At 34.1% G+C, this 257969-nt stretch overlaps 20 protein-coding genes and 1 long non-coding RNA gene across 43 annotated transcripts; 11 read left to right on the forward strand and 10 right to left on the reverse strand.

The window, feature by feature from the left end:
* Positions 1–3954: 3954 nt before the first annotated feature.
* LOC148240294 (uncharacterized) lies at positions 3955–5845 on the forward strand. The gene is made up of 2 exons (XR_015816164.1): positions 3955–4104; positions 4901–5845. It is a non-coding gene; the product is annotated as an uncharacterized LOC148240294 (long non-coding RNA).
* Positions 5846–5917: 72 nt separating this feature from the next.
* On the reverse strand, positions 5918–13392 carry LOC110819755 (Leucine-rich repeat protein kinase family protein). The gene is made up of 19 exons (XM_088210920.1): positions 12977–13392; positions 11909–12029; positions 11738–11809; positions 11317–11391; positions 11152–11223; positions 10685–10846; positions 10487–10561; positions 10186–10257; positions 10027–10098; positions 9836–9904; positions 9555–9629; positions 9212–9283; positions 8893–9027; positions 8222–8706; positions 7956–8114; positions 7700–7836; positions 7375–7594; positions 6721–6956; positions 5918–6590 (listed from the first exon to the last, which is right to left on the reverse strand). The coding sequence occupies exons 1-19, from the start codon at positions 13056–13058 to the stop codon at positions 6117–6119; spliced, it is 2865 nt and encodes a 954-aa protein (XP_088067046.1). The 5' UTR covers positions 13059–13392; the 3' UTR covers positions 5918–6116.
* A 9567-nt stretch (positions 13393–22959) lies between these two features.
* On the forward strand, positions 22960–31080 carry LOC110819753 (ABC transporter E family member 2). Of its 2 annotated transcripts, none has more exons than XM_088211939.1 (12): positions 22960–23179; positions 26591–26707; positions 26988–27081; positions 27125–27271; positions 27371–27488; positions 27566–27655; positions 28357–28661; positions 28755–28950; positions 29030–29215; positions 29357–29626; positions 29820–30065; positions 30434–31080. In XM_088211939.1, the coding sequence occupies exons 2-12, from the start codon at positions 26605–26607 to the stop codon at positions 30551–30553; spliced, it is 1875 nt and encodes a 624-aa protein (XP_088068065.1). In that variant the 5' UTR covers positions 22960–23179; positions 26591–26604; the 3' UTR covers positions 30554–31080. The 2 variants fall into 2 exon arrangements, with proteins under 2 accessions (XP_088068065.1, XP_088068064.1); XM_088211938.1 differs by having other exon boundaries at positions 22961–23179; positions 26988–27073; positions 27174–27271.
* A 910-nt stretch (positions 31081–31990) lies between these two features.
* Positions 31991–38552, reverse strand: LOC110819754 (glutathione S-transferase zeta class-like). Its single transcript, XM_088211940.1, has 11 exons — positions 38307–38552; positions 38135–38213; positions 38008–38064; positions 37835–37920; positions 37586–37657; positions 36422–36475; positions 36247–36322; positions 35194–35255; positions 34502–34561; positions 33979–34090; positions 31991–32322 (listed from the first exon to the last, which is right to left on the reverse strand). Exons 1-10 carry the CDS (start codon positions 38307–38309, stop codon positions 33983–33985), a joined length of 657 nt encoding a protein of 218 aa, XP_088068066.1. The 5' UTR covers positions 38310–38552; the 3' UTR covers positions 31991–32322; positions 33979–33982.
* Positions 38553–48139: 9587 nt separating this feature from the next.
* LOC110819752 (ferric reduction oxidase 6-like) lies at positions 48140–53843 on the forward strand. Its single transcript, XM_088211644.1, has 9 exons — positions 48140–48766; positions 48869–48962; positions 49139–49339; positions 50347–50578; positions 51472–51799; positions 51893–52169; positions 52444–52699; positions 52797–53226; positions 53363–53843. Exons 1-9 carry the CDS (start codon positions 48544–48546, stop codon positions 53530–53532), a joined length of 2211 nt encoding a protein of 736 aa, XP_088067770.1. The 5' UTR covers positions 48140–48543; the 3' UTR covers positions 53533–53843.
* A 3055-nt stretch (positions 53844–56898) lies between these two features.
* LOC110819632 (endoglucanase 25-like) lies at positions 56899–61355 on the forward strand. The gene is made up of 7 exons (XM_022048887.2): positions 56899–57034; positions 57370–57775; positions 58284–58594; positions 58699–59160; positions 60119–60254; positions 60348–60520; positions 60629–61355. The coding sequence occupies exons 2-7, from the start codon at positions 57391–57393 to the stop codon at positions 61028–61030; spliced, it is 1869 nt and encodes a 622-aa protein (XP_021904579.1). The 5' UTR covers positions 56899–57034; positions 57370–57390; the 3' UTR covers positions 61031–61355.
* A 98-nt stretch (positions 61356–61453) lies between these two features.
* Positions 61454–66282, forward strand: MLO13 (Seven transmembrane MLO family protein). 3 transcript variants are annotated; one of them, XM_022048888.2, is made up of 14 exons: positions 61454–61936; positions 62284–62341; positions 62816–63024; positions 63363–63479; positions 63734–63785; positions 63894–63988; positions 64233–64307; positions 64405–64493; positions 64607–64656; positions 64757–64797; positions 64890–65099; positions 65177–65244; positions 65356–65416; positions 65515–66282. In XM_022048888.2, the coding sequence occupies exons 1-14, from the start codon at positions 61817–61819 to the stop codon at positions 65725–65727; spliced, it is 1458 nt and encodes a 485-aa protein (XP_021904580.2). In that variant the 5' UTR covers positions 61454–61816; the 3' UTR covers positions 65728–66282. The 3 variants fall into 3 exon arrangements, with proteins under 3 accessions (XP_021904580.2, XP_088067771.1, XP_088067772.1); XM_088211645.1 differs by lacking the exons at positions 65356–65416; positions 65515–66282 and having other exon boundaries at positions 65177–65248; XM_088211646.1 differs by lacking the exons at positions 61454–61936; positions 62816–63024.
* A 523-nt stretch (positions 66283–66805) lies between these two features.
* On the forward strand, positions 66806–70456 carry LOC110819634 (SNARE associated Golgi protein family). 2 transcript variants are annotated; one of them, XM_022048889.2, is made up of 5 exons: positions 66806–67095; positions 67856–68089; positions 69174–69410; positions 69513–69730; positions 69998–70456. In XM_022048889.2, exons 2-5 carry the CDS (start codon positions 67856–67858, stop codon positions 70257–70259), a joined length of 951 nt encoding a protein of 316 aa, XP_021904581.2. In that variant the 5' UTR covers positions 66806–67095; the 3' UTR covers positions 70260–70456. The 2 variants fall into 2 exon arrangements, with proteins under 2 accessions (XP_021904581.2, XP_088067773.1); XM_088211647.1 differs by lacking the exon at positions 66806–67095 and adding an exon at positions 67194–67217.
* Positions 70457–71579: 1123 nt separating this feature from the next.
* On the reverse strand, positions 71580–73687 carry LOC110819819 (Transducin/WD40 repeat-like superfamily protein). The gene is made up of 2 exons (XM_022049131.2): positions 73547–73687; positions 71580–72847 (listed from the first exon to the last, which is right to left on the reverse strand). Exon 2 carries the CDS (start codon positions 72817–72819, stop codon positions 71782–71784), a length of 1038 nt encoding a protein of 345 aa, XP_021904823.2. The 5' UTR covers positions 72820–72847; positions 73547–73687; the 3' UTR covers positions 71580–71781.
* Positions 73688–73829: 142 nt separating this feature from the next.
* On the forward strand, positions 73830–119704 carry LOC110819751 (Transducin/WD40 repeat-like superfamily protein). 2 transcript variants are annotated; one of them, XM_088211551.1, is made up of 21 exons: positions 73830–74198; positions 74298–74382; positions 74702–74744; positions 74834–75082; positions 79834–79933; positions 80011–80085; positions 84557–84655; positions 87289–87405; positions 87570–87685; positions 87928–88027; positions 88549–88907; positions 90796–91126; positions 92029–92240; positions 98297–98515; positions 105760–105946; positions 106369–106616; positions 111804–111896; positions 111978–112079; positions 116611–116968; positions 118649–118786; positions 118872–119704. In XM_088211551.1, the coding sequence occupies exons 1-21, from the start codon at positions 74067–74069 to the stop codon at positions 119490–119492; spliced, it is 3984 nt and encodes a 1327-aa protein (XP_088067677.1). In that variant the 5' UTR covers positions 73830–74066; the 3' UTR covers positions 119493–119704. The 2 variants fall into 2 exon arrangements, with proteins under 2 accessions (XP_088067677.1, XP_088067678.1); XM_088211552.1 differs by having other exon boundaries at positions 74705–74744.
* Positions 119705–120770: 1066 nt separating this feature from the next.
* Positions 120771–133759, reverse strand: ZWI (kinesin-like calmodulin-binding protein (ZWICHEL)). Of its 3 annotated transcripts, XM_088210817.1 has the most exons (24): positions 133277–133757; positions 132901–133155; positions 132508–132580; positions 132266–132397; positions 131946–132184; positions 131457–131784; positions 127024–127123; positions 126759–126940; positions 126538–126653; positions 126086–126188; positions 125640–125792; positions 125388–125534; positions 125087–125287; positions 124633–124797; positions 124447–124551; positions 124185–124322; positions 123905–124099; positions 123607–123733; positions 123285–123487; positions 122984–123166; positions 122470–122565; positions 122147–122344; positions 121482–121753; positions 120771–121205 (listed from the first exon to the last, which is right to left on the reverse strand). In XM_088210817.1, the coding sequence occupies exons 2-24, from the start codon at positions 133056–133058 to the stop codon at positions 121025–121027; spliced, it is 3795 nt and encodes a 1264-aa protein (XP_088066943.1). In that variant the 5' UTR covers positions 133059–133155; positions 133277–133757; the 3' UTR covers positions 120771–121024. The 3 variants fall into 3 exon arrangements, with proteins under 3 accessions (XP_088066943.1, XP_088066945.1, XP_088066944.1); XM_088210819.1 differs by lacking the exons at positions 124447–124551; positions 124633–124797 and having other exon boundaries at positions 133277–133759; XM_088210818.1 differs by lacking the exons at positions 124447–124551; positions 132266–132397; positions 132508–132580; positions 132901–133155; positions 133277–133757 and having other exon boundaries at positions 131946–132197.
* Positions 133760–135569: 1810 nt separating this feature from the next.
* LOC110819644 (uncharacterized) lies at positions 135570–144275 on the reverse strand. Of its 7 annotated transcripts, none has more exons than XM_022048910.2 (4): positions 143945–144275; positions 137824–139245; positions 137685–137710; positions 135570–136626 (listed from the first exon to the last, which is right to left on the reverse strand). In XM_022048910.2, the coding sequence occupies exons 2-4, from the start codon at positions 139187–139189 to the stop codon at positions 135862–135864; spliced, it is 2157 nt and encodes a 718-aa protein (XP_021904602.1). In that variant the 5' UTR covers positions 139190–139245; positions 143945–144275; the 3' UTR covers positions 135570–135861. The 7 variants fall into 7 exon arrangements, with proteins under 7 accessions (XP_021904602.1, XP_021904601.1, XP_021904598.1 ...); XM_022048909.2 differs by having other exon boundaries at positions 137824–139258; XM_022048906.2 differs by having other exon boundaries at positions 137824–139333.
* A 5170-nt stretch (positions 144276–149445) lies between these two features.
* On the reverse strand, positions 149446–150759 carry JAZ8 (jasmonate-zim-domain protein 8). Its single transcript, XM_022048999.2, has 3 exons — positions 150539–150759; positions 150316–150415; positions 149446–149809 (listed from the first exon to the last, which is right to left on the reverse strand). Exons 1-3 carry the CDS (start codon positions 150607–150609, stop codon positions 149621–149623), a joined length of 360 nt encoding a protein of 119 aa, XP_021904691.1. The 5' UTR covers positions 150610–150759; the 3' UTR covers positions 149446–149620.
* Positions 150760–161271: 10512 nt separating this feature from the next.
* LOC110826314 (DUF1365 family protein) lies at positions 161272–172115 on the reverse strand. 2 transcript variants are annotated; one of them, XM_088211349.1, is made up of 6 exons: positions 171764–172115; positions 170047–170158; positions 168621–168713; positions 164090–164290; positions 162792–163032; positions 161272–161693 (listed from the first exon to the last, which is right to left on the reverse strand). In XM_088211349.1, the coding sequence occupies exons 1-5, from the start codon at positions 172069–172071 to the stop codon at positions 162799–162801; spliced, it is 948 nt and encodes a 315-aa protein (XP_088067475.1). In that variant the 5' UTR covers positions 172072–172115; the 3' UTR covers positions 161272–161693; positions 162792–162798. The 2 variants fall into 2 exon arrangements, with proteins under 2 accessions (XP_088067475.1, XP_088067474.1); XM_088211348.1 differs by having other exon boundaries at positions 161272–161588; positions 171764–172114.
* Positions 172116–175504: 3389 nt separating this feature from the next.
* LOC110826317 (pyruvate dehydrogenase E1 component subunit beta-3, chloroplastic-like) lies at positions 175505–180402 on the forward strand. The gene is made up of 4 exons (XM_022056935.2): positions 175505–175787; positions 176124–176227; positions 176367–176410; positions 179108–180402. The coding sequence occupies exons 1-4, from the start codon at positions 175709–175711 to the stop codon at positions 180078–180080; spliced, it is 1200 nt and encodes a 399-aa protein (XP_021912627.2). The 5' UTR covers positions 175505–175708; the 3' UTR covers positions 180081–180402.
* A 14230-nt stretch (positions 180403–194632) lies between these two features.
* NCED5 (nine-cis-epoxycarotenoid dioxygenase 5) lies at positions 194633–196491 on the reverse strand. The gene has a single exon (XM_022056952.2). The coding sequence runs from the start codon at positions 196270–196272 to the stop codon at positions 194749–194751; it is 1524 nt and encodes a 507-aa protein (XP_021912644.2). The 5' UTR covers positions 196273–196491; the 3' UTR covers positions 194633–194748.
* Positions 196492–197106: 615 nt separating this feature from the next.
* Positions 197107–213078, reverse strand: LOC110826325 (DNA topoisomerase, type IA, core). Of its 5 annotated transcripts, XM_088210927.1 has the most exons (24): positions 212793–213077; positions 212071–212241; positions 211509–212001; positions 211003–211424; positions 210116–210755; positions 209943–210029; positions 209390–209436; positions 207167–207276; positions 206941–207041; positions 205072–205164; positions 204238–204321; positions 203751–203834; positions 203171–203239; positions 202233–202292; positions 201579–201650; positions 201335–201442; positions 201148–201224; positions 200044–200127; positions 199659–199770; positions 199431–199520; positions 198976–199041; positions 198796–198891; positions 198449–198619; positions 197107–198144 (listed from the first exon to the last, which is right to left on the reverse strand). In XM_088210927.1, the coding sequence occupies exons 2-23, from the start codon at positions 212226–212228 to the stop codon at positions 198494–198496; spliced, it is 3279 nt and encodes a 1092-aa protein (XP_088067053.1). In that variant the 5' UTR covers positions 212229–212241; positions 212793–213077; the 3' UTR covers positions 197107–198144; positions 198449–198493. The 5 variants fall into 5 exon arrangements, with proteins under 5 accessions (XP_088067053.1, XP_088067054.1, XP_088067052.1 ...); XM_088210928.1 differs by lacking the exon at positions 197107–198144 and having other exon boundaries at positions 198197–198619; positions 211003–211421; XM_088210926.1 differs by lacking the exon at positions 197107–198144 and having other exon boundaries at positions 198197–198619.
* Positions 213079–214672: 1594 nt separating this feature from the next.
* On the forward strand, positions 214673–222562 carry CCP1 (P-loop containing nucleoside triphosphate hydrolases superfamily protein). Of its 2 annotated transcripts, none has more exons than XM_022056949.2 (12): positions 214673–214904; positions 215526–215663; positions 215753–215814; positions 216102–216167; positions 216289–216396; positions 217387–217453; positions 217734–217818; positions 218118–218278; positions 218941–219042; positions 220099–220321; positions 222033–222172; positions 222256–222562. In XM_022056949.2, exons 1-11 carry the CDS (start codon positions 214863–214865, stop codon positions 222164–222166), a joined length of 1188 nt encoding a protein of 395 aa, XP_021912641.1. In that variant the 5' UTR covers positions 214673–214862; the 3' UTR covers positions 222167–222172; positions 222256–222562. The 2 variants fall into 2 exon arrangements, with proteins under 2 accessions (XP_021912641.1, XP_021912640.1); XM_022056948.2 differs by having other exon boundaries at positions 214683–214904; positions 215499–215663.
* Positions 222563–224924: 2362 nt separating this feature from the next.
* LOC110826315 (Galactose oxidase/kelch repeat superfamily protein) lies at positions 224925–227099 on the forward strand. The gene has a single exon (XM_022056932.2). It carries the CDS (start codon positions 225654–225656, stop codon positions 226869–226871), a length of 1218 nt encoding a protein of 405 aa, XP_021912624.2. The 5' UTR covers positions 224925–225653; the 3' UTR covers positions 226872–227099.
* A 1541-nt stretch (positions 227100–228640) lies between these two features.
* Positions 228641–236758, forward strand: LOC110824440 (uncharacterized). 4 transcript variants are annotated; one of them, XR_015816088.1, is made up of 7 exons: positions 228641–228982; positions 233087–233224; positions 233597–233836; positions 233931–233990; positions 234070–234189; positions 234610–234784; positions 236461–236758. XR_015816088.1 is itself a non-coding variant. In XM_088210721.1 (6 exons), exons 1-5 carry the CDS (start codon positions 228872–228874, stop codon positions 234172–234174), a joined length of 654 nt encoding a protein of 217 aa, XP_088066847.1. In that variant the 5' UTR covers positions 228642–228871; the 3' UTR covers positions 234175–234189; positions 236461–236758. The 4 variants fall into 4 exon arrangements, 2 of the variants coding, with proteins under 2 accessions (XP_088066847.1, XP_088066846.1); XR_015816087.1 differs by having other exon boundaries at positions 228642–228982; positions 234726–234784; XM_088210721.1 differs by lacking the exon at positions 234610–234784 and having other exon boundaries at positions 228642–228982.
* A 1937-nt stretch (positions 236759–238695) lies between these two features.
* Positions 238696–240611, reverse strand: LOC148240295 (glucan endo-1,3-beta-glucosidase 14-like). Its single transcript, XM_088210719.1, has 3 exons — positions 240282–240611; positions 239134–240185; positions 238696–238807 (listed from the first exon to the last, which is right to left on the reverse strand). The coding sequence occupies exons 1-3, from the start codon at positions 240352–240354 to the stop codon at positions 238718–238720; spliced, it is 1215 nt and encodes a 404-aa protein (XP_088066845.1). The 5' UTR covers positions 240355–240611; the 3' UTR covers positions 238696–238717.
* Between the last annotated feature and the right edge of the window lie 17358 nt (positions 240612–257969).

Raw genomic sequence — 257969 nt, forward strand, 5'->3', positions numbered from 1 at the left:
ATCACAGAGGAGAGTAGCAGCGACTTGAGGAAATGCCATTTGAGGTTTTCTTTTATTTCTTCTGGCTTTATTTATGAGGAAAAACAAGATATTTATATGGAAAAAAATGAGACACATGTACACAACATATATGGGCTCATACATACACACACACGCATATATATATATATAGATATATATATATGCACACACGATATGCACACGGAGTCCTTACGAGGATCCGCAACCTGCGTCACGTCCTGTGTTTAGTTATCTCATGAAAGACATAATTTGTTGTAATGTGCATTACAGTTCTATTGTCACAATACATGATGACAACTTTTGAGTATTCAATTCCCAAATTAGATAGCAAATATCTTACAAAAGTTAGCTCGCAACAGAGAGTGGTTCTACCTCTGTAGAGGACCGAGAAATAGTGTATTAATTCTTTGATCTCTTGGAGATCAATGATATGATTCAAGAAAAACACGATATCCTATGACAGATTTTTGAGTCTTTACTAAGCTCCCCAATCACTGTTGCTATAGGTGTTCAAGAAAAATTCTAGTTCTTTTCTTTCTTTCCTTCGGCTGCAAGAGACCCCAGATTCAACCCAGCAAGCGTTTGGTCTGCAAGAATTTTTTTTTTCCTATCTTCCTCTTCGGCTGCAAGAAAACGACGCTGCCCAAGTTCAGTAGCGTTTGGATTGCAAGAAAATTATTTTCCGTTCTTTCTTTCCGCTGCAACAGAAGAACGTTTCCCCATATTAATCTGGCAAGCGTTTGGTCTGCAAGAAATTTTTTTTCCTTCCTTCCTCTTCGGCTGCAAGGAAACGACGCTGCCCAAGTTCAGTAGCGTTTGGAAAATCATTTTCCGTTCTTTCGTTCCGCTGCGACAGAAGAACGTTTCCCCATAATAACCCGGCAAGCGTTTGGTCTGCAAGAAATTTTTTTTCCTTCCTTCCTCTTCGGCTGCAAGAAAACGACGCTGCCCAAGTTCAGTAGCGTTTGGATTGCAAGAAAATTCTTCTTTTTCTTTCAGGAACAAAAGATTCTTTTCCTTTCTTTCATTCGGCCACAGATTATGCCTTAGAACCTTGGCTACTGCAACATCGGCGGTATTATTACGTTCAGCGTACCAGTGACAGCAACAAAGGGAAGGGGCCCAAACGTTCGATTGAAGGGGATGAGGATGGTGGGTGATGGAAGGCGAATGGCGCGGACAAGCCTGTGTTGAATTCAGAGAATAAGCAAAATTGGGTATAAGAAAAACCCTAACTTTTATAAGCTGCAAGAAGAGAGGTAGTAATAGGAAAGAAATAGTGAAGAGTGACTGGATCATGCATGAGTACAGCTTTGACTCTCCTACTTTCAAAACCTGGGTTCTTTGTAGAATCATTTACACAGGCAAAGACAAGTATAAATAATTGGAAATGAAAAGGTGGATGAGTCTTTTGGAACAGAATGCTCTCTGATTTGAGGCAGATGAAAATCTCAGTAAATACCTTTGTGGTTCTTGGGAGATTTGGGGTGTATAGAATCCATGGTTCTTCTCTATGATAAATGCATGAATTTTCTCTCTAAGTTTTCTGAATTTCTACTTATATTTGGTCTGATAATATTTACCTGCAATGGTTGTAGTTGTGATGTAGTTGTAATGCAATGGTTGATGTCTCTCATTTCATGTCTATGTACATGTGTGTATGTATATATATATATATATATATCATTTTAAACATCTTCTTTCTGTGCACAAATTGGTGAGTAAGTTGTTGTGTAAAAAAATGTTGTTTTGCTTGGAGTGATGAGCACTTGAAGTTGAATCTTATTGGGAGGCTTGCTAAGTTGCTTGCTGCTGTGTTGTAGTTCTGCTGTGCTTGCTGCTGTTTTGGCATGTTGTAGTTGTGATGCAATGGCTGGTGTCTCTCATTTCATGTCTATGTACATGTATAAATATGTATATATGTGTGTGTGTTATAGTTTTGGCATTATCTGGAAATTATTGTATGATATTGATCATGAAAGAGATGATGATTTTGCTAAATAGTTATATAGTTTAAACCAAATTTTCGCAACTATGCCTCTTCTTTTGCCTTTGCCTGGACTCAAGTACTTCAAAATTCTTTCTCATACATTTCTTGAGAATATATTTTTCTTTCTTCTTTTTAATTTTTTATATTATTGTGTTTAATGTAATATCAATACGAATAATGTATCAACTAAGGGAATTAAAAATGTACTCGTGCACAATCCAATCACTCGTCACTATCTCGTTTCTTTTACCACCTCTCTTCTTGTATCTTATAAAAATTAGAGTTTTCTTAAAACCCTATTTGCTTATTCCCTGAATTAACAAAAGACTTGTCCAGTCTTTCGCCTTTCACCACCCACCATTCATAAAAGTTAGGCTTCGAGTTTAGACATCGAAGATCGAAATCAAAGATCCTAAAGATTTTAGTCTTTTCTTTATATTTGATATTTTGTACTTTAATATGGTCTGTAACTATTTTTTAGTGGATGCTCTTGAAGTGGTTGTCATGTGTACACAATTGCACAAAGTCAAAATTTTTAAAATTTGTATGTAAAATTGATCTGGACTAGTTGGTGACTCCTCTTGACCCTTACATTCTTGAATACTAATGTTCATGCAATCAGTTTGTTTCAGATGGTTGTGAAAGATTTGAATTTCTTGGTTTTTGATATCTTCAAAGAAAAGAACAAAATTATAGCTTCCTCAGTGGGATCTGCATGCTAATTCTAGATGCACAACTGAGCATGTACAACATATAAAAACAAAATTATAAATGTGTATATATATAGATATATGTAGAAATTATATCTATATAGCTTCAAAAATTACCAGTGTTTGGTAGAAGAGTTTTGTGTAAAAGGTAAGAGAAAATTTAAAAAACAAAACATTGGTAGAAGAAAGAAAGAGAAAAGAGAATGATTATGAATACAAAAAAAAAATTTGTATAAAAATGAAAATGAAATGGCGCTCAACAAAAGCCGTAAGTTTGACAGTATATAAGACTAGGTTTGGATTGCAGGAAAATTCTCGTTCTTTTCTTTTTTTTTTCGTTCTTCTGCAACTCAGAGACATTTCCCCATATTCAACTCAGCAAGAAAATTCTTTTCCATTCTTTCTTTCTGCTGCAAGAGAAGAGCGTTTGGCTTGCTAAGAATTCTTTTTTTTTTTCATTTCTTCCTCTTTCGGCTGCTAGAAAAAGACTATGGCCAAGTCCGTTGGCGTTTGGATTGCAAGAAAATTCGGTTTTCTTTTTTCTTTCTGCTACAAGGGAAATACATTTACCGGGATTCAACCGACTGGGTGCTTGGATCGGAAGGAAATTCTTTTCCTTTTCTTTCAGGTACAAAAAATTCTTTTACTTTCTTTCATTCAACAACAGTGACCACCATCTCCGTCCAGTATGGATACAGATTCGACCCGACAGATGAGGAGCTTATTTCGTATTTCCTGTGGAAAAGAATTCGAGGTGTCCGATTTGTTCCCGCCGCTCCTATGATAGACATGGCGTTTACGCCTTAGAACCTTGGCTACTCCCACATCGGCGGCATCCTCATCTTCATGATGCTGAATAGTATTATTTCGTTCAGCGTACCTGTTGCCAAACACAGGGACGAGGCCTAAACGTGTGGTTGCAGGGAAAGATAATGGTGGGTTTTGGAGGGCGAATGGCGGGGACAAGCCTGTGTTGGATTCAGAGAATAAGCAAATTGGGGTTAAGAGAACCCTCACTTTTGTGAGCTTCAAGAATAGAGGTGGTAATAGGGAAGAGATAGACAATAGTTATTGGATCATGCACGAGTACAGCTTTGACTCTCCTACTTTTCAAACCTGGGTTCTTTGTAGAATCAAGTACAAAGGCAAAGACAAGGGTAAATACCGCCAACTTGTGAATCTTGCTAAATTTTCAATGGAAAGTTGGAAGCGTTTTATGGAACAGAACCCTCACTGATTTGAAGCAGATGAAAATCTCAGTAAAGATTTTTGTGGGTTTTGGGAGATTTGGGGTGTATAGGATATATGGGAAATTGGAAATGGAAAGGTGGATGAGTCTTTTTGAACAGAGTGATCTCTGATTCGAGGCAGATGAAAATCTCGGTAAATACTTTTGTGGGTTTTGGGGGATTTGGGGTGTATAGGATCTATGATTTTGATTGTCATAAAAGTTCTCTTTAGTCTCCAACATTTTCTTTTTTCTCTATGATAAATGCATGAATTTGCTCTCTAAGTTTCCTGAATCTCTACTCATATTTGGTGTGATAATATTTACCTGCTTCATGATTTATTCAACAAGTGTTTGCATGAAATGAGAGGGAAAGAGCTGTGTGTAAGAGAATAAGTGAGCAGGGGACATGTGAATGATCAATGGTGTTTTTGTTTTCCTTTTTTTTTTTTTCCTGTTTTGCAGGTAGTAATGTTAGGAAAAGATATGTGCATAATATGAAAATAGTTTTGGAAGGAGAAAACAGTAAGGGGTTTTTGGAGAGAATGAATCTGGAAGAGGAGGAGAGGTGGATGAGGGGATTGGTGGTGGCTGGAAAAGGGATTCTGGGGATGAATTGCTTAGGATAGAGAAAGGAAAGTGGGATTGACAGTGAAGGTTTTTTTAATAGAAAGAGAGTTTGTAGTCACAAATGAAAATCGGAAGAGATGGTGAAAAAGAAAAAAAAGTATAGAACTGCAGAAAAATGTGGGAAAATGAAGGGATAAATGATGTGTATGTAGGATCAAACATCACTTGGATTAATTTGCATCTGGTCTGTGTTTGAGTCTGGAAATGTATGTCATTTGTGTGTATCTTTTTATCTTTTGCATCATTTTGTTTTATCTCTTTCTTTTTTGTGCACATTGGTGAGTAACTTGCTGTGTATAAAAAATGATGTTTTGCTTGAAGTGATGAAGACCTGAATGGCTGATGTAAAGCTGCTGGTTAAATCTTATTTGGGTCTTGCTGAGTTTGTTTGCTGCTGTTTTTCTTTGCTGGTTAAAAAGTTCAGCATTATCAAGTGGAGATTTGCTTGCTGCTGTGTTTGCTGCTGTTTTGGTATGTTGTAGTTCTGATGCAATGCTTGGTGCCTCTTATTTCATCACGTCTATGTACATGTATATGTGTAATACATGTATATGCTATAGTTTTGGCATTATCTGGAAATTATTGTGTGATATTTTTTTAAACAAAAGTGTAAAAACTATTGCATGATATTAATCATGGAGAGATTATGATTTTACTAGATACCTATGTAGTTTAAACCAAAATTTCTTAACCATACCAGTAATATTGCATCCCAAGTTTTCTTAACCATGCCCTCTTGTTTTGTCTTTGCCTGGATTCAACTGCTGTCTTCTGAGATTTTGGTGATTCAAACCCTGTATGCGCATATTGCTTAGGGTATGAAATGAACTTGCTCAACCCCAATGACTGCTTGAAAATAATCTCAGGCTGATCTTGGAATACTTCATTAACAGGCTTTAACAAGCACTTTGCCTAGGGAAGTCCAATTAGACAACTTTCTAAGATTGTTTCTAGAATTCGGAAGGTGAAATTTTCGACGGGGTGTCAGAGCTACAAAGAAACAATTGTGTGAAATTATTTATGTGAAGTTTCATTGCTCATTTAAGAACACTTCAAGGTGGTGTTTATGTAGGAAAGTGTCCAAACAAGAATTTCTAGGCCAAAAATGCATCTGATGTTAGAGCACATTCAAGAAGTCTTTATGTGCTTAATGAATAATTGTAATTAATTGCTTATTTTATTTTCCGTCATAAAAAACTTGTATGTATAGAATTACAATATTTAACGGAAACACATCAATTATAGAAACTGCTTTTAAAAAATTTATTTCTAGGATGTTGGTAATGTGATTTTCTTACTCTTCTTCATTTTAAATGCCAATCAATCGAAGCATTTACATATACATCATGGTCAGTTCTGTATTCATAAATAAAGGACGATTTCGGGTCAATTACAGTTGTGATTCTTCATCAAATGGTAGTACAAGCAACTGGAAATGAAAAAATTGTATCTTTCTTCCTGAAGTGAACAGAAAACATATATATAGGAGTGTTCAAGTCATCAACCATTACAGATTTCAACACAAAAGAAGTATCACCTAATGGGGCTCAATTTTTGAAGGTGGAAAAGTTCCACTGTACTGAAATGACTCCTTGCCATATGGATGATCTGGATTTTCCTTATTTGCATCTTCGTAAGTTGCCGAACTAGATGCTGATTCTGCATTAGGATTCATACCGGCAAGCTGCATAATGTTTTCAATCTCTTTCACCACTTCACTCATTGGAGGCCTGGCAGCTCCTGATTCCTCTACACACGTCATTGCCAGGTCCACAAACTTGTCTAGACCTTTCAGGGTTGAGCCAGAGACAATGGCTGGATCAAGAATTTCAGTAAGGTTGTAAAGATTTTTGGTCTTGTCCATTGCCATCTTTACCTCTCTCACGATATATTTCCCCCGCTCTATTGGATTTCTTGCAGTTAACAGTTCCAGCAGAAGTACTCCGAAACTATAGACATCACTCTTTTCAGTCAACTGCTGAGTCATGTAATATTCTGGATCCAAATAGCCCTAGAAGTTAGAGAAAAAAAACATTTGGAGGTTAAAATTTCATCAGTCAAGATTTTTCTCTAAATGGAAACCTAAGATCACTTGGCTTTCATAACTTTGTCTGCAAACTTGTGAAGTAAGAAGCACTCACCATAGTTCCCTTAACTTGTGTTGTGACATGACCCTTTTCGACGTCACCTAATAGTTTGGAGAGACCGAAATCTGCAACTTTTGCATTTAGTCGTTCATCCAGCAGAATGTTTGTTGATTTAACGTCCCTGTGTATGATAGGAGGATTGGCAAGTTCATGCAGATAGGCCAAACCTCTAGCTGCACCAAGGGCTATTTTAAGTCTCCTACCCCAATCCAATACTATTCCCGTCTTCCCTGCACATTTTTCCAATGAAAGAAGCACAACGAACGATGACAGATGAAATTTTGAATTCAAGTATTTTAGTTACCACAACAAGAGAGATGGTCTAAACAAAGGAAACTGGTACAGAATATTTCTTGAAAATGTTATATTTCCTGTAAAAAGTGTTGTATGAATAAGAGTTCTCTCTGAATTCAATAACACAAATTCAATAGCACAACTTTCTTTATTCTACCAATTTTAATTGCTAAAGCCCAAAAATTGATCTTTGACTACATTTGACAACCTGTGAGTTCACTAGTTACCAATGGAGACAGAAATGTATATATGAGGGACTTGGGAGAAGGTAACAATGAAATCATTTATCAGCATCAGAAGGTATGTAATGTATATTTTGCTGTATGAAGAAGATAAAGAAATGGAGAACTTTACCTGATAAAGTATCCTTGAGAGAACCATTTGGAACAAACTCGTATATTAACATTTGCTCCCCACGATCAAAGCAAAATCCCAAAAGGCTAACAACATTTCTATGATGGACTCTTGAGAGAAGCTCAATCTCTGTCTTGAATTCTAGACCACCCTGCAAGGATCCTTGTTGAGCTCTTTTGATGGCAATGAGTTCTCCAGTCGGAAGAATTCCTCTGTAAACCTATATAAATATTGACAAAAAATTTTGGAGGTGAGACAACATCAGGAATTATTTTATAAAAGAGTTACTAATTCATTTTGACAACATTATCAGAAACTAAACAACCTTTCCATAACCCCCAGATCCAATATCGTTGGAATCTGAAAAATTTTTAGTATATTTCTTAAGCTCTTCAAATGAAAAGTTTCTTGCTCCTTTCAATTGAGGAACGCCAACACTGCTCTTCGTTGAGTTCCACTTTGCTGCATTTATACAACAATAGAGAATTAAGATTTAGTAGTGTAATCTTACTAATTCGGTATGATGACAATCGAGACCAGATAATGATGGTCAGATGTCCTTAAGTCTGTTTTCATCTCACCAAAAGGATTACTCTTTTCAGTTGCTATTTCTGCTCTCCTCTTTTGTCGATATGCGTAAGCTCCAGCGAAGATTAACAGTAGCAGAAGAAGAGAACCACCAACTGCTGCTCCAATGATAATGCCAATGCCAGGTGACTTGCTTGAACCTTTCCCTCCATCTACAAGGCCATATAGATGGATCACACAATAGCATGTATCAAGTTCAAAACAAGTAGTGCAGTATGATCATATTTATACTTTTCGTAATATGAGTTTTTGACCTTACCAGAAAAGTGCTGATACTTATCACCAACAAAGTAGAAAGGTCCAAACACTTTTGGGTCAGGCTTGAAAGTCTGGTTACTTAGAGCAAAACCAATTCGTGAGACTCCTGTTCGGTTGAAATTATCTTGGCCTGATGGAAAAATCTTTACACTTATTTGAAGTTTATAATCTGTACTGTTCTCTATTGGATTACTAACAGCAACTGAATCCACTGGAAGCATATGAAGTTGAAAGGATTTCATCATATCATTCTCAAGATTCTCGTAATTCTTTGTTCTTCTCAATGCGGAGAAGGATGGAGATCTGAAGAATAGAATCCCTGTGAAGGGGAATGCACATTTGCATGTGGGGCTGGCAATCTTATTGTCACTGCATGGAATGGGTATACAGTTGACTGGAGGAGTGGAGTATGGGGCATCCGACGTGGGAAATTTGCAGTAACTTTCTGAAATTCCTGTCTCCCCGCAAATTGGGTTATTAACAAGTCTGCAGAAAGAAATATACAAGGATCTCCAGTGAAGCAATATAAGAAGATAAATATTTAGGAGCTAGTAGTTCATATGGAGTACATCTCCTAGCAGTCTACAGAAGCATGCAGTCTAGCATAGTAAATTAGCAATGCAAAAGACAGAACAACTGTTTAGGCGGAAAAATCTTGGAAATTAAACTTACATTACGTCAAAATTGCCTCCTGTTGGTCCGTTGTAGTCAGTTATGGAATTATCCTCAAGATCTATGAGTTCCAGCTGGTTGCTGAAGGAGTTGCCAACATCTAAGGTGCCATTTAGCTTGTTTCTCTTTAATGTCCTGTCACAGTTCGGAAGAGTTCAAAAGAAGCAGCCTACAATGTCATAGTAGATCTAAAGATGTACTACCAAGCCATTCTGCAAATCAAAGGAATCAAGTAGAATGTTTTGTTTGCAATTTAAACATTCATTACAATAAATATACATATACATATGACAAGATAGGAGGTTAAGCAGACACTAACACTGTCTGTAAATTGGGAAGAGCAAAGAGCATGATAGGAACAGGACCTTCAAGTTTAAGACCTTCCATCCTTCTGCAATAAATTAGAATAGCAAGTCAAGTATTCTGCTTCTAGAGCATTATAGAAATGGTTGTAAAGATTTCAGACTATATCCACCATATCAACCGTCCCATTCCAGATCATTATTATGAAAAAATTGTAACTTTTAGCTCTTAAGGGAAAGTGATTCACATAATTCTTGAGCATATGCATGTCTCTAAGTGGGTATGCATGCGAAGACACATGTTTTGAATGCTGGTGTTCACGGAAAGTCAGGAAACAGCAACTTTACAGAGAAACTTACACTGTTACTAAGGCCTGTGATTGAGGAATCCAGGAAGGAAAAGTTGAGACATCAAAACTATTGTTGCTCAAGTCCCTACAGATCAGAATATGCTTCGAGTGAGAACTATATAGCAGTATAGTTCTATGCAATGAAGAAGAGAACCAGTTACTATAATGAACAGAACTTGATTTGGTGATAAAAAGAAGACAAGGGTCAAAGTATAAATTCAATAATCAGTTAACAAAAATGTTACTGATGACCAAATACAAAGTAGAGTCCAATGACATTTTATTACATACAATGTGAGGAGGGCATCCAAGCTAGTTAGATTAGGAAGAGGGCCTGTGAATTCATTGTTGGACAAATACCTGAAGAAGGAAAATAAAAGCATTCTTAAATTTTAGATCAAATCGTTCATGCAGGACAGTGAACAGTTGCCTATAAAAACTGCAAAAGGATTGTTTGTAGTATCTATAGTATGTCTGCTTACAACTCACGGACAGATGCAAGATTATTGAGATTTGAAGGAACAGTTCCATTTAGTGAATTCCTATCAAGCCGTCTGCAAGTAAGACAAGAAAGTGTTATATAAGATAAGCTATCAGATATTCTCTTCCTATAAAAATCTTAAGGTGCTTTAGATACTCACACCACCTCCAGAGACTGCACATCTCCAAGGCTTTCAGGGACATTGCCAGTGAGTTGGTTTCCATCAAGCAGCCTGGCTCCAGATAGAGGGAAATAGGATGAGAAAACAAAAGCAGAAAAGGTTAACCGGAATCAAGATTTTGCATGGTGCGAGATTCTCAAATACAACAAGAATTGCATAACTTACTATAGATATGCACAAGTTAATCCTAACAACCACATATTTCTTGATGTTGGCACATTTCTGATCCAAACAACAGAAACTAAAATGTCTACCTCATTTCGAAGTGAAGGAAACTTACAAATGTATCAGAACCATGTTCGAGCTGAAAAGTTGATCAGGGATAGGCCCCGAGAACTTATTCTGTCCAAGGTGACTGTAGACAGTGGTCAAAAATCTTATTACTTTTAGAAGAATGTTATTGATTATTCATAATGTACAAGCAACATAAAGAAAATGAACTTGAAGGCTCAAAAATACTACAAAAGATTCAACATACAAATGCTTTGTATGGAGTAGCTTGTCAAGCCCAGGATTAGTTCCATCAGAAACTGGAAGAGGACCTTCAAGCTGATTGTCAGCCAGATCCAGCCAAAAAAGAGTTGACAGATTACCAATGGAAGGTGGAATCCGTCCAGTGAAGCTATTAGAATTTAGAGATCTGCAGGCAGAAGCATCTAAGAGTTTAGCCAGTTGCATAGAAACAGAGATGGTTTGCTCAAATATGTAAAAGATTTGAGAATGCAAAACCTACAATGAGGCCAAATAATATATGATTTAAAAGCCTGTAAACATACAATGAGTCAACAGAACATACAGATACAACAAATATTAGTCTTCGCCAATGCATGCCATACAAAACATGGACGGGGATCAAAATCCTTAAAGAATTTCGACCATGTTGACCAAAATTAGTTTTAGTAAATCCAAGCTAGTGATAGTAAAGCTACTGTTAGTGAAACTTACAGGGTTACCAGCATCGGCAGAGATCCTATTGTGTCTGGAATAGGACCAGAGAAGCTGCAACTAATCAGTTGTCTGATATCCAAAGAAAAGAAAACATGTCGAAGAGGATTTTATAAGACACGCCACCTGTGAGCTACACATCAGTTTAAAGTAAAATGTGCTTACAAATTCGTTAGCTGCTTCAAATTTCCAATTTTTTGTGGAAGAGGTCCATACAAGCCTTTGTTGTTGGAAAGATCCCTGTAGGCAGAAGCTCATAAAAATAAGTATCAATCTTCTACTGTTTAACAAGCAAAATTGTGAAAGTTATTGCTAAATGATGCATCAAAACTTAATAAACTGATTTTAATTAGTTGCAGAATGCAGAATTTATCAACACATTTTTTCAGCAATGAACTCGAAGACATTTGAGCCCTGCAGTTTATCCCAGAGGTACATCAAGTACACAAAGTTTATAAAACTAAATAAAAAGAGGACGGCAGGAATAAGCAAAGATGAAGGTAAAGGTTGAACTTGTTCAAAAATCATAATGGAGAAATGACTTATATGTACGATAAAAGATGCAAAATTCTTGCAGAATACTTACAAGATCTGTAATTCAGATAAGGATGCAATATCTGCAGTTAGCTCACCTTCCAAATTCACGCTTGCTAACGATCTGAAAAAGATCAACATTCATTTATCCAGAAAAAAATTGCAAGAAGCAACCATGAATAAGCATTAAAAGGGTTTAACAAACGAATCTCTAAGAACATACATGGATGTCACGCGGGAATCTGTACACGTAATTCCTTCCCAACTATCACTACAAGGATCTGAACCAACCCAATTTGGCGGTTCATTCTCCCATACATCCTTGAGAGCTAGCAGTGCAGCATCTGCAGCAGAATAGTTGCCATGAGTCAGTTACTTTACCCAAACTCGAACAAAACTGGTACAGGATTAACCAAAACAAAGTAGGAATTCATAAAAACTGACAAGTAAGAAGGTTCAAGACAGAGGTTCTGATCGATATAATCACAAAACAAAAAACTCATATCTATTAAAGTAAAAGTGAATAGAGCAAATCTTGATGGTTCAACAATGTTCCTATTTCGAAGAAGCCATATCCAGTTCTTTCTTTTAAAACTAGGATTTTTTTCGTACATAAGAAAGAAAACTCAAAATGAAAAGAACCATGACAGGAATGCCCATAATGAAAAACAATCAGGACAGGAGCTTTTGGCGAACAATATTCTTTGCCTCGATCAGTTTTCACCATCTTCAAAAAAAAGAACTAGATCCCCTTTGCTCCCTCTCTATAGCAGCCCTATCTTCTCTCCTCTTCTTCCATTGACACTGCTCTTTCTCTCTTCTTTTGTACCACATCATCTTTCAACTTTGCTTTCCCAATCAATCAGTAGCCCTTCTTCATCTCCCTCTTAGTGAAAGATATTATGTGTCTTTCCTGAATTAGAAGAGGATCAAAGCACCTAATCCCCTTGGTTAGTTGTTTATGTCTTTGATAATATGACAAGAGACTTTAAATATTAGTCACATATTACAAACTGAAAGAATACTTGGACTAGTTATAGCAGCTTCATGTTGTTAACATAATCTTTATCCTCAAGGCAAAACAACAAAACTTGGTTGGTAAAACCTGAACCAATTTCTACTCAAACCCACATTCAGAAACTGAAAAAACAGAACTGACAAAATTACCAAACATGTATGAATCAAGAAAGCTAAAAACAAAAATAGATTGGTGAAGTCTAAAGCAAGAATTAAATACCAGAAATCAATTGAGCAAAACAAGATTATAAGGAAAGAGTAGCAAGAAACTCACAATCCCCAGCATTGGTAAAAGCTGCTACAACTGAAATTTGAATTAAAAGAGGCAGCAAGAAGGGCAAAAGTGAGCAACCCATTTCCCCAAATAACACATAAACTTGAATGCTTACAACTTTCCAACAAGCTCTCTACTTTCAGTCTGATGAACTTAGGAGAAAGTCATTTGATGAAAACCCAACAAAGTCTCCTGCTTTCAGATACGATGATTGAGAAGAAATTACAGAAAAAGCAGGTCAAAGAAAGGACAAGAGTTTTTGGAAATGGAAAACAAAAGCTTTGTTGTTTGCTTGAAGAAATCAAGAAAGACCATTTTCAGCCTTTTTGTTCTCTAGTGTTTTCCAGTTATCTGCTTTGTTTGTAGGGTAGAAAATGGTTGGATATACAGGAAAGGTTTAACAGGTCGGGGAATACAAAGTCAATGCATTGAATTGATTAGAACATTAATTACAGTAGTGCAAGAAAGAGATGGCCAGTTAAATGAGATGGATTGATTAAAAGAGGAATAGCCAAGTGGGTTTTTTGCATTAAATACGCGTAAAATATCTCCATTATGCAATCACGTCATTGGTTGGTTGATTTTTGTTTAGTGAAACAAAAAAAAAAAAAAAAAAGAAAACTTGATATATATAATATGAGGATTTGGTAAACTTTTTATATTAAAAACTCTCTCTCTCTCTCTCTATATATATATATATATATTCTTTTTTCATTATGAAAGGTAGAAACTTTATGCATAATACAACAAACCCAAAACTTTCAAAACTTTGAGCTGCTGAAAAAAAACACATGCATATAAAGGTAGAAAATTTATGCATAATACAAAAAAAAAAAAGAGAACTTGATGTATATAATATGAAGATTTGGTATCTCTTTATATAAAAAAAAACTATATATATATATTCAATATAAAAAGTAGAAAACTTATGCATAATACAACAAACCCAAAACTTTCAAAACTTTGAGCTGCTGAAAAAAAACACATGCATATAAATTTAGAAACTTTATGCATAATACAAGAAAAAAAAAAGAACTTGATGTATATAATATGAGGATTTGGTAATCTTTTTATATAAAACTCTCTCTCTCTCTCTCTCTCTCGCTCTGTGTATATATATATATATATATTCTTTTTGCATTATGAAAGGTAGAAAATTTATGCATAATACAACAAACCCAAACTTTACATTGGGAAAAACTGATAATATAAAATATAAGTCACAATAATAAAAATATTGTTAGACTTATATTATTAAGATATACATAAACTGTTCATGTATAAAATTTCTTATACTATTAAAAATATAAATTACACATAATCTTATTTTCACAAATATATACATATATATACATATATATATATATATATGATTAGCTAAACTCAAACTTCAACTTCAAACTCCTTAAATCAAGGAAGACCCATGATTAAAAAACTACAGAAGGAAGACCTCAAAGGCAGCTTCTGTTAATTCATTTTTCTTTTTCTTTTTTTGAAATATAAATATGGAAATTATTTTTTAATATAATAAATTAAATATTGCATTTTTCTGGACATGCACATGAAGACTATTCTACCCCAAAAAAATAAATAAATAAATAAAATTTTCTTTTTTACTAATGTTTAGAATTAGTGGTCCCAAAAAATGAAACTCATATATATATATATATATATGTATATACATATATAACTTATAGTAAATCAAGGATAAAATAGAAATATCCATTTTTTAAAAAAATGATAAAATATAAATCAATTTAAAAGTATATTATATATATATATATAAAACTTAATATATATTTAATTTTAACTACCAAAAACAATTAAATATGGTAATTTAAAAAATCAATCAATTTCTTAAAATATGGCCTAAAATTTTTAGAGATAAGATGTAAAATTAATGAATAAAAATTAAGAACATATTATAAATAAAATACACATATAGTATCAACTAATAATAGAAAAAGAATGGTCTCAAGAAAAGTAGTTGAAAAAGAGAATAAATGGAAATTTTGAAGTTTCTATATAAGTTTATATTTATGTATATGTATATGTGTGTGTATATATATATATATATGTCTACATTTACCTAAGAACAAGAACCAAAAACTATAAAACAAAGGAAACAAGTTATAAAGAAAAAGGTTTCCCAAACCAAAAAAAAAAAAAGAGATTTCTTAATCCCCAACAAAATTACTAACCCTACCTTGATTAGAAAGTTTCTATTTAGTGTGTGTGTGTGTGTGTATATATATATATATATATATATTCAATTTAAACCCCAAAAAAAGAAAAGAAGAGTGATTATTAAATTAATCATTTAATTTAAATTATTTGAAAATATACTTTTAAAAAAGAAGAAAATGAAGAAGCTTGAATTAAATAGTAACCATCTTTTTCTATGGTAAATTGACTCTAATAATTGAATTTTTGTTTGGTAGAACCAAATTAATGTATAGTAGAAGTAGAAGTAGGACAACATGCAAATTAACAAATTAAATTATTGTTCAAGAACATAAACTATTGCTTGTGGGGTTTGTTTAATGGTGGATTCCTCCACCATGGGAGATCTAGTCTTCCTCCAAGCTGTAATATTAACAGGCATTATATATTCAAATGGAGAAAACAAAGGGAGCACCATTATGGAGGAACCCCATTTGTGCTACATGGTCACACCAAAATCCCACGCACACATCCTCCTACTATTTATCATCTCCCCAACTTAGTACCGATCAAACACATCTCTGGAAACTATGAGAACGGGCTCTCGTTATCAAACTACTTGGTGTACGAATTAGTTTTTTATATCTAGAATAAAAAGTGAAACCATTGTAGTTGATATCAGGAGTCATGCAACTCATAAACTTTAAGAACGACTTTTTTTTTTTACCCAACTCACTACGGAACAAGATTATGATGACATGTTGATCGGAGGGTCACGGATTATCTCCAAACATTACCTAATGATTCAATCATGGTATTTGAACTTTATTTAAGTGGAGGTTGTCACTTGTAAGATTATAGTTTGGATACGGTTCCCATGACTCAATATGCAATGTTCTGATGAAGAAACTTATAAAGGAGCCACATAGATATTCAAGTCCTCTAACCAGTAAGATCATTCATACATTGTCAAATCATTATTAGTAATAACAACTCTCTTTTCATTAATGTTTATGTTAGCCTTTGGTAAGCACAGGAGAAGAATCTTATGAAACAACCTTAAGGATATTGTTGCTAATATGAACGAGCTGTGTATTTTAGTAAGAGATTTCAGTTATGTTGACATTGTAGATGACTAGAATGAAAGTTTCTTAGTTTATTAATAGGGATTCAAACTCTTCCACTCCTAAGTTAATTTTGTCCCAAGTCGCCAAATATTGATAAACATGATCATTTCTTAAGAAGTTATCGAATTTATAAATTAGAAAAGGTAGAATGTTACATGATTATCAAAGTAGAGCTTGAAAAAGATTATGATAAGTTGAATTGAGATTTAATAGAAGAATATAACAGTTGAAATTTTATCAAACTAGATAAGAACCTCATGAACCTTTTAAAAATAAAGATAAATACACTAGCTTGAAAATTTTAAATAGTTTAGGATCGAAAAATTTATATTTCAAACGCTAGAAATCAAGTGAAAGCCTTGGGGATGGGATGAAGTACTCCTTATAGAGTGACACATTTTAACACGGATGGGTATATTTATAGTGACCCCTGTAAGCACTATTAGATACAACGTAATTTGATATAGCCAAGATTGTTGGCTAATAGGTTTTATATATAATATTGAGAAGAAAAAAATAACCAATGATTGCTAAAATCTAAAGCGCATTAGAAGGCTAAACTTTAGCATGAGAAAAAGAGATCAAGAAGCTAAGTTTTGAAGACTCTCTATTATTATTTAAGTTCTTCAGGATTGTCATAATCATGTTACTATAGCCATAATCCTTATGACTGTAGGGATCTTCTTAATCAAGATTAGGAGATTATAATCTCTCACATATATTGCGAGACCAACTCGTAGGTCATACCGTCTAACATGCTGGACTCATAATTTATCTAAAAGTAATATTAAACTATAGCAAGCTAAGAATGATCGTAATTCCTATATATATTTAAATCATTGTGATATATCTTGATCGAAACGCACATCATTAAATATAATGTCTCTTTTTTTGTCTTTATTTTTGTAATACCTGAGCCCAAATTTGGCCCGGGATCAATTTTGGTAATTTATAAATGAAGACAAAAAAAGAAAAAATATGTTCGGAGAGTGTTTTTAAAAGAAAAATTAGAAATAGGAGGTTAAAGTGCAAATAGAAAATGTTTGGCCATAGGATCCTCAGTCAGCAGTACCGACGAACCGAAGCACACCGCGTGGCAAGACACGCTGACATTGGTACCATGTGGGAGGCCACGCGGGCGATCCGCGTGCCTCGCAATCAGACAACCCTGGATTGATTCCGCGTGCGTGGATGGTCCAGATTTATTTCTCCCTTAAGCGCGATCAGACGGCCGAGATCAAATTGCGATGGACGATTCAGATTCATTTCCTCCTTATACGCGATCAGACGGATAAAATCGACCACGATGGACGGTCCAAATCAACACGAAATGGGTATAAATACTTCACATCACATGAAAACTCGAACTCTAGTTGCCAACCCCCGCCGGAGAAGAAGAACCAGACACGGGAGAATGAGGCTGACTGCCAATCGCTGCCACACCAGAGCCACCACCGACCTCCAAAAAAGATAAAAAATTCCCCCTACCTACTTACAATTCGATTTTGAGCTCCCATGTGGTCAAATCAAAATAAGAGAGACAATGGGTGAGTTGAAAATTGTAGGCAAAATCCGGCGCTGCGGCGAAAACTCTAAAATTCCTCTGATGAGCCCCTTCTCGATTTCTGTTTGACGTAATTTTTTGATCATTGTGTTCACCGTCCTTTTCTGTACAGCTTAGTCGAAGAAAGAATCTCAACCGTGAACGAGGACTGGCAAAGTCGCAACACTCGAAGATTCCCCCCACCAGTAGATTCAGTTTTTTTTTTTATTTTCCGGCCAACCGAGGCCCCTAACATATTTTTCTGCTGAGATACGGCTAAAATTGGTTAGGCCGAGACGAACCGCCGTTGTGGATGGCAGAACCAGCACTGGAGCACGGCGGTGCCGTTGTGCCGGAACCCTAAAATTGGCTGAAATGAGTTTTGAACACCGATTTTGGATTTTGAAATATTTTTATGTATGTGACGAATGTTTTGGATTTCATATGAAAAATTTAAAAAATTCGATATCCGATAAGAGGCGTAATAGACAGTTTGACCTCTTGGAATACCAATTCAGGTAAGGATCCCTCACTTTATTCTCTATTACGGTAAATTAAGGTTTAATGATGTATAATTTTGTATTTTTATTAAAAAATTAGAAAATCCTAAAAAAAATAATTATAGGTTACTAGTGGAGCCGGAACCGCTTAGTTCACAACTATCTTGATTTCCTGTTTATTTTTCTATATTGTTCTACTTTCTTGATTGATCCACCGTATGATTCAAATTATTACTTTTAAATTATTTTTTCCATTTATTGATTGTTTGATCGTGATATTTATCTCATTCATTAAATTGAAATAAAGACCTCTATTATGTTTCTTAATTATTGATGTATGAAATCTTATTATTTGCTTAAATGTCGTTTTATTGATCTTTGAATATACAATGAGATATTGGTATTGCGTGGTTGGTTGTTTTGTTGATGAAAATCTGTATGTGAAAGACTTACTAGGTACCCAGGAAATGGTGGATGGATCCGATACATAAAGAACCCTACTGTGAACGTTACCTCAGTCGGACGGGGTTAGAAAGTTCTTTACCAGAAAGGTTTGAGAGATATATTTCACACTCATACCGGACGAGGTATCGAGGAGATTGAATATTTGGCGCTCATTACTAAACGAAATATGGGGACGGCTGGTTAATTTTTTATATTGGATATCGGGTTCATGGGTAGGGAAAAACCTCTATAGACTCCTATGAGTACTAGTAAGTAAGTAAGAAATGAAAGCTATCATATCTTGTTCTCTTATATGTGAAAATAAAAAATGTATGAATATGAGTCTTTATAGGTTGTCTTTGAAAAACTCATTATGGTAAGTATTAAACAAACGTCTTCAAGTTTAAATGTATTTAAATAAAGCAAGGGTTCCATTAGTTATTTTTCTTATTTTTATCAATCTTCAGTTTTTCGTATTTGTGATTAATGTGATATTCTTACTGAGTTAGTATACCTCGCCTTTTCATTAACTATTTCAAATCAAGATTACCAATATCCATATCTCGATCAACAAGAGGGTTGTGAGTAGTTCGCTACTCGAACTCCCTTCAAGTGCTAGTGAAGATTGTTTTAAAATACTTAATTATTCATTTTTCGTTTTATTTCTTTAATTTTTATTCGTCTTTTAGAATAAACATTCTCGTAACCCTATTAGATATTATAAATTATTGTGTAAGAAATATAAAGTTTAACTCTATTAATTACTTACGCATTTAACTTATGAATTTATTTTTATTTTAGCTACTGCTCTTTACAATTACTCCAATATTAAAGGTGGTTGACTTAAATTCGCACCCTTTTGAATTTTTAATTGAACATGTCCAACATTTCATAATTAGTCAAGAGTTGATTTTGGCCCCCCATGGCATCTTTTGAATTAGCAATCATGACAAAAAGGAAAAATAAAAAATTTAAACTTATTTTAAATTGGCATCTTCAAATACAAGAAGGTTAGTATATGGGTTTTAGCTTGGAATCTTCATTTGTTTGTTGAAGTATTTTAAATTTGTTTATTTTAATTTATTTTTTAATAATAAAAACAATTTTTTTTCTTATAAGTAGAGGTTTAAAATATATTGATTTTATTTATTTTACATTCTATAGTTTAAATTGAATCATTAAATTTAGTTTTTAAAAAAATTCAAACCAAATTTAATTATTAAAATTAAACCCAAAAAAAAAATCTTAAATTGATTGTCTTTATATATTTTTAAAAAATCATGTAGTCTTTATTGGATTCTTAGAAGAATATTTTACACAAAACAAAATATAATAATAAAAATAAAATATGTTACATATACATCTATCTTAAATTTAAGACAAAGAAAGTAGATAAATATTTTTAATTATTTAATAATTTATTATATATATATATATATTTATTTTTAAGTATATACAATTTAACTTTTGGTTTATATTTAAAATTTGTTTGAATCAAACTAGAACCAAATTGAAAATTTTAATTTGATTTCTAATGCGAACTAAATTATTTATAATTAAATATATAATCATTATTATAATTTTTTAACTATGCAATTGATTATATGAATTATTTTTTATTATTAAATTTACAAGAACATTATTAATTTAACCAAACATGTTGAGATATAGTGGAATAAATTATTTATAGATGAAATTTCTCACTCTATTACATACTTAATTGAATAAAAATAGTAGGTAAAATAACATAGACAACCATGTTGCCATTTTCTTAATTTATATTCAAAATGGTAGGTATCTTAAATTATTTTATATTTATTTATTATGTAACTATAGTATGTATATATAATATATAGTCCTTTTCCCATTATTTTTAACTTATTTTATACTCCACAATTAAATATTTACAATATCTACTTTGTATTGATTGAATTTAATCAAGTAGGTCACTCATGATGAGACCTGATCTAATTTGAATTAGTAATAATTATCTAATAGTTACTACTTAAAATTTAAAATAGTAATTATATTTACTATTTTAAAATATAAAAATTAAAAAAAAGTATAAAAAAAAATAAATATCTCTCTCTCGAAAAGGTTCTGCTTTTGTGACTAAAAGTACGAAAAAAAAATAAAAATTATTTTATTAATTCGTTTCTTTAAAACTAAATTTTTATATAAAAAAAAAAATATTTATGTTGTGAATATTTTCGTACAATTTATTATTTATTAATATAATTGTACGTATTGCTATCCACATTAATTTTAAAAAATTATATTTATTTATAAATTATATGTTAATTCTATGAATTCCTAACTTACTTAAAAAATTTAAATATTTGTTGACATTAGAAAAGTCACTCTCCCAATTCGTTTACTAAATATATATATATATATTATATGCAACCCATAGAAAAGCTTTATATTTTACAGTAATATATACCTTTATTTTATTACATACGTTCTTTATTTATTATATATCACTACATTACTTACTATAATTTTAACATATTACATTTAAATATTATTTTTCAATGATTATATATGATTATGAGATTATTATTTATATCAACTGTCATATTAATTTATTTTGTTTTCATGACGTATTCATGTTTTTGCTCTTGCACGCGTTAATAAATTTATAATATAAAGCCGTCCTTCATTATTTTCTTATCATATATAGTATCTTTTATATATATGTATATATGCATATATATATATATATCATATATATACAAACACAAACACAAACACATATAATATATATATATATATATATATATATATATATATGACAACCATCTATAGAGAGGAGGCATCCATGTATCTTTTTTTTTTTTTTTCCCCACGAGGGAAAGAGGGTAGCCATACTTACACAAGATTATATTTATATACATATTGGAGCTAAGGGAGAGTATGCAACTTTTTTAGATATTGTGATTCATCTATTTTAATTTCTACACGACCTAATTAAGAAAATTCGATTAAACAAAAACTCTTTTTATTGAATTTCTGTCTCATATAACGATATTTCTTAAAAAGTAGAATTCATTCGTTCTATTTTCTTCATTTTTTCCATCAACTTTAATATGAAAAATTTTGGTTAAATAAGAAATTTTTTTGCTAAAAGTCTATGTACATAAGTCTATACAACAACTAAGTTAGTCTTACCAAACAAAAAATGTAGGCCGTATTGTTTTTTCTAGTGCGTAGGAATTCTCAATAATAATTTAACACGTGATTAGTAAATTTAACTCGATCCCACTTTTTTATACATAATATTTACATATGCATTAGTATTCCTACAATAATAATTCAACACGTGATTAGTAGGTTTAACTCGATCCCACTTTTCTATACATAATATTTACATATGCATCAGTTACATTCAATGATGCAAGATAAGTAGATGAGTTCTATTTGTAACATCTTAAGTGTAATCAGGCAATTTATAAATTTTCAACAAAATGGATAACCATAACTAACATATTTTTTAACGTCACGTAGTTCTCTCCAATGTATTTCTGAAAAAAGTATTGTATCATTGCTACCCACTTCTTCTATAGTCCTGAAGTTCGTACGATTTTCTCTATCTCTTATGTGCCAACCTCGATAGCAACCTTCACGTTTGGACTCAAAGTGAGGAGGTATATATCACGACATTAAAAGCAAAAAAAAAAGAGGGAATGAATTAGGTTTTGGGTTAAGGTTAGGGTCAGTGTTTCGAATATATTTTTACGACAACTACAATTGCATCAAGAATAGTCACCGATTCCGACCATGATAGTTACTGCTTATAGTCTATAAGAAAAAAATTAATCTTTATATTGTAATCAATCAAATAATATAATAAAAATTATTTCTCAAAATAATCTCTCTGTTTCTTATATATATATATATATATATTTTCATTCTCAAGATTAGACAGTGAATCAATTATAACATTCCTTTAAGTAAACTAAAATCATTTGTCTTAATATAATTCTTGGTACGTTCATATCAAACATAGCACATGCAACAACAGTCAAGTACCTAACTAGAGAAGAAGAATAATATATATACATATATATATATATATATATATATTTTTTTTTTCAGTTCAAAATGTGCTTTAATCATATTTTTCAAATATTAATATTTCTGGACCTATTTATTATTAATCCTTTTTATGAATCCTCTGAAAGCCCATCTTGCTCGGCCCACCATCTTTCTTACCCTAGACCATTGAAACGCGTTCTCTTCCTTCTTCGTCCCTTTCCTGATCGCCACGCTTCTGCTCTAGCGTATTCTCACAGTAATCTCTCTGCGTTCCCGTTAAGCCAACCGGCTCACCTGAAACCATCTCTTACCGATCCTCCTTTTGAAGCAAAAAGCAAGCAGCGGTCGCTATCATCCCCCTTCGGCGGGATACTTCGGCCTGAACTCGGTATTCTCTAAGCTCGGTCACTTCTTCTCTCTAAGTATACCCGTGTTTTGGTGCTGCTAATTTCTTTTGTTAATAGCTGAATTTTGGTGATGATTACTGTTTTGATCAATAACTTGTTTCCTTTCGTGTCAGTTTCTTTTTTTTTTGTTTCTCTGTTTGTTCGATTGGTTTCTGCTTGTCCTAGTCTATTTCAATTTCTAGATACGCTGCTGCGTTCAGTTGTACAGATAGTCATTTGCTTTATTCATTAGTGTTTTTGTGCTGTACTTCGCTTTTTTAGGTGTTCAACATGATGTGCTTGGGATCGTTGGTAAAATTGTAATTTTCGGCTGTGTGATCGATCTATTTAAGTTTGCTCTATTGTTTTCATCTATAATTCACTTCCAACCTGAACTTTACCGTACTTCTATTTCGAGAGATGGCTCATAAATCATGGATTGCTTGTGCAATTTGGTTATGGTAGCTGTTGTTTATCTTGATTGGTTGATGTATAAATTGGGTTTTACTGTCTTGACGTTTTTGCTTGATGATACATATGTTTTGATATGTCTGCCTATCTATTGCACCTTATGGTTGAGTTTCGTGGTCATATGGAAATGCTTAGATCATGATGTTTTCTGTAGTTAATAGGTTTATGTTTACGTTAGGTTGTTAAATCACGAGCAAAAGTTACCTCTTAATAGGGTTCTGATTTAAACCGACTAAGCAAATCGAAACTTCTAACATTTAGGATAGGTAAGGTCCTGTCCTCCTTTTCTGACATTTAGGTTTGTATGTTCTGACATGGTTAATGATCGTTGGTTTCAGTTCTAGTTACTGCTTATTTAGTTCTTTAAAATGCTTGGAGGGATACATGCACGTATATGTTCTTAAGGCCGTACCCCTGTGGGAAGTGTACATAGAATGCAAGAAGCCTCATCCACATAATCTCTTTGTTGGGACATGCACCAATAAGCCAAAGGTCCTTGGTATATATATATATATATATTGACGTTTGAACATGTAACTCGGATGTGAGAAATTATTTTAGAAGAAAAAAGTGTATTAATATGGCACCAAGGGCCGTGTACAAACATATTTTCATTTCTGACAAGATATCTATAAGGTCCCAAAGCTGCTGCTAGAATAAAATGGTTGGCCCCTTAGAAAGAAAAAATCTAGCGCATAGAATCAAGTATTTTTAATTTATCAACAGAAAAATTCGTTTCCTTCAAAAGATCTCCTATTTTTCTCCTTCCAACTTGTCCAAAAGGTAGCTAAAGGGATAAGCCTTAAGGAGTGTTTATTCCTTTAAATGCCCTTCCAGGCCCACAACTTGTCCCACACATTACCGACAATGACCCAACTCAAGCCCATAAGATTGTCAGTGAAAGACCAAAGACGGTGAGAAAATAGATACTAGGGGAGGATATGATTGCATGTCTTCTCACCACTTTTACACAAATAACAACCATTCACTAATGTTTTCACTCTTCTAATCAACTTGCCTGGTGTGATAATATCTTCTTAACCACTTGTCAAGTAGAAAAAGCTACCATGGAAGTTGCTTTCACTTTCTTAATCATACTTGATTGTAACTCCTCATCACCTCCGCCTATCTTGGTCTAAGTGCAAATATAGAGATTTGACTGAAATTGGCCATTTCGGTTGAGACTCTATAAATGGCTCATCCGTAGCCCCAGTAGGAACTAACACTGGAGAAAGAGAGTTGAGGAGTCTCATGTATTCATCAATTTCCCAATCATTCAAATTTCTCGTTAAAATGATTGACCATGTGCCCACACCAGTTGATCCCACAAACAAGTCCTAACTTATATGTTCTTGTTCTGTGCAACAATGAAGATGGAAGGAAATTGCATGAAGAGAGCCCCTCCTTTCAACCATTCATTCTTCCAAAACCTTACTCTTTTCCCTACCCTACTTTCCATTTAATACGTTTCAAAAAGATCTCTTTATCGGAGCTAATCTTATTCCGACAAGCTAATACCATGTGGCCCTCTAGACTCCTTGACATACCAACTAGAACTATCTAAGCCAAACTTTGCCAAACCACTTTCCTTTGTTGGCTATTTCTCTCCATTATGAATTCCCAAAGCCATGTACGGTGAAGAGGTATATTAAATTTACCAGTGATCTCACTCCTAAACCTCTTCCTTGAATTGGTTGTTTAATCACATCTTAGGCCACTAAGTGGTGCCTCCTCCTCTCCTTTGAATCACCCTAACATAACCTATGGTGGATCACCTCTAACCTCTTTGTCACACTTACTAGAATAGTGGATAAAGATATAAAATAAATGGAGATATTGGCCATGACAATTCAAATGATGGCTCCATCATGCTAGCGGAGATTTAAACTTGCTCACCACTGGATTCCAAGCCAAAATTTCCTTGAATATTGCACCAAGCTGTAGATCAATGAAAGGTTCCCATTTTTGCATTCCAAGATAGTGGTCAAATACATATCCTCTCTATTTGCACCCTATCGAAGAAGCCCAAATTTTGCCATATTTATTTTGAGACCGGACAACTTGAAAATACAACAAAACATAGCTTACAATGAGGTCTCCTAGGTTCCCCTTGCATAATAAGAAGGTGTCATCAACGTAAAACAAATGAATCACCTTCACCTTCAGGACACTGAAAAGGTGCAATTCCGTGATTATGATGAGCAATTTATTTAGAGCTTCCAGTTATGAGAAATTTTGTTGTAGTCTATTTGCTTGACAATGCTTGGGATCCTATGTCTTTATTTGTTGCACAATCTTATCATCTTTTAACATGTAAATCTCTGAGTGTTATTTTTTATTTTTTTGAAATAATAAATCTCTAAGTGTTATATTATAGTTCAAGTACCAAACAATACTTAAATACCTGTATGGACTGACAGTGTCATTGTAAGGGTAATGAGAGAACTCATTTTGGTGGATTCCTTCTTTCATCTTTTGACTTAATTGGAAGGGGAGATATAAGAGAGCTTTTGGGGGGTATGTGTTCCTCGATAAATGGTCCCATGAGACCTCTTAGATATATAACTAACTTGCAGCCTACTCTTCTGAATTTGACTGGCACTTAATTAGTTCTTTCTTTTCCCTTCATTTTTCCAATAAGTTCACATGGAACTCCATCGTAATTACGAGCTCTCAGTCTCTGTATCCTCTACATCTGTCAATGACTTTTGAATGAAGTGCCTCTATCTTAGAGGCAACCACTAAACTTTTTGCCACTTCATCTTATTTTGATTTAGATTAAAATCATTATAGTTTTTTTTGGTGTCTTGTTGTTTATATTGCTTTATCATTGTTATCTTATTCTCTACTCTCATTTTTTAATCTTTCTATTTGTTTTTCATATTGGTGGATTATCATTATGTCACTCTAAATTTGCATGTATATTATATACATTGATTCAGAGGAATAAAGAGAAATGGCTGATCGGTTGACTCGTATAGCTATAGTGAGCCAAGATAGGTGTAAGCCCAAGAAATGTCGCCAGGAATGCAAGAAGAGCTGTCCTGTTGTCAAAACCGGTACTGTTTTCTTTCTTTTCAGTTCTGTTTCCATGTAAGTTGCTTTATTCATGAAATAAATATAGGGTTTTGTTTATTATATTTTTGTTAGTGATGAATAAGATCGATGCTGTTTGCATAGATGAAAAGTTTTTCTCTTATTCGACTTGGGCTTCTGGTTTTATTTCACATGTATATGGATGTGGATCCTTTGCATTTTTCCTAAATTTTCCATTTTGATTCCTAGCGAGAAAAGCCTCAACTATATACATATCTTATTTCTTCTGCTGTATGTTTTCAGGGAAACTGTGTATTGAGGTTACTCCTGCATCCAAGATTGCCTTCATATCAGAGGAGTTGTGCATTGGTTGTGGTATCTGTGTCAAGGTGTATATGTCATGATTGATATGTTTCTGTTTTTATATTTGTGTTTTGCAGCTTAAGTTTGCTTTTCAGAATGCCGGAAACTTCCTTACTGTTCATGCAGAAATGCCCGTTTGAAGCAATTCAGATCATCAATCTGCCAAGAGATTTAGATAAAGATACAACCCATCGTTATGGTCCCAATACTTTTAAGTTGCACAGGTTTTTCACATCTCTATTTGTTTGCTTGTTAATCCATGTCTAGAATCCTTTTCTTTTCCCTTCTTTTTATATGAGATTGTTGTAATATTCCTTTTTCAGGCTGCCAGTCCCAAGGCCTGGCCAAGTTCTTGGGTTGGTTGGAACCAATGGCATTGGGAAATCTACTGCCCTTAAAGTTTTAGCTGGAAAACTCAAACCGAATTTGGGCCGTTTTAATGTGATGTTCTTTCTTATTACATCTTTAGTTGCTTCTTTACGTGTGCATGCTCATCCTTTGATGATTTTCCTTTCCAGAACCCACCAGATTGGCAAGAAATCTTGACATACTTTCGAGGATCAGAGCTTCAGAATTATTTTACTCGCATCCTGGAAGATAATCTAAAGGTGATTTGGACATGCATTATAACATTTTCATGTGTATATATCACAGAAATCGTCATGCATGCTTATTGGCATATTGTCTTGAAGATTCAGTTGATTATGTTTGATTCATGAAAAGTTGTCTTTCCTTTTTTGTTGAGGGGGGGGGGGGGATAGGGAGGTTATTTAACTGGACAGATGCTTCTTAAATAATATCCTTTGAAACAGGATCGTGGTGTTACTGCTTACTGGTAAATATTCTAGTTGACATTTTGGTCCTTTATGGCTTAGTGGTAAATACCATACTTGATATGCTGTTGTGGAGCCTGAGTTACATTGCAGTCTCCTGACTCTCGCATGCAAACATGTCCTGCAAACATAAAACACTTAGCTTGTGAGACGACTATATCGTATTGGAACTCACAAAAGCTACTCCAACTTCAACTTCTGCTGGTTGTGCATGTTCCCAGATGAGGAAGTGTTTTTCTTGTCCTTTTCTTCACATGCTTGAATTATCATGCTTGGTTTTTTTGGGTATCATATAAAGCTTCTAAATCATAAAACCTAATATCAGGTGTTAGAGGTGATACTACATTATTTTCTTTTAATATTTCTGAAATAATATGTTACGAATCTCAGAAACCATCTATTTGGTTATTCTATTTTCCTAAATTTGCCTAATGGTTGTTTCATGTTCTTCTGATGACTAACGTATTCTTGAACAGGCCATCATAAAACCTCAGTATGTGGATCACATCCCTAAAGCTGTTCAAGGCAATGTAGGGCAGGTGCTTGACCAAAAGGATGAGAGGGAGATGAAGGAAGAACTTTGTGCTGATCTTGAACTGAACCAGGTGATTGATCGAAATGTAGGAGATTTATCTGGTGGAGAACTGCAGAGGTTTGCAATTGCCGTTGTTGCCATACAGAATGCAGAGATATACATGTTTGATGAACCTTCTAGTTATCTTGACGTTAAACAGAGGCTTAAAGCTGCACAAGTTGTTCGATCTTTGCTCAGACCTAATAGGTTTTGTTTTCATGTACTTTGTCTTTGAAAGCTTAGATTGCTTATGTGTCTGGTAATGGAAGGTACTTATATTGATTGCATTTTGTATTTCAGCTATGTAATTGTTGTTGAGCATGATCTTAGTGTCCTGGATTATCTTTCGGACTTCATTTGCTGTTTGTATGGGAAACCTGGTGCATATGGAGTTGTAACCCTTCCCTTCTCTGTAAGAGAAGGAATTAATATATTCTTGGCTGGCTTTGTGCCAACGGAAAATTTACGGTTTCGGGATGAATCTTTAACCTTCAAGGTATTCTATGGATTTTACATTGGCAATTTTTTTGGATTGTAACTTTTATTTGTCACTTATTCTTTGTTGTCCTTTTTAGGTTGCTGAGACCCCACAGGAAACTGCTGAAGAAATTGAGACTTATGCAAGATATAAATATCCAACCATGACAAAAACCCAGGGCAATTTTAAACTTAAAGTGATTGAGGGTGAGTTTACTGATTCTCAGATAATAGTAATGCTGGGTGAGAATGGAACGGGCAAGACAACATTCATTCGCATGCTGGTAATTGGATTTTTCAGCATTTTTTATTTGATTCTACTTATAGCTGTTTAGGCTTTTTTATCTAAAAAAAATTGTTGTTTAGGTTTTTAACTACCCTGACTTTAGAAAAGGTGGATTATTCATGTTCACTACAATCTGCAGGCTGGTCTGTTGAAACCCGATACAGTAGAAGGTTCTGATGTGGAGATACCTGAATTCAATGTTTCCTACAAGCCGCAGAAGATCAGTCCAAAATTTCAATCTACAGTTAGACATTTGTTACACCAAAAAATACGCGATTCATACATGCATCCTCAATTTGTGTCAGATGTGATGAAGCCTCTTCTTATTGACCAATTAATGGATCAGGAAGTTGTCAATCTCTCTGGTGGAGAGTTGCAAAGAGTTGCATTAGCTCTATGCCTTGGGAAGGTAACCTATTTACTTTTCTAAGTATAGATGTTTTAAAGCCGCAGAAGAATACATTTCGAGTCCTGCGTGCAAGTTTGTTTGCACCAAGCAGACACCAGTTTTGTTGCATTCTTTTATGATCATTCTTCATTCTATCACTAAAAATGTTATGATCAAATTTGGTGTTCTCTAAGCAATTCATTACTTAGTGCAGCCAGCGGACATATATTTGATTGATGAACCAAGCGCGTATCTTGATTCTGAGCAACGTATTGTTGCTTCAAAAGTCATAAAGAGGTTTATCCTTCATGCGAAGAAAACTGCATTTGTGGTTGAACATGATTTTATAATGGCAACTTATCTGGCAGATAGAGTTATAGTGTACGAAGGAAAGCCGTCAGTGGATTGTACGGCAAATTCGCCTCAGTCATTGTTGACAGGGATGAATCTCTTCCTATCAGTAAGTTCCCTAAACTCTTTTCCTTATATATTTGCATTGCTTATTAGAGAGAAATGAAAGGAAAATAACAGAAAATTGGATAAACATGCCATTCTGGGAATTGGTTGTGCGAAGTGATCTGAACTATCTAGTTATGTGAAAGCAAATGCTGCTTATTATTTCTAGAACTCATGGAAAAGTAGCTGCTGAGGATATCCCCAAAATGTCTATACCATTGATAACTATTTCTGCTTTTTATGGACGTTCCTGATGTTCCCATATTTGGATTTTCTCTCTAGATTTTTTACTCAATTCTTCTCATTTATCTCTCTGTTTGTGGAAATACATGATAAAATACTCACTGTTGTATCTTATTGCGCCTATTGTAGCATTTGGACATTACATTCCGGCGAGATCCAACTAACTATAGGCCAAGAATCAACAAGTTGGACTCAACCAAGGACAGGGAGCAAAAATCTGCAGGATCATATTACTACTTGGATGATTGATCTGATAACTAACAGGTTTAAGTTATCCATGCCTCTGTATCGTGCGCGTCTTATGGCGACTGGAAAGTAAATCTGGTTACTATTTCAGTTGTAGTTTTCAGTCACGCAAAATTTGAGGGCATCACTGCAAAAGCATTGATTTGATCTCCACAACTAGCTGTGATATTAGCAGGATCAAAAGAGGCCGAGTGCTAGGGAGTAGATGAGAAGTGATATCTTGTTAGCTTGAAAGATTTTGCAGGCCGTCTATACCCATCCACACTTAGTGATATCTTGTATGCTTTCGGTCCAACATTTTTGCTTGAGTATGTTAGGCAATTGAATCTGAATGTTAAATTAACATGTGGTGCTATTTTTTCCGACATATTGTATTTCATTAGAGGCATAAAACTCAGAGTGAGAGAAAAATTTGAGCTGTTGATTTACCAAGAAAAGCTCAAGTTATTGAGGTTCATGCTTTTCTTCTGTAATTTCTGAGTGAAATTTTAAACTGCATCTGCGAGGGTATCAAGATTTTTTTTTTCGAACTGTTGGGTTATTAGCAATTTTCCGACCATCCTATTGGGAATTTAATCGTGCATTTAGTTTTCATTTATAAATTATTTCTTACTTCTACAGCATGCAAATGCCTCTCTTGGTTGTCCTCTGATAATTTAGGTCACAGATTTGATATGGATTCTGAGGACATCTGTTATGATAATAACAGAAAATTCACTGTGAATATTTTTGTAAATGATAGCATCAAATTTAATGGTGTAGAGGATGAATTAGTTGCAGTTTGTTGTAGGTGATGTTAAATTTAGCTGAGGAAAGAATGCATCAGTTGCAAGTAATTTGGCTCTGTAAATATTGAGAGACCGGGAGGGGTAAATATTCTTCTTGATATTGTAGTCCCAAATGTGTATTTGAAGTCCTATGTCTGGTGAAGCAAAGCCAAAAGCCTGAGCCTAAGTTGTCCAAACACTTGGCTAGATGATGTTAAGTGACATTGGGTATTTAACCTGTTCTTTTTTTCGTTTAAGAATGCAATAGGTTCCGTAAAATTTAAGTAAACTTGAGCACTATAACTCTACTAAATAGATAACTGTAAAGTGATTAGTCGAAAATAATAATAACGTATGCGCCTAAATAAATGATGAAAACGAAAAATGTATTTAAAGGATTATAACAAGGGAACATAAATAATGTACACTTAAAGTGTGCCAATGTGCTTGTGTGCATGAGATTTTACCATGTGATTCGGATTGACTCCGAGAATCCATGTATCTTCCCCCACTTGTTTTTGGCCGACTAATAGCTTTGGTAAAATATCTGCCATTCAGATGGTTCACACCTGAAAATTTTGGTCTGTAATGTGATTTCCCACAGGAGCAGAATATCAAGTATGGTGTTTCAATGGGAGAAGTTCAGGAAGCCAAATGAAATGCATCACACTGATTATTATAAACTCATAGCAGCCAGTAACATGACAAGCATAAAAGCTTCCATATCACTTTTTGGCAACACCATGTGTATGTATATATGTATTATTTGGTTAAAACAAGTTTGACACAATAACTTAAAAACTAGAATTCAATTACTCTTAAAACACAAGATTATTTCATCTTCTACCTCTTATTAGTTAGATATTGCACTTCATTTACAAGGCCTACGACCAAACTCAACTCCATGCAACTGTCTGAGAAGCAAACATTACACAAATTTCATCCTTTGACCTCACTGATTTGGGCACTTGACAGCACTGCCTCTCTGTGAGCCAAAAGCATCATCTGAGTAAAAGCAATCAGATTAACGAGTGAGTTTCGATATGATCCTTATTTATGTAAATCAACTACAGAAGGACAAGAAAAGATGAATTATTATAATGCCTAGCTTGCTTATAAAATAGCTAATTTAAAACTCTATAACTGTCATATCTAGGAAAATTATATAAAAAAAAAAATAACGACAAAGAAGAGTAAATATCTTATTTAATCTGTGAATTTTTGCCCACAATTTAGTCCCCCGAATTTTTAAATTTATTTCAAAAGCATGACTTTGTCCCATTTTAAACAGAAAAATGGGAGACACCTTCAGTCTAGTTTGGATAAAAAAAGGAAAAAATAAGGGAGCGGAGAGGAGAGACTCGCAATGAGCTGCAAGACGGAGATGAAAAAAAGAAACCAGAACTAAGAAGCAGACATTGATAATGAAAGAGATCTATAAATTGGAAGGAAGAATAAATACTGAAGCAAGCTTCTTCTCTCTGTTAAGTGTACCAAAGGGAAGGAAACCAATAAAAAAGAGGAAGGAAGAAGCAGAGGCAGACATTGAAGAAGGCAGGAAGATAGAAATCTGTGGGAAAGAATAAGAGATTATAATTTCATATAGTTATTAAAATTATGCAAAACCAAACAACAAACACCTGAATTAATAAAAAGATACTTCTCCGTTCAAACCCAAATATAAATTAATCAAATGCATCCTCATGGCTGGATTTCTCCCGTACTCCTCTGTTCTTTCAATTCGCCATTCACACCATAACTTGCATTATCCATATCATTATCATCCATGGCTACTTCTCTCTCTCCAATTTCCACTCCTTCCTTTTCCTCTCAAACCCACCTCCCTCACAGCCGAAACTTCCATCTTCCTATCTCTCTCCCATCATCTTCACAGGCCCAAAAGCCCAAAAAGGGATTGGTTTCAATGGCACGCCAAGATTCTTCGTCACCTTCGTCTCTGTCTGCAAACTGCCATCTGTATATGCCCATTTCTCACATACACAAACACCCTTTTTTCAGATTGATGTACAATGTACAGGTGATTATGGGACCACAAATTGGAGTAGAGACTGTTGGACAGGTTCAGGAGAGAGGTCGTGAAAGCTTGGGTTATTCACGACCATGAGAGGAGGAGTTCTTCGAGAACAAGCAGGACGAGAACAAGAGGAACTCCCCCAAGGCTGCTAAGCATATCAACCAAAACACCCCCAGTTTAAATATTTTGCAGAAGAATTGCAAGAGGAACTCCCACAAGGCTGCTAAGCATAATCAACCAAAACACCCCCAGTTTAGATATTTGCAGAAGAATTGCAAGATTGTCTTCCTTTCCCTGTCTCACTGTCACTCTCCTCTTGGCAATGGCCCCAAGTCTTTCCCTTTAATTTTGTGTTCCCAAACAAGAATAAAGTGTTTATGTTTTTTCTATTTAAAGTTCAACAAAGTCAGTGCTTACGAAACAAATTTAAAAATTCGGGGATTATAATGAAAAAAATTTTTGATACTAAATTGTAACATTGACCAACATTCAAAAACTAAATTGGATAATTTTCCTAATAATAGCAACAGTAGTAATAAAAGAGAATAAGGGATGATGTGCATATAATAATTAGGATGTCCCATAAAATGCCTATGGCTTGAGCTGCTAAATGCATCGTCACTCACTGGTTTAACTAGTGGAGGGAGGAGAATCTGGCTGATTTTCTGGTGCTGCATCTTGAAATGCCTGTAGCTCACTGTACGCATCATGCAACTTTGCTAGAATAGGAAATGGGCCCTGAACCAGCAAGTATATGGGAACTACCAGTCAGCCAAAGTTCTAAAAGACAAAGCTGTGGGATGCAAGACCAAAGGTGAGAAACAACTATATGAGTAATCAAAAACAAAGATAAGGACTTCAAAATGTATCCATTGTGAACAAAGTAGAACATCCTAGCAGAAGAAATATTCGTGTTAACAGGAAAACAACACACACATTCAACTATTGGCCAAGGTGCAGGAACACCAGAGAATATAACTGGACTTTGTCATTCTTACACATAGTTCTCAAGATCCACATGCTACTCCACTCCCTAAGCTGGATGTCCCTTTCTTTTTTATTTTAATTAAGATTATTTTCATGTCCATGTTATAACACATACAATGTATGGACATGGATGACCATGGTGGGCCCAGGGTTGAAGATTACCATATCCACGTTGAACCTTTTGATCGCTCCATCAAGCTGTGGAGCTAGAAACAGATCAGCCTGCAGCTCACAAGTAAATTGTTTAATATTTTCAGAGAAATTCATGATATCGAAGAAAAATCTCAGACAAGCTCTTCTAAAATAACATAAAGAAGGTAAGCTCCAGCATAAAATTGCACAACTGGAATTTCTAGCAGGTACAGCCTACTGCAACTCTTATAGTTGATAATATAAAAGAACGCAAAAAGTCTTACGAGGCTGAAGAGGGACCCACACATATCAACCAACGAATAGGCAAACAGCAAACAGTGAACCCTTTTGCTGTCTTTGGTTAGGTTTAGATGTCTTCTACTTCGGAACTTCCAATTTTTCAGTTATTTAAATAAGTAGGCTAATTAATAAGCCTAAAATCCTGGTGACTGAACAGGCTAATCAATAAAGCCTAATCCTATTGATTAGATGCTAGGTTTTAGCCTTTTAGGAAGAGATCAGCGGACTTTCCCTATTTATTTGCACCCAATTCAGTAACAAAGCCTAAAATATGATGGACGTCTATAACTCTCTTCTGATTACTTAACCATTCTCAAAAGGCCTTCCAAACATTCCTTATTAAGATGTCTGCATAAGCATCTTCACATGTTACATCCAATTTAGAGGGAAGAAAAAACACAGATGAATCAGAAACCACAAACCAGAAAAACTTCATCACCAGTTGCATATCTTCCAGCATAATTTGCTAACAGCTTCTCAAGAGCTGAACAGAAATGAAAATTAATCAAAATGAAGCCTCAAAATACAAGACAGAAAGCAGAAACAGTCATAAGTTTTCACAGTGTTGAAGTTCTTATAAAAGTAAAAAGGAACTAATTGACTGTGAAAATTTATGATTGTTTCTACTTCCTGTCTTGTAACAGAAGTTCTTATATAAAAAAAGGGAACTAATTGACTGTCAAAACTTATGATTGTTTCTGCTTCCTGTCTTGTAATAGAAGTTCTTATATAAACAAAAAGGAACTAATTGACTGTTTATCTTTTTCAACTTGTCCTAGTAGGTGGACAATCTCTAAATACAGTTATTGAAGTATCAAACTGTAGCTTAAGATTCTTTCCTTTTTTTTTAGTGTTTGACAGAGAACTAAACATAACCAACCAATCACATTCACCTTCTGCTTTTACTTATAGAATCTTTTTCTTAACTTGAACTGGGTATCTCCAATATTTAACATTTTAACCATTCTAAGTTCCAAAGAAGTAATTGCTCCTAGGTGAACAGGTTTAACTGAAGACATAGCAATTTAAGAATGAACCAGAAATTCTCAATAGCTAATTGGTTTCTTTTACCCAAAAAAAAAAAAGAAAAGAAAAAAAAAAAAGCTGACTAGATTCAAAAATATCAAGAACACAAATCCATTAGGAAATGCATTTCATTACGGTAATAGGGATCCACCATTCAAAAGAAACACTAATAAATAAATCCATTAAGTGTAAGCTACTGCATGCATCTATCACATGGTCTGATTGAGGGATAACATAATAGCTGAGGGTCAAAGTCCATATCAATTCTCTGAAGATATTGATGACACCTTTACTTACACGTGCTCCGATCAAGTAACAGCACCACAAGCTTATGTCCAGCATAAAATGAATGTGATACTAAGGAGATACTTCATGGATAAAAACAATTTCCTGAATGTTATTTACAATTACACTTTGTGGAAATTTAGATTAAGACAAAAGAAAGTTACCTGCAAATCCTCTTTCAACATGATATTTAGCCCAAATAGCTTTTTCATCAGAATTGATTTTTTCCTCGATGTACTTCTGTAGATAGAAAAGGGTGAATAGAATGAATATGAATGGACTATCATCACAATTAATGAAAGGAGCAGAAGAAATTAGTAAATTCATTTAAACACTGACCAGTACAACTAGATTCTGAAAAGGCTGTATGCTTGAGGAAACCATACTTGCGATCTTCAAAAAATGTCAAAAAAGAGAATCCCTTAATATTCAGATATGCAGAACACCTTAATAAGAAAAATAAAAAACATCTGAAATAGTAAAATAGTCCCTGTCCTGTTCAGATTTTTCTATTTAAGCCCTCCTACTTTAGTCGTTCTATATCATCCTTTATACTTTCAAATACTTCCACTTGACACTATTAAAAGTACGGCTAAGTCAAGGCCACGTGGCATTAACTTGCCATGCATTGATGATGTGAAAATTTTTGCACACCATCATCCCTGTGACCAGAGGAGAGAAACAAATTTTGTGCACAAAGCTTCTCTTTCCTCTCTCTCCTCAAGCTTCTCTCCCCTCTCTCATCGTCCATTGTCTGCTTTTCAACTCTCCCTCTCTCCTCTTAGCTTTTCTCCTCAATCAGAGCTCTCTCTCTCAAATTTTTGTCATATAATGCCATGGACTTCTTTCTTTCTTCTCTTCTTTGTAATCCAATCATCTCGTAAACCAGAAGAACACAGATCATCATGAAGCTCGGAGATATCTTCACTCATCTGGTGGGCTGACTGAGCCACTACTTGCATGTGGTTGTGGGTGGGTTGCCAAACACAGGGCGCTGATTTACCGGTTCTTCTAACAGTGCTAAGTGAAAGTACTTGTTTAAAAGCAATTGAAAGTATAGAGGCTAATAAGGAGACAACTACGTTTAACTGGATCGAAAAAAGAATCAACATTGTATGTGAAAGAAGGCAGATCTATGTCTAATCACCATGTGATCGATCAACGAAGAATTTGTTTGTCATATTTATAGCTCAGTGCTGATGGTCTATCTATGATTTCATTACACAATAAATCCTACAAACAACTGGAATTTTCATCCACAAATTTTGACAGTCATCAGCTCGAATATACTTAAAACTGTCAGCGAAAAATCAGCTAGAACAAAACATAAACAGCAAAGCCCAAGCAAAATATCTTACTAGCTTCAAATAGAATGAAGGGAGGAACAAACTATGCTGCTTCCTTTGACTCACCATAGAAGTATATGTAAATTTACTTTCTTAAAGTAAGAAGGCGAATTGTTACCATAACAGAAAACAGATTGCAGCAAGATGCAGGTTATACCTGGTAATTAATGGCCCTTTTCTGAAGATCCTGTGGTAACAGCGAATGCTCGGGGTACTTCTCTTCCAAATACTAGACAATTAAGGAGAAAACTTAAGGATATTAGACTCAAATTACGATGCAAGAATCAGCCCCAGATTGAAATTTGCAGCAACAATTTCAGAAGATCTCGAAAACTAAGATAGTCAATTACTTGTAACCAAGTAGAACAAAAGACCAAAAAAAAAAAGCTATTGGCACGTGACTCACCATTATAATAGCCAAAGAGTCAGACACAACAACATCGCCATCCATCAGGGTAGGCACAAAGCCAAGAGGATTGAGCTTCGTAAAATCTGAGAATCAAAAAGGAAATGAAGCTGCAAACCGAGCAGAAAACGATGAAAGGAAGTTTAAACAAGATTACCAAGGGAATCAATTACCAGGACTGAATTGCTCCCCCTTCAATAAGTTCACCGGTACGTACTCGTACTTTATCCCTGCAAATGAACCCGATTTAACCCAAAAAGACAAACAGAAACGTAAATCAAAGAGGAAGAAGTTGAATACCTTTCAAGTTAAGCGCAATACGAACCCGCTCGGAACATGAGCTCCTCCAGTAGGAGTAGAGCTTGAGCTTCTTCTCATCCTGTTTCAGTGAATTCTCCAATACTCCATTAATCAATTCTAAGTATTGAAAACAAAACTAAAAAAAAACAGAAACAATATGTGAATGAACTACCATGTTAAAAGACTGAAAAAGCGTTGAAATGAAATGGAAGGAGGACGAATTTAAGGTTATATATATATATATATATATATATTCTGCAAATGCAGTGCCGATGCCTGCCTTCGGTTGATGAGCTTTGCCGAGGTCCGTGGGTCAACCAAAGACGTATCTTCCAATTTTTGAAAAAAGAAAAGAAATTATTTTGTCTTCTGTTTTTTCATTGAAAATTCCAAAGATTGCAGGCTGTTTGGATTTTGGTGCTAAAAGCGGCAAGTTTTAGGGTAAATGAAAATGTAATAACCACTCAATATTATCTACTACATATATTAATATCTATATCTATATATATATATATAAACTATACAAACTTACTATTTAACCAATAATTTACATTTTTTTATAAGAGATTATTGATTTGAGTTTGTAATTTATTTATATTGTATTATAATTGATATAATATGTATTACTTAATTAATTAATGTATAAATTTATTCAATAACTAAAATTCTTTGTATTAAGCCAATCTGTACGGTAAGTATAATGACAGAATGCTTTTAAACGGAAAAATTAGTATTTATATTGAACTCATACACCACATACGTAGGAAATCGTCAATTGAAACTAATCGATACTGGAGTCTTCAATAAGACTCGAAAAGAAATACGTTTTTTTCTCATTAATTCTTTAACATCGACAAATTTTTTGAATTTTTACTTATCAGATACTTTCAAAGAACTAACAATGATAATTTCGTATAGTATGTAATATATAAAAGTAAATAGAACTGAACATATCATGTATGTCGTCTTTTTGAATTATCTTCAGTCAATTGTAGGAGAGTTAAGTAGTAAATCATGTATGCATAAGGTACATCTACTAAATAGATGATCGATCATTTTATTATCTTCTCTATACATGAGTTATATTGTCAATTGATCTTTTTGTATCAATATAACCCGAAACAATAAAATATTCATAATTTGTGGGCCAAATAGCCTTCTAATTTCAATGATTTGTACTTGAGCATGAAGAACTTTGGGTCATCCATCTGTCTTTCTATAGTAGAAATATCTCGGACTGTTTGTATACTTCTTATTGGGTGTTATAGGATGTATTAGCTAATTAGTAATTAATCTTTTATCAGTAGGAAGACAAAGAATTTGATACGCTTTAAATGACTAAACACATTTATCATTAAGCCATAATATCATGTTTGATACGGATGAGATTGAATCAACTAATGTACAAAAGTAAGGAAAAAAAATGCAAGTTTTAGATACGAAAACCTATTGCTAGTTTGAGAGGGCAACCACTTAACCAACTAAATATGAACGTATTGTCCATTTCTATTCTATATCCTTGACCTTATTCTAGTAATTCATGCATAACTAAAGTGTTACACCATGTAAAATTCTGTTTTACCGTGGGATCATTACGAACTAATATTAAATCCAAAAATTTTAAAAATAAAAGAATTTTCATTTTGCAACATTTTTTATGTATGTTTCATTGACTTGTACCATAATTCTTTCTACTCCTAGTTGTCCCCCAATCTCTTCCTTCCAGATCGTACTTGGTAATAATCACCTTCCTCCATAGGCCATTTCAGCAGTCATAAACTTCCCAAGAGATTTAACTAATAAAGTCTTTTTACAATAGTAGAAATTTCATGTCAGGGTCCCAGGACCCCTAGAAGCAAACTATGTTTTCACCGCATCATAAGCTACAAAGTGGTCATGTCATTTTTACCGCATCATAAGCTACAAGCAAACTATGTTTTCACATCTTTATTATGCTTTATGACATTTGAAGAGAAATTTTTTTTGTATGTTATAGACTCATTTACAAAGAATGAAGCCTTACTAGATAAAAGATGCACTTAACCTCATGAAAGATTTTAGGTGATAATCCCTTAGTTAGCGGATCCACAATCATGGAGTTTATTCTAATATGTTCTATCGATATCTACTTACTCTAAATTCTTTCTTTAATAACAAAAAACTTAATATCTAAATGTTTTGACTTCGTCAAACTCTTGTTGTTGTTGGAATATATAACTACAGATTTATTGTCATAAAATAACTTTAATGATCTTTCTATACGATCAACAATACACAACCCAGTGATAAAATTTCGTAGTCATATTCTATAATTGGATATTTTATAACAAGCTACAAACTCTGCTGTCATAGTAGAAGATGTTACAAGTGTTTATTTAGCATTCTTCTAGGAAATAACTCCCTCATCAAGCAAGTAAATATAGCATGATTTAGATTTTCTGTTGTCTTGACATCTGGAGAAATCAAAATCAAAATAATCGATGATCTCCAACTAATCTGACCTCTTGTATGTGAGCACATAATCTTTTGTTCTCTATAGATACCGCATGACACGTTTGGCTGCTTTCTAATTAGTCATATCGAGATTGGTTAAATATATACATAACATCCCCATAATGTAAACAATATATGGAAGTGTACAAACCTGTGCATACATAAGACTCCCTACAGCAGAAACATAAGAAATCTTTTGCATCTCTGTAGTCTCTAAATCATTCTTAGGGCATTGATTTAGAGTAAATTTGTCTCTTTTAGACACAAGGGTGTCTCCTGATTTACAATCCTGTATGTCAAACATTTTAAGAATTTTTTTGATATAGCTCTTCTGTAATAATCCAAGAATACCTCGAAAACGATCCTGATGTATCTGAATCCCTAATACAAAAGAGACTTACCCAAGATCTTTCCTATCAAATTTCATTATCAGAAATCTCTTAGTTTCATGCAATAAACCTATATCACTGCTGACAAGTAGTATGTCATCGACATATAAAACTAAAAAAATAGATTTACTCCTACTAAACTTATGGTATACACAATCTTCTACTAAACTCATCTCAAAATCAAACGAGATGACGACTTGATGAAATTTGTGATATCATCGATAGAAAGTCTGTTTAAGTCTATAGATAGATTTTTTTAATTTGCAAACTATTTATTGTGTATCTCCGAATACAAAGTTTTCTGATTGCACTATATAAATCTTTTCATCAATATCACCATTGGAAAACATTATCTTAATATCCATTTGATGTAACTCAATATCAAAATATGTCACTAAAGCCATTATAGTCCTGAAAGAGTCTTTCAATAAAACCGGCGAGAAAATCTTTTTATAATAGATGCCTTCTTTCTGTGTAAAATCCTTAGTGATAAGACGTGACTTGAACCTTTCCACATTACTTTTCGAATATCTCTTGATCTTAAATATCCATTTGCAACCAATAAGTTTCGCATCTTTAGGCAATGAGACAAGTTCTCAAACGTTATTGTCCTTCATGAACTTTATATCTTCATTCATGACATCAATCCATCAGGTGTGTGTTGGTACAGAAGTTAAATTAACCTCAAAACAAACAAAATTAAGAAGCATACATTTTTTTCGCATGCTATGTGTGATAGTTAGCGCATTGGTGTCCTAGAGCTTTATAGAAGAAACAAACATTTTCTGTCTGAGCCTTTTGTTGTTTCTTCTGTTATACTAGAACTGCAATAAATTTACCTGTTTTCTTTTCCTTGTTCTTCTTATTTTTTGAGATCACTGCTAAATGAACACTTTCTATCCTCTCAGACTTAAGCTTTTCCTCCTCTTGAATACAATATGAAATGAGTTCATTCAGATTCTAAGATTCTTTCTGACAATTGTATGTCATCTCAAAATGATTGAACTGTGGTAGAAAAGAAACTAAAACAAAGTACACAAGTACTTCTTCTAACAATTTCACTCTAAGTACTTTGAGTTTTGCATGCACATATGACATCTCCATTATGTGTTGTCTAATATTTTCATTTTTTTTATACCTCATCGAAATAAGAGTAGACAAAAGTGTACATGTCTCAACCTTATCACTTCTGGCCAAATGTTGTTATAGAGAATGAAAGAAATCTCTAATGGTTGTGATCTCATTGGACATAGTGCCCGAAAAACCTTTGAAATAGTATGTTTCATAACGAACATACTCATACAGTTTGACTGATCTCATATTTCAAACTCTTTCTTTTTCTAAGGGTGTTGTCAGAAGTAATCAGATTGGGTTAATTAACCTGTAAAGCCCAATCCAGATTCATAACTCCAAGCACAAGTCGAACACTATTCTTTCATTGTTTGAAATTTGTGTTGTTCAACATTGATATGAAATTAACATTTGCGGTGATACTTCCAGTAGAAAACAAAAATAAACAAAGAACATACAAAAATAAATAAATTAATACTCATATAAAACTGTAAATCATAAAATTTTAAATTAAAGTATATTCTCATATCAAGATACCGAACACTCCATTAACACTCTATCTTTGAACAGAATATTATCTTATAAGTGGTACCTTATAATAGTAAGTAAATACAGATAGTAGAAATACATCAAACAATTAACCTTTCTTTGAGCCGATTTAAAGTTCACATGTCATACTGAATAATTGTCATATATTCATTACCTCAAAAATAAAATGCAATAATATTAAATATTAATCTTCATTTAGGCCGATTAACATTCACATAAATTACACAAATATAACTATTTACATTATGAAATAAATAAATTATTCACAAGAGATGTCACTTTGATGATATGTTGTGTAAATTAAGTTATTTCAATATGTATATATACATACCAATATTAAAATTCAAAATTAAAACTAAATTTAAAGTGAATTAATTTCTACATTAACGGTTGGAAATTTTCAACCATTATGGACTAAATTTGGCAGCTGTTTCGGCTGCGGAACGATGGTAAACCACAAGATTTTCGTTCTCATGCAGTGGCGGTCGGCTGCTGCTCTATTTTTTTTTTTTTTTGCTTCATACATATATACATACATGCTTAAAATATATATATATGTGCATATATAATACTTAACTTTAAAATACATTTTTTTTTAATTTTCTGCATATATATACATATATATATATATTTTTTAAACTAAACAAAAAATAATTCAAACTCTAAAATTTTGAATCCAAAATCTAAAATGTTGAATCTAAAATTACATAACAAAAAATTTTCTCAAAAATTCAATACGAGAAATGATTCTGATACCAATTGTTAGAATAAATTTTTTTTTTCAAATTCGTAAATCTATAAAAAATTAAACATACATACTCATACTAAATTAAAGAGAAATATAATCAGAAGCGTACCTGAATCTATCGTAAAAAATTTGTTCACGTCTGGCGGTAGGATCTTTCAAATCAATACGGCGTCTTAAAACTAGTATTTTCTAGTGACGGAATTTCAGAAAAATTAAATGACAATCTTTTGATTCGGATACCATAACCGTCTTTTATATCGATTAACTTTTACAATTCTCATTTCATCCATCATAAAATGAGAATATTACAAAAATAGTATCTGTAAATTAAAACTCATACTTAAACCCGATACATTAAAGTCTAATATTGTTTAATCATATTTGATCACTTTTAATCGAAGTCATTAAATTGATAACCTGATACACATACTAAGGTTCACATTAAGCCCACGCATCAAAAAAAAAAATCCAACACGTCTAACTTCAATAGTTTCACGAGATTACAATAGGAAAAAACTAAGCAGAAGTCGAATGTTTTAATAATAAAATAATCAGTAGACTTATAGAAAATGTTTCCAAATGGAACAAATTAAGAATTAGAGTAACAAGTTAATTAATATCATAAACAATAGGAGTTTAATTTTTTTTAAAAAAAAACTTCTTAGGACATGATTTAGTAAAAAGGTGAACCGTTCAATATTATCCATTTTGTTCAAAGTTATAAAGGCAAGAATGTTCTATAAAACTAAATACTCGAAATATCATAATGAATAAATTTGTAAAAGAAAATTTTAAAAATAAAACTGATCAATTATGTTAAGTATAACCTAAATAAACATGTCGCTGACACAGAGAAGGAATAGCGATAGAGGCACTATACGTGGTGTCGGCGAAGATAAACAAGAATTTTAGTGAGGATCGAAGGTGAAGTTCCCACAATAATATATTCGTTTATTTTTTAATTATTATATAAAATAATATCTTCATATCTAATGTCAAAATTCTAAGAATATACATGTCAATTAATTACCTTAATAATATAATTAAATATTTTTTTTTTGTAATTTACTTTATTATCCTTAAGATTTAGTATTAAGAAAAGAGGACCTATGTGTTAAATATACATATTATAAGGGACTTATTGTAACGGCCCCGGAATTTTAAAATGAAATATGTGTATTAAAAAGGTCAAATGCGGAAGCGAAATAAAAATTTTGATTAACATCCCTTACACTAAAACAAAAAACGTGCTCAAAGTATAAAAGAACAAACTAACTAAAAGAGAAACTCGAAAATAAAAGCTATAAATATAACTACGGAGTCTTCAGGCGTCCCCTTCGCCGTCTTCATGCGGAACGGGCTCGGGAACAATGTCTTCCTGATCTGAAATGATTAAATAAGGAATGAGCTACACCAGCCCAGTAAAGACATCACACTATCTCACCGTCACGGAGGTAAAGGTGGGTAGAAAACACAAAAGACCAATGGAGTATAATTTACAACAAATTCTTTTATCAATAATAAAATCCTTTACTATCCACTTACCTCGGTGAAATTCATAAAACAATATACGAAAGCAATAACATTATCATCATCATGAAATTATATGAACTGTATAACATAATACTTATCACGCCTTTTGCAATTCAATCATTACACAACATATTTTTCCTCATTTACCAGCCTACTAGTATCCATGGGGATCCATAGGGGTCCCGCTACCCGTGAACCCTTAACACTTGTAATCAGATTCCAAGGCCGTCCCCATACCCCGTCCGGTATGGGCGCCAAAACTATAAACCTCAATACCCCGTCCGGTATGGACGCCAAAACACATAAGGTCTCCATACCCCGTCCGGTATGAGAGACCACAATTCCGGTAGGGTTCCCTACGGACCTGGTCCGTCCACCATCTCCCAGGATATCTAGTCAAGCTGACCACATTATACAATTATCAATTTACATAACCTTTCATTCCCCTTTTCCTCAGTCAGCATCATCAATTCACACACAAACAAGCAAACCAGTAATTTATGCCAAACAAGACAACATACAACATCGGGTTCTCAGTCATTCAACTCATAATCAATAAAATAGTAATATATGCACACGAAACTATGAAATGAAAACATCAGACCTCATACTGCATTTAAAACCATAAAATAGACCAAACAACAGTTAACCGACAAACACACCAGACTCGGGCTCCATTAGCGACCTTAAATAATTTCACACATCTGTTGATTCATGAAATACCGTTTTATCATTTATTGAACTTTAATACTGTGATAGGAAATAGGGTGAGGGGTCCTTACTTGTTTCGGGGTCTGAATACGGCTCTACAGTGCGCCTACAGGCTGTCCCTAATTTTTCCTGAATTTTTTTCGGAGAACTGAAACGCACTACTGGTACCTGCACGTGTCCCAAAAAAATCCCAAATTAGACCCAGGGCCCCTTTCAGCCAATATCGCAATTCCGGCACGGCGGCTCCACTGTGCTCCGACGACAGCGCCGCCGCTTGCGGCGGCAATTTGCCTTGGGTTGGCCGTTTTCGGCTGAATTCGGCCACACTTGCATCGGTCCCTACGATAAAACAACCCTAGGGCCCTCAGGAGGCCAAAAAATTACGAAAAACTGAAGCTTACCGGCGGCGGTGCTCTCGGGTGCGGCGGCTCTCCGGCGAGGTTCGTGTTTTGGTGATTTGGCTCCGATCAACCTGTAGAGAAAAGAATGGTGATCACGGTGATATAAAAATTGTATCAAACGGAGGCCGGGAAGGGCCTCATCGGAGGCAAAAATTGAGGAGGGACGCGACGGCGCCGCTGGGGTTCGACCATGTTTTTCGACCGTTTGGCCGGGATTTTGGCTCCGATTTGGCCACAAAGGAACTCAGCATTGAAAAACGAGCCGGGAGTATGAAATTTACCTCGATCGGCGGTCGGAAAACTCTCCGGTGCGGCGGCGGGTGGCGGCGGCCGGCTCCTCCGGCATCTGGTTCGTCTTCTCCGGCGAGGGCAGGCGGCTAGGGTTTTTGTGGTCAGGTGTGGGGGTTTTATTTATACCCTTTTGCCTTTTGATCACAGCCGTCCATTTTGATTAAATATGGACCGTCCGTGCTTGATTGAATCTGGGCCGTCCGTGTGCGTGCATCTGGGCCGTCCGTGCGCGCGGGGACGCATCTGGGCCGTCCGATCGCGCGCACGCGGATCGCCCACGTGGCCCGTTCTCGGGTCGACGTGGTCTTGCCACGCGGCAGGTCCTGGTTGGCCAGGGCTGCTGACTGGGCTGCTGACGTGGCTGCTGACGTGGCGCTGACGGGGCACAATTTTTTAAATTGCGTTTTGACCCCCGGTTTCTGATTTTCTTTTCAAAAATACTCTCAGAATCCTAATTTTCACCCCTTTTTTCCAAAATTAATTTCAATTAAATCCAAATAATATTTTTACCCAATTTTATCATTATTATTATTTTTATTTTTATTAAAAAAATTAAATTAAATTAAATAAATCAATTAAAGTAATAAAATTATAAAATAAACTAAATAAAATTAATAATAATAAAATTTTAAAAAATTAGTGGCGTTACACTTATATTCATAAAGTTGGAATATATGAAGCACTTGAAAGAATCATCTTTGGCTTTTGGCTACAAAATGAACAAGCAAATACACCACCTACCATACAATTTTTTTATGGACCATCTTAAATTTTGTATTTATATTTTATACACCACTCAAAAATTAAATATTTAATATTTTTAAATTATATATATATATCGAATATTTAACTCATTACTTTAACTAAAAAATTTATTTTTTAGGAAATTTTTATTTCGCCTAAATATGTCACTGACTCAATAAAACTAATATATTAATTATAATAATTAATATAAAATATTTTTCTATAATTTTATTTTATTTTTTATTTTACTCATACATTTTTTATACTTCTTGAGTTTTCTTCTTGTTCTCTTTTGTCTGTTACAACTAAATAAATCAATGGCTTGCTCCATCTTCCTTCCTTTTTTGATTATTATTTTATATATATAGTCCTAATAATATATATATATATATGTATATATATATATATATTTTTTATTAGGACTCTTCATCTCTCAATAATACACCAAACATATTATATTGGAAAAAATGAAGATTAGACATAATTTAAGGTATATTTCTTACCTACAAAACATTATTTATATCCTTAAATTAATAAAAAAAGAAAAATATTTATTTAGGAAAGTAAGAATGAAATGACAAAAAATCAAAGGGGAAATTATATATATATATATAGTTAGAATGGTGCTAGTTAATAAAATAGAATGGAAATGAAAGTAATATCTTCACCAATTCTCCATTAAAACTCATTTTTTTTTCTTCAAATTGGAAAAGAATGAATTAATGAAAATATATATTGAATTCCATTTTGAGTAATTATTTTTTCTTTCGAAACATAAAATTTTTCGTATAACGTATGTAACTGTTACTAATTTTTTAAAATTTCAAATGCGTCATGATTCGATAGAAACGAAATACAATTCGATTATCACAGTTCTATCAATATATTAACAATATAAATTTTAAATTTTATTAAATCAAATATTATGAATAATCGGTTCAGATTTTAAAGCTAATAATTTTTTTTTTGGTCAACTCTAATTTAGGTTCATGTTTCATGTGTTTAATGTAGAAATATATAGAATAATATCTCTTAAATTCGTTAAAAACTAATTCATTGGACAATTATTAGAATAGTTTAGAAATATATTCTTGCAAATAATACATAATGATTTAGTTTCATGAGATCATTTATGATGGTAGGCACAGAAGATACTAGGTGAAGGTGAAATGAGTGGCCAGCATTCCCCTCCTTCTCAATTTCATCTTCCATTTTCATTTCACTGAAACTGATTTCTGTCCTTTTTTTGTAGAAACGCATTTGTCTATTTGTAGATTCCTAAAGATCATTCCAGTCTTTGATGTTAGCTTCTGTAAATTCTTCCTCCACAAAAAATGGAAAAGTGTTCTTTTTTCCTGCTCTCTTGTAGCGATATGATAGGTGTGTATTCTATTTATGTTGTATAAATGTTGTTGGGTGGTCTTAGTTTACTGATCAGTGATCAGGGGAGAGCAGATAAGCTGACCTGTTTTTTCAGCCATGGATGAACAACCTCTTCTCTCCGATGGAGGGTTTCATCTGTCTAATTCTTACAAGGAAACGCCTGTTTTGGTATCATTTCTCAAATGGGTTCTGAAATTTGTAATGTGGGTGGTTTTCCTTTTGTGGGTCTCCGTGATTTTTCTCTTCCCTCTAGAAATTATCAGCAAGATTTTCTCCCCTAACTTTGAAGCATTGACTTCTCTGCCTTTTGGAATCAAAGGTTCGTACATGATTTTCCTTTCTTTCTTTCTTTGACACTACTTGTTTAGTCTGCTTTGAATGGATTCCATTCTCAATTTTCTATATTGCTAATGATCTGCAGGAAATTTTTTCTTGGCATTCGCTGGTCCAATTCTTGTTCTCACTTTCCTTTCCACTGCATATCTTATCATCTCTGGGGAAGCTGTGTACAACAAGTAAGTGATTTTGTTGTGTTATTTACACCCATTTGACCAGTTTTTAGCTTTTCACTTTTTCTTTTCCAAAAGATTTCTGTAAATAAATGGATGAAATAAATTGGAAAAAAAAAAAAGTTAAAGCTAAAATATTTCGTGTTACTTGCAAATTGGTCATGGCGATACCTATGTAACAGGAAGAAGGGGTCAAAGTACCCAACCCTCAGGTTATGGACTCTTCCTGTTCTTGTGGATGGACCATTTGGGGTTGTTTCAGCTGCCGAGTTCATTGGGATTCTCTTCTTTGTTGTGTTTATCATCTGGGGTGCTTATGCTTACACCATGAGCAACCTTCAGTTGGCACCCATCTTTCATGCGAATACCAAGTATGAGTTTAGGTAAAGTATCTTATATCTTCAACCTCTATGTAACTCTTCTTTTCTCTTATCTTATTCAGATTTCTTTTGTTGGTTTTTCTTTAAGCTCCTTCTCAGTTTAATTTGCTTATTTCGGTGGGACATAATTTATTAATATACTATCTCCTTTTGTCTATTTGATTGTTTATTTACCTGTCATTGACTCTTTTCTTGGAGTTTTACATCATTAAGAGGCCGTATGTCTGTTTTTTCTTTGTATATATAAGCTTGAATAGGTAGAATATCCAAACAAAACAATTAAGTGCTCTTGTAATTAAATAATTGTGTCAATGCACCATAAATATATAGATATTTAACTAAATTCTGTATGTGTAAAATATAAAAAAGATAATTATTAATATTAAACAGTAGCGAATCTCTTTTTTTTTGGGGGGGGGGTTGGGGGTTTCAGTATTTGAGCTAGAGTATATTGGTTAGAAAATACAGTCAAATAGACCTATACTATCTGCTAAAAGCTTCCAAGAAATTGGTCCTTGGAGCTCTTTTCTTAAAGCTCTCGAGCTCGTAGCATTTTTTCAACATTGACAAATACTTTATGATTTATTTTATAACCAAAATGTACTTCAAGCAACTTTGAGTACAGAAGAAGGCAACATGGACACCTCCTATCATAGAATTGTACTAGTTAGAAAGTTATAAACATTCCTCTTAAGGAGGAACTCTGGGTCTACGCATACTGATTTAACATAAACATTTGGGTATTTACAGCTGTATGAAGAGATACTATTACATACTAGCTAAGGAGTTTGTCTGTTCTGATAATAAAACATCAACATGCATAGAGTTTAGTATTCCATTGGTTTATTACTTGGTGCTTTTCTGCTTCATTTTATGGTAGGAAAGGTTTTGGTTCTTGGTCTTGGGTGACCTTTTAACACTTTTACATCCTTCTCACTGTCTCTTGTAATTAATAGATTTTAATTTCTTTTTCATTTTACTGATGGCTGGCGTAATTTTTTTGTATTCAGTCTTCTGATGTTGGAGCTGTCGGGAGTTCGTTTGGGTATGCTTGGACAACTATGCTTGGCATTTTTGTTTCTCCCAATTTCAAGGGGCTCCGTTCTGCTGCGTCTGGTGGATATTCCATTTGAGCATGCCACCAGATATCATATATGGTTGGGACATCTCACCATGGTGCTGTTTACTCTCCATGGGCTCTGTTATGTAATCGTATGGACACTTAAAGGCCGTCTTATTGAAGTAAGTTCGATTATGGGTTTCAGGTTGCACTTATAGTAAAGTTATTAGCATAAATGTTTCTCTTTCGCAAAGTTCGTTGTAGATCTGATTGTTTGCTGGAAATTCACATATCTAGGCAAATAAAAAGTTTGAATGTTGACTTTGAAAGGATTAGATAAGGGATGAGAAAACAATCATATAAGGAGCTGTTTTACTAATGAATATATGGGAGAAACCGAATATATAGATATATATGTGAAGAAGCCTTTCTATTTCGAAAGACGTGAAATGGCTGTATGGACTACTGGATTTTCCCCTTCTAGAAATTTACTCTTTAATCTTCAGACTTGGGAGACTCCGTTCATGTTATACGTTGGAGAAAAATCTCAACGTTGTTGATTTTCTCTTCGTACTTTTCTACTTCCCTTACCAAACAGCAAAACTATGTTTTTTGCTCTATTCCCTTTCAACTCTTTTTGTTACTCTAAACTTTCTCTTCTGTCAATCTTACAAGAAAGCTGTGATAAAAAACTAGAGTTTGGGAACATTTTGTGAATTCAGAAGATAAGGAAGGATGAAAAATTGATGAAATAAGAAATGTTTCTATACTAGGATTTTCTTTATGAATGTTTCTATACCAGGGTTAACGTGGTAGGCAGTGACCCAAAAAGACATGGGTTGAAATAACTAAAGGCTTTGATGGGGAAAAAAAAAAAGTTACCAAAGCCATGTGGCCTGAAAATGAGAAATTGCATGAAAGGATCTTCCTAACTGAACCAACCAGTTTTGGATTAATTGTTAGTTTTGTCAGGTTTAGTAAAAGATAGCAGAAGGATGAAAGTCTGTACCTGCATGTGTTTGTGTGATTATATGATGTAAATGCTTCTCATGTTATAGTCAATTACCTTTTGCAGCTCTTGGATTGGAGAAATATTGGTATTGCCATTCTTCCAGGAGTTATTGCCCTTTTAGCTGGTTTGCTGATGTGGTTTACTTCACTTCATCCAGTCAGAAAGAACTATTTTGAATTGTTCTTCTACACCCATCAACTATACATAGTCTTTGTAGTAGGCTTGGCTTTACATGTTGGTGACTATATTTTTAGTGTTGTTGCTGGAGGAATATTTCTTTTCATTCTTGATCGTTTCCTGAGATTCTGCCAATCACGGAGGACGGTGGATGTACTTTCAGCAAAATGCCTTCCATGCGGAACTGTGGAACTAGTCCTTTCAAAACCTGGAAGTAAGAGACGATCTTCATGAATTTTATTGCTTCATTTAACATCTATTGTAACAGAATGTGCTGACTTCTTTTTTTTTTTTTACCTGAATGTAGATCTACGCTACAATGCTCTCAGTTTTATTTTCCTTCAAATCCGCGAACTATCTTGGCTGCAGTGGCATCCTTTCAGTGTTTCATCTAGTCCTCTAGATGGCAAGTATCATCTATCGATTCTCATAAAGGTACTTGGGGGATGGACAGCAAAGCTTAGGGACAATATCCTGAGCATGTCCGAGACAGAACAACAAGTTGATCTTCGTTTCCAATCTCATCCAAAGATTACGGCTTCTGTTGAGGGTCCTTATGGGCATGAAATGCCCTACCACTTGATGTATATACTCCATTCTTCAGTTGAAAAATACATGCATCCTACATCATTCTCTTATTCATCTTTTATGAGTGCTTTGGTTTTGTTCTATTATAAGAATGCTCCAGTGGTATGAAAAAATTTTATCCTACATGGGAGGAAAAGAGAACGAACTTCCATCCTAATATTTTGTGACTGTTCTTGATGAAACTAAGTTTCAGAAAGAATATAGTTGACATGCATCTTAAGTTCTTTTACCATACATTGTTATGGAATTAATATCATCATCCTTTCTTAGGTATGAGAACCTAATTCTAGTAGCTGGTGGGATTGGAATTTCCCCATTCCTTGCTATCTTGAGTGATATTCTCCACCGAATTAGTGAAGGGAAACCTTGTCTGCCAAGAAAAGTCTTGATAGTTTGGGCCATCAAAAGATCAGATGAGCTTCCTCTTCTTTCAACTGTTGACATGGAGTCCATTTGCCCATCTTTCCCTGAGAAGTTAAATCTCGAGATTGATATTTATGTTACTCGGGAATCAGAACCACAATTGGTATATATATCTGCAGCCTTTCTCTGTTATTTTTCTATATCTTTCAGATTGGAACTGCTTAACTCACTTAAGGGAGTTTGATTGACATCTATTGCAGGAGGAGGGCGTAGTCGGCAAGCAAATGACTACTTCTATCTGTCCTGTTACCAAAGGTTGTGATATGTCGGTGTTGGTTGGTACAGGAGATAACATATGGTCTGGTTTATATGTTATCTCGAGTACAGCAGGCCTTTTTATTCTATCAGGTCTGCTAGATATGCTTTACTTAAAGCCGTATAGCATAACTTCTTGGTGGTACAGAGGGCTTCTTTTCACAGGGTGCATGGTTGTAAGCGTTCTTGTGTTCGGAGGTGTTGTGATTGGTCTATGGCATCTATTGGGTCAAAGAATTCCGCATGACCAGGACGAGAAGATGAAGGTTCATGAAGCACATAATAACGAAACTGATGGAGCTAACAAGGATTCACTTCAGAAGACTCTGACGCATTTAAGCGAAATTCACTATGGTTCAAGACCAGACTTCAAAGGTATGCTTGTCTCAATTGGACCGAGTCCTATGTGTGTGTGTGTGTGTGTATATATATACACCAAAATGGGTGTCTTTTGGATTGGCTGACTTGGTTGATGCCTGCATAAACTTGATTTCTGATGTGTTTGTTGCAGAAATATTTGGAGGGATACATGGGAAATGGGGAGGAGTTGATGTGGGGGTGATAGTGTGTGGTCCTCCACCTCTTCAGTCAAGTGTGGCTCAAGAAATTAGGTCACACAGCAGGAGGAGGTCTCTTCATCATCCCATCTTCCATTTCAACAGCCATAGCTTTGATCTGTAGCCATCTTTGGCAGAAAACCCAACCCTGCCTAATAGCTAAAATGGGACTTAGGCTAAAAATTGATTATATAATATATACATATATATATATATGTATATATACAAGATGTATAGAGTTGTAAGCTGCAATCCATAACTGAGATATAGGGATGTATTTCTGCTGCTGCATTGTAGTCAAAATACATTGGTATATGCCTGGTTATACGTCCATGTAATTAAGTTTAGAGGTTAAATAATCGAGTTAGGTTTTATTCAAAAGAAACTTAAAAAGTAAATATTAAATTAATATATGAAGTTTGATATTTATTATAATTTGATACTTCTTGTATTTTTCGTTTAATTTGGTCTCTAATATTTTTTTAATTCCAAAATATATATGGTTGAACTTCGTTTTATGTTTCAAGTCTCGATGGCTCGGCTCGGCCCGGCCCGGCCCGCATTCTTTCTTAAATTGTTAAAAAATATATATATATGATATAATATAACCCCATGACTATAGTAATACTATTACTAAAAGTATTATTATGTTGTAATCTAAAAACTTATCAATGGGGTTGTTAGCATGATATATAACTCAAATTAATAATAATGTTATCTTCGAAATGATGAATATATATAAATGAGAAAATGTTTAATTTTCTTTTTACGTTTTTAAAATAAGGTAAATGGATGAACTTGTAAATAAAAATATATTTATTTTTCGTGGAATTTAGTAAATTAATATATTTAAGTAAGTCGTACTGATCAAGACTATTTACGTTAGATTTATTATAATAAATAGTCGGTTCAACTCGAACCCCAACTATTCTAACCTATAAACATATTCGATTTTTATAAACGACTTTTGACTTTAAGGTCATTCAAAATGGTGGATCATAAAGAAGAAAATGAGTTCGAACTGTACATATTATTATTTTATAGAATTTTAGACTTTTTGTAATTAGATTATTATTATTTTTAGGATCTTTTATTATCGTTTAAAGAGATAAACATTCTATATATATTACTAATGATTAGTAATTACTATAAAAAAAAACATAAGAAAAAAATTGTAGAAGACAAAAATGAAAACTGTTTAAAACTTATTTAGAACTCGAGTTTTTAAGATTTATTTCATTAAAATTCATCTGATATAACGTTTTTATAATATTAATTTTTTTTTTTAAAAAAAGTTCATTCAAACTTATTAAATGACTATTTCGTGCTTAATAGTAGATAGTGATAAAATATATGATAGTATCTTAGTCTTTTTTTTTTTTTAAGTTACAGTCTTGAAACTTATATTTAATGAATGTTTTATTTCGTAATCGTAAAATTTATATAAGTATCATAACTTTTTTAACAAACGACCAATAATCAAAAGTTTTCTATCTTGAAATAAGGTTCCATCAAGGAGACGTAATACTATTTACTCAGCGAGTATGTTTCTCGTTCCACAAATATATATAACCAAATAAAACATATTATATTTTTAGATATGACATGAGTTATGTACGAATAAAACGAATAGAAATTAAGTATTTAGTTTTAAAAACTTAAACTATTTTAATCACAGACTAATTGTATAAGACAACATAACATTTTTCCTTTATATCTCGTTAATAAAGAATTGTAGTTGATCATTTTTTTTAAAACATCATTTTTACTCGATTTAAACATTTTATTAATAATAAAAGATTAATTTATAAATAAATTAATTTTATAATTAAAATTTCTTAAGATATTTCTAATTAAAATACTAAAAATTAAATTGTCATTCACTAAAAAGAGTGCTTAAATAAATGAAAAAATACAAAGTAAAATAATTAAAATATTACAAAAAACATTTAATGCTTATATCACATTATTATATAAAAACTTACAAAAACTAGTATATATATATATATATATATTCTTTATTTAATTTAATTTCTTCTATTGGGTGAGAAAATAACAAGATTTAACAATACAAGACGTATGAATGATATAAATATTGAATGAATTTGGGAAACCAAAAAACATATATGTGTAGATATAATATATATATATATATATATATTTTTTTTTTTTTAAAAAGCAAATAGTGGAATGTGTAGGGAGTAGTGTCGGTGGAACAAAACGGTTCGTTTTGGATCAAAGTGTTGAAAGGGAAAGGAGAGGGCCCCACTGCCACCTACAGCAGATTTGTCCAAATTTGCAACTTCAAATTTCTAATTTCTAATTTCCAATCCAGCTATTTATTACCCATTTATTTTATTTTATTATTATTTTTTTAATAATTTTATTCCTCTGTCGGTGCCCAATTTATATTATTATTATTATTAAATATACTAATTACTTTTTTAATTAAATACTTAATTTAAAATTAAATAAAAAAATATACCCAATTTTTTAATTTTAACAATTAAGTATGTTTAATTAAGTAATAAAAAATTAAAGGTGGTGACTTTAACAATTTTGAGTAACAAAAGGAAAAAACTTTACTTTCAATCAAAGGAAAAAAAAACTTTACTTTATAAACAAGACTAAGCAACAGCAATGGAGCAACAATGGGTTGGATTAAATGAAAAAATAAATAAAAAATAACCAACCGAACTCAAAGTATACGAACGTATTATGAATTGATAATGATTAACCCGTATGTTTGATTCGGGTTAAATACAAAATTTAATGTATAATATATTGTATTGATATAGGTAGAATGGTCAATTTAAATTTTATCTTAACGAATTATGATGTATTCAAATAAAAATATATATTTTTTCTTTTAACTGAGGTATTTATAATGGAGTAAAAAATTCAATATAATTTTTTACTTTTTTTTAAAATGATAATTTTAAATTTTATTTAAAACGTAGAATTCACAGTTTTATGGGTATATTATAAGTTAATAATAATGAATTATAATATTTAATTAATAAAAATAATGACTAACCCATATATTTGATTCAGATTAAATATAAAATTTAATGTATAATATGTTATATTGATTGAAATATATTAGTCAATTTAAATTTTATCTTAACGAATTATGATGTATTTAAATAAAAATATATATTTTTAATTAAGATATTTATAATAAAATAAAAAATTCAATATAATTTTTAATTTTATTAAAAAAACAACCACTTCGTAATATTAATGGTTAAAATTTTTAATTTTTTTTAAAAAAATTATAATTTCGAACTTTACTTAAAAGGTACAATTCACAAATTTTTGTGGGTATATTATAAATTAATAATAATAAATTATAATGTTTGATTAATAAAAGTAAAAATTTGAGTTATTAATGTGTTAATAAAATTATATTAATTAAAATAAACTTCATTCTAATAAAATATGATATATATATATATATATAGGCCAAAGAAACTTTTTAATAAAAATTAAATTTTTTTTAGTTAGAGATAATCACAAGTAATAAATATTTCTGAACTTCAATTTTGCATATCAATGGAGTTTTGAAAGACAGATAGGCTGTTTCTGTCAAGAAGGTAGACTGGTTTACTGTCAAGTGTCAACAAGTAAGACCTAGTTGCTTCTAAATCACCATTTTTTCTTTTTATAATAAATAATAATTGAATACAGTTTGTTCTTCAAGAAAATTATGAAAATTGAATTCTGTAGTCGCCAACATTTTCTTTTCTCTTTGATTTTTTTAAAAAAAATATAAAAAGGAATCAGACACCCACATGATAATATATGGAAGATGACAGATGCCCTGCACTACACCACCATTGAATAAAGTAGCTACCATCACCACCATACACTCCATTTCCACCAAAAACCCAGAAAGTTTCTTTCTTTACTCCTCTCTCCTGATCCTCCACATTCATCTTTTTCTGGGTTTTTGCTGTAGATAAATCAATCAAGAAGAAAAATGAGTATGTACGGGAGGGATCCCTGGGGAGGCCCTCTTGAGATCAACACGGCGGATTCCGCCACCGACGACGATCGGAGTAGGAATCTGCAGGATTTGGACAGGGCGGCGCTGTCTTCTTCTCGCCCTTTGGATGAAACTCAGCAAAGTTGGCTTCTTGGTCCCGGTGAGCAGAAGAAGAAGAAGTATGTGGATCTAGGCTGTATCATTGTAAGCAGGAAGCTTTTTGTTTGGACCGTCGGTACCATCCTTGCCGCCGGCTTTCTTGCCGGATTTATCACTCTGATTGTCAAAACGGTGCCTCGTCATCACCATGCTCATGCTCCTCCTGATAACTACACCCTTGCGCTTCACAAGGCCCTCATGTTCTTCAATGCTCAGCGCTGTAAGTCTTTCATTTTTGTTTTTTCTGTTATCTTCAAATGGGTGTTCTAGTTTTGTTTTAGTTTAGCTGGTAATATTCGTTGTTCAATTGCTTACTCCTTCTCACCTAGATCTAGTCTTGTATGCTGATTCTGATCTGATTTGATTTACTATCTACTGTACTAGTAGATCACTGTTCTAAATGGACTGAAGCTGAATTGGAAGAGTCATTTTTAATTTAGGAAACCATCTAATTTTCCTTAAAAATATAGGAAAATGATCTGTTTTATCCAGTTTTTCTTCCCTTCTTGGTTCCATATCCAAATATCCAAAGAGATCTTTGAGAAACTTTGGAATTTTTTTTTTTGGGTTCATTATCTTCATGGATCTTCCTTTCTGATTCCTTTTCTCTTTCCTTAAAAAGAATAGGATTTTATCTGTTTTTCTTCCCATCTAGTCTTCATATGCAAATATTGAAAGAGATCTTTAAGAAAGTTCGGATTTTTTTTTTTTCTGGGTTCATTTTGCAGCTGGGAAGCTCCCAAAGCATAATAATGTGTCCTGGCGTGGTAACTCGTGTCTACGAGATGGAAAGTCTGATCCATCAACCGTGATGAAAGATCTGGTGGGTGGTTATTATGATGCTGGAGATGCCATCAAATTCAATTTCCCCATGTCATTTGCTATGACAATGTTGAGCTGGAGTGTAATTGAGTACAGTGCTAAATACGAAGCTGCTGGGGAGCTCAACCATGTTAAGGACATCATCAAGTGGGGAACTGACTACTTCCTAAAGACTTTTAACAGTACGGCTGACACCATTGACAGGCTTGTTGCTCAGGTAGGGGCGTGCTCATGCTTTGCTATAGATTTGTCTTCTTTCATTTAACAATGCATACTATGATGACTTGAGTTTCTCTAACCTGTTAACGCTTTGATTTATAGGTTGGATCAGGAGATACATCGGGAGGAAATACCAACCCGAATGACCATTACTGCTGGATGCGTCCTGAGGACATCGATTACGATAGGCCTGTTACTGAATGTCATGGCTGCTCAGATCTTGCGGCGGAAATGGCTGCTGCTTTGGCTGCTGCGTCCATTGTGTTCAAAGACAACAAGGCCTATTCACAAAAGCTTGTCCATGGTGCCAGAACACTCTTTCAGTTTTCCAGAGATCAACGCGGAAGATACAGTGCTGGTGGTTCAGAGGCTGCCACGTTTTATAACTCAAGCATGTACTGGGATGAATTTATTTGGGGTGGAGCCTGGTTGTATTATGCAACTGGGAATGTTACTTATCTTCAGCTCGCTACTCTTCCTGGTATTGCTAAACATGCTGGTGCATTCTGGGGAGGCCCAGACTATGGCGTCCTTAGCTGGGACAACAAGCTTGCTGGTGCTCAGGTTAGTTGGTGGATCTTCTTGATACCTTGTTACTGTACGGTAGTTAGCTATGCAGAGGGCATTCAGCGGATCATTCATTTTATTTCCACGTGTTTTTAACTTATTGAAGCCGTGGGCTACTGATTGTATAACTGCTGCTGAGATATACTTTAAACTTATTGTGGTTTCTTTTCTCCTTTGGTTATGTAGGTGTTTTCTTTCTCCTATCTTTAAGAACCTCATGTAGGCCTTGTTTGAGGAAGCTTTACTTAGAATAGAAGTTTCCAAGTCATAAGCAGCTCTTTGAAGTAGCCTCTAGCAGTTTGATGGTTCAGAAATCATACTGTGTAGTTTCGTCATGTGAAGTCCGCTTAGGATAGTAAAATATTTTTTTATTGTGTTCCATTTGATTCTTGGTCGTCCTACTTCTCTATCTCTTTGTCATCCATTTCCATACTTGACAAGATGTTTACCCTTTATGTTCATGTGTGAAGCATCTATAGCAGTCACCTATGCTTGAGTTCTGATAGATGACACGGGGACAAGTACAGGAAATTTTAATTGAATGGCAATCAGATTGTTGAGTCTTTATTGGTCCTGGTCTTGCTAAACAAATATCAGTCCTTTTTTAAACTACCTTTTTCCTACTTGTTCTTGCTCTGAGTAATTCAGAATGTGGTTTCAGTCTTTTGTATTTGAAGTGTTGCAAAGTGTGATCCGAAGCTTTCAGTAAAAACGGTTCTTTATTATTTTACTTTTTAAGATCGTCTTTTCATAATTGTTCCACTTCTGCTTTGTTATTTATGTCTCTGATTCTGTCATCTTTAGTGGGGTTAACAAATGCATCACTAAAGATGACAGAATCAGATATACAAATTTTGGAGAATTGATTGATTACATGGTTCAAGTGCCTGGAAATGTGCTAACTTTGAATGTGCGCGTTCTTGCATTATTAACTTTGCTTGTTGCTTGACTTTAGGTTCTTCTTAGCCGGCTGAGGTTGTTCTTAAGTCCTGGCTATCCCTATGAAGAAATATTGAGGACATTCCATAATCAAACCAGCATAGTCATGTGTTCGTACCTGCCAAATTTCACGAGTTTTAATAGAACCAAGGGTAAGCTACACTTAGTTGTGTGATCAGTGATAGTCAGCATAAATAATTGTTTCCATGGTGATCTCACTGTTGCTTTATCGAAATCTTTGTCAGGAGGCTTGATCCAATTGAATCATGGAAGGCCTCAGCCTCTCCAATATGTGGTCAATGCAGCCTTCTTAGCTACCTTATTCAGTGATTACCTTGATGCTGCTGATACACCCGGGTGGTACTGTGGGCCTAATTTCTATTCAACTGATGTCTTGCGTGAATTTGCAAGGACCCAGGTATTTGTTATTGTGCAAGTTGGTCTAGCACTTGGTGATCTGATTTTTCACACTAAATCATAACAATGATGGGTATTGATTGTGTTTTGCATCCTATTCTTTTGGCAGATGAATTACATCCTCGGTAAGAATCCTAGGAAAATGAGCTATGTCGTTGGTTTCGGAAACCATTACCCGAAGCATGTCCACCATAGAGGTGCATCTATTCGTAAGGATAAAATTAAGTATAACTGTAAAGGAGGATGGAAATGGAGGGACACTAAGAGCCCAAACCCCAACACAATTGTTGGAGCCATGGTTGCCGGTCCTGACAAGCATGATGGTTTTCATGATGTTCGAACTAACTACAATTATACAGAGCCAACGCTCGCAGGCAATGCTGGTTTAGTTGCAGCTCTTGTGGCACTATCTGGTGACAAGTCTACTGGGATTGACAAGAACACCATCTTCTCTGCAGTGCCACCAATGTTTCCAACCCCACCACCACCTCCAGCGCCTTGGAAACCTTGAGATGCCAAAAGAGTATCAGATGATTTTGCGGAAGCACTGCTCTTTTTTCTTCTTTTACACTTGGATGACTGGAAGGCAATGACAAATCATAAAGTGGACATAGGAAGAGGAGTCTATGAGATGCTTTGAAAGACAATGGTCCATACTGGGCTTCAATTAGGAACCTCAGGCTAGCATTAAGAAATGATTGTTTGTGTCTGCAAATGTATGTTTGAATTTTTCAGTATACATACTACATGTGTATAATATCCATCGTGTATTCTTTGATAGAAGTGATTTGAAACTGAAACATTTTGATAACAATAAAATTATATTCAGTGTCTCACATTTTCAATCTTATGTTCTCTTACGTAATACATGAAGCTGAATGGAGACTGATAATGATGAGGACCATATCTTATGGTTTCCATAATTAGCAGCAGAACGATCCTTATTAATGGAATCAAATAAAGTTGATTTAAATAAGAAAACTTGCTGAACAGTTGCTGCAAGTGGCCTAAGAATTCTCATTAGTCAAGTGATTCGTGTAAGCATTGAAGTTTGTGCTTGCAATACTTAAAATCAGGTTCTATGCTTTTCCTCAATTGCTAGGTAAATTCCTTAGTACCTTACTTGCAAGGTCTGCTAAGCTCTAGTTTTCTCCTTCAGTGTTGCTATATTCTTTTCCTCTAACCTTAGTAGACGTGTAGTCTCTGCCACATCTTCAACAATCTTTCATATAAGAATTTCATTTTTCTAGTGTTTTTATGGTCAACTGAATCACAACAACCTGAACAGTGTTGACTAATGGCGGAGGAGGGTTCTAGTTCTTTGGAGTACACCGCAACTTGGGTGGTTGCCGTAGTCTGTTTTGTCATTGTTCTGTTATCTCTTCTTGCTGAAAGGGGCTTGCATTATCTTGGGAAGGTATTCATGAAAGAATTTCATCTTCCTTTTCCAGTATTCTTTAGTCTCATGCTTCACCGCTCAAGGACAAATTGTATTAGAACTTCAAATGCCTCAACAATTGTCATACATGGAGTTGCATTGTATTTATAGAACATGAGCAGCAAAAAGATGCAGGATTAGAGGGTTGATTATAGAATTAATATGGAGTCTGTGCAAGCGTATTATATAAGCCAGAACGTGCGGGCAGTAGCTTACATAGTGTAATTAGTTTTTTTAGTTCATTTAGTACTTACTTAATACTTTGATGCCACATAGAGATTGGTATCGTCCTAACGTCTATTTAAATTGTTAATTTGGTGATTCAGTGCTTGAAGCGAAGCAAACAAGATGCATTATTTGAAGCCTTGCAAAAATTAAAAGAAGGTTTTCTGCTAATCTCCCTCTTCTTCAATGTCTCTCTCTCTCTCTTTTTAACACAGACAAAACTGAAGAGACACAAGACACAATACACACACACAAGGGACAGTTGCAGAGATATATGTCAATATGTAGAACTGTGCCAATAGCTAAACATGTTAATTTGATAAAATACTGTTTTCTTACTCGCTGAATTTAAAATCACCCAATTGAACTTTGATCTTCTGTCTTGACTTTCTTTTGTTAAGTTATAGATATCTATATATGTGGATCTTCTATCTACCTCTCTACATACATATATATATATTATAGCTTGTCTTGTCTTGTTAATGGTTATGCAATTAATTTGATTGCCAAATGAGAATTGCCACTAAAAAGATGACTTCAAAAGTATATTATGTCATATGCAACTGTTGTGAAGAGGATGTGAGGAAAAAAAATAATTGGACTGACTCTTATTTGAACCTGGTATTTGTTCAGAATTGATGCTTTTAGGGTTCATTTCCCTTCTATTGACTGTCTTTCAAGGCGCAATAAGGAACATATGTATGCCAACCGACCTTGCAAATAAAATGCTTCCTTGCAAGAAGCACAATAAGAATGAACATAACAAAGATTATTCTTATCTGTCTGCGAATAGTAGACACCTGTTAGCTGCAAGCAGTAGTCCAGACCAGTGCGTGTTAGAGGTACCTTATTGTGCTTTTTGAGTTGAAGTAGATTCTTCTTAATGAATATTTCTTCCATTTACCTTTGGTGCTATTTGATCATTTTGAAATATACCAGAGAGGTTTTGTAACATTTGTGAGAGATGGATAAATATTTATACCATTCTGATCTTAAATCACTCAACAACCAGGGAACATACATATGAATAGAATATACCAGGGTTTTCTTTCTTTCGCTTTTCTTGATTTGATCACATGGAGTAGGGAATGCTTGGATAGATCAACAGAATATACATACAAATGCTCATTTTGTATTAACTTGTAGTTGCGCTTTCTTTTTTTTCTTTATTTGTAATCAGGGAAAGGCTCCACTATTATCATTGGAAGCATTGCACCAGCTGCATATATTTATCTTTGTGTTGGCAGTTGTTCATGTGATCTTTTGTGCCACAACTATGGTTCTTGGAGGGGCAAGGGTAATGAATTCTGCTTTCTTCTATTTTCAGAATTTGTTCCAATGAAATTTGTCCTTTTTTTTGGGTTATAAAAGTAGATCTATGCCTATAATTAATTACATGTATTCATGGACTTCTGGTTAATTTTTTGAAATTTTACATCTATGACATCATCTCAAGGTGGCTGGTTTTGCTACATCCTCACTCTTTAGTCAGATTGATGTACTTTAAGTTTGAGGTTTAGGCTGAAGCTTCACATGGTTTACCTTATGTAGGTACGCCAATGGAAGAAATGGGAAGATTCTATCAGGCGTGCTTCCTCGATAAGTAATGTTCTTCTAAATTTTTAAAGCATGTTGATTAACCTGGACATACCAATTAATAGAGCATGTTTGTTCCTTCCTTCTTCACATATAAGATGATATATTTGTGCAGATTCAGCAAAGGATACGCCTGCACATCATCATCATGAGTTCTTCCGACACCGGGCGGGTGGGTATTGGAAAAAGACTGCTGTCGTCAGCTGGATGGTAAGTTTAATTGCTAATATATTTGAATGAGGACAAAGGTTGCAGGATTTATATGGTCTGTGGTTTCTAGTAAATGGTACCCTAAACAATTTTTGGACAGAAAAAAATGAAAAGAGATGTTATAAACTGCACCTGTCTATTATATATTATATGTTATTGTAGTAGATAATAAAAATTGCTCATGAGAAAAAAAGGCAGCTTATCCTCATTTTCTTGGATCTTAGTTGCATATAATTGTTTGCAGATAGCATTCTTCAGACACTTTTATGGGTCTGTGAAAAAGTCGGATTACATAGCACTTCGAAGAGGATTTATCATGGTTAAGTTCCGAAAAATCAGTACTCAATCTTATTGTTTTTAAGTTCTGTTTCCAATCAAATGCATTCACTTTCCTCTCTTCCTGCTCTGTGGTATAGGCTCATTGCCCGGCAAATCCTAATTTCGATTTTCACAAGTACATGATGCGGACACTTGAAGTGGATTTCAAAAAGGTTGTTGGCATAAGGTAGATATCTAATTAATTAGAGAAGTGCTCCAAGTTTTTTCAGGATGGTTGAACTGTCTGATCAATCTGTTTGATATATATTTATGTTTTTGTTTTAAACAATCCTGTTGCAGCTGGTACCTGTGGCTGTTTGTTGTTGTGTTTTTGCTGCTGAATATGAAGGGCAAGTTTCCTCTTTACCTGAATTACATATGCATTCTCAATCTTCGTTCGATACTAACTGAAGTCATATTGGTGTATGAACATGAATAAATGAACTGCAGGATGGAACACGTATTTTTGGCTGTCCTTTGTGCCTCTAGTTGTAAGTGAATTTAGGCTTTGTTGTTTTAGTTTATTAAAAATAAAGGTTTGAAGTAGATTAGGGTATTGATAATTATCAATGAGTTGATTCAGCTGCTACTACTGGTTGGGACTAAGTTGCAACATATAATCACTCGGTTGGCTCTGGAGGTCAAGGAAAGCAACGAGCAACGAGAAGGTGCACCAAGAGTGAAGCCTTCCGACGAACTCTTTTGGTTTCATCGCCCTGTTCTTGTTCTCCACTTGATTCACTTCATTCTTTTCCAAAATGCCTTTGAACTTGCATTCTTGTTCTGGATATGGGTACTGCTTCTTCCTGTGTGAATGTGTACGAGTATTTGAAAGTGCAGTAACTGATTTCGGTCTATTTAAACACGCAGAGCACGTATGGGATCCACTCATGCATAATGGAGCAACTGGCTATGATGATCCCTCGACTTCTAATCGGGTAATGCTTGATGTTTGTTCACTGGATATGCTATCAGTTCGTATTTCCCATATTATCTACCATTTCAACTTGAAGTTCTGGCTTATTTTTCTGAATTGATTAATTATGCAGGGTGATAGTTCAAGTACTTTGCAGCTATAGCACCATGCCTTTGTATGCTCTGGTTGGCCAGGTGAGTGAGTATGTCTTTTTTGATGTCTAACCTGGGTTCGTTTCGACCCACGAATAAATCAACATGTCTGTTTCGTTTCCGAGAAAAAAAAAAAACAGATGGGAAGCAGGTTTAAGGAAGGGATATTCAATAAATTCGTGCAATCGTCACTTGAAGTGTGGATCGGGAATAGGGGGAACAGAGGCGAAGCAAGCAGGAGTATAACACAACTGCAGAGGGTTGAGAATAGAGTGGAAGAAGCTGCAATGGTTGACATTATCGAAGAATCTGTAACACATCTTCCTTCTGTTGCCTCAACCTCTCTTCCATAACCTGCACTCAACTTCTTTTTCCTCTTACATATCACAATTCATTCATTCATTCAATCATTCAATCCCAGTTCCTTCTCAATCACCTCCTTGCTGAATCACAGATTTTTTTGAAGTATCTGAAAAAAAAAAAAGAAGCTTATAGTGTATTTGTTAAATGTCAAGATCCTATATTCTGGTTTGAAGGAGGAAGATGAATTTGGAATGGAGCAAGTTAAGTATCTGAAGAAGGAAGATGAAACAGTTTCATTGTTGAACTTCTCCACACACATATATACATACACATACACATACACATACACATACACTAGTGTAATTATTCTAAACTATATGGTAAAGTTGAATGCTAGGAAAGTGCTAGTGAATTCTAACTTTGACATATGATTCTAGTCTTCTTCTGAGTGCGTCAAATGTCAAATACACATACAAATATGCACAACCTATTTATATGAATAGTAGTCTCCATTATAACCAACATTTCTTTAATACCATTATTATAATCGGAATATATGTCAATAAATTTATAATAAAATAATAAAATGTTTATTTCGTTGTGAACGCGTTCGATTTTATATATATATTTTTTCTGTGTAGTTAAAAGAAAAACGTAATAGACTAATTACGATTTAGCCGAATTTAACATTTATGAAATATTCATTTCGCCTTAATATGTTCGATTTTATATATTTTTTTTCTTCTAAAGTGAAAAAGAAAATAGAATCGACCAATTACTATTTATCTCGGTCTAACATCCATGAAATGTTCATTTTGTCTTAATATTTTCGATTCAATATTTTTTTTTTCTTTTGTAACTAAAAAAACATGATAGATTAATTACGATATATCTCGACTTAATTATTATATTATCATCAGTTCATTAATGAGTTAATTTATTAATTTTACTCAATTACATATTATAAATTAATTATTATCGACTCATGATATATTTATAAAACGATAAATTTTATATTATCTCAAGTTCGGAGAATTCTTAAAAAAATAAATAAAAAAATCATTTCGGGTCATAGATAGGTTCCTGGATCAGATCCTTAAGAGCAGCCTTGGGGTCACCAGCCACCACCAACAGAACAAATCACACTGACAGAAAAAGTTAAATTATAATAAATAAATAAAATCGTCACCAAGAAAATTTGAAGGGGAGAAAAAGTTGAAGAAGGAAAAAAAGGTGGCTTTTTGAATTAGTTATTTGTTTATGGAAGCAAACGCCATTAATAACCAGCTTCAAAGAATTGCAAGTTCGAAACTTTTTGAATACCATCACCAAGCAGACCCAACAGAGAATACAAGGTTGTTGGCGACAACTCCGACGGATACAGAAGTTCGACTCCACCATCACCGGTTATCATACAGGTGTATATTAAGATCACCCACCTCTTTATCTTTCTCTTTTTCTTTCACTTCTCACTCTCCTCTTCAACCCTAGCTCTCTTTTCTGCAACCGTGTGTTTGTCTTTCTTAATCCCACCACAAAGGTTAGTACTGACTGCTGGGAATTTTCTTTTTGTTTTTGGGTGTTTGAAGTTTAGAGGGCATCTGGGATTTTTCCCTATTGAACTGAAAATCAATTAGATGGTGAATCCAGGAATTGGTACCAACTTCGTATCTGCCCCTTACCTTTTTTTTTGTTTTTCTTTCTTTTCAATCCATAGAGTTATTTTTTCTGAGAGAAAAAAAAAATTATGTCTTTCTTGCTGGGAGTTGATCCGAGTCGTACTCGGTTATTATATACTTATAATACGACAGCTTTGATCCGTCAGCTTTCATTTTTTATGATATCTCCTGTCCATATTTTTGGCACATGCTGTTTGCACATGACAATTGATCTAATTACTATATAGACCAATGAACAAACTGTCTGTTATAATATTACTTTGGAGATTTTATATATGCAACATGTTATGTAAATAACTAATCTTTATACCAACAACTACTTACTTGAATGCTTAGTAGGGGAGTCTGCTCTTGTGTGTTCTTGTTGGAGGTGTTTTCTGATGTGTTATTATTGTTGTTTATGTATCACCTGTATGAACTTTTTACTCAAAAAGAATTTATGTTTATACTTTTTGCTACTTTTTATAGTTCTTATGCCCTTATGCATCCTCATTTGCAGATGCCCAACTCAACCAATGAGTTCGGAAAACATATTGTTGATAAAGTTCGGGAAGACAGTGAACGTGTTAGGTTGGTTGTTTCTAATGAACCCTTGGCAGCTGAAACTGAGAATTTACGAACTCAAGAAGAGTCTACTTTGATATGGTGGATCAGAGCACTAGCATTATGTATTGTTGCTCTTATTCTTGGTCTCATTTTTGTAAAGTGGGGGGTGCCTTTTCTTTTTGAGAAGGTAATTCCTGTCAATTTTTCATCATTTTCTCTCACCCTCCCCAAAATTCTTTGATGCTGTTGCTTTTACATGAAAAAAGGCATAAACAATGAGAAAATTTATTACCAGTGATCTTGCCTTCGATCATTTTGCTTTGGTTTTTTGATCTTGCAGTTGTTTTCACAGTTGCATTCTACATGACAAATTATGGGAGTAAGACATGGCATGAAGTGCTACTTTGAGTGGCAATCTTGAACTTTGCATCTCTCCATATTACCAATGGTCTTGTCTTATATAATTTCGTTTTCATATTTGGCATCGATTTTTCAATTCATTGACTTTTGTATCCCTACAACAAAGATTATGGGAGTCAGACACATCATGAAGTGCTATGTCTAGTGGCAGTCTTAAACTTTACATCACTTCTTATTACTGATTAGCTTAAATTTTATGATTTTGTTTTTGTTTGTGCTGTCAATTTTCAATTGGTTGACTGTTGCATTCTTACACGAGAAATTATAGCAGTATGACATGGCATGAAGTGGTACTTTGAGTGGCAATCTGAAGAAATAAAACAGCTAATTGAGTTAGAAATCCTTTTACTAGCTAGAATGTTGGTGCTTCCTTTTCCGTGGTTGAATACTTACTGCTATCAACATGGCATCCTTATCCCATTTCAGTTTATGGTTGATTCTGTCATGCAACTTTGAAATCCTCACATTTTTGTAGTGCAGGGCCTGGTGACTTCCCCTGAAGATGAAACTCTTTCAGAATTTCAAACTGATTAGTTTTATTGTGCAAAGTCATTTTATAATCTTTTAATACATTGAAAATCAATTTTTCCAGGGATATTAAAGATTAAAGAAAATAAATTATTTGAAATTCTAACAAACCTTGTTGGCCCTTTTATCTCATATGGTGTTTGAATTACTCCCTCTTAATTTTGTTATGCAGAAAATCTCTGATTCTTCAATAGTCTTTGCTCTGTTATGTTCCTTTAGAATTCTATGTATGTTATGCCCAGTTATGTTCATTTTCATAATGATGTTCACACAAAAATGGCGGTCTTCATCTTAACTCTGAACCTTTGTGTTTATCATGATAGGTTCTTTACCCAATAATGCAGTGGGAAGCGACTGCATTTGGTCGTCCCGTCCTTGCCATCGTGCTTGTTGCTTCTCTGGCCTTGTTCCCTGTGTTTTTAATACCTTCTGGCCCTTCAATGTGGCTGGCTGGGATGATTTTTGGTTATGGTCTTGGCTTTATCATAATCATGGTCGGAACAACAATTGGAATGGTCCTGCCTTACCTGATAGGACTTCTATTTCGTGATCGGATCCATGTAAGACTTTTTGATGGTTCCTCAGCAGTGATGGAGTGGTGAATTTGATCTTTTTTTTTCCCTATAGTTTATGCTTCATCTTTTTCTCTAATTGATATGCAGCAATGGTTAAAAAGATGGCCCCAGAAAGCTGCTATGCTTAGACTTGCAGGGGAAGGGACCTGGTTTCATCAATTTCGAGTGGTAGCTATCTTTCGGGTTTCACCATTTCCGTACACAATTTTTAACTATGCAATTGTCATTACAAGTATGAGGTTTTGGCCATACTTGTGTGGATCTGTTGCTGGAATGGTACCAGAAGCTTTCATTTACATCTACAGGTTTGTTCCCTGATATCTCACAATTGTTTTACCATTATTGTTGCTCAAACATGCAGTTCATTTCCTAATTTTTCTTGAAAGTTCCTTTCCGAACAAGGTTTGATCTGCGATCATTTGGTTGACTGAGAAACCCGTCGTAACATTCACATGTTATAAGCCATTGTATTTATAGACATCCCATTTGACCCCTTCGCTAAGTAGATTCCTTTTTTGCCTGATATGATGTTTGGTTGCTTCAATTAAACTTCCTAAACATTATCGGTGCAGTGGTCGGTTGATAAGGACATTAGCAGATGTGCAGTATGGGAATCACCATTTAACTACTCTGGAAATAATATACAACATAATCTCTCTCATAATTGCAATTGTTACTACAATTGCTTTCACTGTCTATGCAAGAAAAGCTCTAAAGGAGCTCGAGAAAGAAGAGATGGATGGCAAAGAAAGCTCGGCTGCTGAGCAAGGGAATGTCGAGATGGTGAAGCTTCCACTTGAGAGACCTAAGAATTTGGGAGTTTTCATTCCATAACCTGATGCTTACAGAATAGATGCCTGTAAAAAAAAAACAAAAAAAAAAAAAGAAAAACTGGATCTCTTAGGGAGGTTTTTAGATTGTTTCTTCCTAGTTTAACCTTTTTTCTTCCTCTGTTCTTGGTTAGTACCACTTCTGGTAACTTGATCCTTGTAACTTGATCTCATGATATAAAGGAAGTTAGATTCTTTGTTGATTGCTGTACTTAATCCCTGCTTGAGCTGTAGAGATTACCATTCACCTATTATCTTCCATCTTGCTTTTTTGGTATGGAATTTATTTCTTGCTGAAGCTTTTTAACTATTATAGAAGATTCATTTCGTTCGGAAACGTAATATAGAGTCGCTGAGATTTAATATAGTTTAATTAATGTAGTTCTATTAATACACTAATGATTTAAGTTTTTGATTCGAAAACTTTTTAGTAGCTGTTGTATATCTGTTGTGTCCTCCAACGAGCGAAGACATTAAACTCACTCAAACATTGAACTTCGATGATAGTTTTATCTACCAGAGTTTTATAAAAATTATAAAAATTAAATGTTTAAATCATTGTAAACAAAGTATAATTATACAGAAAAAAAGTATAATTAAGAAATATTATATTAAAAATATTAATTTAAAAACATAAGTTATATTTCTATAAAATATTATATCTTAGTTTTTTTTTTTTTTTTATTTTTTTTATTTTTTTATAATATCATACCTTAATTTTTTATGAATGACTTGGAAAGATGAATAGGAGTGAATGGAGAAATAGGTAATCAATAATTTATGTAATATATAATTTTGTAAATAAATAATTATATTATATTTGGATGTTTTTTAAAAAATAATTAAAAATAAATTTTATTAATTAATAATTTAATGACAACATAAATATATAAATTGTTAATATATTAATTTAAGTAATTAATTAAAATCTAAACTATTTTTTAAAGCAAGCAAATATAATTTAATCAACTTTAATAAAAAATAAAAAAATAAATATTTGAAGTAGCTTCAAAACATCAAAATTAAATCATAAACAAAAAAATTTCAAAAATCAAATTATTTTAAGTGTCAAATTTCATAAATTAATTTAATATTCGTTTACTTTTCTTTTGGAAGCCAAATGCAGAATTACTGCAAGTAGGTTGGAGGAGATCATACACAGGCCATGGAAGATGTAGAAGATTCAATCAGCTGCTTCTGCCACATTAGATATCTCTACGATTGCTTCTTCCTTTTTGTCGCAAACAAACCACGAAAAACATATGCTCATATAGGTGTAAGTTTGGATAAATAACAACAATAACTAAAACTGTAGAACGAGGCATAAACGTTGAACGCGTGATATAATTAGATGACTCGAGTCACACACAAGCAGCTAAGATCTGGCATTCAATGAGACTACATAAAAATACAACCTTTAAAATCAGTATGTCAAACAAAGTTGAATCCTAAGTTCTTTGTTTCACTGTTTCCATTCACCAACATTTCAACTCGCGTCTTGCTCATAATATAATTACAAGCTTACTTCAGATCTCCCCCAGGTAAATTTGTTTGTCACTACTGCATGAGCCAATGATGGGTTCACTAGGATGGAAGACTGACTCGTTTACAGATCCAGTGTGGCCAGGGAGCTTATACAGAATGCGTCGAGAAGTTGTATCCCATATGTAAACCATCCTATCCGAACTACCAGCTGTGACCTTGCTTCCATCAGGAGACCAGGAACATTTTAGCAAGTTCTTCTCGAAGTTGTGCTGGTGTCCTTCCAAAATTTTAACACAGCGATTTTGTGGTGCATATGGGCGCATATCCCATATGCACAGCTTGCAGTCCATGCCATTAGAAAGAAGGTAAGAACCATCAGGACTCAAGCTCATGCCCGTTATCATATCTTGATGACCCTGAAGTGTCATGGTCACCTCACCTTTGCGCAAATCCCAAACTTTAACATCATTATCCATACCACCTGTGAAGATCTTATCCGATGCATCTGAGAAACTGACTGCTGTTATTTGATATTTATCCGGAAAAGTTTGAATTGCACCCCTTTGGCGCATATCCCAGAGTTTGGCAGTCCCATCATCGGATCCACTAACAACAAGAGGCGGACCTCTCCTTGAAGGACAACAAGCATTCACAAATGAGGAGTGTTCAGCCATCTTTTTAATTTGTTTTCCTGTTTCAACATCCCATGCCCTCAGAGTCTTGTCAGGGCTGGCTGATATTATCTGGGAGCCATCAGTAGTCCAGTGAAGGTCTAGAACTGCATTCTTGTGGCCTTTCAGAACCATGAAGTTTTTGCAATCACCCTGCACATTCCAAAGAAAAATTTCTTTGTCATGAGATCCAGATGCAACGACTGTTCCAGCTGGATTGAACTTCATTGTGTATATAGAACTCTGATGGCCTGTCAGCAACATTATTGGGGCTTCCAAACTTGATGTCCGCTGCTTCCCATTCGAACCGGGTGCTTGAGGAGCACTGTAAGGAACAGTAGACCATTCCATCGGCCTTGGACCAGCCGCAAGCAAAGCATTTTCGCCCTCTCTTTGAACAATTTCCATCCAGACAATAAATCAAAATTCAACAAATCTGGATAAACAGAAATGAAGAATCTGTCAAGTACATCAACATAAAAAAGAAGAAAACAGATCCAGATGCCATTATGCGCACGGTCAAAGGTGACAAATTATATGAAGCATTGACATCAAATACAAAGCAACTTTAGAAATCATAAATGACTAATCATAAAACAGCTGGAACAGCTGCTCTAACTAATGGCTGCTACGGCAAGTAAAAATGAAGAATTATAGGAAGCATTGACATCAAGTACAAAGCAAGATTAGAAATCATAACTAAACAGCTAGAACAGTCTATATAACTAATGGCTGCTAGGGCAAGTAAAATGTCCTCCTCCATCCCACTCAAAATGGTACTCCAACAACTGCAAGGGCTACTAAGTACAACATCGATAACTTCAGCATAAGTGAAATCCAGCACTAAATAAAGCCGGATAAAGTTCGTGAGAAACCTCCAAAGAGAAGGGAAAAGAAAATTACACTCAAATCAAAACCCTGAGCAATAACCACAAAAACCTAATTCATACCTGAACTTGAATACGTAACATGAATCGGTCGAATATCGTCGAGTATAAACCAAACTAAACATGTGGTTGCGTAATACTGGACGAGAACATTAAGCAGGATATGAACACACCTACAGTTTGCTATAAAAACACTTTTCCCCTCTCTAACATTCGTTAATAATGTTTTATCTGATTAAAATTCATACCTTGTTAGAGGAATGGAACTCAAAAGTAGGACCTTCTCTTTCCCAACGGCGATGAGCGATGCAGGAGATGCTATGGCGGTGAGAGGGAAGAGGAGGAACGAAAGAAGCTGTAAAAGGGGAGGGACGGCCGTCTAGATATTGACGTGGTTTTCCTCTTTCAAGAAAACCCGGTTTTGGAAAAACCGCCGGTTTTTTGAAACACCGGTTCTTAAGATGGGCGAAAACGGCATCGTTTGGTGCGCTTTGAATACAAACGGGTTTTTTCTCCATGAGAAGGGGGGTAGTTTGGCAACTTTTGACAGTAGGGAGACTGCGAGAGAAATGGTCCGTGCCGGAGCAGAATTACGGTAATGGTCGTGAGTGGTGGCGGTGGTGGTGGTCTTTTCTTCATTGCAACTCTAACTTGAAGAATATATATGTAGATATGCTATTTTAAGTTGAAGGACTGCGTTAATCGTGTTCGTGTTGGGGGTTAGAATTGGATCAGATCAGGGAACAAAGACAAAGTTAAGGAAGAGAAATGCTCCGATTAAGAGCGTTCCGGCCGACGAATGATAAGATAGTAAAGATACAGCTGCACCCCACGCATCCATGGCTTGTTACTGCGGATGCTTCAGATCATGTCTCGGTTTGGAACTGGGATCATCGACAGGTGTAATAACTTTTTTTTTTTTTTTTTCAATTTGATGTTTTTCTTTCTTTCTTTTCGAAATCAGTATAATTCAAAATGGAATGCATCTGTATCTGTCAGGTGATTTACGAGTTAAAAGCCGGTGGGGTTGATGAGAGGCGCTTGGTTGGTGCTAAGCTGGAGAAGCTTGCCGAGGGCGAATCTGGTGAGACCACCTTTCGAGTTTCAATTTTAGTCTCCCATCTGTGTACATGGATAGATGAGGTTGAAGATATTACTACTTCGAAAACCAATTATTTAATGTTAAACATCTATTCAGATTTCATGGTTATGCTTATGTTATACAAGTTGTTAATTAGAAATGAGTTCATAGTTTAATCTAAATTCACTGAACTCACTTGCAGTTTGTCTAATAGTAAAGATGTAAATAAAAGCTTTTTCTGCATTTGTTTCCACAATAATGAAGATACAAATAAAATTTACTCTATTAACTCTTCCTGTTTGCTGCTTCTATAACTTGCTAGCAGACTCTAAAGGAAAACCAACCGAGGCTATTCGGGGTGGGAGGTATTGACCCCTTTATTTGCTTTCCATATTTAGCTATGCTAGTCTCTTTTGAAGTAAACATAACATGTGGGCTGTTGATCTTTAATAAGCGTCAAGCAGGTGAATTTTTATGATGATGATGTGCGATATTGGCAACTTTGGCGTAACCGCTCTGCAGCAGCAGAGTCTCCTTCAGCTGTCAATCATCTTACTTCTGCTTTTACTTCTCCTGCTGCATCAACAAAAGGAAGGCATTTTCTTGTCATCTGTTGTGAGAATAAAGCCATATTTCTGGATTTGGTCACAATGCGTGGCCGTGATGTACCAAAGCAGGAACTTGATAACAAATCACTTCTCTGGCAAGTCTCGTCTTCTGTACTCTTTATCATATTTTCTTGTGATTGAAAAAAATCAGTGTTTGCTGTATAGCCATTTAGTTAGTCCTTATTTTTCCGTTCATGTATTTTTCAAACATTTTTTGTTTTCTTTTAACAAATTAGTAGTATGAGGGTTTTTGAAATGAAGTCCTAAAGCATTTTTAGATGTCTTTTTTCTTCCGATAGACAAAGGAATGTATTGTCATAAAGTACCAAGGGATTACTACCCACCTTCAAGAGTATATATACTACTAGGTTCAAGGCAAAGGATCCACAAGGGCAAATGACTCTCCCTTGTCAATGTGACTGACGTTATCCCCTAATCCTTTGGGAAGGTGGTAATTTCTTCTTCTAAAATTTGATAATTTCTCTTTCTCCAGGTTAACCAAACAATAGACATCGGAATCAAAGTTCTCTTTTTCTTCTCCATATCATCCTCAATTGCACCGCAAGCTCATAGTTTTTCAACACTGACCCAAGCACCACCCATTGCATATCCATCATGACTGAGGTTGCCTCTGCAGGTTCCTTGTCCATGGATAATATAGATAAGCTTGTTTAGGCATCTCATCTTCAATATCTTTTTCGAAGTAAACTATTGTATGCCTAAGCACTAAGGGATGCAATTATATTTTTTCCGAAGTAAAAAGACTTTTAGTTCCTCACAAGTGTAAAGAGGATAATTCTTAATAAAACACCCTAGGGTCTAGAACCAAATATTCTTAATTATATATTAAAAGTAAATTCTATGCCCTCAAAATTCTTTTTTGTCTTTTTCTTCCAAATTGCCCTTAAGGTTGCCAAAAAGGATAAGTTCTACCTAATTTGTGGCATATCCCCATGGATGCCTCTCTATGCCCATATCTCATCTTTAGTGGACTAGCCATTGCTCCCTTTACCCCCATAAGATTATAAGCCATAGGCCAAAGTTGATCGGAGAAAGGTGACTAGAAGAGAAGATGATTCCTAGACTTGCAACACTCTCGCAAAAGTAGGACCTATTCACAATTTTGGTCTTTTAATAAGCTTTTCTACAGTTAAAAAACAACCTTTTGCGACATGCAAAGTAAAAAAAAAAAGCCATTTTAGGTGAAGTATTGATATTCCAATTCAGTTTCCATGGAAAATCTCGTTGTTTCAAATGGAAATTGTAAAATTTTATCCAAAAGGCACATTTCGAACTAAGCTTCCAGGCTTGCTTATCCAATGCCTAAATTATTCTGCATTGGGACAGATACTCAAATGAGTTTACGTACTTATCACCTCCCAATCATTGGATTCCTAACTAGCCTACCACTTAGACACCATTACCTAGGGAGCTGGAAAAAGATTCTGCCACCATTGCCTCTTTATTATGAGCTAAATAATAAATTATGAGAAAATGTTGCTCAGCAGAACCTCGCCCCTTTGACCCGACATAACCTTTCAACAGATGCCCCTTGAAAATCCTCTTTTCCCATTATGATTTTCTTCCCTAACCTAACACCATAAGGGACTTCTAGAGCTTCTGGAGTGTCAACCTATGCTGTCTATTTCAAACTTAGCCACGATCACTCTCTACCAGAAGTTATCCCTCTCTCTCATGAATATCCATAGTCACTTACTCTATAGTGCCTTGTTGGACTCAACCATTAATCTGATCCCTAAGCCCCTTTTCTCATGAGAATACCCTATAGGAATGAGGTTGAATAGCCTCTAGTTTTTTCGTTGTATTCGCCAAGATGATTAATAATGATCAGCAATAGATGATTGGTAAATTTGGTTAGAGTAACTCTTGATGAGTGTCACTCTTTTTCCCATTTGAAAGGAAGTTCCAATCCATCCTGCTAATCTGGATTTAAATATCTTCACGGTGTCGTCCAGTGGGGCATTTGTACTTAGTTCCAAGAGTAAACCCAAGTACTTTACTAGTATGTTAACCGCTTGATTCCCCAAAGTTTCGACCAAAGTAGCTGGGTCCTACCTTTGTCCAATCGAAACTAAGTTTGACTCTGCTAAATTAATCTTGAGACTAGATATGGCTTGAAAGCATCGGAGAATACGTCTAACTTTCAATAAACACTGGGGATTGGATTTCTAGAAAATTAATGTATCATTAGCAAAGAACAAATGGTCGCCTCCTCAACATCTTCATTTCCCCACCAAACTCCTAAATAATTGAGGGTCTCCCACCTCCATCACGATAATAAAGAGAAGTTGGGAGATAATTTCTCATTGACTTAGGCTTTTAGAGGCCTTGAAATATCTTGAAGGGCCAGCATTGACAAGGGATGCAAGTCAACATGTAAAACAGAAAACTCCGTAATACTGTCAGACACCTTTGACATGGGATCTGATCTGAAAAAAAAAAAGAAGAGAAGAGGAAGAAGGAAGAAGGAAGGAGAGGAGAAACAGAGAGGAAAACCTAAGATAGTTATTTTATTTCTTTCCTTGATGATTACAGCGTAAAGATTGAGCCTTTTATAGGCTATAAACAATTGAAAGAGTGACTATCACGACTGGAATCAATGACTGTTCTTGATGCAGTAGCGGCTGCTGTGGAAGTGCATTCAAAACCTTAACCCTAACCCTAATTGATATATGCGAAAGACTAATTTATCATTTTTCCTTTTTTACTCTTTGTATCTTGACAAACATGTGATTGTATACCTTTTCCATATCTAGCTTACAGATAACCCTTTCTGCACCTCTTTTTACGAAACTATCCACCACTTCATTTGTAATTAGGACAGTATCCAGAATTTGCCTGCTGTAGTAAGATCATGTTTTATCTCCCTTACTACCTTTCCTACGACTCTTTCAAACCTTCAAAACAAGCTTGTAAGTACTATCAACGAGATTGATAGGTGTAAATCCCTTGTATTTGAGGCCACAACTAGTTTTGGAATGAGAACTAAAAGAGTTGAATTCAGGATAGAAACAAAGCATAACCATTTTCATAACGTTAGTTGAATAATAGCAACATAAAATCATCTTTGAACAGTGTCCAATTTTGCTGGATGAAACTCATGTTGAAACCATTTGCCCTGGGAGCCTTGTCTCCCTTGCAACTCAGGAGAGCCTCAAGAATCTTTACTTCGGTGAAAGGAGACTCCAAACATGTTCTAGTCTTTGCCTTCCAATACGTTGAAATCTAGCATGTCCAATATTGGCCGCCATAGGGCATCCCCTAAATACAGTTTCACAAAGAAGCCTTTTACATTCTCCCTTATCTCCTTATTCACATTAACAATTCCCATGCATCTTGTCTTTCTTGTTACGTATAAAGCATCTATTTCTTTCTCTAATTTTCAATGACGAGGATACTTTCCCGAGAAGTTTCCTTATGAAAGAAGTTTCTTTGATAGGGCCTTCAGTTTCCTCACTGCCTTCTGGGGAAATCTGCATAGGCCAGCACGTCTTTTGCCTTCCATGCTAGCAATGTAGTATGAAGCTTTTGATTACATGTTATGTGTGCATGTGATGTACTATCTGAAGTAGAGGTTCATATTCTTTTGGATTTGCTTGTAATCTTGTTTAGGTTTAGCTGTGCTCTCTGTAATCTTAAAGAACGTAAATATATGCAAGCAACTTAGTCATATGGTTTGCCATTTGTTATTTGGATAGTGTCTTGGGTTTTAAATGCTTAGTTGAAATCTCCTATCATCAGTTCTCCCCTTATTTTAGGCCTTGTATTTCATACATCTTTTATCGTTAATGAAAACTCTAGGATTTAGGCTTATAAGTGAAAATATGCATTTTGTTATTACTAGTGAAATAATGACCACAAAATGGTCTTTTGAAATAATCTGCAAAATCTTGCGGGGTTTTACCAAAGTTTCTAAGGTTCCAATTGAATGAAAATAATTGTTATTTCGATATTTCCTAATTTACAGTTTCATATGGAAAACTCAGTCAACAGAGCTTGTTATTAATAGTAGTGACAAGTGGGAGGTGAAAGTGAAAGCACATGGTTTTTAGTGCTGGAAAGAACTTTACACAATTGCATTATCTATTTACTGTTTCAAAGGTTCTTATTAACTGCAGAGTCACTACCATTTTGCATTCTTAATATCCTGTTTTGGTACTTTATCACATTCCTAGGTTTCTCTTTGCTCAACTTCTCAGTGTGTTCCAATAATCCATCTCAGCACTTACTTTGGCAAAGATGTTTGTTAATTTCTTAATTTATGTTGTTAATTGTTCCGTAATTGTAGTTCTTTGGTGGTGCTAATTTTCAATCAATTGTAAATCCTTCAAAAGAATTCCCATTATGGCTACATGGTCCAAAATTAGATTGGAACAAAGGACTTGCTGAAGTTTGTCAGAATAGTTGTCATTTTTAAGGGGGTAGGTAGTTAAATGTTACTTGTGTGATTATAGGAGGATCTGGAGTAGAGCATCTTCATCGGAAGGAAGGAGCACATGGAATTCATTAGCCCTTATCTGATGAATTCTTGATGAGGAGCTTTCTTGATGTAACTAATACAGGTGTATACTTTTTTTTTTTTTGAGAAACAAAAATTGAAGCCTAATTCACAAGGCGCTAGGGAGGTGCTGTCATGTAGGAGTGGGTTTGTTACAGGTCATTAGCGTAATGATTCTTTATCGAGGAAATCTCTTTGCTCTTACCCTTGAAAAGAAGATTTCTTTTGCTAGTTATGCAATATTGATTTTCTGCATCATGTACCAAATTAGTTATGTGCTTCCCATGATATCAATAAACATTTATTTCCTCGATCCATTTCTTGCAGTATGGAGTTTCTGTCTAGATCTACTGCAGGGGATGGTCCTTTAGTTGCATTTGGTGGATCAGATGGTGTCATCAGGGTTCTTTCAATGATAACATGGAAGGTTTGCATTTTCTGAAGTTGTTGTTTCCTGTGATACTATCCTTGTTATTGTTATGCGGTTAACCATTGTTCTTCCAGCTTGTACGAAGATACACTGGAGGCCATAAAGGATCAATATCTTGCTTGATGACCTTTCTTGCTTCTTCTGGCGAGGTAGTTCTTTATTTGCAAAAAGATCGTTTTCCTTTAACATGTTTATTTCTTTTGGCTAACTTAGCACAGTGGTTCTTATGAAAACACTCACTTTTACTGATTGAAGTAAAAGTGAAGAGAGAAAGAACTCAGAGAATCTAATGTGGTTCCCGAACTGCTAGTTTTAGTATCACATGCAACATTTTTAGTAATGAAGTGTTGAATCTTACAAGTAAAGTTTTTTCCTTTGGATGTAGGACAAAAATAACTTTAACACAAAAGTTATTGAGAATTGATATTGGAGATCTTGAATCTCAATAGTTAAATCAATAACTCAATATTTATATAATGATTATATGAATAGTTCATGAATTAACTAACTTGAGTACCTTATTTTTAGGCACAAAGATATAATTAAAATAGGAAATTTTAAGTTAATCTCGAAAATGTCTTGAATAGAAAGATAAGCTAATTAACAAAGTCAATCTAGAAAATTTCCTGAATGGGAAAATAAACTAATTAATTAAATATTATAATAGTACCAGAAACTATACTAGAAAAGGAAATTAAATCTTCATGTTCTATTTAATGTAAAACTTCCCAAAATGTTTGTTTTCTTTTACTGTTTCTGTATCATTCTCTCCCATTAAAAAGTTCTTGGCTAAGGCATTGCAGATTAAAAATATTGGTCCAAGAAATATGGATCAAATTTGCGAAAAGATCCTAGGGATTTCAAGAAGCATCAGAATCCATCAAATTGTTAGGGAATGAAATGTGCCATTTTTAAAAATCTTTAGGGAAGCATCGGTTGCTCTATTATAGGGAATGAAATATGCCAGTTTTCTATCAGCAACAAACAAAACATAGTCATTTACTGGGAAATCTTAAAGCAATCCAAAAATAGAATTCATAGTTATATCTTCTCTGGGTTTATGGAGAACAAGTAAAGGGGTATAAAGTCGGGCTTTTTTCTTTTTTTAGCTTTCCCTGACTGACAAGTATAATATTGAGATACCACTCCAGAAATGTCTCGCTTCAAGGAAGCCCGATAAAGCCTATCTTCCAAAAGAGCAGTGGTCTTATCACATCCTAAGTGACTTTTGAGACCCCTAATAGCATTTACCACTCTAAAAAGTTCCTGATGGAAGTACGTGGGATACATAGTTGCATAATTAGAAAAAGATAATTGTCATGTATAACTAAATCAACATGATTCTGACGATTACTCTCCTTAATCCTCTAATAAATTGACCTAAAATATGAATGAGTAGTGTACTCATCTTTCAATCTATCAAAACCTATTACATATGTGCTCATGCTTTGGAGAAAGATGAAAACTTGGTGAATGGCATCTGCTATCGTATTTAGAGCACCAGAGTGATGCATTGATTTTAATATTTTTCACGAACCTAATATTGTAAGTGATGAGAAGACAAATTAAAATGGATATGTTGAATTATGAACTCAACTTTATTACTCTCATGCCCAAAAAAGACAAATCAAAAAGTGTATTAGACTACCGTCCTATTAGTTTGGTGATTAGTGTCTGCAAGATAATTACTAAGTTGTCATTATGGTTTAATGAGGACTTAGATGACACAGTTTCACCAAACCAAGGTGCCTCCATGGGAGGTGGGCAAATCTTGGATGCGTTCCTTATAGCTAATGCAGTGGTAGAATATATGCACGTCATAGCCTATTTTCCAAGGCATTATGGCAAGTCAAGGTTTCCTCTAAAGTGATGGTGTTCACTTGGACCATATCTTGAATTGGTTAAACACCAATGAACTATTGCAAGTATGTTGGTATAATTGAGTTTTCTCTCTAGACATGTGTGGTGTGTTGTTTTTTTTTTTTTTGAAATAAAAGTATGAAACTGTATTAATGTAAAGGTACCAAAGGAGCACCACCCAATTATAAAATATTTACAAATCGATTAAACAATTGACTATTGAGTCGAGATCATCAAAGCACTCAATGTTATGTTCTAAACTAGTGAACCCAAAGTAGTAAAACCAGTTGTCAGTGATGATTCTGAAGTCGACTTCTTTTCCTTCAAAAATACGATTGTTTATTTTTTTCAAAATGACCAAAAAAATAATGAGAGGGACGAGTCTAAAAGTTTTTTTGTGAATCCTTCTCATGCAAGTAGCTTATCCAAAATTGATTCATGTTTGACTCAAGATAATCCCACGAGGTCTAGAATGGTAGACCAGAGGTTGTGAGAGACGGGACATTCCAGGAGTAAGTGATTACACGTATCAATGCTGGCAGAGAAAACATCTATTGACAATTGTGAAGTCTCTTTTTATTAAATTATCAAGTGTACGAATGCGACCCTTTGCTGCTTCCCATGCAAAAAAGGAAATTCTTGAAGTGACACCCGATTTCCAAATAATATTAGCTGGAAATTTCGTTTGATTGTGAGAATTATTGTCGGCCAAAGTCTTATAGAGGGTTTAACTGAGAAATTTTCAGATTTGGTGTGTTGCCAGAGGAGTTTGTCGTGCTGTCAGTTAGGTGGATGTGTGACAGAGTCTGGAGCAAATGTTCATATTTTTCAAATTTTCAATCCTACAAGTTTCTAGACACTATCACTTGCCATTGATTTAATTCGATAACATCTTTTACTAACATGTTTTTGTTTCTAGCAATCGCATAAATGAGTGGAAATCTTGATCAGAATGCTTCTCTATCGTGCCAAATGTTTTTCAGAAAATAGATTTTAGTGCCATTGCTAATGTTCTACCTAGAATTATGAAGAATAGGTTGTTTAGATTCCAAATACCTCTCCGTAGGCTAGAACCATAGTTGCTATTTTTTATCTTGGAGTTATTATTGCGGTTACCATTGAACCATTTACTCATAATGATTGATTTCCAAAGACTGTTGTTTTCATTCCAAAATCTCCATATCCATTTTCCAAGTAGAGTTTTATTGAGTTTGTCAATAGATCTCAACTCCAATCCTCCTTCATTGAAGGGTTTCTTGATTTATTTCCAATTCACTAGATGAAATTTTTTGTTATTGTTATCACCATCACCTCAAAAGAAATTGCATTGTATGACCTCTATTTTGTTGGCAACACTGCTCGGAATATTATGTACAGATAAGAGTAGATGGGAAGGTTTGAAAGTATGCTTTTAATGAATGTAAGTCTGCCTCCCTTGGATAAAAATCTCATCTTCCAGTTTGCAAGACGATTGTGGAACATGTTAATAATTGGGTTCAAACAACTTTTGTCTTTGAATTTAGCACCTAAAGGAGCACCAAGATAAGTAATGGGGAGATGAGATAATTTACAGCCCAAAAAACGGGCAAGTATATCACCCGAGGAGTTGCCCAAAACCACAAACTCTGATTTGTGAAGGTTTATTTTCAGTTCTGAAACCGCCTGGAAGCAGAGCAAGACACATTGCAAGAAGATTGAGGAGCAGATTTCAGGTTGACAGAAAATGTGTGTATCATCTTTTCTTAAGATAAAAGTGTGGTGTGTTGTAAAGGAGGGAAAACCTACAGCCACCTATTTCTTCTATGTGAGGTGGCATGTATGTTATGTACAAAATTATCTAACATATTCAACTTACCTTGGATAACACGTCCCTCATTAGAATGTTTTATATGTTCCCAAGTAGGAGGTGCAGGGGTGTGGAAGAAAGCACAATCCTCATGGCAAGGAGCGTTATTCGCAGGCCTATGGACAATTTGGTTTGAAAAGAACTATCAAACTTTTGATACTTGTTGTTCCCAGTTGATATTTTATGGGAGAAGATGATTTTTTTTTGACTTCCTTATGAGAAAAAGAACATGGAAGATTCTCTAATATTTTCTCATTGTCCTTCACTGGAATTGGGAAGAATAATCACGTGATCGCCCATGGTTCTATTTTGCCCTATGCGCTGTTATATATTTATTTTTGTTTTAACTAGTTTCCCTTTCAGTTGGATATCTTTTGCTGTTATTGTATTGATTCCTTTCTTTCTTAGTAAAATTTCTTATTCCATTAAATGAAAAGTATTGGTAATCCTTTTGTGGCATTATCTAGTTTTATCTTGAAGATACTGTTTAAGACAAAAATTACTAGATGCTGGGTGTTCCTGTTTCTATGTCTGTTACTTTTGCTACCGAACTGATACATTACGTTAGATAAACACATGCCTACCTACTTGCTTGTTGAAGGACGAATATAACTGATTTCATGTTGCTTGTCTTGTTTTTCATTTTTTGTCTACTAAGCGTAAAAATTATATTGGTGGAATGTGTTTGCCTGCCTGATGTCTGTACATAGATGTACATATGTGTCTGTGTATATAGAAAAATATAAGTATTTGATTTCACTCTGCCATAGTACCTTCTGTAAGTTTTTTAATACTGTCTGTATTATTATGTCCTATACGCTTTGTTTGTACCACCTTGGTATCAATGTGAAATACATCTCTATCCTTTTATTTAAAAAAAAAAGTCCTATATGCTTTGTTTAAATTTGTTGCAGGCACTTCTTGTCTCAGGTGCTAGTGATGGCTTACTTGTGCTATGGAGTGCAGATCACGGGCAAGATTCACGAGAACTGGTGCCAAAGCTAAGCTTAAAGGTATTTGTCCCATTGGTGCCATTTTATATATTTTCCTCTTCCAACTAATAAATATTTTTTTAAGATAGAAGAAGACGATTTATTAGAGAAAGAGAATGAAAGAATACAAACAAGGATAATAAGGCATCCTTCGCTAAATAAGAAAACAAAAGACATGTTAAAAGTCTATGTGCTTCCTAGAGGTCTCTTGGATTGGCCTTTTGGAACTAGGCCCAAATCCACTTGAAAATTGTTCTTCGCTTTATGGGATGATTTAGGAAACCTTCCCTGTTAGAATTTAGTTTCCTGTTCCTTCTTAAAGTCAGGATGATCCTTGTAAACGTCATTCTCCAATAGGCGTTTCTTGGAAAATTTCTTGCGGACACCGATTGTTTTTTTAGTTACCCTTGCCTTGTAGGTAATTGTCCTGCGAGAATCCCGAATACTGCGAGTCTCCTATCTCTTGCGGGGTTTGTTCTTCGGGATTAATTTGGTCCTTCTCGGGATCACATCAAGGATCCTGCTGCCATATCCAACAGTGGGATTGGAAATTGATATTTACTAGTGAATCTATTTATAGCATGACTATCCATGCACATCCTTCAGGTTCCATCATTTTGGGGTTAAAATGGTTGGGATAGCAAGAGTGTATCTAACAAGATTAAGTATTCGTAACATGAAAACTGGTGAAAAGGTTGTACATTATAAGCATACCTTATTACATGAAATCTTCGAGTGATATTCAGTATTACACCATGCATGGCCCTGAAAATCTTCAACCCAACCATGAAAACTGGCGAAAAGGATGAATATTAAGTACTACCATGTTTTCCCCTGTTGTCCCCCCCTTTTCATGGTGTACCAGTTTTCATGCACATCCTCCAGGACTTAATTATTTAGGATTAAGTAACTAATTATCTAATTGCCCACATATAGTAAGATGGTCAGTACTTTTCATGGTTGTACATAATAAACATACTCCCTTGAAAAGATAGCTTTTATTCATGTTTGCCGTAATAAAACCCACATTGTCTCACCTGGCTTTGACTGCAAGGGGGAAGCCCATACATTTAGTAGGGAAGGAACCAACCTTGCATCCCAAAACCTGAACCATCTCAACACCATTAGCTCCTTCCTTTGATTGGGATAGCGTCCAATTTGTTATAATTCACCTTTAAGTCCGATATTTTGTGAAAACAAAGTAAAGCACTTCTTAGGTTCAGAAGAGTTTCTCTATTTGGTTTAACTCATTTTGCATTAATTGTGTCCTGTGTGTATATAAAAAATTGTGTGAAACTGGAGCTTGATATCTGGAGGAAAGGCTTTATAATCGGGGAAATTGTGCGGCTAATGGTTGGTTACCCAGTTATTCATCCTCCCAGAATCTCAAGCTAGACCCATCACCAACTTGAATGTGTGTATGGGGAAGAGAGGATAAATGTGCCAGATAACTTTCTATGAATTATGGTGAGAGACATACCTTTCAGCTAAGATATGCCAAACATTCCTTTTGTTTCCATGGATGCTTTTGATCACCCTATGCCACAGAGAGTCCGGTTCACTTGGGAATTGCTAGAACCATTTAGCTAATATAAAGTTTATTATTGTTATATATATTCAAGGGGAGGGGGTGATAGAGGCAGCAAAACCTCTGGGCAAGGAGTGATTTTCTCTAGATTATGGAGCTTATGACTCGGATGTGATAAGATTTTCAACAACCAATTTTCAAAAAGAAAAAAGATATTTGATAACCAATATACATCCTTTTGAGTTAAGGAAAAAGTAACTTTTTTGGCAACACGTGGGAACTACAGAGACATTATTCTTAGCGGTTTTTTATTTTCATCAGAAGTAGGAGAGCATTATTCTTAGCCCTTTTCTGGCCACATGCCTTTTCTTTGCATCTCTTTTGCATATATGATTGCCTTTTGGTATCTCTTTGAGGAGGATGACTCATTCTCCGCATTTTTAGTTCTTTTTCTTCCTATTACATAACAAATCTTCTTCTATCAATTTCACGCAACATGTCAACAAAATAAGTCCTCATTGCTGGATCTCAGAGTTGGATTAGATTTTATCCCTTCTATCTAAGTAGTTCTTGACCTTCACCACCACCCACTCTCTGACATGATTAATCAATTGGGCAAGCTCTTAACTTGGCCAGGTTCCTATTCTCAAGATCAGCCTCCTGGAGACGCCCCACATCCTCCAATCAGTCCATCTCATCAATTAGAGGCAACAGCTATTCTCTATGGTCAGTCACAGCACATTTTTCTCTTCTCCATATCTTTACCTCATCTTTAACATGAGTTAACCTGGAGAAGATTCTAAAGGTGGCAAAACTTACTGGGTTAATCTCTTCCTATCACCACTTGACGAGATCTTTGAAGCCCACCAATCTGTCCCTCTCTTGACAAGGGTTTAGATCAATAAGTTGAGACAGCAAGAGTTTACCGGGAATTTTTTCTTTGGCTTGCAATTTTGAACGTTTGCTTTCAATGTTCTCTTACCTCTTTGTTTATAGTATTCCTTCTTTTCCCTATATAAAAAGACTTCTTGCATAGCATTTTTTTTTGGCTTTCTGTTTCCCTCTAATTTATGCTGTTAAATCTGCAGGAGCAATTTTAACTTCCTTTGTTTTGTGATACCAATAGGCACATGATGGCGGGGTCGTAGCTGTTGAGCTTTCTAGAGTTATTGGTGGTGCTCCGCAACTGATTACTGTTGGTGCGGACAAGACGTTAGCTATATGGGATACCATATCTTTTAAGGTATTCTTTTTTTCTTTTGATAAATATTTTAAGGTATTCTGAAGTTATTTACTTATGAAAATACCTTTTTTTTAATGGTTTAGAGTTTTTTATTTAAGCTTTATTTTCTCTTTCTTTTTTTGTTTTTAATTTGGTTTTCCACTTCTGGCAATTTTTCTTAACAGGAGCTGCAACGAATTAAACCTGTTCCAAAACTTGCTTGCCATAGTGTGGCATCTTGGTGTCACCCACGAGCTCCAAATCTTGATATTCTAACTTGTGTTAAAGATTCCCATATATGGTATGCGTAATTTTGTTGCATCTGCTGTAAATTTTTGTTAGTCTCTTGTTTCGGATTTGTATGACAGTTTTCAACTTGGCTATTTAAAGGACTGCTTCGTGTTAAAATAACAAGTCAAGGCCGTGTTCCTGTTATGTAGTGTTTTTTTTTTTTTTTTTCCGTTTTTCTGCAATTAACAAGATAAAGTTTGTGATATTAGTTATAATGTGGGATATTGGAATTTTCTTCTAAACAATTTCCAGGGCTATTGAGCATCCCACTTATTCTGCTCTCACAAGGCCATTGTGTGAACTTACCTCATTGGTTCCTCCTCAAGTACTTGCACCAAGCAAGAAACTTAGGGTATGTAGCTGTTGCCTTGTTTATGTTGCTGCTAGACTAGTGGATGGTTAATTTGATTTTTCATGTAAATGGTGATGACATGTACGTATTTTGAATAAAAAATGTTTTGACATTTGAGTTCCTTAAGGATGTTCTTCTGCAAAAAAGTTCCTCAGGAGTGCTCTTAAAAACTCTTGGGTGTAGAATAAGCATGTAATCCATCCTAGGGTTTTCATTATTCTCTTTTAAATACAGATGGCACCAAATCTTGAAGATGAATATGTGAAATTATTATATCTTGTCTTGTGAATGATTAACTCCATCCTCAAGTGGGCAACCCTCTGGCTCTGTTTCTGGTTCCTTTGTAAATAAATTTTGTCATCATGAAAAGAAAATGTCCATGCACACTAAGCAAGAAAGATTATTTTTCTCACAGATAATCCCCCTCTTTAGTGGAATCTATCTTCATCTCATGTAATTCCTGTTTACCCCTAGCCACAAATTTTGTTGGATATATCTTGTTCTCATGAATTCGATTGCAGGTCTATTGTATGGTTGCACATCCTTTGCAACCTCACCTTGTTGCTACTGGAACCAATATAGGTATCATTCTTAGTGAGTTTGATCCAAGATCTCTTCCTGCTGTAGCGCCACTGCCAACACCATCAGGAAGTCGGGAGCATTCTGCTGTCTATGTTATCGAAAGGGAATTGAAACTACTGAACTTTCACTTGTCTAACATGGCAAATCCATCTCTTGGAAGTAATGGCTCCATATCTGAAACAGGAAGGTTCAAGGGAGACTCAGTTGAGTCATTACACGTGAAGCAGGCCAAAAAGCACATAAGTACTCCAGTTCCTCATGATTCCTACTCGGTCCTTTCTATTAGCAGTTCTGGAAAGTAAGTTGCCTCGTCCGCTCCATCACTCTGATGCTAAAGTAAAAGCTTAATATACAAGCCTATGGGGCTTCAGTACTTAATAAATTAAATTTTCAATTTTTAACTCTAAACTTCCTAAACCATCTCAAAGTTAAGAATCTTCAGATCTGTTTAAACTGAAAACATAGATGTCAAGAGAATTTTTTCTATTTAAAAATATTAATTAAAAGAATAAAAATAAAAGCCTAAAGTTTGATTGATCATCATGTCACGCCAACACTCTAGTCTTTCTCTGGTTTGTTTTTCTTTTAGCAGTTGTGGAAGCTTTTCATGTACTCGCTTCTTGTGGTTGTTAGAGCTGGTATTATTTTGTTATGTCTTTTGGCTTTTTTTGCTGTCGTCTTGTCTTCCTGTGAGATAGTGCTTGAGGCTGTTATTCGTTTTTTGGGCCCATCTCTCTCTGGCTTGTTAGGATGTTTTGCTTTATGTTTTCTGTGGTTTGGTGGCTTCTTATGTTGGGATCATGTCTCTCTGGCTTGTTTAGGTCAAATTGTGCTTCAGTTTTACTTCTCTTGTCACCTGTGCACTTTTTGGTTTGCATTATCCTTGTTATGGTGGAGAGTAGGTGCAATAAGAGGGTAAAGTAAAAGCAAGAACAAGGAGAGAACTAATTGTGTTTGGCATTATTCCTTCATTAAGATAGATGAAAGCGATATGCCTATTTCCACCACTTGAAGGTCCTTTGTTTGGCAGGTAGGAAAATTCATGATGTGTCCCTTGTGACTAATGGAGTTGTTGGGGATTTGAGGAGGCAAAAGTGTCTATTTCCACCAGTCAAAGCAATACACCGATGTCCATCTACTCAGTCAATTCCTGTTACAAGTTATTGCCCATACTGATCCCACTACACACTAAATTGCCCCATTTATCTGCCTTAAGAGGGAAAGGAGGAGACAGTTTAGCGGGTAGCCTCCCAAATACATCTCTAATACAACTTTATTTCCCTTGGAAAACCAGAGAATCTGTTAGTTTGTCAGTTTGATATTTTCCATTTGAGAGACTGAGGAAGGAGTTTAAGGCTTTATTCATCGTGCTTTCTCTGTTGGATGGTAGGTTTTATGGTTGGTATGCTTTGGGTTCTTTTGTGGGCTAAGCAGAAAGGATCTAGAAATATTTTCTAGTGGGGGCATATTAAATAAAAAGAATCAAGATTATTTTTACTGTTTTTTTTGTTTGTTCATGCATGTCTACATATGGTCTTCAAGATATAGATCAACCATAAAATTGGAAAAGCACTTGATTACATTATTATAGTAAAAGCGTACATCAGTTAATTTTTATTCAACTTTTCTTTGTCACATAATGATTTACATATATAGTGTTTTTGCTATAGTATTTTTTTCCCCAAATTTTGTGACATATAGTAGAAAACTTAGTTAGATTTCAATGTGCTAAAATATTTTTTAATTGTAATGGAGACAACCAGCTAGATCCTGGGACTATAAGCCACATTGATTTTTTAGGCAATTGAACTTAAAAGCTACTCTATGCTAAGGCCTATCTAGCTTTCCGTTCCTCTTTCTCGTTTGCTTAGTTTTTTTTTTTTGGTTCTTCTTGTACTAGGATACCTTATACTTTTCTTTTTGTAATTTCTTATGGCTTTCCAATATATCAGTCTCATTTTTCTTCGTAATTCTTATGCCTTTCTTGATATTATTCGTTTAAGAAATTAAGACTGTGTATTGGACATGTTGACATTTAGTTGCATAGAATTAATTTAGAGTGTAACAATTGTGCTCTTGTAGCATGTCCTAGTTATAAATTTTTCTTGCTTCCCGTAGAATATTTTACTATTTAATATAGTCTGTTTATCCATCATATCTTGTCTCACTGCATATTCTTATGGCAGGTATCTTGCTATTGTTTGGCCGGACATTCCATACTTCTCAGTCTACAAGGTTAGCGATTGGTCCATTGTTGATTCAGGCAGTGCTAGGCTTTTGGCTTGGGATACATGCCGTGAAAGATTTGCAATATTGGAGTCTGCATTACCGCCTAGAATTCCTATAATCCCAAAAGGAGGTTCATCAAGGAAAGCGAAAGAAGCTGCTGCAGCTGCAGCTCAAGCTGCAGCAGCAGCTGCATCTGCAGCTTCTTCAGCTACTGTTCAAGTCCGTATCTTACTGGAAGATGGAACTTCAAACATACTAATGAGGTCTATAGGGGGCCGAAGTGAACCGGTAATTTCTTCATTTAGTAATTGGTATTCCTTAGTTTTGGTAAACTGGCATTGTTTCTGCTGTTATGAACAACATGTCTATTGTTAATGGCTACGGATATTTTTTATGCGGAACTTCCCTATATAATTGCCAACTGCAATCTCAAATGGATTATTTTAAAATTGGCTTCTTTAGAAAGACAGTCCTACAAATATATATATATATATATATATTATATACTTAGACCTTGTCAAAACTGGGTGTTCTCCATGATAGGTTGTCCACCATCAAATCTCCAAAGGTGGGGAAAATGCTGTCAGAGCCAAAGGTTCTTGGCAAAGACAAAATCCTAATTGTTTTAAAAATGGTTACATACTGTTAACTTCTGATTTAGTTTGTTAAACGACTGATTTTAAGAAACTCAATGCTATGGAATTTGTAGCAGTCTTCTCTCTCTCACTCATTCTGAAATATCAACCACAGATAATCTGACTATTATATATCCGACTCATGCATTGAGCTAATAGGTCAATTCTCGGTTAGTACAAGAAAAAGATAGCATATATGATCATTGCTTGTCTATCTGACTCGAGTCCAATTCATGACCATTTCGAATTAATATATTTTGCACAATTACTTCTAAAATATTAAGTTTTTTGATTTATGCTTTCTGATATAGTACATACGGAGTTGCATATAACGAAATGGTTTTCTTCGAATGTTAGCTACTTACACAAAATTCGTTGTCATTCTAATGTTTCTGGATGATAAATTGCACTAGTAATTTTATAAGCTCAAGCTATCAGTTAACTGTATTGGAGAGAATGCTGAAAGAACGTAGAATTTGAAGTAATAAAACATGAAGTTATTAGGTTCCTGCATAGAGCATGATGGTATCTCTAACTCCAAACTATTTCGTCTAGGTCATTGGTTTGCATGGGGGAGCACTGCTTGGTGTGGCCTATCGGACATCCCGTAGGATTAGTCCTGTTACTGCAACAGCAATCTCAACAATCCAGTCCATGCCAATATCGGGATTTGGAAGTAATGGTCTTTCTTCTTTTAGTACTTTTGATGATGGATTTTCTTCCAACAGATCAGCCGAGGCTGCACCTCAAAGCTTTCAACTGTACAGGTGAGAATGTATTTGCTTTGTTAACTTTCTGTTAGTGGGGACCAATATCTTGTTCATTGGCAACGTCTTGGTTTGACAGGCACAAGTGTGCTGGTTAAATTTATGAGCAGCCTCCATGCAAATTCTGATAGTTATGACCGATTATGAACCAACCTTTTAGGACCAGATTTGGTCAGATTAGCTGTAGAATATTTAGGGAGAAGAAGAAAGAACGGAAATATCAACAAAGGGCAACAAGATGGTAAAATTCGTTTACAAAATATCAATAACAGGTTGTACAATGTATCCTCTAGATACGAAACCTTTGTGTCTAGCTTTCACTCAACACTGAGGGAATGGCATATTAGAATTTTCACTTCAGCTGTAACCTTTCAGAGACCTTTGATATATTAGACCTATTGGACCTCTGGAACCAATTCATTTAATGCTCAGCTTGACAGTAGAACCTGGACCTTGGCACCCAATATCTAGCCTATTTTTCATTTGCAAGGTGTTTTGGAAAGTTCCGGTTACTTAAAAAGTAAAGGTGTTTTCATGTATCCACGTCCATAGGAAGTTCAACATATTTAGGTCTCCTATTTGAGGCAACTTTTAGCTTTTACTTTTGCGTTTCAGAAGTATTTTTGCAATTAAACGTATGAAACATATCACTAAATACCAAACCAAAATCTGTTTTTTTCTTCAAATAAAAAGTATGAAACATATCATTAAATACAAGTACCAAGGGGATGCAAACTCGTGTAAAATTATTTACATATCAGTAAGCATATTGATTTGTTCTTTCAAATTCTCTATGGAGTACAGTGGGTGACCCGTAACCAAAAAACATAGGGTCTGGAACCATCTCTTGCAAATCCTATCAATACCTTCTTCTATCTCATCAAATCCTCTTATATTTCTTTCTTCCTGCACATTCCAAAAGATTGCTATGGGAATAAGCTCCAAATATTTTTTCCAACCAGTAATACCTTTTCATGCCCATATCTCATCCCTTACAAAACCAATTATAATCCAGTTGAATCCCAAAATCCTTTATGCCATAAACCACAAACGGAGTACCAAAATAGAATATAGTCACAAGTCTCCTCCACCCTCTTGCATAAATAGCACTAATTTACCATGATCTTCCCCGTTATCCTTCCTTTACCAATGGTCTAAACACACCCATGACCTGCTTCCCTAGGGGTATTCACCTTCTAGATTTGCTTGAATGGAAAATTGTTCTCAATGGGCTCTTTTTCGGTCAAATATCTGTACAAAGACCCAATAGTGAAGTTCTCAGTTGCATTAAGGGTCCAAATTGGTTGGTCATAATTCTCGTTCAGCGAACTTGACGCCAATGAACTCAAGGGTGATTCATATTCGTTTATTTGCCAGTTATTGACAGTCTGCAAGACCTCCACATGCCACGCCCTACGTCCCCCTGTCGTCTCTAAATGACTCTTTAACAAAATGTTTTAATATCGCACAATAGCATAAATTTGCAAGGACTATCACTAAACGGTTATTCTTTAAGCCAAAAATCTGACCGAAATTCAATTTTCTCCCCATCTCCAATTTTCCCATTTAATAGATTCCTGAAATTCTTTCTGTCCTATGTAAATCTTTTTCCGCAGCCCTTTACCATGCGATCTAGCCAAAACTTTGGATTACCACTCTTTATCCACTGTACCAAACTTCGTTTCTATAACACTCCTCCATAGAAGGTCTCTTTCTTTCATAAAACGCCACATCTACTTCCCCTGAAGCGCCTAATTCATCTCAGTTATAGATTTCAAACCCAATCCTCCCTGACTCAATGGTCTTTTAATCACATTGCACGCCACCAAGTGGTATTTTCTTTTCTCCATCGAGTCACCTCAAAGTAATATGCATTGAATTGTTTCTGATGTCTTGGCAATACGCATTGGAATTGTTAAAAGGGACATGCAGTATACAAGAAAATTGGACAGTGTGCTTCTTATGAGGGTTAAGTGTCTACCTCTGGAGAGTAAATTCCTCTTTTACCTTGCTAGTCTTCACTTAAATCTTATGTCAATAGAATCCCACATCCTCATATCTCTGTAATTAGCACTCAAAGGCATACCCAAACAAAATATGCTTTTGATAGATTTAAACATAAAAGGTATAATTTATAGAAAATAGTTTTAGCTTTTAATAAAAATTTACACTTCAAATTTTCTAAATAAAAGAAAATTTCTTAATAAAAGAAGAAATATTATCAAAGGCGAGAAAGAAACGAGTACAAAAGTGGAGGGTAAACTATCCTCCTCAAAAATCAGTCAAGAACAAAAAGAAAAAATAGAAACAATCATACAATTATAACATCATGCGAGCTATGTATAGTAAATTCTCAATTCTAGTGGAGCGCAATGATTCAACTGTGAGGGAAGTGTTCATGTGCCTTTGCCCACAATCAATTATGGGAAATACCTAGATATTGCTCGTAGAGTTTTTAGTCATCACATTTAAGGATTGATTTTTTTTTTTAAAAAAGGAAGTATATTAAGTATAGACAACAAGGAGGTATCGCTTTTGTACAACATATTCACAAGTCAGTTAAAATGTCAAAAACTTTCTCAGAATCATTCTACCCATAAACATCATGCCCAAAATTAGAGACCCAAAAGTATACAGCCATTTATTTCTGATTTTGCCAATATCCCTCACACACTCCTCAAACACTCTATTGTTTCTCTCTTTCAATACTATCTAAAAAATAATTAAAGTTATAAACTTTACGATATTAAATTTCTTACGAATTCCACCCCAAGTCAATTCCATCCCTTAACCGATGCCGCAATTACCCAATTGATATCCAATAATGCCTATACCATGTGTCAATACTATAAGTAACCGGACACCAAAAGAGAAGTTGGTGTAAGCTTCAGCCGCATTTTTTACACAAATAACAGCCATTAACCAAGATATGCCCCGGTCAGGATATTAAGGGTAAAAAATGAAATAATAAAGAAGAGCAAAATAGTCTTTTGGGTGTTAACATTTAGGGTTAGGGTTTCCTTATCAATTTTGTAGACTAATCAGGTTCAGAACAGATGAGAGAGATCATCGTTGCCAAATCCGGACGAGGTCGTCGCTGCGCCAGATCCGGGCAATTCCGCTCTCTTCGCGGGTCATCTATATCATGTCCGCCTATAAATAAAATGTCCTCCTACGCATTGTAATCATCGGAAATCAATAATAAAATTATATTTCAATCTTCTTCTCCTCAATCGACTCTCCTTTCTCTCCCTTTTTCTTCTTCTTCTTCTTCAAACTCAGATCAGCACCATGACCAAGGTATCTGACAGCCCCCTTCTCACAAGCTTGTCAATTGTTAGAATGCATTCCCTGGCAGCCTCCCAAGCAAAGAAAAAAAAACAATTCTTGGGGAAGCCTTGACTTTCCAAATATGCCTAGCTGGAAACTTTAGATCTTCCCCATCTCTCTTGGTCAAATGCTCATAGAATGGCTTGGCAGTAAAAACACCATTTTTTTTTCTTTTTGCACACAGCCTTATCAATGGTATCACTCAGCTGAACATTAGAGAGTAATCGCAAGAATGTTATCTACTCAATCTCCCAATCGTTAAGGTTTCTATCCAAAGTCAGGTTCCAACCATTCCTACCCTCTTCCCCCTTGAACACCTCCTCCACCATCACATTCTTCTTAGCATTAAGAGCATAAATTCTTGGAAATTGATCCCCAAGGCTGCCCTTCCCAATCCAAGCATCATCCTAAGACTGAATGTTATTACCTTTCCCGAGTTTCCACTAAATGCATTCCATGAACTAGTTGCACCCCAAACTAACTTTTCTCAAAAGACTCAAACCATGAGGGTGTGCCCAAACTCTACTGTTTCCCCTCCCACTCAACACACACTTAACGATTGATTGAATCACACAATCAATTATGAGAATTTCTCAAAAGATTATTATTGAATACCTAGATGATTAGTAAGTGAAATTACGAAGTTATTTTGTAGTAATCTCTAAATGACTTTTCCTAATTAGAATTAAACTAGAAAATAGTAATATAATAGAAGTAAGAATACTAGTTCTAATACAAATAGAAAATGATACTAATAAAATAAACTTATAACTCTAATGAGATTCGTAGATAATAAAATAAAAATACTCCAACAATAAATAAAATCTTATCATGACTATGCGTCATCATATCATTTATTAATGGTTTTTTTTTTTGAAATAAAAATAAGACAGTATTATTAACAAAAGTACCAAGTAGGTACACCCATATACAAGTGATAACAAGTCCACCAAAATATCAAAGACAGCTCCAAAATCCTCGAGCTCTTTAATATCATGACTCAAAAGCATAGAACCAAAAGAGTGGATCCAATTATCTCTAATAGCAGTAACCTCTTTCTCAATACTCTCAAAAGCTCTCAAGTTTCTTTCCTTTCACACCACCTAAAAAATAGAAAGTGGAATTAACCGTAACAATTTGTTCTTTTTACACACCCCATCCCAAGCCCACAACTCCTCCCTCACACTCCCAGCCACCACCCAGTTTAACCCCAATAATTTGTAAACCATAGACCAAATGTCATAGGCAGCAGGGCACCACAGCAAAATATGATTACAAGTCTCCTCCTCTTTTTTGCACAAGAAGCATCTATTAATCACAATGTTCCTCCTCCTTCTAAGCATGTCAATGGTTAAAATTGACCCCCCGGCAGCTTCCCATGCAAAAAAAACCACTCTAGGTGGAACATTCGATCTCCAGATTTGTTTATGCGGAAAATAGCCAACCTCCTCAATCCCCTGACCAGTTAAATGCTTGTTGTAAGAGGACACCGAAAAAATTCCATCTTTGCTCAGTTTCCAAATTCTTTCATCCTTCCCATTCCCCAGGCTGAGGCCAGCCAGTAAATTAAGCAGATTGCAATACTCTTCCACCTCCCAGTCCTGAAGGTTTCTTCCCACCTGCACACAACAATCCCCACCCGTACCAGATCTCATGTACAGCTCATGCACAAAAGCCTTCTTATTCGTAGCAATTGCAAAAGTGGAAGGAAAACGATCCTTTAAATTGGAATCGCCCCATCCAGATATCATCCCAAAATCTGATTCTGTCACCACTGCCCAAAATCTGATCCTTTAATGGTGCTTTTATTTTGTTTCTTTTTCTTCTGGTGGATGCTGTATCCTCTTTTAGTTTTTAGTTTATATCCCTTCTAATAATAATTCCTTTTCTATAGCAAAAAGTGTTTGTAAAAGGAGAAAAAAACACTGTGAAAAAATAAAATGCAATGTACATCATTTCTTTGCATAGGAGGCCTATCGAGAAAGCATTTTAATCCTGGACAAACTGAAGGTTTTTTTTTTTTTTCTCTGAAAGAAAAAGTATTGTAACTATATTAGTATAGTATCGAAAAAGAGGGGGGTATCGTCCATTAACAAGAGCTAGACAAAATGAAGGTTAAGGGATGTACTTTGATGAATGGTTGTTTTATGTGCTTGAGAAATGAGGAAGACTGTCGTCACCTTCTGCTTAGGTGCCCTACTGCTTATGAATTCTGGAGCTTGGTGTATGGCTTGTTAGGAATCTGGTGGGTACAGGCTGGTTCGATTGGGGAGGAGATTTGGGCCTTGGGGGGGGGGGGCACAAAGACTCATTCCCTTGTCTGTTTTTTGAGTTATTTGGAAGGAAAAAAATTTAAGAGCTTTTGAGGGGATTGTGAATAATACTAGTAAACTAAGAGAGAAATGGTTTAATTACTTCGGTTGCCTTGTGTTGGGGTATGATATCATTAAGGTTGAGGATTTTGGGGATGTCATTGACTCACTAACAAATTTGTGAATCTTTTGTAAAAAAGTGGTACTCCCTCTTCTTTGGTACCTTGCTAATACAAATATCATACTTTTTCTTTCAAAAAAAAAGTAGATTTAGTATGTGAAGTTTTATATATCCAAATGCTATGAAAATGGAAAGAAATCCACGCATTGAACTTATATTACTTTTTTTTAGTTTCATCCTGCAGTTAACTTCTTGGTGGAAACTTGGTGTTTGATTAAAAATATGATGTGCAGTTGGGAAACTTTTCAACCTGTGGGTGACATGCTTCCTCAGCCAGAGTGGACTGCATGGGACCAAACTGTCGAGTACTGTGCTTTTGCTTATCAACAATATATTGTCATATCTTCTCTGCGCCCTCAATATAGATACCTGGGAGATGTTGCAATTCCCTATGCGACTGGAGCTGTTTGGCATCGGAGACAGTTATTTGTTGCCACACCAACTACTATTGAGTAAGATATTGCTTAGATATTTTGCAACTTTCACTTATACTTTAGTTGTAGTCCCTGTAGGAGGTAGTAGCTGCATTTTACTGTGGATTGTTAATGGGAACAATAACAAAAATATGAACCTTTAAATTATGATTTTTTTCTATTGAGATTATGTAACTTGGCCAAGTGAAATAGAAATAGAAAAATATAAGATAAAATCATCTTCTAGTTTTCATTTTTGAAGTTCATGTCTTTGCATATTGGAAGATTTTTGGAATCGCATAGATGTCTTGACTGAATTATAAATAATACTGTACATGGGTAGACACCCACTTAGTAAGTGTAATTAATGATTCATATTATACATTTATTTCAAAGAAAGTTCATGTCTTTATTATTTTTTTTCCATGAATGTATGTTGTAGGTTTCTGTATGTGGAATAATAAGCGCAAATGAGAATAGTTCTTTGGAAAACAATAAAAGCAATATTTTAAAGTTTCCATACTCCATCAACTTTTTCAATATCACTTTCTTCATTGTTCAGTAACTTACTTATTTTGTGAATAAAATACATATAAATTTAGGAAATGAAGACTAGAAAATATTTTAATATACTAAATGGATCCATAATGTTTGTATTTTAATTTTATGTCTAACAAATAGATCTATAGATGTACTTGACAAATAAGATGAGTGAAAAATTAAAATAATATAGTAAAAAGAATAAAATTGAAATAGACAGGACCTAGGATCAGCAGCAGAAAAAGATTAAAAAAAAACTGAAATAGTTTCCTTGGGTATTATTTGTCTGTCCATAACTTTGATATATGATTTTTGAACATCACTAGTTTCCATGTTTGCTGTTTCTTTTTCTTTTTCCTTTGGGAATAGAAAATTTGAACACTAATTGCTGATCTTTCAAGACACTAACACGCCATATGGCTGTAGTTGGGCATAGAAGTTGTTTGAACCATTAGTTATCTTTCCTGGGACCTTATTCTTGAACCGGAGGCAGTAACATGGCTGCATGTGGGTGAATATGTTGGTCCGAACACCTATGATTAGCCTGGGCCTTATGATGCTATGCATGCAAGACACATTAGCTCGTGCAGAGGAGGTAAACAGAATTGGAAGTGGCTATCATTGAATTTCCCGTTTCAGTGACTTTCCCTCGAAATTTTTCCTTCTTTTTTTGTCCCTTGAACTTATCTTTATCTCAAATGCTTGTTATCCCTCTTATTCATTCTTCTCTTTCTTTATTGACTTTCCCTCATGGCTCTCAGAATTCTTGAAGGCCTGAATATCTCGAAGACTATTGGCAACTAAAATAGCATTAGGCTAGTACTTCACCAGTTGTCTTCTAATTCAATTGCGCTTTACGAGTGACTTTTCCTTGAAATTTTTCCTTCTTTTTGTTTTGTCCCTTAAACTTATTTTTATCTCAAATGCTTGTTATCCCTCTTATTCATTCTTTCCTTTCTTTATTGACTTCTGCTCATGGCTCTCAGAATTCTTGGAGGCCTGAATATTAGAAGACTTTCGGCAACTATAATAGCATTAGGCTACTATTTCACCCGTTGTCTTCTTAATTCAATATGGGCTTTACGATTGCAATTGAAACATGAAGTCTAAAACTTGTCTTACTCTGACTTGTTCCTTATATCCAACATAAATGAACTAAAATCTTTCGTATACTCTGGATGGACCTGATCTGTTTGAGTTTCTTCAAATAGTCCCTTGGAAACCAGAATGTGTTGAGTGGAATAAAATGCTTCTTCAACTTTTTCTTATAGAATTTCTAACCAACTTCCAGCTCATCTCCTTATGTCATCCGCTTAAGTCCTCTTCTAGAATTTGGCATCCCCTACGAGATTAACACTAGTAGGCTTACCTTCTCGAGTTCAACAGGCAGCATGAAAGTATTTGCCTATGCCCTACAAGTAATTTTCAAAGTCTGTGGCACTCTGATTGCGATTGAAAGGCATTGAGTTTGCAACTGTTACTTTCATGGTGTTTTTGTTCCAACCAAGTTGTATTTGACCGATTTTCTTTAACAAGGAGCATAAGGAGCATTCAGCGGTTGGATTAGACTAGCATCCAACAATTTGGTAAGCTGTTTCTGCAGTTTATGCAATTCCTTTGGGGGCATTTTATAAGGGGCCTTTTCAAGGGGGTTAGTGCTTGGAAACAACTCTATGTTGTGATCTGAAAGCGCTCTTGGTTGCAAACTCTTAGGCGATTCACGGCTAGCAATTCAACAGCACTATCTGCAATTTCTCCAAAATGATATAGCTTGATCTCTTTGATCAAGTTCATTCGAACTAGGAAACAAACTATCTTAGATGATGTGTCCTTGATAAGGAACGCCATGCAAATACAACATGGTGGGAGCAAAGACCAGGAATGTTTAAGAGTTCCATATCCAAATGCTTTTCATGGAAGAGTTCCAGAGATCTTAGAAATTACTTGTGGGCAAAATTTCAGGCTGGCCATATTGCTGTAATAAGGTAATAAAATTAGTATTTATTTTGTAGGGGATGCCAAACTCTAGTGGAGGACATAACCAAAGACCTTATAAGTTCGTTTAATACGTTAGAAAAAGAGTTGAAGGAGTTGTTTTCTCCCCTCAAGACATCTTGATTTCTGAAGAACTCTTAGAAGAAACTCAAATAGACTGTGTCAGCCCTAGAGCATGTGAAAAATTTTGGTTCCTTTATGTTGTTAGGAAAACATTTACGGAAGACAAGTTGTTAAACTTCATCTCTGGCTTGTATTCATGGACCCAGATTAACGAAGTTACTGAGAAAGTTAAGAATTCCATATCTAAAGTGTAGTGGAAGGAGTTCTTAAAACCCTGGAAATTGTTTTGGTGCATGGACCAATAATTCTAGGCTGCCCATATTGCCATAACAAGAAGATAATGAAACTAGTGTTTACATTTTAGAGGGAAAAACTTGAGTTGAGGACATAACTAAAGGCCCTATAAGTTTGTGAGAGACCTTATAAAAAGAACTGGAGGAGCTTTTTCTCCTACTCAACACTTCTTCGGAGCTGTTTCTCCTACTCAACACTTCTTGGGTTGTCTACTCCTATATAAAACTCAAATAGACTATCCTAGAGTATGTGAAAGATTTTACTTTAGGGACATGTTAGAGAAAGAAAAATTGTTGAAGTTTATGTCTGATTTGCAATCATGGACACAAACTTAATTGAGAAGGCAAATGTTAGGAACAAAATAGTTCCTTATCCACAGGTTTACCAAAGAAAGAATAAAATTAATAATCCTGTGTGTCTGCCTATATCTATGTATGTTAGTGCTAATGTTTATTGTATAGTCAGCATGTAAGGGTGTTAAAATAGGTGTCAGATGTGTATTAGAGTAAGATATAAGTTCGTCTAAGACAAGGACAGTTTAGGTAATTCTGGAAATTCTAATTCCAGAATTAACTGCTTATCTTTGTACATATCCTCTTATGTGAGGGAAAAAACATCATTATGTCTGGAATTTGATGTTAATGGAGGGTGTATTTCTTTTTTAGAGATAATAGGATTCTCTCTATCCAATGAACCCTAACTATTTCCCTTGAATCCTAAAGATAGATAAAGGCAGAAAATCAAAAAAGCATGACAGCATGCCTACTGATTTTGCTGTTCATTGTCTCAACGCAATCTGTCAGTAAAAACCATAATAATTTGGTTCAGAGCCAATCGTTATGGCTGATCTAGAATTTTTATTTGAAAAATTATTGCAAACTTATCATGAGGATAGGGAGCAAGACAAGTTGAAATTTGGATATCTGGTTGTTCGGTTGGAGGAATTTTTTACCAGGAAAGTCCAGAAAAAAGTTGGAGAAGGGACTAGCTGGGCCGGGCAACACCAGCGCTCTAGGCTTTTGGGGGCAACAGAAGAACAGGGATGCACAGGAGAAGACTTCTTAGGCACAGAACCCCTTGCGCGTGACTAGAACTGCAGAAGCGGGGTTGTGCGGTGCACAAACCCCCTGGGTGCAATCCGTGATTCTGATCTGGCTTTTCTGTGGACACTGTCGATTGTACCATTCTGCGTAGATAGACGAAGTTGGATTTTATGAGGTATGATAAAGCCAGTGATCCTCTTCCACTGGTAGGGAGATGTGAACGTTTCTTCCTGTATCAGCAAATGGCAGAGAAAGGAAAAGTGTTGCTAGCCTCTTTTCATTTGGATGGAGAAACACAACTTTGGTTTCTTAAATTGGAGAAGGATTGACCAATTTTGAGTTGGACAGATTTTAAATATTTGTGTCATCTCCAGTTTGGACCATCAATTTGCAGCAATAAATTAGGGGAATTGTGCAAATTGAAAGAACTGGGTTCGATGGTCAAATATCAAAGGCAATTTGAGTTACTTTATGCACAAGCAAGTTCATTCACTTCTGAACAAGAAGTGACAGTTTTCATTAGTGGGTTAAAACAATACATTCCAGTGGAGGTAGAGTTGCAACATCTGAGGGATTTTACTTGAGCCATGAATTTGGCATCATATTATGAGCGCAGAACAGTGCGCAATCTGATTGAGCCTGGTTTGGTGTGCAAAACAGTATCCAACTTTGATTCTAGCAATTCTGGCTGAATTATGGTTGCAGAACATAATCAGCCCACTTCAAGTGCCTTAATAATGGTCTTTTCCCACTTTAAAGTGGCTTTCAGCATGGAAAATGAGCACCAACGTGCTCAAAAGTTATGTTTTAGTTGTAATGAAAAATTTCATCCCGCGCACCATTGCAAAAGGCTGAAATATCTGTGCATCAAAACATGTGGGTGAAGATGATGAAGGTAAGAGGATTTATTGATTATATTCCAGTCATTATTTTAATTGATTCTGGTATCACTAATAGTTTCTTGGATGAGAACTTGGCAAAAACCTTGAATAAGCCTGTTCTTTATTAAAATGCCCTTAGGATTGTGGTTGCTAATGATGAGAAAATTCGTAGTAGTGGTTTATGTCAAGCAGTCTCCTTGAAATTGCAACATACAACTTTTTCTCTGGATCTTATTCTCATTACATTGTCTAGATTTAATGTAGTTTTGGAAATTAATTGGTTGCGAACACTAAACCCTATTACTTGGAGTTTCAAGGATATGCAGATGAGTTTCGTGTTCCAGGTTTCTAAAGGGACTTTGTGTGCCATTCCAAAATCTTTTTCTCCCATATCTTTTAATTCTTGCAATTCCTGTTAAAAAAGGGGATCAATCAGTTTTGTTGAGTCAAATGTTAGTTGATTTTATAGCCTCTTTCAAGAACCTTAGGAGTTGTCTCCACAGAGAAAATTTGACCAGTGAATCATGTTGTCGCCAGATACTCATCCTGTGGTAGTAAGGCCTTATCACCACCCGCACTTTTAGAATGATGAGATTGAAAAACAATTTTCCAGAATGCTTCATCAGGGGAATTATTCAACCTATCAATCTCCATTTTTCTTCTCCAGTGTTGTCAGTTCAAAAAGCAAATTCTACTTAAGAGATTTTATGCTCAATGCTAAAACAATTAAGGATAAATGTCCTATTCCTGTTATTGAGGAGTTGTTGGAGGAGTTGCATAGATCCTCATACTTTTCCAAGTTGGATCTTCGCTCAGGTTATACACCAAATCTGTATGGCAGCCAATAACATTGAGAAAACTGCATTCTAAACTCATGATGGTCATTTTGAATTTTGTAATGCTTTCTGGTTTCACTAATGCACCTTCTACATTTTGATATTGATGGATCATATATTTCACCAATATTTAAGGAAATTTATATTAGTTTTCTTCGATGATATCCTCATTTACAGCAGATCATGGGTTGAGCATCTTCAATACCTTCATATTGTTTTTAACATTCTTCGAAGGTATGTGCTATTTCTCAAGAATCCAAGTTTACTTTTTCTCAAGTCTCAGTGGCTTACCTTGGTCACGTCATTTCTCAGCAAGGTATGGCAGTTGACCAAGAAAAATTGGATCTATGAAAAGATGGCATCTTTCTACTTCTGTCATGGTTTTGAGAGTATTCTTGGATTTAACAGGGTTCTATGGCAAGTTTGTTAAAATTATAACGTTATTGTGACTCCTCTTACAAATAGGTTGAAGAGGCATTTCTTTGTATGGTCTGATAAAAGTGGGCATGCCGTTATAACTCTCAAGAATGTTATGATGACTATACCAGTTTTAGCACTTAAAATTTTACCCAAGTTTTTAGTGTTGAGTTTGATGCTTTGACCTTGGTATTGAGGCAGTATTACAACATCAGAGCCGACCTATAGCTTTTTTCAGCCATCATTTGGCCCAACATTATCTAAGCCTTCCTGCTTATGAGAAAGAATTAATAGGACTGGTCAAGACGTCAAGCACTGGAGACCTTATTTATGGGGGACAACACTTCCGCATCAAAATTGATCATTACAGACTCAGATTTTTACGAGAGCAATCTGTTCTTAAACTGCAAAGTTGAATGCTGTAGAGTAGAAGTATTCAACTCAGAAAAACGAGATTCCTGTGGTGCTTTAGTGTCTGATTGTCTGGCAATTGTATCCACTGATTGTGGAATTTCTGATCAAGTCAGATATTGTAGCGAAGCTATCTCCCAAGCTGACTCGATCACAAGTGGTCCTGGTGGAATATCATTTAACGTGGGAGCACAAGCTTAGGTGAAGCAACATGTTGTCGTTTGTCTCCAGCGGAAAGCATGTGGTTAAGAACATTAGCACCCAACTTGTGGGGACAGACTTATTGGAAAGTTAGGAGGTCTTTTAGCATGACAAACACTCTAAAAACTTCACATAGCAAGTGGAAGAAGGGGCAGTGTGTAAGTTCTGGTTGGAGAATTGGTTACTCCATGTTAGGGGTAATAGTAGTCCTATATCTGCCATTACTTGAGTTTGTAAAATCATCTCTTTCCAAGTTTTGTTTTTTGTTTTTTTTTTTTCTTTTGGTTGAGGGATTTTTGTGTATTTGTGTTTTGTTTTCCCTTTCTTGTAAGTGTTTTTCTGTTTTACTAAGTAGAATGCAGTTGCCAGAAATGGAAGGACTTTGTTGTTCCAATGACCCTTTCTATGTTGTCATAACTGAGGTAAAAAAGAACAAAACTTTTGAAATTGTTGATGGTTTCTTCTATCTTCTTCCTTTCCCCGAGTCTTTGAGTAGATTCAATAATTTGCTTTCTTAATCTTTAAGTTTCCTGCAATATTAGTAACTTCAAGAGCTATATAACCATTATACAACAGACACTTATTTTGCTGCATTTTTTCAGATGTGTTTTTGTGGATGCTGGGGTTGCACCAATTGATATAGAGACTAGAAAGATTAAAGAAGAAATGAAACTGAAAGAGGCACAAACAAGAGCAGTTGCCGAGCATGGAGAATTAGCTCTGATCACGGTTGATGGTCCACAGGCTGCTTCTCAAGAAAGAGTAGCTTTGAGACCCCCAATGCTACAGGTACACAGCCTGTTATGCCAGCATAAGAAACTCTATGTCACTTCTTCTCTGTTACAAGGGATACATTCCTATTTGGATCTTGCTAAAAATTATTTGACTCATACATGGTTTATTTGTACATTAGAATTAGCATTGTCTTTTATATCTAATATCATAACCTCCATCAAATAAACATCCCGAAATATAAGCTTCAGCTGGAAAGTGGGAAACTGCTATAGTCTTTTCAAGAATTTAAGATTTTCTTTTAATGACTCGTGATTAACTTGTGGACAGTTCCTTTCTTGGAAAAGAATACAAATCTTCTTAGCTGCAGTTAAAGAAGCTTCTTTGTTGGGGTTTTTTATTTCTGGTTGTGCATTTTGTCCATTTTTTCTTTTCACAATAATCAAGAGTTATGGAGATTTTAATATGCATCCTTCCAGGTGGTCCGCCTAGCCTCCTTTCAACATGCTCCTTCAGTGCCACCTTTCATAGCATTACCAAAGCAATCTAAAGTTGATGGGGATGATTCAGGCCTAAGAGAGATGGAAGAAAGAAAGGTTAATGAGGTAGCTGTTGGTGGTGGAGGTGTCTCAGTGGCTGTTACTCGCTTTCCAGTTGAGCAGAAACGACCAGTGGGACCCCTTGTTTTGGTGGGTGTAAGAGATGGAGTTCTTTGGCTCATTGATAGGTAACTAAACCCCTCTAACTTTTAGAATTTAATGTCTAGCTGAAATCCAAATTTTCTGACCATTATGCATTGGCTGGAAACAGCATACAAATGGATTTAACGAACTATGAGAGTTTTCCCATTATACATTTCTTGATTGACCTTTTATAATTGCACGAAGGCAAACTCTTTCACTGAGTAAATAAAATCATATTGGGTTTTGGAAATGTTCCGGTTAGTCTTGGTATATTCGCTTTCATCAGTCTACATTGCCTGTCTTATAGGCAAGCCCTTGGGCCCTTCTTACATAGCAGTCAAATGAGAAACTGGGACAAAAGTTTTTCCCAAATATTCCCTTCGAACTAAACGTTTCAATTGATTTTTCTTCATGCAGAATCATAAAAAAATTTTATTTGACTCATGCTAAGAATAGTTGAGTGTGAATTTTATTAAATATCAAGGTCCTATATATATAATTTTTCTGGAATAGAAAAGAAAACAAACAATTAATTACATAGAGTATATTTTATCCTAATGCACTTTAACCTAATTTTTTCGTAATAACATATGATATATTTTTCATTATTTCCCTCAAGGTGGAAACCAGATACTGTCTATTCTCAGCTTGTCAATGATAGTTAAAGTACTGGATTACTCAAATCTTTTAGTCGACATGTTTGCAAGTTATGAGCTTGTATGCATATATAAAGCACATATTAAATTGTTGTCTAGGTTCTCTTTGATGAAGTGCTAATCAACCTCAATATATTTGGTCTTATCATGTTGTACTAGATTATGAGTTATGCTTATGATCGATTCACTGTCACAATTTAAGTGCATGGGGTCATTCCACTTGATTATGAGATCTTCTAAGATTCTCTTAAGTCATAGTTGCTCACATACCTTTTGAGCCATTGTTCGGAATTTTAACTATGTACTCGACCTTTAACTATATTCTGCTTTTTATTCTCCAAGAAACAAAGTTACTTCCTATGAAAACTTGTGGTAGATCTTCTATCCACCATTGACCTTGTACAGTGTACATCAATATAGATTTTTACAAGCAACTTGTCATTTTATTTGAACATGATACTTCTCTCGAGTGTCCTTTTTAGATAACATAGCACTTTATCAACTGCCTATAGGTACACTTCCGTAGGATTGTGCATGAACTGACGTATTATACTCGCAGCATAGACAATATCCGATCTTGTGTATAACAAATATATTTGTCTCCCAATCAATCTCTGACACATTTTCTTATCTACCGATCCATCCTCTTCTACTGGTCCCAATTTATGATTCGGATCGATTTAGAGTACTAGTTGGTTTACATGCTAGCTTGCCAATATTTCTTAATAGGTTTGAGTGGGTTACTTTAACTTCAAGGAAGTACTTTAACTTTTGCTAATTCTTTTATCTCGAATTCTTTTGTCAAACTTTTTTTTAGCATCAATTTTTTTTTTTTCGTCGTCCCGAGTTATAATGATATCATCAGCATATAATAGGAGAGCTGTAACTTTTCTTGAATCTGAGCACTTAATAAATAGAGTGTGATCACCTTAGGCTTGCTTATAAGATAAACCTATAATTATTTTCGCAAATCTGCGAAACCAGTTTATTCACTTCATCTGTTTCTATGGTGAATCTTGGTGGAATTTCCACATGAATTTCTTCTTGTAAATCTTTGTGTGGGAAAATTTTTTTTACATCAAATTGTTATAGTTCGCAGTCAAAATGGGCAATGTAGAACAATAAGATTTGTACTATACTTCATCTTACTAGTGCGAATGTTTCTTGATATTTTATCCCATAAATTTGAATATAGTCTATTGCCACTAATCTTGTTTTATACTTCTCGATTGTCCAATTTTCTTTGTATTTTATTGTGGATATCACTTGCGTCCCTAAGTTTCTTTCGTTTGGACAAGTCTACAATTTTGTATGCCTAGTTCTTTTCTAGTGCATGCATTTCAACATATTCATGACATTTTTCCACTTTTCACAGGATAAAATCTTAAACAATGTAGTAGGAATAGACATTGCATTTAGACTCATGAGAAAATTTTTGAGATGGAGAACATCTAACCAAATGATAAAAAGTTTGAAATTGGGTAGAATGAATATTTACTCCATTCTCTAGTCCCTTTTCTGAGAGGAATAGGTAAATCCATCTCAAAAGGTAAAGAGTTCTTAGGAGTTACCTTATGCCCAGTACTCGATTCAGGCTCTTGAACTTGTTTTGGTTCAGGATCCAAATTTTTTCTTCTTGAGTACACCTGTATAAATCATGAGTCCTGTATAATTACTATGCCAGGCTCATTTTCAAGGTTAGGTGTTTTTGGAATTCATTTTCTGAGTTTTGGTATATTTGAGGTTCATTTTCTGGGTCTTGGGGCTATTAATTTTTTTTTTTTTTTTTTGAAATAATCTTGAGGCTACTAAGACTGGAAAGGTGTAGTGTTTGATGATAAGGAAGGTAGTGGGATATCAAGCATGAAGAAATTATTATCTTCTGACACAATCTGCCCCTGAAGATATAAAGAATGATTCAATTTCCGCAATTGTGACATGTACAGATACATAAAACTTTCTGATAGGTGGGTGATAACATTTGTATCCCCTTCAGGTGGATGAGTATTCCAGAAACATACATTTAATAGACCTTGGGTTAAGTTTCCCCTTTTGATGGTGATATATATGAAAATAGGCTACTCAAATACTCTAGCCATAAGGTGTTTGGTGACCCTTACCTCAGGGAAAAAGGTAAAGAGACTTTACATGGGACTTCAGAAGTCTAAAATGTTAGATGGAAACCTGTTTAGAAGACATGTCACACTTAACACTGCCTCTCCCAATATTGGTTAGTAACCTAGTGTTGAGACAAGAAGGCACGTGCAATACCAAGTAAATGACTATTTTTCCTTTCTACCATTCTATTTTGTTGTGGAGTGTGAACAAACAGGAAAACTCATGAATAATCCCCTCATTATGGGAAAAAGATGACAAATTTTCTTTTAATAGAAAAAAGGATGACAATTTCTTATTGAAATAATATTTAGCATTATTAGTCCGAAAGTGTTTCTACCCCGAATTAGGTTTTAATCATGTTGTGAAATTGAGGAAGGACTTAGCTTACTTCATATTTTTAATGGGAAGACCTAAGTTACCCATGTATCATCTATGCATGAAACAAACCATTTGTCTTTAGAAATATTGGGAATATTTGAAGGCTCCAAATATCATTATGAATCAAGGTAAAAGGAAAATGTTTCTTTTATCGCATGGAGAAAAGTTCACTCGTTTGTGTTTTGCCAATTCACATATGTCATAGTATAAATATTCATTATTGGAATATTTAAATAAGGAGAGAAACGTAACCTTAAAAGTAGAAAAAGATGGATGTCCCAATTGTATGTGGTGTAACCATATCTTCTCTTAGGTACTAGTAGAGAGGGCGGAAGCTAGCATCTCAGGTGTATCCAAGAAGTAAAAGCCATTTCATGCCTCAGCATGTCTAATCATCCTCCTCGAGATCTGATTTTGAAGTTCATGATGAGATGAAGAAAAAATCAGTTTACAATTGAGGTCATGTGATAATTTGGGCACTGAATTAAGATTTATACATTATCTGGGAATATGAAGCATATCAGTAAGTGTAAAGTGGGAACTAATCTTTATACTTCCAACTGCTGCTATGATCAGTGAACCATGTGCAGCAACTATTTTTCTTTTAATTACCAGGACATGGGATATAGGTGCTAAAGTATTTACAGGGTTTGGTTATGTAATCTGTGACTCCTGTTTATAATCCAGGATAATGCAAAAGGTTTGTCTAAGGCATTTGGTCCATGTGAAATAGAAAACGTACATGAGTGTGCCAATAGATCGGTACATGTGGGGTTTCTCGAAGGACTCAAGTGAGTATTTGGTCTTTCAATCTCTACTTAAAATTTACTAAGATTGCCATTTTGGGACTAGTGTCAGTGACCTGTGGAGTTGCTTATGGAGTGATCCCGAAAAATTAGGCAATAAAGGCCGACTCAATAGGTGAAATATACTGCTTACTGCAGCTAGACAGTGAGGACAATGGCCAAAGGAATGGTTTATGGAGATTGAACAATGGCCAGCTGGTGCAAGGTCGACAAGGTAGGCATACAGCTGGATGGCTTGCCTGCAGCTGAGTGCTTGGCTGCGGGTGCTGAGTGGTGAAGGACTAGCTGTGTGCGACTGGGCTGCATTCAGATAGAGGCTGGACATGCAATTGTTTGGCTGGATGCGTCTACTGAGTGGCAGCTGGTACATGTTAGTTAGAGCAGTCTGTGGTTGGAGCAGGGCCTTTAGGTGCGACTAGAACAGGGCCAGCCGGTGGCTGCCCCGCTGGTGCAGTCACGCCCACCTGATGCAGTCACGCACAAGGCAGTGGTGCGCTTTCTCCAGCTATGGAGGTGGTTGAAGCCTGGCGCTGAAGGCCCACTCAGATCTGGTGTCCAGTCTGTGGTGGCCCGTGGCAGGGAAGTGGTGACTAGTAATGAAAGAGGTCGAGTTGTTTTTCCTATAACTTCTTAATAAGATGTTGAGAATAGTTTGAGTACATATTTATCTAATATCAAGCCCTATATATACAGGTTTTGTAGAATACAAAAGGAAACAAAAAGAATTACAAAGGTTTATTTTACCATAATACCCTTTAATCTAATTCTCTATTAATTACATATGATACATTCTTCAACAACTCATTTTTTTAACTTTTGAATGATTGCATGTTTTGACCTTTTTATACTCTCACACCATCCATCTTGCCCTAATTTGTATAACTATGTTATGAATTGGAACTTTATTTAAGTTATAGATTGTTATTAGGACATATATAAGACCTACTTCATCTTTTATATGTACGTATTCATGCCTCATCTCTGTGCAATCCTGTTATTCGGTACTGGTACCTTGCTGCATATGGAGATGCTGTTAGTGAATAGTTGCATGTTTTTACCTTTTGTTCTTTTTGAAATGGAAGAAGAGGATGAAGAGGATGAAGATCTCTCAAATACTTCTTTTACTTTAATTACCCATCTGTCATGCCCTAGTTTTTGTAGCTACATTTATAAACTGGATATTATAGGTTGTTCTTAAGACATTTATAAACTGGCTGTTTATTCAAGTTATAGGTTGTTCTTAAGACATATATGACACCTCCATCTTTGACAGGTACATGTGTGCCCATGCCTTATCTCTGAGCCATCCTGGCATTCGTTGCCGGTGTCTTGCTGCATATGGAGATGCTGTGAGCGCAGTAAAATGGTATTGACATGTTTCTTTCTGCTCTTTCAGGTGTAACTATAATTGTCACTATAATTGTCATTTTTATTTTGTCTTGTGCAGGGCAAGTAGGCTTGGTAGAGAACACCATGATGATTTGGCACAATTTATGCTGGGAATGGGCTATGCTACTGAAGCACTTCATTTACCTGGAATATCTAAGAGGTAAAGCATGTAAATATAATGTTAATCTACTGTTATAGGTTCATCATTTTTATTCTGATCAACCAGGTTTTCACATCATGTCTATCTTGGCCAAGTTTCAATATCAAGTAACTTTCATTTAGAAAGACATATTGTGTATTGCTAGAAGAATAAACCAGAATATTGTTCTTGTTATTAGTTAATAAATAGTGCATTTATTTGTTAAGATATATATGAATCAGAAAAGGAAAACTAAGAATATAATCTAACTAAATAGGACATTTAGCATCATTGAACCAATCTACATATGAGATTGACTTTATGGGAAAAAATTATTAAGGAAATAGCTTACTATCTAAAGTACAATATTGGAAATATTATTATTCTCTAATACTCCGCAAGCTGAAGCTGAAGCTCATATGAGCTTAAGCCTCTTGCATATCAACTAAAAGGAAATAGAAAATTAAACTAAATTTTAAAAAAAAAAAATTGGCTTCTATTCATGAACTGGTTACAAAAAGATTAATAAGTTCCATGGATGATCCCTTTAGACAAGATAAGCCAACAACTTCCAATGTATTCAATGAACAAGGATTTGAAATGACACCTACCAAAATGAATTATTCAACAGCTGGAAAAATAATACTTGTACCAAAATGAATTAGACAACTGGCAATGGTTTAGTAGAAAAACGACATGCTCAACATGCTTGTCACTAACAACTACAATGGGAAACCATTACAAACCTTCCGTGGAAAGCAATCTTACAAGAACTTACCAGCTTCAACCAACAATTTGTTCTTTTTCTGTAGTAAGACTTTACCCCCATTAAGCAACAATCTATAGTGATTCACAACTTTTTTCAGGCGGTAGTCTTCACTTCCTGATCAAAGTATTAAGGTGCATAAAAATTTTTTTGTGAGACAACTAGTGCTCACTCTTCCTAGCACAAGCTCTAGGGTTCACAACTAAAATTCTTTTGGGACAAGAACTCCACAACCTCCTTGAGCAAAGCTCTATTGTTTAGTAGCAATATTTTTGTGGGACAACAATTGTAAGCTTTGCTATTGGGATATTAGGCATTGAGCTTTTGAAAGTAAACTCCTCTTCCATCCTGCTAAACGGGTCTTGAATCTATTTACCAAGGGATCTCAGGAAGCAATGCCTTTGAATTTAGCATCAAGAGGAAGATCCAAATATTTGGTCAGCAGATTGACATTCTTATGCCCCAAGATTGTGTCCAAATTTGTTATACTTTGCAATCCCCCAACTGAACAAGTTCTAAATTTGTTGTTCTCTTACAATCCCCCAACTGAACAAGTTCTTATTTCATCATGTTGATTCTGAGGCTAGACGTGGTTGAAATTAGGGTGTCCCTTGACTCAGGGTCACAAAATAATAGTGTCATCTCCACTTCTTCTCCTTCCTTCCCCACCTTCCAGTCCCTTGTCAGGTACTTTTGACATGTTCCTGGTGACTATTGGTGCGAGAAAAAGAAGATGAAATGATTAGACAGAGGAGACCGAGTAAAGGGGAAGAGTAGGGAAGGGAAGAAAACTTCAAAAGACTTTGATGGGAAGGATTTGTTTCTTAGTATTAAGATTTACCATTCTTAGATCAAGAAATACAGAGTATTTAAAATTTATAGGAACAAGATTCACCGAAAAAATTGCCTGAAAAACCTCCATGAAAATAGAATGATGGAGGAAGACCTAGTCGCTTAATCCAAAATGTCCTCTCTTCTTCGAAATAGCTTCCCTGGTTCTTTGCCATGTTTCCCCCGTCTATTACTGAGTGAAGCCACGCATCCCATTCATTTCTTGTTTAGGCCGATTGTAGGCACATGCCCCTTTTAGCACCAGATTATGCTATGTGTTTGCCGGCGGCCCTCCGTTTACAAACCTTATCTGTTTCAGTCCCCTGCTTCTCATTTCATTTCCTTTTTAGTGAGCTCGGCTCTATCCCTGCATCCAGTTTCATTTTCCTTCCCGCGATCTTGCTTCTGTTCTCTGCTTCTCGCTCTATTTTCCTCCTTGTGAGCTCATTCCGTAACAATTTCCTCCTGTGGAGAAGAAACCTTGCCCTCAAGGTTCAGTTGTGGAAATTGCTTCAGCAGATATTGGACATCTTTCAATGTTCTATATGCAATTCCTCTCCATTTAACAAACCATTGTTCTTTCTGTTTTTCATTTTTACTGATGGTCTGGATTTACAATATTTATTCTGGCTCAATCATCTCCTCCTCCTCCTGATTAACCATGTCAGGCAGATCTTCAATATATCCTTGTCGCCCAAGTTTATGTTTTTTGAGCAGGATTACACGAAATACATGATCCATCCTTGTTCGTGCTGGCAATTTGAGTTTCTAAGCTACTGCACTGATCTTCTTGTCAATTTTTTAAGGTCCATAGAATTTCAGGGCTAGCTTCTGATTCCTCATTCTTTCTTATAACATTTATCTGCGGGGATGTAATTTGAGCATCAGTCCCTTTCTTCAAAGTGTCTCTCCAATTAGTGAGCATCCGCATATTGTTTTATTTTGTTTTCTGCTTCCATCAACTATTGTTTGAGTGCCTACTCATCTTATGTCTCTCCTTCATAAATGTTTTCAATTTTGCCAATGATGTTTCAATCTTAATTGTATTTGTAAAATGGGGTGGAGGATACCCATATAAGGCTTGAAAAGCATCGTGTTGATACTAGAATGGTATGTGGTGCTGTACCAACATTCTGCACTGACCTCTCTGTTTGTCCATCTATTTGAGGATGATAGAAGAGCTGTAGTGCAAGGTGTCCCTACTAATGTTATGAGTTCTCTCCAAAATAAGTTGGTGAATATTTTGTCACAACTAGAGACTATTACCTTGGAAGTGGCATAGAGTAAGAACTCTAAACCTTTCTTTTTATATGCATTTTCCCTGGTGCTTTTCTTGTTGAAATTTTTATACAAATAAATAGAGAAGAATAGCTAATTTCTTCCTCACAATGATTTTAGGCTTTGTTGATTAGCCTATTTAATCATTATGGTTTTTGCCATAAATCTAATGACCATGATTTGGGATTTATTGATTAATCTATTTATTTTCATGATTGTAGACTATCTCAATTAGCTTACTTAAATAACTGAAAAATAGGAAATTCCAAAATAAAAATCATCTAAACCCAAGGCAACAAAAGAGTTCAATGCAAGTCCTTTTGCCATTTACTATTTTTTGTTTCCTGTGCGAGGTTCCCTCTTCAATCTGTGGGTCCTCCTTAGCTTCATACCTTGAAAGACTACTTTTGTCATTCCCTCGTCAATCAGTGCATCCTGCTTAGCCTAACTTTTAAGACTTTCTAATTTATTTTAAACTATCAACAATAACATGTAAAGAAGAAGAAAATTGTCTGGGAACTCAAAGAAATCTACAGAGATTAGAAAACTGAAGATATATATATTTTATTCTTTAATGTGAACAACTCTAAGTTGAGGCAAAAGAAACTGAAAAAAATGGGACTGGAACAAAAACTATTTTTTTTAACTTCTTTATTTGATTTAAAGAGGGTCAAAACAACTTATTTTTTCATTGGAGAAAAATTGAACAGTAATTAAAGTGAATTAAATTTTTTAGGAAGGGTTAAGTAATATTGTGATATCTTAATCCCACATCGGAAATATACGTGATTGTTGAGTTTTATATGAATTTAAGTTACGAACTACCAATAACTTGATCTTAAAATTTTAAGGGTTAATGGTGCTTGGGAATAGGTTGTTATAAATGATGTCAAAAGACGTACTAGCTTGGTGATTCCAGATTGGTGCGATCTTGAAATTTCTGAGCAGTTGGTTTATGATTTGTAATTGTTATGTGTGACTTTGGTGTTATAAATCTGGATTTGAGTAGTAGAGACTGTAATATCTCAATCTCATATTAGAAAAATATATTTTTATTAAGTTTCATGTAAGAGTTCAAGGTATACATTATTGATAATTTAAGGTTAAGTTTTTGAGTACTATCTGAAAGAATATTAGATTAGTGGTACTTGGACATGAGATATTATAAATATGGTTTCTTTTCCTTGTTCCCCTTGATAGATGATTACTTATGCTAAGAAGAGAGATTATGTCCAAACAAAAGGATTTTGCTCAGCTGTAAACCTATTGGTCTGGTACAATGCTTGATGAATAAACCAAGATTTTGTTCTTGTTATTACATTGAAGAATAGTACACATTTATAGAAATACCTTCAAATAAAAACAGAAAAACTAACTAAATAATCTAACTAAATAGGACATGACTATATAGGAAAAGACTATTAAGGGAAATAACCTATTATTTTCTAATGGAGTATGTAGGAAATATTCTTGATCTCTAACATTTATAAATCTATTTAAGATTATCATGTTGTTCTTCGATGGACATCTCATACATGTAGTCAGCATTTTATTCTTGTTCATAGAATAATCGAACTATTTTTTCTGAGTTCATATGGAATCATCTTCATTTTTTTAATTATTATCCCTTGTCGTTCACTATAAACAATAATTATATTACTGTTTATGTTATTCCAGGTTGGAGTTTGATCTAGCCATGCAGAGCAATAATTTGAAAAGAGCACTTCAGTGCCTCCTTACAATGAGCAATAGCAGAGACATAGGACAAGATGGTCTAGGGCTTGATTTGAATGACATTCTCAGTTTGACAGCCAAGAAGGAGAACATTGTTGAAGCTGTTCAAGGAATAGTGAAATTTGCGAAAGAATTTTTGGACCTAATTGATGCTGCAGATGCTACTGGACAAGCTGATATTGCTCGTGAAGCTCTCAAGAGGTTGGCTGCTGCAGGTTCAGTAAAAGGGGCTTTACAGGGGCAAGAGTTAAGAGGACTTGCTTTACGCCTTGCAAATCATGGAGAATTGACACGGCTGAGCGTATGTAGCCACCTAAATATTTATTCCATTACATTAGCTAGAGAAATTATTTTTTTTATCCATATTGCTTTGGGTGGATGCTACCATCTCTTTAATTGGACAGTATTAACAAGGGACTAAAGAGATGCCTCCAGTTTATAAATGTGGTTTATTAATTTAAACAGCATCTGTTTATACAATATAAAACATAGCACATTGAAGTTCAAATTGTCTTGTATTTAGCTTTGGTATGCAGTTCTCTGATACAGGATAGAACAATTTTTGACAATCTGATTTACTTACTTTTGTAGTTATAGGAACCCCTAAACATAATTGCTTTTTTTTTTTTTTTTGAGAAAGAACACCTAATATAATTGCAGGTTTTACGTTAGCACCAAATTGCTAGAACGCACATTAATAGGATGGTTTAGTAACCGATACGTGTAATGGAAGACTTTGACCTGGTCCATTTACTTAACTCATCAAGTTTCCAAATTAACCTGAATCTGGATATGACTTCAACGGGCTCGACCCAAACCTGAATTGACAAGAACACATAACAACCTTAAACTTGAGACTTCCAACCTGACTCCTAAACCCTTGTTGACCATGAGTTTCTTTACAGAAAATCAAGCTAATTTGATGGTTGAACCTGAAACTGGTTGACTTTTTGGTTAGAGGAGATTAGACATTTAGTTCCTCACCCTATAGCAAAGCTCCTCTTGGTAAAATTCTCATGTCAGAGAAGGAAGTTTGTGGAGGAGGTAATATTAGCTAAATTCAGGCTGGAGCGACATATGTGGAGAAACTAATGACAGGTGTGAGCATGCGGTTCATATGGAAAGAATGAGAGTAATGATTTATTTCCGCAATTGGATCTCTGGGATTAATGGAGGCTGGACGGTCCCACATGACCAAGACCTTTCACTACATTTTCTTCTGGACCTTTATTGATAGTTATAAATAAGATGCTTTTGTGATTGAATAACCTCTTGGGATCTTGGTTTTGACCAAAATATGATACACTAGAAGTTACATCATGTAGAAAGCTCTTTCAAGGACCATAGTGTTAAGTCTTCCATATTTTAAAGGATGCAAGTTTTTGGGACTCAAACAAATGGAAGTTTGAGATGAACATCTTTACTAAGGTTCATAAAACAAATCATTCTTCTCAGGAGGGTTTCAGATTTTTTTACAGGTTTCTTTTGTGCATAAAGTTTCTATATCCATAAAGAAAAAAAGCCTCTTGGACTGTCTAACATGATTTCAATTCCTTAGGGCCAATTGTGGACTGCAATAATTTGCTCCATGGTGAATGCCAATATGATCAGGTCCTGAACTGGGATCTAGTCATGATTCTGTTAACAATGAAATCCTGGAGCAAGTTTGAAGCTTGTTCATTGGCATTTCAGCTGTTATGACCTACAACTCAGGCTCCTCGGGAGAACCTTATGAACTTCTGACAAAACTTTAATTTTTTTATCATATTCAGACATTTTATTGATTGATTGAACTAGATATTTTATTGAGAGATAGCTACTGCTCTTTATTCTCCAATCACTAGTATTCAAACTGAAAATAGAATCTAGACTAAATTGCTAATAATAAAAGACTAAATTACGAATATAATTATAATTTTAAATCCAAATTTAGCAACTGTCCTCGTGTGGTTTCCTAATTAAAAGCAATAATGTGGTTCAGGGTCTAATAAACAATTTGATCTCGATTGGCTTGGGACGTGAAGCAGCATTTTCAGCTGCAGTTTTGGGAGATAATGCATTAATGGAGAAGGCATGGCAGGACACAGGAATGCTAGCTGAGGCTGTGCTTCATGCTCATGTATGGCTTTTTTGTATATCTATCTCATTTACTTCTACCCTGAATCAGGTACTTTTATCTAACTGCTATTGTGAACTTTCCTCAGGCCCACGGCCGACCAACATTGAAGAACTTGGTTCAGGCTTGGAACAAAATGCTACAGAAGGAAGTGGAGCACACTCCGTCATTGAAAATGGATGCCGCAGCTGCATTTCTGGCTTCTCTTGAGGAACCAAAACTTACAAGTTTGGCAGAAGCTGGGAAGAAACCTCCAATTGAAATTCTTCCTCCAGGCATGTCTTCCCTTCTTGCTTCAATTTCTGTTCAGAAAAAGCCTCCTGCAGCACAGAGCTCACAGCAGCAACCAAACAAACCATTGCCGTTGGAAGCACCTCCTAGCACCCCAGCAACTGCTACACCAGCACCTGCTACTACAGAAGCTCCTGTTCCTACAGGACCAGCATCTGAAGATGCTCCACCTCAATCAGAAGTGAATGAAGCCTCTTCAGAAAATAAAGCTGTGGCTTCTAGCTCAGAAAGTAATCCAGAACTGTTTGCTTCAGAAGTAATTGTTCCTTCAACAACGAGTGATACAGTACCTTCAGGGGTACCTTCGGAGGTACCTTCCGAGGGCCAACCTGAGGCCTCTGATACCCAGGAAACGAGTGTTTCAACAATGCCACCAACTGACCCCCAGTTGCTTGAAAGCCAGGAAACAAGAAACTAGTGCATATAGAAAACTTTCCACCAATTCTTTCTATTAATTTGTATCTCATTTCCCCTTCTTCATATGAAGGAACATGGCTGCCCCAAATTTTCTAAAAGCAGCATGAAAATTTTCTGTATCAAGTTGCATGTAAGGTGATGGCTGTTCTTCCCTCTTGTAGGTAAACTATTTTTGGCTTGTCTTTGAAAAAAATAATATGCATTTAACTCTCACCTCCTTTTCTGTCTTGATCTAGTTCAGATTTTCTGATGCAAGGATAATTTTGTGTATCATTATATTTTTTTTTCGTATATAAAACAAATCGGATAATTTTTGGTTTTTTGTTTTAAGAATTATCTTGACTGGATCTGCTAATTGTCATTGTAGCTAATGCAAATCACATCATGGAAGATGAGTTCTCCACTTTTTCAACTAATTTTTACAGCAATTTGGCAAGAATGTTGTTTCTATTTTTCATGGTAAGTTTGAGGTTGAACAATAGACAATGATGGGTTATGTTACAGTACAACATTATAGGATTATATCATACAGGGTAAATATGTAGTTTCTCTTAATTTGGTGCATTGGGGTTGGAGCAAGTGGTGAGGTTTATTTCCATCTTTTAAATAAGCTACTACGAACAGATTTCTCCTAGACATCTTGGGTCTCAAGGGTTGTCCTAAGATCTTGGGACCCTTTTGTAATCTCCTACAAAATTGGAGTTGTGAGATTGTTCAATGGTCTTAAATGGTGGTTGAGTAAGTAATGTGTGAGATTGGTCGTTCAAAATATCCAATAAATACCCAAACTTTATAATAATATATGTATATATATATATATATATGCATGTTGAGAAGTTTGATGCATGATTTTATGATTTAAGAAACACCTGGGCTGATCACTTGTTTAGTAGGATCTAATATATATTATTATTTCTAAAATTCACAACAACCTAATAATCATGTATTTAAAGTATCATCATCAGAAAGAAATGCACTCAGCCCCTTTATGATTGATTAAATTATTATTTCGACATTAAATTTTCCTATCTATTCTCTTTTATGTTATAATGTCACCTAAAAAATGTTGTAACAGCGATATATATATATATATACATAGCAAAATATTGTCAGATATATCTTGTAATTCTTTCTTCTTTGATTCTCTCGCTGTTCTAAGAGCAAGCTTTCCATATCATGAGCTTGAAATCAATAAGCTCGGTCCAACGAGTGAAACGCTTAAATCGCTCTTTATACATGTATTCAAAAGGAAATGAAGGCATGTATAAGGAAACTAATATAAGCTTTTCAAACCCATCTTCTGAGAGATTCTACTCTTTCTTCTCTGAACAAGAAAAAAAAATGAAACGCCTCTTCTACAATTGTCATCTTATCCGGCTATGTACACATTGATCTTTACAACAGAGTAGATAAAAGCTAGCAGTGGATCTACAAATGGGTGGCATACAATGTGAAGTCACTACAAAAACTTGAGTGGTCACAAGTTGTGTTCAAATTTGGATAGGTTGGTTGCTAAAATGATGGCTAGAAGGATTACCGGACATCCACCCGATCTTTTATAATTCTCTCCTCTTGAATCTCTTCCAAGTCATCTTCCCCTTTCCTGCCCGCTTGCTCTTTCCAGTACGCGACCAGTTTTTTCAAGCGAGCTACCTCTTTTGAGGAAACATTTTTGCTCGGGTCATTTACAATTGACCGTACTCTTGATGCATACCTGTATTGACATAAAAATTGCAAGTTATTATGACTAACTAATACTTAATGTGCAAAAACCATACAACATAGCTAAAGAATGAAAACAAGTTACTCTGTTCCAATAAATGCTTATGACAAGAATGAAATTAGTTCAAAAACTTGTTCTAGATCGATAGGAGATCAATATGAAAAGCAAGTTATCTATGGTCACAAATTCATGGTTTGCATTTCAGTCAATTGAACAAAATTGTGTATGATAAATCAGAAGTAAAGTTGAACAAAATAGATAACATACATCAAAGAATTGTATGTCTCGTCCAAATTTGACTCTGCTGGAGATACGTTAACGAACATTAAGGTTTTGGCATTACCACCAAGAGAATCGCTCATTAACATTGTTAACTTGTGATTCCTGTAAGGAATATGCTGACCACCAGCAGATAAGGAGCCAATAACATCTCCAAGTGCTGACAGTGATTTATTGATACTTTGAGCTTCCTTCAGTTGGGAGCCTGATGAGCCCGATTTCTTCACCCTTTCTGACCCAGCCAGATCAACAAAACTTAACTGCACATGAGAATTCAAATTTATTGAACAAGAAACCAACATAAATGACAAGATTTGACATAACACAATATCTTGCAAGCATTCTTTCTTCAAACCATCACATCTTTGAATGTAAAATAAATATTTGATTGCTTTTTTTTTAACTCTCATGAAAAACATATTAAACATGACCTCTACAAAAATAAAATATGATTAAATGACAATAATATATTCTCTTACGACCGATTGACTCTCAAGGTTGGTGCTGCCCTCTGTAAGATCATCTTAAAGGGGATTATATGCAACCATCCTTATCATGAATGCATGATTCTTTTGATTTTGTAACATTCATCTATAAACATGTCATTTCATAATTGGATCAAAGATAACACACTATAAAACAACAAATAATACCTTTCCCCTTGCAACAGACTGAGTTTGAAGGTTGGTACTCTCAATAACAATTGAAAGTATTAAATGTGACCTTGAGCTTTCCTCGTTCATTTGTGTCTCAGATATGTGTCTTTGTTCAGATCCCTTTTCAATAATACCTTTTAATTCATCATATGTTGAAACTGAAATAACCGTCACATTTTCTACAAACACCATGCCCTAAACATTACCGAGAAGACAATAAATGAGAACAAAAAAATGAAAATTCTACCTAGCAATAGGTCCATAATGTTTTAGATTTAGTGCCCTGAAATCTAAAACATTAACTACATTACAACTCTTACCTTAGAATCTTTTTTAATATCCAATTTCAAACGCTTTGCATTCTTCGGTAGTAAAAGGTCCATAAGTGTATCTTGATACAATTCCACCATATATGCCTGTAACAGTCTATAGATTAATATTTGGGTACTGACAATTTTAGCAAAATAATAATAGTAATAGCAATAATAATAATAGTAATAGTAATAATAATAATAATAATAACAACAACAACAATAATAATAATAATAATAGTGATGATGATAATAATACTAACAACAGAATTCCTCAGAAAAGAAAAAAAAAAGAAAGAAAATGTGTGACATAAATTACAACTTTACATATAATTGATGGTATATAGAACAAGACAAGAAAGAATCTATATTTTTTTGCTGGATAAAAGAAAGAAGCATTTCTAGTTTAAGAAATTTGTTCAACATGGTTGACTCATTAATTGTCTGAACATTATATGATGTCAACTGATACTTTATGCTTAATGAAAAAAGTTCTAAATACTGAATATACTAAAATCAATACCTTCAGTGAAAATGAGAATCGTTTACTATCTCGCTTCAAAATTTTGAAGAGCTCTCCGATGGCCCTTGGTGTTAGCCCAGGATTTTGTTCAGATCCATATATTGTGAATGTCTTTCCAGAACCAGTTTGGCCATAAGCAAATATACAAACATTGTAGCCATCCACAGCAGATTGCACTAAATACTGTATAAAAATGCGTCGAAGAAAAATTGATAATTAGAGAGTTATTAACACTTCTATCTTTACTATAATAAGCAATGATACTAATAAGCTACAAATCACCAAGTCAAATCGCACTTGCCTTTGTATCCTCAAATACATCTTCTTGAGTAGCATTACCATCAAATACACGATCATATATGTGTTGTTTTGTCTTCTCATCCTTCCATGGATGTTCAACAGTGAATTCATCAGAACCCATTAGCACTTGTCTTTCTTTTTCAACAATCTCTTTATTGTTTAGAGGTCTTAAGCGACAAAAAACTCGAATCTTGCCCTTCATGTCTAACATAGTTAACAGAGAATTATGACTACTATTAGAAAAAGAAATACCACATGATATAGTGATGGTACATGAAAATAATTATTTCAATACATATTAGAAAAAATTCAGTCATACTGACCTTCTATGGTATTAAAATAACGCTTTCTTAAGATTTGTTCTTCCTTATATAGAGCTTCAAGCTCGACAAGTTGGGCCCCTTGCATCTTTAATATGGCAGCAGTTTGCTCATTCTTTCTATCTATGTCCTAAGCATATGATAAGTAGGAGAAAAAATGTGCCTCGATTAATGACTTTTATCAAGGAATAATATACATGAATGAAAATATATTTTTACAAGAGAAGGTAATACCATACATGTCAGGTAATACGAGAAAATAGTACGTCAATAAAGAGAAAGTGAACCATCAAGATTATACCTCTTTCATTTCTCTCAACTCTTCTAGTTCTTTTAAATTATTCTTCAGTGCAGCCAAATCTGCATCCTTGGTTGCAGCAGTTGACTCAGCATTAACCAAGTCTTGTGTGACCTTGTCCAACTTCTTTTCGAGTTCAAACAACTGAATCTTTAAGGCTTTACATTCTTGTTCATGTTTCATCTCAAGACCATCCATCTACATTTTAAAAGCATTCTCTATGTCAATTTGGTCATCTACAAATTTTTGTCTGTGCAACTAAAATACATAATAAGAATATTACCTCAATTTTCTGTTTTTCAAGCCTAGAGATCTTCTGCTCTAGCATAGAATTTTCATTTACCAATCTTGCAACGTTCTCTTCTGCTGTCCGCAATTCTTGATTGCAAAGCCTTAATTCATTTCGGAGTTGATGCAACTCCTGATTGGCAAAATAAGTGGTCAATTGTAAAATAAATGAACCAAACCAAATACCACAAGTAAAACCAAAAAAAAAAAAACATTAAACACTTCCATGATATAACATTCTTTATAATGAATAAAACCTGGCTATTTGCTGCAGAAGAATCTTTATTGACATGGTTATGCAGTGCTATATTACTCAACTTGTCTAACCTTGATTCCATGCTTTGTTTCTCTAATAGCATAGACTAGAAATAATTACAAGACAAATGTCAATACACAAGAAATGTGAATAAACAGCGTAAATTCGACAAACTAAACATACTAACTTGAAGAGCTGCATCTTTCTCATTACACAACGATTTGAGTCTATCACAGTCACATGTAATCTCTACTAACTTCTGGTTTTCAAATTCCAAGGAATCCTTTAAACCTTCCAAGTCTTCTTGCATTTTAATTTCTCGTTGTTGTTTTTCATGCAACTCCTCCAATAACTACACCACAATGGTTAATTTAGAAAGATAACAAGATAAATATTGGTATTATAATGGCTTGGTCAAAATTTGCTTCATATTAAGCTTTTCTAATTACTTCAGTACATGCATTCAATCATTAAACACAGTCCTTAAGTTCAGAAGACACTTTCAATATAAGCAGCAAAGTGAAATTACTCAACAACTGCAAATGTACAAAAGGACACTACGAAAGAAGCTCATTCAACCAGTACCACATATCTAGTGTTTTACAGCCTACTTCCCGTTTTAGAAGTGTCTTTCAGCTTACTTGGTCAGTTTTCTTTTGTGTTTCCTCTATAGTCTTAGACATATCCTGCAAACGTTTCTCATACAGTTCCATATTTGGAGTCCTAAAATTGTTAGAAATATCTCCATTCACTGAGCCGCTGGCAGCAGACCGAGCTTTAGAGTAACGACGCAACATGACATCATTTATATGTGTTTGTAAAGCAACACAGATCTCTTCTCCCTGCATAAAATCAATTAGTAAATAAAAATATACAACCAAGTAATCCTGAAAAGCTGAACATTAAGATTGATAACTTAAATAAAAAAAATGCTGTTGAAACCTGTTTAGTTTCAAACTGAAATATGTGAAGAACACCCGCCACTCTCATCTTGAAGAAGACAGCAGTATTGCTACTACCGAATTGCATTATGTCTCTCAACTCGGCCGAATGTAGATACTCCTTCGGAACAGGACGGAAAAAGTGAACCTACAGATAAGCAACAAACATCCCTGATGTTAAAATAAAATAGAAAATTTGTACAGACCACTAAGAATTCCTAATATAAAGGTGATATACAGTGTAAACACTCACCCCACGCTTATTAATGCCCAAAACAATCCTTCCTGGCAAAAGTCCAATGGGATCATCTATCTTACGAACACCAAAAAACACTGAATTCCCATATGGAAGGGTCCTTAATATCCGAAGAAATTGTTGCCTTGCATCATCTTTCGTCAAATTTTCCTAAATCACAATAGAAACCAAAAAAAAAAAATATTCACAAAAAACACATTCTTTCAAATGGGTATATAAAGTTAAAGAGAACTCAATAGATGAGAAAAGATCAACGATTAGATAAAACTACATTTTCTCACTCTCAAAAGTAATTGTCATAGCTTAAACCAGAATTATGAATGCTTATTGCAAACAAAAACTTTACCTTTCATGCTAATATAAAATAAATTTCAGGAAAAAGTAAATTTTAAAGTAGGAAATGACTTAATCTTCATTCACAGAAAACTTCATTAAGTTTTTACCATTGAATGGTAACGAGAAAGGATGTCCAACTCCCATTCACGCTTTGCTCGGGTAATCGCTATTTGTCTAGGTAAGAAACGCTCAAGAAGAGATGTCCAATCACTAAAAAATAATAAGTTAAGTTAGTAAAAATTGATGAAAGTAAGGGGGTAAGAAGTAATTGGTATTAGAAGGCTGTCAACCAAACAAAACAGCCTCCCAGAGGGGGATAAAAGGTGGGAACATCCAATTAACTATAGGAGCTAAAAGGAAATTAAAAAAAAATCAAGGTTATAAAAACTGGACAAAGATATGACCAATGACAAACTAGACATCAGCTTGAAAACATTTTCATTATGCTCAGGAATAACAGAAATTGAAACACAACTAGAAAAATGCAAAACACTCTCAATGTGGTGGACTGGAGTCAAGAGAGGCTAAGCACAATGAGAAAAAAAATAAGAACACTGACGTGCATGATTCTGGGTTACCAACAAATCCAATCTCAGCCAAGATTTGCAATGCAGAAAGCTGAGCAGCATCATCTCTCCCAACAGGATAATTTCCCATTATATAGTCATGCTGCAGCTGTAGTTTATCAAATGTCAACAAGTACAAAAACTACATGTAAGGATACAGATAAAAAACTATTATAAATAATATGTTATTACTGATCAAGTTTCATATTCATACTTGAACATAGGATAACTGAATAAACATGGGATCTGTTATAGCTTCATCTGACTCACGAAAGAGCTTTTTTTTAAATATCAGTTTGCAGTGCAAAATTTCTCCTTTGCTTCTATCCTTGGCAGCCTTAAATTCTGCCAATAGGTCTCCAATATACTTGTTATCGTCTAACCCGATATACTCCTCTGTATGATAATAATTAGTAATCTGTTGACTACTCAGATAAATGTGTATTACATATAATAAAGAAAAAAAAAAGGATAAATACCATTTCCTGGATCAGGTGACTTGGAACCGGAAACAACTTTACGACATTCAAACAGACTGAAGCTGGAATATGCAGATAACTTAATTATCCCAGCAAGCTCCTGAAGCATCCATGCATTACATTAAGATAAAAAAATTTAAAAACTGATTAAACTAAATAGCAAGGTCCAATAAAAATTCAATGAAAGAGAGAGATAAACCAGAAAAGTATAAATAATCATTCCTTAAAAACAGTGGATTGACTTATAATTTCGATGAAACTAATCATGCAAAACTAGGACAACATAATGGCATCCATAAATCGATAGTCATGGCTCAATTCCTTTAACCAAGACGCAAAAAATGGATAACCATGATAGCAGCAGTAAGTGAATGCCCTGTATAGCTACAAAATATGTAAAGAACGATTGAATGTATATTTTATTAAATATTACAATCCTATATATATAAGTTTTCTAGAATAAAAAAGAAATAAACCATTAATTATATTAATTACATAGGGCATATTTTACCCCGATATCCTTTAACCTAATTACATACTTTTTTTTAGATAAATAACCTAATTACATGCTCTCTTTAACACTCCCCTCCTGCTGGGGAATAGTAGATATTAACCACCCCTAGCTTGCCAATGATACTTTGAATTCTGAATCACACAATACTTTTTAGTCAACGCATTTGCAAGTTGTGAGCTAATCAGCATCTACAGGGTACATATTAAGCCACTATCTAACTTTTCTTTGATGAAATGTTTGTCAACTTCAATATGTTTGATTCTGTCATGTCGCACTAGATTATGAGTAATGTTTATAACCAATTAACTATCATAATATAGGCGCACGGGTCTGCCCCACTTGATTTTCATATCTTTTGAAATTATCTTTAGTCATAATACTTCATATACTTCTTGAGGCATTGCTCGGAATTTTGATCTGCATTTGATCTTAAAAATGTATTTTGTTTCTTACTTCTCTATGTAATCAAATTACCCCCAAAAAAGGTATAGTAGCCCGTGGTAATCTTATGTCCACCACTGACCTTGAGCAATCTATATCTGTATAGATTTCTACGAGTAACTTATCATTTTTTCTGAATATTCTTTCCCAAGGGGCCCTTTTAGGCAATGCAGCATTCTATAGGTTATTTGTAAGTGTACTTCTTTAGGGTTATACATGAACTAACTTATAACACTTACTGTATAGGAAATATCAAGTTTTGTAAGATAGATATATCAACCTGGAATCTAACCAATTTTGATACATCTTTTTGTCTACTGTTATATCCTCTTTACCAGTCCTAATTTATGATTGGAATCGATAGGAGTACTAACTAACTTACATGCTAGTTTGTCTGTATCTCTTGACAAGTCATGAATGTATTTTTGCTGGAAGATAAAGATCTCTAATTTTGATGACCATGGGATGGTCACCTGGTTATATGACAGATTAATCAAAAATATTTTTATTTTAAAAAAAAAAGATCTCTAATTTTGAGCAGACAACTTCAATTCCCAAAAAATACTTCAACTTATCTAGGTTTTGGATTTTGAATTCTCTAGCCAACCATTCTTTAAGCATCAATTTCTCTTTTTCACCACCTCTTATCACAAAAACATCATCAATATATACCAAGAGAGTAGTACCTCCCCTTGTCTCATAAAGTTTAATAAATAGAGTGTGGTGTCTTTAAGCTTGCTTATATCCCAAGCCTGGCATTGCTCTTGCAAATCTACCAAACTACACTTTAGGTGATTGCTTGAGTCTATAAAGTTTCTTCTTCAATTTACAAACTTTATGGGATTCCCTCTCTGTCAAATCCTGGTGGAATCTTTATATAAATTTTTGCTCATAGATCTTCGTGTAGAAATGCATTTTTCACATCAAATTACTGCAATTGCCAATAAAAATGAGCAGGTAAGGGTAGCAAGATCTCATCATGTTCATCTTAGCTACCGGTGTACATGTCTCTTGATAGTCTGTTCAACAGGTTTGGATATAGCTTCTTGCCACCAATCTTACTATATGTTTCTTGATTATTTCTCCTACCTCGTATTTTATTCTAAACACCCACTTGCAACTCACAAACTTCTTCCTTTTGGACTAGTCTAGATGGTCATTAATTGATTCACTTATTAGGGAGAGACAACAACTAATTTATAAGCTTGATGCAAAAAGGTGTAAAAACATCTTTCTCAAAATTTTCTCAATTATATGCTTGAGAGAATTGGATTTTTCCTAGATGGTACAAATGGATCAGAGTATGCCTTTTTCTTTCTCCTTTGTGGTCTTTAGTAATGGAGGACTCACTAAATCTTTTAGAAATTCAAGGCGCCTTAGACAAGGGCAAAGAGGATCCCCTAATCCTGTTTTTATCCATTTCTAAGATGGAGGCTCTTATTGAATGTATTTATAGCACTTGGAAAAGAGATTTGTTATGTTGGAAATTGAAGGGGGAACGAGGCGATTGAAGCGTCACACATGCTTTTTGCAGATGACACCCAGTTGTTTTGCAAGCTAAGTAAAGAGTCTCTTATTCACATCAAGTGCATCTTGCTCTTTTTCCAAGTCATTTTTGTCTTTAAAATTAATGTAGGCAAGTCTAAGTTAGTTCTCATGGAAATTCGTGCAGATTGAGAGGATTTTTCTAAAATTATGGAGTGCAAGCTCTTTTCTATTATGTTAGCTTAAGATTGTAGGTTACTTAAGGATAAAGCTATTTGAGATCGAGGATCAATAAATTTGATAGAAAACTTTCCCAATCAATGTAGCTAAAAAAAGGTCGAAGCCATCAAATCCCAATTTTCATGGGATGATTCAAATGAAGAAGAAGATATCATTCGCTAGCTAATATGTACTCAAACTTTCTTTGAACTCGGGTGGACCGAATATCAAGTTTTTGGTGAGCTTCAATAAAGAATTTCTTCATTGTAGAGATTTATGACTAGATAAGATAAAACCAAGGTGGAGGGTGATTAGAGCAAAATATGGAAGTAGAGGCAAGGAGTAGGAAGTATGAACAATTTGCACCATCAAGGGGTCGGAAGTATGATCCATAAGAGCAAACAAGTCGGACTTACAACTAAATATGGCTCTAGTTTACGGAGGTGAATCCATAAGGGGTAGGAGCATTTCAAGGTGCATATTCATGTCAGGTGAACAAGTGGGTGGAGTTTGTGATGCTTGAACAATTGTGAGGAGATTATATTTGATTGATTACAAAAATTGACACTCTGCACATTGCCTAGCCTAGGAAGAATGAATCTGTCTGGAAGCTATGTTCAAAAAGTTCCCTTTGAATGAAACCCTTCTATGTTCACATCACCTATCCCTCCTCAAGTCCTACCCTTTCCCCTTAAAGCAAATCTGTTGGAGAAATGCTTCTGACAATAGTCTGTTCTGCTTGGGAAGCCAACCATGGGCATGTCCCAACTATTGCTAACCTCATTAAGATATATAAGATGCCAATAAATGGATGTCTGTTGTGCAAGAATGTTACGGAGACTTTGCATCATCTTTTGTTAAGGCGCACTACTTCATTCATTTTTTGTATATGATTCTGAATCTCCTCAAGTCTAGCAGATAACAGTTGGTTTAGTAACAAATGAGTTGTGGGCATGGCAACTATCTTGGGGTGATAAGTGAAGAAACTTACTTCTCCTATCTCTATAACTACGTGGATTATTTGGCAGGAAAGAGATACTCAAACCTTTAATGCTACTTTATTCTTTTGATAGAGTTTGAGATGCTTGGTTTCTGACCTTTTTTTGCTTCAAAGATCATCCGGTCAATTAAGCAAAATATTTAGGGGACGTAATATACACCTTGACTAACTTGTAAACTCTACCTAGTGTATATTTCTTTTTTTCTGAAATAACCTATTGTATATTTCTTTTATATTTGGGTGGCACCCTTTTGATGCTCTTTAGACTAGACCTTCATCTTTTCCTTCTCAAGAAAATAACAACTTCAAGTTGGATCGGCTCATAGAAGATAGAGTATTGGCATTCTTTTATAAATAAGATAGAAATCTGCTTCAAAAGAACATTGCAAACCTGAAAGTCACTTCTATAAAAAAATATATATATATAGATGTTTTGGTACTTCCACAAATGCAGTTTGCTAATGCAAAATCAACAAATTTAAAGAGCATATAAAAATTATTTACTAATTACATGATTGACAGTTTTTTGGCCCTAGAGATACCTCCTTTGCTTTAAAAAATAACAAGAACTATCCTGCTTTTTGTTTTTCCATCTCATGGCATGGAACTTGCTCCTATTGTAAATATAGACCGGTTAGAAGAGCTTCAACCTCCCAGATCAAAATGCTTTTCCTACTCTAATTTCAATCTTATTCCTACTTGCAATCATATTCATTTTGTATACCTGCCAATACATATACATGCAACAGGACATGAAGTCCAGAAGCCCAGTACCTCAACAGCATCGGAGACGGTTGTTGCCATGTCATATGTAATTTCTTCAAATGTTTCATCTAAGAAAAATACTATTGTTGTAAGCTTTCGACCTGTCAAAAGAGCTTCAATCTCCTCACGTCCTGGCATAGTATGCCTTGGACCAGCTTTGACAGAACGCTTCAAAGCATTTAATGTAGTTAATGCAAGGATTTGAACCTCAGAATCAGTGGTAGCACCATGAGCTACATTATGAACATACTCGGATAAATATCCGCCAATTTCCTTGCTCGGAGGCATTGATGATGCACATAAATACATTAACTCCCATGCTTTGATCAGGTATTGCCTGAAAGGCAAAATAAAAATGAAAACAAAAAGCAAAAAGGAGAAGAAGAAATAATTGTAACTTCAGCACAACTGATCAGATGCCAAATGAAAATAAAAAACAATGAAACTGATATCTTGAAATAGAACTTCAATCTTTCATAAAAGGGACATATGCAGTACCTATCAGGGTTGTTTCTTGTTTGTTTGGAAATCTGCACAAAAAGTTCATCTCGGAGTTCTGCACGCTTCAAAGTGTGCTTGTATAACTTTCCAACAAGTTCAATCCTTTCATCTAAGCTTGCTGGTGTTCCTCGCTCTGATGTATCAACTCCCATATATTTCAAAATTATGTGAAACAATTTTGTTGCCCGACTTACCAGGTCGTTATTAATTTTAAGCAATGAAGTTGGAATTGGGTCCTGTAAAAACTTTTAATTTAGATAACCTTGAATCTAATTTAATAGAAGATTATATTTCTATTAGAGAAAGCTTACAAATACCTTTTGGAAGCACAACATATCCTCAAATGTGAATCTTTCCCGAACTTGAAGGCCAACTGATTTTTTAGAAAAGAAGCCACGTTTTCCAGCAGATTGAATTTGTTTCTGCATCATTCTTAAAAACCCTTCAACCTATGCACAAAAACAACATTAAAAAAAAAAAAAAAAAGATAAAACTTACAGTACAGACTCCCTTTTCTTTTAGCATATAACATTGAGGGATAGAAGATGGACTTCCCCACCTGGAATCTATCAATCAAAGGTATTGCAGCAGCAAGTTCTTCAGGAATAGACATTGAAAGTGTTGCTGGTGTACTGTGACGACACGGAACAGAACAACAAACAGTATGTTCAGACACATTTATACACAGGGAAAATAATTAACATTAATAGTTGTCTGATGAGAATAAAATGCATTTTAGATTTTTTTTAATCAAAAAAAAAAAAAAGAACTTGAAAATTTTTTCAGACGAATCCGAATTCAGTCCATTTATGGAACAACCCAAATATAGGTAGCAATTATTTGCAATACGATTGGCGGTTTGATGTAACAAAGATTTTTTTTTTTTTACAAAGAAGAACACAGAAGAAAAAGTGAGAGAATAGAAGAAGCTTATCAGTTCGACGGGACTTACTTAGGTGCAAAGTTGGAACCATCGCTATCATAATCATCCCCATTTGAAATTTGCATAGAGCTATGCAAGGAAGTTTCCTCATTTCGACTAATTGAGCTAAAAGAAGACCTACTTGCTCTTGCACTTTGTCCCACTGATTGATGCACGTCCATTGTCATCTCACCCAAATCTCCCTAACAGATTATAGAATAGGTTGCTCCATATGCCGTCTCTCTTTCAAACTCTCAGATACGTTCAAGTGATAGAATAAGAACTCTGCATAAAGCCAAAAGCTGTTAAAACACCAACCCCAACAGACACAAGTATTAATAATCAGAAACGTAAAGGAGCTGCAACATGAAATGAAAAAGTCAATCATCTACTTGGTAAAATGTACCTGAAAATCCATAGCCGGCACCACAAACCCAGCTGCAAAACGAAAGGACATTATTAAATAAACTCAGATACTTCGCACTAATCCAAGAGGGGAGAGAGTCTGAACTGACAAACAAATGGCATCAAGACAAATCACTACATAGATGTATAATGATGTCTCTATCGTATATGCTTGGTGGGTTTTCTTTTTTAAATTAACAACATTTGACATTTCTTAACCAGAAGTTAAACAGAAACCCTAGGGAGTAAAACAAAATAGAGGACATTTTAAGATTTGGAATTTACGGTAAGTGAAAGGAAAGCAGGCTGGGAGGCGGATCGATGGAGGTTGAGGTAGAGCGGGAGGTGCAAAGAACGGGAGTAGAAGAAGGGAGATCTGAGGTGAAAATGCGGTCACAGAAGAAGATGAAGATGAAGATGAAGAGAGAGAGAAAGAGAGAGTGAAGGAAAGAAATGAGAATCACGAGAGTAATATAAATTGCAATGATCACGCAGTTAATTAGCATTACTACCAACCACTCACTTTGAAAGGGGGTTTCCTTCGATCCGCCATTATCATAAAAAAATAATTACAGTACCTTTCTGCTATTTGCAGGGGAACAAACAAGGATAAGACATTCAGCCAAACCAAACAAATAAATCCCGCCTTTGTACCACGGCCTGAAAGTATACGTCGTCGTTTTGGTCAAAATAATTTTAAAATTGAATTATTCGAGCGAAGTTGAATAATTAATTGAACTGACTAAACCGAGTAATCAACGTAACAAAGCTAAAATCGAACCGAATAATTAAGATTTATCGATTGAGTTGTGAATCAAAAAAAATAAAAAATAATTTTTATTTTTTTCTCATAATTTTATATAATTAAATTTCATATATTGATAAAGTACGAGATTATTAATAAAAAATATATGTTTAAATTTTTTTTGTTTAAATTATTTTTTTCTTGTTTAATTCACTTTTTTTTTTCATTTTATAAATTTCGAGAATATCTTTGTATATAAGTTTCATATTTACATCTACAAATTAGAAAGTCTGAACAATCAATTCTGTAATTAATTATTATAATCAAAATAGGTCATCAAAGAAAGAAAAGTAAAACATTAATTTTTATAAAAACGTATTTGTATATATATATATATATAAATATTATAATTTTATTAAAAAATAAATTAATTTTAATTAAAAATTGGTTATTCAATTCTTAGTCAGCTAAACAGTTAAGTTATTTTCTTTATTTTCATATATTCGATTTGAACAGTTTAATCGATTTTAATTATATTTGATTTCTATCGATTCAGTTCGAATGGTTTAATGAATTTTGAAATTTAACAAAAAAAAAATATTTTATAAATCATCATAAATTTTAGGGTTTTTCACTTAAATGTTAATAACACGATAAAAAAAATAAAATTAATTTATTTTAAAAATTGCCCACTTCTTCTTCCATGAAGTTTCTATCTCTCTATTCTTTGGAAGTAAGTGAATGTGGTTGTAAGAATACACCAAATGGATTTTATCTTCTCTTAAAGTCTACTTAAAGTATTTGGGTTGCCGGCCCCGCCGGCTCTTATTTATTTTGTGCCTACCAAGAAAAAAATATTTCTCTCCATTGTTTATTCAATTAAAATTCATTTTAATTAATTAAATTAAATTAGTAGTTAATAATAATAAATATATATATATATAATATAATCATTATTTATTAACTTTATTAGTCGTTTTTAATTAAAATTAATTAATTAAGTATAACAAGAGTTAGATTTTAAAAACTAATTTAATAACAAATCGCGTTTATGTGATAATTCCACCAAAATCTCTTCTTTAGTTTGGGGGTGGAAGAATATGCACGAATCGAATTTTTTGAGAAAAAAATTGAGAAAGAATTGAATTTGATCAAACAATGTGTAGTTGATAAATAAAGATCGATTTTTTTTAACAAAGTACGAAATGTATCGTCAACTATTTAATACAGTTCTGCAAAATCTAGTTTCGTTCAAGTAACGGATTCTATCAAATTGAAAGGATGGCATCGTATGAATTGGTGTGTAGTTCCTCTACGCCTAGTACACTAAATTATCGAACCATGAACGAAGAAAGACATACAAGAAATAATACATATTGACTAGTGATCGTGAGGCTCTAATTCTTGATTAGAGGGGTACACCAAAGGCCTTTTGGATAGATGGAGAGGGAGGGCCGAGGCTTTGGTAATTTAGTAACTTGTCTTGTAATTTACTAACTCAAAGTGGGGCGAGGGAATTCTACCTACTTGAAATCAACTCAGGACATCATGCACTCAAACAAGCCCATTTCAAAAATAAGCAATCCCAATACTTCTCAAATACCCTATACATATTGTTGATATATTTGGGGGAGCAGGATGAGAGAAGAGCTACGAACAAAAGAAAAGCAAGTACACACCAAAGCAAAAAATTTGGGTACAAAACGCCCACATCCTGCAACTGACTTGATTGGGGTGGACTGCCAGACATCTCTTCTCGAGTTCCTGTTGTCGATCACCGAGACAACCAGCTGCTGTCCGATCAACTGCTTAAGCTCAAACTTACCATCAATTTCAATTGTCTAAAACCCTTTGGTATTCCAAATTATTACAGAGCCACTTTTCCTAATTTCACATGGGCTAAGACCATTCATGGCCTTGCCGACCAGAGCCATGGCAGCAATGCTTGGAAACTGCTTCTTTTCAAATTCACCCAAAATTTCCTTCGAACTTTGTGGCTCACAAACTCCTTCAGACTTCTCTTCAGGGGACACAGCTTTTTTATGACACCACCTCCTAATCCAGGGATGAGAAAATGTTATCTCTTCGTTCTTTTCTTTCCCACCTGGTAAACAGGCCTCACTGTCCTTCAAAAAGGTTGCAGGCTGATCTAACACATCTGCTTTGGCATATTCAGCCTGTTTAGGTTCTGAATTTATTACATTGTGGTTCCAACTTTTGCTAGGGTCCTTCTGAAGTTTTCCAACTGAACAAGTTTGTCCCATTTTTAAGATCTTAGTACCGTGACCAAAAGAATCTGAAACACTTCTCCTCAGACGTTTGACCCATCTGCTGCCTAGCTCGTCTTCTACACAACCATGTAGAGATGAACCAGGTTTGTTATTTGTGGGCTGCTCAGCATTGGAAAGGAGGTGTTCCACATCCAAACTCTGAGTTCTTGAGGTGCTTGTCTCCTTGTCATCTGCAGAGCTTTCCCTACCTGGGATAGCAAGAAGCTCTTGGCTTGAGGTGGTTAGTTCAGTATTCGGTACTCCACTACCAGCATCTTCTCTAGCTGAAGCAATAGCAGCCAAGGATGTTGATGGATTTTTCCCACCTTTAGTATCCTAACAAATTCACAAAAACTAGCAACTAAGATCAGATGGCCAATTTTATCCAAAATCGCAAGATGAAATTGATAATCTTAGTGAAGATCAGTTTAAAACATTAGAATAAGGAATTAGAAAAGTTTGGAACCCAAAAAAAAAAAAAACTAGACCACTTCTGAAGATGGCAAAACTAATAAATAAAAGAACCAATACCCACCCAAATCACTTTCTGGAGACTGCGAAGGATGTCAAAGAATATCCTTTTAAGTATAATTAGGACAAAATTAGATTAAAGGGTATTAAACTAAAATATCATTTTGTGATTAATTGTAACTTTCCTTTTTTTATCCCTATAACTTGTATATATAAGGACGTATTATTCAATGAGATACACAACAAACTATTCTTGACAAAGAATATGCATTATGGTCTGACTAACTGAAATCTTATTGCTCGCATTAAAATAATTCAAAATATAAAACATTGTCATGATCCCGTGTTTGGGATCTGATCAGGGGGCCAGAACCGTTAAATCACAAACTAAGTCGGCCACTTGCTTCTTTGAATTTTGTCCTTACATGCTCAAACTGAAGCTCATCCAAGTGAACCTCCAATCTTTAGTAGAGTAAACTCTAAATTTTGGATTAGAATAGCTTATGCTTCTTATCGATCATGACAATATATTTATAAAGGAAGCTAATTAGAATTAAATCCCTATTAATCAAACTCCTCCAACTTGTAATTTGATAAAAATTAAAACATATCTTTGTTACAAGCCAAATATTCTTCCTAAGTGAAGAATCCTATGCGAATAAATCCTAGTCTTCAGCCGATTTAGAGGAGCCCAAAGTCAGCAGGTCTTCCTTGTTGCCATGGGCCCCTACAGCTGTAAACCCTCCCAAACCACCTAGTGTTATCAGCTATTACGAACGAAACACATGCTATCAAAACCAACCTCTCCAGGAAAAGAAGCAAGTTTCCGAACCAACCAAGCCTAGAGTTTACAATAACCAGTGATTCAAAACATACTTCAAACAGAACAGTTCAGGAAAAAAATGAAGAATAGCAAGAGTCACCTTATTTAGTGACGATGAGACCCCACCTGCAGTAAAACATATATATATATTAGATTTTTGTAGTTCACAAAGTGTTGTAACTTTAAATGAGTTTCTTAATATAACATTGTGCAAAGTTTTCCCCTCTATATATTATTACCTAAATGGATAGGATACCTCACAGGTGTACCAGAATTATTATTAAAAGCATCCATGTCCATAGTATCAGTTTCAGCCGATGATTCATTCTTTATACAAACTGTAGGAGTCTTAATATCTCCAATGCATTCCTTCCCTTCATTTTCTGTAGAGCTCCGGATAGGTTGCAACTTCACAGCATGCTGACAATGAAGACCAAAATCAGGAGGAGAATTGAGAAATTCAGTAAACATTTTCCCTTTCAATTTTAGGGAAACCGTTGACTCTCTGAAAAGTTGGCCTTTTTCAGACGTGTTTACATCAGTCTCCTCTGTGATCAGTAAATGGCGTGCTGTTTGAGAAAAGTTGGGAAGCCCCCTGGAAAACTCTCGCACAGAATCAAAGGTGGTGCATATTCTCATAGTCTTTACATCTGCAGAAGAGGCTATTGTTGGTAGTGAATAACATCCAGGATATAGCTTTTCCGTTCCTGTCACCATTGTTGAAGGAAGGCAATGATTCAGACACAAGCTACTGCCAGGATTATTCTGCATCTTCTCACATTTACTAGCAGAAACTGGAAGCTGACAGTCACTAGGCGGACAATCATTCAATAGCGCAGGTTTATCATTTTGACTTAAAAATGACGCTCTTGATCTTTTATGGTCTAATGGGCTTCCTGATCTCTTTCCGTGAATGAAAAAGGTAGACTGGCACTTATCCACGAAATCTTCTTTGGATGCAAACATGGGGGCAGATCGATTACTTTTTTCTTGCCTGACCATCAAAGACTCCATTGGAACCCCTTCACCCATAAATCCATATGGCACAATTTTAGAACTTGGTCCTTTATCATTCTGAAAAGATGTTGAGGTAGCTAATAAGCTCATTTCAGGAAAGTAAGAAGTTTCCATCTCTGGTTTGCATGATTTACCTTCCGAATGAAAATAATTTCCTCTAAGCAAAGAATCCATTTCAGAATGATCCTGTCCAGGCCTCAAGGGTAATTGACTCTCACTTCTACTTAGTGTCAGCGGGTTATATACATGATTAAGATCAATTTGAGATTTTTGAGTTTTCCCACAACACATGGTGTCTTGGTTATTCGATGAATCTATATTACAGTCTTGATATCGTATATTGGATGCATTAAAGGATTGGATATCTAATTCTCCTGGTACCATCTTCGGTGTTTCATTAATGACATCAACTCTTTTTGCTTCTGATACTTCTTTAAATTCCTTCGAAAGTATAATATCACTAGTCTCCATCCGAAGTCCGCCTAGTAAATTATGCGTTTTAGCATCACCTGTATCTTCTTTGAACTCATAATTAGGTGACAAATGACCATGAGCCTTGGTTGAACTTGCGGGCACCCAATGAGACATCCAAGCTGATTGGTAAGGATACACAGGTTTCCCGGTTCTTCTACCAGAAATGTGATCTGATTGCAGAATCTGATTAGACATGATAAATGATTGATTATATTTTACCACAAATTAGTTCCCTTCAAAAGCTCCACCAAAACTTACCTGAAATGAAACCTAAAAAGCTTAATCAAGTACCACCACTCCGCATGCACAAATTTTAGATGAAAAGTGCACTCGTGCAAAGTGAAAATTTGCACTATCAAAAGTATTAAGATGATGGGAATTGAAAAGCAAGAAACAAGCCTAAGAAAATAAAAAATATAGTTGGCCCATTCTTTGGCTATTTTGGAACAAATGAACTATTTTTATGACATTGATTTGAAATTCCACACCTACTTTGGCTAGGAGAATAAGGAAATTACAAACCAAGATGATAAAAACTGAACTTGTACAAAATTTCAAACAAAGTTAAGATAATACTACTCTTATTAGTATTTACTTTTCTTATTTGTTTTTTTTTTTTTAAAAAAATTAATTTTCTTATTTGTATTAGTATTATTATTTCCTAGATTTATTACTAATAGTATTTCCTACTTTAATTCTATTTAGTACGGGTTATTTAGGGAGTACTATAAATATCTTTACAATTTCATGTTCTGAGACATACTTAAGTTATGTAATAAATTGAGAGTTTCTCAATTTTCTCGTTGTGTGACATAATTAAACCTTTAAGTGTGATGTTCAAGACTTCTTAAATGATATTTCTAAGAAATTCTAGCTGTGATGTATAGGTTTCTATTCACAAAATACTAATTTGACAATTTAATCCTAATATGTCCTAACTTACTTGGTGTCATATCTATCAAGACTCTATACTTAAACAATCCCAAACACATCAAGAAGAGAAAACAAAACTCACAAATTGTAACCCAGCCTATCTACTGCCATCTTAGATCACGACCACCAATTGAAGGTGAACAATACAACTACCACTAACAGCCTCGTAAGACCTCGATCGGAAAAATCCCGAAGCCGCACTAAGAAACTCCACTAGAAAATGTTATCTTTCCGCTACAAGTTCTTTCAGCAACTGCTTCTCTCGAACTTGTACTTCTATGAAATTGTATCACACGCTAACCTCGGGTCCAAAACCCTCAATTCCAATCAGCTCGATTGACAAAAGCCTACAATTGTCCGATGACTGAAAGCCAATGCGTGAACGACACATGCATCCCAACCATGAGTAGCGTTCACTCAGTCTAATCTATTTGACTTCCTTGAGCTTCAAGTTTAACCAAACAAGTTCTTTTAATTGTTTTCCACCCCAAACATACAAGTCCTAACTTGTTGAAGAAAAATTCTCACTCTTAACTGGTGACTAATGCTTAATTAAATGATAGGCAAGATGCATATGAGGCAGATATTAATTCTAAACTATAGACAATGCAAACATAATAAATGCAATTTTAGCGTAATTAAAATACTTGTGCACTACATTAGTATCTCCACCAATTCAAAATTTGCAAGTTGTCGAAGCCACAAACAGAAGACACATTGAAGATAACATTGGAGAAATTACCAAAAAGGTTAAAGATCAAAGCTACTAATTTTGATGGAAAGATATCTCAATTTATTCTTCGATTGGCCTAGCCCAATATAAAAATATTTTAACTGGTATAACATGTTAGATATATGAAGGGTTAGAATTTCCAAAACAAAGTTGGTCGAGCTTGCAAAAATATGGATGAAAATATAACAAGGAGACAACTAGCAATTGAACATGGATGAGATGAAAGTCACTCTTCCTAAAAAGTGTTTACCTCTCCATCTATTTTGACAAGGTTTATAACCAAGTTTAACATCATATAGAATACATAAATCGCAGATCGCCTAAATAGAAAAAAATCATAATTTTTTTATGATTTATATATTATTGTTTTAGTAACTTTATGATTTTATTATCATCAGTATTTAATTTTCCTATTTGTATTAATATCCTCACTTTCCAATCCAATTATATTTGTATTTTCTATTTTACTAATATTTATATTTCCTAAATTACTAGAAGCAGTATTTCTAAGCTTATTAGTTTATAGTATTTCTTAGTCTAACTTTCCACTGGATACAAGAAGAAGTATTATTAGGAAAAGTAAGAACGTACATATGTGGAGAATAAGACATCCTCCTCGAAACTTCAACTACAACAGACGAAAAAAATCGGAAAAAAACTCAAAAAACGAAAGACCCAAGAAAAGGAGTATAGTTTCCAAATCCCACGTCATTACAAGATCATCACCTCCCAAGCCTCTTGTGCTCCAAAACTCCATCATGGAATTGCTAGTTGACCCTATCATAGACCTTAAAAATCCAATTTAAGGACCTATCCTTTTCACTTTGGATCTCTGACACCATTCTAAAGTCTCATGGGCCATAAGTGAGACCCCTAATATCTGCTAACCCCCAAAAAAGGTACTCTGTTTTAATGAAATGATGTCATCTACAACCTTACCAATTCTTAGGGAAAGCACTTTAGTGATTGTCTTCACTAAACTAATTGGATAGTAATCGAACACTTTATTGGATTTCTATTCTTTTAGGACTAAAGTAATGAATGTTGGGTTCATACTTTTGCATATTCAAATAAAATTCCTTATAACATTTTCAATAAGTCCCTTTTAAGGACTTCCCAACAACTTTGGATGAAAGCTATAATGAAATCATCTAGTTCTAAGGCCTTCTCCTTTTCTAGATCTCACACTGCTCTCCTAACTTCCTCCTCTTCAAAAGGTCTCCCTAACCTCTCTACTTTAGCACTGGTAGTAGCCACCAATGATTTCTTCTAGTAATGGTTTATGAGCTACCTCCTTTGAATACAATTCACGATAAGAACCGGTAATCTGCTGCCCTGTCCTATCACCCCACCTCTCCATCTCCCCATTTGCAAGCTCTAACTCCTTAATAACCGTCTTTCTCCTATGATCATTCACTATTTGGCAATATCCTTCCTCTTTATCCCCTTACTCTTTATCCTTTCTTGGAGGATACCCCCTTACTACTGTCACCAACTACACCCGATAATGAAGTAAGAATCAGCACCTCGACAAATGGTTCCTGGATCTCAGCCAACTTCATTTTCATCACCAACCTAACCCCACATGCCAGGCAAGAAAGCCCCATCTCCAATGAGCACTAGTTCTTTGCTTCCTCTCTTGAAATTGATGCAAGACCACGGGTGATTTTCTCATCTTCTGACCTTACTGGCTTTTGCAATCACTCCCTCTCTTCCTTCTTACAAACTAAACCCACGCACTGCTCTTTACAACCATAAAAATCCTCCACCATCCATCTACCTTGGTGCTTTCTAGAATCTAAGACCAGAATTTTTCTTCCACCACTGGACTTTAACTTCTTTAGTTCAAGAAAATATGCTTTTACAAATTCTTCCAAACAACAGATGCAAAGCTCTACCTTCAATCTAAGTTCCCTACTCGAAATGTTGTTCCCTCTTAGCCAAGAAAACTCATACGTAGCCCGGAAAACCACATTATTTCACAATCGAATGAGAGGCACGGAAACGGTTGCAAAACCCATTCTTACTTATGTGCAAGACATTGCAAACCTCTCCTTCTAGCACCACATCAAAGGGCTCAAATTCAGTAGCAATAAATTTTTCATTTTTTGTTTTTTCTTTTTTTGGGTGGAGGTGGGGTTTATAGGTATAGCCGAACCAGCCAGTTCACCCTAGCCAAAAATGAGTTTTGCTGATACAAGGTATGAGCAGCACTGGAGTTGCTAATGGAGAAAAAGGAGCTTTTGAACACTTAAGAAAAGAACTGCACTAGAATGAAACATACAGTAAAAAATTACCTTCAGTGCCAAAACTAAAGATGTAAGAAATTTTTTGGTTTGCCAATGAAGCATAGAACAACAAAATGTAGACATCTAACTGTATCTGCATATTTTGCTTGTCTACCTGCATGTTCACTCTAACTATAATTGCATATGTTGTTTCTATATGTATATATCCATTCTAATTTTTATAGTCGCTATATCTTCATTCCCGTCGCACTAGATTTGACGACCTCACCATTTATCAATGAGAAATTAAGCTAGGCTAACCTTTCCTTATCTACAATCAATAACACATAAAACTAACAACCTTGTCATTCAAACCAAATCTTCTAAGGGTAGCATCACACGTGAGATCATACACTTATCTAAGTAACCTACAAGAACTATAGGGCTAGTAATATAAACGATATAAGATCAAAACTAAATTTAGAATATTAAGAACCTTTAAGATTAGGAAATCATAGAAATTCTAAATTCGGATTTCCATTAAGAGACGTACGTATTAATGACAACGATGAAAGTTGGAACAAGAACTGTTACAAATTTGGAATCAAGAAGCGATGCATCATAAGTTATGGTTACAGCTTATAGAGTTACACATTATAATCTTAATACTCAATTAAAAACTAACACAATGAACAATCCTCCAATTCATGTAATTTACATGAGTTAAGAACCAACCAGTTACAAAGCAAATTTCGAAATTAGGTATGGGGATCACTATTTAGCAGATGGATTAAATCATATCGGTCTAAAATTCAGCCAAATTCGTGAAGAAAATTTTGATCACAAGCCCATAACATAAACTAATTCGCAAGGAAGCAATTTCGAAGCAAAAGAACAAATTTTAGCAACATGAAAATGGAAGCTAAGGAAAATAGAAGGACGAATAAACCTCACCTAAAACACTGCCAAACTAACCTAAGAGCTTTCTGGAGGTTTTGCCTGCCGGAAAAAACAAGAAAACGACGAAGAGTGGCCGGAATCCGCTACGCTTCTCTATCAAATTACGCGGCAACCTCACAGCAAAAACGAAATAAACGATATGGTAATGGAAGAAAAAGGAAGATCACGGAGTACTGCTGAACGTATTTTCTGGCAAATAAGGAGAGAGAACGGTTGGATTTGACAGTGAATTGCAGCCAAACCCGCGAGAGAAGAAGAAGAAGAAGAAGAAGAAGAAGAAGAAGAAGACAAAGAAAGGAGAAAACGTGGCTGCAGAGCGGAGGGGGGCTTGCAGCTCTTAAAAGCTTGTTTGGTAGCAGAATAAGTTTATCCATACATGTTCTAACCGCTGGTGACGTGAGCACTAAGTGGGTGTTTGGAATCTTCTTACATTTATAAATGTTTTTTTAAAAAAAATAATAAAAGTTTTATATCTAATTTTTTAAAATTTTATTTTTTATCTAAATATTTTTTATATTCATTTATAATTAATAATACATAAATAATAACATAATTTATGAAATATTTACAATAATGACAAAAATGTTTAATTTTGTCTTTATTTTTATTAATTTTAAATAATAAATATTTACTTTTTGTAATCATTTATAAAAAACAATAACCGTTTTTTACTTTCAATAAAATTTTATGTATAAAAATAATAGGTAATTTAAAATGAGACATCAACGTCTTAATAAATTCTAAAATGAGACGAAGACACTGCGATTTACTTTATATACATGTGGATATATCTAAAAATATAATAATTATAAGTAATATGAACTTATAAAGTAACTATTGAAAGAGTTGTATTTTTAAGTATGTAAGATTCTAAATTTTCATATAAATATTTACATTGATTATGTTCGTATATGATTTTGTCTCTTTTTTTAGGTAATTTTGAGTCGGAATTTCTTTAATAGAGTTCATACTTTAAATAAATTACGAAAATGCGTATGAATGTTTTGATTCGTGTAAATGAGTAACGTGAATGATGTTCTCGCGGAAGCTGTTGTGAATAAAATATTTGACTTTGGTTGAATGATGTCTAATTTAGCGAACGTATGTAACTATTTTTTTATTTTTTAATTAAAGATAACATTAAACTATTATGAATGAAACTATGATTGCCGGATATGGTTGTACGGAGGTGCTTGAGGAAATAAATTGAACTTTACTTGTATGTTTGGTATGCATGTGTGGCCGTGATTCGGAAGTTGTACAATAAAAAAGTGTAGACTACTTGTTTATGTCGTGAAAGATTATTTTTTTGTGAATGACTTTGAGATAACCAAAGTAGGAAAACTACGTGACATGATGATACATATTTATTGCATATAAAATGTTCTCTTTTGAAGTAAAAAGCAAAAGTAGAGATTGTTTTGAGTATATTTATTTGGTAAAGTGTTTTAAAACTTGGAAAAAAAAAAGTAAGACTTTTGGTTGCTACGGAATTTATAACAATTGGAAAGAACAAAAACGAAAAGAAAAAAAAAATCAAAAGAGATGGTATCGATGGGTGCTTTCTAGAAAATTTGGAAAATTGTCGATGTCTTTTTATGATTGAAAGAGATGGTAATAATCAAATATCTCTAATTGTATGAGCAGATATAATACTTAATTTAAAGAGATCTGATGATAGTTTTTGATATTATTTATACAAAGATTGGCTCTGTAACACCTAATTATTTTCATTATTTTATTTTTTATTAATTTTATATAAATATAATATGTATTAATTGAATTGAATTTAATTTATTTTAATGAAAATAATAATAATAATAATAATAAGGGGTAAAAATTGTTTAGGGATTTAATTGAAAATAATTTTGGAAAAAAGGGGTGAAAATTTAGGTTCTGAGAGTATTTTTGAAAGAAAAATCAGAAACTAAGGGGTCAAAACGTAATTTAAAAAAGTTATACCACGTCAGCTGTCCGATCAGCAGCCCCGACCAACCAGGACGCACCAGGTGGCAGAGACGCTGACGCGGGAGGGAGCCACGTGAGCGATCCGCGTGCGTGTGACCGAACGGTTGAGATTCGTTCTCGCGCGCACGGACAGCCCAGATTGCATCGCGCACGAACGACCCAGATTGAATCGCGCATGAACGGTCCAGATTGAATCGCGATGAACGATCCAGATTCACTTCCTATTTAATCGTGATCGGACGGTCCAAATTAAAAGCGATGGACGGCTCAGATCAAAAGCAGATGGGTATAAATAACATCATCTGCACCCAAACCCTAACCCTAGCCGCCAGAGCCCATCACTGGAGAAGACAGCCCAGCCGCCGGGGAGATGATCGCCGCCACCCGCCACCGTACCGGAGCAATTTCTGGCCATCAAACGAGGTAAAAATTCTACCCTTTGCTCAGAATTTGATTCTAAACCCATCTATGGCCAAATTAGAGCGAAAGCACCGGTCAATTGGCCGAAAAACGCTGCTGAAGCTGAACGACGTCGTCGCTAGGTGTTTGAGTTTTTGCCTCCGATGAGGCCCTTCTCGATTCTCGTTCGATGTGATTTTTCTACCATTATGATCACCGTTTCTTTCTCTACAGGTTAACTAGAGCAAAACACTCAACCGCAATGTGAGCCAGAGGAGTCGTCGTACCGGATAGCCCCACCACCGGTGAGTTTTGATTTTCTATGTTTTTCCAGCCCACCGAGGGCCCTAAGTGTGTTTTCTCACCGAAACCGATATAAGTTTAGCTGAATTCGGTCGAAAACAGCCAACCCGAGGCGGATCGTCGTCGTCGGAGCACGGCGGAGCCACCGTGTTGGAATTTTAAAATTGGGCGAGTAGGCCATGGGTCTGATTTTTGGGTTATTTGGGATATGTATAGGTACTGTAAGCACGTTTCAATTCCCGAAAAAAAATTCAGGGAACCCACGGACCGCCCGTAGGCGCAATGATAATCTAATTTTCGGCGTCGAATCAAGTAAAGACTCCTTACCCTATTTTCTATCATGGAATTAAGGTTTGAATAAATGATAATACCGTATTTTGTACAATTAAATAGATACGCATAATTAATTAAGGTTGTTAATGGAACTCGAACCGGACATTATTCTCTATCGATTTCTGCTTGATTTATTTTACAGTTTAAATGTATTATGGTATCTAGTCTATCTATTCTATGGTTTTAAATGTATGTATTGCTGTCTTACTTGACCACTGTGTGATTTTGAAATTTATGATATGATTATATTATCGGGTGCATGTTTATTGTTTATGTGATTGTGTTCAGCTTGGTAACGGAGACTAAGGAAAAACAGATAAGGTGACAGCCTCACTAGATGTCCTGGGAGATGGGGGACGGACTGGTTCATAAGAAACCCTACCGTGAACGTTGTTTCATACCGGACGGAGTATGAAGACTTGGACATTGGTGCTCATACCGAACGGGGTATGGGGACGGTCCGTTTCACCCTCATACCGGACGGGGGTATGGGGACAATCCTGGAATTAAGATTGTTAAGGAGAGTGGTTCACGTGTAGCGGGAACACCCCTATGGATCCCCATGGATATTAGTAGGCTGGTGAAAACGAAAAACGGTGATAATTAGTTATTGTTAATGAATACGAATTTATGATATGTTTTATGTTACTGATTATGCATGAAATTGTGATATGTATGATGTTATTGTCTTTATAGGTTATTTTTACAGGTTCTCCAAGGGTAAGAAAGATGGTAAATGGTTTTATTTTAAATAAATATATTTCTTTAAAATTTGTACTTCATTGGTTGTTTTGTTGATTTTCTACTAATATTTACTTCTGTGATGGTGATATAGTGTGATATCCTTACTGGGCTAGTGTAGCTCATTCCTTATTTAACCATTTCAGATCAGGAGGACCTGGTTCCCGAGCCCGATCCACAAGAAGACAGCGAGTAGATGCTAGATGCTTTATATTTTCCTTTATTTTTCTCATTTCTCGTATTTTTTTAGAGAACTTATTCCGTGATATTGTTTAGTACTTTTAAGTTATTGTGTAAGGGATGTTAACATTAATCTTTTATTTCATTTCCGCACTCAGATTATTATATGTATTTCCTTTTAAATTTCCGAGGCCGTTACAGGCTCGATCAATGAAGAGAGATTATGTTATTATCGTATATGCAGGTTATATCATTATATCTATGTATTTATTATTTTCATTGTTTTTACCATATTTAATAACTTAATCTTTTTTCACCATTCATTAAAGATTGATCATTACTAGAGATTGATATTAATAGTTGAAGACTTGATGCATTTAGCAGAGTATAGACATTATGCAAGATACATTCAAATTGGTCAAATCAATGGAGGAGTAATGAATTTAAAATATTGATTTAGTCATGTGTGTAGTTTACGTATTAACATCAATTCTTATGATAATTGTCATCGCTAAACCAACTTAGATGAACAATTGTATGTCATCTGAATAAACCAAGTTGATGGTACAAGATATTTTTTGTAGCACAAGGCTTAAATGTGATATAGCTAATGATAATTTGACATATATTTTTAATGAGTGGATATTGGAATTGAAGTACCAGCTAATCATAAACATGTTAAATGTCATATGGGTAACAACGATGAATTAGTTGCATGTGAATATCATGTATACTAGTAAATGAGTGAATGATGTATCCCCCTGCAATGACAAGCCTAGAAAAAGAAAACGCCAAGTCCTGTAAATATAGAGTTGATTGGAATGTTGATCAGGATTATGAGGTCATTCAAGGTGATGATAGGCACATAATAGACAATAAACTTGCATTTGTAAGGCATGTGACCTATTTGGCATCCCTTGCATACACGTTGTGTATACTATATATTACACTTAGAAAAATCTTAAAAGTTTTGTATCCCGCTACTATAAGTAGTACTTGTAACTTATTCGATAATAAATGTGTGGCTAGATACTGGAATGGACCCAATAGAGTTATCATACCTTATTACAAAGTTAGAGAGATCTAATAAAAGTACGAAAAATGATAAGGAGGAGTCTAATAAATGTAAAAGGATATTTAAGGTGGGAAGGAAGACGTCTTGTTCCATTTAACGCTCAAAGAATCACGACAAACAATGTTTTCCTAAGAAATCTATTGAATTATTATCTAGTAAAATAGTTAGTTTTATTATAATAGAGTAATTAGCGATTGCGGGTTGCATTTATATAGAATAATTTAAAAAAAAACGATTTCGTTATAGAAAATTAACTCTAAAATCGCGTAAAAGCAATCAAAGATAAACATGATAGTATTACACGTTCCAATTACATCCTAAATTTTTCTCTTCGGACCTTATTTTAAAATAATCGGATTCACAACTTATACTTTCATTTTATTTAATTAAATGTTGATCAAATAATAATTTAAGATCAAAATTTTAATGCCTACAATATATATATATATATATATATATATATATACACATCCATTTAATTTTAAAAACAAAAAGAAAAGAACTAAGAGATGTAGAATAGCACAATCAACATATCTAAGTATTAAGAAACAAAGCATTCAAGAATATTACAAGATGATTTGCAGCAAAGAACCCAATTTCATTACACCATTTACAAAGCCACCTGTCTATATATATATATATATATATATAGATAGAACACGTATATATCTATATATGTGTATTTTATTACATCAATATGGAGAAGTAGCACGGATACTGTGTTTTCTCTTCTGCAGGAATCTTTGGAGTGATCTCTTCATGGAAAGTCCATTAGCAATATTGCTTCGTATCTGAGTCGACGAACCGTTCTCCAACTCAGTTGGTGTTCTTGGTTTCTCCTCCATTGTTTCTCTTGATGCTATGAACAGTATAGCTTTCGCCTGTAATTAATTAATATTTTAATTAGATTAATCTAATTTGTATAATTACGAAATAATAATTATTAATAATCTAATTTAGTCTTGTCGGCATGCGTGATAATGGCCATCACTATATGTATATATATATATATATATGTATGTATATCTTAATTCTGAATTTTACACGTGATCATTAAGACCTTCTGGTCAACTAATAAAACGACGCCGTTTCAAAGTTTGACAAGAGAACACCAAAACCAAAGGGCAAGTACAATGTTTCTAACATATTATTATTATTATTATTATTATTATTTTGTTAATTATTGCAAAAAAATTTGTTGGTGAAAATAGAAAAATGAATCACTAATTTATTATATACAAATGAATATATATATATATATGTATAGAGAGAGATAGATAATAACTTAAGAATAAAAGAAAATGGGTAGAAATAAATTAGAAAGAGGAGATCAGGGAATATAGTAATATAGTAATATATATATATATATAGATAGATAGATACACACCTGAAGCTCAGTAACGTTGGAAACGCAGACCTTCCCGTTGTAGAAGATGGTAAGCTGCTCTGTTTGTGGGCTTTTAGAGCTTGTGATCTCTTCATTAATCCTTCAATATTCACATGATCGAAACACAAAACCAACTTTTAGATTTCTGTGCTTACACAGTATACAATATACATATATATATTGAGAGAGAGAGAGAGAAAGAAGGGGGGAGAGAGGAGCTTACAGGTGGAAGATTTCATGGCGGGGATCAGAGGGAGGAAGAAGACGAAGCTCCAAGTTGCAGTTTCTCCTCATGTTGAAGAAGGTAGGTAAAGAAGGATTCAAGACGGTAAATCAACTGATGTGTATGTATATATATATTTTTGTATATACCTGTAGAGGTGTATATATATATATATATATATATATATTTGAGAAAAAGAGAGAGAGAGAGAGAAAACTTGACGAAGGTTAGGAATGATGGGAGGTATATACACATATATATATATATATATATGAAGCGGCGTGGGCTGAAGCACGTGGCTTTTCTTTGTTTTGTAATTGTGGGCTCCAGTTAAACAGTATACACCAAACCACGTTACGCACACAAATTAACCTATATATATATATATATACGTGTGTGTGTGTGTATATATATATATATACATATATACATATCTTAGTTGTATATATAATTCAGCACGTGGAACATGCATTTTTCATTCCATAACCAGCAGGCTGCATACGCTCGTACGTCCCGCCATTTCACTATCCTACCCTACACACACATATACAGTTTTCTCCATATGTATAATACTAATTATAATTTGCTAAATTGACATAATTGAAAATGAGTAATTTGATTTATGCTTTCTATATTTAATTTATTAGTTGGTCATTAATAGCTGATATATACGGTTTATATTTGTAATATCTGGGCTCAAAAAAGTAGTTCGAAATAATTTTTTTTATTAAATTATTTTATTTTTATTTAATTAAAATTTTTTTAAAAAAAAAATTATGGACGATATTGAAAATAATTTAAAAAAAATATATGAAAAAATTTGAGTTCGATAGGTATTTTAGAAAAAAAATTAAAAACAGAGAGTGAAAGTACAAAAAGAAAAAATTCGACCACGTGGGACGGCCCAGTCAGCAGTTCTAACGAACCGGAGCACGCCACATGTCAAACACGATTACGACAGCACCACGCGAAATTTGATTTCGAGCATCCATGTGGTAAAATTGAAGCAAGAGAGACGGCAGGTAAACTGAAAATCGGGAGGTAAAACCCAGCGGAACTGCCATGACTAAAACCCAAAAAATCCCTCTGATGAATCCTTTTCCGCTTCTCATTTCACGCGATTTTTTTTATCATTGTGTTCACCGTCTTTTTCTGTACAGGTTAGTCGAAGAAGGTATCACAGCCGCGAAGGAGGACTGACGGAGCTGTTGCACCCAAAACCCCCCCTCCCCCGCCAGTAGGTTCGGTTTTTGTAATTTTTCGGTCAATCGAAGCTCCCTAACGTATTTTTCTGTATGAATACATTTAAAACTGGCCAAAACTGGCCAAAATCAGCTAGGCCGAGGCGAACTACTGCTGTGCTAGAACTCCAAAATTGACCGAAAAGAGTTTTAGGCATCGATTTTAGATTTTTGGGGTATTTTTATGTACGTTATGAGTTTTTTGGATTCCGCAAAAAAAATTCAGAAAATCTTGTACCCGTTAAGAGGCGTAGTAAATAGTACGACGTCTTGAAACTCCGATCCTAATAAGGATCCCTCACCCTATTCCCTGTTACGGTAAATTGAGATTTAACAATATATAATTTTGTATTTTTGTAAAAAGTTAAAAAAACTCTAAAAATAATTATAAGTCACTAGTGGAGCTAAAATCAGTTAGTTCACAATTGTCTTGATTTTCTGTTTATTTTTTGATACTTTCCTAGTTGCTTATTATCGTATTGTGCATGTTCTTAATTTATAGTTTCAATTATTTTATCGATTTATCTAGTTTATTCTGTTATTTAGTTACTCGATATCTTATTATGATAAGATATATCGTATGCATAAATGTCATCTAATTGATCTATAAATATAATATAAATTATTAATATACGTTTGTTGATTGTTTTATTTGATGAGAATCTTTATGTGAAAGACTTATTGGGTACTAAGGGAAAAGGCAGACGAGTCCGGTACATCGAAAACTCTACCGTGAACGTCACCTCAGTCGGATGGAATAGAGAAGTCGCATATCGAAAAGATTTAGGAGATATGGCTCACCCTTATACTGGATGAGATATCGAGGAGATGGAATGTTTGACGCCCATTACCGAACAGGATATGAGGATGGTCGGTTAATTATTAAAATTGGATTTTGGGTTCACGAGTAGGAAGACATCCCTATGGATCCCCAGGGGTACTAATAAGCAAGTAAAAAAGAAAAATTATCGTCACTTGTTCTTTCATGTATGAAAATAAAAAGTGGTATGCATATGGGTTTTCCTAGATTATTTTTTGAAAACTCGTAACGATATGTATCAAACAAATATCTTTATGTTAAATGTATTTAATTAAAATAATGGCTCCATTAGTTATTTTTTTGATTTTTACTAATCTTTAGTTTCACATATATGTTATTAGTGTGATATTTTTACTGAGTTAGTATAACTCATCTTTTAATTAACTATTTCGAATAAAAAAAATAAGGACCTAGATCCCAATCAGCAAGAAAGTTGTGAGTAGTTCACCATTCGGACTCCCTTCAAGTACTAGTGAAGGTTGTCATATGATACTTATTTATTCGCTTTGTTTTTAATTACCGTTTGATTTTTAGAAATAACATTCTTGTAACTCTATTAGGCATCATAAATTATTATATAATGAATGTAAATCCTAATTTTATTATTTGCTTCCGCATTTAAATTATAAATTCATTTCCTTTAAGGTTTCGGACCTTTACATTATATTTATATGCTTAAAGAATATTGTCTCTAGAAATTGATATAATCTACTTGAGAGATTTAGTATAACATAACTCAAAATGCGTTAAAAAAAAATACACTTTTAATTCTACATGTGATGTGTTATATTCTAGCATGAGTTTCATTACTTTTTAAGTTAGAATATTACTTTAAATATTAAATGTATCAGAAAAATAGAACTGAAATGTATCACGAACACGACTCAAAATGTACAAAAAAATACCCTTTTAATTATTCGTGTGATTTGACATGTGATGCGCTATATTCTATCATGAGTTACACTCATTTTTTGAGTTAAAATATCACTTTGAATATTGAAAGTGTTAGAAAAGTATAGCTGAGATGTGTCATGAAAAACATGATATCAAGAAAATTACAGTATTAAGTCAAAATAATTTTTTCACAATTGGTTACCATTTTAAGGTTAAACTGTTAGTGTTTGTGAGACTATGATCGTTGAAGAAGTGTCTTGACGTTTATCAGATATAATTTGTTCTACATGTTAGAGGTCAAATCAATTTTAAAATTATCACTAATAACTGTTTTAACATTTCTAACTATAGATATTACCTCCTGCAAGTTTCAAAAACAGAGGGAGATTGTGCATAAGCGTGTAAATTGAAAAGGAAATTTTTTCCTCGAAGTCTTTTGAGCCTTCGTCAAGCCCCTAATTGAGTTACTCATCTGTACATCTATTATTGAGCATTAAAATTATCATTTCTTTATTCTTATTATTTTGAAGCATTCTAAAAAAAAGTTTGTAAATAACTTTTATAACCATTGTGTCGACAGAACACAAGAAAAATAAAAATTTAACACCTTGATAGATAAACTATAGCGTCTAATGAAATACGAGTAATAGGTAAGTTTAACACATTGACAAATAAAGATATAATATTCGGTAGAACACGAGTGATAAGTGAACTTTGATATAAAAACTACAGTATTTAAGAGATATACGAATAATGTGTGAGTTAACCAGATGATCAATTAACTTATTATAATATTTTAAAGAAAATAGTGAAAAATCAAGTAATTAACTTAAGAAAAATGGTAGTTTATTGCTCATACACATTAAATTGAATTGATCGTATAGACTCTCAGTTGTACTCGCTTATACATATCGTCTTCTTATTTAATTTAGCTTATCATCTTTTTCTGTATTCTAGATTAATGCATTTTTCCAAAAAATAATTAAATTAAAGAGAATAAATTTTTAATTTTTTTACTAGAACATAAATATATTAGATTTTTATTTTGTTTATATATTATATTATATACGTATAATTTTTTAAAATATTATAAAGAGTTGTCTAAAAAAAAAAAAACTAGTGGTGGCCAGTTACTGATCATCAACAGTGTATCAGAGAATAAGATGTTCAAATTTGATTGCCAGTCATTTCATTTTCATTCATGTGCTTCAGTCGGCTATATATATATATATATATATATATATTATATTATATTATATTATATTATATTATATTTATCTATCTACCCAAAATATGATATAATATGGAATCTCTTGTCGTTTTTGTCCATATACTTTGTTTAGCTGAAATATTATATAATATTTAAAAAAAATTCAATAAAAAATTATATTTCGAAATTCAATTATCAAATTATAACAAAAAAAAAATAAAATTAAATTATAATATAACCCAATAATATATCTATCGCCCTTTTAAATCTAATTTTTATTTTATTTTTTCATTTATTTTGTAATATATATATATTTTTTCTTTTCAAGTTTAATTTTGATTTATTAACATCTCTAAAATCAATCTTAGGTTTTAATTTTTGACACTTCAATTTTCTCATAGGCTTTCAAATCTTTCACAAATTTTCATTATTGCCTTTCCATCTTAGTTTAAACATCATATAAAAGCTTTACATCTCATAGAAAAAGCTTTACGCCTTGTATAGAACGCTCATAACTGATATTGGTCATTCCTTTTAGTGTTTCAAGTTTCTCTCCAAGGGTTTTAAAATGCTTAGTTCCCTCAAAATGTTGTTTTAAGAAGACTGTTTTAACCCACTTCAAGTTTGTGACCCAAATACTAAAGCAATACATGAGGGGATAGGGGTGAATTGCGTTTTTCAAACTTTCAAACTTTATATAAGTGCTCAACAATAACATAAATCCCAAGTAATAATGAAGAACGTTGCAAAATAAATTCAAGAAATAGTGTATTTGTATGTGTATGTTATGTAACTCAGAATTTATTGAGGTTCAAAAACCACTAGTGTTTACAACCTCCATCTCAAGCTAACAATTCAAGATTTAACAGAAAGCTCAATAATTTAGTGTTTAGCTCACATACTTTTTTGTTTTCCCAATACATAACCTCCCTAAAAGGTTTCTTTTAACCTCTTTTACAAAACTCGAGAATAGACAAAAGAGATTTTAGACTTATTCTCTAGATTATAAAAGAAAGATAATTTTATGATCTAATGAAGACTCAAGAAGAAAGTAAAGAACTTTTCTTTGATTTCCAACATAGATATTCCGAAAGTTGTTGAAAACAATGAAAAAAGAATGTGTTTATAGAAACAAAGTAGGAAAGAACCACTTGACACAAAGAGAATTTCAAATATGAGCATCTAAAGCTCAAAAAACTGTGCCCTGAAATTTTCCAACAGCTAATTTGATACAACACATTGCAATAAAGTCACACACTCGTAACACCTCTATGTGAGGTGTTCCCATCATATTCACACTCAAAATACCTCTATGTGTTGCAGGTGTATTTTGCTTCAATATATTCACATCGCATTCACACTTAAGGATACCTCTCCGTGTTGAATGTGCGTTTTGTTGCAATAACTTGAAATCACTTTCACGTCCATCAGTTCCTCTTTGTGTATTGCATGTATGTTTTTGTTGCTACGCATTCACATCACAGTGTTGAATAGAAAATTTTGAGAAAATTAACACAAAATTTTTCTAGTTGTTATAATTCCTCAAAATATTATTTTTCCTAGAAAAAATTTGTTACATTTTTAGATCCTTTCATTTTCTTATGATCTATAAATTTGTCCTTGTCCTATTCATGAACATTTAATAAATAAAGATTTGTGTTTCATGAAAGGTCACACACATAAAATGTAAATATTAGTTGATAACTTGAAGCCAAAGTGGTCTTCTCTTGGATTAGTGAAGGTTAAATGGATCATAATTGTTCAAATAATCATATAATGGTGACTAAAATGTTGAAGAACATTTTGTGCAAAAAAAAAAAACAATAGCTTTATCTATTAAGTAACCCAAAATATAGGAGGATTTTGTTTAAAAAAACAAAATCAGAAGGTAAAATTGAAGACATTAACTCCCATTACTACCACGAAGCCCTCGTACACGAAATTTAGGAGAACAACAAAATTTCTCAGAAGCTTTTTTGCTTTCAAGTGAAAGGAAATATAACTAGAATTATTATCGAACCCATAATTTCTCCTTGAAGTTGTATTTACAAAGTATTAATATGGATATCCTTAGAGAAAGAGTAGCTCATAGTAAAGGTGAACTTTGAAGCAAGAAGGAAGAAGAACTTCATATAAAATATGACTTAAACAAGATTTGGGATATGATTATAACTTTTCAAGTCCAAACAACGCTAGACCTAAAAAGTTAGAAATCAAATTATTTATAGTGTGTAACTTGAGCTCCTATATAAAGTTTTAACAATCACGTGTTTCTGAGATAGAATTAAGATATCACAATAATTATATATTTGTTTATATTCATACATGACCATGTTCATCTAAACAAGTATTGAATTTTATTTTTTCAATTAAAAAATTTAAATTTCGTTACACGATCCCAAACCCGCAAACTTAAAATTCTATGATACCCTTACTTATTTGAAGACGCTATTACCTCACGAGATCTTAATATATTTCATTGTCATTTAGTTGTATTTCATTATTATTTTAATTATTATTTCATATCACCTTGATTATTCTTTGTTAATTTAGCTTTCAACACGGTATTAATTAACGTAGTGAGAATAATAGTTAAAATGGTAACGTATACTAATCAAAACGATAACAAAATATAATCAAAGGTATAATTATGGGTATTCATAAGTAATAATTGGAATTATGCTTTGTACTAAAAATAAAGTAATTCAAAATTATCACATGGAATTTCCTAATTTTTTGAATATTTTTTAAATTTTTAATTTTTTTAAATATAAAAATAATTTATTTAAATTATTATACATATATATATACACACACACACACACATACATAATTAAATATATTTTTTTAAAAAATATGAATCAAAACTCTTTTTTGGTGAGTGTTATAAACACCTTATAGTTACATTTGTTTGAATGGTTTATAATCAAACATGGTATGTTTGTTTCTCTTTGAATTTTCAAATATAAAAATAAAATTAACATAATAAATTATAAAATCAACACTATATACGTCGGTCTAGTTTAATTTTAAAAATATTTTATATATATTTTAAAAATATTATGATATATTCTAAAAATATTTCGATAAAAACCTTAATATTTTATGTATATAAAAAACGTATAACTCTATTAATGATGTACTCTCAATTTTTATCATAATAAAAAATTTATTACCGATTTTGTTCGTGGATTGCAAGTTTTTCTGTCAAATCACGTAAAATTTTTGTCTTTTCTTATTTTACACTTTATATTTTGCGTGATTATATGTATATTGAGAATATATTTATTTAATAATATAATTAATTATATAGTTTTAATTTGAGAAGAAAATTGGAATCAATAATTTCCAAATTTGGAATTATTGTTTTCCAACTATCAACGATTTCCCCCCCAAAAGGAATTAAAACACTAAATGCCAACCACAAGGACGAATTTCCCACGTGCTCTTTTACGCACGTGGATTAAATTGGAATATATATATATATTTTTTTTCAAAAGGCTTAATTTTATGAAAAATAAAATTAAAAAGGTAAATATTTTTCATATATAATTTGAATTCACTACATATTTTTAATTTGTAAAAATAGTTTTTAATTTTTTATTTTTTTATAATTTGTTCTACGGTTTTCAATTTTTTTTAACTAATTTATCGGTATTATTTGTTTTTTTAAAAAAATTTAAATGATGTAATTTCGTTATGTATCAAATTTATAAGGAATTCAAAGAAAACTTAAATAAAGAGATAATCATCGGTCGGTTGATAACATCAAAATTCTTAAAAATATACAATTTTTAAATAGAGTATATTAATTTACGTGACAATTATAACATCTGTTTCGTATTATAACATAACTTTTATATCGTGATTGTATGTATAAATTTATATATATTAATATATTAATTAATTGAATGACTAATTCAAAAAATAAAAAATGAAAAAATTGATAGTATCAATTAGAAAGAAAAAATAAATAAAATTATCAATTAGTTTCTAGAATTTGATATTTTGTCATAATTTGATCTTTAATATTCTTTATTTATTTCAAATAAATATAAAATATTAGGAATTAAATTATAATAAAAAATCATAAAATTAAATCTTAAGAAATGTCAAATTTCACATACTAATTTAATAATTTATGAATTAAAAAACTAAGAATAAAATGAGACATGAGTAAATGGTTAATAACTACTTTTAAAGTTAATCATATACATATATACATATATATGTGTGTGTATATATATATATATATATAGAGAGAGAGAGAGAGAGAGAGAGAGGAGGAGGTAGCAAAGCACTAACTAAACATGTGAATGACAAGAGCTTCTTTGATTCTTTTAATTTCTTCACATGTTTAGGTAGTGCAAATGCCTCCCACCTTTTACAAATTTAAAATGAATTTAAATGTTTCAAAACAAAAAAAAAAAAAAAAAAATTTAATTTTCTTTTTCTTTATTGAAAAAGTTGAACATGTAATTGGGTCAAGTGTGGAAAATTGGTTACATAATGATGTATTCAAATTATCGACCAATTACCATCCGCCACGTGGCTCAATCCCAACCCTTGATACTTGTTCCTAATATCTATCTTATTGTCATATTTTAAATGGGTCAATGAGTTTAGCATGATATTGATTTATTCAAAATATATATATATATATATATATATAGAATTGGGAAAATGATTTTCCATTTTTTTAGATATTAGTAGTTATTTAAATCATAATCCAACATTAAACTAGAAGCAATAAATTATGTATTAATTTCCATTTTAGTTTTAGGATTAGAATAGTATGCACCACCACATTGTAAATTTTAATAATTGTTTTATATTTCATATACAATTATATATACAACTACCTATAAATAAATTACATAATATATTTTATCTTTTAACTTATATATTATTATACTAAGCTAACCACAAATATATTAAAATTCAAATATTATAAGTATATCTCCTCTCATAATGTTAAATAGTTAATCTCCTTTTTTGTAGTAAGCTCACTAATTTCCTTAATCAAATGGAAAACTTCAAATTGTCAACGCGTTAAGATACCTTTTTAATTAGAGAATTTTCCAAAAGAATTGGAAAATAAATTCTTACATCTCTTCTTCTTTATAGATTTTTAGAAAAGACACCAATTCCATACTTTTTCTTAAACAATAACGAGCATCTATATATATCATTCAACTCATACACTAACAATTTATATATTAGATAAATCTATAGATATTTATATAATATACATTTGCTAATAATTCATAGATATGATTATTCAACTCAAACACAAATAATTTATATATTAGATAGATCTATATATATTTATATAGAATTCGAATCTCATTAAAGATTTAGAACTCATTATCTTATAAATATATTATGAATTAACAACGATCAATCTAATTTTTTACGAACGAGTTATCATTATTTGAACGAAAAGATATTTTATCATGATTAAATTTTTTTAACAACGTTCTTAATTTTTTTTTTTTAAAGAAAACTTGGAAAGTAATATTGAAGTTCAATTTGACTTTGAGAGGTGTTTAGTACACAACAAAATGAAAAAAAAAGTTGGGTCTTTTTAATTCTTGAAAGACTTAGAGATCAGACTAAGGGAGATTTTTTTTTTTTTTTTTGATCAATTCTTGAATATCATCTTGTAAAAGTTAGAGTCATTATCACAGTTTCAGAAGATCTTCCAAAGTTCTGGTACCAAATATTGATATTAGTCAAAGCAGTTTTCACACCCCAAAACATAGCCTTCAAATGTACATACTCTTGAATATTTTACATGAGTTTAGTGCTATTCATGCTAACACATGGTTGAAAAATTATTTTTTGATGACAAACAAATGACCAAGAGATGACTCTCATTTTCTACTTAATTTTTTTTTTTAGAAAAAAAAATGTTTCTTAAAAATATAAGTATGCTCCAAATCTACGCGATAGGATGTTTTTGGTTTTTAGCAACAAAAGTTTCATATTTATTTCAGAGTAGGAAAGTTTTGAGAAGTAAGAAATTTTTTTTTTACATGGTTTCGATGCAAATGAATATCCTATTTAAATAAATTTTAGTAATAGTTAATTAATGTATGATAATGACAGTAATTAAATGATAATGACATAAAATGAGAATGACAATTTTTTTTTATTTTTTTTATGTTTGAATGATTGTATATTAATGTATGTTAATAACATAATTTTATTTGTATGATGGAATAATATAATTGTATTTTCAGTCAAATTAGTAATAGTAAATAATATATAAAAAATATATAATAAAAAAAATTAAATTATTTACCAATATAATTACATTTATATTTAAATAAATAATTATTATAAATTAAAATTTTATATTTAATAAAATAAATAATAAATTATAAAGATAAAAATAGAATTAAACATATTATATGAGGGTATAAAGAGAAAAAAAGTAACCTGACTGTCACATACCACCGATTCGGTGATTTTAAAATTCATCCAAAATTTGTTGGTCAGATACCATTTGTTACCATTAAAAGTTAAAACAAATATGATTTTTTTATACCAGTGGAGTACCATATATTAAAATTCTGTCATTTATTACGATTCAAATATAGTGGAAGTTGCGAATCATACATGGAGTATCAATGCAAACGAGAATGCGAAAGAGCATTACCATCATGGAGTACACGAACTACGTATGCTTGATTTTATTCTAAAGCAATAGATAGAATGCCGGCAATAACAGTGCCAACTATTAAGCTAAAAATGACGATGAATTTTTTCGAATTCTTTACCACAAACCTGCATCAGACCAACTACTCACAAGAGAACCATGAACCTCCCAGTGCTTCTCTCTCTCTCGTTGACTCTGGCTTCATGTTTTCCTTCGTGAAGCTAAGAAGAAAAACATGCGATTCAGGTTATTGTCATAAATGTTATCAGTCTGTTCAAACCCACAAGCTCTATCTCAAAATCCCTCTCCTCTGATAAATTTCCTTCCTACCAAATTAGAGCATCTTAATGTTATTTTTCATGTATTTAGTAAATATGTATATATGCAAATGATTGTGTACATGCGTATATCTGAAACCAACACTGACAAAGTTCGGATGGCAATGGAAAAGAAGAATTAGACAAACCAAAGTTCTTCTAGACTTTCATAACTTGGAAAATCATATGAAATTATGAAATCAGGTGTAGCCGATGTTAAATCCGTGCAGGAAACTGATGCGAGTGGGGATGTTGATATACTTAATATCTTATTCATGCACGAAATTGATGCAAGTTGTGGCAGATTATCCCAGATAATATGGGGCGGACAGAGAAAGGATGTTACTGGAAGGGAGTTGAAGGAAAGATTCCTTTTTTTTTTTTTTCCTTTTGAGAGTAGTTCCGGCCTTTTAAGAGATGAAAGGTAAAAGGTGCTAGTTTTCTGGTAAACTTTGTCAACTACTAATCTTTTAGATAATATTTAAAAGATATTATGAGTTCTAAAAATATTATTAAAATAATTATTTATTAAAAATACTTTTACTTATAAGTTATTTGATATTTAATAAAAATATTTATAAAAAATATTGTTATTTTAAAAAAATAAAAATTATATTTGGCAAAAATAAATTTTTAGATTTCAAAATTTAATTAAACTAAAATTATCTTCTAAAAATTACAGATTGTAGTTCTTGTACTTAAACCTATCAAAAGAAGGTTCTAAACTTTGGCTTTACCAAAAACATTTTGAACTTTGCCCGTTCACTTACAAAGTGCTTTTAAAATATAAAAACCAAAGCCAAAAGCCCAGTAAAGGAGCTTAAATATGCAAATAAACTGTAAGTGGTAACAATGTGAATGCCAACAAGTTTGCCCATCTCAAAATATTTTAGTGGTCGTGAAAGTCATCGGTGTATGCTTAATTTTTTATAGAAAAACAAAATGTTGCTTACAGTCCAACAACCTTTCAAAATGTCAATCTATCAGCACTTAGTCAGGATGCAGCCCAGTATAAATTTGAAATAACATACGCACAGAAATAGGGAGAGACAGAGAGAGATAGGATGGAGTCATGTTAAACAAAATGAAAAAGAAAGAAAGGCTTACCTAGTATTCAAGACCAAGGCCATTTAGCATCTCTCCATGAAAACCGACAGCCCCGAGAATTTCTGTCAGCCAGGAGCGCAGAGTTACTTGCATTAATTTCCAGGTGTTCGTCTTGGTATGACCCTGTCGCCTGAGAGCATCGAAGTTTTTGGTCACGTAATGAGGCCACCTCCCTATATGATGGGCAAGTATATCTTGGGTGTTCGATAAATGACACGTTTTTCCACCAAAGCTGAAAAGCCTAGAGAAAACATAGGGAGAAAATTAAAAAGCAATTTAACCTTAAAGGATAATGGAAATGTATTTCAAATTATTCCCTTTTAGCAATATGACTAGATAGGAGTGCGTTTGAAATGAAGACATGAAAAGATCCATTCTGATTTCAAAGTGCGAAAATAAATTTGAACTAACTTGTCTGGGTATGCAACGAACTTAGAATCATTAAGTATGCTTCTTTTCCCTCTGAGTGCATTGAAAAGATAATATATACTATCAAGTCTCCCCTAAAAGAGAAAAATAACTCTTTCCCCTTTCAAGTGCAGATTAATATTGCCCAAGAACTCAATTAAGCTACCAGATGCATCATTGTGAGGCACTTGAGACAAATTAATATCTTGACACTCAAGAAAAACCATTCCGCATATAACAAGCCTCACAAATGGGGTTCATACTTGTAAGATTTACAAAAATTAAGGGATCACTAGTTCTGATGGTTTCTAGTTTATATAAAAATAATATGAAGAAACAACCACTGTAATTTGTTCAAGCCAGAGAACAATTTGGGACATTATACTGTTGAAAATACTTGTGACTACAGCAAATTCCAGTGCAGTCCATGCCATTTTTCTTTACAGGTAAGTATATATGATCAGGATTTTGTTTCTCAAACTGAGCTCTATGTCAAATAGTGCAGAAACTATATAAAGTATACAACTAACTGCTACAAAGAGCATTAAACAGTAGTGAACTTGGCTTGGAGAGCATTAAACTGCTACAAAGATTCACAAAGATAAAATGATATAGTAATCCACAGTTCAAACATAATAACCACATGTCATAACTCCCATACTTCTATTGGATGAACTAATTTGGAAAATAGAAATATGACCTGTAGCAGCTCCAAGGCAACTATTCCACTTTAAAATATTTTTCAACTACTTTAAATGGTTGTAACATAAGGCTTAGTTGAGTTGACTAAAAGCTGAAATTCAATTTTGCAAACATGATTGTAACATAAGGCTTAGTTGAGTTGACTAAAAGCTGAAATTCAATTTTGCAAACATTTCAATTGCACTTACTTGCCAATATATCCACATTGCAACCTTGTGAGGCATCAACCAGAAGAAAATTGCATGATCCAATCCTGGTGATGAGGGGATCCTTCTGGCTTTCATGATGGCCACAAAATACTCACCAAGATCAGGGTGCTGCACTGTAATGGAAACAGATAAATTATCCCCAGGAGCATTTGCCCTTATGCTCCAATTTCCAAGCATATCCTGCATTTGTTTTTTCCAGAAATGCATTTTGTTTAGTTTGTTTATAGAGAATAATAAAGTAAGCTTCCAGATAAAACTTCTTTTCCTTGTTTTGATGAAAGATGAAAAATATGGAAATAAGGTTCCAGACAAAATTAGATAAGACATGAACACAAACTACAATGATAACCTGTAGAAAACTGGTTCATTTGAAAATAACCACTATTTACATTTGTATTATGTAGTAGTTGGCCTTTTCTTCGACAAGTTGCTTTCTTTTGTGGGATTACAACTTAAGCATTTCTCTCTCTGCCACATTTATCCAGATAAGGATTCAATGACAGAGATATAAATGCAGCCCTAAAAGGAAAGATTCAAATTCTTTAATAGAAGCCCTAAATCTGGAGAAAAAGAATGTAGACCAATAAGATCAGCACCCATCCTAATTTCTCTCAGCCTATTTTTGCAAGGTCCATAACTTGTGATCTTGTTATGGATCTCTTAGAGGAAAAATAAGACGCTAAAGAGGAAGGATACTTTCTGGTTCTTCTCCCTTTAGTGCCTATTTCGAATAAACTGCATGGGCTAGCAGCGATTTCCAAGAGTAAAAAGTACTCAATAACTTTCTGAATCTTGTATGTCCATTTTATTCTTTGCAGGACAGCCCGTTTATGGCTTACAAAAAACAGAAATAAAGGAAAATAAACTGTGTATAAACCGGACACAAACCAAAACCTACAAACTCTTTTCTTTTTTGAAATAAGAGAAACCTACAAACTAACTGCCATAACCAAAACTGGGCACAAGAAAACAATTAAATTAAAAAATAAAACTAAAACGTTATCAGATCTATAATTATATTTGAATTGGCAAGTAGATGATTATTTCTTAACTGCCGATTAGGACCATAACATTACTCCTCCACTTGGTGCTTATCCTCAAGCGCAAAGGTTGGAGCCACTGGCTCACAGTTGACAAAGTTCAGATTCAATAAACTACAAAAATGCCCTCCTGTTGTGCACTTTCTAGTGGTTCATCAAAACCTTTGGCCAAAAAGCTTCTTACAATGGTGACCAGCATAAATATTTTGGCCTCCTGCTTTATTTCTTCCAGATCTGAGTATAAATATACATGTTCCAGAATGAGAGAGAGACATAAAAGTATCCCTGAGTAAACAAATCGTAAACTGTTCACACTTCAGCAGGGTATCATGTCACTACCTGTTAGGAACAGAGGAGAAGAAGATTTCTGATTGTATTATGGACAACAAAAAATTTTATACAGCTTGTACAATGGCAAAAAGAAAAAGACAAAAACGGTTATAATTAATAAATTAATTTCAACTAATAAATGATTAATCTTAATACTCTCTCTCAAGATGGAGAGTACAAATTTATTGTACCCATCTTATTTAACAAATTGTCGAACTGTGTAGGATGAAGTACTTTTGTTATTAAATCTGCAAGTTGATTGCGAGTGGATATATGCATTGTCTTCAAGGTACCATCTTGAATTCTTTCTTGGACAAAATGACAGTCAAGTTCAATATGTTTTGTTCTCTCATGATACACTGGATTCGAAGCAATGTGTAGAGCTGCCTGATTATCACAGTAAAGCAATGTAGGATCTTGATGTTGCACTTTTAAATCTTGTAACAAATTCAGAATCCACACTATTTCACATGTAGTATTGGCCATAGAACGATACTCGACTTCTGCAGATGGCTGAGATACAACTTGTTGTTTCTTTGATTTCTATGAGACTAATGAAGATCCAAGAAAAACACAATAACCAGTCAGAGATCTTCTAGTATCAGGACATGTGCCCCAATCAGTATCAGAAAAAATCTTAATTTGAATGGTAGATGATGAAGGAAGGAAGAGACTCTGTCCAGGTGTTCTCTTGATGTACTGAAAAATCCGCAAAGCAGCCTGAAGGTGATTGGTCCTGGGAGCAGCTAAGAACTGACTCAATCTATTGACAGAATAGCATATATCAGGATGAGTTATGGTCAAGTACAACAATTTTCTAATTAGTTGCCGATAATTAGTGATATCACACAGAGGTTCTCCATCATCTTTGGATATCTTAAGATTGGGTTCCATGGGAGTAGATGAGGGCTTACAACCAAGGTACCCAGTTTCAGTTAACAGATCCGAAGCATATTTTATCTGACATAAGGTGATTCATGTGTCATTTCTTACAATTTCAAGTCCAAGAAAATATCGAAAAATTCCCAAATCTTTCATCTTAAATTTTTGTTTGAGTGCAACTTTGAATTCTTCGACGGCATGATTATCATTACCAACAATAACAATATCATCAACATATACCAACAATGCTAGAAAAACATTACTCTGATACTTGACAAATAAGGAGTGGTCACATTGTGACTGATGGAAACCTTCTTGAAGTAATACTTGTGAGAACTTGTGAAACCACTGTTGGGAAGCCTGTCTCAACCCATATATTGATTTATGTAGTTGGCAAACAGGTTGATGTGGAAAAGTCTCCCCCTCTCGAGGAGAATAGCCTGGAAGAATATTCATATAAACTTTTTCGTAAAGGTCACCATGAAGGAAAGCATTGGTAACGTCTAACTAAGTCAGACTACAACCATGAATAGCAGCCAGTGAAAGCAAAATTTTTACAGTAACCAATTTTGCAACTGAAGAAAAAGTGTCAATAAAATCAATGCCAAATTGTTGTGTGTAGCCCTTACCAACCAGACGGGTTTTGTGTCTCTCTACGGTCCCATCGGCTTGATATTTAACTTTATAAACCTACTTACAATCAACAGATCTCTTCCCAGGTGGAAGAGAAACAACAGAACAAGTATTATTGTTTTTTAAGGCACGTAACTCCATATTCATAGCGGTCCTCCAGGGCACAACTCTTCTTCTTCTTCCTCGAGCACGCACCCTACTGTGCGACAGGCGCAGAGCTTCATTAAAAACAGCCTGGTTGGAGTCAGGCGAGTGCATCTTGAGCTTGGGCTTGAGGCCCGGTGGATACCCATGTAACCAGCAACACCGGTCCACAGTGTGGCCCCCGAGCCCACACTGTGAACAGGTGGGTCATCTTCGACCTTGAGCTAAGGCAACAGAAGAAGCATACCTCGTAGCCGCCTCTGCACACGCGTTGAAGCCGATTGCACGGTGTCGTTCTTCTTACACCACCAGCGAGAAAACTTTCAAAATGGATAGCGAAGATTCCATCATCAGGATTTGAACCCTAACAGCAGCGTAGGAAGGATTCAAACCCATCAAAAATATCATTACAAACTCCTGCTTTTGATAATCATTCCAAGCCTTCATGTTTCCACAATGACAGGTTGGAGCTGGTTGGTAAGTTTTGAGCTCGTTCCAGATTGTTTTCATCCGCAGTAATAGGCGTTGATGCTGAGTGATCCTTGAACAAGGTTATTCATGCTCTGTTTCAGTTGGTAGATACGCGGAGCATTGCTCTGCTGATAACGGAGCCGCAAATCGGTCCAGATAGATTGTGCATTCTCATGGTATAACAAACTATCAGCTATTTCCTTTATTACAGCATTCAACAACCAAGAAGTTACCATGCTATTACAATGTGACCAAGCTCCGGCAGTGGAATCAGTATTGCTCGGTTGATCGTAAGTTCCATCTATGAAATCCAATTTGTTTTTGGCGTTCAAAGCTATTCTGATTGCTCTCTCCCATGTGTTGTAATTGTTGCCATTGAGAAGGTTCGATACCAAGACCAATTCAGGATGGTCGGCAATGTGAAGGAAGAAAGGGTTTTGAGAATCATCTGATTGCTCTCTAGTCATTGAAGATTGAAATTTGAAGCTTAATCACTGAGCTAAAAAATTGTTTGAGTAAAAAGGAAGCTTTGATACCATGTTAGGAACAGAGGAGAAGAAGATTTTTGATTGTATTATGGACAACAAAAAACTTTATACAGCTTGTACAATGACAAAAAAAAAGAAGACAAAAACAGTTATAATTAACAAACTAATTTCAACTAATCAATGATTAATCTTAATACTACCATGTGTCAGTATCCTAATAAAATACTCCTTTAACTACTATTTTATTTTTATCAGACAATAACAGATTGTTACATTTCTTTAAGGAAGAGTGGAGGTAATTTCTCTTTGGAAAAATAAAAACTAGAATATAAAGATGAAATGAATTAAATGTGCAAATGAAATTTGCAAGAAAACCGAAATACTATAATCAGACAGTTATGTTAGTTCAATGCAATATTAAGAAAAAGGGATACATATTAAGAACATGCGATTGGCATTATTTAATGAATGTGAACGAAAGGAGCAAGAAACAAAATCAGTCAAGAAACAAGAGAGACCTACCATGAAGGGGCTAACATGTAATGGTTTTGCCACTAAATCAGATTTTGGGTTGAAAACAAACAACACTCTTTCACCCCATGGTGTGTTCGTTACCTGAGGACATAAATCAACAACCCAGTAAGCAAAAGCATAATATCTTTATGCACCCACTAGACTAAAATTCAACGAAAAATAAAGGCATCAAGGCAACAATTATTACTAGACAAGCAAAGATAAGTAAAATTACGACTAGATATGGAACCTACCTAGCTTATAATTCGAGCAAAAAAGAAAAACAGGGGTCAAACAATAATAATGGAATAAATTTCAAACAGCATCTCAAATATGTTTCAAAATCTTTCTTTCTGGTTTTTATTTTGTTGATGGTCAAAGAATACTACTCAAACATCCTTCAAAGCATTTTCAAAATTCATGAAATTTGTAGATAGTTCTTTCATTTCTCTTAAAACAAAAGAAAGTTAGTAAAGAGAAAGGAGGGAAAGTTGCTTTGTTATCTTGTAAACTACCAGTAGCCTGCTAGCATTAATGTTTCTAGAAATAGATTAAGGAAGATAATGTTGTTCCTATTTTCTCCTTTTTGCAATTTATATATAATGATTATGAATCCCCTCTGCTTTGTGCCATTATTGAATGAAAACACTTCACCTTGAAGAGTTTCATCCTCAACAATTAAACAAGTAGTTCACTGTTTGACTTTCCAAGCATAAGTGTTGTAATCAGGAGTTGTTGATGCTCTCAAACAATACAATCAGCCAAGAAACCAAGAGTCATAACTAAGGATGCATCATGTAGAAATTGATTTACAAAGACCTACTACACTCGTGGATTTTATTTTATTTTTCTTTTGAGAGGATAGACTCTTGGATTCTAATAAAAAAAAATACAACCATATATCTTTTGGAGGCTGCTGGCTTGAGAGGATTAGTCAAAAATGTGTTTCACTTTGATTGTAACTCCGGCTATCCAAATATATCACTTTTTTAATACCAAAACCAGCAATAAACATAATTGGAGGAACTAAGCCTCAAAATGAAACTCCCGAGTGATGCAATGCTTTTAGTTACCACTTTCATCAGAAACTTCTCAGAGCCACGGCCTGAAATATGAATTCCGAAGGTTAAAGGGGGTTAAGACTTACTTTTTCTTCTTATATTTTAGTTTGCTTTTAGGGTATATTATTATCATTATCAGCATTCCTTCCCGGCTCTTCAATGACCTGAGTTTTAACGAGTACATAGATATTTAATTTAGCAAGAAAGATCCAAGCGTCATTTTCATAGTTGTTGTCCAGTGTGGTTAAAAGGTTTCACTTCTTCGGATTCAGATAAATGACAAGCTCTTTCTTGAAAAAAAAAAAAACAGTATTTACCCTTTTCAGGTAAGTACAAATTAAGGAGGAAAGGAAAATAAAGGAACAATCACATACCTCAGCTATGCATTGCTTCAAATGCTTAGTAGAACCTTCTATATCATAGCAGTAATACAAACTCAGTGGGTTTTGCTCGTATCCCACACTAGGAGGTATGGTCAATAGAAAACTGTTACAACACCAAACAAATACTATTTACATTTCAAACATAGCCAAATATTATTGCAGCATTTACTTAAGTAACACAGAATTGAAATCTGCAAGATTACAGAAAATAAAATTGAAACCTCCATATCAAGCTTGAAAATCATGCTCAAATTCGTTGCATTCACGAGAGCACTTAAACAATTTTAAAACGATGTGTTGAATTCAAATACGAAGCAGTTAAAACAATAGACAAGAGTATAATTAATTGAGTAGAGCCGCACATGGGACCAGTATTTTGAGTCATCCAGCGAGCTTCATCAGCCCACACTAGGAGGTATAGTCAATAGAAAACTGTTGTAACACCAAACACACACAATTTACATTTCAAACATGGCCAAATATTGTCTCAGCATTTACTTAAATAAGTACTACCGAATTGAAATCTGCAAGATTACCGAAAATAAAATTGAAACCTCCAGAGCAAGCTTGAAAATTATACTCAAATTTGTTGCATTCACGAAAGTGATTAAACAATTTTAAAATGACCTGTTCAAAATTCAAATACAAAGCGGTTAAAACAATAGACAAGAGAATAATTAATAGAGTAGAGCTGTACACAGGGACCGGTGGTTCCGGCCATCCCGTGAGATTCATAGGCCCACACTAGAAGGTATGGTCAATAGAAAACTGTTGTAACACCAAACTCATACTATTTACATTTCAAACATAGCAAAATACTACGGCAGCATTGACTTAAATTAAGTAACACAGAATCCAAATCTGCAAGATTACAGAAAATAAAACTGAAATCTCCAGATCAAGCTTGAAAATCATGCTCAAATTCGTTGCATTCAGGAAAGCACTTAACAATTTTAACACGACGTTTTCAAAATTTAAAATACGAAGCGGTTAAAAGAACAGATAGGAGTACAATAAATTGAGTAGAGCCATACACGGGACCAGTGGTTCCGGCCATCCGGTGAGATTCATCGGCCCACACTAGAAGGTATGGTCAATAGAAAACTGTTGTAACACCAAACTCATACTATTTACATTTCAAACATAGCAAAATACTACGGCAGCGTTGACTTAAATTAAGTAACACAGAATCCAAATCTGCAAGATTACAGAAAATGAAACTGAAATCTCCAGATCAAGCTTGAAAGTCATGCTCAAATTCGTTGCATTCAGGAAAGCACTTAACAATTTTAACACGACGTTTTCAAAATTCAAAATACGAAGCAGTTAAAACAACAGACAAGAGTACAATAAATTGAGTAGAGCCGTACACGGGACCAGTAGTTCCGGCCATCCGGTGAGATTCATCGGCCCACACTAGAAGGTATGGTCAATAGAAAACTGTTGTAACACCAAACTCATACTATTTACATTTCAAACATACCAAAATACTACGGCAGCATTGACTTAAATTAAGCAACACAGAATCCAAATCTGCAAGACTACAGAAAATAGAACTGAAATCTCCATATAAAACTTAAAAATCATGCTCAAATTCGTTGCATTCACGAAATCACTTCAACAATTTTAACACGACGTGTTAAAAATTCATATACGAAGCGATTAAAACAATAGACAGGAGCAAAATTAAAATTGAGTAAAGCCGTACACGGGACCGGTAGTTTGAGCCATCCGGCGAGCTTCGTCGGCGGAGAGATGATCAGGCGGGGCTTGGAGACTTCGATCGAGGTCAAAGAGACCGTAGCGAACGGAGTAGCGAAAAGAGTGGCGGACGGGACGGCGTCGGTCGTGCCAGACAGTGCCTTCATAAAGGGAGAAGGAGTCATCGCCATTGATGCGGCTGGAGCGTAAAGAGCAGAAGCGGCGGAGGAGAGCTTGGAAGGGGAGCAGGAGAGAAAGAGTGAAGGAGATGATGGAGGTGGAGACGATGGAGCCCAAGAGATAGAGCGCTTCCATTTTTATTTCTGATATTGAAGGTTAACCGTTGCCTCAAATATTACAAGGTAATATAATATATTCCTCGCGCCCTTTTTTTGTATTGGAAATTATAAATATATATATTTTTAAAAAGTTAAATAAGGATGTTTAGCTAATATTTTTTTTTTAATTTTAACGCGTTAAAATAATCGTAACTTTAAAATATTTTATAAAATTTTATTTTATTTCATTAATAATTTACACCATATTATAAGTGATGTAGCTCCGTATATAATTGTGATGTGACCACATCATCCAAGTTCGTAGTAGATATGGCCGACATGGTATATAAGTGGATGTTAAAGTGACAACATATAAATTTATTTATTTATTTTTTTCGTATTTCACATATTACTTCTATTTGAAGTATTTTCCTTTATTCGTATCATTTATTTTTTAAAAAAATTGTAATTTTTTCGTTTATTCATCTCTTTTGTCTTCTTTCTACAATTTGTCTCCCTCGTCATCGTCTAAAACATCATAGATGTATTGGTAACGAACCCAAAAATTTATTATAATCTCATCATCTTCTCATTCTCACATGAAAAAATTAAAACTTCAAGTATACATAAAACTCGTAATTTCTTTCTCGTGAAAATTATAGGTCATTGGTTCTTGTTTATTTGTCAAGCTTACTATTGTCAACAATGTTCGAGAATCCAAAAGCTAGATTTTTTCTTAGACTTTGGTCATAGTTTCTACATGGAAGTACATAAAGATAAACATTGAATTGTTTGTCTGGCTTATGATTAAAAATTTTGTAGCTGATTTTGGATATTTATAACTAAGGCACTGTGGTTATTAATCCACAAGAGTACATGAGAGGAAATAAGGTTATTACAAAATGACCAAGCATGACAACATATAGTTGAGTTTACTCGAAATGGGAATAATATAAATTTTTTCTTTTCATGGTGCCTCTCATTTGAGTTTAGTGTGACTCCTATTGATAAAATGTATAATGAAATATATATACATAGATGGTGTCTTTCATACGTTTATTTATGACGGAGAGATTGATCTTTTTAGTTTTGGATAATCGAAAGTTTAACTTTATTGATAATGAAGAGATTGCTAGCTATGATAATTATGTAAACTACGAGCCCAATCTTGTCGAACAAACACAAGATATTGATTGACTTATATAATATCCACATTTTGTCTGTTATTTTCTTTTTTTTTTTAATTTGAAACTCAAAATTCATATAACATTTACTTGGATTATTAATACCAGTATATTATATCACATCATTTTTACGAGTACTCAGTACACAAGTATTATAGAAAATATCTATTCTGAAGTTGTTTTGCCAAATGATGATAAAATAAATATATCTCATGTTGAAATAGTAAAGACCTTGTATGAATTGATCCTTCATAATGTTCTATATGTACCATGTTTCAACTTCAATCTTATATCTATTCGAAGATTAATTCAGGACTTAAAATGCTATCTCATTTTATCACATCAACTTTGCGTGATATAGAACCATTCTATTTGTGTCATGTTTTAACTTTAATTTTATATGTATTAAATAATTAACGTAAGACTTAAAATGTTATCTCATTTTCTTACAACAACTCTGCGTGATGTAAAACCTTTTGACTTAGAAGACAATTAGAGTGTGTGAAATCAAATATGGTTTACATAGTTGCATCAACATAAAATGTCATTCTCCAAGTCTAGCTAGGCATTATCTGCAACAATTCCTTCCAACAATAGTCAAAGTGAAGTTTTTTATCTTTGGCATTTCTACTTAACACATTTTTCATTGCGTGTATATGAGTATGTTACAAATGTATCAAATGAACCAAAATGTATGCCTTGTTATGCTTGTCAGCTTGCTAAATTGCTTAAGTTTTCATTTAATTTTGATATCATATATTATGACTTCGGGGGTTTGCAGTAAAGTCTCCTATGAGGAATATCACTATTGCTCGCTATTATAAACGATTTCTAAATATGTAATTGGATTTATTTATTTAAATTTGAATTAAAGCATGACTTAACTTGCAAAGTTTTTGCACATTTATACAAACACAGAGTGATAACGAAAAATAGTTTGAAATAAAAGGTTTTTTCGTAGAGGAGAGAATAATTTATCAAAGTTGTGTTAAGATAGTAGAGCAAAACAAAAAAATAGAGAAAATACATTAGTAAATCTTGAATATTATCGAAACCAAAAAGTTCTAAAATAGGCTTAATCTAAAAAATATTGGAGAGATTTCATCCTTAGTGCAATATATTTGATAGACAAAATACATACACCTAATAGTTTTCGAATATTTGGGGCCTTTGTTTCCATTTTAGTCAACAACATATACAAGTTTGATTCGAGAGCAAGAAGATTGTATTCTTGGAATATCCATTTAGAATCAAGAGATACGTGCTTATGAAACATGAAAATATGGTCTTCCATAAGAACATCTTCCCTCGCAAATTCACAACTAATAGTACTACTGTTGCCGATCGTATGATTTCAAATTGCCTGTTACACGAAACCACAACATACGTATATTAATAAACAAAATAATAAAAGACCTAAATTAGAATATATTTTTTTAACTTGCATAATTAATTATGAATTTTATATATAAATCTAAAAAAAGTTCAAGAGGCTTGAGTTTGTACAATCAATACGCTTTGAAAATAAATTATTAAATTAGTTCTCGAAGTTAATACTTATTATAATTTGATTTTTAATCTTTTTCGATTACAATTCAGTCCTTTATATTTCTCGTTTTGCTTCTAACTTCTACATTCCTTCTATTTCCTAATTTAAAAAGTTGGAATTGGTTAAATCATATTCATACACTTTAAAGAACAATTTAAAAAAATAATTTTGACTAATTGATTAAGTTAATAAATCAATTAATTACTAATTTGTTCTTATTAATATATTAATTTAATTAATTAATTAATTAAAGACATTTTTTAAAATAATTCTTTAATATCCAAATATGGTCTAATTAATTTTTATTTTTTAATTAAAAAATGGAATAAAATAGTACTAATTAGCAAATTTCATAAACTACTAACAAAAAAAAAAAAAAAAAAAAAAATTAGTGTCTACCGTAGGTCCACATGCAGCAGATCCTGTCCTCCGTGTGACATTAACTATCAGTTACTTAGGGTTGTTCCAGTTTGGCCACCAACTGTACCATCCAAAATACTAGCGTAACCATTCATCTTTCCTGAACCTCCATCCGTCTAACAAATCACAGCTTGCCACGTGACCTCCGACCGCAGTACGCTGACGTGGTTCTCTCCTATTGGTTTCTTTAAAAGTCTGCGATGTAGAGGAATAAAACCCTGACTCGGCGAACTGAACTAAGAGAAAATTTGCGTGCGTTGAAAATCCCTCAATTAAATCGCCAACGCTAAAGAGAGCAACCCGAAAATTAGAATTAAAAAAATAATAATAATAAAAAGAAAAATAGAAAGAAACTGTCAAGCTGTTTCTCAGTTTCTCCGCCACATTCCCACATCTCCTTCTTCTCTTCTGTATAAATTTTCATTTTTCTCTCTGCTTCTCTTCTCCCATTCTTCGTTTCCTCTCTTTCCCAGTCTCTCTGAATCTGAATCTGAAGGAGTTGTCCGGCGTCTGGGAATCCAATGGCTGCAATTTTCCAGGGAGTGGGAGCTGCTACTGCTTTATCACATTCCAAGAATTTCAATCCTCGATTCGTTTCTGGTTTGTTCTAAGTTTCTTGCTACCTTTTATTTATAATCTGTTTTAAATTGAACAAGCAATGTATTTTGGTCTACTCTCTTCTCTCGCTTTGAATTCAGTGATTTGTAACTTACAACCGTCCAACCGATATAATGACACAATTTCTGCGATTAGTGTTTCTTCAGTAAATTGAGAAATTAGGATCGGATGTTATCGCTTTTTTTTTTTTTTTTTTTTTTTCTTCTTTTGATTTTCTTTTTCCCGTGTTTTCTAACGAATCAAATAGAGATTGCTTGTAGCTTGGCATCCTTTTATGACGCAGGAAATTTATCTTATTTCTTCTTTGATTTCATTCAGCTAGGAAGGCGAGTTTCGTTGTTGTCAGATCTGATGCGAACGTCAAATTTGGTTCTAATCTGAGAGGTCGCAAGGCAGAGCAATTCACCACTAATGCTGTTGCAGTTAATTATCGCACTGCCTTTCCTTATATTTTCCTCTAGCCTTTTAATCTTTGGCTTGCATTTCTTTTTCTTTTATTTCATTTAATTCCTTAGGTTTTGAATTTTTGGCGTTAATTTTCATGGCCTTGTGGTTTTGTAGACGAAGGCCGATAATTCTGCGATTTCTTCAACTTCAAAACCTGGGTATGCTTTTTCTATTCCAATTCTTGATTGTTTGAAATAAAAACTACTATAGTGCTAGCTATTGTATTAGCTTGTGAGATGCTATTGCTGATTTAATATTTCTATACATCTGATTTCAAGAAATAAGTAGCTACCCGATGCTATTACTGGCTCATTTCTGTATAGAACGTTACATATCCTGATTGTTTTTTCCTTTACGCTTACAAGACTGTTTGTTTGATTTTGACTGATAGTGTTGGCCTTTCCATATTTCTGTTTGGTATTGGAGCTTGACTTCCTAAATTTAAACTCTGTAGATCACACTCTCTCCTGGTTGCCCAGAATTGGGCGTTTGTGTAAAGCCTGTTGTCTGTGTTGGTTCACCAGCTCAGATTTGAGTTTGCTATGCTTTATATTCTGCACTTATGCATGAGAGGAAATGTTAAAATATAAATAATGAATCTGGAAATTGATTCTGTTATCTAAGCGTTCAAGATAATTGGTAATCATATGAAATATTCAATTGATAGGTTATGGAATTTTCTTTTAATTTCATCAATTACTTATTGAAAATTTCAAAATCATGCTACATCTTGAAAGAAGGGTGAAAAGGGAACCCTGTTTCTCTCTTCTCTGCTAGCCACTTTTTCTTATTCCTTATAATCTCTGAAATTCTTTTTGTAGGTTTTGGGATTAATACTATATTACATATGTTTCTTAATTATAGTCTTTGGAGAATCTTATTTCTAAATCATTTTTTGATGGCTGTGACATTGATGGTCTTTAATGTACTTTTTCTGTTGATCTTGGTCTCAACAGAACGAGCATTTCTCGCTAAAAAGATTATTAGATATAGTGGCTATGCTCTAGCCTTTTCACCCTAAGTCAAGGATTAGAATTTAGAATTAGCTAAACTTTGTCATCTGATGCCAAGTATTCAAATATGCTACATTATGCGTGGTTCAGTTCACATTCAATCCTTACTTCTAATTTCCATATTATGCTTGGTGTCGTAATCAAAACATAAGATTAGTAATTTCTATTTCTAAGTTCTCTATTAGGCATTGTGTCGTAATCAGAAGAAAATTTTTATTTTTTTAATCTACCACAATCCCGACTTGAATTCCTTGATGCTAGGGATTCTACTGTTACCTTCTAAGGTGGGAGTTGAATTCCCACCATCACGGGATTCAAGATGGTGATGGTGGTAATGTAAACACAATAAAATGTTAATTGTGCGTATCAAGGCTAATATAAACTTTTAACTAGAACCAGCTGCAACGATAGTATTCTTCCTACTAGCTTGATTTATCTGTTCTTCAATCTATAAAATATTGCTGATTGATGAGCTTTGGGTTCAATAATTAATTACTTGGTTAAAAAATGTGGCATCTATAATCATATGTTGCTAGTTTGGTTGGATATCATCATGTTGAACTACTTGAACCTTTACTGCCCGGATTAACTGTTATGTTCAAGCAAAAATTGTACCGTGTTTTCAATATTTCTATGTTGGGCTTCATTCATAGCAATGCTTTCCAATCTCATTTTCGGGGTAAACTGCATCTTTTTGTGTCATCAAAACTAGTCCTGAGCTATAGTATTTGTTACATCTTGCCAAGTGGTTGCCTGCATTAAATTTTTCTTTTGGCTTTCCTTTCTGTACTTGTCACTCCTTAATTGCCAAAAAATCGTGTTTTTCTTCATAAGTGAATTCAAATACATAGTTTGCCAGGATCCCTCAAACCCACAGTGATCTACTTGTTGAATTTTTAGAACTGATTCATGGTAAGGATTTGCTAGGGTTTGTTTTGGTTCTCGATCCAAATATCAAAAATTTGGGACCCGAAATTAAGAAGGATTCAACAAAGTTGGTTGAGTAAGATTCTAAAGATAGGGGAAAGGAAAAAGACTGAAGAGAGAACAAAAATTTTACATTTAAAAAGACTTCCTTTCAAAATTGAATTGAGATTAGTTACGGGTAAAATGAAACAGCAAGGTGTCCAAATGTAGAGCAAGAGTCCTTCCACTAGTGCTTTCTTGTTGGGAATTTAAAATATATTGATTATCTTCTTTAAAAGCCTGTAATACAGTAATAATTTCTTTTGGAATTTGTAAAATAATTATTGGTACTTTTGTTGTAACTACAAAAAGAATTGGAAACCTAGATCTCTTTTCATAGAAAAATGATCAAGTGCCAGTGGAGATGTATGACTACAGTATAGCATATGATTGTAATAATGAAACTAGTAAGTAATTTGATGGAACTCTGAATCAAAATAATGTACTAGCTAAGTCTACCCTCCTTCAAACATAAATTTAACATCTATCTTCATACCTGTATTTTGTACCACCATCTGAGTGCACTGCATTTTGGTGACTATTTTCCTGCATCTTTGGCACATGTGATTTGAACCGACTTTAAGATGAATTTTCTTTATCTTGTTGTCAATTCATGCCTTACCAACATCTCATGGACCTGGACATTTCCTAGTTTATGTTTCTTTTGATTTACCTGGCCTCATATTCATGTTAATATAGCCAATTCTTATTCCCTCCTTAACTTGCATTCATTTTTCATGAGAAATTAATCAAATGATCTCTGACGAATCTGCGTAGTTGGATGGAGGCAATTTAGTACAACCTTAATTTTCTGTACTTCTATCCCTTTGTGTAGTTGTCGTGTGTTCATATTGGTTGATATATACACTCTTCCAGACATGAACTTCTGCTTTTTGAGGCCCTGCAAGAAGGCTTGGATGAAGAGATGAACAGAGATCCTTGTGTATGTGTTATGGGCGAAGATGTGGGCCACTATGGAGGCTCATACAAAGTGACCAAAGGCCTAGCAGAGAAGTATGGGGATCTTAGGGTTCTTGATACACCTATTGCAGAGAATTCTTTCACTGGTATGGGCATTGGAGCTGCCATGACTGGACTGAGACCTGTTGTTGAGGGTATGAATATGGGATTTCTTCTCCTTGCATTCAACCAGATCTCTAACAACTGCGGAATGCTCCACTATACATCTGGTGGCCAGTTTAAAATACCAATAGTTATTCGTGGACCTGGTGGAGTTGGCAGGCAACTAGGGGCTGAGCACTCACAACGTCTTGAATCATATTTTCAGTCTATTCCTGGTATCCAGATGGTTGCATGCTCAACCCCTTATAACGCCAAGGGCTTGATGAAAGCTGCAATCAGAAGTGAGAACCCAGTGATACTTTTTGAGCATGTTTTGCTCTACAACCTTAAGGAGAGAATTCCAGATGAAGAATATATCTGTAACCTTGAGGAAGCTGAAATGGTCAGGCCTGGGGAGCATGTTACCATTTTAACCTATTCCCGGATGAGGTATCATGTAATGCAGGCTGCCAAAACTTTGGTGAACAAAGGTTATGATCCTGAAGTAATTGATATCAGGTCTTTGAAACCATTCGACCTTTACACCATTGGGAACTCCGTTAAAAAGACACATCGTGTTCTGATTGTGGAGGAGTGCATGCGAACTGGCGGTATTGGTGCTAGCTTGACAGCCGCTATCAATGAGAATTTCTATGATTATTTGGATGCTCCTATCATGTGTTTATCTTCACAGGATGTTCCAACCCCATATGCCGGGCCACTTGAAGAATGGACTGTGGTTCAGCCTGCTCGGATTGTAACAGCAGTCGAGCAGCTTTGCCAATAGTTGCAGTCCCAGTTGCAGAAGTAGGCAAACTTCCGGACAAGTTGATTTTTTTTAGCACTTCGGCCCAAAAAGAGCGGTTTGTCTTCCATGGCTTTGTTTTTTCTTTTTTGGAATGTTTATTTATTTTCTCGTTTAGCAATTTTGTATTGTTAAAACATGCGATTATTTTATGGAGTTAAAAAGGGTTTTTGTCTGTCCTTCTGTACTAGATTGGTAACTAAGGTCTCGTTTGTGTACCAGTTTCAGGTAGAATAGTTGATCATAGGCCTGTTTAAGCTTTTGATAAAGCCATGTAATTTGATGGACTTGTAATTTTGTTCTACATCCATTTATTTACAACTTCTGAACTTTGTTAGATATTTCATTTATCAAAATCTCCTTAGATTTATTCATGGTCCCTCTCCTCCTCAACCTAAAACCAGTTTTACTCTTAGAGAATTCAAATATGAAAATCTTATATCCAAAACACACCACTTAGATTCAAAAAGATCATATTGTGCTAGGCTTGGATCCTATCCTTCCTCCATGAGGAAGTCTTTTCCTTAAAGTTTTTGACAATTCATTTAAAGTTTGGGAGATTCTACAAATTGCTTTTGGTGCAATCTCTCAAACTTGTTAATTATAGTTTCATGTGAACCTTTAGAACCTTTCAAAGGATCTATGGTAGCTCCAAGTACGATCCTTTCATAAACCCATCGTAGCAAACACGGCATAGAACTAAACTCAGTAATGGTAATACTCACAATTTTGGTTCCTCCAACAATACTAACTTCAACAAAACTCTACGGAAATATGATATCGTGCTACCTATTGCTGCCACAAGTTGTTACGAAACCAAAGAAATCAATCAAGGTCACAAACAATACGTACAATCCTATCTTGGGGCTCTCGAGCTTCAATTCTTCGCTCACACGGTTTCTAAAGACACTGGCGCCATGCATCATGTGACCCTAGATATCTCTAATCTCTCACGACGACTTTTGAATACAAGGGTACTAACTAACCCCTACGTAGATAATGACCAAGGTTTAGATATTTTCTATACTAGTAGCGCCTTTAATTCTTAAAAACCTTCTATATGTTTCCTCCATTACAAAAAATCTTCTATTTGTTAATCGCCATGGTCGTACTACAAAGATAATCTTTATGCAAGGGCGGACCGATCATGATCTTTACAAATTTCTACTACCGGGTCACCTGAGGACTTTGAATATTGCTCGTGCTTTTTTAGATCAGTGTCGTGCACTACAAAATCCAAAAATAAATACAAAATAGACTCAACAAATTATGTCAATGTTAGTATCTCGATTCGTAGATTTTTGTAGCACTTAAAAAGCGTCGAAAAAGGAAAACTAGGTGCAAGACCGAGTCTGGACAGCACTAGTAGGGTTTACAACGACACTTCAAGGTAATGTTATAACGTATACGTATGTGTATAGAACACGAACATGTTTAAAATATATACGAACATGATTCAGAATTTTGTCTGCAGACAGCATATGTCTGCAATCCTTGTGGGCAGACGAGGACATGTACATTCATTAGATACAAAGCTTATATCTTCTGGATTTTTTTCAGTTTTATTTTAGATCCTTACAATGATGCAAGCTGGTGTCCGTATCTGAATTTTGATCTACCCATGTGAGGAAATTTCTAAATAGAATCCAGTAATTATTAGCATGTTTGGTGTGTAGTTGCACCAAACGTTCCTAATAAATGTTTGGTTTAATAAAACCTTCTTTTATTCCTTCTACCACCTTAATTTTGTATATATATATATATATACATGCATTATTGGATATATTCATATACATATATGTGTGTGTGTGTGTATATGCATATATATATACACACACACACACTTCACGAGTTGCTTTTCAAGGGCTAGTGGGCATTTGGGAGCAAAACACAGTGCTGCTGTCCTGTAAAATTTTATTCTGGCCGGCATAGAACAAGATGGGTCATAATGCAAAAATCTTTTTTGATTCATCTGTTCAAGAGTACTGTGTGTCAAAGACATGCATAAACATGTTTATATATAGGATTAGATGCTCTGTATATGTATATGTTGCTATGCGTGAATGTCAGAATCTATGTAGTTGAAGAAATAAGAGAGAGTTGAAAATTTTTGGAGCTTAATTTTTGAAGGTTTTGGTGTAGATACATGCACCTTATTTATGGGTCAAAGTGTTAAAATATGTAGGAGATATATATTCTATAGTTCTAAATAAATTACGAGACAAAATTAGAGATCAAGTGATATTGTATAATGAATATAGGTTACAATTAATCGTAATTCAAATCCTAAAATTATTAGATACATAGGTTGAATTAAGCCGAGAATTAATATTATATACGGGAAAGAGACTTCCGTTCAAAGTAGAGTACGAATTTGTAGTTTGTTAAATAATTAATTGAACTAATTATTCAAAAAACTTAAGTTAAAAAAAAAAATTACGTAATTAATTATTTATATTATAATGTGTTCACTCGTGTATAAGATTATTAATTTTTTTTTTATTTAGTAAAATTAATTTTTTAATTGAAATGAAATAAAAAGACTTCGATCATCTCAAAAGTTAAAATTAATATAAAAAGTCGAATTAATTATTTATACTCTATCAGCGTTTACACACTAGAAAATTTCTCATGCTTTTAGGTAGGCGAAGAGGTTTTCCCCACTTGTACACGTGCGTGATGCGTTTTTAAAAAAGAAAAAACACGTATTTACACTTTTCGTGTTGTCTTGACAATTTTAGGTTCGTTCTTGTCACTTTTATACGTTGTTTATTCGTTGTTTAGGTTTTCTCACCATGTCCTAATTGTTTTATGCGCGACAAATTATTGTTATTTTTCTTTTACCTTATTCTTTGTTTCATTGTCTTCTTTTTCAATCATTTTTAGCTACCAAATCAATATAAACACCAACAAGCTTTATTACTACGTATATCATAATGCAATTCCAATCCAAATCAATATAAATATCTATACATATGTAACATACATATATATATATATATATTAACTATCTAAGAACCCTAACCAAACGTAACATGCTTTATTAATATGTCCCGATCATCACCGTAGATGCTTCTTGCATTGATTACGTGCTCGTATCACTTTATATCTATACTATATCTATCGTATATATACTTTTTAACTCTCTAAGAACCCTAACCCACAAATATATACAGTCTGTGCCGTTAGAATTCTTGTTTTGAATGAGTTATTTTAGAATACAATGACTTGGAATGGAACCCTTTTCTTTGGACAGACACAGGCTGGTAGCTGCAACCTTTGTCTCGCTGTGATTTCAGAGCAGACAAATCTTGAAAGTGGGGTTCAGATTATGTTGATTATATACCAAACATAAGTAGTTTGTCTTGTCTAAAAATCTGCATAATCTTTGGCAGTGTGTGTCTTAAGACATAGCTGGTCCAAGTTGGACTATAAATCTTTAACTAGATCTTCCCATGTGGACAACTTGTAAAATCGAATCTAATTATAGTCCTTTCTTAGGACGTATCTATACGACGTCGTTTACTAACATTAAGTAACTTTCTTGTAAAGAAAAGATCAATATAAAATATTTATTGAAACCATCGTAAATTAATAAATTAATCAAACGGTTTAATATATTCGTTCTTTCTGAGATACAGTAGACGAAATAGTTTAACGCATACGAGAATTTGAAATTTGGTTAACCTTCGTACTGACTTAATCGTGTGAGAGCGTTAGATCAATTTATCTACAAAATGAACCTATTTTTTTTTTTTTTATGTAAGAACGAAACATGCGAAGATAAACTTTCACTTTATCTAAGATTTTGTTTTAAGCAAGTAACTTCAGGCTCTGTTCGTCTCTTCCATTGATCAAATCATCATATCTTCACGAAATTTCGTCACGAGTAATTTTTTAAATTTCTGAGACGAATTTTGACTCTTATCACTTTGTTCAATTTATGTTTGTTATAAAATTTAAATAATACACGCAAATGCTTATGTGTACGTGTATGTGTACGCGTATAATCCATGCAAGCCTATGCGGTAAGAGGGTGCATGGAATGTACATGAAACCCTAATCAATGGCGTCGCTTCAACCATATTTCTATCTGTATCCTAGCACTTCAAACCATCGAGAAAGACAACAGAATGTGCATGAAACCCTAATCAATGGCGTCGCTTCAACCATATTTCTACCCATATCTTACCACTTCAAACCATTGAGAAAAGACAAACAGAATTCAATTTCTGCTCCAATTCAAGCAAGTTCAAGATTATTTGCTACTCAGACACAATAAAAAAATAATATAACTATTATTTCCTCGACACATGGTAAAACACAGTCCAACTACGTCATAAAGTTGGCCATGCAAACGCGTTTTGGTTTGGTAATAAATGATATTTTCCCAAAGGTGGCGAAAGAGTGACGATGGATCGTATCAATGTGCAATATGTATACACACGTATATACATTACATCAACTCTAAAACATCCCAGGAGCCTTCCCCCCTTACACGTGTCTTCATGCAAACATCAATCTTCCAGAAAAATATGAACGCGGGCTTCCATAATTTCAGCTCTTGTAAACATTACACACACACACACACACACACAGATGTATGTATATTATATAAGATTTGACGTCAACCCAACTGCCGTTCTTGCCGGTCTTCGACCCTTCAAGCTATGTTAAGCCATAGTTTAGTTTCTTTTCAATATAGTACTTTTTAATATAGTTTAGTTTCAGAAAACCTGCGGCTTGTCCATGAACGATTACTAGGCCAAGTTCATGAACAGAAGATGCATTCGTGTGAGAGGTAACCAAATTAAAGTATCATGGATTTACATACAAATCGACGTAGTGTTACGTATGATGTGTCCGCAGGGAAGGTAGCCTCGTTTGCATATACACTATATTCAAATATAATATATATATATGTATATAAATATATTAAAACAATATATATACCTTTTGTTACTACCAACATGGACCTTGAATTATGCAAAATTTATGAATTTATAATATTTAATTCAATATAATTATTAATTTAATTTATTATTTATTAATAAAATTATAATTACTAAGTTAAAAGTGATCATATTATGATAATACGTTATTATCAACTTATAATCATGATTCAATGTGATTAATAATATAATTTATTATTTATTGGTAGAATTATAGTTATTAAATTAAAATTTATTATAAAAAATATATTTTATAAAATTAGATATTTTTAACTTAATTTACTATATCTTTATAAATCCAGAGATGTATATATGTATTTTTTTTATAAAGTCTAAATTTTTTGCATATAACTATATATGTTTTAGAAGACAAACACGTGTTATGTTTGCTGAACAGGAGCAATCATTGCCACTATGGTGATTGTCAGCAGAACTCTAGAGAACTCTCATTGTTATATCAATATACACATTATATATATATATATATATATAAACATACGTACTTGGACAGAGTCCAAGGGCGATCATGGAGAACCAGGTTATAAGCTGGTGGCTACCATTAACATCGCTTCAGTGAACTAACTGACATTCATGAGATTATTATTATTATTACTACCAAGTTTATTTTTAATTAGACAAGAGTTAATAATGCAAATCGATTAATCAAAAAATTGTGGGTTCAAGTTTATTTTTTGGTGTATATATAATTTATTAATAAATGTATATATTTCTAATTAAAGAAAAGAGTTAATTACGATGCATAGAATAATAATAGCAAAATATTATTATTATTGTGAAAATAATAATATTTATTATAGAATTTTTAAATGTTAAAATTTAGTAGTAACTTATTTCTTAATTAATTTTGTATTTAATTTTAGTATTGATACTTTACATTAATCATTCTCCTCTCTCCCAACCCAAATGTACTCCATTTCGTATTTTTAGTGTATCTCTCTGTTCTAAAATGACAATCTTAGTGCATTTCCCAGGAAGGCCGAAATCTATAACGTTTTACATAGTATAAGGTCTAATAAAGCCCCTGGTCTTGATGGCATTCAATCTTCTTTTTATAAAGCTTATTAGTCTCTTATTTGATAAGATGTAATAGCTTCAATCTTTTTTTCATCAAAGGTATCTCCATAACGAACTCAACCAAACTCATATCATACTTATTCCTAGAGTTTAGGCACCCATACAAATATCTCGTTATCAATCTATTTTCTTTGTAACGTCAATTACAAGATAATTACTATGATCCTGGGTATTAGGCTCCAACTACTTATAGATAAGCTCATATCCCCATATCAATTTGGTTTTCGTAAAAAATCAACACATTTGGGATAATCTGATAGTTACCTATGAATTAGTAGACTCAATGCGAATTTAAAAAAAAAATAATTATTTCTAGTTTAATGTGATGTGTACGAGCTTATGGTAAGGTAGGATTAGGGTTTCACATCCAAATCCTACAAGCTATGAGGTTTTCTCCTAAAGTGGTTTAATTATTATCACATTGATTTATTATAGTTAGTTTTCAATTTATGGTCAATGAAACATTAATAAAAGGCACTCCCTCCAACCCCCTAGAAATGCCTCTTATAAGAAGATTTGTTGTCCCTTTATCTATCTATATTAGGTATGAGTATACTTTTTTAATTATTTAAACTAGCAGAAAACCAACATATTATTCACAGGCTAAAATTGTCAGCGTAAGCTCCATTTGTTATGCATTTTCTCTATGTAAACGAACTTATGTTGTTTGGTAAAGTAATTGAGACTAATGTAAATCTTTATCTTCAAATCTTTATACGGTACTTGGTCAAGTTAGGCTTTGAATCATCCCAAATCTATATTTTTTTTACCATATTCTCAAACAATATCATGTACAACACACAACTCATCTTAAGTTGCTTCATAGGAATCATAAACATTTAGGTATTCATTTACTATTTGATAAGAAGGTGATTCACCTCTTTCTTTATCTTATTTACAAGTTTAAAGCAAGACTCTATATTTAAAAAATGTCTTTAGTCTATGCAGGCAGGGAAATCATGATTTAAGTGGTGCTTAATGCTAAACTGACATAAAGAATTTCATCCACCCACATTCGGACTCAATTATTAACAACCAAATATTTTAATGGGGTCTCATTAATAACTTATCATCTTAAACCTATAGACTTTTCAATTTATAAGGGAGGACATTCTGAAAAGTGGAGAAGTTCTACAGCTAGTTATTTATAGGGCCATTGGAAATGGAGCTAATACTCACTAATAAATCGCAAAGGCCATAACGTCCCACCATCAAACCTAAACAGTATTTGGACTAAGTAAAAGCACATGTGCAGAACGTGCAGAAGAAGAAGAAGAAAATATGCAGAAAATGTTAGTCGGAATTAGCTAAATCTTATATTTAAGATTATCTTTTATTTTTGAATTCTCTCCCCTAGTTTATCGGTAGCTCAGTTGGAAATTTTATGTATTAAAACACTCATTTGCAGCAATAAGAGGCATCGAAACATTTGCAAACAAATTGTGGTTATTCTCACCAAACAATTACTTTTAGTTTAATGTGATATGCACGAGTTTATGATAAGGTATAATTAGGGTTTCTCATCCAAATCTTACAAGCTGTGAAGTTTTCTCCTTAAGTTGTTTAATTGTTATCATAGTGTTTTACTATAGTTCGTTATCAACTTATGGTCAATGAAACATCAAAGGCACTCCCTCCAACCCCCTAGAAAGGCCTCTTATAAGAAGATTCGTTATCTCTTTATTTATCTATATTAGGTATGGATGCACTTTCTAGATTATTTAAACTAGCAAAAAACCAACATATTATTCATGGTTAAAAGTGTCAGCATAAGCTCCCTTTGTTATGCATTTACTCTATGCAAATAACCTTCTATTGTTTGGCAAAGTGACCAAAATTAATGTAAATCTTCATCTTCAAATCTTATAAATGTACAATAAGTGGTCAAGCCAGGCTCTGAATCAACACAAATCTTACATTCTCTATAGTATAATTTTCATATTCCCAAACAACATCACTTACAACACTTAGCTCATCTTAAGTTGCTTCTTAGGAATCTTAAACATTTAGGTCTTCCTTTACTATTTGATAAGAAGGTGATTAACCTCTTTCTTTATCTTATTGACAAACTAAAAGTAAGACTTTAAATTTGAAAAATGTCCTTACTATCCTATTCTAGAAGGACAATCATTATTCAAGTTGTGCTTAATGCTAAACTGACATATAGAATTTCATCCCCCCCACCTTTGGACTCAATTATTAACAACCGAATATTTTAATGGAGTCTCATTAATAATTTATCATCTTAAACCTATAAACTTTTTAATTTATAAAGGAGGGCATTCTGAAAAGTAAAGAAGTTCCATACCTTAGTTATAGGGCCATTGGAAATGGAGCTAATACTCCCATTCGTACCTTAGTTAATCTTTGTCCATCTATCCCCTAAAACCCTTTGTTAACCAAAGTCCAAAGTCTCGTTAACCCTCATATGCACACATAAGATATTTCTTTGACCTTTCATCAATTCCCTGCATATAAAACTCATTTAGTTATTCATTTACCTATTTCCTCTTACCTCACTCTCAAGATTCTAAAAGTGGAAGTACATGTCCAACCTAGAACATACCCCACATTTTACTTATCAAACCCAACTCCTTGCTACCATCCATCTACAAACCCAAAGTCCCTTGAAATAATGAAAATTATTATGAAAATCATCAATACTCCCGAGATACATCTTTTTATAATGACATATTTTCAACAACAATCTTTCGAGTATGATTATTATTAAGTTAAATTCTGATAAATTTTGTTGCAACATGTTATTTGAATATTCCTTGGTGAGAATATATAATATTAAAAGATTTACCTCGGTCAATTTTCTTAACTAGTCTTGTTTATTGCTCTCCACGTGTCAGACGAAATTTTTGTCATTATGAGATTAAAAAAAAAAAAAAAGCATTTGTGATCAAATTCAAAGGCTCATTTGGTTGTGCATACACATTTATTATGGGTGCCAAAAAAGGTGGAGAAATTTTAGTTGCTAGTAATTAAGACTGTTCTTTCAATAAAATTTTCATTACATACAAAATATACATATAGTGGCACATTTTTCAATTCTTTAAGTATAAGTTTATATTGTTATTTGTCTACAAAAGATTATAAGAATAGAATATAAAAATAATTTAAAATTAAAGTATTAATATATTAATCCAAATTTAACAAGGTGAGGAAGGGACAGGCTTACGTCTTAGTTTGGCTCTTGGAGAAATGTCGAGGCCAAGAAGAGAGGAAGAAGGTAGACGAGGGTCCACATGAATCCCCTGCAAACAGTTTGAGTGCTACGTTGCAGCTGCATGTAAACTTTTACATTATAAGCAGCTCTCTCTCTCTCTCTATATATATATATATATATATATATACACACACACCTCTCTCTCTCTCTCTCGATATCGATACATCCACATAAGCTCTTATATAAGCACGTATTTATATATCTATATCTATATATATACCTATCAAGTTTCAGATCACGTGAAACCCATGTCCTTATATCAAGTTCTAATATTTTGGTTTCATAATTATGTAAGTCATAGTTTAAGATATAGATTTCAATTTTAACTATTACCTAAGGTTTTGAAAAAATGTATTACAATACGCTCTAAAATAAAATAAATTACGGTGAATATTTACGTTTTTCTATTAAAAAAATACTAAGTTGAATGTTTCGAAGATACGGAGAATATTATAGCATTATAAATTTATAATTAAGAACGTTATGTTATTTAACAATAAAAAATATATGAATGCCATATAAAATGTGAAAGAAGAAAACTAAATTAATTGTAGGAAAGGGAAAAATTACGATTTGCATATTATTTATTTTAAGTAATTTTAAGACTTATGTTTGACTATTTATCATACAATATAACGCTAGTTTAAAAACTCTATTACTATATATCAATAGTATTTTTATTTTTACAAAGGCGACAATTTTAAAAAGAACAAGAATAAGAAAGAGACAACTTACAAAATTCTAGACAACAACCAAATTAACTATAAAAAAAAAGGTATTTCTCGATAAAAGACATCTTCATAAAGAGCATAAGCCTCTAAAAAAGTAAAAAAAAAAAAGAAAAAAAAAAGTAGCCGATAGTACTAAGGGAAGATATCTGACGAATCATTAACTCCCAAATTTACAAGCTAATCGACTAGAGAATTTTGCTTTCTTGGAATATTTTTAGAAAAGAACATTAGTTGAAGAGTTAATCTAAATCTTATCAAATGCAAAAATTAATTATATCTTTATTGTACAGTTAATGAGTCATTGACCCAGAAAATAGTCACAGCTAAGTCACTAACCATTAATAACATCACATAGATATAAAACAATAGTTTTATATTACCAGGAGTTCTCTTAAATTAGAGTCATGAAAGCCAATACTTTTTAAAAGACTGCTAGAATGTTACCCGCTCTACCTTTAAAGCATTATCAATACTCATTGATCATACCAACCACAAAGTGATCCACGTTGAACTTGAACGCACCCATTAAAGGGTTGTGAGACACCTAAGAATAAAGAAACCTTTGAAACTTTTAAAATTCATGTTTAGAGACTTGAAGGAAATTCTCGTGCCTAAGAAAAACAAAGAGAATCCTAAAGATCTCATTTTGTGTCTACTAAACAATCTTAAGACAAATCAATCACATATTTTTTCTGAGACCGAACTTTTTTTTTACCAAAGCACTTTCAAATTAGTTAGACTAAATTATAGCATTATGTAATATTAATCAAATTTTTTTTGAAATAAGAGAGATCCCAAGTGAATGAAAGTAAAAGAATAAGAGTCTGATCGAGCCAGACTGGACCCCGTGAGCACCCATTATAATAAGAAAGGATGACCAAAATTTTCAAGAAATGACATGTCTAGAAAAAGGTTATCAATCAATTTCTCAAAGCTTGAACATAAAAGATAGAGAATATCACTAATAAAGCATATCAATTGGTTATAGAGATATGAAAACGAGAAACAATCTTTGGTTTTTATTGTGATTGTGATTCTAAATATTAAAAAAAAAATTATATTTAAGTTCTTTTTACCAACTTAGTACTAATGAAGAACACAATCTTATGTATTATATATCATCTAAAATATTTGAAAATACAAAATAAGAATCTGATCATGAAACATGTAAATAATATATTAAAAAAAGATTTGATTAAATAGTTTTTAATTGAGAAAAAATTGAAATTTATTATCTTCTAAAAAATGGTCTCATGTACTTTTTTATTTTACAAAACAAACATAAAACAATACTACAACCAAAAGAATAAAATAAGAAAACTATTGAAATATTTGGATTAAGTAAAAGCCTGTATAAGAAAGTGTGAAAATAAGAAGAAACATAAAGTAAAATACTTTAGCTAGAAAAACCAGGGTATATGTAAGGGAGTAATTTATATATGAATTAACGATGTCCCAAATTCATTAATAAAATCTATTCCAACCTTTGTAGCTAGAGAATATACTAAAATAATTATTAGATATAGTTCTATCTTTAAACAGTCACTTTAGTATATTATGTCCTAGGCAAATATATCTATACTTATCATTATTTGATTTGTCCATTATGGCTAATGCAGCCTAGCAATTACAATGCATAGAAACAAAAGGGATTAGTTTTATTCTTAATAGAATGTGAGCTAAGAAATTCTCAACTTCGTTACCTACCAACTCTAGAGCTATAAACTTTGATTTTCTAGTTAACTTGGCCTTGGCGATTATCATTTATTTAACAAACTTTCAAGCTACCACACCTCCACCAAGAATGAACATAAACCACTTGTGGATCTTGTCTTGTCTGAATTGAAGATTCAATTTGCATCACTATACTTTTTTTAGAACAGTGAAAAATCTATTATGTAGTATACCATAATTTGTTATTCTACTTAGATACTTCAAAATTGAAATAAAATGCGTTCCAATAATTGTAATGTAGATTATCAGTATATTTATTCAATCTACACACAACATGACATTGACACAACATAACCAATGTCATGTTGTGTCTAATTCATTAAATGCATTAAAATACCTATAATTCATTCGTATTCGCATTAAGATGCACTCTCTTTTCTTGTTTTATTCAGTTGATAATTAGCACCATATGAAACTAAGACATGAATGCTATCAAAGTGCAAAAATTTCCTAAGAAACCTTTCGTATTATATTTTTATGATACCATTAGACCATTACTTCATCTTATTTTTGTCACGTCAAAATCATGTCTTCCTTTTCTTATGTTCAAGGGAACTTTTACAAAATACCCTCACACTCTCAAGTATTTAAATTAAGTGAATAGTCTTCCATAATTCATGAACTCTTTACCAATTTTCCAATAAGGAATTAAGTTTTAAATGTGGCGTGTAGTAATGATAGCTTCCTCTAACAAAATTATCAAACACATTATAATTAAAATGGAATTGATAATTTTTTTAGGAGTTCTATTTCTCCTTTGACCTACCTTATCAAATTTAAGCGAGTATAGAGACGTTATTTCTATAATATATATCCTTTAAAAAAAAAGAAAGAAAATTTCCTTTATTAATATATTTTCGATATGTGTGTGTGTGTGTCTGATCAAGTTCTTTCAGTTTTCTTATTAAATTAGTTTTCTGATTTAAATTTATAATTTAAAAATATTTTTATAATTTCATCTTTATTTCTTAATAGATATAATTTAGTATATCTTGAAAAGCTGTTTATAAATGTTATATTACTATATCTTTTCTTTTTTGGCTCTAGCCTTAATTTTTTTAATGTCCTCTTAAATCTTTATGAGTTATACTTAATAATTTAGTTTCTTTTACTAAATATGTAGGATTTTCTTTTGTTATTTTAGCTTCATAACATATTTCACTTTTTTCCTTCTATTATTGATGTCAAATATTAAACTAAACTTATGTAGAAGTTGTCTTCCTTTTATGTCTCAATCGAAGAATGACCATTTTTTGGGCTTTAAATTTTGTGGTAGGTCTACGACATCTATTGCTGATATAAAGGCTGTTTGACATAAAAGAAGTTAACTTCTGTAATGACTTTTTAATTCCTTCATCCAAACTACAGACTTCTCAATACCTCTTGGGCCTCATCAAGCATTGATATGCTGATGCCAAAGTTATGATGAACTTCACACCTGTGGTGGTAGCACTAGAGACTTCCCTTGAAGAACCATCATTATTGAGGTTCCACCACTTAAAAGGGAAGGGAATCTATTGTCTTGGAATATCTAAGATAACCACATACATCATGAAAGGAATACATGTGCAAACTACTTGGTTCATTGAGCTCACAACTTCCAATTAACAATTACTGGATTAGAGCACATCTCGAGGATCCTCAACCTCTCTTTCCATCTTGATCTTGATGACACTGCGTGGACTCATTTAATTGGATACTAGTTCGGTCTCTTAGTTTTTTTTTTTCCTCCCCTTATAACCAAAAATAAAAGATTCTTTGCAACATAAAACGAATAAATTTATACTTCATAAATATCAATAACAAACCCGTTTAGTTCACGATATGCATTTCTTTTTAAGAACCTTTTTTTTTTTCTTTTTATACAAATATGAAAATTAGAAAGAAACTAGTTTTCAATCAAATAAAACGAAGCTTAATTACAGGAATGGAGATACAACTATAGCTTTGTTTAATCAGGTGGCTCTTCAAGAAAAATGCTACCAATATAATAATTATGTGCCCGTTTTATAAATCGATTAGCACATATATTACTTTCTCTATAAGTAATGAAAATTGGATCTCCTGTTCTTTGTAAACGAGCTAAAAAAATTGGGTCATTCTAAGCGTCTCCACATTTGCTAAGTAAGCCAATTCCTATAATAAAACTTTCACATATAGATAATCGACTTCAATAATATATGCAAAGCACTTTTCGCTTAAACAAGCTTCAAACCTTCAAGAATACCTCTAATCTTAGCAATGTTTAATATGTTAATGCTCATGTTCGTCATAAATCATGGAGCCATTTGTCCTTGTTTTGATCACCTACGGTGAATCTATTAGTATTAGGTTTTAACTCAATCTACGAGAAAAAATTGTTATCCGACCTATAGGATGGTTTGGGATCTCTTGAGTTCTCAATCACACTTTGAGTTTTTGATTGTTTATTATGTATTACCAGATTATTTCAAGTTTTAAATTAATTTACTATTTTAATAAATAAAATAAATTAATAAAAATATATATAAAAATATTCGACGGATATCTAAATTTTTTTAAAAAAAGAACATACGAGAAATTTTAAAATTTTAATTTTTTTTTTTTAAAAAAAACAGAAAACAGCTGGGGTCAAATACAAATAAACAAAAACTTCAAGCTGGTTCTGAAATTAAAAAATCAAAATAGAAAAAAAAAAACATGAGGAAAAAAGTCAACAAAGAGAGACATATTTGCTAAATTGTCTTCTTAATTTTAAATTACATATATATATATATATATATATATACATTATAAAATTTTGGGGGGAATTATCCTCTGCACATCCATCTCATCTCATGAAAATCTTCTTCCACTGAGTTACTATACAATTGATAATTCAATCCACAAATACCAGAAAAAGAAAATATCTTTCTCCATTTGTTTCATGCTTGATTCACAAGTTGATTTGAATCCACAAAAGTTCCATGAAACCCGTAAGGAACTCTTGAAGGTAACTTAACAGAAGCTTCTACCTCCAAATTCATGGCGTTTACAATCTGTAATTCTGATTTCCATGTCTTCTCATCATGCACCAAAGTAAGAACATACCCATCATCTTCTTCCTCTTCGCAATTCTTGTTTCTGGGTAAGAAAAATGGTTCTCCTCCGTACCTTCTATCGCCATAAATGAATCTCTGTACGTCTCCTGTAATGAGATTCACCTTGGCGAATCCAGAAACCTTTGGCCATGGCTCTGCAATGGCGAGATAAGCGTACTGGGTTTTTCTTCCCAGTCGGTTTCTGTTCACCATTCCAGCTTCTAAGTTTAGGTTTTGATCTGGGTCCGAGATTATCGGACGACGAGTTGACTCACCTGTTCGTAAACTGAGTCGAATTTCAGATAAGACACTCTGCAACTTCTCGTCGGATTCGTTGAAAATGGAGTCTGCTGGCGTCATGCATGATCCTATAACAACTACCTCCTCTGTTTCTGGTTCTTCCCAAGCATTCCAGAGATGGAAACAGAACGTATCAGGAGATTCAACCCAGATAATATCCGATGAATTTACAGCATCTTTTTTCAGTACACCAAATTTTGATTTCTTTTTTTTATCATAAACCACTGGTGAACCTCCTCTAATCATATCTTTAAGTTTAAACACAACTTGTTGATCTGGGATGATAACAAAGTTCTCTGTTATGGCGAAATCATGAATCATTGTGGGAAAATCCAGAGGAATTTCCACGTCTGGAGATTTTTCTCCACTAGGGTGCAAATAAAAGTATTTCAAGTAGGGTTTTTTCAACACGTCGTAGCTCAAAGCAAAGAGCTGGTTTGTCACAGGATCGAGCTTTGGATGAGCAATCATGTTGCATTTTAGTTGATCGTTGAAATTATAACGTCCCACAGTTTGAAGATCGCCTGTATCAGTGATTCGAAGTTGGTAAGGAAGATCATCCTCGGACATAGCTAGAAGACGATTGTTGAAGAAGACTAATCCGGCATTGGCTACTCCGGTGCCGTTTCTGTGATCGACGAGACCAAGCAGAGCTCTGGCGTAGAAAAGAAGAAGCCTGCCAAGGCCGGAATGGCCATGGAGCTCGCCGATAGCTTTGGGGAAAACCGGCCGGCCGAGGAGTTTTTCTTGAATTAATCTCTGAGTTTCTGTAAACCGGCATGCGTAGCTTACAGAGCCGTTTTTTATACTAACGGCGTGAACCATTCCGTCGCCGTCGAAAAGGTGGTGGCCGGAGAGAGGCTCGAACATTGGGTTTGCGCCGTTACGGAGGTAAACGCCGTTAATGCATTCCGGAATTTTCCCGGCAACTGAAAGTTGGTGGGTGACGGATTGTTCCGGCACCGGAGCAAAGTTTCCGGCGATTTGAACATCAGGATCAACGGTTTTAGGAAGTGGGTATTGACGTTCTGAGTTGACTAAGGCCACCTCGGCCATGTCGAACGCCATGGATGCAAGTCTTTGAAAGAGATTCAAATTAGAATGTGTCGAACTTTGTTTGACTGTCACTTGACTATCATTCAGATGAAGTGGGGTTTGCAGAGCAGAGTTTACATTGGATTTATTGGAGTTGAAGGGGAGTGAGAAACCCAAATCAAGAGAAGAAAAATGGTGGTGGAGGTGAGGTTTGAGTTTGACCCAAGTATTGGCATTAGCTGTAATCGCAGATGGAGATGGGGAAGCCATGGACGAAGTTTTCAGGAGGTTGAAGAAAGTGAAGAAGATGAGGTATAAATAGAAAATGGAGGTGGGACCCGCGTAGGAAAATCCACGTCAGCATGTTAAGAAAGACCACGTGGTGCACTTATGGAAAGGTCACTTGTGTACTTGATATTTACTTATTTATTAATATATGTAATAGTAAAATATAATAATTATAAAATTATAAAAAGATTGTATATTAATATATGATAATTATAATTATTTTTATTTAAACTAATAAAATAATATAATTTGTATATTCAATCAAATTATATACTTTATTTATCACTTATTATATATAATAATAAATTATATAAAAAAATATAACATTAAGTACAAAAGAAGATCCAAAGGCGGCAAAAATATATATATATATATATAAATTAAACAAATAAATGAAATGAAATGAAAAATCAAGTGGTAATATTACATATATATTTATATATATAATTAAATAAAAGAAATTAAAGAAAAAAATTATTTATATATATTTATAATTTTTATTAATTTTTTAATTAATTTAAGATAAATATGAAATTAAGAAAAGATGGTGAGAATATAAATAAAAGCAAAACTTTCTACTTCTCAAAAATTATCGGTTCGGTAATTTATAAAAAATAGATAAAATAGTAGTTCGAAGAATTATACATATTTGAAAATAAATTTAAATAAAATAAAATTATCTCTGTACCGCATCATACATTAATATATCACAATCCGAACAAACGTGAGAAATTTTATAATATATTTAACTTTATATGCCATGAGCTTCACTTGATTTTCTTCTGTAACATTGAAAACAAGCATGAAACCTACTGAGAAAACTTCAATCTTCAACTGTTTGTCGAAGTTGGGCGAATCCATCTTTCATCTTAAACTCTTGGCGCCCATCAATGCTCAACTGTCTCTCAAAGTTGGGCAAATCTGTGTTCGTCTCAAATTCTTGGTTATTATAATGTTGTTCGTTAGTCTGCGTTCGAAATGAAAGAAGTCATCGTCTCTGCTCAACGAGCAGTCCAACTCCCTGTAGTTGCCATTACGGTAGAGTGCATTTACGGCACGAAGGTGGGGAATACCTCGAAAAAAAGATCTTGTACAAGTTTACAAACTTTGTTGGCTATCCCTATTCACCCTGCTGTTATTACTCGTAGTCCTGCAGAAGAAGGGGCAGACCTCGCTAGTCGCAGAAAACACAACTTGATTTGCCATCTTTGCGATGATGTTTGATCGCGTCGGCATCTGGCCGGATTTGCAACCGGCCATGGTCAATGTCACTGTCAAAATGCTGTCTATCGATTTGCTCTAACTGGGTCAATGCACTTCGGTGTCCTGGGAGCCAAATCCACATGATCTGTTCCTCTAAGGTTTCACACAAACCTGCCTACACCACAAGGGAGTCACTGAGTATCTTTGGTTTTGTTGTTGCTAGAGTCGAAGTCGTCAGAATCATGTCCTTCATCACATAAGAGTCGAGTCGCATCTCATTTGCGTATGTAATGCAGTTAACATCGGGGTTATCTGTGAAAGAGTTTCATCCATTCCATTGAATCTTTTGCTCATTATCTATTAGAACAATCCTCGGTCATCCACTCGAGGTGCAAATCCTTGCTCTAGTAACAACTTTAGTACAGAAGATCAAACGCAGATGAATTAATCACAACAAATGCTACACTTTAAAGAATAATATTGAATTGTATTAACTTATATCTAAAAGTGTTACCAAATAAGTCCTTTTATAAGGTGTACAACTGGAAATAGAAAATGCTAAAACTCGAAATCTTATTAGAAATAGGAAATACTAAGAAAACTAAAATAAATCTAGAGTTACTAAAACATACCAAAAAAAATAAAATAATAACACTTAGAATTAAATTACAAATAACACTTAAAATTGAACTAGAAAAAGTGTGCCGCATCGACAAACCTGGTCAGTCCTCTCCTGTATGTCGTATATATGCAGAGGCTTCGGCTACATTGCCTCAACAGCATCTTCCACGACTGGCTTCTTCTTCTTAGGACGCCCACTTCGCCTCACATCTTTACTGGATAAAAGCTCCAATGCTTTCTCTAGTGTTACCTCGGTTGGCTTCATATTCTGCAAATTGTAATGCAAATGACACAGGCAAGAGATGGTGACTAGTTTCCAGTAGCATAATCAAATGACTGATACCACAAATCGATGAATGCATCTGTAAGGAAGCCACTTTCTGGAAATGCTCACTGTTCAACCTATTTCGATATTGAAGTAGCAAAGGGGGAAAAAGGATGTACCTTAGGAACAGAAGCCATAGTACGCCGATGCCGAACAGTAAATCCAAATCTTGCAAGCTTCAAAATTACAGGCTGCCCATCTGCCGGATGGTTTCCCTAAAAAGTGGAAAGAAATCAATTCATGAATGACTGATTTTTGAAACAAAAAACTTGTATTTAGACAAGACAAATTAAAATTACCAAGGTCACAGGGTAACGCAACAACTCAAGAGCATCTTCAATTGTGATAGAGTTCACTTCTTTTATCTGCAAGAACATATATGTACACCGGAAGTCAGCAATAAAATCACAGTTGAGCACCAATCCTTCAAGAACATAGTTAAAACCATGGTAATACGTCAACCAAAAAAAATAGTCATCACTAGCCAGTATTACATGAGCTATTTACAGAAAATAGTGTCAATTTGGATAACATGGCAAAAATAATACCGCAAATGATCTTACCCTCCCCCGCCCCAAGAAAAAATATTATCCTGGTGAAAAAGACAAAACTTCTGTCCTGACTAACTTTTAAAATATGAACTGAAAAACTTATTCTAGTGGTTGAAAAATGAACACTTCATATAACATGGAAGTTCTAGTAAATATGCCTCCATAATCCAATACACATGGAAATAATAGGTAGATTCACATACATGGGAAACAGATGCTCTTTTAGGTAAGTATCCTGTTCTGTCCTCACCGAGCTGTACATAGAATCCGTAGGGACCATTCTTTAAAAGAATCTGGAGTAAAACATATTTTCATCTATTATAAAAATTTCCCAAGATAAAATCATTTCTAAAATTAGAAAAAGAATCCAGAATAATGAACTTCATAGATGAACTAACATGAAGGTCAGAAAATCAAATTTTAATGCAAACCTTTTCCCCAGAACTAGGATGGAGACCTAGCAATTTTGGCTCCTCCACACTGTTGTTCCTTTCAGGAACATCTGGTTCTTCACAGCCACCATACAATGTCTTAGCAATATACCTGTATGTTTATACAAATAAGTTTAAAAAACCATCAGTGATAACCTTCCTAGACGTCAAACAGACAATAATCCACCATGCTAGACTAAAACACTAGTTGGAATACACCACAACCAGAATATATAATGTGTGAATGTGATGTGACATAAATGGACATAGATGTACACATACACATAGATAGACAAAGCAAGCAAGAGAGAGAGAGAGACTGCATGCAGACGAAAACATAATGCACGTTGATGATCAAGTTTAGATTGTGATGAATGTTACTTACTTGCATTTTGGGTGTTGATCACATCCTATGAAATAGCCAGCACCGTACCTACTTACTTTGAAAATCAATTTCCCCTCCATACAACTGAGAAAAAATTAGATAAGAGTACTGTAATTCATTTCAGCAAATAATAACTACTCAAGAAAAATACAAGGCATATGACAAACTAGAAAACATGCTTATTCTCTAAACAATATTTAGAGGTTTGTAGTTTCCTGTCAGAAGGCTACTTCACGTGATAGTAGCAGAGATTAGCCAACATGTCTTAGTGCCTATTCGGCTAAGTTTCTTCTTCTGTTTTTGCTACTAAAAATAAAAATCTGGCCCTAATGCTAAAAAAACGAAAATTGGCTCGTGTAAAAGCAAACTTTGTTTAACTTTATCAAAACAAAAGCTGAAAATAGAAACTTTTGAAGTATATCTGTTAATTTTACATTAAACTAATATCAATTTAATATTTCCAAAATAAAAATATAATATTAATATCCCATAATATTATTATATTTACTATAAATTATTTGAATCATTTTTATTTTCAAACTAAATAATAATCAGTTAAAGTTAATACTTATAAGGAGTACAATAAATAAAATAGAAAATACTTTAAGCTAACTAAAATTATTAGAACAATTTTGTATATAAGAGTTAGCACTAGTTGAATAATTGCAACAGTTACTTTTTCCATTTTTTATTATTTTAATATTTCTTATTAATTTTATAATATAATTAACCACTACCACACTCTACATTCAAAGCACCTTTTGCACTTTTAGCAACTCATAGAACAAGCATTAGCTGGCAAAATGGACCCTTAGTGATTTGTAAATGCTTGGGATGACTGATGAATTTCTGTATCAGGCAAGACTGAACATCAGAGAATGTCATATCATCATATGTAAAAAAGTATACTACAGGGCAGGCTTGTAGATGATTTATGTGTTATCTCATTTCCAAAACCCAATTAGCCAGACCAAGGATTGTGGAAGGCTTACAATTTAGAAGACAGGACTAAACTATCCTGAAATGAACAGGTATTCATAAATGTCACCATTTTCACTTCAATTATATGAATTTCCTTAAAAAGACCATAGAGTTCATAAGTACCTTGAACATGTCCTGCTTTGATCAGGCAGAGAAGCAAACAAAAAGCCCCCAAATTTTTTCTCCAACATCTTCTCCACCTTCAGAATTAACATCGAAAGATATAATTGATATTCCTAAAAGAAAATAAAAATCCAAATGTTCTAGAGAGAGCATTCAGCTTTGTACTTAACCAAGGTCGGGAACATACTTGATGAATATGGACACTTTCAACACGACTACAGTATGAGCTGAATCGCATCCAGTAGTCCCTCAGGAGGCCTTTCCATTCAGTTAAGCCAGCAGAAACATTATCAAGCTGAAGGCAGAAGAAACAGAGAATAATTGAAACTTTGCCACATTTCAAACATACTTGATATGGCTACTGAGGTATGATAAAATATGTAAGAAACTGAAAGACCATTTAATGACTAATAAAAGATTGATCCACATACCTCAGTCTCCATATCAGCAGTAAAACTATAGTCTGTAACCTCTGCAAAGTGGTGAGAGAGAAATGCAGACACCTGAAAGAATCATTCCACATACCCCCAACCAAAAGAAAAGGATGATATCAAATTAAGCATGCCCAAGTAACAGTTACATTACAAGAGATTATGGTACAAGACACAGATTTTAATGATAAATACCAATCACCGAATATACAGAGAGATGAAAGTAACTGGATAAAGTGCACAGTAGAAGAAACTAAATTGATCATATAGAAAGGTAAGATGGTGATGAAAACTACTATACAAAATATGTAAGTAAAGATTCACAAATAGAGTGCACATAAGCCCGTACTTAAACAGAAGTTAATAGAGTCACATATATGGTTATATTTTTTTAGATAAATGGTTATATATTATTTTAAGCTCAGAAAAGAAAGTTCCAGAGCTGAAGAACAAAATGTCTAAAGCAAGGATGGGAAAATTCCTATCATTCACGTCTCCACTAAGCACCTTGCCAAAACAGTTGGTTAAATGGTGCAATACAACAAAATCTACAGAAGTTCCTTTATCTCGATGTACCATAAGCTTCACACCAGACAGTTCAAAGTTCAAACAAGTTAGCCATTCTAACAAGAAGCAGGAAAGTCTGGTACATACCATCCGACCACGAAATTCTGGATATAATACACGGCTTTTTATAGTGATATAGTTCCTATCCTGGTGCAACAAGAAGACAGGCATCACAATGCTAACAATCAGTGTTAAATAGAAAACAAAGGTGATATAAAGGGGTAACAACTGCAAATATCAATTTTTTTTCAGTTAAAAATAATGAAAAATAATGTCGAAAAGTATTCAGTTCACAAACTAGTGAGCAAGATGAAAGAATTGGTTATTATTATGTAATATTAAGAGAATCAAAGAAAGGGAATATTTATATGCAGACACAAGGATGATACAATTTCAAACACGCAAATTCCTATTAAAAAGACCAAGAGTTTGATAGGAGTGGTCGCTTTCTTTGTCTTTTTTTCACCTTTTGTTTAATGATATTTAGTTGTGACTGGTATTTGAGCTGAACTCGGTTAAAAACTTAGAGAAGCTCAAGGTAGAGAGGTCGACAGCCAGAACAACCCATTAGGTAGTATGGGATCAAGATAAAATGTGAACCCGGTCCTACTATATGATTAACCTTCAAAAATCCAAAATTAGGGTTTATGTTCTTCTCCCATGGATAATTCTCAGTCATACTAAATGAAGGAGCAAGCCTCATATATGTTTTATGTAGCCACAGTTATTTAGCTCCCCTGAATTTCTTCATACAGCTATAAAGTACTTTTAAAGAACTGTCAAATCCAGAGTTTTTTTCACCTCGTGACCAATGAACTCAAAATTTTCAATTTCAATTCAGTTTTGCCTCATCATTGATTATTGGCAACCAAGTTGATTTCAATTTCAAACAAGTTATACCGGTAGACATCAGCTTACATTGGAATTCAGGAAATCCCATTTCACGAATTTTTACAATTCTAGCACTAAAATTTCCATCATTCAACATCAGGCTGGGATTTTACCCATTTTACAGAATAGGCTACCTTCAAAACTTTTAATGTTACTGCATATGTTGAAGGTCTCCCAATTCCAAGCTCCTCCAGCTTTTTAACCTGAAATACGTAAGCCCAAAAAGCTAAGCAAGCCATATGAAAATTAACCATATGAGAACACTCTAGTTGAAATACACTAGTTATACTAGCAAATTTGCTATACACAACACACAACTGTGATTGTTTATACGTGCACAATGAAAATCTGATACCATAAAGAAGTGTCAGCAATCCAAAAGATTGGGATCGTACAAAAATCTTTTCAATGTGGCACTATGATTAACATGAAAAAAATTATAAGGGTTATAAAGAAACAAAACTTTAGCACATTTTAAATGTCGCTAACAGAGAATATTCTGATGAATATATTGAACCTACTATGACAATATATTCGACTAATATAAACTGGAAAATCTAACCCAAGACAAGAACTATTCTTTTTCTTAAAGAATAAAAGAACTATTCTTAAAGGATTCATTTGAAAAAATATGCATCTTTCTCTCAAGAAACCTAAATAAAAAGAATTTACAGAAGGAAAAAGATCTTGACTTCTAAAGAAAATAACATGTACCAATGATCCTTCAGAATAGCGTGGTGGAGGCTGCGTATGATGTTGCTCAAGTTTCACTTCGCCGATATATAGTTGATCTCCTGACTGGGAAAAGGCAGTACAGCGGAAGGAAATCAATGAAGGATCATATTACAGCACAAAAAAAAGAGGAAAAGACTAAAGAAATAAATTATTAGCAACGATAAATTATATGACGATCGCTTTACAAGACTGCTAAACAGATTTAAGGCAGTTAATTGACAATATTAAAGTATACTCCCAAAAGACCCATAATTCTATAATTACAGATCAATTATTTTCTAAAACTGAGTATTTCAAAAAAAATTTATTTTCTAAAACTAAATTATACCCCCAAAACATCAGTAAGAACGGATTCAACCAGGAGACTAAGGGAAGCAAATACCATAACAGAAAAGCATATTAAGATGACTGAAATTAAATACATCCGCTGCAAGTAAACAAGAAGTGCCATATATGAAATTGCTACCTTCAATGAACTGAGAATTCCAAAAGTTTCTTCACGATCATTCCCTTCATTATCGTTGCATGATATTCCTCCCACTTCCACATCCTACAAATTTGCACACAACATAAAGAAGACAAGAACTACCTGAATTAATACAGAAACAAGTCCAATAGTGTACACCCCAGGTCAAAATATCACTGACCCAACAACCTTTTGAACCCAAACCACTAGCTTTCAAAAACTTAAATCCAAGTTCTTGGTAGCATGTGAATTGAGCTTTTATATAGAACTCAACAATCACATATTTTTCTTATGTAGGATTAAATATTACAATCTGCACTATTCGAATCATTGATATCTTCCTCAAGGCCACATATCACACAACTACAAATCACAAACTAAAGACCCATAAGGTCCAAAATCGTATCAGCTGGAGTAACTGAATTGGCATACTCTCTTATACCATTTGTAACACCTCAAGCCAAGCACTACTAATCTAACAACTTTGGACTTAAAACACTGTTTCTCAAAAGTTTTAAACTCAAATTATTGATAAATGTGACTTGAGTCTTTATATAGAACTCAACAATCACACAAATTTCCAAGATAGGACTAGTATATCAAAAAGACAAATTATTATAAATGACAAGATATAAAAATATGGGCCCAAACTAGGAATTCCGTAATAGAATTAAATAACACCAAAATACAAGTCGGTGAAGACAAGATATTGACAAGAAAAAGGTGAAAAAATATGAAATGTTAGGACACGATTATGAATAAAATGCCATCTAAGAGTATTCCAAGTGATTTCTTAGGAAAAGATAGCTTGTTAGAACAGGAAATAGGTTATACCTCATAAACTGCTCGGTAGCCAAGAAACTCTCTCCGTGAGCATGAAGACCGGAAAAGAATGGACTCATCAGCACTCTGTATATCAAGTTGTACCTAAATAAATAACAAAAATGTAAGCACTTCATAAGCAATTATAAAACTAATAATGCTGTAAAAGCAGGATAGATGAGCTAACAACATAAAAAAACATAGAAGCATGTCAAAGCTGCTCTTCTGCATGCTTGGAAGAACTCGCTGGTGCTTGTGTGACCATGAGTTGGGAGAGACCAAATAGAAGAAACCAGGCTATAAGTCCTAAACTTCTGGCATCAAGCTCATCTGCAAGATGTGTTTCCAAAATGATGATATATTCAACAAGATAGAAACAATGGGTTCATAACTTAGAGACAATAATATTTCGGCAAGTGTTGTAAGGAAATTAGAAGCAATGCAATGCAGATTTTTTTGGGGTGATTCGGAGCAGAAAAGGCGATATCATTTGGTGGCATGGGATGTCCTCAAAAGGCCTTCGCATCAAGAAGGGTTGGGACTGAGATTGATGGCTGAAATGAACCAGGTGCTTCAAGGTAAGTGGATTTGGAGATTTATGAACGAGAGTGGAACTTTGTAGTGTAGGGTCGTTAAAGCGAAGTTTGGGATAAAGGAGAGAGACTGTTTCCTAGAGATGTGACAATATTGCATGGGACAAGTGTGTGGAAAAAAATATGTATGGGAAGAGAAAGTTTCAAGCAGTGCATTAGATGGAAGGTGAGCAATGGAGAGAACTAGTTTTTCGATGGACCCTTGGCTCAGAGAGGAAATGCTCAAGGAGAGATTTCTACATATTTACGTTATTGCATGATTCAAGAATGATACAGTAAAGGACGCATCTAGAGAAGTTGGGGGTAAGAGGGAGTGGCATATGAAAGTTTTAAGGAATCTTAACGACTGGGACGTCTATGATTATGAATCCCTTTTGGGATCACTGGCTTCTTTAGCTCTAGTGGAGAGTGACAATCAATCTATCTGGACTCTCAATCCAAACAGGTCCTTTTCAGTTGGGTCATTCTATAAATATTTGGTTAAGAATGCTGTGGAGGAGAAGTTCGCAGTCAAATAGATCTTGGAAAGTGAAGACTCCGCCTAGAATAGAATTTTTGCTTGGGAAGCAAGGCGTGGAAGTATATTGACAATAAATAAGTTGATAAGAAGAGATGAGATTATGGTCAACATTTGTTAACATTGGAAGAAGGCAGAGGAGATTTGCGATCATATTCTACTTCAATATTCCCTTGCAACCAAGTTATGGAATATGGTGTATGGGATTCTAGGTGTTAATTAGGCAATGGCAGGTAGTGTAAGGGATGAGTTATGGCATGGAAGGGAGTGAGTGATAGGAAAAAAACATTTGAATCTCATTCCTCTTATAATTTTTTGGGTGGTGTTGAAAGAAAGAAACAAAAGGACTTTTGAAAGGGTGGAGGAGTGTGATAGGGTTAGCGATAGGTGATATCATATTTTGGGTTGTCTGGTTACAAGTAACTTTTTATTCTCTTTGGAGGATTTTGGTAACCCTATTGAAATCTTTATTGATGTGTAAATAATTTTTGTAAATGGGTTGGCACCCTTTTGATGCCTGTAATTAATGAATATATACTACACTTTTTATTTCCAAAAACAAAAACTCAGAAACAATAATAAGTTTCACAATATGTTCATTGCCAAAAAGATAACAATAGCAATGCCAACTATTTCCATATAAAGAGATCATCGAAGCCTGTTTCAGTCCAAAAATTACAAGCCAATAAAATGACTGATACAAACCTGCTTATACCTATTTAAGTTTTTTTCACTTGTTAGAAAAGTAACTGAACTAAATTATTTTCTAACCTGCCCTATTGTCATCGGCTCCATCTGACATGCCACTGTCCTTGACCAAATTAATGTGTACAACTTTAAAGAATCCTCGTCTAGTATTCCAACAAGCATTGCTGACAAAGAATAAGAATTCAGTCACTAAAGGGACTATAAGAGCCAATCAAACAGTAAATACATGCTTTAATCCAGAAGAGGATCACCTAATATGTAAATGTAGAAGCAAAAGCTATTTACTTACATGGCAACCTCCGAATATCCGTGGGTCTGATTGCTTCATGGGCCTCCTGAGCATTCTTCACCTTCTTAAAATATTTACGTGGGCTTTCTGATGTGAAATGTGAACCATATCTGAAGGAATAAGTTTTCCCTTGTTAACAGTTAGATAGCATCACTAAATTAAATAGATAAGTATTTTAAAGTTTCAATTTATAGACACTCATCCAGCATAATTCAAGCAAATATTTAAGCACTTTATCTTACTACGAAATTTTTTTTTTATTACAGCATTTTTTAACTTCTCTTTTCTTCAATTAATGTTACCAAATGCAAAAGAACATGCAGCCCGACACCACCAATGCTCTCCTATCTCTGGTCTTCCAGATGGACTACATACAAGTTATACTCACCATGTGTCTCAATTTATTCCAATCCCACAACAGACCTTATAAAAGAAGCAATCAAGGCATTATGCCTGGTCAGAAATAATATCATCATTTTTAGCAATATACTTGAAGGAAAGCATCAAGAATCATATAAATTACAACTAACCAATTACAACTAACCACCATGAGAAACCATATCTCCCAAAGATTGCGTTAATCAATAAATACAAGGGAAATGCCTGCACAACGCTGCAGGATAATAACAATTTTTCATAAGGCTATGACATGCTTCTACCTCCCAAATTGAATTATTGATCATATAGAAAGAAGACATATAAAAAACTTAAAGAAAAGAAAAAATAGAATTTGATAAAAGGCTTCACCAATGGGCCAAACACACTATCAATATGTTGGTGTTACTACTTTAATGTAAAATATTAACTACCAAACAAAAACCTATAAAAGTGAAGGTCTCACCAATATTCAGTGTAAAAGACACAAGTACAGTAAAAAATGAATTTATATAACAAATTTTTTAAAAAATATTATGGATGAAAGAAAAAACTAAGTAAAAAAATCAAATTTACGATTTTAACCAGAGATAAGGAAAAGGCAAATACAAAGATACAAAGGATTATGGAAAAGGTTCTCCAGAAACAGGAGTAGAAAATAAAAACTTAAAATCTAAAAAAAGAAGAAAAAAACAAACTCAGACATAGGGAGGAGATCATGACACCCAATGGCCCCTTAGAGCTTGTTTGGATGATGATTCAGTAATGATGGAATGGTTTTTTTCATGGTTTTATTCTGTTTGTTTGCACTTCCAAACACATAATACGGTTTTTTGTTAGTTGAGTCATGGTTCTCAAAATTATGATTTTTTTTATTTTTTCAAACCGTCGATTCGGTGATTTTAGAATGGTTTGATAATTTTTTCCCTTTATACCCTTAATATTTTTATTATTTACAAAATTACTCTTCATTTTAAATCACTCTACCCGACACTTTTCACTCTTCTTCTTCTCTAGGGTTTCTTCTTCTTCTTCTTCTACCCGACACTAATTCAAGAAGAGCTGCACACCTCGAGCCGCACACCTCTTCTTCTTCTTATTTTATTGTGTGTGTGTGTATATATATATATTTAATTATATTTTTTTTATATATAAACATGTATTTATATATTCAATTAAATTCATGTACTTATATTTTTAATTATATATACATGTATATAATATATTTAATTATATCAATTTTATTGTATATATTTATATATTTAATTATATATAAATACATGTATATAATATTTTAATTATAAATATACATGTATGTAATATTTTAATTATATATATATTATATATAGGCATATATTTAATTATATATATTTATCTATCTGTATATTTAACACTATATATTTTTTTAATCTTTTTTCTTTTTATTTTTCATTTATTACTATATACAATAAAGTAGAGACAATTTGCTCAAATATAGAATCATACCATACTTTCAATATAAACAAAAACAGCTGTCACTACCAGATATTAAGAGATCATCATCTAAATATAGTTAAATTTAAACATTAATGAAGCTTGCACATACCATACCATACCCAACATTAACGAACCATAATGCAAATCATTCAATTAAGCTCTTAATTTTACAGTAAAAATGTGTATAGATACTATTACAGGACATATATACAAGGACATCTCCTCAAAACAGATATACAAAAATAGTCATTAAGCATGAAAAAGCCACTCATGAAAAGCAAATAGATATACATATCTGCACAAGCAAATAAACAGGCTTAAAATTATTTATTTGTAAGAAATGCTCTGTAAGGCAAAGTTCATGTATGTCACCTTTCTGTGATAAAAGAGCGAATGTCTTTAACAGCTCCTTCTGAAATCTAATATTTTAAAAATATAAGTGTTAGCAGTACTCCAAGTAATAGCATCTTAAAAAACATCGAGTAAAATCAGCTAAATACATACTCTTTAATGTAGAGTTAGAAAGACAAGGACACATCCAAAAGTAATCACATTCACAAAGTAAAAAATCATATTGCTAGTGTTCAACTACTGCAGTAATCATTAAGCATTACAGTAAATTCCCTGAAACATATACTGTTTCAAACATGAAAAGCAAAGTCCAAAAGCATATGAAAAAAAAAAAGAAAAAGGTTACAAAATTTCAAGTCCCTTGTGAATATTAAATTCATTCTCAAAAAAATAAAATCCAAAAGTCACTAAACATCAATGACTATCATCTCAAAAAGAACCTGAATGAATTAAGAGAAAGTAACAATATAAAGCATGACAACTGCCCCCACAAGGATCTTGTATACAATAAATAAAGCAGCAGATAGAATAACCAGGCAGCAGACAGAAAATCATTCAGGAAAGAGATACTCACATGAAGTCCATCTGTTCTCATGTACGTTATTAAACCAGTTGCCTCACCATCTGATAACATAACCCCCTCATAAAGTTTTTGTGCAAGCTGCATCCATGTGATACAATTAAATTATGTTTTACTTAGGAAAGTTAAAGTAGACCACATAGCAGATAATTTACAAATCTCTAAACCTTCATTGTGTATATTGTTGGAAATTGCAATTTGTTTGCAGCATCCTGCTGAAGTGTTGATGTTATGTATGGAGTAGGAGGGTTCTTCCGAATTATGCCTGTTTTTGAGCTCAATACTTGAAATTTTTCTGAATTTATCTTCTGCTTGATATCATTTGCCTCCAAGTCAGAGCTAATAGAGAGTTGATTCAACCTTTTTGAATTGTAATGGGTCAGATGTGCTGGAAGAAAGAATGAATGCTCTTTGTCATGCAACACAACAGCAACTGTCCAGTACTCTTGTGGCTTAAATTCGTCAATTTCCATTTCTCTGTCACATATAAGAGATAATGCAGCAGATTGAACCCTCCCAGCAGATTGACAACCAGGTAGTTTCCTCCATAATAATGGTGAAATATTAAAACCAATCAAATAGTCAAGAGCACGCCGTGCAAGATAGGCATGAACCAAGTTTGCATCAATTTCTCGTGGGTTTTGCAGAGCATTTTTGATAGACGACTCAGTTATTTCCTGAAAGACAACCCTTGCTACTGTAGTATTTTCATGTAAGGCATCCTGTTGTTGCAACATCTCAAGGATGTGCCATGCAATTGCCTCCCCTTCACGATCCGGATCTGATGCAAGAATAAGATTTTCTGCTCTGAGAGATAAGATAAACAGAAGGTGAAATTTTTTTAATATCAGCAAAAATAGATTATATGTTGGCAACTCACGTCAATAAGGCTCGATTTGCTATAATGTTAATGAGGGTGGCTTAAACGGGATTTAAAGAAATATCACTTAGTGCCCACCTTTATCCATAAAAATTCCGTATGCTTGGATGATAAATATAATAATTTATGATGTGGAACATCATCAGAAGTATCATAAAGGACAAGACACCTTACCCACTCAGTGAAACCTTGATGCTCTTAAGATGAGTCCAGGCCGAAGATGGAACCTCCCAAACCATGCTAAAGTCATCTTCAGGTCGTACAGATCCTGACCGTCCAGCTAAATCCCTTACATGCCCATAACTTGGCAAGACTTCATACATATCCCCAAGGTATCCCTGAATTGTTTTCGCTTTTGTAAGAGACTCAACGACAATGATAGATTTCCCAGTTGGTGGATATAGCTGCTTCAGAATATTTTGTCTCTGAATTCCAAGCTTCCTTGTGCTTTGAGGATTCTCTTTCTCCAGTGACTCATTTTTACCTTTTACAGATTTTTTCTTCGCCTCAGATTTCCCACTTTTCTTGCTGCCTTTCTTTTTGGTTGAAACAGAATCAACAAGCACTTCTGCAGGTGTGTTCAAGGTTGAACTCTTCTGGAAACTGTAGTGTTAGTTAAAATATTAAAACAAAATAAAGGAGAATAACCCCAAGCCTTCCAAAAATTGAAAATCTCTAACCTCCAAACCCTTGAGTGATCTCTTGCTGCTTTTCCTCGAAGTAGAGCTCTTTGTCGAAGAACCATTTGTAGAACGTTTTGTTAAAGTGGCTTCTTCTGAAGCTTCGGGGACAAAGGGTTTCTCATGATTTTTTCGGCCTCTTAAATGTTGCCCATCCTTTCCTTTGACTTGAGAATCTTGCTTACCACTGCCAGTAGATGAAGTTGCTGTAGGTGATCTAACAGTTACATCACTGTTCCCATCTCCAATTAGCTGCTCACTAGAAGCAACCTTGCCATCTTTTGATGCAAAGACTGTTGTATTAGTAGATTCAGTTTTAGACAGCATACCCACAGCATTTGGCTTCTTCCATTGCTTATGCAACCCTTTGAAGGCCAACCTCTCCCTGCTGCTCCTTCCATTTCTTATACCAATAACATCATTATTTCTTGCCACTCCCGGAACTTGAGAGAAGTGTCTCTTAGGAAATGATACATAACTAGGTGCACATAATCTGAAATAATTTTCATTAGGCCCATAACAACGAATATTCCTAGGCATTGAATAATTAAGAGATTCAAACCTTGAGCATAATCGAGAAGTAAATGCAAGCCTCCCATCATCAAGGCTTCTATAAAAAAGCAAGTCCTTTCCTGCTTTTAAGGAACGGAACTTGATCATGGAAGCTACAGTTGCACCTGAATTTACTACTAGAACGATTCCCGTAAACTTTCTTAACATCAACCACCGGATGCTGCAAGTGGGAACCAGAGTAATTGCAAAGTGTCAGCACCATAACCATAACATCAATGCAATACAAGATAAACTTATAATTGAAATCCTCCTCCTTTCACATTGTACTATGCCATGCATGCAAACCCATCCAACGTTCAAATTCTAAGTTCACTCAATTGCAGTTTCTTAATATTGACATCCATACTCTTATATGATAATCAGTCCAAGTTTACAAAAAGGAACCAAGCACGATATCAAACACCCCAAACCATTATTTCAACCCAAACAGACGTTCTTCAGATTCTAAAAAATTTCAATCTGCACCGTTTCTCCACATTCAGCTTACAACAGTCGTGAATCAAGTATAAAAGTTTAGGATTGCAACAACAGGATACTTGGATCCAAAACTATGAAAGGAGAATTGACTAGAAGGATTTTATAAGCATATTTCAACAATTCGTCAATTTCAATATGCAAAATGACACAGCTTCCAGAGGCAATTTTCTTTAATTGCAATTAATTAATGGTGTCATACAAATATCGAACCAGAGAAATGAAAGTTAGGTATACCGTTGAACTAAGCCGAGCCTACTTCTGTAGTTCCCTTCTCTATTTCTCCTTTCGTTTTTCAAGAGAAAACAGAAAGAGGAGCTGGTAGTCTCTCCCCGCTTCTTCGCTCACTCCTCCCTTTTCACTCTCTTCTGCTTCACAAGTCCCTCTCTGTCTTCTCAACTTGCATTCTCACCTCTTTCCCTTCCCGTCTTCGCCTCTGGTTCTTCTTCCAAAAATCCCTCCTCTCCTCCCTCAAAGCCTACACAAGAACCTCTAAAAACGCTTCTCTCCGAAAACCTGTTTTCAGCCCCCTGTTGACCGCAGCAGAAAAAGGAGAAAGAAACGGCACCGTTTGAAGTTTTACAGGCCGGGCTTTTTGGGTTTCATGGGCTTTAGGGCTTCGTTTGGTTTCATTTTGCCAAACTTGGAATTTTACTTGTGGCCCACTAAAAAGACCCGTACTCTTACATATATACATATATACAAATATCCATATATATATATATATACACGTATGTAAGAGAAATAATAAATCAAATAATAATTATACCAAAGTGTTTTTAAATAAGATTATATTAAATACAAATTTTATAAAAATAATTTAAGTAGATAAATATAAATCAAATTTTTTTTAAAAAAATAAATTTCAACTAATAACATGATTTTTTAAAAATAAAATTATTCTAAATTTAATTAAAAATAAATTTTATTTAAATTCAAACTAATAAATAAAATAATTTATAATTTTTACATTAATTTTTAATACTATCTCTTAATGTATAAATTATAATTACTAAATTTATTTTGTTAGAATACTTCTCTCGTATATTTCTAGTTTAATCTTCACGTTTTAAAGCATTTCTCTTTAATTATTAATGCATTTTTCATCGATTTTCAATAATTTGATGCATTTTTCATCGAAATATTCAATAATTTAATGTATTTTTCGTCAAAATCTTTAATAATTTAATGTACTTCTCGTCAAAATCTATAATTAATTCTCTTATAGCATTTTTCTCGAACATGTTTTAGAGTATTTTTATAAATTATAAATAATTTTATTTATTAATTTAAATTTAAATATAATTTATCTTTAATTAGATTTATAATATTTTTAGACTTTATTTTTTAGAATATTTTATTTATATTTATCTTTTAAATAATATTATATTATTTTTTAAAAATTTAAATTATTAATTTTAAAGTAAATAAAATTAATAAAAAAATTTTAAATTTTATTCACCCCCTTAAAAAATCACAACAAATATATATATATATATATATTTGTAACTACACTTATTAAAGTGAGAACAATAATGATAAATTACTTGTACAAAAATCAATATACTTTAACCGTCTCATCATAACAAAGTTTTTAACCAAAGTTTAGATACATATATACATACATATATACATACACACACACACGTGTTTAACTGTCATATCATAAGAGTTTCACAATTCAAATCTTCTTCCAAATAACTAACAATCCAAAAGTTTTAAATATTATAATCCAATAAAATTTTTAATTAAACATACAATTAATCTTAATCATTAACACTCAATGGGGGAAAATAATTAAATTTATTTAAAAAATTATGACGTACTTAATTAAAAAAAATTATATAAATTAAGATTTATTAATTAAACTAATCATATCAATTAAATTAATTAATTATGCATCTAATTACAACATAGAATTAAGCTTAATCATTAACACTCAATGGGGGAAAATAATTAAATTTATTTAAAAAATTATGACGTACTTAATTAAAAAAAATTATATAAATTAAGATTTATTAATTAAACTAATCATATCAATTAAATTAATTAATTATGCATCTAATTACAACAAACTAATATATCCACGCGCAATGATTCTTTTGAATCTATTTATAAATTGAATTACAAGCTGTCTTTTCTTCTGCATCTTCTGCTCCATTGTCCGAACCAGTGTTCCGGAGAATTCGATCGAGATCGAGGGAGCGAGGAGAACTAGTAGAGAGAGTTGTATTTCTTCTTTCTCCTTCTTCTTCTTCTTCTTCTTCTTCTTCTTCTTCTTCTTCTCTTTGCTGTAGATTACTTGCAATGAGTAATGATGATCCTCTCCCCACGCGGTGGAGCTTTCAGGTACTGAAATGTAATTAGTTTTTTAGCTTGAAGAAAGTTGTTTTTGCTTGATTTCCGATAATTAAAGGAACTGACATTTTGTTCGGAGATGGATTACCGTTTGGACATTGGAGGATTTTCGTTTGACTTCCGATTTACTTCGATATTTTCGTTTTCGGAAAATGAATTTGTTTATTTATTTTTTTGTTTCCACTATTTTTGGTTAAGTCAAACTGTTCTGTGAGAACTTGTTACTTGTTTCAATCGGTTGTTCGTTATTTTAGTAGATTTTCTTGATCCTCTCACTGATTTACTTTCCTCCTCGATGTCCGTCATTGCTTTTTAGAAGTTCATCTGTCTCTCTCTCTCTCTCTTTTTTTTTTATTTTTTTATTTTTTTTTTCATGTTTATAAACTTAAAATCAGTCTACTAATGGTTTTGTCTTGGTTAGTGATGGAAGGCGCTCGAGTCGTCTGTCTGGTTATTTTGTGCGTGAAATTTTGGTGAATAACTGCTAAATTTAGGCACTGAACTGTGCATTTCTTGTAAGAAGTTAACTGCTAAATTTAGGCCCTGAACTGTGCATTTCTTGTAAGAAGTTATTTGTATCTATAGGATTTTAAACTGTTCTATGATGCCAAGTTTGGGAGAAGGAAGACACCCGAGCCACAAAACGGTCAAGCCCCTGTTGGAGCAGAATCTAATGGGAATGCGTCAAATGGCAATGGGCATGTGAGGAACCAGTCTGATATGGCCATTTATGAGCAGTATCGTAAACAGGTATATGTGATTGGACTCACTGCATAATCATGGTCCACAGCCTTTCTTTACTTTGCAAGATTATACGTGATACCTTCTGTGTTACGCAGGATAGGAACTCAAGCACAACTCAACTGAATGGAGTTTTATCTAATGGAATAGATGAAAAACCGTATGGCCCTTTGATTCATTGATCCTTGTTGCTTCTTCATATCATGCATTTGTTTATAAAACACCTAGTAGATCAGATTAAGGAATTAACCATACTGCAGCATCAATTTGTAGAAATTTTAATTTGATAAACTTCAAGTCAAATCTGAACCGTGAACCCCCTTTGTTGTTTGAGTGTTTTGTGTAAATTTATTATCTATGCTTAATGTTGTGGTAATATTAAACAATCTATCTTTTTTTTTTTTTTCAGTTTTAGAATTTAATCATCTTTTCTCTTCATCTTTTCAGCCAGAAGTCACTGTTCCCTCCTTTTGAATCTGCAGAAATGCGTGCTTTAGCTGAGAGCTTGAGTAGGTAATTATGATCATGCTGAGGCTCATCTTTATGCACCTGTTAAATTATTGAATTTGTATTGCATGATTGAACTTTGAAATTCTGTATTCTTCAGATTGTCTCACAATGTATTTATGTGCAGGGATATCATTCGAGGGAGTCCAGATGTTAAGTGGGAAAGCATCAAAGGTTTAGAGAACGCTAAACGTTTGCTTAAAGAAGCTGTTGTGATGCCTATAAAGTATCCCAAGTAGGTTTAGTCCATCTTATAGACTACAATATCTTTACACAATGTATGACTTGGTGTTCCACACTCAACCTTCCAAAATATCAGAGATTAATAGTGTCTCCTTTTACTGAAGGCATGGTTAGAGTGATGAAAATAAAGACAAGTGCTTATAATGATAAGTAATTTCTAGTGTTAACATTTTTTAGATAGCTTCACATGATTGCATTGAGAATGTGATTAAGACCCAATCCTATGTGAGGTTTAAGGTTGACTGCAATCTGCAGAAATCAATTTTAATCATCATCTTTATTATTTTGCCAGATATATGTTGCATTCCCTGATATCCTGTCAAGTCATTTTTGCTCCTCTTTCTTGCTTTCACCTTAAAAGAATGTCTTTTTTATGTGAGACAATGTGACCAAGGAGTCCGCTCTTTAGAGCTTTTATGGGCTGTTTTACTTCACCACTTGCTTTGTTTTTAGGGTTTGCATAATATATTGTGGTTTGGAGACCTTGCATTCATTTGGATTCAACCACTCTGCATGATTTAACTGTTGGACCAGAAACTGTAAGACGAAGATATAAAAGTTCTAGACATCCTATTTCTGATGGTTAGATAGTCCTGTTTGCCATATGGAGTACACCATTGCCTTTTTTTCTGGTCTAAGGAAAACTTAGAAATTCATGTCAATTCCATGACTCAGGTGGGAAAGAATGCAGATCTTAGTCACAGTCTTTTGTGTTTTAGGTGATGATGGTTTCTGATATCAGACAGAAGGTGTTTTCTTATTTATTCCATTTGTTTGAAAACAGCAGACTTCATACTGAAAAAAAGGCTTTTATTGACTCTGCTTTTCCCACTTCAAGAATCTAAGAAAGCAATTCTGCAATGATCAAGTAACTGACAGAAAATTCAGTTTCTTGTCAAATTTTATTCTATAAAAAATATGATTTATGAGGTTAGAACCTTGAACTTCTCATTCTAATTGTGTTTTAACTCTCTGGTTCTAGGTACTTTACTGGTCTGCTATCACCATGGAAAGGAATTCTCCTTTTTGGTCCTCCTGGGACAGGAAAGGTTTGTAAACTTTGTTTCTGTAAATATAGTAGTTTGTAAACTTCTCATTGTTTGGTTGAAATTTCTCTCTTTTTTTTTTTGAAAGAAATTAAAAATATTTCAAATCGTGGGAGGAAATTTCTTTCTCTCCTTAGTCATTGCTACTTGCGTATGCTTTCTTTCCTTACTCCTTACCACCAATACAGGTGGGTACTCGTGCTTTTCAATAAGTAGATTGATATACACATCCCACCCTTCCTATTGGATGTTTTTTTCACTAATTGAGATCCTGGTGTTTTAGACAATGCTTGCAAAGGCCGTTGCAACCGAATGCAAAACTACATTTTTCAATATTTCAGCCTCATCAGTCGTTAGCAAATGGCGGGGTATGTGAACAAAACTTTTCTCTGTACCATCTACAATTTTGTGCAGATTGGACTAAAATGGGTAAACAATCTTAAAATTTATCTTATAGGAGAACTGTGAGGCAATAATATTTAGCCAAAGCATGATTTACTGATGTCAAATATTCAAACAATAGTCAGATAGCTTTTACTAATTTCACTCTCAGGTAGCTGCTGAAAATGCAAAAAATTCATATGATTGATATCACTTCTATCTTTACAAGAACCTTTTTATGATATAATATTGTCATATCTAATGATAAAGTTTTTTATCATTACAGGTGATTCAGAAAAGCTAATAAAAGTGCTATTTGAGCTTGCTAGGCACCATGCTCCTTCAACAATATTTCTGGATGAAATTGATGCTATTATAAGTCAGCGTGGTGAAGGGCGCAGTGAACATGAGGCGAGCAGACGATTGAAAACTGAGCTACTCATACAGGTGATGTGTACTTAGAACTGTGGTTCTGATACTTTTGCAGTTCAAGTATGAAATTTAGAATTTTGTAGCTTTCTCTTCCTTGCCATGTCTCTCTTGCATGGACTGAAAACATCAATTTATATTTGTTTATTTGATGCCAATTTTTTGGAACTTACTGCTGTTTTTTAATGTATTATAATTGCTTATGTGTGGTTAGTTCTATTTTCGGCAATAAAGTCAAGCAGCATGGACATGATTGCTACTGAGGATGCCATTTTGAGATACTAGATCAGCTAATGCTTATTTCTTAAAACTCACCACAAGAAGTCATCTGATCAGCTGATATTTTCCCGAAAGTTCTATTTCCTGTTAGTTATATTTGAAATTTGAATAATACTGACCAGTATGGATTTTTATCCTAGCAATTAATCCATTAATCTTTTCAAGTTGGATGTATCCATGTCCCTTTGAATTTTCTACCACCAATCCTGCTGTATGTCAATTTATGCACATACTGTGGTCTGCAGTTGCTGTCCTGGAACTATGTCAGTCTTTCATAGCATGAATCATAAAACGTGATATGCAGGATGGCGTTTATTGATTGCTGTAATTTAAACATATCAGCCATGTCTGACACCTTACTGTACTTTCTCAGAAAACTGATCACTTGAATTAGATTGCAGATGGATGGTTTGACGAAGACAGAGGAGCTTGTATTTGTTTTAGCGGCAACAAATCTCCCTTGGGAACTGGATGCAGCAATGCTCCGGCGTCTTGAGAAGCGAGTATCCTTTCGAGTGATTAATTTATTCCGAAGTTTACAAGATATTAAAAATCACTAGGATAACAAACTTATTTGTTTGTTGACTAAAATTCAAAGCACTTGGTTTCTGGCATCAGCTTAATGATATTTGAAGAAGAGCCATGTTCATATGGCATGCTATTCGGTCATGCATCACTTAGTAATTCTAAGGGTTGATTTAGACATGCTAAGATATCATGCTAATATGTGGTTTATGGGTTGTTTGGTATTAGTTGGGTGATGACAAGTTCCATGAGGGAAGAGTTGTGGGCTTAGAAGGGCATTAGTGGTCGCAGGAAACTAGTGGAGATTATTCCACTAAATATTTTTTGGATGGTGTGGAAGGAAAGAAGTAGAAGGGCTTTTGATGGGGTTGAAGATGTTGATGGTTTTGATATTCTTCAAAATTGATGGTTCCAGACCTTTAGTTTTATGTAAGGGGTTCTGTACTTTATAGAGAATTTAGAGAACCTTTTTGATACTTTAATTGATTTGTTTGTACATGGTTGACACCCCCTTGATGTCTATATCAATACATTCCACACTTTTTATTATTATTATTTTTAAAAAGATATCATGCTAATATGTGGAAGTTCTTGTGTGATCTTAATTATAGGAACTGATCTAAAGCTGATATATCCTCCCATCTGCCTCACCCCCGTATATGATGTTTTTGGGGTCAATATCTACCAGCCTATTTATTCTTGAGAATTGCTAAGAGAAATTATTGGCAACGTACATTCTATTTTTAACCAGCTAAATGGTTTCTGAATGAAGAGAGAGAATTTACTCAGCAGGATCTTGCCCGTGGACATGGAGAAAATAGAAGCTCCATTTTTGAAATTTTTGTTGCAATAATGCATCTCTTAATAATTCTGAGTGTTGACATGTGCTTTTTTTTTCCCACTTTTGTTTTTGTCTTCTCTTTAAGAAATTTAATATTTCGGTTTGGTGGTCCTCTGTACAGTTAACGTACAATGCTTGCTCAAATGCGTATACAAAATCAATAAATAAGTTACCTTTAACCATATACAATTAGATCCTTGTTCGTCTTCCAGAACCAGAAGCAAGAAAAGCCATGTTTGAGGAACTCCTGCCTTCGCAGCCAGATGAAGATGTTTTGCCTTATGATGTTTTAGTGGAAAGAACAGAAGGCTATTCAGGTTCAGATATTCGGTTACTCTGCAAAGAGGCTGCAATGCAGCCTCTGAGACGCATAATGACTATCCTTGAAGCCAGGCAGGAAATTGTGCCAGAAGATGGTATGTTGTTTCAAGTTATATTGAAAATTTTATTAGTAACTAGATCTTCTTCTCAGCTGCAATGAGTAATGCCAACCCTAGATCTGAGAATAGTGCCTCCAGTCGAGCTCACTGCTAGAAGATAATTGACCTGTCTTCTTGTATCAAAACTGCTTTAGTACCCGTGCACATGCATCTGCCTTTGCCTTTAAACGTTCAGAGTTTGGGTAATTTCAAAACAGGAACACTTACCATAGCGTCTTTGAGCTGATTGAAGGAGCGTACAGCCTCATCACTCCATGAAAAACCATTCTTCCAGAGCATATTAGTGAGAGGCCTAATGATTATTCCATAGCCCTTGATGAACTTCTAGTAATACCCAGTGAGTGCCGAGAAAGCTCTCAATTCTTTTGGCCGTTTTCAGTTGAGGCCAATTCACCATAGACTCAATTTTTTTTGGGATCTGTTCTGGCTTCAACACTGGAAATAAAGTGTCCCAAGTATTCAATCTCACTTTGCATAAAGGAAAATTCGGTTTCTTTGCAAACAGCCAGGATTGTCTTAACAACTTGAACACTTCCTTCAAATCATTACACTGATTTTCTTCAATGGAGCTATAAATTAATATGTCGTCAAAAAATACAAGCCTATAATGCCTTATTGGTTACAGAAAACATGATTCATTAGTGGCTGCAATGTACCTGGTGCATTCATTAAGCCAAAATAACATGACATAGAACTTGTGAGTTGAAGGGGCAAAAGAACACTTTTTAAGTATGACCCGATTCCTTTAATATGTATGAGAGAATGAAATTGATTCCTACTTTAAGAGTATTTAATCTCCTGTATCAGTTAAGAGAGGTCATGAAAAGAACGGGTTCAAAATCACAATCAATTTCTTTTTCAAATCCTGCTGCAACAGCACGAGCCCATCCTGTGTGCTTTATGACCTACGAATAGGAAGAATCCTAAAATAAAATGAGAGATAGCTAACCAACTTCTCAGAGAGACATAATTGACTGCATTGATCTTGGTTGTTATGCTACTGACAGAATTTAAATAATCTAAAGGGGCATGAGTCATATATTCCGTAAGTGGTAAGAGGCAGCAGTTGTCCCTTTAATCTTGTGAGAGATCATATATCATAGCTGCAGATTGCATGTGGCTGAGAATTTTCTGTACTCTTAGGGTAACGTGCCTATGAGCTTATGCAGCCTATTTGTGGGTTCCTCTTAATTAATATGTTATGGGGCACTAGCAGTAGATCAGCTATGTCCCTAGTCAAAGAACCTGAAGTGATTTAGGTAGCACGCCTTCTCATAGTAAGAGAAGAAAAACATGTGCATTACTAGCCAGTTATAAAGAATATATACCTATATTCATAAGATTCTTTATTAATCAATCCTCTTGATCCATAAATGTCGTTAACAGCGGCAGGAAGGAAAGAAGCCTAGACTTCCTTTTCGACAGCGAGATCAAGTTGCTGGACCATAAGTAGTTTTTTCGAAAAGGCCACCTCTATGTCAAGACCGATCTGGTGCTAGTTATGGGTATGCTGCCCAAGAGTTCAATATTTCTGACAAGAATGGATGCTTAATAGGTTACCTCAATTTATAGGAAGCATTTAGGGAGAGTGCAGCTGGTTATTTAGCATTTTACTGATAACTTTTAACCATTCTTGCATAGTTTTATCACCTATAATTGTTAACTGAAAGATCCGTTTGGCTAGCAGAGTTACCGAAGGTTGGGCCAATTAGACCTGAAGATATAGAAACAGCTTTGAGAAACACAAGACCGTCGGCTCATCTCCATGCTCATCGATATGAGAAGTTTAATTCTGATTATGGTAGTCAAATTCTGCAATAATCCCAGGTATTTTCCCTGATTTTCAAATGTAAAATCCACAACTTCATGGATTTTTATTATCTTTCTGACAATTATTTTATAACTTCCAGGAGGATTACAAGAGGAGGAACAACATTCTATTTCCTTCAGACAATTGGCAGGTCTGTAGTTTGAAGGCTGTTTCTGTTTCAAATCATTCTTCTCACAAGAAATTCATTTTGGATTATGCGAGATTATGTGTCGATAGACAGTACGATAAGCGGAAATCACTCGCAAATCTTGCCTTGTCCGTTGAAATACATCAAATCATGGCATATGTTTATCATATAATTATCTTTTGCTCTGTTTACTATTGAATTTCCTTTTAGAATTAAAATTTAAAAGATAGAAAGAATAAAAGGCTGTGTTTAGAGCGAATTTAGAATTATAGTTTTTATTTACTCGACCAACAGGTTTTCTCTCCTTTAGGTATGCAGACACCATTAAAAGATTTTTTCGGAAACTATCAATGATTTTTTCATCTTGGGTGTAGGGACGTTACTAAAAGATTTTCTCATCTTTAGGCACACAAAAAGTATCAATGATTTTCTTGCCTCTCTGGGCGTAGGGACACTATCAAATGATTGTAATGAATACTGTTAATGATTTTCGTATCATATGGCGTGTGGAAACTATCAACAAAATTTGTGTCTCGATTTGTATCGAAACTTTTCAAATGATTTGCTTGCTCGCCTCCGGGAAGTGTCGGAAAAATCAATAATTTGCTCCCTTCAGTGCGTGTAAAAACAATCAAATGCTTACTTTTTGGCATGTGGAAGGAAATTCACAAATGATTCCCTTGCTTTTGGTTGTTTGATATATTTTGAATCATTCTTTTTTACCGCATGGCATCTGAAATTACCAACTTTGTGCATCTTGAGTTGCCCGGCTGCGTTCGTAGACTGGCAGTGCCAAATTCCCCATCATCAATGGATTGTCGATGCTAAATCATTTTGGGTTAGTAGATCACTGCTGCTCATCTTTCTTTTGCTCTTCTATTTTATTTATTTTTAAAAAATATATTTGTATTAGTTTTTGTACGTTAAATTTACTAAGTAAATTTTTTGTGAGATTTAAAGTGTAAAAAATATATATTTTTTAATTATTTTTTTAATATCACAAAGAAATTAAAAAAATATTGATGTTATTTTAGATGACTTTGGTGATCACCGCAGTCTGTAAACGATCTTTTACAACATCAATAGTTCAAAATTGTCTTTACTATTAATTATGTTTTGATCGTACAGTCACTGTTTATCTATTAGACTTGAAATTCCGTCTCCTTTGAACTCAAGAATATAGAACAGATCCGATTCAAATAAGATTATATCAAAACAATCACGTGTCTGGTTATATAATAAATTCATATGCTATATAATAAATTTGTTAATAGTGTTAGTAATATTTAACAGATATGGACTATATATATATATATATATTTAAAAAAAATAAAAGAATAAAAAAATTAATATATAGATCAATTTTCACATATTTAAAAATAAAAAAAGAATCAATGTAATCCTTCAAATTTTTCTTTTTTCTTTTTCTACAATTTATGTTTTCAGCATATTTTCTAACCATTTATCATTTTTTTAATAGTAAAACCCCAAATATATATATATATATATATGAACAAGAGGGACACTTGTGTGACCTCATGACAAGACTCTCTCTTTCTTTCTTTCTTTCTTTCTTTCTTTTATTATCTATGGTGGCTTAAGCTACGCGTTTTGCACTTTTTTAGTGTCACCAAATATTGTTTATTAAATTTCTTCTTCCTCCCATCTTAAAACACGAGAAGTTTGTTTAGGTTACTTCAAATTGTTTTATATTTATAACAAAATTTTAATTGTTTTATTTTATTTTATTTTATATATTCCTTTTTTATTAACATATATTATTATTATTTTTTTAATTTTAAAAAAGATAAAAAAAAATAAAAAAATTATTTTATTACTATTTTTTTAAATTGTGTAAAAAGAGATGAAGCAAATGACGTTTGAAAGAGTTCAAAATGATATTTCGAAATCAAGTGATGGATGAATGTATTATTTAGACTCTTTGTATTTGGATCATAATGACATATTATCCGAACTGTAAATCTTTTGAACATGAGCATTATTTTTTTATCAAATTTTTAAAAATTAAGATATATTTCGGTCGTGAATGATTATTATAAAAGATTCCTAACATATCGGAAGATTTTTGTTATTGAAAATTTATACTTTTTCAAACTCAAAAAACAAATGAAATCTTAGGATTGCTTCTTAAAGCAAATATTTTTATAAATAATTCTTCTGATTTATTTATACCATATTTTATTTTCATAAATGGTCCACGATGGCTAAGAGCTCACGTGGTGTCACATTAGTGCCTTTTTTGTTAATAATATGCTTTATGCGTTTTCTTTTATAAAAAAAACTTTATTTTTCACTTTTAACTTCTTTTTTTTTTTGGGTCTCTCTCTCTCTCTCTCTATATATATATATATATCTATTGATCTCTCTCTTCCCTTAACTTTAAGCTTTCCCACTCCATCTCTTTTGAGATGAGGGAGAGAAGAGAGGAGAAACAATTAAAACTATTTAGGGAATAAATTGTAATAAAACATAATTTAAAATCCAAATGTACAATTAATTATATTTTGAGGGACTAAATTGAAAATTCTCCGAATAATTTAAATTACCGTTTTAAAAGTACATTGTTTTAACCTTTAAGCAATCTAATCATCCTCCGTCTAAAATGAGCTACTAGCTACCACTCTCCGCCAAAAAACAACTGCACCACTCGCGCGTGACATACACACGCTTCGTAAAACTCCAGACCTTGCAGTTCTCACGACTCGGAACACGCGCTGTCGGCGCGTCAACTCGCTCTTCACCGTAATTCCCCCCTTCGCCACCAAAACGTTGTATAAATTCAACCATTAAAGGAGAAATAAATTTCTTGCAGTTCACTTCTCTGTGTAGAGAATCCAGGGGTTGAATCGCATGAAAGCTCCTCTTCGTAGCAAAATTCGAGCGAAGTTCTTCTGTAATTGTAAGTTGGTGAATTAGTTTCTGGTCTCTGTTCTCTGGTTTTTGTTAGTTTGCTTTGAATTGTTTACACGTTCGAGCGATAGACGAGAGTATTTTGTATTGGATGGACAGATTGTAGTTTCTTGATTGAAATTTGAGTTTTCTTTGGGGATTGAGATGGAGAGGATTGGGTTTTGTGGATATTCTGTTTTGAGGGTTTCCTGTAGAGGAAGTTGCTGATAGGTTCAGATTTGGGGATTCTTTGTTTGAGGTTGTGAGTTAGTAGAGAATAACTGAGGGTTGGAATAGATTCTTAGCGTTGGTTTGGGTTTAAGGTGTTTTGATTGATGTTCTCAAATTAAACAATTTGTTTTCATGGTTAATACAACGTATTTGGACTGAAATCAAGGTCTCCTAAACCAGCTATAAGGTTTTGTTTATAAGGAAGAGAGATGCAGAGAGTTCGATTATCGGCACAACATACACCTGTTCACAAGTTAGGGGATTCGCAGATGACGCTGTCCCCGAAGTTTAGGTTAGCTGTGGTTCAATCTTCAATGTTAGATCCACCTTCAGAGTTAGATTTGTCTTTCAGAGGGGAACCGTTTATACCTGGTCTTCCCGATGATGTTGCGTTAAATTGTCTGCTTAGGTTACCGGTTGAGAGCCACGCAACCTATAGAGCTGTATGCAAGCGATGGCATCAGTTGCTTGGTAATAAAGAGAGGTTTTTCACCCGAAGGAAACAACTCGGGTTTAAAGACCCTTGGCTCTTTGTCTTTGCATTTCACAAATGTACTGGAAAGATTCAGTGGCAGGTTCTTGACCTTACTCATTTCACTTGGCACACAATCCCTGCAATGCCTTGCAAGGACAAGGTTTGTCCCCATGGATTTAGGTGCATTTCAATTCCTCTAGAGGGTACTCTTTTTGTTTGTGGAGGTATGGTATCTGATGTGGATTGCCCTCTTGACTTGGTCTTGAAGTATGAGGTGCAGAAAAACCGTTGGACTGTGATGAATCAGATGATTACAGCAAGGTCATTTTTTGCTAGTGGAGTGATTGATGGGGTGATATATGTAGCTGGGGGAAATAGTGCTGATCTTATTGAGCTTGACTCAGCAGAAGTTTTGGATCCTAAAAAGGGGAGCTGGCGGCGGATAGCGAGCATGGGTACGAATATGGCATCTTATGATGCTGCTGTTCTCAATGGGAAGCTTCTTGTGACAGAAGGTTGGTTGTGGCCATTCTTTGTCTCTCCCCGTGGTCAGGTTTATGATCCAATAACTGATAATTGGGAAAGTATGGCTGTTGGGTTGAGAGAAGGTTGGACGGGTTCAAGTGTAGTGGTTTACGAGCACTTATTTGTGGTTTCAGAGCTCGAAAGGATGAAACTTAAGGTTTATAACTCTGAAAAGGACTCCTGGGAAACAATAAAAGGACCTCCTTTACCAGAACAGATATGCAAACCTTTTGCTGTCAGTGCTTGTGGTAGCAAAATCTATGTTGTAGGCAGGGACCTCCATGTTGCTGTAGGTCATATTTCGAGAATTAACCAAATCGATACTTGCGAAAAAAAGTGTAGCTTTAGTGTTCAGTGGGATGTTGTGGATTTTCCTCAAAGTTTCTCTGACTTGACACCCTCAAGCTCTCAGGTTCTCTTTGCTTAGCTTTTCAAAAATATTTGGGATGATACTTCCTTATGTTGTTAAATATTGTAATTATATGAAATCAAGTTGTGGGTTTTTAGTGGTTGTTGTTACTGGAATAAACATATCAACAGTGACTCTGTTCTACCATTTGGTTTGGGTTTCTGTTTGTTGTTGTGATTTCTCAACTGGACAGGGTTATATCTTTATACTACGATTTCTCAAATGTCTAGCCAAATGCTTCCTCAATCTCAATGTGTTCTCAATGTGTGTGTGTGTATATATATATGTAACGCAGAACTATGTAATGCTGAGGATTGGCTATCACTGACTGGTTTGGTTTTGAGGTTAGGTTGAGTTAATCTCGGAAATAACTTTAGCTGAGTTGCGTTGGTGTTCCCTTAATTGGCTTCCTCAATCTCAGTGTTTATATATATATATATACGTGTATGGATTTCTTTTATATATATACAGCCGTGCTTCTTCTTCTTCTTCTCTTTCCTTGATTGGCTTCCTCAATCTCAATGTGCGTGTGTTTATGTATATATGTATTTCTTATATATATATATATATATATCTACACATATTTAAGTAACTTCTTATATAAGTTGCTCTATATGTACATGTTGATATTTCCTTGATTGGCTTCCTCTCATATGCAGCCTTGCTTTTTCTTCCTCTCTTTCCTCTTCTTCTTTTCTTCTTTCTTTTTCCTTTTTTTCTCTAACACATGTAGAAGCAACTGTTGATATGTAGATATATACACACACTTATATATATATATGTGTGTGTGTGTGTGTGTATATTTCTTAATATATATACATGTTAAAGCAACTGCGTATACAAGTTACTGTGTATATATAGATGTTGATATTCCCTTGATTGGCTTCCTCTCACATGCAGCCGTGCTTCTTTTCTTTCCTCTTCTTTTTTTCTTCTTTCTTTTTCCTTTTTTCCTCTCACACTATATACAAGCAACTGTTGACATGTAGATATACACGCACGCGTATATGTTTATATATGTATTTCTTATATACATATATACATGTTGAAGCAACCGGGTATACAAGTTGCTGTGTGCATATATATTTTTGATATGTAAGTAAATGTTTTACACACACACACACATGATTATATATGTATGTCTTATATTCATATATACATGTTGAAGCAACTGGGTATACAAGTTGCTGTGTGCATATATATTTTTGATATGTAAGTAAATGTTTTATATATATACATACATATATATATATAAAGAAAATATATACCCACATGAAAAATGATATTTTTATAGATAAAAAATAAATAAATTTGGAAACTTAAAGAACATTACTTTATGCAATTATGATCACAAAATTGGATTAATCTGATCTTAATTAAGATAATCTAAACACCTAAAAACACAGAAAACTCATAATTTTAATGGGGATATTATATATTTTTACATATATATATATATCTCACATATATATATATATACAGACACTACCTTTTCAACACAAGTTACCCATGTGTTTTTTTTTTTATTTGTTGAATATATAATTAACATAATTATATTAAATATATATGTTTTATTTTATATTGAATCTTTGAAATAAATTATATATAAAAAAAATCTTCAATAAAAATAATAAAAAAATTATGTTTGTTAATTACAAAATACAACAAATAAATATATATTAATAATTATGAATTTAAATACATATTTTTATAAATAAAAAAATATAATATAAAATTTAAATAATTTAAAGTCAAATTAGGGTTCCAAACTTCCAGCCCAGCCCAAGGAATTATCTGGAACATGTTCTTCCCAACACTCTAGAACCTTCTCTTTTCTTCTCTAGTTCGAGGAGGAAATATTTATTCAATTATTTCGATAAATTCCGGATTTTCCCTACTAGTTTCTAGCACTTTCGACGCATTTCCTATAATTTTCACTTCTCCTGACTGCTAATTTCACCCTAGTTTGCTGCAATTGTTGCCTGGTTGTCGAACAACATCCGTGAAAAGAGAAGCAAATGGCGGAAGAATTATCGCTGGATTTGGAGGAGCTCAGGGAACTTCGAAGCATAGCAAAGAGACCTCGAGTCCTTAGTCTGATTTCCACTGAGATTCGTACCTTGGAGAAGGTCTTCTTTCTTTTACTTTTTTTTTTAACTCTTTTCCCTTTTGCTTATTTCGTTTCATCTTTTTTTGTATGTTTCGCTGCCAATGACTTTTTCTAGTTCTTAAACAAGAAAAAAAAAAAAAAAAACCTTCGTATATACGTCTCTTGGTGTATATACAGATTTTCTTTTATGCGCATTTTGTATTTTGATTATGAGCGTATCAGGTGTTGTTGACGGGTTTTCTTTGTTTGTTTACTTTTTATCATTTCTCTAATTGATTTATTTCTTGTGTCTGGATAGTTCTTAGTTCTCTCGGCTATCAGTTGTGTCATTGTTTCTGGAAGTTGAATAAGTTAGCGAAAGGTTTTTATATGAAAAATAATATTAAAGGTTTGTGAAGAGAAAAGGAATAGACCAAGTTGTAGAGACATGATTAGGAATTTCTTAGAAAGAAATGAAGAAAATGTAAAGTTGTGTGCTGTTGCGATTAAAGTTCACTGGATTAATCATTTCATGGTTAGAAGAACGATAGAGGTATATGTCTACGATGTATGTTTATAACCTAATTTGCTTCTTTATCGATAAAAGTAAAAACTTTTTTGCAGGAATACGACATCTGTTAATCATAATAAAATGTGTGCTTTAGATGTGGAGCCTGCTTGTACGAGTAAATAAAACAATTTGCTGTGTAGTAGGAAATTTCAGTTGCTTATAGTAATTCACTTTGATAAGTTGATCATTGTATGAGGAGTCTAGTTGACATGATACTGTTGAAATGTGATGCCTGAGCTTGAGATGACGTCAAACGAGCGTATCGGTCCATTCCGTATTCCCGTTCTCTTATAAAGAATGGGTCTCTTCCCCTGCCCTCGTTGTCTCTATCGATCTCACAAGTCTCTCTGGTATAGGCAAGGGCTTATCTGTGAATGAACCCATTCCTCTCCCCCACAACTCCCTCCTTCTTCTTTATGTCGGTCTTTGTTTTGTAGCTGAGGTTGAAAGGTGGGAAAGTCCCCGTCTTGACTGACAAACTGCCAAAATGCCCTTGTTTGGGTCAGCTCTTTGGGGGTCAAGTCTTTTGACAAGTTTTCCTGAGGCTCCTTTTCTTAGTAAAGGCTTTTCTTTGTGGTCCGTGAGGGGTCTAGCCTCGTGAGCCTTTCCAAACGTCCACTATGGATACTGTCTCCAACTTATATGTTAGTATATCCTCTCTAGTTTTCTTTTGTTTACATAATTAAAGTAACCATCTTGCTGGAAAACCCTGTCAGACCACTGACTCATGAGGTGGCCAGAATAGACCCAGATACTGAGGTTGTCAGAGATGTAGAAGCAGAGAGGAATAATCAGAGAGAAAAGACGAGAGGAAATAGAGGAATGTCCTTGCTTGGGTCAGCTCTTTGGGGGTCAAGTCTTTTGACAAGTTTTCCTGAGGCTCCCTTTCTTAGTAAAGGCTTTTCTTTGTGGTCCGTGAGGGGTCTAGCCTCGTGAGCCTTTCCAAACGTCCACCATGGATACTGTCTCCAACTTATATGTTAGTATATCCTCTCTAGTTTTCTTTTGTTTACATAATTAAAGTAACCATCTTGCTGGAAAACCCTGTCAGACCACTGACTCATGAGGTGGCCAGAATAGACCCAGATACTGAGGTTGTCAGAGATGTAGAAGCAGAGAGGAATAAGCAGAGAGAAAAGACGAGAGGAAATAGAGGGAGTAGAGAAGAATAGAGAAAAGTGGTGAGAGTAGAGAGAAAACAGAGGGAATATAGAGAGAAAGATAGGATAATTTCTGTATATTTTTCTCATACAATGTTCCTCCATCGGTACAGTACTTGTACCAGTACCAGCCTGGCCGGATAATACAACTAGGACAAATCGTGAAAGCTGGCTTCTTGGTCTGTCCTACCCGTATGCGCCTAAAACAGTTATTCTGAAAGAATTGGCAAAAGGAAAATACAAGAAAGTAAATGACAGAAAAGGATCCTACTTTCATCCGCTTTGTGCTGTTCCTGACAACTCTCCCTTACTTGACATCAACCTTGTCCTCAAGGTCTAGTTGTGGAAATTGACCCTTTAAGAACTCCTAATTTTCCCATGTCGTCTCCTTAGGTTCCATATTCTTCCATTTCACCAAGGCATGGTTAACCCGTTCACCTCTATTCTCCTTTTCTTTAGTATCTGTTCAGGCCCAATCACAATGTGGCCCTGAGAATATTTCCCTCATATTTCTTAAGCATTGATACATGAAAGAGTGGGTGTATCTGTGCATCTTTGGGCAATTTCAGTGGGTAAGCTATTGATCCGATCTTCTTTTCCACCTTGAAAGGCCCATAACATTTAGGTGCCAGTTTGAGATATCTTCTCACAGCTATGGAGGACTGTTGGTAAGACCGCAGCTTCAATAACACTAAATCTTGTTCTGCAAACACTTGTTCAATTCTTTTGGCATTTGTAAACTGTTTCATTCTGTTTTGAGCCTCTAACAATTGCTCCCTCAGAATCGTATTCATGCCTTCCTTCTCTTTTAGCCATTCTTCCTAACTTGTAGATGGGGTGGCTTAGTCTCTTTGTTCCATAAGCAATGGAGGTGGGTAACCATAGAGGGTGGTTCATTGAGGCTTGAATAATAGGTGATGTTGTATACCACAATTGTGCAAGTGACAGCCACTTAGACCCAGTATTTGGTTTGTTAAAAGTCATGTGCTGCAAGTAATTTCCAATGCATGGTTCACCCTCTCTATTTTCCCATCAGATTGAAGGTGGTAAGCTGTGCTTAGATGTTATTGCTACCTATTGACCTCAACATCTTTTTGGAAAGAGGCTATTAAACACCTTGTCTCAGTCTGAGACAATGGATCTTGGCACTCCATGCAGCTTGTTTAAATGGTTAGGAATAATCTTGCTATCTCTTGAGCCGTGAAGATATATGCAAGGGCTAAGAAGTGCTCATACTTAGTCTAGTGATCTTAGTCTAGTGATCCACCACAACCAAAATTGTCTCGGCCTTCTGACTTAGGCAGCTGCTCAATGAAATTGAGGGTGATATGTGTCCAAGCTTGTCAAGGGATAGTGAGGGGTTGTAGTAAACCAGCACAGTGCATATTTTCTCCTTTACATAGTTGGCATGTATCTCACTTTTTAACCTGTTCAAAAACGTTTTGTCTCATATTTCTCGGAAAAAAACTCTACTTCAACCTATTATAAGCAGCCTTCACACCTGAGTGTCCTCCAATAGGTTAATTGTGGCAGCTACCGAGAATATTTTCTCTAATTTTCCCTCCTTTCCGGATGCAAAGCCTTCGTTTTTATCTTAGTGCCCCCTTCTCAAGGGTGTACGGAGGTCTTGCTGTTGGGGAGACCAATAGCTCCAGCAACAAGCTTTTTATTTCTTCATCCTTTTGATATGAATTCTGGACGTCATGCAGCCAGGAAGGAACATACCACTGCAGTGACTATTTTTGGAAGATAACCTGATGCATCATTATTTTGCTGTTGAGTTTTGTCTAATTCCTGCTTTCCTCTCTTGTTTACCCTTTTTTCTCAGATTTGTTTTAAATGTAAATTTCAATTTATTGCGGATGCTTGCCGAGGAACTCTGCAATCTAGTTTTAAAGAATTTCACAATAGAAATTTGGTGCTTCCTTTTCTTGTATTGCTTACAATGCTTGTAACTCTTGATTAGGATACTAAACATTAAAGATTGCTTTGATATGATTTGGAAGTATAACTACTTTTAGTTCTTCCTATAGACTCAAGGGAAAACGTTAGATCGCTGTTAGGTTTTGCTTTATGTTCAATTCTATGTTGTCCAGTTATTAACAACAATTTTGGATAAAGAAGTCAATATTGATCGTTAGTGAAGGTGTTAATAGCAATTGAAATGGGTTATAGTGCATATTTCTCTTCTTTTTCCAATTCTAGAAACAACTGCAATTGGTGATTTTGATTGATGTGCTCGACCTTTATGTTTATCATTGGAACTTCACAATTTTGTGAGAAATATATGCTTTGCTTAGGTTTCTAATAATACTTATGATGAATTTAATGGTTTATTAGTTAGGATTGGGTAATAAATTTTTAAAATCTTCTAAATCATTGGGTGTAACTAGTTCTTGCATTTCCATTATAGCTGTTGAAGGAGCAGAATTTGGCACCTGTTTCACAAACTCCAACTCCAATTTCAACTTCTGCCAGGCCTTCTGCTCCAGCACTAAATTATGTTACACTTGGATCATTCAGCTGGGATCAGGACAATGAAAAAGTCAAGGTAAGACAACTGAATTTCCAAAGGAATGGTGTTTTGTTTTTACCCTGACCTTAAAGGGCTCATAATCGATTAGAGCTACAATGTTCTGCTGCTAGAGCCTGTTGGCTTCAGCCCCTCAATAGAGGGTTTTAGTTTCTGATACAGGTAACATATTCAGGACGAAGAAAGTAATACAAAAAGATATTAATCATGAATTTTTTCTGGAAGAATTTTAAACGCTGTGCGTGAATTTGTTGGAGTCATAGTTCATAAAATTTTCTAGTTTTATCATTAAGTGATACCAAATTTATTTTACTATTTAATAGCTTCTACCCCTACAAGTTTTATTACTTTATTCGACTTGTCTGTCTGAGTCCCGCCGACTTTCTCCAGATATACATATCTCTAGAAGGAGTTGATCAGGAAAAGATGGAGACAGATTTCGAGCCAATGTCAGTTGATCTCAAATTCCATGATGTCAATGGCAAGAATTACCGATGTGCCATACCAAAATTGAACAAAGAAATTGTACCCGAGAAATGTAAGGTGCTAGTTAAGCCTACAAGGGTCGTTGTTACATTGTTCAAATCTTCTAAAGGGAACTGGTTAGACTTGCACTTCAAGGAGGATAAGGTAAAATCCTTGAAAGAATTTTGTTTTACCAGCAAGTGTAACTAATTGAATAAAATATTGCTAACCCAATATGCATGTTTCCCAACTTCTACAGCTGAAACCAAATCTTGATGGTGACAGAGATCCAATGGCTGGAATTATGGACTTAATGAAGGTGAGTACTGGTCTGCTTTGTGGTAGAGCACACAGAGAGGGTAGTTGCTAATGTATCTGTTTTCTTTGATAAATTGCAGAATATGTACGAGGAAGGGGATGATGAAATGAAGAGAACAATTGCAAAAGCATGGACTGATGCACGATCCGGCAAAACAGCTGATCCTCTGAAGGGATACCGGTGAACTTAAAATAACAAGGTTAATTTTCACGAGAGTCCCTGGACATGGTTCTTATTTTGAACTTTCTAAAATTCTTCTGCTCATTGCTCCGGATGATAGTGAGGATGGAGGGTTTCATCTCTGATTGTCTGTAGTTCTTCTTTTAAGTAAGATCTGCATATTCTGTGGCTTAAAATAGGCAGTGTGAATTTGGTTGGTAGCTTGTTTCCTAAGAAAGGTTCTATTATGTTTTGGGCTGAAGTTGAGTTATTATACTTATTTCCCAATTTGGGATCGCGTCCCAATGGAATTTTTTACTAGAAATTTCTTGAGGCAAAATATAAGCTTATATCATATATTTTGGATTGCATGTATACTAAATTTTATTAGTTTTGGTATTTAATGTATTAAAAGTTAGTAAGACAGGATAATATTGATAATTTGAACGCGACATCATAGGATAATATTGATAATTTGAACACGACATCATCGGAACACTCCATTGTTGAACTTGTAACAACATCAATAAGCTGAAATTGGAGCACTAAACCTTGAGTTTGGACTTGATTTTGTAGAAGAAGATGAACTGCCCAAAAGGATATATCCTTGATTTTGGACTTGTTGCAGACATGAGGTATGCCCTATTTATATCTTTTTAGAGTTTTAAGATAAATCGTGTGGAAGACTACATTTCATAGTTAAAAACAAATTGAGTAAAACTATTTCCTACTTAAAGTTCAGTAATTTCTCACGGCTCAGGTATGTGGTTCTGATTTAAGAAAGTATGTATCCGGATTTGAGAGAAAAAGAGAGAGAATATTAAGAGAAAAGATAGATAAAAATTTAAGAGAGATAATGATAATATATTTAAAATATTTTATTTATTGGTAGGGCACATATATGAATATTGGTGATTTATATAGAAAGAAAAAAAATATACGAACAAATAAATGGATGGTTAATTTTCTATGGAAGCTTAAAAGGTTGTAGAAGAAATCTCTAAATTTATTAAATCAAAATGGAAGAATAAGTGACCGGTTAAGTAAGAGTTTGAGAAGATTAAAGACCACTCGGGTTTGAATTTTTTGAGGAAATTTTTGTGTACACCCTTACAGATCTCGTACTTTTTGATCTATTCTTCTTTATTTGCAAACTCAATATCTTTCGACTAATTTAATTACTTTGTAGTAAACTCTAATTATTATTAATTCCAAGTTCTTCTTCTTCTTCTTTCCAAATCTTTCTTTTTCAATTTTCTTACCCACTCTCTAATTTCTCTCAAATCTTGATTTCTTTTTCTTTTTGAAACCTCAACAACACTTAACTTTCCTTATCTCTACCACAATTCTTTTCTCTTCCTCAATTCCCACTAAAACATGATTAAGTTCCTAACATATCCACACCCCACAATTCTTTACTAATATTGCTTTTAATTTTCTTATCCCCAACTCTCTTTCCCTCCATACACATACACACACATATATATATCCGGATATACACAATTGGAACAATATATAGTACATGGACAACAAATAATAGATCATATAGATTTAAGTCTCTTTTTAAAGAATTTTACATAAAATATTATTGTAAATACTAAAATCTATTATGGATTCATTCTATTATACTCCTCTTAAAGTAGATAATTAGTCCTCGTAACCATCGCGTTTCTAGAAATGGATATATACTTTGAATATACACCACACTTTTTTTTTTTTTTCAATGATATTAGTGTAACACATTACTTATACCAATATAACTTAACTAATTACTTCTAATAATCTCTAATTATTATTAATTCCAAGTCCTTCTTTCTTCCTTCAAATCTTTCTTTTAGAGTCTTCTTATCCGTTCTCTAATTTTTTTCAAATTAAGATTTACGATCTTAACAAATAGTATCAAAACTTTTTAACTCTTAATTTCTTTTTTTCTTTTTGAATCCTTCTTCTTCAACTAACAAACACTCAAATTTTCTTATCCTCGCTACAATTTGTTTTTCTTCCTCAATTGCCTCTGAAACATGATCAAGTTCCGAGCATGATTAAGCTTATTATTCTTTGATCGCTGATTAAGTACATTCTTTTGTACTCCTCTTAAAGCCGATAATTAATCCTCATAACCATCGCTTCTCTAGATACGGCTTTATACTTTGAATACATACCGCATTCTTTTTTTCTCCGCGACATTAGTGTAACACATTACTCGTACTAATTTTTGGGCTACGTATGATAACTATCGCGAAACTACTAGTGGGTATTTATGATTATTAGGGGAGAAAGTTGATGTCGGCTAATTTCTTTGTTTGTGTAGGTCATAATGGACGGCTCTACATGAAGGAAAGTAGCAATTGGGCATGGAAAATGCTAGCTGGGGTGCGCATGTGCAGCATGTTGGGTGATGATGTCAAAGAGGTACGACTCCTTATCACGTTTTACCATTGCTGACCTTTCCTTGTCTCCTCATCACTTTCCTTTTCCTTTTCCCACGATCCGTATCATCATGTATGTCTATCAACTCACTCCAAAAAGAAATATGTATCGTCTATACCAAATATATTGAATATATACATATATATATATCAATAAATAATATTATTCGTTATTTTTAAGTACCTTGATATATCGGTCAAGAAAGTTAATCTCTAAACACAAGATTTAACGTGATTTGACAAATGTGTCTACGTTTATAAATAACATTGAGAATAAATATTTTTTACTAAGATTAAATAAGATAGTATGTCATTAATATAGTTATAAGTTATGTGTAGAAAAATAATAAGAATTTTTCTTTCATAAAACTCTCTATGATACATATAAAATATTCATCAGGTTAAATATAGAATATTTTTTTTTTCATGATAAACGTATGTCTTTTGGAATGAACATAAAATATCATTCAGAATATAAATAAGAAAATTCAGAACCAATATTTGAATCAGAAATAAATATAATTGAATATTAGTAATTAGTTAAATACATATTACTAAAATCAATAATATAGTAGTATCATAGTTAAACTTTTTGTGTTTTATTTAAAAATTACGAGTTTAAATCTTTTTGAATATGTAAATTACTAAAATTGTGGGAGTATTATAAGTAGTTACTCGATGATTTATAATATTTGATTTAATGTGACTGAGTATTTAACTCATTAATATATTGATGAGACAGTGGTAACCAAATTATGTTAAGTTTCAACGAGTTTATTATATTTTTGAACGAAAAGAACGTTCTGGAACTACTAAACTATTTTATTTACGATATCATAACTAGTTACATACATAATTTAGTATATTTTTTTGGAATAAGAAAACATGTTCTTTATAACTCTTTTCTGACTGTAATTCTTAAATTTTTAATACTTTTAGCACATTAACAAATATTTTCTTATTTACAGTCAAAAAAATGACCCATATCAAAAAAATTTAGTATCTATTTCTTAGCTTATACATTCATTTGTTCATATATATATATTATTAATCATTATATTCAAAGATAAAGATCATGGAAAAAAAAGAACAAGAAAGGCAAAAAGCAAGAAAGTGAAGGAAAAGCTCCTTTGCAAAAGGAATCCCCCCATGACCAATGCTGACGGTTTTGTAAGCAGAGAATAAAGTTGGACCGCCCAATTTGTTTTTCCCCATAAGAAAAGGAGACCAACCCCATCAACTTTCACACTTTTTTTTTTTTCTCTCTCTCTAATACTATTAATTTTTTAAAAAAATATATTGTAATTTACATACATAAAACTTATATATGTGTGTGTATATATATATATATATTGAACCCATAATAGATTTTAGTATTTACAATAACATTTTATGTAGAGTTCTTTAAAAAGAGACTTCAAATCTATTTGATCTATTATTTGTTGTCCATGCACTATACATTGATCCAATTGTGTATATCCGGATATATATATATATGTGTGTGTGTGTGTGTGTGTGTGTGTGTGTGTGTGTATGGAGAGAAAGAGAGGTGGGGGATAAGGTAAAGACATCTTTCTACATGGATCTAATTGGAACAGTGATGGATTCCACCTCCAAAAGTAAACACAACTTTCTTTGCCACCAGTAAGATGCAATATGCTAAAGGGTCATGTGGACTGTCCAATTTTCTCCAAAGAACATACTATTAGAAGATTTCAAAAACATATAAAGATTTGGAAAAACATCATTAACATGGCTTACATATATAATATATATATATATATGTATGTAATGGGTAAGATTGGATTGAGCTTCAAATGAAACACATATTGATTAATATCAACTTCAAACTCCCATTTGATCAACTCAATCATAAAAGGATTATCGTGTCCCATTAGATCAACGATGAAGACTATGACACAACGTAAATATATTTAGTAAACAAACACGCAATTTTGAAAAGAATATTCGCTAAGTTTCTGAAATTTTTCGTGCTTAAAATGCGAGTTTTTCTCTCTCTGAGTAATTTTTTTTTAAACATTTTGAATTACCCAAAAAAAAAAAAAAATCTCTAGAAGAAAAAATCGTCTGAAATTTTCTTACCATAAAGTCAAATATTTACAAAGAACTCCCATTTCCTTAAAATGGTCTTCTCATCATAAAAACTTGAATTGTCACCAAATACACAAACATCCAGTACACCAAGCTTTGATTTTCCCTCTTTGCTGCCTGTTTGAAAGTAGTGTTTCCATTCAAAGGGATACAAGAAGGAAAAAGAAAATCAGAATAAACCCATAATAAATCTTTCCTAAAAGTTATATATACAAGTATAATCATAATCACATGTTATAATTACTTGAATATGTACATATATATATATATATACAATTACAGTAGTGACTTCTTTTTTCTTCTTTCTTTTCAATTGGGACGATGCTCTCTCGTACATTTCTCATTTTTAATCCTATATGAATATCATTTTCTTGTTTCTTTTCGAACACTGGTAAGACATTTAAAAAACTAAAAAAAAAAAAGGAGAAATCTCATGGTTTTACCTTAGTGGCTGAGGAGGTGAGGGAAATGGAGGCTGAAGAAGATGATGAAGTGGTGGACAAGGCGGAGAGACCTACATTGTAAGCCATGGTTCCATCAGGCTGGTAAAGGCCATAGTTTCGTTCCGATGTTGGTCCGGGTTTCATGTCCTCATTAAACAAAGCAAATAGATAAACTTCAAGCCTTGAGCTTGGCCTCAACGGTGTCCCTTCTCCGGCGAATTGCCTCCTTAGCAAGTTCTTGTTATAAATAGAAGCTTCCTCAATGGTGGCTCCGATTTCGTTGGCGTCTCCACTTGACGGCCAACCTGTTTCTGATACTCTAACCTCAATCCCCTGGTAACCCAGTTTGGCTATGGCGAAGATAACGGCGTCTACCATGGCGTAAAGCATGTTATCATAGTGAAGTTTGGTGTAAGGATCAACCATGCCTGGATTAGGATTGAAAAGAACATAATCTAACGGAACTCTCTCCGGGTCGTCCTTGTAAGCGAAATAAGGGTAAGCATTGATCCAAAATGGCGCTTTCGTGCTCGCCAAGAATTGCAAAAGTTGCGACATAACTCCTGAGACTTCATTCTTGAAGCTGCCTGCTGATGGTGGGTATGATTCTCCCAAAACGGTTAAGGAACTAGGTGTAGAGACTTGGATATACTTATCGAGGCCTAATTGAACCAGAGCACCATGGATGCTTATTATGGCCGGGACAAGATACCCAATAAGACTCGAATCATCGTCCGTGTAAACCTCATTTCCAACTGCAATTCCCGTGATCTTCGTAGACGAAATGTATGGCTTGATTCGGGTATTTACCCATTGCAAAGCTTGTTGAGGGTTGGTTAAAACTGGCAGCATTTCATTTTCCACCGTGACAATAAGCTCGATCTTCGAGTTACCAAATGCTGTCAAGACTTGTGGGTTTGTGTCATAGATTCTCGCTTTGGTGATCCTTAGGGAAGTTAGCAGATCCACCACCTTATCCGGTGAAGGCAAATTGTTGCCAACTTGACCATAATTTATACCGAGACATTTAACTCCCTGTAGAAATCCATATTCTGCAACATCATCCACCATTAACGCACTGCAATACTCATGGATACAAACGGAAACCAATCAAAGTTCAAGATGAGAAAACAAAGATACATACATACCTGAGAAAGTGAGAAAAAAGAGGATGACAACATTGATGATAACGAAACTTGATCTTCCAAAACTTGTTTCCATTAAGAAAAGAAGACGGAAGAGCAGAAAGGGACAGAGATTATAAATGGGAATTTTTTTCCAGAAAAAAAAAAAGGAATTTTGTGAAGATGAAGAGATGGAGATTCCAACGTTGGGGAATTCTTTGCGTTGCTTGTTTGAATTTCAACGTTTGTTTTTCTATATGGGTTTAAGCTATCTTGCCTTGCAATTGTCATTTAAACTTTCTTAACTTGGTATATGTTTATATAGTTTGATTTTCTGAAAATTCTGCAAAAGCTCAGTCACCTTTGTCTCTTTCCAACACACGCCAACTTCTACAATTTGTTTATGGACAAATTGTTCCACCCCCTCCCCCCCCCTCCCCGGCCGCTTTCTTCAACCAAAAGCAAAGTCTAAATCCCACTAGTGGCTTAAATTAACTTGCTTTACTTAATTATTACCAATATATATATATATATTTAATATAATCGCGTTTATAATGTTCTTTAATCTTAATATAATTATTTACGTCTCTCTATTATTATTTTAATTAATTAAATCAACCACTATTTAATTAAACGATGATTAGTGCATATCCATTTTTCGACAAAAAATCGTAGATTCAAGTCAGACTGTACTTTTACTGTATCGTTATTCGAAGTTATTTTCATTGTAAGTAACTACATGATATTATATTTACTTAATTAGTTGAACCAATCACAGCTCAACTGAATAATTCATGATTCATATATGTTCATTTCTATGTAAGAGATTATAAGTTCGAATTAGGCTGTGTTTCTGTTTGTATCGTTATTTAGAGATTATTTATATTATATTATAAAAATTAATTTATATATTTTATCTAATTAACAAATTTATAAATTTATTCAAAAAAAAATTTGAATTAGTTCAAATTTTATTATTATTATTATTATTCCTTTGACAAATTTTTCTCTTTTTTTAGTCTAAACACTTTTTTTTGGGCAATGGGCCTCCAATGTCACTTGCCTGTTTTTCCTCTAATATGACAAAAATGCTGATGGTGTGTGTGTGTATATATAATATATATATATATATATTTATATGGCCCTTCTGGACTTATCAATATGATTCCCATATTTGTTTCATCAGCTTCTTCAGAGGTATGATATATACATATATATATATATATATATATGGCCCTTCTGGACTTATCAATATGATTCCCATATTTGTTTCATCAGCTTCTTCAGAGCTATGATATATACATATATATATATATGTGGGAGTTGGGGTTTGTATGCCCAAAATCTGCATGCTTAAAATGAGATAAAATGAGCAGAGGATAAACCATATACTTTAACTTTATATTTTTGGTCAGTTCTATTTCTATTTATGAAAAAAAAATCATAATTTATTTTATTATTAAGATTCTTTTTTTTTTTTCTTCTTTTCACTAAACATTTCAAAGTTGGTCCACCTCTATATACTCAAATATATACACATCAGTGGGTATATATGCTGCAAAGAATTTGTATGCTGAAATTGAAAAGAAGAATGGAAATTATTAAAAATCACAGTTCATTTATTTTTAATCATTTGTAATTTGTTAATTTTTTAATTTAACTAAGAAATGATTTAGTTCGTAGTACCCCGGAGGCGAAAAATTATTATTTTTTTTTTTGAAAATGACATTCGTTCTGTCAAAATCAACGAGTAATACAATAATATCAGGGGAAAAAATATTTTCAGGTGTAGAAATTCAAAAAATTCTACTAGAATCTCGCAATAAGATAGACTACTACTACATTACAGTTTCTACTTATCCAACCCACTGAAATATCGTAGCGGAGAGTTAAACGAAAGATTTATAATCCTCTACAATGTACCCGAATTCAAACTTGTTAACATCTTTGGTTGAGAGAGCTCTCTTGACCTACAGTGCATCCACTTCAACAATGTCGAGTCTCGAAAGATAAGTTACAAGATAGTGTAACACACTCTATAGGCAAAAAACTCTGCGAGGTAAGGGGAACGACAGCCTCTCAAAATTTCAAAAAAAATCGACAAAAAACTATTAGTCTCGTCAAAGCAGATAACTTTATTAAATTCATCAATTCTCAAAACATATAATTACGTATAATACGTGTTTTCAGAAAATTTATATAATTTATACATAGTTCAAAAGTAACTAACTAAATTATAATAGTTTCATAAAAATCAAATGATGAAATACCAAAATAGATTTAGTATCTTTTAAAATTTTATTCGTTCAAAATATTCGGAAATTCCGTTAATAAACATGCATTTTAATGAAAAACATAGTACACGATGTTTGTATTCAACAAATATTTTAGAATTCAATATGAACTTATAGTACTTGTAAAATTCACAATTATTTTCATCCAATCCAATGAACCCTAATATATTTTGTATAGGTTAGAAATTAATTGGCTAGAGGAATTGTATACATATATGTCAAAGGTGGATATTTACATGGAGTATGAAAGTAATTGGGATTAGAAATGATGAATCTCGTAGAATATGGCAAGTAGATAGAAGATACTTTTTTAAGTTTAACTAGCGGTGTAAGTATAGGTCAATATTGACTCATCATCGAGACATGTGCATTTCGAGAAGTTATTATACACGTTAGATACATGCACGATCCGGGATGGATGGTATATAACTTATATAAGTTCATGCACACAATCTGTTGTATATACAGATTATATGTACCTTTAAAGACATGCAGAATCTGGTAAAAGTTGGTCAAGCATGGCCCATGACTGAACAAGATAAGTGTAAAGGGAATCACAAATCATCAATATATATATATATATATATATATATATACCTTAAATATAAGCATGATCCATGACGGAACAAGATAAGTCTAAAGTGAATCACAAACCATCAATATATATATATATATATATATACCTTAAATATAATATGTCAATTCATACTTGGGTTAGTAAGTGAATATGTTATACAAATCAAAATTTATTCATCATACTTTAAAAAGATTATATTATGATTATATATATATATGAATCGCTTCCATTTAATTAATTACTAAACTTCAAATTAACTACGTAGTCAAGATTTGAAATCTTACATACTAGATTAGTCTGTCAAGATCATGCACCAATTCGAATTCGATCACCGTACTTCGAAAAGTTTATATTATGGTCATATATATTCGAATAGCTTCCAACTAAAAATATAAGAATTAATTACTGAATACAATGTGAATGTGAACCCTATAATCAAGATTCGAAATCTTAAAATTGGATCTTGTACTTCCTTGTAAGTATACATTTGTGTGTGTGTATATATATTCATGCATCTGTTATGTGCTGTATATCATCGCCGGTAAGCAAATCCTTAGGAGCGTTAATTAACAGTCAGAAAAGGATGGCTGGTTTGAAAGCGATGATAATCGTTGTCTTCTTGCTGTGCTCGGTCATGGCTGCAACAACTGCAAGACCAATATTCCATGATGATCAGCAAATTTTGCCGCCTCCTTCGAATCCGCCCACTCGAGGCTGCAACCCGATCACCAGGTGCCGTCCGGGTACTCCGCCACCCAAAATAGCCGACCATGTTGATCAGCAAATTTTGCCGCCTCCGTCGAATCCACCCACTCGAGGCTGCAACCCGATCACCAGGTGCCGTCCGGGTACTCCGCCGCACAAAATGGCCAACGATGTCTCGCATGTCAACCACCATTCTTAACTGTAATCGATAGTTCTTACCATCAATAAACATTGCAATCTCAAAAGATTATCTCTACTTGTTCTTCGGTGATCATTATGAATGAAAATATACTTATGAAATGATGAGTGATTAATGATCGAGATATCTGAATCAATAATTTCAAGCTCAGCTATATATATATATATATAACGCTCTGTTGGAAGATAAATGAAATCTGGAATCGGATATATAGTATATATTAATAAATTATAAGTTTATTTCCCTCGGTCGATCTCAATTTTTTATTCTAGTTTAAAAAAAAAAATCACATTTTTTTAAAATTTAAAATAAATTATATATAAAATTAAAGAAATTAATAAACTAAATCTTTATCATGTAAGGATTTCAAAATAAATTAATCGAATAGCTGATATTAGATCTGAAAACATAACCGTATTTGAATTCGTAACGGAAAAAATCTGCACGTTATACGATAAATTTTTATTACGAAAGAATTTTAAAATAAACTAAATCTAAATATAAAATACGTTCGTATTGAATCGTTGATATTAGATCTGAATTCGTAACGGAAGAAATCTGCACGTCATGCGATAAATCTTTCAAATCAACACGTAATTCTTTAAAATTTTAACACTTTCTCTATTTTTACTGACGGGATAACAAAATAAAAAAATTCTACAGATGATTTGGGGACCGTAACCGTCTTTTTATATTATTAAATTTTTATTCTAGTTTTAAAAAAATCACATTTTTTTAAAATTTAAAATAAATTATATATAAAATTAAAGAAATTAATAAACTAAATCTTTACCATGTAAGGATTTCAAAATAAATTAATCCAATAGCTGATATTAGATCTGAAAATATAACCGTATTTGAATTCGTAGCGGAAGAAATCTGTATGTTATACGGTAAATCTTTATTACGTAAGAATTTCAAAATAAACTAAATCTAAATATAAAATACGTTTGTATCGAACCGTTGATATTAGATCTGAATTCATAGCGAAAGAAATCTGCACGTCATGCGATAAATCTTTCAAATTAACACGTAATTTTTTAAAATTCTCACACTTTCTCTATTTTTACTGACGGGATAACAAAATAAAAAAATTCTACAGATGATTTGGGAACCGTAACTGTCTTTTTATATCATTAAGTTTTTATTATTTATAATTTAACTTATCACAAAATTAAAAATAACGTTTTTAGTTTTTATACATAAAAAAGAAATTTATCTTTTATTCGATGTATTAAAACTCAATATTCGTTTAATCTTAACAGATCATTTTTAATCGGACCCAATAAAATTAATAACTTTTTATGCACAATAAACTCACACGTAAGCCGCCGAAATAACTCAACGTATTACTCTCTCGATCAATCGTAATTTTTCGATTCTAATTATAAAGTGTAAAATAAAATAAAAAAAAAAACAGATTTTTTAAAATAAAAAATAAATTATATATAAAATTAAAATATTATTTTCTGAAACTTTTTTATAGTAGAAAAAGGCGGGCAGAGTCCGTTGACCGAACGAGTGTTTATCCATTCGATCTCGCGGACTAACAGCCGCCACTCATTTTTTCTTCCAACATAACGTCGAAAGTGAACGAAAGTCAACCAAACCACAACGTAGTACAAGATTTTAATTGACCAGTCTACCACACAAATATATAAACATTATAAATATTTATCTTCCAAGTATTTTTATTTTAAATACATACACACATATATACACATATATATATATATACACACACACACTTAAGTTATGTATTTTATGTATATACACGGTACATATATTATTTAGAAAATTAATCCTTAAAGTACATACAGTTACATTAAATATAAAAATTTTACATGGTGTGTTTACGTTCACGAGTAAAATCAGTAAAAAAAATATTTTACAATGTAATGCGAGAATACATCGTCAATAAATTAACAAACTTATTTATAGAGAGATTAATAGAGGTTTTCACAAATAAAATTTTTTTAGTACATATATCAAATATTTTTCAAGATAAATACAAAGGAAACTCATATAAATTATCATTCAGAATATAGATAAATATCACCGGTAAAAAAATGTATTTTATTATGTGATATGAGAATACATCCCTAATAAGTTAACGAACCTGTTTACAGAGAGAGTAGTAGAGTTTTTCACAAATAAAAACTCTTTAGCATATACATCAAATATTTCTCAAGATAAATATATAAAAAAAATTCATATAAATTATCCTTTAAATAAATATTACCAAAATTTAAGATACACGTATATTATTTTTTTACATTTTTCTATACACGATAAAATTTGTTAATTATTCTAATCTCTAGTTCAATTCGATTTTCTGCTTCCGAAAAGGATAATGGAACCCTAGATTTAACAATTTGAGTTTTATAATGTTTTATTTAAATATAAGTGTTCAATATATGATTTAATTAAGTAATTGTACGTGCATAAGTTAATTTTAATATTATATATTGGGTAAAAATTATAAAAAGATATATATATATATATGTGTGTGTGTGTGTGTATAATAATCTTAGGATAATTGCAATTAATTCTATAAATTTCTGAGAAAAAAGTTGTGTTTTATTACTCATTAAAATTTGTTGTGTTACACAGAAATAAGCTGTTGAAATTGTCACAACATGAAACAAATTAAACAAAAATTATAATAACTAAATATATGTATATATATATATGTATGTATATATGTATTACAGAATCAGTCAATCCAAATATAATGAAAATCAACCCTACTTAGACCACAACCATTGCAACTCCTCCATGGGAATACCTTCTAAATTCATTCTATCATCGAACTCTCTATTTATCGACATAGCATGATTCGAGACCGAGACAGAACCTCCGACGAGATCCACACTACGATGGTGTTGATGTCGGTGATCGGAAACATTACCGGGCGCCATTCCGGCCTTGGCTTTCTTGTAAGAGTTCTTCAGAGCTATGATATATACATATATATATATATATTTATATGGCCCTTCTGGACTTACCAATATAATTCCCATATTTGTTTCATCAGCTTCTTCAGAGCTATGATATATACATATATATATATATGGGAGTTGTTGTTTATATGCCCAAAATCTGCATGTTTAAAATGAGATAAAATGAGCAGAGGATAAACCATATACTTTAACTTTATATTTTTGGTATAACAGCCCCGGAATTTTAAAATTAAATATGTGTATTAAAAAGGTCAAATGCGGAAGCGAAATAAAAATTTGATTAATATCCCTTACACCAAAACAAAAAACGTGCTCAAAGTATAAAAGAACAAACTAACTAAAAGAGAAACTCGAAAGTAAAAGCTATAAATATAACTACGGAGTCTTTAGGCGTCCCCTTCGCCGTCTTCATGCGGAACGGGCTCGGGAACAATGTCTTCCTGATATGAAATGATTAAATAAGGAATGAGCTACACCAGCCCAGTAAAGACATCACACTATCTCACCGTCACGGCGTTAAAGGTGGGTAGAAAATACAAAAAAACCAATGGAGCATAATTTACAACAAATTCTTTTATCAATAATAAAATCTTTTACTATCTACTTATCTCGGTGAAATTCATAAAATAATATACGAAAGCAATAACATTATCATCATCATGAAATCATATGAGCTGTATAACATAATACTTATCACGTCTTTTTGCAATTCAATCATTTCACAACATATTTTTCCTCGTTTACTAGCCTACTAGTATCCATAGGGATCCATAGGGGTCCCGCTACCCCCGAACCCTTAACACTTGTAATCAGATTCCAGGGTCGTCCCAATACCCCGTCCGGTATGGGCGCCAAAACTATAAACCTCAATACCCTGTCCGGTATGAGGGTGAAACGGGCAGTCCCCATACCTCGTCCGGTATGGGTGCCAAAACTCATAAGGTCTCCATACCGTCCGGGTACTCCGCCACCCAAAATGGCCGACCATGTTGATCAGCAAATTTTGCCGCCTCCGTCGAATCCACCCACTCGAGGCTGCAACCCGATCACCAGGTGCCGTCCGGGTACTCCGCCGCACAAAATGGCCAACGATGTCTCGCATGTCAACCACCATTCTTAACTGTAATCGATAGTTCTTACCATCAATAAACATTGCAATCTCAAAAGATTATCTCTATTTGTTCTTCGGTGATCATTATGAATGAAAATATACTTATGGAATGATGAGTGATTAATGATCGAGATATCTGAATCAATAATTTCAAGCTCAGCTATATGTGTATATATATATATATATATATATATATATAACGCTCTGTTGGAAGATAAATGAACTCTGAAATCGGATATATAGTATATATTAATAAATTACAAGTTTATTTCCCTCGGTCGATCTCAATTTTTTATTCTAGTTTTAAAAAAAAATCACATTTTTTTTAAATTTAAAATAAATTATATATAAAATTAAAGAAATTAATAAACTAAATCTTTACCATGTAAGGATTTCAAAATAAATTAATCGAATAGCTGATATTATATCTGAAAATATAACCCTATTTAAATTCGTAGCGGAAGAAATCTGCATGTTATGCGATAAATTTTTATTCCGTAAGAATTTTAAAATAAACTAAATCTAAATATAAAATACGTTCGTATTGAATCGTTGATATTAGATCTGAATTCGTAGTGGAAGAAATCTGCACGTCATGCGATAAATCTTTCAAATCAACACGTAATTCTTTAAAATTTTCACACTTTTTCTATTTTTACTGACAGGATAACAAAATAAAAAAATTCTAATAAAATTAAAGAAATTAATAAACTAAATCTTTACTACGTAAGGACTTCAAAATAAACTAGATTTGAATATAAAATGCGTTTTATATCGAATCACTGATATTAGATCTGAAAACATAACCGTATTTGAATTCGTAGCGGAAGAAATCTGTACGTTATACGGTAAATCTTTATTACGTAAGAATTTCAAAATAAACTAAATCTAAATATAAAATACGTTCGTATCGAATCGTTGATATTAGATCTGAATTCATAGCAGAAGAAATCTGCACGTCATGATTTTAATAAGATTTTTTTTAATATAGTAATGTATATGCTTCTAAATATTTAAATTAAAAATATGTATTTTATAATTTCGATACTACAAATAAATGTTTGATACGGTAAAATAAAATAATTTATAATAAATACATTAAAATAGAATATAAAATATAATTTTTATTTTTATTAAACTTTTAATTTACAAATTTTAAAAAAAGAATTTTGATGTATTTCGATTCTAACTTTTTCATTTCATCGGCTATCAATTCAATTTAATTTGTTTTTAAAAAAAATTAAATTTTTTATGTTATAATTAACGTATTTCAATATAAAATATTTATATGTAAGGAAATAACTTAACTCCGCATACAAAAATTCGAATATAATATTTTAATAAAAATTAAATGAATATTAATTAATCAATTATACTTATTTAAAAAATAATTTTTCATTTAAATTATAATAAATTTTAATTTCTTCGATATAATTCTATCGATACACTTAATATAATATTAAACATTATCCTAACTGCAAATTTAAAATTTCAAGTCATATAATAATATCACGAAAACTATTAATTTAAATTTGTATCATAATTTTAATAAGATTTTTTTTAATATAGTAATGTATATGCTTTTAAATATTTAAATTAAAAATATGTGTTTTATAATTTCGATACGACAAATAAATGTTTGATACGGTAAAATAAAATAATTTATAATAAATACATAAAAATAGAATATAAAATATTGTAACGGCCCCGGAAAATATTAAAATGAAATGAGTATTTAAATATATCGAATGCGGAAGCGAGATCAAAATTTCAGTTAACATCCCTTACACGAAAAACCAAACAAACGTACTTAAAATATAAAAGGTTAAACTAACTAAGAAAGAAAACTCGAAAATAAACTATGCGTATGACTACAGAGTCTCTAGGCATCCCCTTCGTCGTCCTCCTGCGGAACGGGCTCGGGAACCATGTCTTCCTGATCTGAAATGGTTAATTAAGGAGTGAGCTACACTAGCCCAGTAAGAACATCACGATATCTCACCGTCACGGAGATAAAGGTGGGTAGAAAACCACAAAAAGACCAATGGAGCATAATTTACAATAAACTCGTTTATTAACAACAAAACCTTTTATCAATAATAAAACTTTTACCATCCACTTACCTTGGTGGAATTTATGAAAACAATATGAGAAAAACAATAACATTATCATAATCATTGAATAATCTAAGCTGTAAAACATAACACTTATCACGCATCTTGTAATTCAATCATTGTACAACATATCTTTTTTTTCTCATTTACCAGCCTACTAGTATCCGTGGGGGTCCATAGGGGTTCCGCTACCCGTTAACCTTTAACATTCATAATCAGTTTCCAGGGCCGTCCCCATACTCCGTCCGGTATGGGCGCCAAAACCATGAACCTCAATACCCCGTCCGGTATGAGGGTGAAACGGGCCGTCCCCATACCCCGTCCGGTATGGGCGCCAAAACCATGAACCTCAATACCCCGTCCGGTATGAGGGTGAAACGGGCCGTCTCCATACCCCGTCCGGTATGGGCGCCAAAACCATAAGATCTCCATACCCCGTCCGGCATGTGAGACCACAATCCCGGTAGGGTTCCCTACGGACCCGGTCCGTCCACCATCTCCCAGGATATCTAGTCAGGCTGACCCCCATAATACAATTATCAGTCTACACAATCTTTCATTTTTCCCTTTTCCTCAATCAGCATCATCAATTCACATTTAAACAAGCAAATCGTAATTCATACCAGACAGACAACATACAGTATCAGTTTTTCAGTCATTCAACCCATAATTAATAAAAACGTAGTACATGCACACAAATCTGTAAAATGAACACATCAAACCTCATTTTGCATTTAAAGCTGTAAACATGCCAAATAACAGTAAATCATCAATCACACTAGACTCGGGCTCCATTAGCAACCTTAAGCAATTTCACACATGCGTTAATTCAAGAAATACTGTTTTATCATTTTGAACTTTAATACCGTGATAGGAAATAGGGTGAGGGGTCCTTACTTGTTTTCGGGATCCGAATACGATTCACAGTGCGCCTGCAGGCTGTCCCTAATTTTCCCTGAATTTTTCCCGGGGAACTGAAACACGCTAACAGTACCTGCACGGGTTCCAAAAAAAATCCAAATTAGGCCCAGGGCCTCTTTCAGCCCAAATCGCAACTCCGGCACGGCGGCTCCGCCGTGCTCCGGCGACGGCGCCGCCGCTGGCGGCGGCGAGTCGCCTCGGGTTGACTGTTTTCGGCCGTTTTTGGCCGAATTCGGCCACACTCGCATTGGTCCTTGTCAGAAAACAACCCTAGGGTCCTCGGGGGGCCAAAAAATCACGGAAAAGCGGAGCTTACCGGCGGCGGCGCTCTCGGGTACGGCGACTCTCCGGCGAAGTTCGTGTTTTGGTGATTTGGCTTCGGTCAACCTGTAGAGAAAAGAATGGTGATCACGGTGATATAAAAATTGCATCGAACGGAGGCCGGGAAGGGCCTCGTCGGAGGCAAAAACCGAGAGGGGGCGCGGCGGCGCCGCTGGGCTTCGGCCGCGTATTCCGGCCGTTTGGCCGGGATTTCGGCTTCGATTTGGCCATAGGAGGAATCAGTGGGGAAAAACAAGTCGGGGGTATGAAATTTACCTCGATCGGCGGTCGGAAATTTCCCCGGTGCGGCGGCGAGTGGCGGCGGGTGGCGGCGGTCGGCCTCTGGTTCGTCTTCTCCGGCGAGCGGCTGGCGGCTAGGGTTTTTGGTCTGGTGTGGGGGTTCTATTTATAACCCCTTGCCTTTTGATCACAACCGTTCGTTTCGTTTTAATCTGGGCCGTTCGTTTTTGATTGAATCTGGGCCGTCCGTGCGTTTGAATCTGGGCCGTCCGATCGCGTGATTGATCTGGGCCGTCGGATCGCACCCACGCGGATCGCCAACGTGGCTCCTTTCGGAGTGACGCGATCTTGCCACGTGGCAGGCCCTGGTTGGCCGGGACTGCTGACGTGGCTGCTGACGTGGCCCCCTTTTTTTTTTTTTTTTTTTTTTTCCTCCTCCTTTCCGGGTGCTACAACTCTCCCCCCCATAAAGAAATTTGGTCCCCAAATTTGCCTCATTACTCTTGATCAAACAGATGAGGATATTGGGCCCTAAATTCTGATTCCAGCTCCCAAGTCGCCTCCCTAGGCGTGTGGTTCTGCCACAAGACTTTTACAAATGATATTTCCCGGTTACGGAGTATTCTGCTTTCTCGGTCCGTGATACTGACCGGTACTTCTTCATAAGACAGGTCCTCTCGGAGTGAAAGCGGTTCATGAGCCACGACATGAGAAGGGTCCGGATTGTACTTGCGCAGCATAGATACATGAAACACATTGTGAACCCGGGAGAGCTAAGGGGGCAGTGCAAGCCTGTAGGCAGTGGTACCAATCTTGTCTAAGATTTCAAAGGGTCCAATGTATCTGGGGTTTAATTTTCCCCTTCTGCCGAACCTACTAATTCCCTTAAAGGGGGTGACTTTAAGAAACACCCGGTCACCTTTCTCAAAGGCCAGGTCTTTCCTCCGGGTATCAGCATAGCTCTTTTGCCTACTCTGAGCTGCTGGATGTTCTTCTTGATCTTAACTATCTTGGACGTGGTTTCTTCCACCAAATCCGGGCCAAACAATCTTCTATCGCCCACTTCCTCCCAACAAATCGGTGACCTGCACGGACGCCCGTAAAGCGCCTCGTATGGGGCCATGCCGATGCTTGCTTGGTAACTGTTGTTGTAGGCAAACTCTATCAGGGGTAGATGGTCGTCCCAATGGCCTCCGGAGTCAAGGACACAAGCTCGGAGCATATCCTCCAGCGTACGGATTGTCCTCTCTGATTGTCCATCGGTTTGGGGGTGGAAGGCAGTACTGAGGGACAGCTTTGTTCCCATAGCTTGCTGGAAACTATTCCAAAACCGAGAAGTGAATCTGGGATCCCTGTCGGATACCACTGTTACTGGGACCCCATGCAGTCTGACTATTTCCCGGACATACATCCTTGCCAATTTGTCCAACGAATCAGTCATTCTGATGGCCAAGAGGTGGGAAGACTTAGTGAGTCGGTCAACAATTACCCATATGGCATCGTGTCCCGATCGTGCCTTGGGTAGTCCCGATACGAAGTCCATGGTGATGTGTTCCCACTTCCATTCTGGAATCGGTAAAGGCTGAAGCAACCCCCCTGGGCGTTGATGTTCTGCTTTGACCTGCTGACATACCAAGCACTTAGATACAAAGTCGGCTATATCTCTCTTCATCCCATTCCACCAGAATCGGGGTCGCATAGTTTGGTACATTTTTGTACTTCCTGGATGCATGGCGAACCTTGAACTATGGGACTCTGTCATGATGTCTCTTTTTAATTCATTGTCGTCTGGGACACACATTCTGTCCTTGAAACGAATCAATCCGTCGGCAGAGATCTGAAATTCTGAGTTCACTCCCTGTTCTGCATCATTCTTGCGGTTTACTAGGGCGGGGTCGATTGACTGGGCTTCCTTTATTCTTTGGATTAACTCGGGTTGGACTGCTAGGTGGCTCAAACATGTGGCCCTCTTCAGATCTTGCAGTCGAACCTGCTGCGTAGCCCCAATGGACCTGCATTCTGAAACCATCAGATGGGCTAGGGTGCCTGCACTCTTCCTACTGAGGGCATCGGCTACTACGTTGCCCTTACCTGGATGGTATAGAATGTCACAATCATAGTCCTTGAGGAGTTCCATCCACCTTCTCTGACGCATGTTGAGATCCTTCTGAGTGAAGATGTGCTTCAAGCTCTTATGATCGGTGTAGATCTGAAAGGTTTCTCCATACAAATAATGGCGCCAGATTTTCAAGGCGTGTATGATTGCGGCAAGCTCCAAATCATGGGTAGGATAGTTCTTCTCATGATTCTTTAGCTGTCTAGACCCATATGCTATAACCTTTCCATGCTGCATCAGGACACAACCCAGGCCCAGATAGGAGGCATCACTATAAACTGTATACCCTCCTGATCCACTCGGTAGAGCCAGCACGGGTGCAGTAGTCAGTCGCTTCTTCAATTCTGAAAAACTCCTTTCGCAGTTCTCATTCCAATCAAACTTTGCATTCTTCTTTGTGAGTCGGGTTAGAGGGGCCGTTAGACTGGAGAACCCTTCGACAAACCGGCGGTAATAACCCGCCATCCCTAGGAAACTGCGAATTTCCTTAACTGTTGTCAGCCTTTTCCAACCAAGTACCGCTTCAACCTTTTCGGGGTTCACCGACACCCCTTCCTTCGATATAACATGTCCTAGGAAGGCGGTTTGCTCGAGCCAAAATCCACACTTGCTCAACTTTGCATACAACTTCTTTTCCCTGAGTACCTGGAGGACTTGGGCAAGATGGTGAGCATGTTCTTCTCTACTTTTTGAGTAGACTAAGATATCATCGATGAACACGATGACAAATTTATCCAAGAACTCTCTGAAGATTCTGTTCATTAGATCCATAAAGATGGCCGGGGCGTTGGTTAGCCCAAACGGCATAACCAGGAACTCATAGTGTCCGTACCTGGTTCGGAATGCCGTCTTGGGGATGTCTTCTGCTCTCACTTTTACCTGATGGTAACCTGATCGTAGATCTATTTTAGAAAAGACCTGTGCACCCTGCAACTGATCGAAAAGGTCATCAATCCGGGGGAGAGGGTACTTGTTTTTAATTGTTACCTTGTTTATCCTTCTATAATCAATACACAGTCTCAACGTTCCATCTCCTTTCTTTGCAAAAGTAACCCCGGCACCCCATGGGGAAATGCTGTGTCTAATGAAACCACTGTTTTGTAGCTCAGTGATTTGTTTCCTTAGCTCTTCCATCTCGATGCGGCTCATTCGGTAAGCAGCTACCGAGATGGGTTGGGTTCCTGGCTGTAAGTCTATGGTGAACTCGACCTCTCTGTCCCCTGGTAGACCGGGCAGTTCATCCGGAAATACGTCTGGAAAGTCTCGGACTACTGGAATCTCTTGGATACAAACTTCCTTCTTGGGTTTACCTAGTTAGGGAAAATACAATATCAACGCACATGGGAATTAAGAAGAAAAGAATTTGTCATTTGGGAGAATCAGTACCGAATAATTTTATTAACTTGTAAATGGCTCCTCGTTGGGAGGATTAAATACAATCTTTTTATTAAAGCAGTCTATGGTGGCGTGATACGCCGCCAGCCAATCCATTCCTAGGATTACATCAAAATCCCCTGTGTCTAACCCTATCAGGTCTACCCTCAATTTCCTATCTGCTATCTCCACGGCACATGCCCTGTAGACAACCTCTCCTAGTAATGTCTCCCCCCCAGCGGTAGATACAAACAATAATGAATCAAGTCTATCAGGTGGTACACAAATTTTGGAAGCAAGAACATGTGAAATAAAAGAATGTGATGCACCAGTATCAAACAAAATATGAGCAATGTGGCCAGAGATAGTATACATACCATGTACCACGTCCGGGTCTGCATCGGCATCCTTCTGGGTAAGGTTGTAAACTCTGCCCTGGATTGGAGGCCTCCCTTGATTCTGGTTCCTAGGACACTCCCTCGCATAGTGCTGGGCACTGCCGCATATGCGACAGGTGTTGTTGAGGCGGTAGCAGGGTCGGTCCCCATGATCCCTGCCGCAGTACTGGCAGATCTTCCCACGAGCTGCCCCCATAGCCTGAGGAGGGCCCTGAGCGGCTGGCCTGGGTCTCTTGCTGGGTTGGACCGGTATGGTAGGCGCTGGCCTGCGGAGCGGGGCTGAAGGTCGGGAACTTCCCGCTAGCTGAGGGCGGGTGTCGAAGCTCCTTTCTATGATCTGCGCCTTTGCCAGGACTGCCGAATATGTCTCGAGCTCCATCACCAACAAGTGCTGTCTGATCGCCGGGCGGAGACCCCACTGGAATTTCCTGGCCTTTCGGCCCTCATCCAACAATGTCTCCGGGGCATGTCGGCCCAGCTCCAGGAACTTGCGGGCATACTCCGACACTGTCATATTACCCTGGACCAACTGAGCAAATTCAATTTCCTTTAAATGTTGGATGTGCTTAGGGAGATACTCCGCATGGAAAGCCGCTAGGAACTGCTCCCAAGTAACTGGTACAGGCAGGGTGGCCCGCTTGAGCTCCCACCAGCGTACTGCTTCCCCTACCAGCATGTAGGAGGCAATGGCAGCCCTCTGCTCAGGAATTACTCCCAAGGTCTCAAAGGCTCTCTCAGTCTCCGCCAGCCAGTATTGGGCCTCTTCAAAAGAGGATTCCCCCGAAAAAGTAGAAGGGTTCAGTCTCCTGTACCTCTCTATGAAGCCAGGGTCGATCAAGGAGGGAGCGGGGTCCCGAGGTAAAGGAACTGGGGCCGGTTGAGGGTGAACTGGGGGACCCTGTGGTGGCGCCTACTGATGGGGTGGGGGCACTGGAATATGCTGTGGCGGTACCTGTTGGTACTGTGGCTGTGGTACCGGGTCGTACCGCGGCTGTGGTGCCGGGTGGTACTGTGGAGGAACAGGCTCCTGCCGGGGTGGCTCGGGATCAGCCTGCTGTAACGGGGGCTCAACCTGCGCTAGCGGAGGAGGTCCGGGTAACTCCCTTCTCTCCTCTTGCCTTCGCTGGGCAGCTACGAGAGCTTCCACCATCTCATATAATCTGTCCAAATCCTCCCGAAGCGAATTATCTTGGGCCGCTCGGTTTAGTGGGGGCCTTCCTCTCCTCATTTCTGTGTACCTGCATTTACAAGGAATGGTTGAGTAACGACCAATCGGTGAGTATTTCTTTAAAGGACTATAGTGTAAGGGATGGGTCCGAGGAAATGCGGCTCTGATACCAACTGTAACGGCCCCGGAAAATATTAAAATGAAATGAGTATTTAAATATATCGAATGCGGAAGCGAGATCAAAATTTCAGTTAACATCCCTTACACGAAAAACCAAACAAACGTACTTAAAATATAAAAGGTTAAACTAACTAAGAAAGAAAACTCGAAAATAAACTATGCGTATGACTACAGAGTCTCTAGGCATCCCCTTCGTCGTCCTCCTGCGGAACGGGCTCGGGAACCATGTCTTCCTGATCTGAAATGGTTAATTAAGGAGTGAGCTACACTAGCCCAGTAAGAACATCACGATATCTCACCGTCACGGAGATAAAGGTGGGTAGAAAACCACAAAAAGACCAATGGAGCATAATTTACAATAAACTCGTTTATTAACAACAAAACCTTTTATCAATAATAAAACTTTTACCATCCACTTACCTTGGTGGAATTTATGAAAACAATATGAGAAAAACAATAACATTATCATAATCATTGAATAATCTAAGCTGTAAAACATAACACTTATCACGTATCTTGTAATTCAATCATTGTACAACATATCTTTTTTTTCTCATTTACCAGCCTACTAGTATCCGTGGGGGTCCATAGGGGTTCCGCTACCCGTTAACCTTTAACATTCATAATCAGTTTCCAGGGCCGTCCCCATACCCCGTCCGGTATGGGCGCCAAAACCATGAACCTCAATACCCCGTCCGGTATGAGGGTGAAACGGGCCGTCCCCATACCCCGTCCGGTATGGGCGCCAAAACCATGAACCTCAATACCCCGTCCGGTATGAGGGTGAAACGGGCCGTCCCCATACCCCGTCCGGTATGGGCGCCAAAACCATAAGATCTCCATACCCCGTCCGGCATGTGAGACCACAATCCCGGTAGGGTTCCCTACGGACCCGGTCCGTCCACCATCTCCCAGGATATCTAGTCAGGCTGACCCCCATAATACAATTATCAGTCTACACAATCTTTCATTTTTCCCTTTTCCTCAATCAGCATCATCAATTCACATTTAAACAAGCAAATCGTAATTCA

The sequence above is a fragment of the Carica papaya genome, chromosome 9, assembly GCF_054855325.1.
Source record: "Carica papaya isolate Zhongbai chromosome 9, ASM5485532v1, whole genome shotgun sequence".
NCBI classification, from domain to species: domain Eukaryota; kingdom Viridiplantae; phylum Streptophyta; class Magnoliopsida; order Brassicales; family Caricaceae; genus Carica; species Carica papaya.

Bases quoted from the DNA above. Each gene is read 5' to 3' on its own strand.
- LOC110819755 (XM_088210920.1), bottom strand. From the start codon at position 13,058: ATGGGTTGCTCACTTTTGCCCTTCTTGCTGCCTCTTTTAATTCAAATT. The intron at 9,284-9,554 runs GTAAGTTTCTCT...AATTTATTGCAG, and splicing joins TCACAGGCCTTAGTAACAGT to AAGGATGGAAGGTCTTAAAC. The intron at 6,591-6,720 runs GTGAGTGCTTCT...TCTAACTTCTAG, and splicing joins CACAAGTTAAGGGAACTATG to GGCTATTTGGATCCAGAATA.
- LOC110819753 (XM_088211939.1), top strand. From the start codon at position 26,605: ATGGCTGATCGGTTGACTCGTATAGCTATAGTGAGCCAAGATAGGTGT. The intron at 26,708-26,987 runs GTACTGTTTTCT...GTATGTTTTCAG, and splicing joins CTGTCCTGTTGTCAAAACCG to GGAAACTGTGTATTGAGGTT. The intron at 27,272-27,370 runs GTTTTTCACATC...TTCCTTTTTCAG, and splicing joins AATACTTTTAAGTTGCACAG to GCTGCCAGTCCCAAGGCCTG.
- LOC110819754 (XM_088211940.1), bottom strand. The intron at 36,323-36,421 runs GTCAGTGTTTAA...TTCTATCTACAG, and splicing joins TTCAGAATCTAGTTGTACTG to AAGTACATCGAGGAAAAAAT. The intron at 34,091-34,501 runs GTAATCTTCAAC...TTGCTGGTTCAG, and splicing joins AAAGGTTCAACGTGGATATG to GGCCCATTTCCTATTCTAGC.
- LOC110819752 (XM_088211644.1), top strand. From the start codon at position 48,544: ATGGATGAACAACCTCTTCTCTCCGATGGAGGGTTTCATCTGTCTAAT. The intron at 48,767-48,868 runs GTTCGTACATGA...AATGATCTGCAG, and splicing joins TCTGCCTTTTGGAATCAAAG to GAAATTTTTTCTTGGCATTC. The intron at 49,340-50,346 runs GTAAAGTATCTT...TTTTGTATTCAG, and splicing joins AATACCAAGTATGAGTTTAG to TCTTCTGATGTTGGAGCTGT.
- LOC110819632 (XM_022048887.2), top strand. From the start codon at position 57,391: ATGAGTATGTACGGGAGGGATCCCTGGGGAGGCCCTCTTGAGATCAAC. The intron at 57,776-58,283 runs GTAAGTCTTTCA...TTCATTTTGCAG, and splicing joins GTTCTTCAATGCTCAGCGCT to CTGGGAAGCTCCCAAAGCAT. The intron at 60,255-60,347 runs GTAAGCTACACT...AATCTTTGTCAG, and splicing joins GAGTTTTAATAGAACCAAGG to GAGGCTTGATCCAATTGAAT.
- MLO13 (XM_022048888.2), top strand. From the start codon at position 61,817: ATGGCGGAGGAGGGTTCTAGTTCTTTGGAGTACACCGCAACTTGGGTG. The intron at 63,480-63,733 runs GTAATGAATTCT...TACCTTATGTAG, and splicing joins TGGTTCTTGGAGGGGCAAGG to GTACGCCAATGGAAGAAATG. The intron at 64,798-64,889 runs GTAAGTGAATTT...GAGTTGATTCAG, and splicing joins TGTCCTTTGTGCCTCTAGTT to CTGCTACTACTGGTTGGGAC.
- LOC110819634 (XM_022048889.2), top strand. From the start codon at position 67,856: ATGCCCAACTCAACCAATGAGTTCGGAAAACATATTGTTGATAAAGTT. The intron at 68,090-69,173 runs GTAATTCCTGTC...TTATCATGATAG, and splicing joins TGCCTTTTCTTTTTGAGAAG to GTTCTTTACCCAATAATGCA. The intron at 69,411-69,512 runs GTAAGACTTTTT...ATTGATATGCAG, and splicing joins TATTTCGTGATCGGATCCAT to CAATGGTTAAAAAGATGGCC.
- LOC110819819 (XM_022049131.2), bottom strand. From the start codon at position 72,819: ATGGAAATTGTTCAAAGAGAGGGCGAAAATGCTTTGCTTGCGGCTGGT.
- LOC110819751 (XM_088211551.1), top strand. From the start codon at position 74,067: ATGCTCCGATTAAGAGCGTTCCGGCCGACGAATGATAAGATAGTAAAG. The intron at 74,199-74,297 runs GTGTAATAACTT...TGTATCTGTCAG, and splicing joins GGAACTGGGATCATCGACAG to GTGATTTACGAGTTAAAAGC. The intron at 118,787-118,871 runs GTATGGCTTTTT...AACTTTCCTCAG, and splicing joins AGGCTGTGCTTCATGCTCAT to GCCCACGGCCGACCAACATT.
- ZWI (XM_088210817.1), bottom strand. From the start codon at position 133,058: ATGACAATGGACGTGCATCAATCAGTGGGACAAAGTGCAAGAGCAAGT. The intron at 125,288-125,387 runs GTTTCAACAGCA...GATTTTATGCAG, and splicing joins TTCAGTTTGAAACTAAACAG to GGAGAAGAGATCTGTGTTGC. The intron at 121,754-122,146 runs GTATTATTTGTT...TCTCATGTGCAG, and splicing joins AGTCTGTTGCAAGGGGAAAG to TTAAGTTTTGTTGATCTGGC.
- LOC110819644 (XM_022048906.2), bottom strand. From the start codon at position 139,270: ATGTCTAATCAGATTCTGCAATCAGATCACATTTCTGGTAGAAGAACC. The intron at 137,711-137,823 runs GTAATAATATAT...GTTTTACTGCAG, and splicing joins GAGGTATCCTATCCATTTAG to GTGGGGTCTCATCGTCACTA. The intron at 136,627-137,684 runs GTGACTCTTGCT...TGAATTTGTTAG, and splicing joins TCTCATCGTCACTAAATAAG to GATACTAAAGGTGGGAAAAA.
- JAZ8 (XM_022048999.2), bottom strand. From the start codon at position 150,609: ATGAGGAGAAACTGCAACTTGGAGCTTCGTCTTCTTCCTCCCTCTGAT. The intron at 150,416-150,538 runs GTAAGCTCCTCT...TGAATATTGAAG, and splicing joins CGCCATGAAATCTTCCACCT to GATTAATGAAGAGATCACAA. The intron at 149,810-150,315 runs GTGTGTATCTAT...AATTAATTACAG, and splicing joins CCAACGTTACTGAGCTTCAG to GCGAAAGCTATACTGTTCAT.
- LOC110826314 (XM_088211349.1), bottom strand. From the start codon at position 172,071: ATGGAAGCGCTCTATCTCTTGGGCTCCATCGTCTCCACCTCCATCATC. The intron at 170,159-171,763 runs GTACGGCTTTAC...GTGTTGTAACAG, and splicing joins GCTCAAACTACCGGTCCCGT to TTTTCTATTGACCATACCTC. The intron at 163,033-164,089 runs GTAAGTGCAATT...TGTTTTCTCTAG, and splicing joins CAATGTGGATATATTGGCAA to GCTTTTCAGCTTTGGTGGAA.
- LOC110826317 (XM_022056935.2), top strand. From the start codon at position 175,709: ATGGCTGCAATTTTCCAGGGAGTGGGAGCTGCTACTGCTTTATCACAT. The intron at 175,788-176,123 runs GTTTGTTCTAAG...GATTTCATTCAG, and splicing joins CAATCCTCGATTCGTTTCTG to CTAGGAAGGCGAGTTTCGTT. The intron at 176,228-176,366 runs GTTAATTATCGC...GTGGTTTTGTAG, and splicing joins TCACCACTAATGCTGTTGCA to ACGAAGGCCGATAATTCTGC.
- NCED5 (XM_022056952.2), bottom strand. From the start codon at position 196,272: ATGGCGTTCGACATGGCCGAGGTGGCCTTAGTCAACTCAGAACGTCAA.
- LOC110826325 (XM_088210927.1), bottom strand. From the start codon at position 212,228: ATGTTAAGAAAGTTTACGGGAATCGTTCTAGTAGTAAATTCAGGTGCA. The intron at 201,651-202,232 runs GTATGTACCAGA...TGATTCTTTCAG, and splicing joins CAGAATTTCGTGGTCGGATG to GTGTCTGCATTTCTCTCTCA. The intron at 200,128-201,147 runs GTACTTATGAAC...ATTTTTTCTCAG, and splicing joins CAAAGCAGGACATGTTCAAG to TTGTATGGAGGGGAAATTGA.
- CCP1 (XM_022056948.2), top strand. From the start codon at position 214,863: ATGAGTAATGATGATCCTCTCCCCACGCGGTGGAGCTTTCAG. The intron at 214,905-215,498 runs GTACTGAAATGT...TTGTATCTATAG, and splicing joins CCACGCGGTGGAGCTTTCAG to GATTTTAAACTGTTCTATGA. The intron at 219,043-220,098 runs GTATCCTTTCGA...ATATACAATTAG, and splicing joins TCCGGCGTCTTGAGAAGCGA to ATCCTTGTTCGTCTTCCAGA.
- LOC110826315 (XM_022056932.2), top strand. From the start codon at position 225,654: ATGCAGAGAGTTCGATTATCGGCACAACATACACCTGTTCACAAGTTA.
- LOC110824440 (XM_088210721.1), top strand. From the start codon at position 228,872: ATGGCGGAAGAATTATCGCTGGATTTGGAGGAGCTCAGGGAACTTCGA. The intron at 228,983-233,086 runs GTCTTCTTTCTT...TTTCCATTATAG, and splicing joins AGATTCGTACCTTGGAGAAG to CTGTTGAAGGAGCAGAATTT. The intron at 233,225-233,596 runs GTAAGACAACTG...GACTTTCTCCAG, and splicing joins AGGACAATGAAAAAGTCAAG to ATATACATATCTCTAGAAGG.
- LOC148240295 (XM_088210719.1), bottom strand. From the start codon at position 240,354: ATGGAAACAAGTTTTGGAAGATCAAGTTTCGTTATCATCAATGTTGTC. The intron at 240,186-240,281 runs GTATGTATGTAT...ATGATGTTGCAG, and splicing joins CTTTTTTCTCACTTTCTCAG to AATATGGATTTCTACAGGGA. The intron at 238,808-239,133 runs GTAAAACCATGA...ACTTTCAAACAG, and splicing joins TCACCTCCTCAGCCACTAAG to GCAGCAAAGAGGGAAAATCA.